General features: G+C 46.3%; 3 protein-coding genes across 4 annotated transcripts; 2 read left to right on the forward strand and 1 right to left on the reverse strand.

Annotated features, from left to right (window-relative positions):
• The first annotated feature begins 17,517 nt into the window (after positions 1–17,517).
• Positions 17,518–108,042, forward strand: dync1li2 (dynein, cytoplasmic 1, light intermediate chain 2). Its single transcript, XM_052028156.1, has 13 exons — positions 17,518–17,881; positions 18,869–18,942; positions 19,287–19,403; positions 42,766–42,996; positions 60,216–60,382; positions 69,171–69,264; positions 71,280–71,415; positions 73,153–73,264; positions 76,979–77,038; positions 81,152–81,193; positions 82,902–83,004; positions 98,376–98,495; positions 105,397–108,042. The coding sequence occupies exons 1-13, from the start codon at positions 17,796–17,798 to the stop codon at positions 105,504–105,506; spliced, it is 1,452 nt and encodes a 483-aa protein (XP_051884116.1). The 5' UTR covers positions 17,518–17,795; the 3' UTR covers positions 105,507–108,042.
• Positions 108,043–120,985: 12,943 nt separating this feature from the next.
• Positions 120,986–206,664, forward strand: cmtm4 (CKLF-like MARVEL transmembrane domain containing 4). Of its 2 annotated transcripts, XR_007957344.1 has the most exons (5): positions 120,986–121,362; positions 172,670–172,846; positions 194,567–194,665; positions 200,252–201,044; positions 204,893–206,664. XR_007957344.1 is itself a non-coding variant. In XM_052028212.1 (4 exons), exons 1-4 carry the CDS (start codon positions 121,180–121,182, stop codon positions 200,426–200,428), a joined length of 636 nt encoding a protein of 211 aa, XP_051884172.1. In that variant the 5' UTR covers positions 120,986–121,179; the 3' UTR covers positions 200,429–206,664. The 2 variants fall into 2 exon arrangements, 1 of the variants encoding a protein (XP_051884172.1); XM_052028212.1 differs by having other exon boundaries at positions 200,252–206,664.
• Positions 206,665–213,100: 6,436 nt separating this feature from the next.
• Positions 213,101–223,698, reverse strand: cmtm3 (CKLF-like MARVEL transmembrane domain containing 3). The gene is made up of 5 exons (XM_052028213.1): positions 223,371–223,698; positions 218,309–218,464; positions 215,925–216,017; positions 215,446–215,569; positions 213,101–213,769 (listed from the first exon to the last, which is right to left on the reverse strand). Exons 1-5 carry the CDS (start codon positions 223,485–223,487, stop codon positions 213,732–213,734), a joined length of 528 nt encoding a protein of 175 aa, XP_051884173.1. The 5' UTR covers positions 223,488–223,698; the 3' UTR covers positions 213,101–213,731.
• Between the last annotated feature and the right edge of the window lie 11,502 nt (positions 223,699–235,200).

Genomic DNA, 235,200 nt, shown 5'->3' on the forward strand with positions numbered 1-235,200 from the left:
GTTCAATCTTTCCCTGTAACTCAACTCCTGAAGACCCGGCAACATTCTAGTAAATCTCCTCTGCATTCTTTCAATCTTACTGATACCCTTCCTATAGTTAGGTGACCAGAACTGCAAACAATCTCCATCCCCCATCAGGAAGGCCTCAGGGCTCTCCGCCTCCTTCCGGAACACAGACCCAACTCAGTTCCCCTCCACCAACACCTTCCTCTGCCTGGCAGATCTTGTGCTCACCCTCAACAACTTTTTTGACTCAGAACAGTACAGCAGGAACAGGCCCTTTGGCTCACAATGTTATGCAGAACTAATTAAACTAGTAATTAAACACCTAACTAAACTAATCCCTTCTCCCCACACAATGTCCACATCCCTCCATTCCCAGCACATTCATGTGCCTGTCTAAGAGCCCCTTAAACACCTCTATGGTATCTGCCTCCACCACCACCCCTGGTAACGCATTCCAATCTGTACGTAAAAGAAAATAACTTGCCCCGCACATCTCCTTTGAACTTTCCCCCTTCACCTTAAATGAGGGGGGAAAGATAAGATAAATCTTATCTTAATTGTCTAACCCTTCTAGGGTTAGACATTTAAAATAAGACAAGATATCTTTATTAGTCACATGTACATCAAAACACACAGTGAAATGCATCTTTGCATAGAGTGTTCTGGGCGACAGCCCGCAAGTGTCGCCACGCTTCCAGCGCCAACATAGCATGCCCACAACTTCCTAACCTGTACGTCTTTGGAATGTGGGAGGAAACCGGAGCACCCGGAGGAAACCCACGCAGACACGGGGAGAACGTACAAACTCCTTACAGACAACGGCCGGAATTGAACCCGGGTCGCTGGCGCTGTAATAGCGTTATGCTAACCACTACACTACCGTGCCTGACCCATTACCGTGTATGACTCTATGACTCAGGGTGTTGTGGGGTTTGGTCACAGTGTACTCAAGAGATATAGAACATTCAAGGAGTCAAAGGAGAGAGAGATAGTGCAGGAAAGTATTACTGAGGTAAACAGTCGGCCGTGAATTCATTGACGGGGCAGGTATGAGGGTCCCCTGTGGAAGTAAAAGATCCTGCTGTGGTAGTTGAGTGAGTGCAAGGTTGCTCTAGCCCCGACCTCTAGCCCACGATGTTCTGACCATGACATTCCACCACCAACGGGTGTGCTGGTCATTAACAAACCGCGGTTCATGGGAACGTCCTCTCTGCAAACTCTGCCAGAGTGATTCTTTTATTCATGTTTTCTCTGCCAGCCATGAGCTCACTTCAGTGGTCTTGGTGGTGCCCAGGTGTCCCTGGAAAGGCGAGTGACGCCTCTCCGAGCAGCGGGCAAGGACTGGGCCTGGCATCTTCTGTACGTCTATAATGTGGTCTTGATCGTCAAGCCATCTGCACAGGTCCACGTGTGCACCGGTGCAGTGAAAATCTTACTTGCAGTAGCATCACAGGCACAGCATCAGGTACACAACATGTGCAAAGTGGTCACGCTGTGGTGGTGATTAGGGTTGTGCAGGTTGGTTCAAGAACCGAATGGTTGAAGGGAAGTCGCTGTTCCTGAACCTGGTGGTGTGGGAACTTCAGGCTTCTGTACCTCCTGCCCGATGGGAGCTGTGAGAAGATGGCACAGCCCGGAAGGTGGGGATCTTTGATGATGGATGTTGCCTTATGATTTAGTTGGAAATGCTGTGTGTACCATCTGCACAACGCACTGCAGTTACTCACCCAGCCTACTCCAACAGCACCTCCCAAATCCTAGACTTCAATCAGCAAGAAGGTTCCCCTCCAAGTCACACACCACCATGAATTGGAAACATATCGCAGTTCCTTCACCGTCACTGGGTCAAAACCCTGGAACTCCCTCCCCGACTGCACTGTGGGAGCACGTGCACCAGAAGGACTGAGGCAGCTCACCACCACCTTCTCAGGACCAACTATTGCAATTGGTTTATTACTGTCACACGAACCGAGGTCCAGTGAAAAACTTGTCCTGCATACTATTCATACAGATCAATTCATCACACAGTGCATCGAGGTAGTACAAGGGAAAACAATAACAGAATACAGCGCTGGCTTTGCCAGGGACACTCAGATCCAGCGATTACATACATCAGAACTGGGCTGAGCTCCTTTGGACAAATGAAGACTTGCATTTATCTAGCACCGTTAAACACATCCTAACGAGCTTCGCAGCCAGTGAATTACATTTGAAGTAAGTTTCCTGCTGTAATGCAGAGAAACACAACGGCTGCCTGCTGCACAGCAAGATTCCACAGCAAGATAAACCTGGGATCATTTGTGATCTTTTAGTGCTAATGGGCAAGGGACAAGTATTGGCACTGGCATTGAAGGTAACCCCCTTGTTCTTCGACAGATCTGCACAGGATCCAGTCCCCTGGTACCCTGGACTACGTCTAAATCTCAAATATTGTCAGTCTCTTAATGTTTATCCCTTAAACTTCATCTAATCATTATCGCATCACTGTTTCTGGGATCGTACTGTGTCCACAATGGCTGCCACATTTCTTACATGGCAGCAGGAACCATGCTCTTTGGAACATGCCGATCCCACAAAAAGAATGGAGCAAGTCCTTTTAAAGCAGGAGTGGAGAGGTTTGTGGGGGAAAGTCTGGAGAGGGCCCATGGTGCAAGATTTAATTCAGGATGGAAATGGTATTAGTGGATTAGGAGATGGTTCAGGCCTGTGCTGCTAAGTGTCAAGATCAAGATTCAAGATATCTTTATTAGTCACATGTACATCGAAACACACAGTGAAATGCATCTTTTGTGTAGAGTGTTCTGGGGGCGGCCCGCAAGTATCGCCAACATAGCATGCCCACAGCTTCCTAACCCGTACGTCTTTGAAATGGAGGAAACCGGAGCACCCGGAACAAACCCAGGCATAGACTTGCAGCATGCAAACAGGACCCTTTGGTCCAAACTGTACCTGCCGACCATGGTGCTACCTGAGCCAGTCCCATTTGCCCGTGTTTCGGCCATATCCCTTTAAACCTTTCCTATCCATGTACCTGTCCAAGTACATTTTAAATGTTGTAATTGTACCCACCTCTACCACTTCCTCTGGCAGCTCGTTCCACACACCCACCACCCTCTGTGTGAAAAACTTGCCCCTCAGGTCCCCTTTAAATCTTTCCCCTCTCACCTTAAACCTATGCCCTCTATTTTACATTCCTCCCTAGTCTGGGAAAAAAACTATGACTACCTACCCTATCATAATTTTACAAAATGGAAAACACGATGATGCTGGAGGAACTCAGCAGGCCAGGCAGTATCCGTGGAGAAAAGCAGGCAGTCAACGTTTGGGGTCAGGACCCTTCTTCAGGATGGAAGGAATGCGTCCTGTCGAAGGGTCCTGACCGGACACGTTGACCACCTGCTTTTCTCCACGGATGCTGCCTGGCCTGCTGAGTTCCTCCAGCGTCATTGTGTTTTTCATCGAGATTCCAGCATCTACAGTCCTTTGCTTCTCCATAATTTTACAAAGCTGAGGGTCACCCCTCAGCCTCCTGAGCTCCATTGAGGACCTCCTCTACCCAGCTGTGGGGTCTAGGAATGTTCCGCTCAGATATGCCTTCAGTATTAAATGTGGAATAAAATAAGTGAAATCTGACAGGATGAGGGACCAGCACGTTAACGTAGCGGTTAGCGTAACACTATTACAGCGCCAGTGACCTGGGTTCAATTCCAGCCGCTGTCTGTAAGGAGTTTGTACGTTCTCCCCGTGTCTGCGTGGGTTTCCTCCGGGTGCTCTGGTTTCCTCCCACATTCCAAAGACGTACGGGTTAGGAAGTTGTGGGCATGCTATGTTGGTGCTGGAAGCGTGGCGACACTTGTGGGCTGCCCCCAGAACCTTCTCAGTAAGGCAAAAAGACCCATTTCACTGGATGTTTCGATGTACATGTGACTAATAAATAAATACCTTATACCTATCAAAGACAAACTTGAGAATGTTTGGTTTCTCCGCCTGTTTCTGTAGTTTACTCATTTTGGTGAATGATCCCAGCCGGACGAGGGAATTGTTGTGGGATCACGGTCCCTCGTGTTATGAAGCATGCTCCGTCTGGTTGGGACGGCTCAGTGGTCAATGCTACGTTGGCTGTACCCTGGGTGCAGAGCCCTCCCTGCCACTGTTACCACACCGACGGGGACCGCTACCCGTTCCACCACTGCTCTCTGCTTGTCCACACCCCGGCTACCTTCAGCCTCCACTGTTGCTTCAGCCTGTGATCTTATCTAAAACCCTGTTCACCATGTCCCAACTTACGCTGGTCCGGTCACCGTCCCACCTCACCCACCCCTACATCAGTCCCCAGTTCAACAAAGCCTTGATTATAAAATCTCACCTGTTTTCGGGTCCCACCACAGCTTCAACCGCTCCCCAACCTTGCCTCTCCCCCTGCCCAGCAACTCTCCAAGATCTCAGCACTGCTGGATCACCTTGACCTTAACCACTCCATCATTGGCATGTCTTCTTCTGCCAGGTCCAAAGTTCTGGAATTCCCCACCTCTCCTCCCCCCAGTGAGATACTTTAAAAACCTACCTGTCTGACCAAGCTTTATGTGAACTGTCCTAATATTTCCTTAACCTGTAATATTAACTCACTTTTCTCTCTCTCCACAGATGCCGACTGACCTGTTGGGTTTTTCCAGCATTCTCTTTTTATCTGCGACGTTTCGTATCTCACAGACCCAGCGCTGCTTTCTTCCCTCTCCTCTGCCCTCCACTTTCACATCGTCCAGACAGATCCGCTGTGACCCCCACCACCTCTCAGCCAGCACCACCCCCACTGGTGTCACCCAGTCTCTCCTGATCTCACCCTATCGCAGATGTTTCCTTTGTCCGCTCCACCTCTCCCCCTTCTCTCCAATTTAAAACAAGGTGTATAAAATGATGAGGGGCATAGATAGGGTGGACAAGCAATATCTTTTTCCCATTATTGAGCGATCCAATACCAGAGGCCATGCATTTAAGGTGAGAGGGGGTAGGTTCAGAACAGATGTGAGGGGTATGTTTTTCACTGAGAGAGTGGTGAATGCCTGGAATGCGTTGCCTGATAGGGTGGTGAAGGCAAATTTAATGGGGGTATTTAAGAGGGGCTTGGATGGGCACATGAATGAGAGGAAAATGGAGGGATCTGGGCCTTCTGTAGGTAGGAGGGATTAGCTATGTCGGCACAACATTGTGGGCCAAAGGGCCTGTTCTGTGCTGTACTGTTCTATGTTCTATGTTCATATTTGACTTGTTTGTAGACAGACACATGAATGTGCAGGGAGTGGAGGGTTAGGGATCATGTGCAGGCAGAAGGGATTGGTTTAATTTGCCACCACGGTCAGCACAGACATCGTGGGCTGAAGGGCCTGTTCCTGTACTGTTCTATGTTCTATTTCTAACTTCCCCCCCTTCTAATGACTCATCAACCTGGAAGATTAACTCTTTTTCTCTCTCCACAGGTGCTGCCTGACCCGCTAAGTATCTCCGGCATTTTCTGTGTTTACTTCTCTTCACGTGGCTCAGTTTAAGCCTGGTTTGGTAATCAGCTCCCCCTGTGAAATGCCTTGTGGTTCCTGTTACATTGGCACCACCTTCACAAGCCCCAATAAAGATGGGCAGCTGATGCTCTCATCTGACAACTGAATGAAGATACATCAAAGGCGCTATATAAAGGCAAGTTGTTGGTGCCTTTGTTGCCTACCTGTAACATGATAAGACCCAACTCAACGAGAATAAGTGCTGGCCCTTGTGGTGAGAGTTCGCTTGGCATGGGCTGAGTGCTGGCAGAGATGCCCTCAGGGCCCATGAGGCAGACAGACAGATGGCTTGTGCAGTTGGCAGGGTCTCTGGGGCAGCAGGCTCCAACAGGAGGGTAGAGGCACAGCTGTCTGAGGATCCCGAGCCTCTTGAGTACCTGAGAGACAATGTGTCACGTTTACCTGGAACCGACCCAACCTCTCCCCAGTGTGTAACCCAAGCCGGGGGAACCGGCAGTGTGAGGGATTCTGTTACAGGGCCCTGGGGCAGCACGAGGCTGCTCAGCAAAGACCCGGGGAAGTGCACCGGCTGCTGTGTGACACTGGCAGTGTAGGGGCACCAGCCCACTGTCGGGCTCCTTCCTGGTCACTCCCGATGAAACCTCAGGCTGATGGACTAACCAGTGGGACGTCAGTCACACGGGGAGCCTCTGGCGTAAAGAGAGAGTGCAGGGCTCGTTCATAGAGAGGTACAGGAAGCAGGACCTTCGGCCCACCGAGTACCCGCTGGCCATCAACCCTAGTCCTGGAGTTATACAGCATGGAAACAGGCCCAACTCATCCATGCCGACCAAGCTACCCTCCTGAGCTAGTCCCATTTGCCCGTGTTTGGCTCGTATCCCTCTAAACTTTTCCTATCCATGTACCTGTCCAAGTGTCTTTTAAATATAATTGTACCCGCCTCTACCACTTCCTCTGGCAGCTCATTTCACACACCCACCACCCTCTGTGTGGAAAACTTGCCCCTCAGGTGCCTTTTAAATCTTTCCCCTCTCACTTTAAACTTATGCCCCCTAGTTTTGGACTCCCCTACCCTGGGGAAAAGACTGTGACAAACCTACAACCCTCATCATCTTATAAACCTCTATCAGGTCCCCCCTCAGCCTCCTTCGCTCCAGGGAAATCAGTCCCAGCCCGTCCAGTCTCTCCCTGTAAGTTCAGCCCTCCAGTCCCGGTAACTCCCCCGTGAACCTTTTCTGCACCTTCTCTAGTTTAAGGACAACCATCGGACATTAACATTATTTATTTTTATTCTCCCCACATTCTCATCAACTCCCCCCAGATTCTACCCCTCACCTAAACACTAGGGGCAATTTACAGCGGCCAATTACCCCTCTGTCCCCGCGTGTCTTTGGGATGTGGGAGGAAACCGGAGCACCTGGGGGAATCCCACAGGGTCACAGGGAGAACGTGCAAACTCCACACAGACAGCGCCGGAGGTCAGGATCGAACCCGGGTCTCTGGAGCTGTGAGGTAGTGGCTCTACCCTGTACAGCCCATCTTCACAATGAAGTGGGGATTCAAAGGGTTAAATCAAGGACCCTGGAAGGATGTGTGAGGTTCAGTGACTGTAGTTTGGGTGAAAACTCAATGGTAAGTGAAGTCCAGGACAGAACCTTAAAGTTTGAGCCAGGCATTTGTGGGTGATTAGGAGGTGAAGCAGCCAACATAATCAAAGACCCCACCCACCCCGGACATTCTCTCTTCTCCCCCCTCCCATCAGGCAGAAGATATAAAAGCCTGAAAGCACGTACCACCAGGCTCAAGGACAGCTTCTATCCCATTGTTATGACTATTGAACGGTTTCTTAGTACGATAAGATGGACTCTTGACCTCACAATCTATCTAGCTATGACCTTGCACCTTATTGTCTGCCTGCACTGCACTTTCTCTGTAGCTGTGACACTTTATTCTGCATTCTGTTATTGTTTCCCTTGTACTACCTCAATGTACTGATGTGATGAAATGATCTGTGTGGATGGCATGAAAACAAAGTTTTTCACTGTACCTCAGTACCTGTGACAATAATAAACCAATTTACCAATTTCCTCACACACAGCGGGGGCAGTCTGGAACTCTCTGCCCTTGGAAACCTTACACCTGAGTATTCAGTATTTGTTAAGGAGCAGCACACACCAGCTGCCCCTCCCTACTCACCGGATCGTGGGTGGTCACACACACAGGAGACTTCTGGAACTCTTTTCCCAGCATAGGCTTAAGAAGAGAAGTGAAAAGTTGCCCCTTGGGTAAGGGGACCTGAGGGGCAACTTCTTGACACAGTGGGTGGTGGGTGTGTGGAACGAGCTGCCAGAGGAAGTGGCAGAGGCAGGTACAATTACAATGCTTAAAAGACATTTGGACAGGTACGAGGATAGGGAAGGTTTAGAGGGAGAGTCAAGAGACTGTGGATGCTGGAACCTGGAGCAACAATCTGCTGGAGGAACTCAGCGGGTCAAGCAGCGTCTGTGGGTCGAATTGTTGCCCTATTAGGCTGAAGTTCTGATGCAGGGTTTTGACCTGAACTGTTGACAATTCCTCTCACCCCAGAGATGCTGCTCGACCTGCTGAGTTCCTCCAGCAGATAGTTTGTTGCTCAAAGTTTAGAGGAATATGGTCCAAAGACAGGCAAATGGGACTAGTTCAGGTCTTGGGCTTTGGTCGGCAAGGTCAGGTTGGGCCGAAGGGCCTGTTTCTGCGCTGTTTAACTAAGCTGCGGAAGCTGGGGCCACAGTGGAAATGAAGGTAACCAGGGATGTGGAGGCAAGGCTGAGGAACTGATCAGCCACAGAGTGTTGGGATGGGAACAGGGACTCAAGGAGGAGCAGCCCTGTGTTCCTGTATCTATGGCTCAGTGAGTGTCACTGTGCAACTAACAACTGGACAAGGTTTGTGCACTTCCCTTTTGATTATTGATGCATTTGACATCAGTGGTTGGGAGATCCCCTGATTGTTCCGAGTCAGGGGAGCCAGGATTAGTCGTATCACACAGCTCAGAAACAGGGCCTTCGGCCCACCACATCCATGCCAACCATCAAATACCCAAATATACTAATTCTTTTTACCAGTGCTTGGTCCTCTATGTGCTTGGCCTTTCAGAATCGGAATCAGAATCAGGTTTATTATCACTGACTTATATGTTGTGAAATGTGTTGTTTTGCAGCAGCAGTACAGTGCAAAGACATCAAATTACTATAAATTACAAATAGTGGAAAAAAAAAGGAACAACAAGGTAGTGTTCATGGGTTCATGGACCGTTCAGAAATCTGATGGTGGAGGGGAAGAAGCTGTTTCTGAATCGTTGAGTGTGGGTCTTCAGGCTCCCATACCCCACCCCAATGGTAGTAACGAGAAGAGGGCATGTCCTGGGTGGTGAGGGTCCTTAGTGATGGATGCCGCCTCCTTGAGGCACCTGCTCTTGAAGATGTCCTCAACGGTGGGGAGGGTTGTGCCCGTGATGGAGCTGGCTGAGTCTATAACCCTCTGCAGCCTCTTGTGATCCTGTGCACTGGATCCCCCGTACCAGGTGGTGATGCAACCGGTCATCTGAATACTTCCTCATGTTGGAGAGTCTCTGCCTCATGCACCCCCTTAGACAGTGTGTTCCAGGGTTGGTCCTCCTACAGATGTTTGTTGGTCTTAGCCCAGATAACAATACACCTCTGTCCCCTTCCTCCTGATTGCTACTGAGTTCTCGCTGGTGGAGTGAGCGTATGGTGGCTACGTCTTCGGATGTCAAGGCTCAACGCTCTGGAATCGCCTCCTAAACCTTGGTCCACTTCTGGTTGTACATGGATCTTGGACAAGGGCCTCCAGTGGTTGGTAGCGACACTACAGGCCGGTTGGGGAATTTGCCAATGCTGCAGTTCTCGAAGACACCATTGGGGTCACTGTGGAGCCATTGATGGAGACAATGGGACTGAGGTCTATTGGTCATTCCCGATGGATTTAGTCACTCACTATCGACATTTATCTCTGGTCAGTAACATTAAACATCCCTTCAACCATTCAGTTCTTGAACCAACTGGCAAAACCCTAATCACTATAGTTTAGCAACGGAGAAGGACGTCCCTTTAGAACAGAGATGAGGAGGAATTTCTTTAGCCAGAGGGCGGTGAATCTGTGGAATTCGTTGCCACAGACGGCTGTGGAGGCCAAGTCACTGGGTGTATTTGAAGTGGAATTGAAAGGTTCTTGATTAGTGAGGGTGTCAAAGGTTACCGTGGAACCATAGAACCATACGGCACAAAACAGGCCCTTCGGCCCACCATGTTGTGCCGTCCATCAAACCACCCTCACACTATCTAACCCTTTCCTCCCGCATATCCCTCTATCTCACATTCCTCCATGTGCCTATCCAACAAACTCTTGAACCTGTCCAATGTATCTGCCTCCACCACCACCCCAGGTAGTGCATTCCATGCAGCAACCACTCTCTGGGTGAAAAGCCTCCCCCTGACATCTCCCCTGAACCTCCCATCCATAAACTTAAAGCCATGCCCTCTTGTCTTGAGCATTGGTGCCCTGGGAAGGAGGAGCTGACTGTCTACTCTATCTATTCCTCTCAATATTTTATATACCTCTATCATGTCTCCTCTCATCCTCCACCTTTCCAGTGAATAAAGCCCTAGCACCTTAAGCCTCTCCTCATATTCCATACGCTCTAATCCAGGCAGCATCCTGGTAAATCTCCTCTGCACCCTCTCCAACGCCTCCACATTCTTCCTATAATGCGGCGACCAGAACTGGACACAGTACTCTAAGTGTGGTCTAACTAGAGTTTTGTAAAGCTGCATCATCACTTCGCGGCTCTTAAACTCAATCCCACGATTTATGAAAGCCAACATCCCATAGGCCTTCTTAACTGCTCTATCCATCTGTGAGGCAACTTTCAGTGAATTGTGAATATGAACCCTCAGATCCCTCTGCTCCTCTACACCGCCAAGTACCTTGCCATTTACCCTGTACTCTGCCCTGGAGTTTGTCCTTCCAAAGTGTACCACCTCACACTTCTCCGGATTGAACTCCATCTGCCACTTGTCAGCCCAGCTCTGCATCCTATCAATATCCCTCTGTAAGCTCCGACAGCCCTCCACACTATCCACAACACCACCAATCTTATTGTCGTCCGCAAACTTACTAATCCAGCCTTCCACCCCCTCGTCTAAGTCATCTATAAATATCACAAAAAGTAGAGGTCCCACAACCGATCCCTGCGGGACACAACTAGTCACTGCCCTCCAATCCGAGGGCACTCCTTCCACCACAACCCTCTGCTTTCTACATGCAAGCCAATTCCTAATCCACACGGCCAAGCTTCCCTGGATCCCTTGGCCTCTGACCTTCTGAAGAAGCCTACCATGAGGAACCTTATCAAACGCCTTACTAAAGTCCATGTAGACCACATCCACCGCACTACCCTCATCAATCTTCCTCGTCACCTCCTCAAAGAACTCTATCAGGCTTGTGAGGCAAGATCTTCCCTTCACAAAGCCATGCTGGCTGTCCCTAATCAGTCCATGATTCTCTAGGTATTCATAGATCCTATCCCTTAGAATCCTTTCTAACAGCTTACCCACCACAGACATGAGACTCATCGGTTTGTAATTCCCTGGACTATCCCTACTACCTTTTTTGAACAAGGGAACAACATTCGCCACCCTCCAATCCTCTGGCACCATCCCCATGGACAACGAGGACTCAAAGATCCTTATCAGCGGTTCAACAATCTCCTCCCTCACCTCTCGAAGCAGCCTGGGGAATATCCCGTCAGGCCCCGGAGATTTATCTGTTTTGATATTATTTAACAACTCCAACACATCCTCTCTCTTGATATCTACAACCTCGAGAACATTACCCTTACCAGCACTCCCTTCTGAAGGCAGGAGAATGGGGTTGAGAGGGAAAAATAAATCAGCCATGATCGAATGGGGGAGCAGACCTAATGGGCCGAATGGCCTAATTCTGCTCTTATGCCTTTTGGTCTTAACATTATGACCACTTTGAACACTTTGCACTAAAATTGACTTTTTTTGTTCTAATTGTGTTCTTTCTGATAAACTTTGCACTAACTCGATGGATCTGCACTGTGTAATGAATTGATCTGTACGCAAGACAAGTTTTTCACTGTACCTTGGTACAAGTGACAATAATAAACCAATACCAATACCAATAAATTGTGTGTAACTTACCTTTAGTTTATGTTTTTCTTGTGAATGCTGTATGATGCTATGTGCCTGTGATGCTGCTGATAAGACTTTCATAAACAATCCTGTGGTGCTGGTTATCCTGGTTGAGTGTCCCAACCATTGGTTAAACCTCAATCAGCATCACTGAAAAAGCATATAACCTGGTTGGATATCACTTTGCTGTTTGTGGGATCATGTTGTGTGATAATCTGCATTTCCTACACTCCAGCAGCAGCTTTAGTTTATTGACTGTGCATGGCTCGGGATTCCACAGGGCTTGAGGAAGATGCTCATGAAATTCAATAAAGTGCATTTATGTAGCACCCTTTGAGATCCAGTCCAGAACACTGCACACAGTACACCCTGATCCCCTGATAACCGCAGTTGCACTCCGCGGTGGCTGACAGTTCTTCCTCTGGAGGTGGCTCTGAGAGAAGGTTTATCTGAGTGATGTTGACCGTCTGTTTACTCTGTGAACGTGGATGTAAGTGTAAAATTGTAATGGTTTAGAATCATGGTAGCGGTTAGTGTAACGCTATTACAGCGTTAGCGACCTGGGTTCAATTCCGGCTGCTGTCTGTAAGGAGTTTGTACGTTCTCCCCATGTCTGCGTGGGTTTCCTCTGGGTGCTCCGGTTTCCTCCCACAATCCAAAGACGTACGGGTTAGAAAGTTGTGGGCATGTTGTGTTGGCACCGGAAGAGTGGTGACACTTGCGGGCTGCCCCCAGAACTGTGTGTTTCGATGTACATGTGACTAATAAAGAAAACTTATTGTCATGGAGTTATACAGCATGGAAGCAGGCCCTTCGGCCCAACTCATCCATGCTGACCAAGATGCCCATCTAACCTAGTCCCATTTGCCCACATTTGGCCCATATCCCTCTAAACCTTTCCCATCCATGTACCTGTCCAAGTGCCTTTTAAATGACTTCCATACAGACGTCAGGTCAGCCTGGGCTGTGTTGGCTCTCCAACTCTCCCTCACCCAGCTTGCTCAGTCTGTGTCTCCCGAGATCTCTCACCTCCTTGTACTGATGCCACCCTTGGAGCCCGTGCACGGGCGCAGTATTAGCCTCAGTACCCTGCTGTTGGCCAATTACAACAGCTCCTCCCACCAAAGACATAAACCCCCTTAACTCACTAGCAGGGGAACCTGGGGCACAGGGCCAATTGCAACCCTTCTTTGGGAACCTCCAACTTTAAGAAAAGAAGTTCCTAGGGTTTATGTCAATGTTAAAATTGTTGGTTCAATTTTGAAGCTCTGCTTATTCCACTAATAAAGTTTGTCTTTATGTTTTACGATCAGGAGTGCCAGCAGTATTGCCAAGGATGCTGCCACCCTGGCCGTTCCTTTTTGTCTCTTCTACCTTCTGGGAGAAGATGCAGGAGCTTGAAAGCCCGGACGTCCAGACTCGAGAATAGCTTCTCCCCCACTGCTGTCAGACTCCTGAACCCGTCACCTCTCTCACACCCCCTTCCTGGTGGTGCTGCCGCGTTCTCCGACTCTTAACTCTACCTCTCTCAGTTATTGTCACTTTAGCATCTCTTTTTGCACTACCTCAGTGGGCACTACTGTACTTGCACCATTCCATTCTCTCTGCCTCATCGCTGTATTTATAGCTGTATTATTACCCTGTATACTCGGTTTACTCTGTGACCTTCACGTGAGCAAGGAATTTCATTGCACCCTGGTGTATATGACAACAAACTAATCTGAATCTAAATCTGAGGTAAGGTTCCTGAATATATGAACAAACATGGAGATACAGGCATCAACTAGTGGTGTCTTGAAATATAAATGCCAAATTCTACCAAGCCTTACTTTGTTAGACACCACACTGGTGTATAAGTTGAACCAGTAAACGTCACCTTCCCTGAAAGTGCTTCCAAAAATACCCAGTGTGTAGACTATCGCAGCAGATTTAACAACACCACACGGTCCCTAGACTCGACCAAAGCACTGAAGCAGTATTTCACTTGAGAACCTTGCTAACATGATCCCTGTTTCAACACCATTGTAGCAAGTCAAAGCTTTGCATCTGATTGTCTTTTAAAAAGTCTTGGTAAAAAATCGGCAAAAGAAGTTGGAAACTGGCAGACAGATCTTAGTGTCCATGGATGTCGTGCCACTAATCCTCACTTGTTAGCACCTATATCTCTGTGTTAGTCGGTACTCCCCATCAGTGCAATCTAATTGTCCAGTCCCACGATCATTTGAATCCCACATCCTAATTAATCATTTGCAATTTTAAGCAATATCGGCACCTCTCCAGGAAGGCTGGATTTAGCCATTTGATCACCAGCACCAGTGCCTTTAACTGCTGAAATCCTCAGCTCTGGAGTTGTCTCCCTCCACCTCTTTCCTCCTTTAACAACCGTGAGGTTATTAGCTCACAGTGGGACTCACTCAATTTCTGATATCTGTCCTGAGTCACCAATGGCCCGGGGGCTATACCTGGTGACTAAGGTGCAGAGCAGAGAGATTGGTGCCTTCAATCTCCAGGCTTGGGTCAGCTGATTCCTAATAGTGGGCAGAACCAAGTAAGCCTCAAGTTCAATTTCAAGTTTATTGGTAAATTGGTAAATAAATTGGTAAGTTGGTTTACTATTGTCACATGTACTGAGCTACATTGAAAAAACTTCATTTTGCATGCCATCCGTACAGATCATTTTTGGTATTGGTATTGGTTTATTATTGTCACTTGTACCGAGGTACAGTGAAAAACTTGTCTTACACACTGATCGTACAGGTCAATTCATTACACAGTGCAGTTACATTGGGTTAGTACAGAGTGCGTTGATGTAGTACAGGTAAAAACAATAACTGTACAGAGTAAAGTGTCACAGCTACAGAGAAAGTGCAGTGCAATAAGGTGCAAGGTCACAACAAGGTAGATCGTGAGGTCAGAGTCCATCTCATTGTATAAGGGAACTGTTCAATAGTCTTATCACAGTGGGGTAGAACCTGTCCTTAAGTCTGGTGGTACGTGTCCTCAGGGTCCTGTATCTTCTACCTGAAGGGAGGGGGGAGAAGAGAGAATGTCCAGTATTACAACAGTGCATTGAGGTAGTACAAGGGAAAACAATAACAGAATGCAGAATAAAGTGTTGCAGTTACAGAGAAAGTGCAGTGCAGGCAGACAATAAGGTGCAAGGTCATAACAAGGTAGATTGTGAGGTCAAGAGTCCATCTTACCATACTAGGGGACTGTTCAATAGTCTTATAACAGCAGGATAGAAGCTGTCCTTGAGCCTGGTGGTACGTGCTTTCAGGCTTTTGTATCTTCTGCCCGATGGGAGGGGGGAGACGAGAGAATGTCCGGGGTGGGTGGGGTCTTTGATCATGTTGGCTGCTTTACCGAGGCAGCGGGAAGTGTAGACAGAGTCCATGGAGGGGAGGCTGGTTCCTGTGATGCGCTGGGCTGTGTCCACAACTCTGCAGTTTCTTGTGGTCTCGGACAGAGCAGTTGCTGTACCAAGCTCTGATGCATCCAGATAGGATGCTTTCTATGGTGCATCGATAAAAGTTGGTGAGTGTCAAAGGGGACATGCCGAATATTTGTTGTCATAAGTATACATACCCAGGGTATAAATGCCACAAAAATTAGCTTTTTGCAGCAGCACAGTACGTTACAAACATGACAAATGTAAGCTAACGTAAACTCAAATTAACATAAATTATACATAACTTAAAGAGAAAATAAATATAACAACACTAGTGCAAGTTGAGAGAGAAAAAGAAACATAGTCCGAGGTAGTCTTGGGGTTTTCAGGTGGGTTCAAGAACCTGATGGCAGTGGGGAAGAAGCTGTTGTTGAACTGTGAAGTGTGGGTCTTCAGGTTCCTGGACCTCCTGCGCCACATACGTGATAGTCCTGGTGAATTTCCCTTATAGAATCATTCAGTGTGGAAACAGGCGCTATGGCCCAGTGAGTCTGCGCTGAGCATCATACACTAATCCCTCACAAATCCCATTTTAATCTCGTCACATCTCCCATTAACTCCTCCCCAGATTATAACATTCACCTACACACTGGGGGCAATTTACAGCACCCAATTAACCTACCAATTTTGGGATGTGGGAGGAAACCGGAGCACCTGGGGGAAGCCAAACGATCACAGGGAGAACGTGCAAACTCCACACAGTCAGCACCCAAGGTCAGGATTGAACCGGGGTGTGTGTTGGTAGGTCAGGGTCTGTATTACATGCTCAGGGTCTACAGCAGCACACAGTCTGCTGAAGGAACTCAGCGGGACAGGCAGCACCTGCGGGGGGAAATGAACAGTTGACATTTCAGGTTGAGACCCGCTCAGGGTCTACTGTGATTGGTCAAGGTCTGCATTGCATGCACAGGGGTTGTGTTTGCTTACTCAGATTCTGTGTTTTTTGATCAGGGTTTGTGTTGATTAACCAGGCTCTCTTTATTACTGGGTGCTAGTCTGCACTTCTTGTTCTGCTCAGTCATGCTTTGCATTGTTTGGTCAGGGTTGGTGTTGCTTGGATGGACTCTGTGTTGAGTGCTCAAAAGGACTGCATTTGATTGAGCATGGTCTGTGTTGATTGACTGGGGTCTGTGTTGCATGGCCTGTGTTGATATGTCCTGTCTGTCTGACGATTGGACAGGACTCTATTAATTGTCCAGGACTCTTGTGTTGATTGGCCAGGACTCTTGTGTTGATTGGCTAGGGCTCTGTGATGATTGGCCAGGGCTCTGCGATGATTGGCCAAGGCTCTGCGATGATTGGCCAGGACTCTTGTGTTGATTGGATCGGGCTCTGTGATGATTGGCCAGGGCTCTGTGATGATTGGCCAAGGCTCTGTGATGATTGGCCAGGGCTCTATTAATTAGATCAGATTAGATATATCTTTATTAGTCACATGTACATTGAAATACACAGTGTAGAGTGTCACCACGCTTCCAGCGCCAACATAGCGTGATCACAACTTCCTAACCCATGTGTCTTTGGAATGTGGGAGGAAACCGGAGCACCCGGAGGAAACGGCAGACACGGGGAGAACGTACAAACTCCTTACAGACAGCGGCGGGAATTGAACCCAGGTTGCTGGCGCTGTAACAGGGTTATGCTAACCGCTATGCTATCCTGCCAATTAGCCAGGACTCTTGTGCTGACTGGACAGGGCTCTGTGATAACGGCTAGGGTCGGCAATAATTGGCCAGGGCTCTACGATGATTGGCCAGGCTCTGGGATGGAGACACCAGGTGCCCGATGCTGGAATCTGGAGCAACACAAAAGGCGCTGGAGGGACTCAGCAGGTAACAACAGGATGTATGGAGGGAAATGAACATTTTGGGTCAAGATCCTTCATCTGGTCCAAACTGACTACATCAGTCCGGATTGGCCAATGTCCGTGCCGATCGGTCGGGACTCTGCGCTGATTGGCCAGTGTCCGTGCCGAGCGGTCGGGACTCTGCGCTGATTGGCCAGTGTCCGTGCCGATCGGTCGGGACTCTGCGCTGATTGGCCAGTGTCCGTGCCGATCGGTCGGGACTCTGCGCTGATTGGCCAGTGTCCGTGACGAGCGGTCGGGACTCTGCGCTGATTGGCCAGTGTCCGTGACGATCGGTCGGGACTCTGCGCTGATTGGCCAGTGACTGGGTGAGGCTTCACCTGCAATGACGTAATTGACATCAAAGCCGCTTTCACACGAGTCCTTCTCCTAAAGGCATCTGTCTACACAGCTGCCAGACGTAATTTATTACGAAAACCTACAGAAAACGTGAGAAATAAAAGATTTTACGGAGAATGTCCTGGGTTTGTGTTGCTGCAGAGACCGTGACGTCATCGGACAGCATGGCAGCATCTGTCCAGAAAACTGCCTGAAGTGGTTTCTAACCTTTCCTAATTGAAATTCTAATGCTAGATAACCACTCACAAATTATTTGTGTTACCCGGCGAACACTCTGACGGCTGATTGAACGATAAAACGCGCTGGAGGGCAGGGCGGGGCGGGGCAGCTCGGAGGGGTCCTGCCGTTGCTGGGGGGTGACGTCATTGATCCGGGTCCTGGGGCCGGGCGCAGTGGCGGAGATGGCGCCCGTGGCGGAGAGGAAGGTTGTGGGCGCCGCGGCCGAGAGTCAGGAGGCGGCGGAGGAGGACGAGGGGCAGAACCTGTGGTAGGTCGGGGAGCGGGCGGGCGGCCGGGTGAGTTGCCGGCCGGTCAGCCGGCCGGCCGGGGGAGGTGGGGAGCCGGGGACTGCGGGCGGGCGGGTCGGGCGACCGGTGCGGGCGGGCCCTCCTTCATTCCCTTCCTCTCGGGCCGCCTCCCCGCTCAGTCGCTGCGCGGGCGGGCGGGCAGGTTTCCTAAAACCCTCTGGTCTTGTTGATCCACCTCCCCCTCTGCCCTTCCACATCTCCTCCTCCCGCTCTGTCCAACCCAAGCACCGTGAGCTCGGGTCCCCCCCCCCCGTCTGAAACAAAACTGTAACACAAGCTGTTATAGTTATAAAATTACAACACAAGCTGCCCAAATAAAATCATCAGCCGCTGTAAATAACTGGGGTGAGGCTGCATCGGTGAAGGGACAGACCTGAAACGTCCACCCTCAGCCATTGCTTGACCTGCTGGACATTTCCAACATTTCCTGCTTGGTATGCCAAAATTCCTGTTGTACTGTTGGACGGGCTGCCTTTGGATGGGATGAATATTACAGTACTGTTGAATGCTGTAAAACTATAGAAGCATAATTTAAATTAACTTCAATTACAGTGTTTATTTTTTATAATGGAACTGTTTAAGGAAAGATTTTGAAATTATATTTTAGTATTGCCTTCTGGGGTAACAGAGATGCTGCTCAAAGCGCTTTAATGTTCACCTATCTTGCAGGAGAGCAGGGGGAGTTCTAGGTCAATGTTTATTCCTTGCCCCACATATTTAAACTAAATTGCTTGGTCATTTCGGGTCATTGTGTGCAAATTAATAATGTAGTGCCTGAGGAGGCCACACAGCCGATCCCACCATTCAGTGTGGTCATGTTGCTCACATCAGCTCTGCACTTCCTACATTAATACAGTGATTGCAGGTCTGAGAAAGTTGTCATCGCCCGTGAAGTGCTTTGATGTGACTGAAAGAAATGATATCAAATCTGAGTGTTTTTCTTTCAGGACCTCAATCCTCAGTGAAGTGTCTACCAGATCTCGGTCGAAACTGCCCACTGGGAAAAATATTCTTGTGTTAGGTAAGCCTGTGACTAACCATGCATGCTTGTCCTAAAATCAGAAAATATTTACATAGAATAATGCAAATCCTATGTGTTAAATCCCAGCATAATTTGGGGAGGCAGCTGGAAGTTGAGGACAAATATTACAGTACTGTTGAATACTATAAAATGATAGAAGCATAATTTCAATTAACTTCAATTATAGTGTTTACTTATTTTTATAATGGAACTGTTTAAGGAAAGATTTTTAAATTATATTTTAGTATTACCTTTTGGGGGATATCATCTGTCTATTTGTTACTTAACATTTATTTAGTTAGTGGCCTTTATTACTAAATTGACTGAATGCTGAATTTCTGTAGGTGAGGATGGATCAGGCAAGACAACACTCATGGCCAAGCTCCAGGGTGCAGAACACAACAAGAAAGGGAGGGGCCTGGAATATTTGTATCTGAATATACACGACGAAGACAGAGATGGTTAGTGAGTCATCTATGAAATAATTTGTGTGTGATGTAGTTCTTTACTTTTTAATCATGTTCTCTACCATATTCTATACTTTCTTTGTAAGGTTTGAATGTTTTAGTTCAGTGAAGGCAGGGAGGATGATTGTGGTATTATAAATTGATATTGCAAGTTGTCTTGTTGACAAGCTGCACTTAAAATGATTACAGCAAATTCTTCGCTCTGGCTTGGTCAATCTATGATGAATTGCTGAGCGAAGCAGACCAGTGGGAATGAGCCCAAGGCCTTACTGAAATATCCCGAGTCATCAGGAGTGACATGTCTGGAAAGGTGCTGTGTTGTACAGTTAGAATGAATTGTATGTAATTCAGCAAGTGTTTACAATAGTAAGGTAAAGAATACTGTGAAACAACAGATTGTCTTTGGGAAGGAAAACAATCGTGAGTTGTGGATTCATGTCCAACTTTATATTGGAGCACAAACTAGACTGGTGTTCCAATGCATTGTTGAGGCAGTGCTGTCTTTGGAGGTGAAGGCCTCATTTGTTTCCTGATGGATGTGAAACATCCCACAGTAACATTGTAAGACGAATGGGCAAATTATTCCTTGTTCCTCAATCTTTCTCTCTGACTTAAACATTATACTAATGACACTGCTGTTTGTGACAGTTTGCTGTGTTCTTTACATGCAATAATACTGTGAGTGCTTGGGCTATCTTGAAGTTGTGGTCAGTGCTATATAGATGTAAGCCTTTTTATTTTTAAGAGTGAACAACTGGCAATCTAGTGCATAATCGGATGAAAACATGAATTTTATTTAATTTGGATGCTTTTCAATTCAAGCATGAGTTGGGAAGGTTTTGATGTTGGCTAATAGGCTGGTTGGAGATGCATCGTAAAGGGGGTAACTGAAGTAAAACATGTTTTAAGTTTTTTTTAAAGGCAGTTGTTTTGAGTCAGCTTTTAGAACCGTAGGAAATATTTCCATGTTGTGATTTATTCTGAAGATTAAATGTTGCCTGGAATGATGAGCTGTAGTTATGTGGAGAAACTGGATAAGTGGGGTTCATTCTCACTGGAACATAGGAAGCTGAGGGGTGGGTTTACAGAGATTCATGAAATTGAAGGGCATAGATGGTCAGAATCTTTTTCCCAGAGCAAGGGGAGTCTAGAACTAGAGGACACAGGCTTGAGGGGAGAAACTTAAAGGAGATCTGAGGGCTACGTTTTTCACAGTGTGTAGTGAATATCTGGAACGAGCTGCCAGAGGAAGTGGTGGAGACAGATACAACATTTAAAAAGCTATTTGGACAGGTACAATGGATAGTTAAGGCATAGAGAGATACAGGCCTAATGCAGACAAATGGGATTAGAATAGATGGGCATCAGTTGGCGTGGGTGAGGTGGGCTGATTGGGCCCATTTCTGTGACTCTGAGTTAAAAATTATTTGCCATTACAAGTAGAATTCTATCAAGTGAATTGTTTCAGGAATAAATGCCTTGTGAACTCTGAGCTGTCTGTTGTTCACTGCTACACAAAACCACGTGGACCAAAAGATCCAAGGTTTTGCATGCATTAGTTGACATCATTGGCTTTGAGTTTCTTGGTGAGGAAATAGTCCCATTAGTTATTGCTGCCTCGTGTTGTAAAGTGCATGAGTTCTACTGGAGAGCAGAATTGTGCTTCTTTGCAATGTCCTGATTCCTGTTTGGGTTATTTGACCAGAGTAACAGACTGCTGTCTGTGGATCTGGATTAATTGAATAATTTTAAGATTCAGGCCTGAGGGAAGAAATGTTCTGTATTTATTGTACTTTATAAAGAAAATTTAAAAACAAGACATTGCTGTGAATATATAAGGCCTTCCACTTTCCACAATGGTTTGATTTGACAACTAATGAGTTGGCTTTGCTGAATTACTTCACCTTAACCTGGTTATTGGAAGATGACACGGTTCTTATGTAGTTTCTCAGCATTTGTTTGCTTCTGAGCTTCTTGTGTTCTTTGCAGCATTTTGTTTCAGTTCACTGGCTGCTCAATTTTAGCAATGGATCCTGAAGTTGACAGATTTGGGGCGTTTTATGTACTGAATGCTGTGACCTGTGTAATATTCACCTGGCTTGTCTATAGAATAGACTAACTACCTTATCTACAGGCTTGTTGGCATAGCAGTGCACAGGGAGGGAGAACTGTTTGAGAGATTCCACCCTTGGGTGGAGATTGCAGTTCTCTGAATGTGATTCAGGTGGCTGCCACAGATACCAAAGGCCTGAGTTCTGCCAACACTTGTCCAGCACTCCATAGATCTGAGCTTCTAACTCCATGGCTTCCCCACTATAGCATCAACTGCTTTTGCCTCATTTCAATGCATGTGCTCAAATACCTATCAACCTTGGTCATGCCCAACTTCAGTTATTCCAGTCCTCTTCTCATGGCCTTTCATTCAGCATACTGCAAACTTCAGCTCATTACAGCACCCTGCTTGCCCAGTCCTTGTTGACCACCTTTGACTTCAGGCCCCTCAACAGCTCCAATTTAAAATTCACACTTCACATGTTTAGATGTCATCTTGGTTCTGCCTCTACCATTCTGTAAGCTGCTGCAGCTTTAAAATTCCCATCTTCCTTCCCCTCCGAGTTGTCCGTTCTACTGGCAAAAGGTTGTGTTCAACCACTTACCCCACTATTGCCGATCCCACTCTCACATATCCTGTAAGGATCATAGAGAGAAACCGCAGGGAAACAGGCCCTTCAGTCCATTGTCTGCACCAGAAACCCATTTACACTAATCCCTACTCTAGGAAATCACTGCAGGAGTTCCTCATGGTAGTGTCTTAGGCCCAATCATCTTCAGCTACTTCATTGATGGTGTTGTTCAGCAAGATCTAGACAACAATCAGGCATGGGGTATTGTGGCAAGTGCGAGGCCATCTTCAACCTGCTCTTGAAGCTCGATGGTATTTCTATCATCAAGACCTCCAACATCATGGAGGTCACTATTGACCAGAACCTCAATTGGACCAGACACACGCATGTTGCTGGTCAGGGCTCGGTACTCGGCAGCAAGTGTTGCACTGCCTTGCATCCCAAATCTTTCTACTGTCTATGAGGCACAAATCAGGAGTGTGATGAATTATTCTCCATTGGCTGGATAAACTTTGAGCTTGACACCAAAGCGGTCCATTTCATTGGCACGCTATTCACCACCCTATATATTCCCTCTATCAATAGTACACAGTGACTGCAGTGTGTACCACCTCCAAAATGCACACTGTAGCCATTTGTCCAGGCTACTTCAAAGCCACCTCCCAATTACCATCAAGGGTGTCAATCAGAGGCAAACACCAGCACTGCAGGTTCTCCAAGTTGCACACCATCCTGAATTGGGAATGTATTGTTGAATCTTCATCTCTGGGTCTAAATCCTGGAGCTTCCTCCCTAGTAGCACTGGACCACCTTCACTTGAAGGACTGCTGCGATTCAAGAAGATGAATCACCCCAACTGTATAAAACATTGATCAGACCTCAGCTGAGTGTTGTGTGCAGTTCTGGACATGACACTACAGTGCTGGAGAAAGTACAGAGGTGATTTGCCAGGATTTTGGCTGGAATGAATGGTTTCAGTTAGGAGGAGAGACTGGAGAATCTGGGTCTGTTTTCCCTTGAGTGGAGGGGACGTGATTGAGGTATATAAAACTGAGGGGTGTAAATAAGATAGACTGCAAGAAACATCCTCATATCAGAAATAGATAAAACTAGAAGACATGGATTTAGGGTAAGGAGGGAGAGATTTAGAGGGAATCTGAAGGCGAGTACATGAAATACACTGCTGGAGAGAGTAGTGGAAGCAGAGTTACTGATGGTCTTTAACAAGTACCTTGATGAACACTTGAATGACCTGGACATTGAAGGCTGTGGGCCAAGTGTTAGAAGATGGAATTAATACAGACGGGTGCCCACTGGTTGGCGTGGACCTGCTGGGCTGAATGTTCTGTTTCCAGGCTATATGATTCTCTGAGTCATAGTCATACAGCACAGAAACAGTCCCTTTGGCCCAACTTGTCCATGCTGACCAAGATGTCTATCTGAGCTGGTCCCATTTGCCTATGTTTGGCCCATATCCCTCTAAACCTTTTCTATCCATGTACCGTCTTTTAAATGTTGCAATAGTACCCACCTCTACAGCTTCCTTTGGCAGCTCATTCCACAAACTCAGCACCCTCTGTGTGAAAAAAGTTGCCCCTCTCGTCTTTTAATTAGTCACTCTCATCTTAAATCTCTGTCCTATAGTTTTAAACTCCCCTAACCTGGGGAAAAAGTGACCATCAACCTTATCTGTGCTCCTCATGATTTTATATACCTCTGTAAGATCATCCCTTGGCTTACTATGCTCTGGGGGGTGGGGACACGTCCCAATCTTTCATAACTCAAGCCTTCCCATCCTGGTAACACCCTTGTGAATCTTTTCTGCACCCTTTATGACTTGTTGGCTCAACACTTGCACAGAAATTGGGGGTGGCAATAAATGCTGGCATTGTTGGGGATGCCCAGATCCCAGACAATTGTAGAAGAAATAGTGTAAACCAAGAAATTTATGCTAAAACATTACATATTTTTAATCATATAAGAGGAAGTTATTAGCCATGAGAGATGTTCCGGTAACTAGAAGTCACAGATTTCATGCAACTTTGGTGGAACACACAATGGTGGAAGTTGAATCATTAGTAATTGTGCTGTGGTAGGGAGCAGGGCAGTGGACTTGATTGGAGATTTGGATGACTAAATAGGCAGTAATTGGAAGAAAAAAGGCCATTGGTTTTATGCACAGTTTTTAAATTGTTTTCAACTGCCTCTAGCCCTGCCCCTCCCCATCTCTTGCAGCTCTATGATCCATTGCTTCTCCAGTTTTGCCCTCTTGCTTTATTTAGATTTTCTCTGCTTTATCTTCAACATGTGGGGAAGAGGGATTAGATTAATCAGGGGTCATTGGTTTAATTAGTTTGGCACAACATTGTGGGCTGAAGGAACTGTGCTGTACTGTACTTACAGCAATTAGCCACTGGAAATCTCTGCCTAAATCTGTTTTGCTACCCCCCCCCCCTCTTTTTTTGTAAAGAGCTCAGTTTAGCGATGTTGAAGGTGAAATCTATGTACAATAGAGGCAGTTATGGTTTGATGATTTGTAGTTCAAATAGTCTGATTTGTGCATTTATTGAATCTTGGCCTTGTTTACAGTTCCCCTGATGTCTATTTGAGGAGGATGAGGTTTTGCGTGAAAAGCAGTATTGTTGTTTCTTGCTTTAGGGACATTTTTCCCTTTTGCATGATATTTGCTTTGACACTTTTTGGATTCTTGGAGCTGGCTCCCTGAGTTAGTGACTATAATCTGCTTTTGGGGGGGAGGGGGGCAGAGGGGGAAACTGGGTTGAAGCATGTGTTGCCCTTAAGCCTTGGCCTTCCAAAGCAAATGGTGTCAGTGTAAGAGTAGTGTACTTGATGCAGTGTTAGCTTCAGATCCTTTCAAATCCTTTAGATGCAAGTTTCCTCCTCACACTGATTATATTATATAATGTGATATGAGTTTGGGTAGACTCATTCTGGGAGAGTTCCCTTGGCCCCCAGTTTCCACCCCACCAGTCTCCATAATCAACTGATCATCCGTTGCAATTTCTGCACCTTTAATGAGATTCCACCACCAGGTGCATCTTCTCCACCATCGCACCCCCCCCCCCCCCTTCAGCATTACATAGGGACAGTTCCAGTTCGCAATTCCTTGTTGCTCATTCATCTCCTTCAACCACCCCTGTTCTCGAGGCATTTTCCTTGCGAATGTGGGAGATGCAATATAGACCATAAGACATAGGAACAGAATTAGGCCATTTGGCTCATTAAGTCTGCTCCACCATTCAATCATGGCTGATTCGTTTTTCCCTCTCAACCCCATTCTCCTGCCTTCTCCCCATAACCTTTGTCACCCTTACTAATCAAGAATTTGTCAACCTCCATTTTAAATATACTCAATGATTTGGCCTCAGCCATCTGTGGCAATGAATTCCACAGATTCGCTGCCTCCTGGCTAAAGAAATTCCTCATCTGTTCTAAAGGGATGTCCTTCTATTGAGTCTGTGCTCTCTGGTCCTAGACTCTCCCACTACTGGAAACATCCTCTCCACGTCCACTCTATCCAGGCCTTGATATTCAGTAGGTTTCAATGAGATTTCACCTGCCCCCCCCCCCCCCCCCCCAAAAAAAATCCTTCTAAACTCCAGTGAGTACTGGCCCAGAGCATCAAATGCTCCTCATACGTTAACTCTTTCATCCCCAGGATCATTCTCATAAACCACCTCTGGACCCTCTCCAACACCAGCACATCCTTTGATATGGGGCCCAAAACTGTTCACAATACAAAATGTGGTCTGATCAATGCCTTATAAAGCATCAGCATTACATCCTTCCTTTTATATTCTTGTCCTCTTGAAATGAATGCTAACGTTGCATTTGCCTTCCTTACTACTGACTCAACCTGCAAGTTAACCTTTAGGGAATCCTGCACTAGGACTCCCAAGTCCCCTTGGACCTCCGATTTATGAATTCGCTCCCTGTTTAGAAAACAGTCTACACCTTTATTCCATGACTGTGCACTTCCCTATGCTGTATTTCATCAGCTGCTTCTTTACCCATTCTCCCAACCTGTCCAAGTCCTTCTGCAGACTCCCTGCTTCCTCAACACTACCTGCCCCTCCACCTATCTTTGAATCATCTGCAAACGTGACCACAAAACCATCAATTCCATCACCCAGATCATTAGCATATAATGTGAAAAGTAGCAGACCCAACACTGACCCAGAAAAGGCCCCCTTCATTCCCACTCTTTACCGTCTGCCAATCCTCTATCCATGCTAGTACCTTTCCTGTAATACCATGGGGTCCTATCTTGTTTAGCAGCCTCATGTGTGGCACCTTGTCAAAGGTCGCCTGAAAACCCAAGTAAACAACATCCTCTGACTCTCCTTTGTCTGTCCTGCCTGTTATTTCCTCAAAGAATTCTAACAGATTTGTGAGGCAATGTCTCCCCTTAAGGAAACCATTCTGACCGGCCTATTTTATGAGCTTCCAAGTACCCTGAAACCTCATCCTTAATAATGGACTCTAACCAATCACTGAAGTCAGGCTAACTGGCCTATAATTTTCTCTTTTGCCTCCTTCCTTAGAGTGGAGTGACATTTGCAATTTTCCAGTCCTCTGGAACCATTCCTGACTTCGGTGATTCTTGAAAGATCTCTACTAATGCATCCACAATCTCTTTAGCTACCTCTTTCAAAACCCTGGGGTGTAGTCCATCTGGTCCAGGTGACTTGCCCACCTTCAGACCTTTCAGCTTCCCAAGCACCTTTCTCCTTAGTAATAGCGATTACACTCACTTCTGCCCCCTGACTCTTGAATTTCTGGCATGTTGCCGGTGTCTTCCACAGTGAAGACTGATTCAGAATTACTTATTCAGTTTGTCTGCCATTTCTTTGTTCCCCATTACTACCTCTCCAATGTCATTTTCCAGCGGTCTGATGTCCACTCTTGCTTCTCTTTTGCTCTCGATATATCTGAAAAAACTTTTGGTATCCTCTTTTATATTATTGGCTAGCTTACCTTCATATTTCATCTTTTCTCCCCTTATTGCTTTCTTTAGTTTGTTTTTAAAAGCTTCCCAATCTTCTAGCTTCTCACTAATTTTTGCAATATTGTATGCCCTCTCTTTTGCTTTTATGCTGTCTTTGACTTCCCTTGTCAGCCACAGTTGCCTCGTCCTCTCTCTAGAATGCTGCTGCTTCTTTGGGATGAACTGATCTTGCATCTTCCGAATTACTCCCAGAAACTCCTGCCATTCCTGCTCTATCGTCATCCCTGCTTGGGTCCCCTTCCAATCAACTTTGGCCAGCTCCTCTCTCATGACTCTGTAGTTACCTTAACTATAATACCAATACATCTTATTTTAGCTTCTCCCTCTCAAACTGCAGGGTGGATTCTATCCTTTTATGATCACTGCCTCCTAAAGGTTTATGTCCTTGTACCCCTTCCCACCATCCAGGGACCCAAACAGTAGCACTTCTGTCAATCTATGCATTGAATCCTGTGTTATCTCCTACGCATATTTGATGAAAGTAAGGGGTGACCTTGAGCTTCCTGTTGTCTATCATTTGAAGTCTTCATCCCACCCCTGCTCTTGCCTAGCTGTCTGGCCTCCTGCACTGTTACAATGAGGCCCAACATAAGCTTGAGGAACTGTACCTCATCTTTTGTCTCTATTGAATTCACCAGCTTCAGAAAATTCGCTTCCTGTATTGGAACTGACTATTCCTGCAGTAGATCATCTACCTGCTCAGGTTTTCTCTCTCCATGAGCATGCCTGACTTGGGCATTTCCTCCTGCTTTGCATTTTGCAGCTTTTACACTCATTTGGTTCTCTCTCTAACTGTCCTTATCTCAGTTTTTTTGTTATGTCTCTTTTGGTGCTCTAATCACCTCTGATTTCTACATTAATAGCTTATCCCCACAGCAGCCCTGGTCACTCTACCAGAGGTATTCCCTTTGCCTTATTTCTCCCATCTCCCCACTCCCAAACTTAAAACTATCTTGTTTTGATGAAGTGTCTTCCACCTGGAATGTTAACTCGTTTCTTTATCCAAGATGTTGTCTGACCTATTGAATGTTTCTAAAATCTTCTGTGTTTTTATATCAGTCTAGATATTGTTTAGCGGGTGTAAATTCATTCCAAGCTTGCTAAATGGCTCCCTGTGTACTGCTTTGGTGCCTGTCATGATTGACAATGACTTGCTGTATTGGTTTTGTGGGTGCTGAGGTGATAGACGAACATTGTGGGAACTCTAGATGGCCCCACAGACCAGGAAAAATGGCATCTGATGGAATGGCAGGTAGTTGTTAAGTGGTGCACTTCCACTGTTTATACTAGGTTTGCATGTGCTCCCGATGCATGTGCTCCCGATGCATGAGCCGGGTTCGCTGCCATCCTGAATGTTGCTGCTCCACATTTGACTTGAGCCGAATCGTTTCCTCTTGTCCATCTTATAATCTCTTCCCATGACAGAGCTTGGGATAGCCTGTCTCGATCAGGAGTCTGTGTCTGGTATGCAAACAATGTTGCCTGTAAAACAGCTGACTGCATGTAATTAGGGTCTTAGTGCAGGAATGTTCATTTGGGAGAGGACATTGACATTGGTTGGTTTATTTTTCAGTGAATATGGAGGATTTTGCAGAAACATCATTGGTATCTTCCCAGTGTTTTGACATGCTTACTGGTAGTCCAATTCCCAGCAGCATATAAGAGGGCAGGGATTGCTGTGGCCTAGGGAGCCAGGAGTTTTGTCTGGTTTAAGGTCTTGATTTTCAAACTGTTGCACCAATGATTGCATTTCAAATGCTGGGTATAAAACACTTGGGCATATTGAGATTGTAAATTGTAAGTTTGCTCTTTAAGTTGAACAATAACCATCTGTTCAGCAATTCAGATGGTTGCATTAGGAAATAAAAATGCTGTATTAAACTCCTTTTGGAATTATTTGGGTCAAGAAGGTGATTTTTTTTTTCTTTGAATTCTTCTCAATGGAAGTTGGCTTTCATTATGCTGTTCAGTTTCTTTGGGGTTACTGTACAGCACAGGCAGTCATTGATAAGATATAAAATCTCTTTATTAGTCATGTACATTGAAACACACAGTGAAATGTATCTTTTTGCGTAGTGTTCTGGGGGCAGCCCGCAAGTGTCGCCACGCTTCCTGTGCCAACATAGCGTGCCCACAACTTCCTAATCTGTACATCTTTGTAATGTGGGAGGAAACCCACGCAGACACGGGAGAACGTACAAACTCCTTGCGGACAGTTGCCGGAATTGAACCTGGGTCGCTGGCGCTGTAATAGCGTTACACTAACCACTATGCTACATTGGTCAAATGTCTCCAGTTTGGTTCCCTCTTCACTTGTCCTAAAGCTGTAAGCTACTTTGTTTCGTGTATTTTTGAAAGTTCTGACTATTCTTTAGGTAGCACTTTATAGATTACAACAACTTGTTACATAAAGAATCTTTTCCTTGTGTTGCTTCAGGTTATTTCACATTTATTTTAAATCCTTGACTGCCGGTTACTGACATTGCAGCCACTGGAAACAACTTATTTGGTAGTAAACATGATTTTGAACAACTTTGTAAATTGCTCCTTACTCTGCTCAAGGGAGAACAATCCCATTTTCTCTGTTCTTTCCATAAAACTGAAGTCCATTATCCCTGGGACCATTCTGTTCAATCTCTTCTGCATCCTCCCTGAAGTCTTGTCATCCTTTCAGGAGTTTGGTATCCAGAAAGGTGTACAATATTGCTGAGTCTTGACTAGTGTTTCAGATGTTTAGCTTAATTTCCTTTTGTTTTATTAATAAAAGTAAAGAGTACAATGAACCTTGGTGTCATATTAACCCCAGCATGAACTTTGGACCATATATCCACAACCTCAACAAAACCATTTACCTTCACCTTGTAATGCTGCCTGATTTGCTGAAACCCTTACTCATGCTTTAGTTATCTTTTGGATTTGACCATTCCAGCACTATTCTGGCTGCCTTCTCACATTCAAGGCTTCATAAACAGGATGAGGAAATACCTGCTGTCTGCCCTAACTCTCACCAAGTCCTCGAACATTGTACTAAATTTGTACTTTTCAGAGTCTCCTTACTGACAACTGGTAAAAGGTATACCTAGCCATATTCAAACTCTCGTAATTACAAAGATAATGTACAAGCATGCACTGCTTTTGGACAGTGTGCTGTCTGTCAAGATGTCAGCTTGTTTGACAGGCTTCCTTTCATTCTGAGACCCACTCTCAGGGTCTTTCCTTACAAGTGTTGGTCCAATGGTGTCTTTGCAGTCCCTGGTTGTGTTGTCCAATGTTTGGTGAGGGTCAACTCCAATTTCCAAAATGCATCCCCCTCATTCCTTCTGTTCTCCAATAAGAAGATACAACATTGATAGTCCAGTCCAAGTCTGACACATCTTTGCCCTGTTGCAGCCAGATTATTGGCTGCCACAGTATCACCTCCATTTCCCACTTCAATTGTATAGCATCCTAGTTATTGGTACTGACCAATCAGGACAGATGAGCATGGAGTTGATGTAATTTCATACAGGGACCTCCTTCTGCAGTGGATCTCATGATCAAGTCTCTTCATTTGCATATTTCATTGTCTTAAGCGAAGGTTCAAATTATCTTTTAGTCCCAATTAATGAGGGCTCTGAGTCCTTGAATCTTAGTAAAACAACCTAACTTCCCAATTCATTATCTCTGCTTAGTGAAGCTGAGAGAATATAATAACAAAGGTATTATCCCTTCTCATGTTGGTTTGGTTCATCCTGTGATCAATCAGTCCTGGAGCTTCATTCAATTAAGTCATTATCAATCTCTTTACTGATGTTTTCTTTACACACACCAGACCATTACCTTCCTTGTATGTCCATTCTTCTGTCCTGGGATGGTTGTTTTTCACCCTCTCCCACAACTTTAACTTTCTTTCTTTACAGATGCTACTTGTACTTGCAAAGTACTTCTAGTATTTTCTGTTTTCAACACTGTAGTCCAGTGCTTGTACTGAAGTTCTGAGCAAGAGAACGAGGGAACAAATGTACTGAAACTGGTAATTGAGGCCTTTTATCAGGTTGCATGAATCAGAAATAGAACAGTACTTTCTGATACTGATACTGATGTAAGTGTTGCAATCCTCTGCCTTATGGAATAGAACAGAAAGTGTTGGAAATTCTTAGTTTTTGAGAACTTGTGGGATGTGGGCAGTTACTGTCCATCCCTCATTGTCCCTCAACTGAGGAAGAAGTTAAAAGTCAACCACATGGGTATGCTTGGAGTCACATCGACCAGACTGGGCGAGCATGAGATTTTTTCCCCTGGTAAAACATTGGTGGATTAGTTGAATTTTCATGGTAATTATGCTTACGGTTGTAAAGACTAGTTCTTCAAATTAGTTTTATTCATTTGCTTGAATTTAGTTTTTCCTTTTGCCATGGGATTTGAACTTGTCTCTGGACCAACGGTAGAGATCTCTGGCTCTTGGTCCCGTGACATAAGCACTATACCATGTTGGCTCGGACAGTGTCTCTGGAGAGAGGAACTCAACATGTTCCTGACCTGTGAGTTTTACACAGATACGATCTCTTTATACTTTGACTGTTTAGATTGGATTCATTCATACTTTGCTTTTTATTTCGTTTTAGTGTTGCTGTCCTTGCTTCCCAACTTGCTGCCCTGAACAAACACATTTAGATCTGCTCGCTCTGCAAGGTTTGCAACTTGGGAGTCTTTGTGAAATAACAACATTCTCTGCCATAATTTTGTGGGTTCAGTTCCTGCTCCAGGGATTTGAATGTAGCTATTCATTGCAGGGCAATACTGAGTGGGTGGTACCCTGATGGAGATGCCATCCGGGTGCTGCCTTTAACAGAGGCCTTGTTTTCTTTCTCAGAATGGATTCCTTGGCATTACTTTGGAGAGAAAAGCCCTGCTCTAGCTTTCTGGCCAAGAATTGACTCTTCACTTGCATCATGATAAAATACATTATGGTGATTTATCACATTGAGTTTTGTAAAATATTGTTCTGTGCAATCTGGCTTGTGAATTTCCTATCTTGCATCAATAGCTATGCTTTACTCTCAGGCTGTGGGGGGGGGGGGGGAGGGGTTTTCAGACTGCTGATGTCATTGAGCCACCATTGGGAAAGCAAGTCTTCCTTGGTCCATTGGGGTATTTAGTGGTGGGCCATGGAAACTTGTATAAAATATTTGTAGTGCAACAAATTAGTGTAACTGTCCATTAAAAAATTGATTCTGTGTTTGAACTCCACGGGAGCTATTTATGCTAATACTTTGTATTAATAATGGTTTGTCAAAGAGGAGGAATAACTGAGATTGTTTAGGTCATCAGTTATCAACGCATTCCTTAATTGCTTTCCTACTTTAGAAATGTGTAGTTATGTCAGCATTTCTTGAATGTGCCTTGCCACTCCTACTTGACCCTGGACTAATGGAAATTCAGTGCTGTGATGGGAACGTTGTGGGTTTCTACGTAAGGATCTGTTGGCTCAACTGAGTGGCTTTCCCCATTTGTTGGGAATCTGGGTGTTCTGTTCATGCAGTAACATTGTTGAAACTTAGCCATAATTGCAGGTTAGTAAAATCCTAAAATACCTTGATGCAATTAAAAGTAATTTGCTGTTAAGTGTGATGCTTTTAACAGCACTAAAGTTAGATTGCTGTAATGTAAGCTGCAGTAATTGTTTATGTAATAGAAAATGGACTTTGGTCTGATTTGAAGCTGTTCATTTTCCCTATTATTTCTTCGGTAATGGTTTTTGGGATTTATTTTAATGAGTGCTTGTATTTTCTATCCTGTTCTCACTTGATATAAAAATCTTCATCCTGTTGCAAGTTTTGAGTCTTCACGCTTTTCATGCCCCATGTAACCTCCACACTGAACAAGGGTGATTTTTATTTTTGCTAAGGTTGCTTTTTACTGGAATGTATAATTGCGTCAACTTTTGCCCATTGCTAGATATTGATTTTCTGTCCTCCCCTCTTTTCCAAAGATTCTCATTTCTTTTTTCCAGATTCATTCAGACATGTTTGCTTTCATACTGCCCTCACTTTGTGTAAAGAGCCTGAGCAGCAAATATTGTCAGACTAATTGACTCTGACATTGCAGTGAATCCTTCCCTCCATGTGTGTTCCTCTTCAGGAAGAAATCAAACAACAAGCAGGAGAAGAAGCACTGACTAATTTCTCTCTATTTTTGGGGCATGGCTGTTGCAGGAGGTGCTGATGTTGTTGCTATCTCCATGTGTCCTGTACTGTCAGCTGACTGATGCTTGCTAGGCCACATTAGGGGAAAGTCGCAAGGCAACCATCTTAGTGAAAATCAACTTGTATGTAGGCTCAAATTGGGTATGACGGTTTCCAAAAACAATGAATTAATTGGATTTTCACAACAAATATACATTTTTTTATTCCTTAATTTTTTTAAGCAGAATATAGATACTCTAACTCACCAGTTGGATTTGTTCTTGGGATCTCATTTTGGTGTTACTCTTTTGGTCAACAGGGAAATATCTCAATCAAGGACCATGTCTGAACCACCATTTCATTTGATCTATAAATAGTATACAACACATTTACTGTCAAACATTCATCTTTGTTTGGAACTCAAGGAAATGCAGCACAGTCGACAGTCATGAGTCTTTTAAAAGCTGTACAAATTAGTCCTGATTCCTAGCATCTCTTCATAACCCTCCAAGTTGGCCCTTTTCAATTTACTGAAGAACTGACCCTGTTGGTTTCCTCCTGGTTCTCCACTCCCCAACCCCCCCCCCACCTCCCCCATATTCCAAAGAGGTATGGGTTGGCAGGTTAATTGGACACTGTGTGGATAGTCAGAGGCTTTTTTCCAGGGCTGAAATGGTGGCCACAAAAGGACACAGGTTTAAGGTGCTGGGGAGTAGGTACAGAGGAGATGTCAGGGGTAAGTTTTTTTACTCAGAGTGGTGAGTGCGTGGAATGGGCTGCCGGCAACGGTGGTGGAGGCGGATACGATAGGGTCTTTTAAGAGACTTTTGGATGGGTACATGGAGCTGAGAAAAATAGAGGACTATGGGTAAGCCTAGTGATTTCTAAGGTAGGAACATGTTCGGTGCAGCTTTGCGGGCCGAAGGGCCTGAATTGTGCTGTAGGGTTTCTATGTAAATCTATAAAAACAAGTTGGGATGATGGTGTCTGACTTCTGAGTACAGATGAAATGCCTGAGGATGTTATGCCTTGTAAAATGTGCCGAATAAATATAAATTGTTCTCATTTGGAATTTTAAATTTCAGGCTTAATTAATTTGTGTGGATACACATCTTTTGAGTGTGTTTCACAGATCTTGTTCATGGGTAGAATAAATATTTACAGGGATGGTTCTGAAGAACCTCATTGGATCTCCTCATTCCAATATACCAAGCTGACTATCTTCCTATTACTCCTTGGAGCTATTTCCCAAGTCTTGTGTTGCATTTATTGTTTCACCTTCAACTTACGTGCTATTTTAAAGGGATTTGGCTGTGCATTGGCTACTGAATTTATTTGGATATGGTGACCCAATAATATGGAGGGTTCCCCACTTGTGCTGTAAGTACAGCAGTTGGGGCATGAGGGGCAGAAAAGACAACTGGATTTGCAGCATCAATGTTCAGCTTTGGTTTAAACTGGTATTTAAGTAGTTTCAGTAACTTTGCTTCCTTTTTCTGGCATGTTCGTACGTGTTACTTCCATTTTACATATAACTGACAGCAAACCAAAGATCCAACTAGAAGAGCCAAGTGAATATTTCAGTTAAGTGTTCATCACCCCACTCCATATCATAAAGGATAAATGTGTTTGTGTTACCACATTAATGTACAGCAAAGGAAAAGCCCTCCATTATTGTACTCTTTACTGCCAGTTTTTTAAATATCTAACAAATGTCAAGTGGTGCTTGAATGACTTTTAATGAGGTAACTAACATGGCCAAGCACAAATAGGCTTGTTTGCAAACAGTGTTACACAAACTGATGTTGATGAAACAGCTGTGGTTTATCCACCAAGGACTTGAGAGCACTCTCTTGGTATCGTCTGGTCTCTGGTAATGGTGTCACATTCTGTTGTTTTAGAAGTGAATTAATATAAGCTTTTTACTTTTGATCTCAACTGTATTCCTTTCAGCTGTTAAGTATTATAACAGCCTCTTGTTTAATTCTGTGGTACAGCATTGTGTGTGTAGCACAGGAGCATGGCAACAAACAGATTTTCTGTTTCTTGATGAAAATCTGTAATGCCCAGGTATGGCCTCATTTACATTTGTGTCCAAGCTAACATAATGAGAACAGATTTCAGTTAGGCAAGAAATGATGTGTATCTGGCAGAACACTTTTTAAACGTAGCAATGAAAGGCTGGTGGCATTCCCTTCATGCTATATAACTGGAGAGAAACAGGAGCAGTGGATCATTGGGTGTGATGATGCGCTGAGCTACTTACTTTGTTTATTTTGGTTGTTTTAAGGTGCTTTGCTCATACAGGGGAACATTAACTTGCTAATTAAATAACAATATGCCTGTTGTTATAGGTTTCAAATCTGAGATTAGTGTTAGGATGTGTTTCATCTTTATGATGTGTAGTAGTGTCATGAACAGTGCTTTAACTTAAATATTCACTTGCCGCCTCTTCTAGCCAAATCTTTAGTCTCTGTCAGGTGTGTTATTTCCATGCCATCATTCAGTGACTACTTGTGACAGTACTGCTTTGGTTCATTGACCCTGTTTGGTCTGGGTGAGTATCAAGCAAGGGGCAGATGCCTTAAAAGTGGGAGAACAGAGAAATTTGGTGCATGCGATCATTTGGTAACTGATGAAGGACTCAAATATTGATGCCCTGTTTTTCTTCTTGTGCAAACTTTCTGTCGATTACTGTTGATCCCGGATGCTGGCTGAGCAGTTTCTTCCCAGTCCAAGGACCTGTGCTTGAAGCCAGTGGTGTGGCAGGAATCCCTTGTCCAAGGACCTTGGTGATTTTGTGGCTGCCTGTGTGATACTACCCGAGGCTGGTGCTATGTGGTTTCTTCCCCACCCCTGTCTGCTGTGGCTGGTTTGTTCAAACCCAGTTCATCCCTATTGATTTGTCTTCACTCTAGGGCAGTGACTTGTGCCTGAGGCATGATTCTGTCAACCACAACAACCTATTCTCAATGCAGACTGTTGTCAGTTAAAGCTGAATGATCACCACTGCATTTCTCTCTATATCTTTCTTGCTGCACTGTTGCATCTCAGCCATAAGCTTCCTGCTGGAATAGAATTAATCTGCTGGGCAAATAAAAGACTTTTTAACCCATGTGGCATCTACTCCAAAACTAAGGTCACTTCATTGACAGTCATCAAGCTGTTGTTTGCAGACAATACTAACTTGTTTGGAATCAAACTCCAAGTTGATATCAACTTGTTCATTGAAGTGTATGAGAGAGTGTCCTTGGACTCAACATCTGCAAAACAAAGGTCCTTTATTAACCTGCTTCACTGCACAGCATTGCACTGGTAATAAAGGATGACAGTGAGGCCCTTCCATGACTTGGGAGCCACCTCCAGTGAAGGCAGAGATCAGTGATGAAATTCATCATCATCAATGCTCCAGTACAGACTTTTTTTGTCTGAGGAAAAAGTGCTTGAAGTTCGTGAGTCTACTAGGCAGCAGTGATCCTTGCCCTCTTGCATGTTTCTGAGGCGTGGATTACAGTAGGCAGTTCAAGCAATGTCTCTAAATTCCTCCATATCCACTGGCAGGATAAGCAGACAGATGTTGCAGTCCTCTCTCAGTGCCAGGCAAAGCTGGCCTGAGGCTTTCATTATACCCAAGTGCCTTCATTGGGTAGGTCAAATCATTTGCAAGCCTAACATGAGATCCCCAAAATGGGCAGGTTACTCAGAGCTTTGACAGGGCAAAGTTATCAGGAGGACAGAGGAAAAGATTCAAGGATGTTCTCAAAACCTCGGTAAGAAAAAATGTAACATTCCCATTATCTTGTGAAAAGCTATAGTTCATGACTAAAACACAAGCAGTATTCAGGATGAGATGAAGCCCTTCGGCATGTAGAACCACAGAGATATTGGTGGAAGAAGTGCACCACCTTGCCTGCTATCCACCCCATGAAGCACTTACCTACTCTACCCGTAACAGTGTCTGCCAGCCACCCCAGAACCCCCAGATCTGGAAGTGAAAGCAAGTTATCCTTAACCCTGAGAGAAGGCTTAAGAAAACAACATATGGAGGCTAGGCCATGATCCATGGGTTTCGCTATCCACAGAAACAAAATCTGGAGAAGACTTTAAGAAATAGGAGCAAAATTAGTCCATTCAGCCCATCGAGTCTGCTCTGCCATTCGATCATGGCTGATTTATTTTTCCCCCTCAACCCCATTCTCCTACCTTCTCCCCATAACCTTTGATGCCCTTACTAATCAAGAACCTATCAACCTCCACTTTAAATACACCCAAAGACTTGGCCTCCATAGCCATCTGTGGCAATGAATTCCATGGATTCACCACCCTCTGGCTAAAGAAATTCCTCCTCATCTCTGTTCTAAAGGGACATCCTTCTATTCTGAGGCTGTGCCCTCTGGTCCTGGACTCTCCCACTACTGGAAATATCCTCTCCATGTCCACTCTATCCAGACCTTCAATATTCAGTAAGTTTCAGTGAGATTCCCCCCTCATCCCTCAACTCCAGCTAGTACAGGCCCAGAGCCAGCAAATGCTCTTCATGTGTTAACCCTTTCTTCTCCAGGATCATTTTCGTAAACCTCCCCTGGACCCTCTCCAGTGTCAGCACATCCTTCCTTGGATATGGGGCCCAAAACTGCTCTCGATACTCCAAATGTGGTCTGACCCCAACACCTTATAAAGCCTCAGCATTATATTCTTGCTTTTATATTCTAGTCCTCTTGAAATAAATAGTAACATTGTATTTGCCTTCCTTACTACCGACTCAACCTGCAAGTTAACCTTTAGGGAATCCTGCACTAGGGCTCCCAAGTCCCTTTGCACCTCCGATTTCTGAATGCACTCTCCATTTAGAAAATAGTCTCCGCCTTTATTCCTTCTGCCAAAGTGCATGACCATACACTTCCCTATGTTGTATTCCATCTGCTGCCAATTTGCCCATTCTCCCAACTTGTCCAAGTCCCTCTGCAGACTCCCTGCTACCTGCCCCTCCACCTATATTTGTATCATCCACAAACATGGCCACAAAGCCATCAAATCTGTCATCCAGATCATTAGTACATAACATGAAAAGTAGCAGACCCAACACAACTGGCAGCCAACCAGAAAAGGCCTCCTTTATTCCCACTCTTTGCCTTCTGCCAGTCAGCCAGTCTTCTGTCCATGCTAGTACCTTTCCTGTAATTCCTATCTTGTTTAGCAGTCTCGTGCAGTACCTTGCCAAAGGCCTTCTGAGGACAGGATAGAATAATAGAGCAAGATGAGTTCCAAAATGCCAGGACTACGCTTACTGTGGTGTCATAATAAATTCAGTTGTGTTGTCACAGTAATTATGCAGGAGGACATTCATAATTTATTTCCATATGACAATCTTAATGCTACTTCATCGTAGCATATAAATTGAAAAATTCCGGGTTTTTTTGTTGTCATTTTGAATTTGTTTCACAATTCAGTCATCTACTAGAATCAGTCTTGCGCTGGTTTAAACCTCCAGTTCTAATCTTTAAATGTAAAGTTGCGGGTTACATTTTTCTGTGGTCGTCTGCACTTTGGCACGATCACCTGACCAGTCTAAAAATCCAAATTTTTTTCCCTCTTAAATTGTGTCTGATGCTAGGGATCATCTTTGGACACTTCTGTGTACGTTATGTAGCATGTCAGGATTTCGTCAGATATTTGGGGAATGTAATTTATTCATTAAAAACTGCACTGCAGTGTCCGTAAAGCTGTTGTTTTTAGGTACAGGCAAACTTTGACTTAGTGTCATCAAGCCTGCAAACTTAGATCACATCAAGTGTTCTAATGCCTGATGCTAGTAGCTGTCAGTGCATTGCACCAAATCTATTTTAATCTTCTGAAGCCTTGATCTTTTTATATTTGGAAACCTTGACCTTGCTGTGTCATAGTTATTGGTTATTCTTGCTGAGTTGCATGTTTGGATCGCAGGTTGTGCTGTTGTCATTGTTTAAAAAGCATCTGCTTCACAAATATTGAGACAAGGCACAAGAACCTGGTCATGGCAGTAGTTTCTGAGAAGAAGGGGACAAGGTGAGAGCTGGGTGGATTCCACCATGGCATGTCCACTATTGGAAGTCAGGTGGATGATCTGCTTAATGTTGAGCCAATCATGATGTATGCTTGAAATTAGTTCTGTCTTGGGGTTTGAGACTAGTTCTTCCTAAGGAGTACTATTTAAAGAGTGACATGTGAGATTAGCACTGCAGGTGAGAACGTCATCTGGAGTGTGTGCAGTCTGACGACTCCTTCACTGCAAAATGATTTTTGGCTCAATGATCTTATACTCCTCAGCTAAATAACCAACTGATGTTTTCTGCCCAAATTCCAGCCACAAGTGAATACTTTGGTGCCTCTGGCATTCTTCACTCCAACTTGTCAACATCTTCCAAAGTATGGAGCAATGCACCAGATTAGGACAGAATCTGCTTTTAATTTTACAACATTAAAGCTTTGCAGATCATTATTTTGCATTACTCTTGCTGATTAATATAGAAAAATTGCTGTTTTATTGCTTAAAATGTGTTGGAATTCATCAGTTTGAGGATCTCTGGAGTGTATTTACCTATTTTCTACAACTCAGCAACTCTTTTCACTAACATTCAGGATTCAATCAGTAAGACTTTGACAACTCCTATGTCCAACCTGTTTCACTGCTTTGCTGTTGCTGCTTCCTCCTTGCCCTTCGGCTACCTTATTTAGAGCTATTAACCACAATTGTGATGAAATTTGAACAATGAATGTTTATTCTCTCTTCAGGAACTTAAGTATAATGTGCATTGCTCTGAAAGCAATGTTGCTTTGCTATTGGATATTCCTGAGAATTATTAGAATGAGGCTTTTTTTCCATCAAAGTATCTCCTCTTCCTAGTATTTTCTTCCTACCATTGTTAGATGCTGTGAAAGTTCCAGAAATTGGATATTAAACTCCTGAGCAGGATGCTTGAGAAAGCTTTGTTATTTCAGTGTTGGGCATGGCACGAGGGAGATTATATTCTCTTCTATTCTGGCTAAATATGCTGTTAATGTGGCATCTTGCTGTGTAATATGTGTATTATGCATTGTTGGGATGTGTAGAATTCACTTGCTGCTTGGTACATCTGAGAATTTACCAAAGGGCGGCACTGGAAATTTGTACCAACTCCCTACTTATCTCTGGTGCAGTGCAAGAATCAACAGGCTGCTGGGGAACTCCAGGACTGGAAAACTTTTGAATACCTGAGCCTGCTGCCAGAGTTCGCGAGACATGAAATTGGTCTGATGTTCTTTATTGTCAGTGAGATTTTCCAGATTTACAAGCTAGCAGGCATAATCATAAATCAAATCCACTAATCGCTGCCTGTCTGCCTAATATCAGTAGAAGTGAAACATTCTTAAATAAACTTAAAACACCTGTACAACCTTAATGTATTAAACATTGCCAGCATAAATTCTGCTTGATACACTTCCTTGGTGCCTTAAGGTTTTTTGTATTAAATATGTTTTTGGGAGGAACCAGACAGTTTTGACTTGGTCTTGCCAATGTTAATTTGGAGAACCTCTTGTCCTTAATTAGGTCATGTAATCAGATGGCAAGGGCAGTGGTAGAAAGATATTGGGAATGAAGAGGACAACTGGATGCCTATCAGTGAAAGTTATTCAGGGTTGGTAGGTGTAGAAAAAGAGGATTTTTTTGGATGATCCCATGTTCTATTCTGAGTTAGTACTGCATGACTCTGAGGAGAAGCATTTGTGTGAGAAAGAAAAACAAAGAATCTCTGAAAGCTTTTGAATCCCCAAAGTACCACACAGCCAATGAAGGACTTTGAGGTGTAATAGTAATTGCAAGGAAGTTTGACAGCTGTTCTGTATTTATCACAAACAATGAGATAAAGTGTAAGTTAGACGTGCTCGGAGTGAGGCCAGTAAGGGCATTCCTTAATCCTCTATCATTAGACATGTTAAGAATGTGCATGTCTACTATGCCCTCCAGAACAGCGAAGTTTTTAAACTCATGGCTGGACCAGGTAATCTGTTATTTGCGTTGATCGAGGAATAATTCCAATTGGAAGAATTTTTACCTGGTAAAATTTTCATGGGATCCTGTGTGTCCAGTTGAAAGGGAGATGCAGCTTCAGTTTAGCCTTTTGCTGAACTCCATTGGCAGTACTTCATTTGAGTGTCAGACTATGCTTTATGTTTGTATCCTGAATGAAATGGTCATTTCTGTGTTGGTTGAAATAGTTTTAATTTGGCACCAACCAATTAGGAGCTGTTTTGGGTTTTATTTTGCATATTTGTTTTTACTTATCTTGGTTTGGCTGGATGGTATCATGTTCCAAGTATTTAAGAACGTGATAAGAGAAAGCATGGCAGCTTCCTCTTATGTTCCTAAATACTTTCAAATATACTTCTCCTTAATCTGGCACTTGTTTGCTTCTGACATTGAATGATAAATCTTGCTAGGTTCTTGATGGTGTCATTAAAATTAGAAAAAAGATATATTCTGGTGGTAGCATAGGAAATCACTGTGTAAACTAACAAACATCAATAATGGAACCAAGAGTTGGTGACTTCTATTTGGTCATATTGTGGATAATTTGTTTCTGCATGCACTGATTCCCTTTAAGATTGAGGAAGATCATTGGAGTAGATATCCAGGAGCTGTTTCCTTCAATGGAACATCGGAATTGAATGCAATGATCTCAGGATCAGCCTTTTGGGATTGAGAGGAGACAAGTGCTGTAAATCTTTAGAATTCTCCACCTTAGCCTGTGGATGCTCAGCTGTTGAGTATATTTAGGCTGTGATTGACAAGTTTAATGGACACCAAGGGAATTGGAGTATGTTGGGACTAGGCAGAAAAATAATCAGTAAAGGTCTTATGAGTAGCTGAACAGGCTCAATGGGCCTTGTGGTTGCCACTCCTAGCTCGTGTTGCGTTCTTTTACCTTTGTTTAATGTATCAAACATGTGGAATGAATGCTTATCAAGGATTTATTACTCACTCCTGGAATTTTGAACTAACTTCCAAGCTCAATATATGAAGACTTATTAACAATCGTCTATGTACTTCCCAACATCTTTCCAGACCAGCCAAGCTGTAATTTTAAGATTATACCTCTCATTCTTGACTCTCCTTGGCAAAGGAAGTAGTTTTTTAATCTACTATGAAAACACAAAGTGCTGGAAATATTCAACAGTTCAGGCAGCATTTATGGAGAAAGAAGTGGCTAATGTTTCAGGTTGATGGCCTTCAGAATCTCAGGGAAATTAACTACTCTGACCTTTCAACTTATTTCAGTCACTTAATTAGGTCAGCTGTTAATCCGCTGCCAAGGGAATATAAATTTAACATTTGCTACCTATTTGTTTGCTGGGAAGTAATTAATAGACACAGAAGAAATGCATAGCCATGGCAAAGTATTGCTGTGCTGTTGCCTATCTATTTCTGCACTAACAAGCAGTTTTATTCACTAGATTAGACTAAAGGATTCCAGGCTGCCTGTTTAATATGAGTGACTAATTCCAGCTCTGTCTCTCCACAGATCACACGCGATGTAATGTGTGGATTCTGGACGGTGAGCTGTACCATAAGGGCCTTCTTAAGTTTGCGGTTTCTGGGGATAACTTGAAGAACACTCTGGCTGTCTTTGTGGCAGACATGGCCAGGCCTTGGACTATCATGGATTCATTGCAGAAATGGGCGAGTGTTTTGCGTGAGCACATTGACAAACTGAAGATTCCACCTGAAGAAATGAGGAAAATGGAACAGAAATGTGAGTATGGGATCAGATTCCTAAATGTAGAAAGGAGTGCTCTGCATAGTTTGTGCTTCATTTTGGAATGTATAGAATGCAGTGGATGGAATGGTGGTGACAGTCTGTTCTTTTTCAAGGTGTCACCACCATTGGTCAGTGGGTACTGGTATTGATTTTACAACAGTTCTACCCATAGTATAATGGATTGTGCATCTGCTGCTTACAGTGATATCCAGCCTGTCATGTCTATCATGTTACTGACTTGGTTACAGTGCTGGATTTGTTAGTTAGGATTTTTGGAACTAGGTTACCTTTGGAATTAAACTATTGGTGGGGGGGGGGATCGAAATACATTTTTTGTGGGGTATAAGTTTCCTTTTTGTATGCTACTCAAAAAGAATGGGTGAATTACAAGTGTGATGTAATCTGACAGCTGGGAACATGTTCACCATATTATCCTGTACATCTGTTATTGAACTGATGCAGAGCATGAGAGGCAATGTGCATCATTGCACATTGAGACAGAATGAGACAGAAACTGTCTCTCTGCCTCTTGCCATCTCTGTCCTAGATGAGTGGGAGATTGACTAAGTATTGTTTTATAAGACAAAGGAAGGTTTAACAGTGGGTACCTTTTTAGATAAGGTTGCATGGTGTAAATGATGTGACTTGTATTTAATAGTCTTAAAAGAGATTCTTTTTATTGTTACATGTTTTCTTTGAGATACTGGATTTTGCTAGTAGAGTTGGAACTTTGTATTTGTCAGGGTGGGATTAGCCTGATGGTATTTGTATTTAATTAGCAATCCAGAGACAGTGTTCTCAGTCACATCCAGGCAAGTTGTAATTTGTAACTTGCTCATAATTTATGGGTTGAGACCCCTGAGAAGAAGAAAACCTTTAGACCATGGTTGGACATGGGGAATGGGGGAGTTTAACTAGAAATGACAAAGCTCATCGTTCTCATTTGTCTTTACTTGCAATTGTGTAGTTGTTGTCTTAGTGATCACACCAGGCACGTTGCTAAGATTATCTTTGCAGATAGAGGGGAAGGGTGTAAGAAGAGGGTAATTGGTGAAGAGCCAAAACTAATGAGGAAGAGTGTTTTTATGCAGTCAGTAGTTAAGGTTTGGAATGCACTGCACAGATAATAGTGGAGGTAAATTCAATGACTCCTTTTAGTAAGGAACTGGATAAGTATCCGAAAGGAAAGAATTGGAAGCTAAGGGGAGAGGGTGGGTGTTTGGGACTAGCTGGATTACTTGTGCATTGAGTTGTATGGATTCGACAGCTTAAATGACCACATTGCCTTTTGATTTTTGTGACTGATTAGCAAATTCTTGTGTACAACTGTCCTTTTGCTAAAGGCTGTGATGCAGGGGTTAGGTGTTCAACCTCGTCATTTATTTTTTTAATTATATGGACCACGTTCATAAAGTGTGAGGTGGTCATTCTCATTTAAGAGAATGAGAATTTCTTGGATAGGTGTCGTTTAATAGGTTTGCAGCCTAACCACAGACATGATTCTATAAGGCAGTTTTCACCACATATGTTAGTTTTGGTACAAATTGCAGGGCATAGTGTGGGTAAACATTACACACATCTGCCACCATTTGGTAACCAAAGGGAATAGGATACTCAATGCTGGAAAAACCCGCCAACTCTGCTTTTCATCCTTCCCTTTTTTTTAACTAATGTCCACAAGTTAAAATTCACGTGCAAATATTGAGATCATATGTTGCATAAGTATTTATTACTCATCCTTTTCGTGTATTCACATCTAACTTCCCAATCATTTGCATGTATTGGACAGCGATGTGGCTATGCACTACCTATACTCTTAAAGACATGGGAAGATCTAGTACTTGACTTTGGCGCTGCTCTGTTTGAGCTATCACCCTAGCAATTTGTTTCATCTTGTCCCATCCTTGCATATGCCATGAAAGAGAAACTGAACAGTGTATTCCTACAGCGATGAAAAGGGTGGTAGAAACTGCTCAATGATTTGGCAGATTTCACTGTCTTTTGACTGTGGTGATATCATAACCATTAACCAGTATTTCATTTGTAATAGGTTTGTGTAACAAGATAAAAGGCACATAGTGACTGCCTCAAAAAGCTGTTTCACGCACAACTGAATTCTTCAGTGATTGTTGTGTGACATTGCTTTGAGATGAATGAATCAGTTCAGTTGTTTCGGATTGAATTTTTGGTTGAGTGTGGACTTGGGGCTAGAATGCTGAGAATACCTTGCACTTGTGAGTACTGAGATGTTAGCGTTCAGTATTTGCATTAAATTGGCTGTGAATTCAAGTCCCACTCCTGACAGGACTGAGGGAGAGTTGCTTTGTTGGAGGCCTTTTGTATTGAAAAATCCCTTGGTATTATTCAAAGATTGGGCATTTCTTCCCCCCACCCCACCCCAGTGCTTTGAACATTATCCTTAAGTGAACAACAGTGAAGTGAATGGTCATTTAGCATTTCTGGTTTGAGCTGTTGTGGTACACAGGTTGTTGTTTCCTACATTACAATAGTCTTTGTAGTTAAAGAACTTCATTAGCTGTGGGAGTATCTCAATACATGATTCATAAATAAAGTATTTTATTTGTATCTATACACCAGGTACTTGAAACCACACCTGCCAATTGAGCAGTTGCCTCTAATGCAGTGGACAGGCCATAGCTGTCACCAGCTGAGACAGACTGAAATTTTAGAAACCTAAAATAGCTAAATCGTTGGAGTGATTGGAGACTGGTTTCCCTGTTTCATTAATTTCTCTGCATCAAAACAATTATAAAAGCATGTTATTTGTAAAACAGTGTTACTGATCTTAGGGCGATGTGACTGTGCAGATCATATCCTGTAGAAATAGGATTTTTAGATATCCTAAAATTCTTGTGAAAGCACAGAATAAAATTGATGTAGGGCATGGAGCCATCAATGGAATAGTCTCATGTCCTTTTGAGCCTGCCTGCTCCACCATTTAGTTTGTTTGCCTCATCTGTTCCATTTACTGACATCTTCTCATTTTATATAGTTAAGTTTAAGAATAAATTGAGTTTTTTTTTCTGTTAACCTCCAACATCCACAATCTTTGTGTTGGGTGGAGTGAAGAGTGAGGATGTAAAAACTTCCAAATTTCTACTCTTGTGGAGAAAGTGCTTCTCAGTTTTGCTCTGACTGAGCTGACTAATCTTTCATCCTCTTGGTCTATACTTCCTTATCAGAGGGAATGTTTTCTCTCTCCCTCATTTGAATTCCTTCATTTAAAATGATCAGAGCACATCCACATCTCCCAAACACGAGCCTTGATCGCCATTGTTCAAGTATAAAGTATATTCCAATATCAACCTTTAAAGACCTGAGTCTAATGTTAAAGTTTTCTTCTGGGGTTTCCCATCAAAGTATTTTCTATTTACTCCTATCGGCTCTAATCATCATGAACATCTCTTCACTCTTGGCCACTCTGTTATGTTGCTTTTCTATGGTATTCATGGGCAGAGTGTTTTGCATTATATATGTGACATTGCAACTGCAGCAGCCAAAACAACAAACTCCCAAGTGAAGCTGTGTGTTGCAGAATTGTCTCACTGGCTTTGATTGAAGCCAAGGTGCTGCTTTCTGGCAGTGAGGAGTGATAGCTGCTTGCTTGAAGCTCCCCTCCAACAGTGGCTCTAGGGAGTGGTGGCAGCAGCATTTTTACAGCAGCTCCTTGTTTACTTCATTTTAATGAGCTCAAGGCAACATGTAGAGGATGTGAGCTTCTGGGCATGACTCAGGGTGTGCTTTGGAGGTCTTAGCAGCCTCCTGAATATGATGTTCGGACAGCTTTCTCTTTAAGTTAGTCCTTCAGTTAAAGCTCCGTTTAATGTAGTATTTTAACATGCTCCCATGTTTCTTGTACACGCTGCAGGTTTCTTATTAGAGTCTGTTTTATTTGCTGCTGTTCTTTTCTTCCCAACTGCCCTACCCACATCTTTTGCCTTGGATTTGTTTCCCTTCTTCATGCTCCCATTTCTTGGATAAAAGGCCAGGCAATTGTCCTCTGAGCTGCTGCTACAGTTTATAAAAACACTCATTTTTTTCAATTTTATTCTCTAAACAAATAAACATGCAGGATTATACTCGGCGGGGTTAACACCTATTCTCCAAAAAGTGTTGTAGGCTTGATATTTAACCATTGAAACCTTTCTAACCAAGTGCATTCAGATGTTTTCCCTAAATCTGAGCATCACTGTATTTGTGATCCATGGGCATTCATTCCTCTGCTGATTTCCCCAAGTGTCCCTTAGTTACTCTTTAATGATTTTGGATGTAATTGACCATCGAGTTGGCTTAAATTGAATGGATCTTCTCTATTTAAGAGGCTGGTTAAAAGTCGGCCTTGTTACTGAGAGTCTGGAGTCACAAATGCAGACAGGTTGTCTTTAAGTGATATTTAAGAACCAGATAGGTTTTTACAACAGGTCACTATTCCTGATACCTTTTCCAGATTTAATAACTGAATAGCAGTGGCTCAACATATAATACCTCAGCTCCAGGGACCCATGTTCAATCCTGACCTCGGATTCACTGTATGGAATCCGCATGTTCCCCCCCCCCCCCCCCCCCTGCTTGTGTGGGGTTTTTGCTGGATGATCAGGTTTCCTCGCACTTCCCAATGACGTGCAAATAGATTAATTAGCTACTGCAAATTACCCCTCTGTTTAGGTAAGTGGCAAAATGAAAGGAAGTTGATGGGCAGAATAAGTTGCAGGGTCCAGGGAACCAGTGGAGTGGGAATTGAACTGATATGATTGCTCTGCTGGGAGCTGGCATAGATTCGATGGACTATGCAGCCTTGTGTATTGTAATATCTAAATAACAATATAAATTTCCCATCTGTCCATCTCCTGTCTCCAGCTCATTTTTGGGCTGTGGAATGATTCAGTAACCTGATCAACGTGGTGCTGATGGTAAATTCCAGCTGCTGTTTCTCCAGAACTTTCCTGGCATGGGGAATTGAATCTGGAAATAGCTGTGATTTGTACCATGACTCCTGTCCCATAGGAACCTTCCACTGGATGGCGCTGGGGTGAGTTGTTCTCATTCACTGTTCTGCTGGAAAGGTTTAAATTTTTTGGCAACAACTGCATAAATTCAGAAAATCTTCAGTAATGTACACAAGACCGTGCAGATTTTCCCAGACGTGTGAAAGATTTTGCATAGTAGCAGGGGTCAGCATGGGTTACCAACTCCCCAGGATAATTGTTTTGTATGGGGTGGTAGGTATGCACATAGACTCGCTCACTAGGAAAGATGAGCTCATGCTTTTAACACACAAAGCTTGTATTGACTGCAGTACACTGGGTGCCAAGGAGATGACATCATATGCAATCTTTGCTACTGAGCATCTAATCCTCTGTGCCGAAGGATTACCATTAAAATGGAAACCAGAACTAGATTTACATTTTTCTTTGTAAAAATGAGACTCATTTAAGTAGTTCAGTATGTTAGTGCTGGTTAGTAGCATAAAGTGACATAATACAGGACTTTCTTCCTCAATATTCTCCTGCTTCCTGAAGCCATTGACTCCTGGTAGGGTTGCTGGTATGGTTACCCTCTGGTTCTCTATACATATGGGCTCTTGTACAATGAGTCTAGATGCATTTAACTCCATGCTTTCCTTTGAATAGTGCCTTGGCCTTTGTGTTCATCCAAACAAATGGACAGTATTTGTCCATTCCTGCATTTCTGGTTTTCTGCATTTCTCTCATTCCCTTTATCCACTGGTCTACTGGTCACCCTTTATTAACTGTTTAGGCTAATCCTTGCAATTTCCTTTTCAAATTACTTCAGTTGTGCATCTTTCCTTTGCTGTTTAAAACCTTCTTGGCGTCGGAGCAGGCAGCTGAGTAAGAGGGAGCAGAGTGCTTTGGGCTTCGGCTTAAAGGGGTGAGGCAGGTGAGTAGCTGGTAGGCAAAGGTAAGTTTTCCCTGTTATCTGTTAGAAATATTTAAGTAGGAAAAAACTAGGTAGGGGGGAAAAATATTAGTCAGCTGGAGGACATGGTGGTGTGCTGCAGTTGCTTGATGTGGGAGCTCATGGACCTTGCTGTAGTCCACGATGGCCACATCTGCAGTAAGTGCTTGAGGCTGGAGGAACTTCGGCTCAAAATTGATGAGCTGGAGTTGCAGCTTCAAACACTGCGGAGCATCAGGAGGGGGAGAGTTATGTAGATACTGTACATCAGGAGATGGTCACCCCCCCCCCCCCCTTAGAGCATCTACTCCTGGAGTCCAGAAAGTAGATAGAAGGGTCACTGTTAGGGGAGAGAAAAGGAAAAAGAAAACGAACAGGTGGATAGTGCAGAGGACCCTGGAGGCTGTTCCCCTCAATAACAGATTTTCTGCTTTGGAAGCTGTTGAGGGGATGATCTGCAGGGGCCTAGCAGCAGAAGCCAGGTCTATGGCACTGGGACCACTCCTGCTGCTCAGAAGGGAGGGGAGGAGAAGAGGAAGGCAGTAGTGATAGGGGACTCGATAGTCAGGGAAACAGATAGGAGGTTCTGTGGCAGTGAGCATGAATCCCGGATGGTATGTTGCCTTCCAGGTGCCAGGGTCTGGGATATCTCTGATCGGGTCCATAAGATGCTTGAGAGGGAGGGAGAACAGCCAGAAGTTATGGTTCATGTTGGTACCAACGACATAGGAAGAGGGATGAGGTCCTGAAAAGTGAGTTTAGGGAGCTAGGCAGAAGGCTGAAGAAGCGGACCTCAAGGGTAGCAATCTTGGGATTGCTGCCAGTGCCATGCGATAGTGAAGGTAGGAATAGGAGGAGATGACAAATGCATGGCTGAGAAGTTGGCGCAGGAGGGAAGTTTTTAGATTTTTGGATCATTGGGATCTCTTCAGGGGAAGGTGGGACCTGTACAGAGAGGACGGGTTACACTGGAACCTGAGGGGGGCCAATATCCTTGCAGCCAGGTTTGCTAGGGTGGTTCAGGAGGGTTTAAGCTAGTTTGTGAGGGGGATGGGAACCAGAGGAGTAGGTCAGAGGAAGAAGATGGGGAAAGGTCAGATCTAACAGGTAGAGAGGCTTTGAGGAAGGAGAAGCAGAGTACAGGCTATAAAAGTAGTAAGGCGGGTGGGCTAAAGTGCATTTACTTAAATGCAAGAAGCATCAGGAATAAGGGAGATGAACTGAGGGCTTGGATAAGTACATGGGACTATGATATTGTGGCTATCACAGAGACATGGCTGACATCAGGGCAGGAATGGATATTGAATATTCTTGGTTTAGTGTTTTAAAAGGGATAGGGAGGGGGGCAGAAGAGGAGGAGGGGTGGCAGTACTGGTCAGGGACAATAAAATGGGATTAATGTAGGATTAGTGTAAATGGAAGGCTGGTGGTCAGCATGGATTTGGTGGGCTGAAGGGCCTGTTTCAGTGCTGTATCTCTCTATAACTCTACAATCAGTCAGGTAAGGAGCAGTCACTGACTGTTACATCAACGGGAGTGGGATAAGCTCTCTTGGTCTTGCTGTCTGAATGATAATCTTGGTCAGTACAGCTGGAAAAATTTTTGTTCTTAGTACTGTGTCCATTTCTGGTCACCTCGTTATAGGAAGGATGTGGAGGTGTTGGAGAGGGTGCAGAGGTGATTTACCAGGATACTGCCTGGTTTAGAGAGTATGGATTATGAGGAGAGACTAAGGGAGCTAGGGCTTTACTCTTTGAGAGAAGGAGGATGAGAGGAGACATGATAGAGGTGTACAAAATATTAAGAGGAATAGATAGAGTGGACAGCCAGTGCCTCTTTCCCAGGGCACCAATGCTCAATACAAGAGGGCATGGCTTTAAGGTAATGGGGGGGGGGGGGGTGGGAGTTCAAAGGAGATGTCAGAGGGAGGTTTTTCACCCAGAGAGTGGTTGGTGCATGGAATGCACTGCTTGGGGTGGTGGTGGAGGCTGATACGTTGGTCAAGTTCAAGAGATTGTTCGATAAGCATATGGCGGAATTTAAGATAGAGGGATATGTGGGAGGACGGGGTTAGATAGTCTTAGGTGTGGTTTGAAGGTCGCCACAACGTGGTGGGCCGAAGGGCCTGTATTGTGCTGTATTGTTCTATGGACTAACTTTTTTCCTTTTTAGTGCCTGTATTATTGTATGTCTATTACATTGTTGAGGTTATTTTTAACTGTTAAAGACACCAACCCAGAGTTTTTTTCCCTGCACTGGGCTCACTAATATCCTGTGTTCCTCTGAGCTTGCCTTCTCTGGACGTGGGAATCCAATCACATTGGCTGAGGTGGCCTTGGAACTGAGCAACATAGCACCAAAAGCAGTGGCAGAGCCTTGAAAAATGTAATTGGGTGACGTGGGCAGAACAGAACGTCATTCCAATGAAATTCTTGGAAACTTTTGATAGACAGTGAAGTCCTGCCCCCAGCTTTGCCATCTGCCAATGTTTTTTCTAATGTTTCTGTATGTCTTTAATAGTCAAGCATTTAAGTAAAGTGATTTAAAAAAAGTTAAAGATTTTATATATATATAGATATATATAGATATATATAGATATATATATAGATATATATAGATATATATAGATATATATAGATATATATATAGATATATATATAGATATATATAGATATATATAGATATATATAGATATAGATAATCTAATGAAAATTTACTCTGGTACTTTTTCATTTCCTTTTAATGTGTTTAATTTAAACATTCTTCCCTTTCCCATGTGGAGTTCAATGGAGCATAGCCAAGAAATCAGTAATGGAGCTTGGCCAATAATTTTAGGGGCTTCCACATTTGTCTTGAATCCTGAAACACGCTGGCGCTCGTGCTGCTGAAAAAAATGCTGGGACTTCTGCGCAAAATCCAGCAGAATCTAGGCCATCAAGTCATTTGCTTTCTCCAGCAGCTGGGATCAGGAATGAGAAACTTTATTGGGATATTTGGTTTCCCACCAATAAGCTCAGCAGTGTGCAACCCCAATTCCTGCTTTGCTTCTCACCATCCTTGTTGAGGCTGGTGCAGTCACCCCAGTGGTTCAATGTGGGGCCTTTTGAATATGGACCATTTACCAATTGAGGCGTTTGTTCTTGCATCACCAGTTTCCATATTAGCCTAGAGTAGGCAACTGAACTAGTATAATAAGTAAAGGATTTCACAGAGCTGCTTTATAAATAGTTTTTATTATAATCCTCCTTGATCCCCATTATACATTCAGCTTTCAAAATGTAGTTATTTGCATTCAGTCATAGAGTAATCGAGTAATGCAGCATGGAAACAGGCCCTTCGGCCCAACTCGTCCATGCCGACTATGGTGCCCACCAAGCTCTGCGCACTTGCATGTGTTAGGCCCATATCCCTGTAAACCTCTCCTATCCATGTACTTATCCAAATGTCTTTTGAATATTGTTATTGTACCTGCCTCAATGATTCCATTCCATATATGCACCACCCTCTGTGAGAGGAAGTTGTCCCTCAGGTCCCTTTTTAAACCTTTCACTTCTCACCTTAAACCTATACTTTCTAGATTTTAGTTCCACTTCCCTGGGGAAAAAACCTATGATTCAGTATCTGAATTCCTCACATATTTTATGGGACTGCCTGATGGGGTCTTTTTGACACTGCTGTATGCTGATATAGGTTCCAATATCTGTACCTGTTCTAGACTAAAACAAGTTATGTTCTATGGTTGTAGTTGATGCTGTGCATCTTTGAACGTTGAGGTCTTAAGGGCACCAAGCCAGTTTCAATGTTACACAATGGAACCATTACATTTAGGGCAAGACGTTTGGAACTGAAATGAGAAATTACTTCACCCGTTGCTGAACCTGTGCAATTCTTTACCACAGATGCCTTTTGTGCCCATAATACCTTAAGGGATATGAGGGGAGAGGACTCTGGTTTTAAAGTAGCAGATCAGCCATGATTGTATTGAATGTTGAAGCATATTTGATGGGCCAAATGGCCTGTTAGTTTTGTGTCATTGCTTAGTTTGTCTATCTGCTGTGTCACAGAGTGCATTTTTCAAACACTGTCCTACTCAAATAATGAACAGATTCCAGTTTTTGATTTTTTTTTGTTTTATAAATTCACTTGTATTGAATAAGCCCAATTGCCAATGCAACTAACAAGCGAAGATTCTGGAGGATGTTCTGTGAAAATCTACAATTTTTCTTATTTCTTTACCACATGCAATATTTCAGGTTCACAGTGATAAAACTGAGACTGATGCCAGGTATTAACTTTGCAAGAACTAATCAGCTTCCACGTAACTGATTTAGCAGATAATGGACACCATAGTGATTTAAGACTCTCATGGAAGTTGTCATTTGTGGGTCGTGGATATTTTGCCGTGGTAGAGCTGAGGAAATGACTTTCCTCATGAGCAACTACCTGGTAAACCTTCACATACTTGTTCTCTGTTTTTCTTTGTTTTCATGTGAACCCAATCTGTGCTAATGTACCAGTCCCAATGAAGGGTCTCGACCCGAAACGTCGACTGTTTATTTCCCTCCATAGATGCTGCCTGACCTGCTGAGTTCCTCCAGCATTTTGTGTGTTGCTCCTGGTGCTAACGTAACAGCTTGAGAATAGCCACATGGTGCAGATCTTAAAAGCTCTCCTTTGAAGTTGTGTTGCCTGGTGGATTTGGTCTGAGGTCCGATAACCATCTCATTTATTTGGGTTATCATCTAACATTGGATGTTTCCATGTGTGTGGTGATTACTAATACACCATCCTTGGTAGTAGATTTGAGCTAATTTTCTTATTCACCTTTGTAGTCAAGTCAGTTGGAGAGAGAGCTTTCCCATGGACTGTGAATAGACTTGAGTTCCAGTCCCCTCCCAATTTCATTCTCTTCCTCCAACCCCCTCCCCCATGTGTGATAATGAAAATTATATGCAAAAACGTACATAGTTGGGCTCTAATTGGTTTTCAGGTCGAGGATAATATGTATTAGTTCCCCATTGGGATCCTTATAAATCTCCTGCACATTCTCTCAATTGCTATCCCATTGTTCCTGTAGCATGATACCAGAAATGTGTATGTATTGTTTTATTTATGGCCTAACTAATCCTTTGACAACTCTAACATGGAAAAACCCATGAAAATACCTTCTATTTGAAGAGAATGTTCAGGAAATGTTTAGGTTGGGTAGAGTGTACCCTTTCTTATCATTGACCCTGATCAGGAAGACTGCTGGTGTCTATTGCAGTCATTCAGCCTGCTGCCCTCATTTAGACCAATGTATTGATAATCACCCTGAAAGGAGGTAGCCACTTATCGATAGTATCTCTGGTTTTTCTTTCTCCAGAAGAGGGGCAAAACTAAGTGGTACTTTGGGAAAAATGGTGAGAAATACTTGCCTTGTGTGTTGACATCTTAGAAAGCTGTTGTGCTATCCAGCTGTTAGTTACATTTTGATTAAATGTGTTGCATTTTCCACTGATGACATAAAGGCTGTACTAGTTTAATCACTGCAGTCCCCACTTGGATAATGTTACAGAAGATGGTTGGAATTACAGTTCAAATGAAGGTGTGAATGTGTGTTATTTCCCTTGTCATATTTCCCTGTAAATCACTGCAAAACAAAACCTAAAGCAAGAGCAGGAAATTACACCAACACTAGGAGCTCATTAGATTTTGGTAGGGAGAGCAGGTGACAATGTTTTAGGCACAGATGGTCAGAAATTTATAGGATGTATCTAAACATTGGATTTCACATGTGATGTGCTAAATGGGTGAAATGTTAAACATCGTCCATCAGGGATCCCAAAGAAAATAGCAGACTTGGTTGTTTACTTTTAAGATGTTTCTTCCCCTTTTTTTTGTTAAAACGTGACTGATACAGTTGTGAATGGTAGCTGCTTTCAGGCATTGTAGTTGTCTGTCATTGCTGCAGGGATCAATGGGAAGTGAGTCATAGCCTAAAAGAAAAGGCATCATCTTGGCAGCTATAGTGGAAGAAAATTGCAGGCAAAGGTGTACAGGCAAAGGATGCTTGGAGTGTGTAAAATTACCCCCACCCCCTGTGCTCTTACTGTCATTGATTCTTTCCTATGCTACTAGTGGCCCTATATCAGAGGTATGGATTTGTTAGTCTCCAGAGATTACAGCATGCTGTGATTATGGGCATTTACCACAATGAGCAGTGATTTAAAGATGATATCTGAAATGCAAGGGTGCACATTATGAAAATGTCTTGAGAAAAGAAACATGAGGGGTGATCTAGTGGCAGTCTTTAAAATTATGAAAGGGTTTTATACAGAGAGAATGTTTCCATTGCAGGGAAAAAAACGTAATTAGAGACTATCTAACAGAGAAATCAGAGGAAAAAATGCTGAGAATTTGGAACTGGCTACCGGGGGTGAAGTTGAAGCAAATAGTATAGATAAAGAAGGGGAGGTTAGAACAGCATATAAGGGAGAAGGGAATAGATTTAGCTAAGGAAAAATGGGATATTGTTCAAGTGCTGCATGACTGCTGGCAGGAACTGAGTGGTGTATTATTCTGTGTTAGTCATTGCATGGGAGGAGGAGGGTGGTGGTGGAGGGGAACTGGTTAGGTCTGTTATCGAAAAAGAAACTGGGAGCCTTAAGGCCTTCCTGATGGGTGATGGAAGTGTACAGAAACTCTATGTTCATGGTGCAAGTGAGGTGATCAGGGCTGGGGAACTAGAAGCTGTTGAAGTGATGGAGAGCATGTGAAGTGTCACAGACGTGTGTAGGAAGGGACTGAACCAAGGGGGACAAAATGGAGTCAAGATCTGAGGACACAAGTTCAATGGGGCTGGAGCAGGCAGAAACAAGGGGTCTACCAGGGCAGTTGGGTTTGTGAATCTTGGGTAGGAGGTAGAAACAGTGCAGGGTAGGGGAACTGGGGTTGGAGGCTGTGGAGGGGATGTCTCCAGAGGCAATGAGGTCAGTGATAGTGTGGGAGACAACGGTCTGATGCTGCTTGGTGGGGTCCAGGTTGAGGGATGAGGTGTCTGAGAGTTGATGTCTGGCCTCAGTCCGCCAGACTACAACAGCACCACCCTTGTCTGCGGGTTTGATGGTGATATTAGGATTGGTGTGGAGGGCAGTGCCAGGGAGTGGAGGGGTGAGGTTGGAACATTTCCTCCATTTATTGTTTTTATTTTGGGTCTTCAGCATTTGCAGTCTTTTATTTTCATTTACTACTAAAATTCTCCAGTCCTGGTGTTGTGCTCATAATTATCTCAACTCAGATCTTCAATGGTAACTCCAGTTTGGTTAAAGGAGTGTTTTAAACAGTTCCAGTGTAACCTCACTGCTCATATTTTATACTTTTATTAGTAAAGGAAATTATCCCATTTCCATTCGCCACTCCCACCCAATCATTAACTGCTCTATCTACCTACCCTTCTCCTTTCAGAGATCTATAGATCTGCACGCCAAAGTCCCTCGATTCTTCCACAACTCAGAGGAAAAAAAACTTGCAGAACTCTCATTGATTGGGTGAGGGATGGTGGTGGAGGGACACGAGTCATTAAACACAGAAACTGGCCCTTCAGCACACTGTCCATGCTCACCTTTTCATCCCTCTGCACAAATTTTATTTGCCCAAATTAGATATCCTTCTATGCCATGCCTATTTAAGTGCCAGACTAAATGTCCCTGAAACATAGTGATTGTATTTGACGCTGCCGCCACCACCACCTCTGGCAGTGAGTTCCAGGTATCAGCCATTGTATATTTTTTTAAAAATCTTGCACCTCATCCCCTTTAAAACCCCTTCTCACCTTAAGCCTATGCCCTCATGTTTTTGATACCCCTACAAAAGGAAAAGGATTCTTGACTATCTATAATTTTATATCTCTGTTGGATCACCTCTCAGCCCCTTTTGCTCCAGGGAAAACGAACCCAACATCCGATCTCTCCCTATAACTTAAGTCCTCTAATCCAGGCAACATCCTGGTGAATCTCCTCTACACTCTCTGCAGCACAACTACATCCTTCCTATAGTGTGGTGGCCAGAGTAAGGGCTTTGGTTTAAAGGGAGAGAATTAAAAGGGATCAGAGGGCAAGTTTTTCCACAGAGAGGGTGGTGGGTATTGGTAGAGGAAGTGGTAAAGGTGGGTACGATTACAATGTTGAATAGACATTTGGACAGGTACATGGGATATGGGCCAAACGCAGACAAATGAGACTAGCTCAGGAAGACACCTTGGTCAGCATGGATGAGTTGGGCCAAAAGGCCTGCTTCTGTACTGTATAACTCTGATTCTTATGATATTTTGTGGTCTCTTTTGCTCTAATTTCTTTCTTTAGGTTGTGTGTGTGAAAGGAGAAAAGTGATTCGGGCACTGTCTGTTACCCTCAAAACTGAAAATCAACAGTTCACTTTTGGTATATATGACTGACTTCCACTATGTTTTCATATTTTTGCGTAATTTTGGTGAAAGCTGTGAACGTTGTAAATTTCTTAAATGGTAGACTTACAACCCAATTATAACATTTACAACCTGAAGTGGCAAGATTATACGAATGTTTTCTCCCCAGAGAACAGCAAGGATGTGATGCAAATTATTGGTTAAAGTGGAAATTTGTGGTTGAGTTGATGCGTTTTTGCAAAGGAACTGAATTAGAATCTGTTAAGAACCTAATAGTGCAGGAGTCGGTCAGCCCCCTGAGTATGCTCTGTCATTCGGTGGTTGTGCTGAGCAGATACTTTGGCTCCACTTTCCTCTGCTTCCAATTTAAAGCTGAGATTGGGTATATTTTGAATTTGCAAGGGAACTGGGGTCAGAGAAAGGAGGGCTTGGGTTGGAATACACAATGCAACTTGAGAAATAGGAGCAGGAGTAGGTCAACTGGCTCTACAAACTTGCCCTGCCATTCAGTATAATCGTAGTTCATCTATACTGGCTTAACCCCTCTTCTTGGTAGTTACTTATAATCTTCAATTCCTTTATCTTTCAAGTATGTATCGATCTTGGCCTTATACATCTAATGATCTGCTCTCCACCGTTCTCCACCTCAGAGAATTCCAGAGCTTCCTTGCCCTCTGAGGGAAGAAATTTCGAAACACTAGCCCCTTATTTCACAACTATGTCCCCTCTCCCATTAGTGGAAACATCTCAACACCTACCCTGTCAAACCCCCTTGGGATCTTCTAAATTTAGAGGAATACAGACCCAAACTGTCGAGCCTCTCTTGATAGGACAACCTGTCATCCCAAGAGTCAGGCTGGCGAATCTCCGGAGAAATAAAGGACTGCAGATGCTGGTGGAGAGCAGATATTGCAGATGGAGGAACTCAGCAGGCCAGGCAGCATCTGTGGAGAAAAGCAGGTGGTCAACGTTTTGGGTTAGGACCCTTGCTCAGGATTGAAGATAGGAAAAGGGGAAGCCCAATATATAGGAGGGAAAAGCAGAGCAGTGATAGGTGGACAAAAGAGGAGAGGTGGGGTGGACACAAGGTGGTGATAGGTAGATGCAGGTCAAAGATGGTGATAAGTGGAGGAGGAGGGGAGAGCAGATCCACTGGGGGATTGGTCAAAGGTAAAGAGAGGCTAGGAAAAGGAAGAAGAGAAGAAGCATGGTGGGGGGGGGGGGGGGGGGTTACTTAGTTGGAGAATTCAATGTTCATGCTGTTGGGCTGCAAGGTTCCAAGATGGAAAATGAGGTGCTGTTCCTCCAGTTTGCGCTTGGAATTCTCCTGGCAGTGGAGGAGGCTGAGGACTGACATATCTGTGACAGTGTGGGAGGGGGAGTTGAAGTGACTGGCAACGGGGAGATGCAGATCGTGGTTACAGACAGAGCACAGGTGTTCTGCGAAACAGTCTTCTAGTCTGCGTTTGGTCTCACCAATATAGAGGAGGCCACACATGTGGCTCTGAATGCAGTAGATATTAAGGGAGGTGCAGGTGAATCTGTCTGTCCTGAAAGGACTGTTTGGGTCCTGTGATGGAGGGGCAGGTGTTGCACTTATGGCGGGGGCAGTGGAAAGTTTCCGGGGTGGTGGAGGGGGCAGGGTGGGGCAGAGTGAACTAGGGAGTTGCAAAGAGAGCGGTCCCTGTGAAAGGCAGAAAGGGGTGGGGAGGAGAAGATGTACTTGGTGGTGGGGTCCCATTGGAAGTAGCAGAGAATGATGTGTTGGATACGTAGGCACACCACCCTGTGCCCACCCCACCTCCCTTCTTTTGTCCACCGATCACTGTTCTGCTTTTCCCTGCTATATATTAGGCTTCCCCTCTTCCTATCTTCAGTCCTTAAAGAATGGTCCTGACCCAAAATGTTGACCGCCTGCTTTTCTCCATGGATGCTGCCTGGCCTGCTGAGTTCCTCCAGCATCAGTGTTTTTCATGGTGAATCTCCTCTGGATTGCTACTATATGTTTTTACTTGAATAAGGAGACCTAAATTGTGTATAATATTCTCGATGTGGCCCCATCAGCACCCTGTGGAACTGTGACAAAACCTCCCCACTTTCTTCACCATCACTAGGTCAGAATCCTGGAACTCCCTCCTGAACAACATCGTGGGTATACCCACACCTCAAGGACTGCCGTGGTTCAAGGCAGCTCACCACCACCTTCTCTAGGGCAATTAGAGATAGGGCAATTAAATGCTAGCTCAGCCTATGAAGCCTGCATCCCTTGAATGAATAAAAAATAGCCCAACTGCTTTGCGATAAATGCCATTTGCTTTCTTAAATACTTGTTGAACCTACCTGCTAACTTTCTGTGATTCATGCACTTGAACCCCTAGATCCCTCTGAATTTCACTCACTCACAGCCTCTCCATTTGAGTAATTTGCCTTTTTGATTCTTTTCTACTGGGATGCAATACCTCACGCTTCCCCATGTTAAACTTTATTTGTCAAGTTTTCACCCACGCACTTTATCTTTATCCCATTGCGGATTCACTGTCCTCATCACAGCATGGCCTTCCATCTGTTTTCGTATCATAGGCAAACTTGGAAACCTTCCATTTTATTCCATCCATCAGGTTGTTAAAGTAGTAAACAATAGAGGGCCAGGAAGTGATCCCTGGAGTACTCCACTGAATATCCTTCCAGCCTGAAGCAAAAACCGTTTATTCCTGCTCTATTTTCTGTGACAGCCAGTTTTCAATCTGTGCTAACAATTCCTGTCGGTGGAAGTTGAATAGAGTGAGGGCCAGCTCATGATTTTCAAGTGTGAACCCTGGCTTGGATGTCATTTCCCTCATGGTTTTATGCTCTTTCTGTTCTCTGCTTCCAGTGGTGAAAGAATTCCAGGAGTATGTAGAGCCTGAGGAAGGATCTCATGGATCCCCACAGAGGAGAGCTCCCGTGCCTGGTCAGGAAGATGAGGAGGTTGTCTTGCCACTGGGTGAGAATGTACTTACGCACAACCTGGGCATCCCGGTACTGGTCGTCTGCACAAAGGTAGGTTTGTTGACACACACACTCCCAGTGTTACAAGAAAACACAACTTTGTCAACGTAGAGTTGTTTAGAGAATGAGATGACAGAATTTGCCTAAAGGTTGTAGTACTTCAGGATTGTTTCAAGGGCAGTGTTTTTTTTTACAATAATAGAAGCATAGAAAATGGGAGCAGGATTAGGCCTGCTACTTTCCTGTCAGTTTGTTAGCTCTTCATATAGCCCTGCTCCGCTGTTGACGTCTGATCATCTTCTTAAGTACCCAGTTCTCCCCCCTTCTCATATCCTTTGATCCCTTTAGCAATAAAAAATATATATCCACTTCTGAACTGGAACTGGTTTATTATTGTCACATGTACCGAGGTACAGTGGAAAAACTTGTCTTGCATACCATTCATACAGAATACAAGGTAGAGGTAGTACAAGATAAAACAGTAGAGACACTGCAGTGACTGTGAAGTGACAAGGTAAAAGAATAACAGAATGGACAATAAAGTGTAACAGCTACAGAGAGAGTGCAGTGCAGACAGACAATAAGGTGCAAGCTCATAACGAGGTAGATTGTGGTCAAGATTCCATCTTATCGTACTAGGGAACCATTCAGTAGTCTTGTCTTCTGCTCGATGGGAGGGGGGAGAAGAGAATGCCCAGGGTGGGAGGGGTGTTTGATTATGCTGGCTGCTTTACCGAGGCAGCGTGTAGACAGTCCATGGAGGGGAGGCTGGTTTCCGTGATGTGCTGAGCTGCGTCCACAACTCTCTGCGGTTTCTTGTGGTCCTGTGCAGAGCAGTTGCAGTACCAAACCAGGATGCTTTCTGGGGTGCATTGATAAAAATTGGTGAGGGTTGACAAGGAAGTGCCGAATTTCTCGAGCCTCCTGAGGAAGTAGAGACGCTGGTGAGCTTTCTTGGCTGTGGCGTCTGTGGTTGGATCAGAACAGGCTTTTGGTGATGTTCACACCTAGGAACTTGAAGTGCTCAACCCTCTTGACCTCAGCATCATTGACGTAGACAGGAGCATGTGCACCCCCCCCCCACCCCTTTCTGAAGTCAATGACCAGTTCATTTTGAGACGATAATGATTTTGTCTCCCCTGCTTCTGTGGTACAGAATTCTACAGGTTTTGGACAAAGAAACTTCTCCTGATCTGTCCTTTTATTTTAAAAAAAAGATATCCTGAGGCTGAGAACCCTAAATCTGGATTCTTGTTAAAATTTAATGGGTTTCCATGAAATCACCCCTCGTTCTTCTCCAGCGAACAAACTAACCCAATCTCTCCTCGTATATCAGTTGCAGAAATTGGTCCAGTAAACTTTGGTTGCACTCCCTCCATGGCAAGAATATCTTCCCCTAGATAATACCACCAATATTGCACACACAACTCCAGATGGAGTGCCATCAAGGCCCCGTACGACTGCAGTAAGACACCTTGCATCTGTACTCAAATCCTTCTGCAACAGAGGCTGATGTGCCATTTTCCCCAGCTGCTTGCTGCATTTGAATGCTTGCTTTTAATGACAAGGGCTTCAGGTCTTGTTGCACATCCCTTTCCCCAACCGATCACCATAAACAGGCACTGGAGCAGGCAGGGAATGGAGGGATGTTGGTTACATGCAGGCAGATGGGATTAGTTTAAATTGTCATCATGGTTGGCGCAGACATTGTGACTGAAGGGCCTGTTCCTGTGCTGGACTGTTCTGTTCTATTCAAGTAATAATCTTTCTTTTTAAAACCAAAGAGGAAAATCTCGCATTTCTCCATGTTAAGCCATCTGCCATATGTTTGCCCACTCACCTCATTTGCCTAAATCTCTGCATCTTCCTCGCTTTGTCCCTGTGCTGCCCTCCCTTCCCACCAGCTTTCTGCAAATTTAGGGATGTTACATTTACATCATTGGTTTAGATAAGGGAACTATGTTAACAGCTGTGTCCCAAGGGAACCCACGAGTCACCCTGGGGGGGAAAAAGACACTTCAATTCCTGCTATTTCCTTTCTACCAACCAATTCTCTATCCATTCCACTGCCCATCCCTCAATCCCATGGGCTTTAATTTTGCATATTAATCTCTTGTGGGACTTCATCAAAAGTCTTAATCTAAATACAGCACGTTCATTGTTTCTCCCTTATCTATTCCATTCATTACATCCTCAAAAAATAAACTCCAGTGAGATAGTGAAGTATGATTTCCCTTTCACAAACCCATACTGACTTTGATCAATCCTGTTAATGCTGTCCAAGTATTTGTTACTGTATCTTTTATTTAGACAACTTTTTCCACACTACCAACATTAGGCTTGCTGGTCTGTAACTTCCTGTTTTTTTTTTTTCCCTTCCTCCTTTTCAAAATTGTAGGGTTACATTTGCCATACTGCAATCTTTAGGAACTGCTCCAGAGTCTAAAAGGTTTGAGGATTGACCACCATTGCTTCCACTATTTGCAGGGCTTTGGGATGTGGATTATCAGGCCCAGGCAATTTGTTGGCCTTTAGCCCCATTTAATTTCCTTGCTGAAGTTTCTCTTTACAAATACTGATTTTTCTTCAGTTTCTGCCCCCTTCTCTCCTCAGCCCCCCCCCCCCCCCCCCCAACTGCCAGACCCAAACATGCTAACATGGGAAGTTAATTATCTTGTGACATTTGAGGAAGACAAAGTTTGCACGTTGCTAATGGTTATCCTAGTGTGTTTGAGTAGACCAGTGACCTGGAGGCTGACTCATTCAGATCAGGAAAGTCCCTGCTTATTCTGTGGTTGGTTCATCTCTACTGTGCTAGAAACAGGCAAAGTGTATGTGGCTACCTTTTTGTGGGGGGAGAGGATGCTGGAAATATGAAAAGAACTAAAAATACTGGAAACAGCACGTCAGGTGGTATCTGTGGAGAGAAGTAGAGTTGATGTTCTGATGTAGCCCTCCAACTAAATGCATTAACTCTGCTTCCCTTTCCATTGATACTGTCTGAGCTGTTGTGTGCTTCGGGCACTTTCCCTTTCTTTAATACAAAAATCATCTGGTCCACAATTCTATGTGAGTGTTTATGCTCCCCCTGAGCTGCCTCCTCATAGCCAACCATAATCATAACCCTCTATTCCCTTCCCCCTCTTATACGTTCCCTTCCAACACAGCATCCGTGGATGGTGTCTGTCTGCACTCCTCATCTGCTGGAGGCCAAAGAGGCTGCAAACATGTCCTGACCCGAAATGTTGACTGCCTGCTTTTCTCCACGAATGTTGCCTGGCCTGCTGAGTTCCTCCAGCATCATCGTGTTTTTCATCTAGATTCCAGCATCTGCAGTCCTTTGTTTCTCTGTTATTTATCTTTATGAACTGGATTGACTCATGCTGGGGTTGGCTTTAATGACAATGGCAGCCAGTCAAGATCTCAAGCAGCCACCCCAAGTGTGAGGCTAGCCACCAAGAGATGACCTGGAAGACTATTAGCAACACCCAAACTTTGCATCTTCACAAAAGGGAACACAAGTAACCTCCCAGTTATGATAGGGCTTTTTGACTTTCAATTTCACCTTTTCTGTATTTTCTGTGTAATAAGCATGAAAGTTTATTTAATATTGAAAGAAATCATGAAAAGCAAGATCTTAAAAAACCATTCCTCACAACATTTTGTTTCACATTGACTCTGATACTTATTTCTTTTTCATTCCTGCTGCACCAAGAATTCCCCAAATAGTGTTACATGCAAATCACCTCAACCTCTTGACAACAAGGGATAGGTGTACCCACCACCTTGTGTTTATTGAGCTGGCCATCTGGCTACATGTGCCTCACTCAGGCCAGTGATGTCATTGTTGGTGTTTAAGTAGCTGGGCTATGACAGTGGAACACTGTTCTGGTCCACCCATGTGAGTGCTGTCCTGAGGGTCCTGAATTTTCATGATTCAGACTTTACATCGAGGGGTGGAAGTTGTCTGTGTGCACCCTCGTTTATTAAGGGTGACTGTTGCACATGAACTACCTTGTGGGCTTGACAGTGAGGTGTTGCACTGTTGCCAGTGACTGGATGGATGTGAGTGCCAAGCAGACATTACCTTGGCCCACTATTGCCTTTTCAGATTGGTTGTAGTCTGAGGTGAGCACACAGACCCAGCAGCCCAATCCATGCAGTACTGCCCTACTGCTGTACCATCGCTTAGTCTCAAAGTGACATCTCCTGGCAAAGATCAGGTACTGCGATGGGTTGCTGCAATACATGGGGAAGCATTGCATTCTGTACCGTGTGGGAGACGATTCAACTCAACTGTGCTGGTGTTTATCCCCTGATCGAGACTGTCCCGGTCCACTGGTTGCCCTGTTCCCAGTTCTTTTCATTTTCAATTTAATGCTTGTTTTTAATATTTGTGTATTTCATGTATGCTGGGTTCTCTTCACTAATGCAAAGTCTGAAATAAAGTGGGGGACTACCTGAAAGGCCTTGCATGTATCACGTCCCCTTCAATCGTCAGAATCTATCTATGCTGGTCTGTCTCTTAATAATTTGGAATACCCCAGCCACTTGAACTGTCTGAGTTATTTTCTATTTGTGCATTCAGGCAATAATTAAGAGACATTTGTTCTGGAGAAGCAAAGCTCGGGATGTTTTATTTTGGTTCAATGGATAGGAATGTTTCCTCCAAGATCAGAGGTTATTGCTCCTGGGGAGGTGGAAGTGAGTTGATTGCTTGAGGGCAGCTACAGTTGCGATGCTGTTGGATGCACCATTTCAGACAACAGTTTTCAGTCAACCATCTCTGTCTGGAAATGCACAGAGGCCAGACTGGGAAGAGGTGATAAATTTCTTTCCCTGTAGGACATTAGAGAGGTTTTTGTGATCAAACAGTTGTTTTATTGTCACCATTACTAATTCCAGATTTATTTGCTTCACTGTATTTAAAATCCCCAGCTGTTGTGATGGGATTTGACCTTGTGTCTCAGGGTCACTTGTCCATTCCCTGGATTACAAGTGTAGTAATGTAACCACTGCGCTGCTATGTTGCATGCTGTCACTATTGTCACACCTCTGCCAACTCAACATCACCAGAAATAACTCGAAGCCTTCAGGAGCTCAATATTTCATCGGGTGAAACCAGCAAGTAAGAAACATGAACAGGAATGGGTCTCAATTGTCTGGGTATTGAGATCAGTTTGCCAGAGATTAATGCTTTTGACCTACTGTTCTTGCATTTCTCTGTTCTTGGATTACCTTGACTGATCAATGCAATGTACAGAGTGATTTTTTTTTTCCCCCATTTGCAGATCAAAATCATTCTGGAAAGCTTGCTTCTCCTTGATTTAAATGAATTGTTCATTATTTTGGGCATCAGATGGGACCAGTGGTATTCCCCTGTGTGTATTTCTCAGTTCCCCTCTTCCTGCCAGTGCTGAGAATGGCTGATGTATCAAACTGGGCTTCAGTATCTAGTGGATCATTGTCATTCCTCCCTCTGCAAGCTACAGTGAAACTCTAATTAATGTCCATTTTCTTTAAGCATCCCAGTTGTTCGACACTAGGTCTCTGGAAAATTTATTTTACTACTGTGTAACATCCTTTAAAAAACAAATACAACAGAAGTATGTTGGGTATTAATTGGAATGATGTCCATTTGTCCAGAAAATCTGCCTGTATGGCATTACTGAAGTCCCAAGCATGCTAGGTTAAGAGTCTTATTGCACTGGTATTGTAAAAGTGGAGCTGGTGTTTTCTGGCAGCCATAACTATACAAAGCAGCAAAAAAAAAAATAAGCTGCTGGAGGAACTCAGTGGGTCAAGCAGCATCTGCGGAGGCAAAGGGATGGTCGATGTTTTGGGTCGAGGCCCTGGATTGGCACCTGAAATGTTGACCACCCCTTTTTCTCCACAGATGCTGCTTGATCCATCAAGTTTTTCCAGCAGCTTAATTTTTGATCCAGATTCCAGCATCTACAGTCTCATTTGTAGCCATAACTATACAGTGGATTGATTAACTTGTTTGTGGAAACCTATTGAGGATGAACTAAAAGGGAGCACAGACGAACCAGTTGATAGTTCACTCTAGCCTCCTCCAATCCTACTTAATACAATCCTACCTCTTTTTCTCTTATCTTTCCAGATTGTTAGGTAATGCTGTCAATAAATGCTGCTTTTCCCTTCTCATGAACTTGCTCATCTACAAGTGTACCTGCATCATTCCCCTTGGACTCGCTGTAACAAGTTCACTGAGAACAAGGAGCGGAAGCTAGAGTAACAGCAGCAGAGTAGGAAATTATTCCTCGCAGTTGTATTGAATGGATTCCAGAGTGATGTGTAGAGAGATGAAATGAACCAGCTAGCAAGTGCTGCCCAGTCTAATCAAGCAGTGGGTCCATAGCCCCACAGGTCACAACTCTTCATCCAAATATGAGGTTTTTGTGTGAAAGTCGATCCACGCTGTAATAAGGCAAACAATAGCAGAACCAAGGAGCATACAAAAAGTTCTTTATTGTTTAACGCTAGCAGGAGTAGGGGTTCACGGAGGAGCAAACAGTCAGTGCTGCTCTTCCCTGCACGTGGCCCGACTCAAGGAATACAGGGTGGTAGCAAACTGGAATACATTGTTCTCCGGTGGGTGTCCACCTACTGCACAGGCATACCCATATTTGGGTATGCTTGACCAGCTCACACTATTGTCAAGCCGAGGCTGTTGTGTGTAGCCAGACAGGTTAACACATCTTTCACAGTTAGTCAAAAACAACCCTGTTTCCTTGTGGCCTTGAAGCTCAGCAACTCCTTACACGAGCAGGTGGCTCAGGCTGTTTACCGGTAGAGAGAGAGAGTAACCCTTTGTTCCCCAGAGCTCCCTTCCCATTGTCTTCTACATTTGCCTCCATCAACCTTTCAACCCAGATGCCTGCCACCTGGGTGAAACTATATCACTTCACCTCCTTTCTAAAACTCCCAGTTACTTTACCTGCTGGTCTTTGATCCTAAGGCTAAGGGCAATAGGGCTTTTGTGTTTGATGCATCGTCCTTTATTTAAAGCACCGGAATGAAATCTTCCCTGAGCCTTTTCTTTTCAAAAGGAAACAACCCCAGCCTGTCTAAAAGCAAAATACTGCAGATGCTGGAAATTTGAACTAAAAACAAAGTGCTGGAGCTATGCAGCAGGTCATTCGGCATCTGTGGAGAGAAGAAAAAGTCAACGTTTAAATCAGTGCTGTTTCATCAAAACTTGAAAAGTGAGAAAATAAGGCTGTTTTGTGTTGTGGAGGAGGGATTTTCTGGTTTTGTCTCAGCCTACCTTTCCTCATAGCTACAATTTTCCAGTCCTGGCAACAGCCTTGTGTATCTTTTCTGCAAACCCTCCGATGTAACTATTCTTGCCACGCCATTTTACTTACTTGCCAAATGGAACTGATTAGTTTGGGCTGAAGCAGTGATTGTGTAAAGAAGCAATGAAATGATCTAAATTTCATGATCCTCCAACTCTGCTTCACATAATCCTCAACTCCACGCCTCCCCACCTCCACCACCACAAAGTGCTTGGAATTTTCAGTGTTGTGTTGGAACCCAAAGTCAAGAACAAATATGTTTTCCCCAGTAGGGATAAAAATTAAAGATCTTCATTGACATCTCTGAGCTTTGGTGCTGTTGCTTGGCTTCATTCTGTAGCACCACTGTAGCTCATGATAGCAGAAGGTCATTGACCAGAAATATTTCTCTCTGCATAGACACTGAGTGCTTCCAGCAATTTTAGTTTTTATTTCAGATTTCCAACATCTGCAGTGCTTTGCCTTAGTACCATAGCTCATGTTGTGTTTGTGTGAAAGGAGTGTCTCAGTCCTTTGCACTGTTTTGTTTTGCAGTACAATCACTTTCATTATTTGGGTGCCTTGTGATATTTGATGCAATGTCTTGGATATTGTAACATGTGAAAACATCTAGAGACTGACGTTAAAAAAAAAATTGGCAATGGTAAAAGTGATTGTGAAATTGTGAGATTGTTTAGAAAGTCCAACTGGTTTACTGACCTTGCACTGAGGGAAACTTGCCATCCCTGCCCAGCTTCCTCTAATAGTTTCGTAGTCCACTCTGTTAAATCAAACCTCTAAATTGTTCAGGAAAACATTATTACTTCCATCTGGTGATGAACAGGGTGGATACTGAATTCTCGCCTCGCCAAATAGATGCAGCTGGTAGAGCTGCTACCTTGCAGCATCAGAGACCTGGGTTCAATCCTGACCTCCAGTGCTGTCGGTGTGGAGTTTGCACGTTCTCCTTGTGTCTGTGTTTCCTCCAGGTGCTCCGGTTTCCTCCCACTTCCTCAATACATGTGGGTTTATTGGACACACCAAGTTGCCCTTAGTGTAGGTGAGTGGTAGAATCTGGGGGGAGTTGATGAAAATGTGGGAAGAATATAAAAAAATTAATGTAAGATGGGTGGTTGATGGTCAGTGCAGACTTTGAACTGAAAGAGCATGTTTCTGTCCTGTATCTCTCAATAGCTCTGACTCTAAATTGTTCATGTGTCCAAGCATGAACAAAGCTAAGAGAACTGTTTTAATGTAAAGCAGGTGGATGGAATAGAAACCATCACTACCTACAATGTCCTGTGTAGAAAATTTTTCATCTGTTGGAGATACTGCTTTGTGTCCGTGCAATCCTGACATGGCAGTCTTATCCAGAAACATGCTCCATGTATACATTAGATACGGGCAGAAAGGTTAATTATAAGAGTTCAAATGTCTCCTACAGCCGTGGTAGATTAGTTGCTACGTTCTGTTACGTGATTGCTATTGTCTTGTGTTGTCCATTCGTTGTGCTCATCTGTCCTGTTTCTCTCCTACAGTGTGATGCTGTCAGTGTACTAGAGAAGGAACACGATTACAGGGATGAGCACTTTGATTTCATTCAGTCACATATTCGTAAATTCTGCTTAGAGTGTATCCTTTGAGTATTAACAAGTGTTGCTGTGATTGATCCACTGTCCTCCCTCCTGTAGGGCCTCATTGCTTAGCAATTTCTCCCACCACTAGTTGTGGATAGAGAGAGGACAGACATCAAGAGGTGCCACCTTTGTGCTCAAATTGGCTGCTGTCTTCATTTGCAAAAATACACACTAATTTCTCGTTACAGTCTCTGATTTCATGTGGATAACAAAATATGTTCTAAGGCTGCAGAGAAGGCCATTTAGGCTACAGTGGCAAAGTGTGGATATAATGGCTTCTATGTCAGTTTAAGCTTGTCAAAATAAAGTCAAAGTCGAGTTTATTGTCAGATGCACAGGTACATGTGTGCATAGGTGCAATGAAAAACTTACCTGCAGCAGCATCACAGGCACATAGCATCATATAAGCAGCATTCACAAGAAAAACATAAATTAAACACCATTTTCCAATTCCAATTTTCACAAGAAAACACAATTAGAACAAAAAAAAACAAAATCCATTTTAGTGTAAAGTGCTTTTGATTTATTGCATCCTTACAGGGAGGAGATTTGACGTGCCTTGAACTATTCTCACCATCCACCACAAGCGGTAGCTAGTGGTGACCACAGAAGCAACAAGCAGCAGACTTGTTCTCACAGCCACCCATGTTCCCGATCCTGGCTCCACTGCAGACTTGTACATGGTCTGGACCCTGGCTTTGGTGGTAGTACTAGTCATATATCAGTGTAAATGTTTAATTTGCCTACTAAAAGACTGGTGGTGATAGAACCTGGGAAGTCACATACATAGAAATAACATGCAAGGATAATATATTTGTGAAGAATAAACGTGGTAGCTAAGGGAAGAAACCACTTGGCCCAGGTTCCTGATCCAGCCCTAGCTACACACTGACTGTTGTGCTAGCAAGTAGTGAAGTATCAAGACATCAGATGCAGTCTGTCTTCTGACAAGCAGGATTCACTAGCCGCCCCAGGAGAGGGCTCTGGAGGAATGCGCAATGTTTATCAGCATTCCCAGCAATACATGGCTGACCTCGCATGTATGTGGATCTGTGGATAGTTGGTAATGAGGACCATGTTGTAATTTTATTATAGGTGAACAGTGCTTATAAATGTAAGGTGGTTAATAGAATCAAAAATAATTTGACTCGGGAGCAGGCCTTACCCAGCCTATTCCCATCTTCCAGCACTTCCCTGCAGATCATCTCTTCAGATGTATATCCAAGAGCTTCTTAAGTGTGATAAGGATTTCTGCCCCTATTGTCCTTGTTCTTCTATCATTTTTCTCTGCATTTCTTTCAAGGGACACAGAAAATGAAATGCAACACTTCTGCAGTTTGTGATATTAGTAAGGCACTGCTTAATTTCTGCGGGAACTTTCCTGGCACCTTCCAGGCAGTGTGACCAGTTGAGTAACTGATCCAATAAGAGTAGGAACGTTTCATTGCCCAGCAGAGTTGGCCTAACCTCAAAGGGGAAATTTGTGCCATAATTTCTTCTCCTGATTGGGGCTTTTCTGATGGGATCAGGCTCTGTGATATCCCCATAGTCAGACAGATCACTTCACATTTGATCTATAACCACTTGCAGGGAGGTATCAGAAGGCAGCTACCAGTGGAGCAAGAGTAAAACCCATGAGAATTTAAAGTGGAAGGGCAGAAAATGCAGCAGATGTTGGTTTGAAAGATGAGTACAGTTTGAGCTGAGTGACAACTGCGTATCTAACTGTAAAACAATGTCATTGGAAGCTAGCTTTGAGCAAGGGAAAGCTATTTTAATTTGAATCCTTAGTTTTCTATTACCTTCAATGAAAGTAAGTCCATCTTTTCTTAAAAGTTTAAGTTGAATGTTTATTGAACTGTTCAATATAATTATCCTGTTAGTAACCAAAGTGAAGTGCAGTTAATACCAAAGGTGAGCAGTTCTGCTTCCTCTTTTTTCTTGTTTCACTGCCACACCCAGATTGAACACTTTTTTCCTGTCAGATGATTTCCTTAACCAGTGTTTCAGATGGTGCTGCCTTGATTTATACATCAATAAAAGAAGAAAAGAACGTTGATCTCTTGTATAAATATCTTGTCCACAAAATGTATGACTTCCAGTTTACTACACCTGCCTTAGTGGTGGAAAAAGATGCAGTTTTTATGTAAGTACCCATCAAAGCTTAATGTATTATTTGTATAAGTCAACGTGCCACGCCGTCTGTATATGCAGCCTGAATCATTTTCCGCGTTGCTGTATTCCTGACTAAACAAAGTCTTATCGATGATCAACCGTTACATAATGCTTCAATTTTGTATCTTCAAGCACTTTTATATAAAAGGAAGGAGAATCCTGGTTTAACCTATCGCTGACCTTATTGTTAGTTTAGTCATTGCATCTTTTACGTGCTGATCTTAGGTGGTGTTGCTCACGGGGCGTGGTGAAGTGTCTCCAAAGTAACAGAATGTAACAATGACTCTGGTTTTATCTGGTGTTTCATTCTTGTGTCTGTAAAATTTGTGCATCCCATGATTTACCATGACCAGTGCTGCAACATCTCATTCATTTTTATAAAGAAGCAGAAATTGCACATTTAAGTGGGAGCAGAAGATATACAAAATGCTTAGCTGCTTTGTCAGCATCTGTAAAGGGAGAGGTTGGATATTAATACTACAGGAGTGTGGCCTTTATATATTGGACTTTAAGATCTGTTGGAAGCTTCTGTTTACCAGTATCAGGCACAATCAGTACTGGTGCTGTGGAGACATCCCAGTCGTTTCACTTTTAAACAGTTTAATTCTATGCCGTACTTTTCCTTTTGGGATCTGGACGTCATTGGCAAAACCAGCATTTACTGCCCATCTGGGAATGCTGACTCCCAAAAGGATCTGGGAGTCACTGGCTCTTGCTCTTGAGTGTGGTGGTGAATGATCCTTCTGATGTATGGTATTCCCATAATAATGTTGGTAGAGAGTTCTAGGATTTAGACCCATGATAGAAGAATGGCAATCTATTCATGTCAGGATGGTGTGACTTGGAGGGGAGCCTGCAGGTGGTGATGTTCCCCTGCATCTGCTGTTCCTGCCATGGTGGTACGGGAGGTGCTATCAGAGCAGGCTGGGCAAGTAACTGCATTAGATTTTGTAAGTCGTGCACAGCACAGCCACTGTGCTGGTGGTGGAGGGAATGACTGTTTAGTTTATGCCACACACAAACCCCCTCCTGTTTGTTTTCATTTGTCTTCAAGTTCAAGTTTATAGTTATAGGCAGACGTAGGGTATAAATGCCATGAAAATTAGCTTTTTGCAGCACAGTATGTTACAAACATGTTAACAAACTTAAATTTAACATTAATTATAGGTAAGATATAGTGACTTTTGTTCAAGTTGAGAGAAAAAGTAATGTTACCTTGGGCTGTATTTCCCCTTTAATGCATTCAAACCACAGGACAGATATGCAAATAAAGGATTAATAATGTAGTAAGGGTTTCTCAGTGTCTCTACCTCAAGGGCACATGAATTTTGTTCTGAATTATCTTCTACAGACAGTTCAGGGTTCCTCTGCATTTTGGTTATTTGGGCTATGATTTTGGTGACTTGCGTGGCCACCATTTGCCTGCCAAGTCTGTGCTGGCTGCTTTATGCAAGAACAAACGAGCCAGTTCTGTTCTGTTGTATCCCATGGCCCCTTCACTTCCATAGATTTTTTGTTTTCAGGTACTTGTCCAGCCACAATTGAATCTCTGACCACTACTACCCCTAGCTTTGCACTCCAGACCATAACCACCCTCTGTCCAGTGAAACCTTCTGTGTGAGGCAATGTGAGCTCCAATGTAGGAGGCTTTCAGTAGATTATAGAATTATTTCCAGTAATGGTTTACTGTTCTGTCTATCATTCCCAGTCCTGCAGGATGGGACAAAGATAAGAAAATTGCTATTTTGTACGAGAACTTTGCGACAGTGAAGCAAGACGATGCCTATGAGGATATCATCGGGAAACCTCTGGTCAAAAAGGTAACACCAATATGAGCTCTGCTTACACCAAACGTGAAGGTTGCTTGGTTAAAGACACTTCCATTTGACCATCAAATCTATTTCTTGTCCATTGGACTGTGGAAATTCTCTGTGCACAGAGAACACCACACCCACTTCTTACTTATGCCCAGACATGGACCAGTGTTCACAGGGTGTGGTCACAGAGATCTCTGGTCCCCCAGCCTGTGGATCATAAAGAATATGTGTGGGGAATTGGGTTTATTACATTAAATAAAATGCTTCATATTTGGTATGATTTATTAGACCACTGGTGAGTTAATCATGACTTTTAAAAGTAATGTGAACAAAACTAGGTACAGGCAGTTTCTGGGTTCCATTCAGTATTAGATCCAAAAGGAGGTGTATTCACTTACCAAGCAAAATAGCACACCCAAGAATCAGGAGTGGTCTAGATTTTAGGAAAGAAGGTCAAAGAAATTGATTAAGAAAGCAAAACTAAAATGAATAAACTTGTAGGTAACATAAAAGTAAACAAAGTGTTTATAAATGTGTAAAAACAAAGATTGGTCAAGTATAGGTCTCTGCAGTAAGAAACAAGAGTTTATAAATGGGAACGGAAATGTCAAAGCAACTGAACAATGGTAATTTCTGCATAAAAAGAGGACCCAAGTAACTTTCCAGCTGTGTTAGGGAACCAAGACTCTAATGAAGATGAGGAATTAAAGGAAATTACTATTATTGAGTAAATAATGCTGGAAAATTAATGGCACTGAGAGCTGATAAATCCCAAAGCCTGATAATTTGTATCCCAGAGACTGAAGGAGCTAGTGGATGCATTGCTTATTGTTTTCTGGAATTCTGTAGTCTCTGAAGATGGAGGGGGGTAGATCTAACAACACTCCTCAAAGAAAAAGGAGAGAGTAAACAAAATCTATAAACCGGTTAGCCCAACATCAATAGTGGGAAATGCTAGTTATTATAGGGGATGAGATATAAGAACACATGGAAAACACATGAAATTAGACAAAATCAATGAGTTTCTTTCCAGAAATTGACACAGAACCTGTGGTCAGGATTGAACCCTGATCAATGGAGATGTTGAAGCAGCAGTATTAATTGCCTAGCCATTCTTTGCATATATACAGTGGCATGCAAAAGTTTGGGCACCCCTGGTCAAAATTTCTGTTACTGTGAATAGCTAAGCGAGTAAAAGATGACCTGATTTCCAAAAGGCATGAAGTTAAAGATAACACAGTTCTTTAATATTTTAAGCAAGATTACTTTTTTATTTCTATCTTTTACAGTTTCAAAATAACAAAGGAAAAGGGCCTGAAGCAAAAGTTTGGGCACCCTGCATGGTCAGTACTTAGTAACACCCCCTTTGGCAAGTATTACAGTATTACAAGTATTACATACCTTTGCTCATTGTGGCCATAAAGTTCTATTTTAACTTCATCAGTCCACAGGACTTATTTCCAGAATGCATTGGGCTTGTTTAGGTGTTCCTCTTCAAACTTCTGAAGCTGAATTTTCTTGTGAGGATGCAGGAAAGTTTGGAGAAAAAAAGGGTTCAGAATTTCATGAAAAGAACACCTCTCCAACTGTTGAGCATGGGAGTGGATCAATCATACTTCGGGCTTGTGTTGCAGCCAGTGGCACGGGGAACATTTCACTGGTAGAGGGAAGAATGAATTCAATTAAATACCAGCAAATTCTGGAAGCAAACATCACACCATCTCTTTAAAAAAAAGCTGAAGATGAAAAGAGGATGGCTTCTACAACAGGATATCGATCCTAAACACCTCAAAATCCACAATGGATTACCTCAAGAGGCACAAGCTGAAGGTTTTGCCATGGCCCTCACAGTCCCCCGACCTAAACATCATCAAAAGTCTGTGGATAGACCTCAAAAGAGCAGTGCATGCAAGATAGCCCAAGAATCTCACAGAACTAGAAGCCTTTTGCGAGGAAGAATGGGCGAAAATCCCCCAAACAAGAATTGAAAGACTCTTAGCTGGCTACAGAAAGCGTTTACAAGCTGTGATACTTGTCAAAGGGGGTGTTACTAAGTACTGACCATGCAGGGTGCCCAAACTTTTGCTTCAGGCCCTTTTCCTTTGTTATTTTGAAACTGCAAAAGATAGAAATAAAAAAGTAATCTTGCTTAAAATATTAAAGAACTGTTATCTTTAACTTTATGCCTTTTGGAAATCAGGTCATCTTTTACTCGCTTAGCTATTCACAGTAACAGAAATTTTGACCAGGGGTGCCCAAACTTTTGCATGCCACTGTATGGCCTTGGGAAAAGGTGAAGTGCAGATTCTTTAGAATGATTCATGGGTAAAAGTGAACTACCGAGCCCCCACACAGCTCCTACTGGTTCTCCTCACCTCTATTCCATGGTCTACTGTCCTCTGCTGTCAGATTCCATCTTCAGCCCTTTCTCACCTATTATCTCCCAGCTTCTTGCATCATTCCCACTCTTCCCCCTCCCCCACCTACCTATCTTTCCCCCTCAAGGTGGCACGGTAGTGTAGCAGCTAGCGTAACGCTATTACAGTGCCAGTGACCCAGGTTCAATTCCGGCCGCTGTCTGTAAGGAGTTTGTTCGTTCTCCCTGTGTCTGCGTGGGTCTCCTCCGGGTGCTCGGGTTTCCTCCCACATTTCAAAGATGTACGGGTTAGGAGTTGAGGGCATGCTATGTTGACGCCGGAAGAGTGGGGACACTTGCGGGCTGCCCCCAGCACATTCTACAGTAACACAAAAAGACGCATTTCACTGTTTTGATGTACATGTGACTAATAAATACCTTATCACCTGGATCCACCTATCACCTGCCAGCTCTTGCTCCTCCACCACCCCCCCCCCCCCCCAACCACCTGTTGATACCAGCTATCTCCCCTCTTTCTTTCCAGTCATGCAGGGTCTCGACCCGAAATGTCGACTGTCCATTTCCCTCCATAGATGCTGCCTGACCTGCTGAGTTCCTCCAGCTTTTTGTGTGTTACAGAGAAGGTTGTGTTGACTGGATTTATCAATAGATCATTAAGGGCAGTTCTAACTGAAGTATTTACAATAAAGAGATGAGGGAAGCTGGTTGGGTGGATGTTAGCATTGGGGGGGGGGGAGGTGGCAGGGGCAATTTTTAGAACAAAAAGGGCATAACTTTGAATTTGGGAGTGGGGACAGGGGCCATCCCTGGGGAAAAAGCTTGCAAACTGGACCTCCCTCCTTCCCCACCCAAAAGCTGTCACAGCTGGAGGAGTTTGTGGAAAATGTTAAAACCATGGTGGTTGGGTAGGAAAACCAAACAAAGGCATCTTGCTGGAACTAAAGATGCAGATCAGCCATAGTCTGACCAAACAGGGTGGAGATCTGGGTCCTTAGCCCTGTGTTTGTTCCCGTGATCCAGTAAGAGTTTGTGTGGACCAGTGGTGCAGCTGGTTGAGCTGGTGACCCGGGTTCAATCCTGACCTTGGGTGCTGTCTGTATGAAGTGTGCATTCTCCCTGTGACAGTGTGGGTTTCCTCCAGCCTCCTACCAAAGATGTGTGGGTTGGTGGGTGAACTTACCAATGTAAATTTCTCCTATTGAGTATGAGAGTGGTAGAATCTGGAATATGGGGAAAGATGGGCTGAAGGGTCAGTTGCTGTGCTGTACAATAGTGACTCTGGTTGACTGGCACTGGGATTGCCACACTGTTCAATGCTCACTCTTAATGTCCTTTCCCAGCCAGTCCATGATAAAGAAGTGGCCTCGGAGGATGAGCAAGTTTTCCTCATGAAGCAGCAGGTAAGCTTGTGTTGCTACAATTGTTTAGATTCTCACTCCTTTCTCAGAAGATCTGATATCTGGGTAACAGTGACGTTCTGGCATGGAATTCGTTGCCAGTGTTGTTTGGGAAAGGTGGAGTTTGTTGCCCTCTGCTGGCGATGATGCATACTCCACCTTCTCGACTACTGCTGACAACAGGTCTATTTCAAACTCAAGGTTGCAAAATATCCAGAGTTGCTTCACAGGAGCATTATCATAAGAGTTTAAATTTATTCTAGATTATTATTGTTATCCCATGTACTACCTCAATGTACTGTTGTAATGAAATGATCTGTATGTATGGCATGCAAAACAAATGGTTGCCACAAGAGGACACCGGTTTAAGGTGCTGGTGAGTAGGTACAGAGGAGATGTCAGGGGTAAGTTTTTTTACTCAGAGAGTGGTGAGTGAGTGGAACGGGCTGCCGGCAACAGCGGTGGAGGTGGATACGATAGGGTCTTTTAAGAGACTTTTGGATAGGTACATGAAGCTTAGAAAAATAGAGGGCTATGGGTAAGCCTAGTAATGTCTAAGGTAGGGACATGTTCGGCACAACTTTGTGGGCCAAAGGGCCTGTATGTGCTGTAGGTTTTCTATGTTTCTAAAGTCCTTTCACTGTACCTTGATACATGTGACAGTAATAACTTGACATTGAGTGCCGTGAGATATTGGGGCGGGTGACTAAAATTTCTTCAGAGTTGGGTTTTAAATATCTTAGAGGAGGGGGGTGGTTAAGAGAGGGAATTCCATAGGTGAGGAAGACCCAGCCATCGGTGGAGCAGCAGAAAACTGAGCACTGGCCACATTTGGAGGTGCAAAGTGATGTGCAGGCCATAAGGGTGGAGGAGATCGCTGAAGTGGGGAGGGACGAGGCCTTGCGGTAATTGAAAGCCATAAAAGTTGCTTCTTGCATGAGTTAATTTGGGTTCAAGTGGAAGATCATCTGTTGGTCTTTTATGGAGCTGGTACTGGCACAATGGGCAGAGTGGCCCTGGAATAGAGTCGGTGTAAATGCAGCTTTAGAGTCGCAACTTTTGGAAAGCCAGCAGACACAGAGGCTCACTCCCACCTCAGGCCTGTTCAGTCAAGGCATGGGAAGCAATCTAACAGGGTGCACTAGCACAGTGGTTGTTACTGAAACAGTATCTGGACACATTGATCCAGGGACATGAGGTCGGATCCCACCAAGGCAGCCAGGGAATTTAAACGCAAGTAATTAAGTCTGAAATGAAAAGCTGGTATGAGTAATGCTGACCATGGAGCTACATGATTGTCATAAAAACTCAGCTGATTCACCCATGTCCTTCAGGGAAGGAATCCTGTTGTCCTTGTGTTCTGGACCATTAGCGATGGTCAATAAATGCAGGCATTGCCGTTGTTCACATTCTGAGAACGAATATTTAAAGGATCAACATTTCGAATAATTTAAACAATTCTTGGTCAGTACGTGGAGATTGTGACCACGTCCTCTCTTCCTGTGACATATTCTCTTTCTTTCCTTTTGATTTATCTAGGCTGCAATCCAGGAGTCACGCAGGAGGAAGAGAGGAAATTATTTTCGCAAATTTTCTTCAGAAAGAGAAATTGGCGACTTTTTATTTAATAAATGACAGATTCATAATTACCTCTACTATAACCAGATTTTTTTTTACATAGAACGGTACAGCACAGTATGGGCCCTTCAGCCCTCAATGTTGTGCAGACCTATAAAAACCTACTTTATGATCAACCTAACCCTTCCCTCCTACACAGCCCATAACCCTCCATTTTACTTACATCCATGTGCCCATCTAATCGTCTCTTAAATGTCCCTATTGTATCAGCCTCTACCACCACCCTCGGCAGTGCGTTCCAGGCACCCACCACTCTTGTTTTTATATATATATATATATATATATATATATATATATATATATATATAAAAAAAAAATCCTACCTTTTACATCTCCTGTAAACATTCTTCCTTTGACCTTAAACTAGTGTCCTCTGGAATTGGCCATTGCTGCCCTGGGGAAAAGGTGCTGACTATCCACTCTATCTATTCCCCTCAGAATCTCCTGCACCTCTATTAAGTCACCTCTCATCCTCCTATGCTCCAAAGAGAAAAGCCCTAGCTCACTCAACCTTCCTTCGTAAGACATTATTTTCTAATCCAGGCAGCATTCTGGTAATCTCCTTTGCACCTTCTCTAAAGCTTCCACATCCTTCCTATAATGTGGTGACCAGAACTGAACACAATACTCCAAGTGTGATCTAACCGGAGTTCAATAGAGCTGCAACATTACCTCATGGCTCTTGAACTCAATTCCCCAACTAATGAAGGCCAGCACACCATATGCCTTCTTAACCACCCTATCAACTTGTGCAGCAGCTTTGAGGGATCTATGGACTTGGACCCCAAGATCCCTCTGTTCCTCCACACTTTTAAGAATCATGCCATTAACCTTGTACTCGGCCTTCAAGTTCGTTCTTCCAAAGTGGATCATTTCACACTTTTCCAGACTGAACTGCATCTGCCACTTCTCTGCCCAACTCTGCATCCTGTCTGTATCCCGTTGTGACCTACAGCAACCTTCTACACTATCCACAACCCCTCCAACCTGCAAGCTTACTAACCCATCCCTCTATTTCCTCATCCAAGTCATTTATAAAAATCACAAAGAGCAGGAGTCCCAGAACAGATCCCTGTAGAACACCACTAGTCACTGACTTCCAGGCAGAATACGCTCTAATCACTTCCACCCTCTGCCTTCTGTAGGCAAGCCAATTCCAAATCCACACAGCCAAGTTTCCATGGATCATGACTTTCTGGATGAGCCTACCATGGGGAATCTTGTCAAACACATTACTAAAGTCCTTGTACACCACAAACACTGCTCTACCTTCATCGATTTTTGTCACCTCAAAACTCAATTAAGGTCATGAGGCACAACCTGCCCCTCACAAAGCCATACTGACTGTCCCTAATAAGACTATGATTCTCCAAATGCTTGTAAATCCTGTTCCTAAGAATCCTCTCCAGTAGCCTGCCTACCACTGACGTAAGACTCACTGGTCTATAATTCCTAGGATTATCCCTATTACCTTCCTTGGACAAGGGAACAATATTTGCCATCCTCCGGCACCACTCCTGTGGCCAGGGAGGACGCAAATATCGTCAGTGCTCCAGCAATCTCTTTCCTCACTTTCCATTGTAACCTGGGGTATATCCTGTCCAGCCCTGAGGACTTAACTATCCTACTGTTTTTCAGAAGCTCTTAACCTCGACATGCTCCAACACATTAGCCTGTTCTACACTGACCTCTCATTTGTCAAAGTCCCTCTCCCTGGTGAACACTGAAGCAAAGTATTCATTTAAGAATCTCCCCTACCTCCTCCACCTCCAGGCACATCTTCCCCCTTTATCCCTGAGCGTCCTTAAGTATGCTTCCTTCTTCCTCTTAACTAAATATTTCACCTCTTGTCAACCATGGTTCGTTTACCCTACCATCCTTTCCCTGCCTCAGTGGGACAAACCTATCCAGAACCCAGTGCAAGTGTTCCCTAAAGAACCTCCACATTTCTGCTGTGCATTTCCCTGAAAGCATCTGTTCCCAATTTACGCTGCCAAGTTCCTGCCTAATACCACAGTGTAGTTAGCCCTCGCCCAGTTAAAAACTTTCCCATATCGTCTGCTATCCTTATCCATGGCTATGCTAAAGGTTGGGGAGGTCAGGTTTAAATTCATGGTCAGGAAGGTTGGGTTTAAATTGCTTTGCCAAAACTCCCCCAGTGGGACTTGAGCTTTACTCATCCAAGCCTCTGGTTTACCAGGCAGATACTCCATTGTTAATGGCTTTGATTTTTTATAATGTTGTCATGTCACCAATGAAATGATTCAGTGAAATCTTTCCCGCCCCTTATTTTGCTACCTGCCTTCCTAAACTGTAAAATGGGATTGCATTCAAAATGTCTGATTTGAGTGCCTGTCTGCTTGTGTATCAGGCTTAACAGGGTGAAGCTGCAGTCAGGTTTCCGGGTTTTCTGCCTTTACTGAGACATTGCTACTCCATCCAGATGTATTCTAACATGGCGCATCTTTTCTCTTGCAGTCTCTCCTCGCCAAACAGCCAGCCGCTCCTTCAAGACCTGCTGTAAGTCTGAACAAAAAGAGCATAAACTGTCAAAAACAATTTTCTTTAAAAGAATTGTGTATTCCTCTGGGATATTGATTTCTATGTAATAGTTGCCTCTGGACTTAATAGACAAAACCAAGAGATGTCTGTGCTGCATTGTAATTTGGGATTTGTGCACTCCCTATATCCCTCCTGGCCCGTAAAACTGGGGCTCTGATGCTTGTGGCGTGGATCTAGCAGTGTGAATGCCAGAAGCAGACTCTTGCACTCCTGTACTTGCTGACACAATATAAGAGCAGGTTCCTTGTTTCTTGAGCTGTAGAGCTTCTGACTATAGTGGTAGCTTATTCAGAACTGACTTGCTACCGTGGTGTAGTTGTTCACACAGTGGGTCAGAGTTAATGCAGGAACGGGAGTTTGGAATGTCATTTGGTTGCTTTCCACTGTGGGAAGGCAAGTTGCCAACGTTCTGCATATCTCCCATGTTTATGCTGCAGATCACCCAGAGACACTCAGCAAGGCTTCACAAGCAAAAAAACAGCAGCTGCTGGCAATCTGAAATAAAAACAGAATGGTGACAATACTCAGTAGGTCGGGCAGCATCTGTAGAGAGAGTTTTGGGCTGATGACCTTTCATCTGAATATTTGAGAGTTGCTAGGGTGGAAAGTGAAGTCAAAGATCCATAAATGTAAACAATATGAAAAGTTTGAACTCATTGCTAAATATATTCAACCCAGCTCTTGGAGAGCAGTGCATAACTATACCCACTCCTCCTGTTATCTTGTATTTTCCCTCACTTCAAATATATCTCCAGGTTTCCATTACAAGCTGCAACAGTCTCTACCTCAACCACTCAGACTAAGCAATCCATGTTTCAACTCTCTGAAAATTCCCACTCTCCAGCTGTTTTGAAAACTTTTAAAATTAAATTACTGATACTGAACATGAAAGTCTCTTGAAATGCTAATAGCTATATAACTGATGTAGAAACAAAGGTTACTGAAAACTCTCAGCAGGTCAAGCAGCAGCTGTGGAGAGAGCAAAGCAATGTTTCCTCTGGATGACCTTTCATCAGAACAGGAAATAGATTTTCTATTCTCCATCAAATAAAACATTCGATTTTAAAATCCCCAGAAATGCTTTAATCTTTTCCTCCCATATTAGTCACTCTCCTAATAGAAGGAAGGTAAATTTGTATTATGTTGCATCCTTCATCACCTTAGGGTGTTCTAAAGCATCTTAAGAGCCAGACAATGACTTCTGTGCCTCTCCCCACAGATGCTGCCTGACCTGCTGAGTGTTTCCTGCACTTTCTGTTTTATTTCAGATTTCCAGCATCTGCAGTTTTTGGTTGTTCATCCTGCTGAAGTGTAAGATTTCTGTTGTGAATTGACAGTCAATGCAACTCTAGTTGGGTGTCCTCCTGTGCTAGTTAAAGGGTGATGTTGGTTACCATCATAAAGAAAGGGACTGGGACTGGATCTTGTACTAAGCTCAGCATCAGATGCCAGATTTGGGAAGTAGTCCCTCATCCTAAGAGGGTGACGTTAGTTATGGTGTATTTAAAATGTACTAGGTGGCTGACCACCACCTTGAGGGCAGTTAGAGATGGACAATAAATGCTGGCCTTGCCAATGACCACCCAGATCCTGAAAAGCGTGGGGGGGGGGGGGGGGGCAGTGGGAAGCAATCATAGATTATCTGTTTTACTGTGATTTCTCTCAGGACACTCCAAGGCAACCAGGTGGCTCCCCCAGGACCCCACGACAACCAGGTGGGACAAATATGGTGACTGCAGTGCCACCTATCACATCGGGAACTCCGAAAGGTGAGTGATGCAGGGACCAGAGGCCTACAGTATTGTTGAGATGCTGTTGTTTCCTTCCTCAATGAGATGTTATGTATTTGTTACAACAATCGCAAAATAAGCATGGACAAAAATATCTGCATTTCTACAATCTATTTCCTGACCATGGGTTATATCCAAATGGCTTTACGGCTGATGAAGTACTTTGTCATTTAAAGCAGTGTGGGGAACCAGCAGCCAGTTTATGCACAGCAATAACCAACAGTAGGCATGGAGTCCTCTGCCAATTTCTTCCACAATTTACCCGCATTATCAAATATAATTTGTACTCTATAATTTAAAAAAAACATTGCTATGGTTCTTTAAAGATACAATATCTTTTACAAGTCACAAAACATGTTATGTGCGAGTGATTTCAATATTCTAGTTGGGGAAAGTTGTACCAACTTGCACTTTCAGTACTAGTTTGCCGTTGCACCATGAGAGCTGCTTGTACCTCCATTCCACTTTTGTGCTATTCTGTTAGTTGACCTCTTCACCCAAAAAGGCTGTTTTTTCTTGCCATGATAATTTCAATTGGTTTCCCTCAGAATCCACGCTCTTTGGGAAGAGTTTGAGATTTTCACTCCCCTTAATGCTGGTTCTGATTTGTGATCTTCTGGTTCTAGTTTATTGAGCTACTTTCTCTGGACATTATTTGAATACAACGATCATCTTGAAATGATATAATGTTCTGTGCCATTTACATGACTTCAGAATTATGTTTTGCCCTTACTGTGAGAGATGCTAATCCAGGGAGAAAAGGGATTTACATTCAATTAGTGTTTCTCATGACTCTAGAGCCAATGAAGTGTTTTTTGAAGTGTTGTCACTGTAATATTGGAAACGCAGCAACCAATTTTGCACAGCAAAATCCACAGTTGGAGTGTGATTGCAGGCAGGCGGTGTATTTTTGTGAGGTTGATGGGATAAATATTGACCAGGGTGTGACCCCCTTTGAGAAGGTGTTGTAGGATCTTTATATCTGCCTGACAGGGCGATGGACTCTGTTTAAACTCGTCTTAAACTCTCTACTTCCAATGATGAAAGCTCCCTTGGCATTGCACAGGGAGTGTCAGCCTAGACTTGTACTTGAATTTCAGGAGTGAGACATTGACTCACAACTTGACAAAAACTCCGTCCACTGAGCCACAGTAACACCTAACCACAGAAGATGTACAGCTGTTAGAGGGCTTGGAGAATGAGATTTTCAGGAATCTAAGTATGAGTACAAATATAATTCCATTGTTTAATATATGGGCATGAGGAGGTGTAGGATTAATAAATTTAAGACGGATGAGAATTATGGCTGCTCGAAATACTGATTTAAAAAGTGTCCTTCAGGCCAGAACAACCACACCACTGCTTACCTGGGCTGGGTGCTGTGTGGTAATTGCTGTGTCTGGAACTTAATTGGATTCCCATTATGCTTGACTATGGGGATGATGATCAATCTTAATGGGAAATGGGAAGGCTGTCTCAAACAATGAAGGTGATACCTGCCTTTGTCTCACCCGATTGCAAAATGATTAGCTGAACCTGTGGTGTTAGGCTACTCTTTGTCCATCTGCAGTAGCCCTTTGTCCGTTTCCTGCTCAACCAAGAACTCCGGCACCTGACTCATTAAAGTGTGTGTGACAATACCTGTATAAATCTCTGTCTACCTCTTTGTACTGGGAGAACTTGGGAAGCGACTCTTAGTGAGTGCTGAAGAGAATTCTCCTAGCGGTGCACTGCTAATAAAGGTATTTGTTCGAATCGACCTCGTGGCACTGTGTTATTTACAGCGGACGGATAGGGAAATTGATTTCGGGATGACAGGCAGGCACGGTAGTGTAGTGGTTAGTGTAACGCTTTACAATGCCAGTGACCCGGGCTCAATTCCGACTGCTGTCTGTAAGGAGTTTGTACGTTCTCCCCGTGTCTGCGTGGGTTTCCTCCGGGTGTTCTGGTTTCCTTCCACATTCCAAAGACGTACAGGTTAGGAGGTTGTGGGCATGCTATGTTGACGCCAGAAGCTTGGCGACACTTGCGGGCTGCCCCCAGAACACTACGCAAAAGATGCATTTCACTGTGTGTTTCGATGTACATGTGACTAATAAAAATATAACCTGTATTGGGTGGAGTCGGCAGAGGGTTGGAACAGGGTTGGAGATGGAAGTGGCCAGACTGATTTCAGATATTCTGCTTGTCAGAATGGATCCTGTTTCTGGGCATGAGTAAGATGAAGCTTAACTAAAAAAAGATTGAACAGAGGATAGAATATTGTACTTTAATATGCCCTCTTGCACTCTGGAAGTTTCCCTAGTTACTAAAATTGCTCCTTTGAAACTTTTTTGGAGTAAATAATAATTGAAATTGATTTTTTGAAAGTTCACCACACCATGCAGTTAGTTGACCTCTGGTTGAACTCAGGATGGAGTCTAAAGGCCTAATGCACTTACAGCTCCATTACTCCAGTGAGCACTTACCTGTATTAAGTAACTTGTGAGTGTGACATTGTGCAGTTCAGTCTATGGATCAAGATTTCACTGAATAATGGTTGGGAAGGTGACATGAGCCTTTGTGTCATGAAATTTCAGCGACCAATTAATCTTGTCTGTGTGAGACACTGAATTCAGCAGTGATTATCTCGAATCCCTTGGAGCTGTTGCAGTTTAAGATCAATAGCTTTTTTTCAACTCTGCAGACGGGTCTGAGCACTAGAGGGCTGTCTTGACAAAGCTACATTGGCTAAGGAAAGCAAACCCCCTCGATCATTTGTCATAATCCCACCGCAGTGTGTCTCTGGTTTTGCTCTTCACTTCCTACTGTAAAAAGGCAGACTAAGGCTGCTTGATGTTCCGTCAAAGAGCAGCACTTCTGTCATAGAAGCGTTCCCTGTGCAGCAGGCTGCATTGTTGACCAGCTTCTGTTCTGAAGTTAGACATGGGAGTCATACAGGAAGAAAATGATCAGTCGGTCAGTCAGCCTTGGTTACTGTTTCAGACCATTAACCCTTCGTCTGAGAAAAAGAACTTAGAAGTCATGTAGTCATATAGTTCAGGAACAGGCCCTTCGGCCCACCATGTCCATGCAGACTATCGAGTGCCCATCTATACCAATCCCATTTAGCAGCATTTGGTCCATAGCCTTGGTGATTCAAGTGCTTGTCCTGATACTTTTAAATGGTTATCTGCCTCGGGTGGTGCACTTCAGATTGCAACCTCCCTCTGGGTGAGGGAAAAATTCCTCTCATCCTTCTAACACTCTTACTCTAAACTGATGCAGTCTGGTTTTGGGAATCTCTCAGTTCTCAATATCCACCCTGTCTGAGCCACTCATAATTTGTATACCTCTGTCAGATTCCCTCCCAGCCCTTCCCCAACTGCTTCAGCTACAAGGAAAAACAGACCCAACCTATCCGTTCCCCCCTCTGGTGGTAATGCATTATGTGAAGCAAGATGCTGCTAATTGAACAAGCTGAAGTGTCAATTTGAGTAATTCTTCAGTATGTGCTGTGAGATAAAAGTTTGCCTTCAAGGTGACCCAGCTCCTTAGTAATAAATCTTGCAAATATCTAAAGGAAGAAACAAGTGTGGGAGAGGTTGGGCAAAGGAATTTGTTTTGGCAAAGACGGGGCTTGGGGCCGGAAGTGACGACCTCCTAAACCTGCAGTTTCTCTGCCTGTGTTACCAGGGTTTCATGGTGAGGTGCAGCATTCAATGTTGACTAAGATTCCAACCCAATGACATCTCTATCACTTCTGGTCTAGTCCATACATGATTTACTCCTTGCTGGGCTCTATATTTTGTTCTTCATTAAATTTAGCTTGTCCAAAACTGTGAAACCGAATCTAAAGTTGCATTAAGCTCCCTCCCATTGCCACCAAATTGCATTGACTCCTAGTCAACCATCAAGTTAAAATTCTCATCTGGTTTTCCAATTCCTTCACAGCCTTGCCCTATTTTTCTAATCTCCAAATCTAAAACCTTTACGATATCTGCATTCCTCCAGCTTTGGTATCTTGTACATCCTGTTTACCTTTTACTTCACTACTCATGGCTGTTTCCAGCTTCCAGGGAATTAAGAATGGGAATGCTCTTTTGGAACCCCACTTGCTCTTCTTGTCTCCTGCATCACACCTTAACAGATCTGCTCTTGGTCAGCTTCTCATCATCTCTTGAAGATATTCCAATGCCAACTTTTCTGTGAGTCAACATGGGTGGTTCATAAACAGATTATCTGTTAATTATCTCATTGTGGTTTCTGAATATCTTGGTACCCGTTGTTTCCTGAATTACAACAGTGGGTTCAGCTCAAAGTACTTAACTGCTATTAATGCACTTTGGGGCAATATGAGGGTATACAGGGTATTGCATAAACCAAGGTTCTGTCTCTTGAGTGCAAACATGCAAATCTTCTGAATGGTTACATTTATTTGGTGTTGTAAGGAATCTTCTGAACACAACTAGTGCAGTTGCACCGCCCACCTTCTGATCTTGTGTGCAAATCAATGATTGCCCTCACCTTGTGAAATGATGCCATGAAGCAAGAGTTGTATATTCAAGCTTTTGGCCTTTACTAATCCCAATTGCTGAGAAGGTTGGGCTCTGGTTCATTAGCTTCTGCATTCCCTGCATTACAACTATAGCTCTTTTTTCCTAAACAAAAAGCTACATTGAATGCAGTTTGCTTTGGGACATGCTGAGGTCATGTATTGCACAATAGAATTCAAGTTATCTCCCGTGCAGTGTTGTTCCCTGTCAAGCAGTCATTCTACCAACTTCGTCCTGTCAGATTGCTATTTCAGGCTGTCTCATCAGTTCAGAAAGGTGGCTTTTATTCCAGGTTTCCAAAATGTCTTTGTGAATCATTCCTTTATTTGGGTATAAAGCTGTGGGGATCGATTTCTAGTGAAGATGAAGCTTTATAATGGGAGCCAGCGAAGCTGTACCTGCCATTTTTTTACAGGGTGAAAAACAATTCTTAGGCCATCAAAGTGGTGATTTACGGTTCATGTTTTGTTTGAAACGTGAAGGTTTTATAGTCTAATCTAGGAATAACGAGTTCCAGTCCCTGCAGCAGCTACACATTTGTTAGAACTGATGTATTAATTCTAATTGAAGATGTACTTTCAGGGTTGGCATAGACCACAGCAGTCCCCTCACAACTAGGTGGCAGCAGGGAAAGCATGGCCAATCTAACTGGACTATGGAACAGATTTAAGCAGAATTCCCCCTTTTCCTACTTACCCACTTCCCGTTAGTGCGCATGGTGTGGGACAGCATAGGTTCAGTGGTGGTCAGGGGAGCTAACTGGCCTTTTGGTGCTTATACATGAAGATGAGGCAAGTGTGTCTGAGAGTCAGTGGAACTGATTTTGATGTCTTTGGAGGGTGGCTTGAGATACATGACATATTTTTGGGGCTCAGGGCAAATTTTTGTCCAGTTCAGTTAAAATCTGTTCTTTTCTGATCCCTCATTGTCCCTCCCTCCCAGTTTCTGTAAACCTGCTCCACAACACTGGGATGTCTGCTCATCCTCTTTCTGGCCTGTGTATCCCACATTCCATTGTGCTGGGTGTTGATGCTTAGATCTTCAGCTAAATACCGTCTTGCTTTGTCACTCAAAACATGTAACCAAATGTTTGGTAACCTGTCCTGTGTTTCTGTGCCTCAGTGTGAGATTAACCTCATTATTGAAGGATCTCGGGACATTTTACCACGTCGTTCATAAATGCCAGGTGCTGGCTCCCCTTTGGTACATCACTCAAGGATAATAATCCATCCTTGGGCATCAGTGGCCTGTAGTTCATGTGGGTTGGGGAGGAAATGGTGCTTGCTGCTTACCATTTTATGCAAAGAATATGAATGATGACCCAAGGCCACTGAGCAGAATTGGAAATAGTTAGATCCAAAGAATAACTTGGAGGCAAGGGAAGAGATTGCTGGCGCTCTGGTTGAGATTTTTAAATCTTCACTGGTCACACTGGGGGACAGTAAGAAGTGGTCCCCCTTTTCAAGAATGCAGCAAGGAAAAGCCTGGTAACGGAAGACAACACGAGTCCAGTGGTAGGGAAGATACTAGGGAAAAATTTGAGGGACAGGATTAATGATCACTTGGGAAGGCAGGGACTAATCAGAGATAGCCAGCATGGCTTTAAATGCAGACTCTGACCAATTTGATTGAATTCTTTGAAGAGGTAACAAAATATATTGATGAGGGCAGGGTAGTAGGTATGATTTACATGACCTTTAGTAATACCTTTGACAAGGCATGGGAGACTGGTTCAAAGGTTAGAGCCCATGGGACCCAGGGCAAGTTGGCAAACTAGGTTGAAAATTATCTTGGCAATAAGAGGGTGATGGTAGATGGTTGTTTTTGTGATTGGATGCCTGTGACTTGTGTCCCACAAGATTCAGTGCTGGGGACCCTTGCTTGTAATGTATGTGAATGGACTTGGATATGGGAGGTAAGATGCAGGATGACAGGAAGATTGGTGGAGTTGTTGATAATGTGGAGGGTAGTCTTGGGCTGCAGGGAGATATCAGTGGGCTGAAAAATGGTCGATGGAGATTAATCCAGACAAATGAGGCTAGGACTTGCACAAGGTTCTTGGGGAGTATTGAGGAACAGGGACCTCTGTGTACGTCCATTGATCCTTTAAGGTGCCAAAGCAGGTAGATGCAGGAATATGGGATACTGGCCTCTGTTAGGGCATTGAAAGCAGAAATGGGAGGTTATGCTCCAACTTCATAAAACATTGGTCGGACCTCATCTGGAGCACTGTGTGCAGTTCTGGTCACCGCACTGTAGGAAGGATGTGACTGCACTGAAGAGGCTGCAGAGAGGGTTGACCAGGGTGTTGCCTGGGATGGAGCAGTTCAGTTATGAGAGACTGGAGAAGCTAGATCTTTTCTCCCTGGGTGGATGAGGTTAAGGAGGCAAATGATTGAGATGTATAAAACTGAGGGGTATAGATAGGGTAGACTGCCAGAAGCTTTCCCCATATCAGAGGTAGGCAAAACAAGAGTACCTAGGTTTAGGGGAAGGGCAAAGGGTTATAGAGGGGTCTGAGGGCTGCCTTCACCCAGAGGGTGATGAGTACCTGAAATGCATTACCTGAGAGAGTGGTTGAAGCTGGGTCACTGACAGCATCTATAAAATGTCTAGATGAGCACTTGAATCACTTAGGCTTAGAGGGCTTTTGGACTGAGTGCTGGGGAGCTGGGTTAATATGAAAGGGGTGCCCACTGGGTTGGCATGGATGAGTTGGGTCAAATGCCCTGTCTCAATCTGTACTTCATTGGTCTTGGGATGGCCTGAAGTGCTTTACTGCCATTGAAGTTGTTTGGTCAAGAGTGGTCACTGCTGTAATTTGTTGCCAAAAATAGCAATGCAATAATGAACAAGTCTATTTTAGTGATGTTGGTTAAGGGAAAATTATTGAGCAAGTTGCAGGCTTTCTGCTCTTTGAAGTCATGCAGTGCCAAGGAATGGGATATTCCAGACATAAAACCAGAAAATGCTAGAAGTGCTCTCAGATCGGGCAGCATCTGTGGAGACAGAGTTACGTTTGTGAAGGCTTTTCATAGCAAAGGCAACAGTAGTCCTGTGCAATGAAATTAGGAGAGCATCAGTGTGCAGAGAAATCAGAGAGGAGTTGCCTTTGCACAGTTCCCTACTTTGGGAAAATAGTTGTTGTCTTCTATTTTCATCCACCCTCCCCCACCCACCTACCTTGCCCCTCTCACCTGGCCTCGTCCAATCACCTGCCTTCCTGTGCTCCTCCCCCTCCCCTGACCACCTTATTCTGGCTTCTACTTTCCCTTTCCGGTCCTGATGAAGGGTCTTGACCCGAAACATCGACTATTTATTTCCCTCCATAGCTGCTACCTGACCTGCTGAGTTCCTCCAGCATTGTGTGTGTGATAGTTAGCCTACACTTTGATTTCACCCTAACCACACCTGAGACAATAAGTATATTAAATATATACTACAAGTATATTATGTCATAAATAGAAAAGGAGAAATTACAGGACTCCCACATAATGGCTTCAGATTCTTGTTATAAAAAAACAATCTTGTCCAATCTGACTGCCACGATTTGAAGCAGAGTTGGATGGTGAACAAGAGGCTAATCAAATTAATTGCTTAAGCATTTAACACCTACCATTGAGCTGGCTGAGAACATACTGGGTGGGGAAAAGGGTGTGGTGCCTTCAGAAGTTCAGTGAAGAATTCTTGCAGTTAACTGGGATTGCAAACCACTCTGCTATTGTTTGAGAGTAACATCCGCCTTTGTGTATCTGATTTATTCAGACTATTAACGTCATTTGAGACAGCATGCAAGGATGGAATGGTTAAGAGGTTGAAAAGACTTCTGTACCCACAGTGAAGATTTTAACATGTTATAGGAAGCCTACCTTAATTATTAACCCTTTGGAACTTTGGGTTTCTTCGAAATGGTTTGCTGAGTACAGATAATTCTGGCATATATACAAGGGGGATTAATATCCTAGCAGAATACAATCTAAGAAATGGAAGCAGGAATAGATCACTCATCTTGCCCTTGCATTCAGTGAGGTTGTCGTTGCTCTGTTATCTCGGTACCACTTTACTGTGCTAACCCCGTATCTTTAATTCCATTCATGTCCAAATCATACAAGAAACATGAAGAAACCATTCAATTCCTCATTTTCGAGATTGGATCTGATCTGAACTCCATTTTACCCTGCTTGGCTCCACCAGAATCGTGCAAAGAAATCTATCAAGTTTAGCTGTTACATTTAAGTTCCCACCGCCCTTCTTGTGGAGATTGGCCTTTCCTCACAAACCTCCCACCTGGAATGTCCTGAGTTCCCTCACTGAGCTTTTCTCCTTGTTATCTGAACTTTTGGCAAACCCCTCCCTTCCCCAAAGAAAGAAATAATTTTTCTGTTACCCCTATAATCTTAATCAGATAGTAAAACATTCTGGTAAACAAGGGAATCCTTGTGCATGAATCTAGTTCTTCTAGCTTGATGCTTTAGGCAACGATTCTGAGGTGAGCATGACCCCAAGGTAAAAGCTGTTACACAAATTCAGGCACTTGGTTTTGCGACCTTCTACTAACCATTTACTTTATTTCATCCCTTAATATCATCTACTGCATTCAGTGCTCCAAGTGTGGCCTCTACATTGGTGAGACCAAACACAGACTAGGTGACTATTTCGCAGAGCACCTGCGCTCCGTCCTAACCGCGACCTGCATCTTCCCACTGCCAGTCATTTCAACTCTCCCCTCCCACACTGTCACTGATATGTCAGTCCTCGGCCTCCTCCCAGGAGAATTCCAAGCATAAACTGGAGAAACAGCACCTCATTTTCCGTCTTGGAACCTTGCAACCTAACGGCATGAACATTGAATTCTCCCACTTTAGGTAATCCTCACAACCCGCCCCCCCCCCCCCCCCCCCCGCCAACCATGCTTTCCTTTCCTAGTCTTTTTTATTTCTTTCTCTCCTTACTTTTGACCCAGCCCCCAGTGGATCTGCTCTCCCCTCCCCCGCACCTGCCTACCACTATCCCTTACCTGCATCTATCACCACCCTGTGCCCATCCCACCTCCCCTCTGTTGTCCACACTATCACTGCTCTGCTTTTCCCTCCTATGTATTGGGCTTCCCCTTTTCCCATCTTCAGTCCTGAAGAAGGGTTTCTGACCCGAAACGTTGACCGCCTGCTTTTCTTCACGGATGCTGCCTGGCCTGCTGAGCTCCTCCAGCATCTTGTTTTTCTAGATTCTAGCATCTGCAGTCCTTTGTTTCTCAGACATTTACTTTATTTTTTGCATCTTTCCAGTAACTTTGAGGGATCCTGTATTTTCACTCCAGTTATTTGGATATTTGCTGACAGTGTACATGTGCAGTGTTTTACTCTCCTGGACTTTGTAGTTGAATTGGGACGTCCTGAATTTTAAGAAATTGCGGGGCAAACATTAAACAGTGGCATGCTCTGTTGGACTGGACTCCCTCAGGTGGCTGTTACCAAAAAAAATCTTGTGCCACTATCTGGGGGAAGAGCAGATGATTTCTCACTGGAGTGTTGAGTCATTGTTATCACTGAACAGATTAATGCTGTCATTAACACCATGGCACTTGTGGGAGCTTGGGTTGTTGCATTTCCTACATTATCATAATGGCTGCCCTTCAGATCGGTGCTCGATTGCTCTATGATGTGCTTAGGATGTCCTTAAAACCATGTCAGAACACGTACTCAGCTCAAGGAATGAGGGAGGGGACAATGCAGGAACAATGAACTACAGTACTGAATGCAGTTGCAGTGGTCCCAGTTTTGGTGAATAAAAGAATCCGCTGCTGTCATTTGTGCTGCTTTTTTTCTTGGATAATGGTTGGGGGAGTAGCTTGTGCTGCAATAATTATTTTGAAGTCTATGCAAACAACTTGCCCTTCAGTGTTGGGGAATATTACTGAGCTTCTCCAGACACAATCTGCGAGTCCTGGGCCCCTGATGTAGTGTAGAAGGTGCTGATAAATATTAATAGTACTGATACAGAACCAGGAAACTACAACTATTGAGAATGACTAAATGGGTTGGAGTCGTTCTCTCTGGGGTGGGGGTGGTAGAGGGGTAACGATGAGGCCTTTAAAATTGGTTAAAGGTAAGGGTGGGGAAGTATTCACAAATGCAAAGGTGATCATAACAAATCAAGTGCTCCCTCGTGCCCTGGTTTGATATTTGGTTGTAACTGCTCTATTGAAGTGACTTGGCACTTTCCTCCTACCTTGGAATTTAGGTGAAAAAAATCTCTTCACACAATGGTGACAATGTAATTGTTATAATGTGGAGTGGTTCTTATAGACGCATTTAAGGGGAAGTTGGAGAAGTAGAGCATGTCTGTGAGGTGTGAAAGAGGTGGGGTAGGAGCCAGTATGTGTAGAACACAAACTTAGCCTGCACCAGCTGATCTGAATGGCCTCTTTCTGTGCTGTAAATTCTGAGCAAAGTGTCTCTGAAGTTGCATTGGCAGATTATCGCGACATTCCATGGTTCGTTTGATTGCATTTCCTTCCACTTACTGGCAGGAGCTAAAATTGAGTCATGTCTATGACGGCTGCTTTGTACATTTGCTTCTGACTTGTTTTTCTGCAGAGCAAGGAAGACTGAGTATTCTCTCTGTTCTGGCAATAATGTTTTTTTATTAATTTAACCATAATAGTTTTCTTTTCAAAAGACAGTCTCTCATTAATTTCTTGCACATTAGTTCACAATTCTTCTAGAAAATCTGTTTTACCTTTGGGAGGGATCATTGTCAGAAAAGATCCCTTGAGCAGCCAAGTCCTGACCACTGCCTGGTCCATGAGATCAAGTTGATGCTTAATGAAGCACTGTCTGTCTGTGTTCTTCCTTGAACATACAACCATTCAGTGTAAAAAAAATATACGAATGTTGAAGCTGCTCTGTCAACATTTGAATGATTTGTCTCTACCTTGTTGGAGGCTCAGTAATCATTAAAAGAACCCCTTCCATTCCACACTTTCCTCGCATTCTTCATTGAAGGCTGTTAAATCACTTTTTCTGACTGACTGCACTGATGGAGAAGAGCAAACTTTTAGGCACAGTTCTGACAAATGGAAAAAATAGGCCAGCATTAGTGGGGAATTCAATTATCTTAATATTAAATTCTGGATTTAGTTTTGGGGAATGAAGCTGGACTGGTGGAAGGGATATCAGTGGGAGAGCACTTCTTTTGGATTCAGCATAGTTATGGAAAAGGACACAGATAAAATAGGAGTAAAAGATCCTAAATTGGGGTAAAGCCAACTTTACCAGAAGGAGAAGTGATTTAGTAAAAGTGGACTGGAAGATGAGTCAGTGTTCAGAGCAAAGGGAGGTGTTCAAGGAGGACATCAAAGGATTCAGGGTAAAGATATTCCCACAAAGAAAAGGTGTAGGGTAGTCCCATTGAGCCTCGCAAAGTCCATAGAGGGTAAGGTTTTTAAAAAAAGTGAAGCTTATGCCAGACGTGGCTTAATACAACAGATTAGAATATAGAAAGTGTAGGAGGGGAATTAGGAAGACAAACATATTTGCAAGTAAAATTGAAGATCCAAAGATGTTTTTATGTACGTAGAGCAGGAGATTAACCAGGGAAAGAATAGGGTCTATTAGGGCACTAAACTGTAACCTAAGTATGGAGATAGAGGATGGGGTGAGATTCTTCATGAATGCTTTGCCTTGACAAAAGAAGGGTGTGATTCTGACGTTGTAGTTAAGGAGGAAATCTGAATTATTGGCTGGGGTAAGCATCGTAGGAAAAGAAATATTAAAGTTTAGCATCCTTAAAAGTGGATAAGTGGCCAGATCTGGATGAAGTGTCTGCCATGCTGTTAAAGAGGCAGGGAAGGAAAGTGCAGAGGCTCTGAGACTTTTCAATCCCTCTAGCTACAGCAGTGGTGAGAAAGTTTCTTCGTCTTGTATAGCCCCTCACGATGGAGGATGTCTGTTTCCCAGTCGTGTTCTTTGAGCTCTGAGGTGACTGTTGAGGCCACTGGGATTATAGACTGTCACCAGTGGGACAGACAGCTGGGTAGCATGAGGAGTGCTCTTTCTGGCACTTCCGGTGGGCTTCTGTAAACTCCTGATGCATGGACCCTGGTGCCGTTCTGGATGCTGCTGCTCTGCCTTGAATGGTCATGGACCAATGATTCAAGGATAGAACATAAAGCTACAGCACAATTCAGGCCCTTCGGCCCACAAAGCTGTGCCGAGCATGTCCCTACCTCAGAAATTACTAGGCTTACCCATAGTCCTCTATTTTTCTCAGCTCCATGTACCTATCCAAAAGCTTCTTAAAAGACCCTATCATATCTGCCTCCACCACTGTTGCCGGCAGCCCATTCCACGCACTCACCACTCTCTGAGTAAAAAAACTTACCCCTGACATCTCCTCTGTACCTACTCCCCTGCACCTTAAACCTGTGTCCTCTTGTGGCCACCATTTCAGCCCTGGGGGAAAGCATCTGACTATCCACCCGATCAATGCCTCTCATCATCTTATACACCTCTATCAGGTCCCCCCTCATCCTCTGTCGCTCCAAGGAGAAAAGGCTGAGTTCCCTCAACCTGCTTTCATAGGCATGCCCTGCAATCCAGGCAGCATCCTTGTAAATCTCCCCTGCACCCTCTCTCTGGCCTCCACATCCTTCCTGTAGTGAGGCAACCAGAACTGAGCACAGTACTCCAAGTGGGGTCTGACCAGGGTCCTATATAGCTGCAACAATACCTCTCAGCTCCTAAATTTGATTCCCCAATTGATGAAGGACAATACACCATATGCCGCCTTAACCACAGTCAACCTGCACAGCCGCTTTGAGCGTCCTATGGACTCGGACCCCAAGATCCCTCTGATCCTCCACACTGCCAAGAGTCCTACCATTAATACTATACTCTGCCATCATATTTGACCTACCAAAATGAACCACTTCACATTTATCTGGGTTGAACTGCATCTGCCACTTCTCAGCCCAACTTTGCATCCTATCTATGTCCCTCTGTAACCTCTGACAGCCCTCCAAACTATCCACAACACCCCCAACCTTCGTGTCATCCGCAAACTTTCTAACCCATCCCTCCACTTCATCCAGGTCGTTTATAAAAATCTCAAAGAGTAAGGGTCCCAGGACAGATCACTGAGGTACACCACTGGTCACCGACCTCCATGCAGAATACGACCCTTCAACAACCACTCTTTGCCTTCTGTGGGCCAGCCAGTTCTGGATCCACATTGCAATGTCCCCTTGGATCCCATGCCTCCTTACTTTCTCAATAAACCTTGCATGGGGTACCTTATCAAATGCCTTGCTGAAATCCATATACACTACATCTACTGCTCTCCCTCACATCCTCAAAAAATTCAATCAGGCTCGTAAGGCAGGACCTGCCCTTGACAAAGCCATGCTGACTATTCCTAATCATATTATACCTCTCCAAATGTTCATAAATCCTCCCTCTCAGGATCTTCATCAGTTTACCAACCACTGAGGTAAGACTCACTGGTCTATAATTTCCTGGGCTATCTCTACTCCCTTTTCTTGAATAAGGGAACAACATCTGCAACCCTCCAATCTTCTGGGATGTGGGATGTTGCATCTTTTCCAGAGGTTTGGGACCATTCTTGGATCTCTTCCTCCCACTGCCCCGTTAACTATTTCTGTGACAGAGCTCAGAACAGCATCCGTTCTGGAGTCTTCTATTGGGCATGGGAATGATGTGGCCTGCCCAACAGTCGACTGAATGTAGTTCGGGCCTCAGTTGTGGGGATGTTGGCCAGGGTGATGCATTGGGGAGGTGCAACAAGATGAGGATACAAGGTGAAAAGGAAGGTGGTGAGAAGTGTGGAGGAACAGGGGGACCTGTGAATTTATGTCCACAGAACCGTGAAGGTAGAAGGACGGGTAGATTTGGTTCAAATGGCACATAGATACTTTCCTTAGCCAAAGCATAGAATGTAACGGCACAGCACTAATTCTGCTATAGCTTGAGTACTGCATATGTTTCTGGTGTCAGCAATCACTCTCCTGTAAAAGGTGCAGAGGAAATTACAGTGCTGTTGCCAAACTGGTAAATTTTAGCTGTGAGGAAAGATTGGAAAAGATGGGTTTGTTTTCTTAAGAGCAGAGGATGTTGAGGGGAGACGATTGAGATGTACAAGGCGTAGTTTGGATAAAGCAAGTAGGATGGACATAATCCTTTAGTAGAGGGTTCATAGTTGAAGCAATTAAGAGAAGGAAAAACAGCATTTACTCAGAAGGTGGTGGGTGTGGAATTCACTGCCTGAAAGAATGTAGAGGGAGAAAGACCCATCATATTTGAAGCATGCTTGCATGTCTTGCCTGAAGAGCTGTGATAGACAGGACTACAGGTTTTGTGCTTGGTGGTGGGATTAGACTCCTAGTTTCTTTTTTTAAAAAAAATATGTTAGTGATTTAATTGCATGAACTTGCTCTGCACAAATTGCCTGCTACACTTCCTATGCTGCAATAATAACACACAACTGGAAATCAGAGTGCCGATCTGCTTGACATTACTGTTTCTACTTCAGGATTCCAACCTTTGCAGTAGTTTGTTTCCCTACATTACATGAGTGACCATATTTCAAAAATACATCAGTGACTGTAAGAGATGATTTGGGACGTCTCAAAGGAACACGAAGCATAAATAGAAATGCATATCCCTTTATCTTTCCCGCTGTCCATCTTCCACAGGAAACACCTTCAATAAACTTGAATTTTCTCTGAAGGTCCACCTTGGTGCATAAAGTCTGGGTTCAGCTGGAAGCATTGAGTTATTCCTTCCTTTTTAATTTCAGGTCCTGCTGCTGCAAATGAAGGAGTGCTGGCCAACTTCTTTAATAGCTTATTGAGTAAAAAGACAGGTTCTCCCGGGAGTCCTGGAGCCGGAGGAGTACAGAACACAGCCAAGAAGTCAGGTAAGGCCTTGACACCTGTTGGATGCATTGGGCTGAAGGTGGTGCCTTCAGCCACAACATTACTGCTGAGATTCCTGTGAAGGCGAGGGGATTTTCTTTGTCTTTTGGAAACAATCCATCAGTATGTCCAAAGCTGTAAATCAAGACTAAGCAGTAAATCAAGGGTAACTAAGGTGACTGAGGCTTACACATCAGGGTCTTGACTGTTAAGACGATTGTTGTCAGAGCAGTCCGCTGCAGTGGCCCCCGGGTCTTGCAACAAGACTATTGTGTAAGAATTGCTGTACTGTGTTGCACGCACAACAATTCCTGCTGGCGTGTATATGCACATAGCGAAAGAACATGGAGGAAATGGTCTTATCCCCCATGGGCAGCCACTCAACATTATAACATCAGAACAAAGGAACAATGACCACTGGCAGGAGCTGAAGATTGATTACCGATCATGGAACTGACATCCAATCAGTCGCTAGCCTGTGAGTGGAAAAAGGAACAGCTTAAAGTTCTACCGTTTAACAGTTCTGTTATCAACTGGAAATTGTAAAGGGGAAAGGAAAGGTAGTGGGATATGGGTTGGCCATGATAAACTGCTCTATTGGAGAGGAGGAGCTGTATTGAATGTGTTAAATAATTGTCCTTCAATCCAGTATCTTGTTCCACAAATTGTGTGTCCTTCCACAGTAACCATATTGCTCATTTACAGACCTAGTGTGTTCCCACATGTCCTGTTTTTCCCCCAATCTGAGCTTTCTGTATTAGTCTGCTAACCACTGAAAAGGTCCTGCTGTTGTATCCTGTATAAAACTACTGTTAGGGTTCTAGTCTTCCCATTAGCTTCTGACCAAGCATCACAGAGCTTAAACTGTAATACTCCTACAGCTTGGGGCAAGGAACTGAATTGAAGCAATTGGGATGTAGTCCAGCTGTAATTGTCCAGAGGGCTTGGGAATATGTTGTTTCAAATTTGCGTTTTTTTGTGTGTTGATGGGGAAAACTGGATAAAATTCAATCATTGGGAGCTGTGTGTTAAGGAGTTCCCAAGGTCCCGGTATGAAACAGGCTGTAACCAGACAATTCCCAATGGAGTTGGTTGGAAATTCCTGAAATTCTTTAGAGTAGAGAGACTAGATCTTAAAGCTGTTTGAAAAATAACAAGGCAGTTCAGTCTGCTGCTAACCACTGGGTGGTCATGAGGCACTGCACTGACATTTTATACTTCTACCTGTCCATAGTTTCCACAGTAGATTTATGGGCAGTGTAAGTGGTGGTTCACTGATTAAATTACTGGACTAGTAAATCCAGTGACCTGGGTTAAGGACCCAGAAATCCCACCATCTCAGCTGGGGAATTTAAATTTAGTTAATGAAATAATCTGGAATTTAAACTAACATGACCATGAAACTAGTTCATTGACACCCTCCAGGGAAGGAAGTCTGTCCTCACTGGGTCTGTCCTACATTTGACTCCAGACCACAACAATTTGCTTGATTCTTAACTGCCCTTGGAATTACCTCAGCAAGCCACTCTGTTACATTAGAACCACTGCATTAAAACAATAAGAACAACCTTGGGATCAGATTCAGACACAATAAAGTTCTCTAGCAGATATCTGGGGCTGGATTCTAAATCAGGAAATTGATCCAATGGAGCGGCGTGTTGGTGGTGCTGCCTCACAGCTGCAGGTCCTCGGTTCAATCCTGATTTCTGCTGCTGTCAGTGTGGTGTTTGCACATTCTCTCCACAACTCTGCGTTTCCTTCAGGTACTCTGGTTTCATCACCAGAGGTGGTCACACTGGAGAGGCTGAGAGTGGCCCTGGGAATCCTCAGCATAGACTGTGGATGCCATGGAGTCTCAATCCATCTCTGGCAAGAGAGCCTCGTGCTGATCACCCTCTCCCGTCGCCCTCAACTTGTCAGTCGATGCTCCTCCATGTTGAACGACACTTGGATGAAAAGCTGAGAGAAGTAAGGGGCCAAATTGTCACCTGGGTGAACAAATTGGAATGCCCATGGACCAGAATGGGTTCATGGCATCACCAGAGACCAGGCTGACCAAGTCCTGAAGGACATACCTGCTCAACTGATTCTCTGGCAGAGGTGAAGCAACACAAGGGATAACCTACTTGACTCTTGCCCTTACCAATCTACCTGCTAAAGATGCATATGTACGTGATTGAACTGGTTGAAATGACCTCACAAGTTTCCCACCACCAGCCACCTCTTTCCCCCAACAACCCCCCCCCCCCCCCCCCCCCCCCAATCCCCCTCTGTTTTCCACTCTGTGACTCCCTGGTCCACTCATCCCTCCCTCCCTCCCTGTCCCACCAATACGTTCCCCTGTAACCTTGGGAGGTGCAATTCTTCTACCTGCACCTCACTCACCACCATCCAGGAATCTCCTCCAACCTGGTCTGTTGCATTCGGAGTTTGTGACCAGGTGGCCTGCGCTTTGACCGCAATGACCAGCTTGAGCTTCCAGTTGCATATCATTTGAACTCCCCTTCCCATTCCCGCACTGATCTGTCTGTCCTCGACCTACTGCACTGCCACAGTGTGGTCAAACACACAGTAGAAGAACGGCACCTCATTCTGCGTGGATAGCCTACAGCCTAATGGTATGAGCATTGAATTGTCCAATTTCAGGTAACCTACTCCTCTGGTCCACCCAGGGTCTCTGTTCACTGTTTTCATCTCCCCCACCCCCCTCCCCCCCAATACCCAGACTCATCACCCTCCCCCACCTGGATCCATTTGCCCATCAGCCACCTACCTCTTTATCTGGGTTTCTTCTCCCTTGGATCACCTCTCCCCTCCCCCACCTGGTTGCATGTGTCCACCATCCCTCCCTCCTGGTTCTATCACCAACTGTCTCACCGCTCCCTCTCACTTCTATACACTGGCCATCTTCCCTCTACACTCTCAGCCCGGATAAACCATCACGTGTAGGAGCAGAATGAGGCCATTTGGCCCATCGAGTCTGCTCTGTCATTCAATCACAGCTGATTTTTAAAAAATTATTTCTCAACCCCATTCTCCTGCCTTCTCTCCATAACCCTTAACCCCCCTAACTAATCAAGAACCTATCAATCTCTGCCTTAAATACACCCAGTGACTTGGCCTGCACAGCCCTCTGTGGCAACGAATTCCACAGATTCACCGCCCTCTGGCGAAGAAGTTCCTCCTCTTAGTTTTAAAGGGGTGTCCCTCTATTTTGAGGCTGCGCCCTCTGGTCCTAGACTCTCCCACCGATGGAAACATCCTCTCCACATCCACTCTATCCAGGCCTTTCCGTATTTGGTAGGTTTCAATGAGATTCCCCCTAATCCTTCTGAACTCCATCGAGTGCAGGCCCAGAGACATCAAACGCTCCTCATACGTTAAGCCTTTTATTCCTGGGATCGATCATGTGAACCTGCTCTGGACCCTCTCCAGGGCCAGCACATCTTTCCTTGGATATGGGGCCTGAAATTGCTCTCAATATTCCAAATGTGGTCTGACCAATGCCTTATAAAGCCTCAGCATTACATTCTGCTGTTATATTCTAGTCCTCTCAAAATGAGTGCTAACATTGCATTTGCCTTCCTTACTACTGACTCAATCTGCAAGTTAACCTTCAGGGAATCTGCACTAGGTCTCCCAAGTCCCCTTGCACCTCTGATTTCTGAATTCCCTCCCCATTTAGAAAATCTATACCTTTATTCTTCCTACCAAAGTGCATAACCCCACACTTCCCTACGCTGTATTCCATCGGCCACTTCTTTGTCCACTCTCCCAACCTGTCAGTCCATCTGCAGACTCCCTGCCTCCGCGACACTACCTGTCTCTCCACCCATCTTGGAATCACCTGCATTCTTGGCCACAGCGCCATCAGTTCTCTGCAACACATCACTCTCCGCAACTTCCGTCACCTCCAACGGGATCCTACCACCAGGCACATGTTCTGCTCGCCCCCTCTCTGCTTTCCGAAGGGGCTGCTCTCTCCACGACTCCCTTGTCCACTTGTCCCTCCCCACTGATAATTCCCCCGGCACTATGCCTGCAACCACACCAAGTGCTACACCTGTCCCTACACCACCTCTCTCCACCATTCAGGGTCACATCAATCCTTCCAGGTGAGGCAGCACTTCACCTGTTAGTCTGAGGGTGTCAGTTATTGCATCCGGCGCTCCCGGTGCGGCCTCCTGAGACCCGATGCAGATTGGGTGACTGCTTTGTTGAGCACCTTCACTCCGTCCGCCACAACATCCAGGACCTCCTGGTGGCCACCCACTTCAATTCCACATCCCACTCCCACACTGACATGTCTGTCCACAGCTTCCTCTACTGCCATGTTGAGGCCAGGCGCAGGTTGGAGGAACAACACCTCGTATTCCACCTTGGGAGTCTCCAACCTGACGGCCTCAACATTGATTTTCTCTAACCAGGTAAACCTCCACCCACCCCCCCAGCACTCCTTTGTCTTCCCTTATTCATGTGGTTCCCTTCCCCCGCCTTGCTGACCTGCCCATCTCCTCTCCTCCCCCATCCTTTATTCCATGGTCCACTGCCCTCTCCTACCAGATTCCTCCTTCAGCCCTTTGCCTCTTCTACCGATCACCTCTCAGCTTATTACATCATCTCCCCCCCCCCCCCCACCTTCTTATTCTGGCTTCTGCCCTCTTCCTTTCCAGTCCTGATGAAGGGTCTCGGCCTGAAATGTCAACTGTTTATTTCCCTCCATGGATGCTGCCTGACCCGCTGAGTTCCTCCAGCGCTCTTTGTGTATTGAATCAGTTCCTTCATCCAGATCATTAATATATAAAGTGAAAGTTGTCCCAACATTGACCCCTGCAGCTCCTCTAGTCACTGGCAGCCATCCTGAAAAGGCCCCCTTTATCCTCACACTCTGCCCCTGCCAATCCTCTGTCCATCTGATGCAGGGTCTCAACCCAAAACGTCAACTGTCCATTTGCCTCGACAGATGCTGCCTGACCCACTTCCTTCAGCAGTTTGATTTTTTTTTGCTAATAACACAAAGGCAGGTGCTGTGTTAAATGGGATAGGCTCAGAACCAATCTGGCAGCTCAGAACTGGTGTGCATGAGGTGCAATGGTTCAGTGGCTGCAGTCTTGTGTTCCATGGCATACCTTGCACTCTACTGTTGCTGTCAAGCCAGGGACCAGCTCTGCATGCAGAGGCCTGTAGGGAGCAACACTGAGCACACCCAGAAATGAGGTGTCAGCCTGGTCATGTTGCAGTGGAAGATTTTGGCACCAAGGCCCCTGATTAAAAAAACTGCAGTTTTATCAGAAGGAGCATCTCTCAACTGGTTGGAATCCAGGCTTGCATGAAGAAAGCTACTTAACTGCATCACTGGAGGAAAAATTAAGGGGAGTCTGCTAACTCTTAGGAGCTTGTTATGGAGTTAGTTGCTGGGAAGTGTGCAAGAGTAGTTTTGGAAAAGAAGAATACTCCCTCTGACTACTCCCTGTGTGATACAGCTGTACAGAGTTGCCAAGCAACCAAGCTGCACTGAGACAGAACCAATGTTGACACCTCAGTTAAGCTCTAACTTTCGCAGTACATTTGGTGTATGCCACAACTTTTAAATCACTTATTTCTACGCCTTGGATTCGTGTATTGTTGTTACATAAGCCTTTTTGCTTGCAGCACTGAGCTGTGAAGCTTCAATCCCATTTTGACTTCACTCCAGTTTCTGAATGTGGATTTCTTCATTATCAACAGTTAACTGCTTCCTAAAATACAGACTCCAAGCTCTGCTCCAAGTAACCAGCACAGGATACCACACAGGCCATTCAGTGGTGACCAAGGGAGCAAATATCTTCATACCCACAACTCCTCCACCTAGAAGGGTAAAGGCAGAAGGGCATGTTGCCACTGCAGGCTCCTCACCAAGTTTCTTTCCATTCTGCCTTAGAAATATTCCATGTTATCCATTATTGAAACCTGGGAGCACCCTCACTACGCAGACTAGGGTTCAAGAGGCTGCTCACTGCCTAGAGGGTAAGTTAGCGATGGGTGGTCATGCTGACTGACTAATGCAGAGAGAGAAAACATCACATTTGCCCCATCCCATCCATTTCCCTTTGGTTTTATCTTCCACCTCTCCAGTCGAAATTTGACATGTCCGTCAGCCACTTGCCCTGCATGTGACTCCCACTGTGTCAGCGGAGGTTTCTTCTGCACTCTGGCTAAATCTCTTGCCTTTAATCTTGGGCTTTGATGCAAACTTATCAACCCAGCTTCCAAGTAGGTGGTGGTTCAGTTAATGTGGCAGCAGTTTTGGTCGGCTTGTGTAGGATAACTGGCCAAGAACTCTCTGCCCTTCGAATAATGTTGTTGCACCTTTAGTAAAGGGACATCCATTGGTTTAGAGTCTTGTAGAAACCCAGTACTCCATTTCCCAGTGGCTGGTCAGGATTCTTAGAACAGCCTGCACTTGCAGTCATAAGTTACTACCAACTATCCAAGCAGATGCTTGCGGAGGGATCAGCCCTTTCCCTGACAGATGCCTCAGTGTGTTTGTGGTCACAGAACACGGTCACCTCCTGGGCTAGCTGGTCTGGTTTAATCACCACCGCTGATGATTTCTGAAAGAGCAGTGCACGCAAATTCCCCAGTAACTTTCAAAAGGGAATGGGAGAACTGTTTGAATAGGAAAGTAATTGGGTGCTGCAGAGAGAGTGGAGAGTTGGACTGGTTTGAAAGCTCTTTCAAACAGCTGGCACTGCAGTCGCCTTCCTGTTGTTCTACTTGATTCAGTTCCAGAAGTAACTGCAGGGTGGGGGGGGGGGGGGGGGGGGCAACATCTGAAAGGAATGTATTTGACAGGATTTGCATTCAGTCATTTGATTTGCAAGGCATTATTTTGCATTAATTCTGCCTCTCTCCCATTTCTAGGGCAAAAGCCGGTTTTAACAGACGTTCAGGCAGAACTGGACAGGATGTCTCGAAAACCAGATTCCGTAGTCACAACAAACAGTTCTTCTCCAACAGAAAATGAAGCCTAAAAGCTGCAGACACACTATGTATAGTATAATATTTAAAAAAAAATAAAAGACCAAATTAGACAATTGTATCAATTGAGAGGACCGGCAGTTGTCTAATGCGGCAGTCTCTATCAGTTTTTGTTTGGGGGGCATGAAGGCATCACTAAATTTCAAAATGACTTGTTGCAGGATAAGTGTGTGCATTCCAGAGATGTAAATAAATCCCTGTGTCTAACAACACTTTAATTAAGAAGTTTTACCAGAAAGATTAAGGGTGAACTACCTCATCCAGAGGACTGGCAGAAGAGGTATAACGGTGGGGAACGAGGTGCTGATGTGATGGAGATGAGCAAGTAGGAGCATTTGGAAATTGGACTGGGTTGCGTAGCAAATTAGTTTTTAGTGGGGAGGCCACGAAGGGATCTTTGAATCAGAGCCTGTGATTAGTAGGAAAGTTGCACTCAATCCTCTTACCTGTTGATTGTTGGAAGCTGTACCAATGCTTTAGCCAGACATTGCTCTCCAGTTAGTTATCTGAAAAATCAGTCATTGGATGGAGGACCAAGCTCATCCAGGAGGTGGACCAGCTGAAGGCGTAAGGTGCTGCATGAAGGGGAGAGGGAATGGACAGGGAGGGGGGAAGGCAGGGTTGAGAGATGGGGAGGAGTAGTGGTCTTAGTTGGTGGGAGCACTGCGGTGTGAAACTGTTTGTCTTTTTAAGGAACTCTTCAAGTGAATCAGGACATAACAGAGGGCAGGCTAATGACTCAAAATCATGAATTTATCAAAGACCGAATTGTGTCTTTTGAATTTAAACACTTTGGGGGAGTTTAGAGGGCCCTTTGAATTATTAGCTGTTGTTGGGGACACAGGGAAGGGGAGGAACCTGCTGGGTACAAGTGCCTGACACACCAAGCAGGTGTAGTATGCGCTCAACTCAAATGCACTATAGCACAAGCGCTTGGTCGCTTCATGACGTTTTATTTTTTTTAAGCTTAATTTAAAAGTTATTTTGTCCAGTAAGGAGCATTTTTCATTTGTTTTTAATTTTCTGTGATAGTTCTGCCTTCCTTTAACCATGGTGAGTTGGGCCATCTTAGAACAAAAGTGGACAAAATGGAATAAAAATGTGTGGTTTTTCACTTCCTCACCCTGCCCCCACTAAAAGATAGATCTCAGAAGCATCATTCCATTGTCTAGCTGCAGTTAATGAAATGGCACATTTCTCTGATTGTAAACACTACTTGATGTAAAATGCCAAGTTCTTGCATTGCATTCTCAAGGGGATTACCACGGAATGGGATTGTGTGGACCTCTGCCTTCTATTGCATAAACCGTACTAACTTGTGCTGAAGTGGGATGTCTGGACAATCTTCATTTTCCTATAACATTGCATATATATTAAAACAGTAATATATTTACCACTAAAAGCTGGGCATAATTAGCTTCTTTGCACTTTCCAATAGCGAGGCTGTTTATATAATTTTAATATTTTTTAGGCTCTTACCTGTAATATCTATGGGAGGTTAACCAGGAGCAGCTGATTCCTCTCACAGTAGATTGTTCCCAGGTTCCTTGCGCCAAGGAAGGAAAAGGCAATGTGTCTGGTTTGTCTGGAGAATTTACCTGGAATTGTATAACCAAGGTTGGCGTGGCTTTGGAGAAACTGCACACTTGGTCCACTGTTTCATTTTTAATTATTTTTTAAATTAAACTGCTGGAACCAAACATGCAAACAAACTTTAAATGGCTTTGAAGTTAACAGAACAAAAGGTTAATCCATATAACTGTTGTATAGCGGGATGCTGAATAATCGTTACACAAACCTTGAATCCCAATTAATGCTTAGTGGACTGTTTTCTGTCTTTGTCTCTTTCTAGATCCCTCCTCCCCTCACTCCTCCTCTGTTCTCAGTGCATGTTTGCCCTCACCCCAATTTTCCTTTTCAGTTTTCCCTGTGATTCACATTTTTGTCTCCATCTGCGCTCTAACTATTTCAGTCTAAGTACTTCGATTTTCTCCCTTTTACTGTATCAGTCCAGCCAGTCTCCTGTTTCTTGGCTGTTTAATTACTTTGTTCTCTTTCTCAATCCCTTTCTTCAGTCTTGTGCTACTCTCTCCTAATTCCTCTCTCCATCCCAGTCATCATCAATTGCAATTTTGACTCAAGTACGTCCAAAGGAATTGGCTTTTAATTATTCAAGTATTCCTATGAGAACTGAAGTGATGTAATTATGCTGCTTAATTTAAACATTGCACTTGAAAGAGATTACAGGAAGGAAGCATATTGGAAATTCAGAAATAAATTTTAAATGAAAAAGTTGAGAGGGGAGGTGTATATGAATTTGTTTCTGTTTACTTCTAGGTTAAAAGAAAAATTTGTATTACATGTCAGACTGAAATTGTAACTGAGGAGAGTTTGGATTTAGTTCATGTTTATGGCTTTAACCTGATGCAGTCATGTGGAATCTTGCTTTTTCTTTAGTGCTGACAAAGACAAAAATGTGTGTCTCCACATACCGGCTTCAATAAACGTGAATCCAGACTCTCTGTGGCACATCCTCGTTTTCTGTTCTTTTAATGAAAGGAGATTAAAGATATCCCTGTGCAGACACTGACCTGGGAACACTGGGTTCATGGTCCAACCTCCAACTGTGACACTGACCCCACTTGCACAGCAGGATTGCCTGCTGAGGTGTTGGCAGGACGGCAGACCCTGTTACTGGAGATTTTTTTCTTTACAATATTTTTATTAAATCCATGAAAAAAATAGAGTACATGCATCAAAAAAGAGTAAAAATACTACTGAATACATTGTGTTAAATCTTACAAGATCACAATACTCTAAATTAATAATCACACAATAGTTAATAAAGGAAAAAAAATTGAAATTTTATTTTAAAAAATCTACCTCCACCACCAAAAACCAAAGCTGTTTGATTGGAAAAAACCCTTAAATGCTGGAGGTTTTTAATGAATACAATGCAGCCATCTCTGCCAATGAGTAGGTGGTGCTGGTCAAGGAGAAAGTGAGAGAAATGTTGGATGGAATAAGCATTGTCTAAAGGGAAGTATTTTGTCACAGTGGATAAATCACCAGGCCCAGATGATAACACCTCAGGTTTTCAAAAGAAGCAAGGGAGGAAAATGAAGAGGCTCCGACTACCATTCTCTGATTCTCCCTGGTTCTAGAGCTGGGAAAGAAAGAAAGCAAATTGGTCTTAAGTTGCAGGAGAGGATGGGGGAAGAAGAATAGAGCAAAGGGAACATCTGTGTTAAGGTGAGGCCAGGGTTGCAGTGGGGATAAGATGTTAATGGAGGCAGATGGAGAATCTGAACAAAGGAGCAGAAAACACATGAAATCTGGGCAGTTAGAGAATGAGAACACAAGAATCTTTAATTTGTTCAGTGTGGACTTAACTGCCAATGTCTGCATTTATTGTCCATCCCCAATTGCCTCTGAATTGAGGCCACACACTTATGGACAAGAGATTTCTGGGCAACAGCTTTCCTTCCCTGAAAGACGTTAGTGAACCAGATGGTCCTTTGCAACAGTCCAGTGGATCTATGAATACCAATTACTAAAAACTACTTCTTTAAAAATTCTTGATTGATTTAATTGCCTAGGTGGGATTCAAAATCATCTCCCTGAATTCGTGGTCCAGATCTCGATCTTGTCCAGTAACTTCACCACTTGACTCTCCATTTGTGCTCCATTATTCCACGATAAGGATGAGACAATAGAGGTTACACTAACACTCTGAGAAAGGAGAGACTCAAGGGGTTGGCCTGGCGGAGGTATTTGACATTGGGGTGGCACAGCTGAGGACCCTCGGTGCCAGAGACCTGGGTTCAATCCTGATCTTTGGCATTATCTGTGTGGAATTTGCACGTTCTCCCTGTGACTCCCACCTCCGAAAGATGTGTAGGTTGGTAGGTTAATTGGCTGCTCCAACTTGCCCCTGGTGTAGGCGAGGAGGAAGTTGGGGATTGGGAAGAATCAGATGGGACGGGTGGTTAATGGCACAGATTCGATGGGCTGAAGGGCCTGTTTCCACTTGCGACACACTGACTCCATGCTTCACAGTGGGCCCAGGGTAAAAGTAAGGACGTTCTGAGCTATGCCAGTAATGGGGAAGCAGCACCGAATGTCTTCAGGCAAGAGAAATGAGGAATCAGAATCCCTATCCAGGTCAAAACCTATTGATTTTGGAGTACGTCAGCCTTCGAGAGCAAACAAGGTGGAAATGTTCAAACGTGAGTGAAGCCAAAGTGACTTCATTGGAAGAAGCAATGCTGGAAGAGCAGGTATAACAACAATTCACATTTGTATAGCGGCTTTGATGTGGTGAAATATCCCATGGTCTGGCGTATGAACACAATCAGAGATGATGAGAATTTTAAGATGCTGCTATCCTGAGCAGGTGTAGGCCACTGAGCATGCAGGTATTTGTTAAACTGAACTTGCTGTGAGTTACAAAACGGGCAGCAGAGTTTTCAATGACCCCTCTGTAGGTGGAAGAACAGCCAGGAGACAGGAACAGCCACAAACACCAGGACGTTATCCGCAAATATTTATGCAAAATTGTGCACACTTTTCAAATGCGTCAGATTTCCAACCTGTCCTATATAAATGTGGAAGGACTGTCCCACAACATAAAACTACTTGAGCCACAATATCTGCATGGCAGACACGGTAGTGTAGTGGTTAGCGTAACGCTCTACAGCACCAGCGACCTGGGTTCAATTCTGACCGCTGTTTGTAAAGAGTTTGTACGTTCTGCCCGTGTCTGCGTGGGTTTCCTGTGGGTGCTCCGGTTTCCTCCCACATTCCAAAAGACGTACGGGTTAGGGAGTTGTGGGCATGCTATGTTGGTGCCGGAAGCGTGGCGACACTTGTGGGCTGCCCCCAGAACACTCAACGCAAAAGATGCATTTCACTGTGTGTTTCGATGTACATGTGACTAATAAAGAAATCTTGTCTTATACTCCAAACAGACCTTCCTAAAGACAAGTTGTCTCTTCAGCTCATGCCCAGGAATTAATTGGCCTCTGAATGCACTCAGCCATTGCTTGCCGAACAAAAGTTATAATTTGAAGCCTCAAAGTAACCCACCCAATCCTTAAGCAAAGTTTTCCTTTGTAATTTTGCATGGGGTGTGGTTTGTGTTTATGAATTTGATTTGCTGTCTCAATGCAGAAATGACGTTTTTGACAAAGTTTCCCTCTCACAGGAAGACTAGTCTTTTTTTTAGAAGAAGGCAGTCATTTGCAAATGACAGAAATTACATAATCAAAGTGCTTTTCTGACCAATGAAGCTATCCAACATTTGAGCAATACTACCAAGTTTTTTTGGATAGAACCCCTCCCCACCTGTTAGGCATTCCTTAAAACCATTCTCTGGTAGGGCATGAAGGATTGTTGATGAACAGAGAGACCTATGAGTCCAAGTTCCCTGAAAGTGGCAACACAGGTAGATAAGGTGGTGAAGAAGGCCCAGACTATCCTTGCTTTTATAGGTCAGGGCATCGAATATAAGAGCCATAGAAGAATAGAACCATAGGACAATACAGCACAATACAGGCCCTTCAGCCCACCATGTTGTGCCGACCTTCAAACCACTCCTAAGACTATCTAACCCCTTCCTCCCACATATCCCTCTATCTTAAATTCCTCCATATGCTTATCTAACAATCTCTTGAAGAGTTGGGATGTTACATAGAAACGTAGAAAAACTACAGCACAATTCAGGCCCTTCAGCTCACAAAGCTGTGCTGAACATGTCCTTAGCCTAGAAATTACTAGGCTTACACATAGTCCTCTATTTTTCTCAGCTCCATGTACCTATCCAACAGTCTCTTAAAAGACCCTATCGTATCCGCCTCCACCACCGTCGCCGGCAGCCCATTCCATGCACTCACCACTCTCTGAGTAAAAAACTTACCCCTGACATCTCTTCTATACCTGTTCCCCAGCACCTTAAACCTGCGTCCTCTTGTGGCCACCATTTCAACCCTGGGGAAAAGCCTCTGACTATCTACCCGATCAATACCTCTCATCATCTTATACACCTCTATCAGGTCCCCCCTCATCCTCCGTCGCTCCAAGGAGAAAAGGACGAGTTTCCTCAACCTGCTTTCATAAGGCATGCTCCGCATTCCAGGCAGCATCCTTGTAACTCTCCTCTGCACCCTCTCTATGGCTTCCACATCTTTCCTGTAGTGAGGCGACCAGAACTGAGCACAATACTCCAAGTGGGGTCTGACCAGGGACCTACATAGCTGCAACAGTACCTCTTGGCTCCTAAATTTGATTCCCCGATTGATGAAGGACAATACACCATATGCCGCCTTAACCACAGTCAACCTGCACAGCCACTTTGAGCGTCCTATGGACTCGGACCCCAAGATCCCTCTGATCCTCCACACTGCCAAGAATCCTACCATTAATACTATATTCGGCCATCACATTTGACCTACCAAAATGAACCACTTCACACTTATCTGGGTTGAACTGCATCTGCCACTCCTCAGCCCAACTCTGCATCCTATCTATGTCCCTCTGTAACCTCTGACAGCCCTCCAAACTATCCACAACACCCCCAACCTTCGTGTCATCCGCAAACTTACTAACCCACCCCTCCACTTCCTCATCCAGGTCGTTTACAAAAATCACAAAGAGCAAGGGTCCCAGGACAGATCCCTGAGGTACACCACTGGTCATTGACCTCCACTCAGAATATGACCCTTCAACAACCACTCTTTGCCTTCTGTGGGCCAGCCAGTTCTGGATCCACACTGCAATGTCCCCTTGGATCCCATGTCTCCTCACCTTCTCCATAAGCCTCGCATGGGGTACCTTATCAAACGCCTTGCTGAAATCCATATACACTATATCTACTCCTCTCCCTTCATCGATGTGCTTAGTCACATCCTCAAAAAATTCAATCAGGCTCGTAAGACAGGACCTGCCCTTGACAAAGCCATGCTGACTATTCCTAATCATGTTATACCTCTCCAAATGTTCATAAGTCCTGCCTCTCAGGATCTTCATCAGTTTACCAACCACTAAGCAAGACTCACCGGTCTATAATTGCCTGGGCTATCCCTACTCCCCTTCTTGAATAAGTGAACAACATCCGCAACCCTCCAATCTTCCGGAACCTCTCCCGTCTCCATCGACGATGCAAAGATCATCGTCAGAGGTTCCGCAATCTCCTCCCACAGCAGCCTGGGGTACATCTCATCCGGTCCCAGCGACTTATCTAACTTGATGCTTTCCAAAAGTTTCAGCACCACCTCTTTTCTAATATCTACATGCTCAAACTTTACAGGCCACTGCAAGTCCCCACTGCAATCCCCCAGATCTTTACCGTGGTGAATACTGACGTATCCCCCCTCATTTCTCATTTCTTTTTTCTTTTTCCCCTTTTCTTTGGAGCAGACTTGATGGGCCGAATGGCCTACTTCTGCTCCCTTGTCTTGTGATCTTGTAAAGTATTCATTAAGTACCTCCGCTATTTCTTCCGGATCCATACACACTTTCCCACTGCTGCACTCGATAGGCCCTATCCTTTCGCATCTCATCCTCTTACTCTTCCCATGTTTGTAGAACGCCTTGGGGTTTTCCTTAATCCTGCCCACCAAGGCCTTCTCATGTCCCCTTCTGGTTCTCCTAATCTCCTTCTTAAGCTCCTTCCTATTAGCCTTATACTCTTCCAGATCTCTAACATTACCTAGCTCTCTGTACCTTTTGTAAGCTTTTCTTTTCCTTTTGACTAGATTTATTATAGCCTTCGTACACCACGGTTCCTGTATCCTATCATGACTCCCCTGTCTCATCGGAACATGTCTATCCCCTGAATATTTGCCACATTTCTTCCGTACTTTTCCCAGAGAACATCTGTTCCCAATTCAATCTTCCAATTTCCTGCCTGAGAGCCTCATAATTCCCTTTACTCCAAGTAACCACCTTTCTAGCCTGTCTGTTCCTATCCCTCTCCAGTGCTAACGTAAAGGAGATAGAATTATGATCACTATCACCAAAATGTTCACCCACAGAGATCTGACACCTGACCAGGTTCATTTCCCAATATCAAATCAAGCACAGCCTCTCCTCTTGTAAGTCTATCTACATACTGTGTCAAGAACCCTTCCTGAACACACCTAACAAACTCCACCCCATCTAAACCCCTCACTGTCTGGAGATGCCAATCGATGTTTGGGAAATTAAAATCCCCCATCACAACAACTCTGTTACTCTCACACCTTTCTAGGATCTGCTTCCCTATCTGCTCCTCAATAACCCTGTCACTATTGGGCTGCCTATAAAAAACACCCAGCACCGTTATCGACCCCTTCCTGTTCCTAACCTCCACCCACAGAGACTCCGTAGACAATCCCTCCACAACGGCCACCTTTTCCGCAGCCGTGACACTATCTCTGATCAACAGTGCCACTCCCCCACCTCTCTTGCCTCCCTCCCTGTCCTTCCTGAAACATCTAAAACCCGGCACTTGAAGCAACCATTCCAGCCCCGGAGCCATCCAAGTCTCCGTAATGGCCACCACATCATAGCTCCAAGTATCGATCCAAGCTCTAAGCTTATCCGCCTTGTTCACAATACTCCTTGCGTTAAAATAGACACATCTCAAGCCTGTCTGAACACGTCCCTTCTCTATCACCTGCCTATGGTACTTACTACTAGCTTTCTCTATTTGAGATCCAAACACCTCTTCCCCAGTCTCTCCAGTACGGATCCCACCCCCCAACAATTCTAGTTTAAACTCTCCCCAGTAGCCTTAGCAAACCTCCCCGCCAGGATATTGGTCCCCCTGGGATTCAAGTGCATCCTGTCCTCTTTGTACAGGTCATACCTGCCCCAAAAGAAGCCCCAATGATCCAGAAATCTGAATCCCTGCTCCTTACTCCAATCCCTCAGCCACGCATTTAACCTCCTCCTCATTCTGTTCCTATACCCACTGTTATGTTGCTACTTTACAAAGCACTAGTTAGACCACACTTGGAGCACTGTGTGAGTTCTGGTCACCACACTACAGGAAGGATGTGGTTGTGCTGGAGAGGGTGCAGAGGAGGTTCACCAGGATGTTGCCTGGATTGGAGGACTTGAGTTATTGGGAGAGATTGGATGGGCTGGGCTTGTTTTCCTTGGAGCAAAGGAGGCTGAGGGGCGCTCTGGTGGAAGTATATAAGATTAGGAGAGGCATAGACAGTGGAGATTAGAGTCTTTTTCCTGTGGTAAGGGTATCTAAAACAAGAGGGCATGGGTTTAAGGTGAGAGGAAGGAGCTTTAAAGAGGATCTGAGGGGAAGGTTTCTTTACACAGAGAGCGGTTGATATCTGGAACGTGCTGCCAGAGGAGGAGGTGGAATCAGAAACACTATGTTTAAGAGGCATTTAGACAGACACTTAAGTGGACAGGGCACAGAAGGATACCGTGCCAGTGCAGTGAAAGGTGAAACATTCAATCAAGCAAAAGAAGGAAGCATACTTAAGGTCTAGGAAGCAAAAGACAGGTAGGGCTCTTGAGAATTATAAGGTAGCCAGGAAGGAGTTTAAGAAGGGATTAGGAGAGCTAGAAGGGGACATGAGAAGGCCTTGGCGAGTAGGATTAAGGAAAACCCCAAGGCATTCTTCATGTATGTGAAGAACAGGAGGATGACTAGGGTGAGGGTAGGACTGAACAGGGATAAAGAGAGAAATGTGCCTGGAGGTAGGGGAGATCCTTAGTGAACACTTTGCTTCAGTGTTCACCAGGGAGAGGGACTTCGACAAATGTGAGGTCAGCATAGAGCAGGCTAATGTACTGGAGCATGTTGAGGTCAAGAAACAGGCAGTGTTGGAGCTTCTAGGTTAGGTAAGTCCCGGGGAGCAGACAGGATATACCCCAGGTTACTACTGGAAGTGAGGGAAGAGATTGCTGGGGCATTGACAATATTTACGTCCTCCCTGGCCACAGGAGTGGTACCAGAGGATTGGAGGATGGCAAATGTTGTTCCCTTGTTCAAGAAAGGTAATAGGGATAATCCTGGGAATTATAGACCAGTGAGTCTTATGTCAGTGGTGGGCAAGCTATTGGAGAGGATTCTTAGGGACAGGATTTATGAGCATTTGGAGAAGCATAGTCTTATTAGGGATAGTCAGCATGGCTTTGTGAGGGGGAGGTCATGCCTCACGAGCCTAATTGAGTTTTTCAAGGAGGTGACGAAACAAATAGATGAAGGTAGAGCGGTGGATGTGGTGTATATGGACTTTAGTAAAGTATTTCATAAGGTTCCCCAAGGTAGGCTCATCCAGAAAGTCATGAGGCATGGGATCCATGGAGACTTGGCTGCATGGATTCAGAATTGATTGCCCACAGAAGACAGAGGGTGGTGGTAGATGGAGCGTATTCCGCCTGGAGGTCCGTGACCAGTGGTGTTCTGCAGGGATCTGTTCTGGGACCCCTGCTCTTTGTGATTTTTATAAATGACGGATGAGGAAGCGGAGGGGTGGGTTAGTAAGTTTGCAGATGACACAAAGGTTGGAGGTGTTGTGGATAGTGTAGAAGGTTGTCATAGGTTACAATGGGATATAGACAGGATGCAGAGTTGGGCAGGGAAGTAGCAGATGGAGTTCAACCAGGAAAAGTATGAAGTGTTACAGTTTGGAAGAATAAACATGAAGGCAGAATACAAGGTTAATGGCAGGATTCTTAGCAGTGTGGAGGAACAGAGGGATCTTGGGGTCCACGTCCATAGATCCCTCAAGGTTGCCGTGCAAGTTGATAGGGTGGTTAAGAAGGCGTACGGTGTGCTGGCCTTTATTAGCGGGGGATTGAGTTCAAGAGCCATGAGATAATGTTGCAGCTCTATAAAACTCTGGTTAGACCACACTTGGAGTACTGTGTTCAGTTCTGGTCGCTTCACTACCAGATTCCGTTCATTTTTATTTGATCTTCCCCAATTAGGGGTCATTTTATTAAGCTAAATGTGCTATATAAGCATGTTGTTGTTAATCTGAAGGCCATCTGCCCTTACAGGTAGTAATGAAAGGTCTGAGACTACTTGAAAAGAGGGGAAATTCTCCCTGGTTGAAAAGGAATCTGCAGATGCTGTAAATCTGAAATAAAATCAGAAAATCAGGTAACACTCAGCAGGTCAGGTGGCATCCGTGAAGAGAGAAACATAGTTGATGTTTCAGATTGAAAACCCTTGGAGTGGTGCAGCCGGTAGAGCCACTGCCTCGCAGCGCCAGAGACCCGGGTTCAATCCCGACCTCAGGTGCTGTCTGTGTGGAGTTTGTGTGTTCTCCCTGTGACCACGTGGGTTTCCTCCTAGTGCTCCAGTTTCCTCTCACACCCCAGAGACACGCGGGTCAGTAGGTTAATTGTACCTCGGATTTACTGGAACAGCATATTATTTGGGTCAGTCAGTATGGCTTTGTGTGGGGGACGGTCGTCTTCCAAAATTGATTGAGTTTATTGAGATGACAAAAGTGGTTGATGAGGGTAGGGCAGCGGGCGTTGTCAGCATGGACTTCAGTAAGGCATTTGTCAAGGTCCCTCATGATCCAGAAGGCACATGGAATCCAAGGTGATTTGGTAGATTGGATCTAAAATTGGCTTGGCCATAGAAGACAGAGGGTAGTGGTGGAGGGATCTGTGACCAATGGTGTTCTGCAGGGATTGATGCTGGGACCTCTGTTGTTTTGTGATACATATGTAAATAATTTGGATGAAAATGTTGGTGGGCTGATTCATAAGTTTTCAGACGACACGACAACTGGTAGAGATGTGGATAGTGAGAAAGATTGTCAAAGGATACAGCAGGATATAGAAATGTGGGCAGAGAAATGTCAGATGGAGTTTAATCCAGACAAGTGTGAGGTGTTGCACTTTGGGAGGCCAAATATAAGGCGGAAGTGTATCGAAACACACAGTGAGATGCATCTTTTGCGTAGGGTGTTCTGGGGGCAGCCCACAAGTGTCGCCACGCTTCTGGCACCAACATAGCACACCCACAACTTCCTAACCCGTATATCTTTGGAATGTGGGAGGAAACCGGAGCACCCGAAGGAAACCCACGCAGACACAGGGAGAACGTGCAAACTCCTTACAGACAGCAGCCAGAATTGAACCCAGGTCTCTGTTGCTGTAATAGCTTTATGCTAACTGCTACACTACTGTGCCTGCCCTGGTATACAGTAAATGGCAGGACTGTTAGAAGCATTGATGTGCAGGGTGATCTTGGGGTGCAAGTCCACCGCTCCCTGAAAGTGGCCACACAAGTGGATTGGGTGGTAAAGAAGGCGTACAGCATACTTTCCTTCAATCATTGGGGCATTGAGTATAAAAGTTGGCAAGTCACGTTGCGGCCGTAGAAAACTATGGTTAGGTCACATTTGAAGTATTGTGTGCAGTTCTGGTCGCCCTGTTACAGGAAGGATGTGGAGGCTTTGGGGAGGGTGCAGAAGAGGTTCACCAGGATGCTGCCTGGATTAGAGAGTACTAGCTGTAAGGAGAGGTTGGACAAACCTGGATTATTTTCCCCAGTATGTCGGTAGCTGAGGCGCGACCTGATAGAAATTTATAAAGTTACGAGAGGCAGAAACGGGGTAGGTAGAGTCTTTCCCAGGGTGGAAATGTCAAGTACTAGAGGGCATAGGTTTAAGGTGAGAGGGGGAAAGTTTAAAGGAGATTTACAAGGCACATTTTTATTTAAACACAGAGACCGGCGGGTGCCTGGAACACACTGCCGGGGGGTTGGTGGTGGAAGCAGACACAATAGCAGCGTTTAAAGGGCATTTAGACAGATATATGAACAGGCAGGGAGTGGAGGGAGATGGACCATGTGCAGGCACAGGCGATTAGCTACATTGGCATCATGGTCGGCACAGACATGGTGGGCTGAAGGGCCTGTTCCTGTGCTGTACCCTCACACATGTATCTTCTACGACACAAGTGGTGCTGGTGCCTGCTTTTGTTTCAGACTTCCAGCACCTTCAGGTTTTTGCTTCTCACATGGGAGAACCTGTTTGAATTGAATTGGTTTATTATTGTCACTTGTACCGAGGTACAGTGAAAAACTTGTTTTGCATACCGTTCGTACAGGTCAATTCATTACACAGTGCATCGAGGTAGTACAAGGGAAAACAATAACAGAATGCAGAATACAGTGTTACAGGAAGTGCAGTGCAGGCAGGCATTAAGGTGCAAGGCCATGACGAGGTAGTGTAGATGGCAGGCACAGTAGTGTAGCGGTTAACGTAACGCTTTACACCGACAGCAGCCCGGGTTCAATTCAGGACACTGCCTGTAAGGAGTTTGTACTTTCTCCCTGTGTCTGTGTGGGTTTCCTCCGGGTGCTCCAGTTTCCTCCCACATTCCAAAGACATACGGGTTAGGAAGTTGTGGGCACGCTATGCTGGCGCTGGAAGTGTGGCGACACTAGAGGGCTGCCCCCAGAACACCCTACACAAAAAAGATGCATTTCACTGTGTGTTTCGATGTACATGTGACTAATAAGATAAATCTTAATCTTAAATATCTTATCTGTTGTGAGGTCAAGAGTCCATCTTATCGTACTAGGGAACCATTCAATAGTCTTATAACAGTGGGATAGAAGCTGTGGTTGTTCCCCTGGAGTCGAGATGGTTAAACATATAGATGGGGTTTGATAACGTGTTTGATGATCAGTTGCCAGAGGACACGGAGCGAAAGAATCATGGAGGAAATGAGAAGAACATTCTTTAAATGCAGCGAGGTGTGGGATAACACACAGTCTGCTGGAGGAACTCAGCAGGTCGAGCAGCATCTGTGGGGGGAAAAGGAACTGTCGACATTTTGGGTTGAGACCCTCCCTCTGGACTCCGAGGGAGAGAGAGAGAGACAGACAGAGAGAGATATCTTTATTAGTCACATGTACATCGAAACACACAGTGAAATGCATCTTTTGCGTAGAGTGTTCTGGGGGCAGCCCGCAAGTGTCGCCACGCTTCCAGCGCCAACATGGCATGCCCACAACTTCCTAACCCGTACGTCTTTGGAATGTGGGAGGAAACTGGAGCACCCGGAGGAAACCCACGCAGACACGGGGAGAACATACAAACTCCTTACAGACAGCGGCCGGAATTGAACCCGGGTCGCTGGCGCTGTAATAGCGTCATGCTAACCGCTGCACTGCTGTGCCTGCCCTGTGAGAGAGAGAGAGAGACAGAGGACAGACAGACAGAGATTAGGAGGAGAAAGAGAGAGAATGGAATGGGCCGAGCGAATGAGAGAGAATAGAGAAAGGGAACAGAGAGAGTGAAAGACTGGGAATAGAAAGAGAGGCTTTTCTGATCCCTGGGAGTGAAGGACTGACTGATCTGTTGGACAGGTCTTCCTGCTCACTATTTCACAGCTCCTACGTTCTGTTGCCTGTAATAAAAACAGGTGATGCTGGAAATACTCACCAGGTCAGGCAGCATCCGTGGGAAGAGAAACAGAGTCAGTGTTTCAGACCAAGACCCTTTGTCAGAGACAGAAGAAGCTTGTTAAGATGGAGGGAAGAGGTTCAGCTTCAGATTAGTTAAATACACCAGGGTCCAATGAAATTCCTTGCTCACCTGAAGCTCAGAGTAAACAGGGTACACGGTAATAATAAATAGAGGGACAAAAGCGTAACAACAGAATGCTGTGAAATGTAGTTGTGCCATCTGAGGAAGTGCAAAAAGAAATGCCAAAGTGACAATATCAACTTTTATTGATGCACCATAGAAAGCATCCTATCTGGATGCATCACGGCTTGGTACAGCAACTGCTCTGCCCGTGACCGCAAGAAACTGCAGAGAGTTGTGGACACAGCCCAGTGCGTCACGGAAACCTGCCTCTCCTCCGTGGATTCTGTCTACACTTCCCGCTGCCTCGGTAAAGCAGCCAACATAATCAAAGACCCCTCCCACCCCAGACATTCTCTCTTCTCCTCCCTCCCATCGGGCAGAAGATACAAAAGCCTGAAAGCACATACTGCCAGGCTCAAGGACAGCTTCTATCTCACTGTTATAAGACTATTGAATGGTTCCCTAGTACGATAAGATGGACTCTTGACCTCCCTCCAGACTCCTCCCTCCTCCCACCTAATCCAGGGAGGGGGGTAGGGAGGGTGAATGGGGAGGGAGGGTGGGTGGAGATTGGGGGTGGGGGAATGGGGAGGGAGGCTGGGGAGGGAGTGTGGAGGGTGGGGGTTGGGAAGAAGGGGAGTGGAGGTGTGGGGAGGGAGTGTGGAGGGTGGGGGTTGGGAAGAAGGGGAGTGGAGGTGTGGGGAGGGAGTGTGGAGGGTGGAGAAGGTGGGGGTGGGGAGTGGGGAGGGGGAGTGGGAGTGGGGAGGGAGTGGGGAGGGAGGGAGGGAGGAGGGAGTGGGGAGGGGGGAGGGAGGGAGGGATCGAGGCGGAGGGAGGGTTCTGAGGCGGAGGGCGGGGTTTAGAGGAGGAGGAGGAGGAGGAGGGAGTGGTCTGGAGGGTGAGGGCGGAGGGAGGGAGGTGTCGGGGAGGCGGCCACAGGGAGAGGGAGCCCGAGTCCCGGACATGTTGCTCCGGCTCCGCACCGAGTGTCCCGGCCGCTGCCTCCGCTCCCTCCCCGCCGCCCAGTCGCCGCCTCCGTCCCGTTCGCCCGCCCGGAGCCGCCGCCCGTGACCGGGGGTCCCGGAGCCGCACGATGAGGAATTCCCGGGAAGCGGACGGGTTCGAGGGGGAGGCGTCCAGCGCGTCCATGATGAGCGGGGCGAGCAGCCCGTACCAGCCGACCACCGAGCCGGTGCTGCCGGCCCGCCGGCTCCACCTCAGCTGTGACCCCGGCTACCTGCGCTCCACCCTCGGGCTGCTCAAGGTGCTGCAAGTGGTGAGTGCGGGCGGGGGGACGCAAACCCCGAGACAGGCGGACACACACACACACCCCGAGACAGGCAGAGACACACACACACCCCGAGACAGGCGGACACACACACACACCCCGAGACAGGCGGACACACACACACACCCCGAGACAGGCGGACACACACACACACCCCGAGACAGGCAGACACACACACACACCCCGAGACAGGCAGACACCTGGAGCACAGACAGATACAATGACAGACACCCCGAGACACACAAACACACGCACACAGATACAGGCAAACGCCTAGAGAGAGGCACACACACACACACACACACACACACACGCGTACAGGCAGACAGCATATCTAGAGACAGACATAGACACACGCAAATACACCCACACATTTAAAGACAAATACATCCAAAGATTCATATAAACACGCACAAATATACACAGATACGCAAATAGTTGCGCACACACACACACACACAGCAGATACCCACAGACGTGTACATACAATGCTTACATCCCAACACATTCCCTTTCACACCCCCTCACACACTCACCCCACATACTACATGCACAAAACCACACACCTCCCTCAGACACACTCCCTTCGACACCAACCTGTCACACACTGCCCTGCTCCCCCCAACAACTCTCCCCTTCCCCACCACAGCCCCACCTTCCCTACGCATCTACGCGCACCACCCCACACACCCCCGATACCCCCCACACACACACACTACCTGCCCACACCACTCGCCCCGCACAAACACACACCAGTCAACCCCCTCATACACTCACACCCCCATGCACACACAACCTGCCCCCACACAGGGTCACATGCACTCGTATCCAGGCCCTCCCTGGTGTACAAACACCCGACATGTTACAGTCTGTACGTACGGTCGGGTGTTTGGGGGACTGGCGGGATGGACTTACCGGTTGCTGTGGGCAGCTTCTGCCATGTGGGAACTCTGTTCGGGGCTGCAGTTCTGACTTGTGAACTGTCTGGTTTACGAACGGTTCACGGGAGCACAACCCTGCCGTGACCTGGGGAGGACCTGTGTACACAACCGTGCACACACACAAACCCAATCACTCATCCCCACACACACACACACACACACACACACTAAGACACAGTCACACACATGTTTATACACACTGCGTGTAACAATGGTACTGAAGAAAGGTGAGAGAGAGAGAGATAATGGGGAACTGTGGACCATTTGGTCTAACGTCAGTTGTTGGCAAGATGCCAGGATCTATTATTGAAGATGTGTTAACAGTGCACTCTGAAAATCACAATATGATTATACAGTCAATGTGGTTTTAGAAGACAAATTATGTTTGGGGAAATCTAATAGAATTTCTTGAGGATGTAACTACCAGGGTGGTAATACTGCCTTTCAACAGGCAGTTAGATTGTTACACAAGGTTACACAAAACAAGGGCTCCTGGGGCTCACAGGGGTGGAGTAATGCACAGGTAAAAGTTCAGCTAAATGACAGGAAATTGTGTCGGAGTGAAGTGTTTGTTCACAGGTTACTAACAGGACCTCTGCTGTTGGTAACTTACAACTTATAAAATGACCTGAATATGTCCAAGTCTGTTGATATACTTATGTACGGAATGATCTGTCTGGATGGCACGTAAATAAAAGCTTTTCATTGTATCTCGGTACAATGGGCAATGATATTCCAATGGTAGATCTGAGGGTGAGCTTTGAGGTAGATAAGTTGAGTTTGCAAAGAGAATTTGATGGGTTACACAAACCATAGCTGCACCACACAGGCAAATGTGTCCTTCCCTCTACTCCAGGTGTGGCTTCACCAACCTTCAGTGCAGTTGAGTAGGTGTTCCTTCTCTTGTATTCCATGCTTCGACCATTTGGTTCTTGAACCAACCTGCACAACCCTAATAACTACCTCAATATAGCAACACTGTGACCCCTTTGCACTACAGTGGACTTTTTGTTCTAATTGTGTTCTTTCTTGTACAGTTTTGTATAATTTATGCTTTTCTTGTGAATGTTGTGTCTCTAATGCTATGTGCCTGTGATGCTGCTGCAAAGAAGTTTCTCGTTGCACCTGTGCACACGTGGACTTGTGCATGTGACAATAAACTCGACTTTGACTTTGTGGCAAGTGTAGCTTGCTTGGGAGGAACAGGTGACTTTGAATCTCTGGTTTGTAAATCTCTTCATCGCTAGTGTTTCCTCACCTCGCTAACAGACAATCACTGTGGTTGGTCACAGTTTTTCATTGAATTGTGCTCAAGTTGTGCTTACGTGTACGTGCATGTGACAATAAACTTGACTTTCATTTTGCAATAAAGGGTGGGGATAAAACTTGCTTGCTGATAGGTTTGACTGCTGCAGAGTGGACGATAGTGCATGAAATGTGTGACGGTGCACCTTTGGATAAAATGGCAAGGGAGAATATATTTTTCAATGTCGAGAAATGAAATAGTGTTGGTGTTGAGGGGAACCTGGGTGTCCTGGTACATGGATCACTGGATGTTAATGGATAATCACAGCAAACAATTAGGAAGGCAAATAGTATGTTGGCCTAATGTACGAGAGCAAGATTTGAGTGTAAGAATAAAGACGTTGTGCCCCAGTTGTGTAGCGCCCTGGTGAGGGCACACCTGGACTATTGTGTACAGGTCCTGGGGACAGAGCGATGCAGCAAGAGTTCACCAGGTGGTCTGGGATGAAGGCTTTGCCCTTTGAAGAGAGTTTAAATGTGCTGGGACGTACTCCCTAGAGTTTAGAATAGAGGAAAAACACTATGATGCTGGAGGAACTCAGCAGGATGCTTTTCTCCACGGATGCTGCCTGGCCTGCTGAGTTCCTCCAGCATCATTGTGTTTTTCATCTAGATTCCAGCATCTGCAGTCCTTTGTTTCTTCAGTGATTCTTTAGGAATAGAGGGATGTGGTGATGTGGGAAGGGCGTGTATGGAACGGCAGTGCTGTGGTGGGGTGGAGCAGGAGGGCTGAACAGTCTTTTTGTGTCCTGTAATTCCTTGTAGGATCTTCGTGTTGAGGGGGTTAGCGTGTCTGTGTCGGCATGTCTGTGTGTCAGTCTGCATGCATGTGTCTGTGTCGCATTGTCTCTGTGTGTCTGCATGTGTGTCGTCTCTATCTGCATGTCATGTGTGTCTGCATGCATGTCATGAGTGTCTCTTTATCTGCATGCGTGTGTCTGCGTGCATGTCTGCCCACATCTGTGAGCGTGTGTGCCTGTATCTGTGCATGCCTATATATATGTCTGTGTGTGTGAACGTCTGAGTCTGTATGTGTGTGTTTGTGTCTGTGTATCTCTCTCGCTCTCGCTCTTGAACTGGAAGATGGTTCTAATCTAAGTTTGTCCAAAAGTGCGGAGCCGGGGGGGGTGGTGGAGGAAGGAACAAATCCCAGTTAGAGGATGCAAGGCAGGAGAGGGGGTGAGATCAGGGGTGATGGTGCGGAGGGAACGGGGCAAGAAAGGCCTGGTGTAGAGAAGGTAGAAATGGTTACACCTTAACTGTTGCCTGTCATCCAACACTGAACACTGTGGTGTGACTGTAAACCTTCTCCTGTAGCCAAACAGCCGACTGTGGTTGGCTGAATTCTTGGTGATTACATCACATGACCTTCCAGCCAGTTTAATTGCTTTTTTTTGCCCTTATTCCAATAATTTTTATACCCGATGACAGAAGTGTTCAAAGTAAATCAGAGAAGAATACACAGTTCATAGGACATAGAACAGTAGAGCACAGAACAGGCCCTTCGGCCCACAATGTTGTGCCGACATAGCTAATCCCTCCTACCTACAGAATGCCCAGATCCCTCCATTTTCCTCTCATTCATGTGCCCATCCAAGACCCTCTTAAAAGCCCCCAATGAGTTTGCCTCCACCACCCTATCAGGCAACGCATTCCAGGCACCCACTGCTCTCTCAGTAAAAAACATACCCCTCACGTCTGTTCTGAACCTACCCCCTCTCACCTTAAATGCATGCCCTCTGGTATTGGATCTCTCAATAATGGGAAAAAGATATTGCTTGTCCACCCTATCTATGTCCCTCATAATTTTATACACTTCCAACAGATCACCCCTCAGCCTCCGTCGCTCCAGAGAAAAGAGCCCAAGTTTGTCCAGCCTCTCCTGATAGCACATGCCCTCTAATTCAGGCAGCATCCTGGTGAACCTCCTCTGCACCCTCTCTAAAGCCTCGATATCCTTCCTATAGTGAGGTGACCAGGATTGCACGCAGTATTTTAATTCATGTTTTTAACAAGCAGATGATTTCTCTCGGTTGCTGCCCTCAGTGGTGTCTGGGGAGTTGGTGGTCTGAAAATCTTGGAGTCATAAACTGGGTGTCAGCAGTCTGAGTGTGAGTCTCGCTGCTCGCTGCTCCTCTGATGCTCAGCTCCCTGCGGTCACTCTCGTCAGTGCTGGAAAATTCAACGGCAGAGGTGGCGAGCTTGTGTTGACACACGATGTCTGGCGCCTTCAACTCCATTGTCACTTTCCATATTTCCTTCTGATGTAGAGGGAGGCCATTCATTCCCATCGAGTGTATGCCAGCTCACAGAGCAATCCTGTTCCCCACGAATTTTCCCCGTAACCCATTCTCCCCACATTCTACCAGGTATTTGCCCACAGCTTGGGACAACTTACAGCGGCCAATTAACCCACCAACCTACACATCTTTAGGACATGGGAGGAAACTGGAGCACCTAGGGGAAACCCACGCAGTCTCAGGGACAACGTGCAAACTCCACACACACAGCGCCCGAAGTCAGGATCGAACCCAGGTCTCCGGAGCTGTGAGGCGGCAGCTCTACCTGCTACACCACTGTGCTGGCCGCTTAACCTCCTCGGACTTCTCTTGCACTGGGTGACTTGTTGGGTTCATAAGAGTCGACTACTTTTGTGGGTCTGGAGTCACATATAATCCCAGCCCAGGTAAGGAAGGCAGGTTTCTCCCCTGTGGAGTATTAGTGAACTGGATGGGTTTTCGTAACAAAGTGACCACATTTTTTGAACATTTCTTAATTCTAGGTTATTTACTGAATTAGTTGTTGTGGTGGGATTTGAGGCTCTCTAGATTGGTAGTCCAGACCTCTGGGTTACTGCTGTACCCCTCCCCTCCCCTCCCCTCCCCTCATAGAACAGTACAGCTCAGGAACAGGCCCTTCGGCCCACAATGTTGTGCCAAACTAATTAAATTAGTAATCAAATGCCCAACTAAACTAATCCCTTCTGCCTAAATATCCACATCCCTCCATTCTCTGCACATCCATGTGCCTATCTAAGAGCCTCTGGAACGACCCGATCGTATCTGCCTCCACCACCACTCCTGGCAGCACATTCCAGGCACCCACTACTCTCTGTATGTAAAAAAAACTTGCCCCACACATCTCCTTTGAACTTGCCTCCTCTCACCTTAAATGCATGCCCTCTGGTGTTAGAGATTTTGACTCTGGGGAAAAAGATGCTGGCTGTCTACCCTATCTATGCCTCTCATAATCTTATAAACCTCTATCAGGTCTCCCCTCAGCCTCCACCGCTCCAGAGAAAACAACCCAAGTTTGTCCAACCTCTCCGCATAGCACGTGCCCTCTAATCCAGGCAGCATCCTGGTGAACCTCTTCTGTGCCCTCTCCAAAGCCTCCACATCCTTCCTATAATGGGGCGACTAGAACTGAATGCAATACTCCAGATGCAGCCTAGCTAAAGTTTTATAGAGCTGCAGCTAACTTCCTGACTCTTGAACTCAATGCCTCAACTAATGAAGGCAAGCATGCCATATGCCTTCTTTACCGCCCTATCAACCTGTATAGCCTCCTTAAGGGTGCTTTGAATTTGGACCCAAGATCCCTCTGCTCGTCAACACTGTTAAGGGTCCTGCCATTAACAGTGTACTGTCTCTTTACATTTGATCTCCCAAGGTGCAACACTTCACATTCGGCCGGGTTGAACTCCATCTGCCATTTCTCTGCCCATATCTGCAACTGATCTCTATCCTGTTGTAACATTTGCCTGTCTTCTGCACTATCCACAACACCACCGATCTTCATATCATCTGCAAACTTACTTACCTGCAAGTCATTTATAGACATCACACACAGCAGAGGTCCCAGTACGGATCCCTGAGGGACACCACTAGTCACAGACCTCCAGCCAGAATAAGTCCTATTGACCACTACCCTCTGTCTTCTACAGACAAGCCAGTTCTGAATCCAAACAGCCAATTCACAGTGGATCCCAGGCACCTTAATTTTCTGGGTGAGCCTCCCCTGAGGGACCTTGTCAAACGCCTTACTAAAATCCATGTAGACAGCATCCACAGCTCTACCTTCATCAATCAACCTTGTCAAAAAAACTCAATCAAGTTAGTATCGACTTGCCCTGCACAAAGCCATGCTGACTGACCCTAACCGGGCTATGGTTTTCCAAATGCTCATAAATCCTATCCCTAAGAATCCTCTCCAGTAACTTCCCTACCACTGAAATGAGACTCACCAGTCTGTAGTTACCAGGATTATCCCTGCTTCTCTTCTTCAATAATATGACAACATTAGCTACTCACCAGTCCTCCAGGACCTTCCCCTCCCCTCAATCTGCTCCTCCCCTTCCCTCCTCTCATTCTGCCTTTCCCTCCCCTCACTCACCGCCTCCCCTTACCCTCCCCTCACCTCGCTCTGCCCCCTCCCCTCCCCTCCCCTGTTCTCTGAACCGTAAAACTTGATTTGCCTCCAGCTTTCCACATGAGAACTGGAGCAGGAGAGCCCACTCGGCCCCTCAAAACTGTCCCACCATTCAATAACATCACAGCCAATCCGATCTTGGCCTCACTCTCTCCCTGTACCTGTGACCCCCTTGTAGTTCAATTCTCTGTCAGTCTTCAATGTATTGTGCCTCTGCCCTCTACAGCTGTCTCAGGTGGAGAATTCCAAATCTCCTCAACCTTTGAGAGAAGATGTTGCTCCCATCTCTCTTGACAATAGGTGATCGTTGAAACTGAAACTCTAGCACCCAGCTAACTCTGTAGGTCAGTAACCCAGAGACTTGCACAAACAATCCATAGAGCAGAATTTACACCCCACCACAGCTGGGGTGGAATTTAACTCCAGTTAATAATCTGGAATTGGGGAGAGAATCATCCAGACTTAGTAACTTGTCGTGAAAACCCATCTGGTTCTCTGAAGTCCTCCGGACTAAGTCCTGGAGCTTGCTCCCAACAGCACTGTGGGAGCACCTTCACCAGTGGTTCCAAGAGATGGCTTCACCCCATCTTGCTGTCATACAGCACAGAAACAGGCCCTTCGGCCCAACTCATCCATGCTGACCAAGTTGCCTACCCGAGCTAGTCCCATTTGCCTGTGTTTGTCCCATATTCCCCAAAACCTTTCCTATCCATGCACTCGTCCAAATGCCTTTTAAATGTTGTAAATGTACCCGCTTCTACCACTTGGTCTGGCAGCTCGTTCCATATACCCAACACCCTCTGCGTGAAAAAGTTCCCCCTCAGGTCCCTTTTAAATCTTTCCCCTCTCACCCTAAACTTAGTTTTAGACTCCCCTACCCTGGGGTAAAGACTGTTACCCTCCACCTTATCTATGCCCCTCAGGATTTTGTACATCTCTATGTCACCCCTCACCTCCTGTCCTCCATGGAAAACAGCCCCAATCTATCCAGCCTCTCCTTACAGTCCCAGTAACATCCCCGTGAATCTTTTCTGAACCCCTTCCATCTTCCACATTTGGGGTATTGTGAGCAGTGTTTGGTCCCATTTCTAAGGATGGGCTGACGCTGGAGACGGTCTGGAAGAGGTTTACAAGAATGATCCCAGGGATGAAAGGTTAATGTATGAGGAGTGTTTGATGGCTCTGGGCCTGTACTCGCTGGAGTTTAGAAGGAAGAGGGGGGAATCTCATTGAAACCTACCAAACATTGAAAGGCCTGGATAGAGTAGATGTGGAGAGGATGTTTCCAGTAGTGGGAGAGTCTAGGACCAGAGGGCACAGCCTCAGAATAGAAGGACGTGCCTTTAGAACAGAGATGAGGAGGAATTTCTTTAGCCAGAGAGTGGTAAATCCATGGAATTAATTGCCACAGAGGGCTGTGGAGGCCAAGTCGTTGGGTATATTTAAAGCGAAGGTTGATAGGTTCTTGATTAGTGACACTTTACTCTGTACTGTTATTGTTTTTACCTGTACTACATCAATGCACTTTGTACTGACTCAATGTAACTGCACTGTGTAATGAACTGACCTGTACGATCGGTTTGTAAGACAAGCTTTTCACTGTACCTCAGTACAAGTGACGATGATATACCAATACCAAGTAAGGGCGCCAAAGGTTATGGGGAGAAGGCAGGAGAATGGGGTTGAGGGGGAAAAACAAATCAGCCATGATCGAATGGTGGAGCAGGCTCGATGGGCTGAATGGCCTAATTCTACTCCTATGCCTTATGTTCTTATCAGGCAGGAGGTACAGAAGCCTGAAGTCCCACACCACCAGGTTCAGGAATAGCTACTTCCCTTCAACCATCAGGTTCCTGAACCGACCTGCACAACCCGAACCCTACCTCAGCAACGGAACACTACAGACCACCTCTTGCCTCTGATTGTGTCTTTGTTTCTTTGCACTGTCTTGTTTTTGCAGTCTTTTTTTTTCTGTCTTCACTGTCTTATATAATTTATTTTTGTGTTTTGCCTGTACCTACGTGCCTGTGATGTTGCTGTAAGCAAGTTTTTCATTGTACCTGTACCTCACCGTACTTGTGTACACAACAATAAACTCAACTTGAGTTGACCTTGCCCGTCTCCCATGGCTCCACGCATAGATGACCTTGTAGATCTTTAATGGCCCCTATTCTCTCCCTAGTCACTCTTTTGCCCTTAATATACTTGTAGAACCACTTTGGATTTTCCTTGACCTCATCTGCCAAAGCTATCTCCTGTCCCCTTTTTTGAAGTATACTCCTAAACTCCCTGTACTCTTCGAGGGATTCACTTTGTTGAACTGTAACTCTGTGCACACACTCCCTGACCTGCTGAGCACCACTGGTGCATGCTGACGGGTCCTGCCTTCTGCATGTGCCTCTGGTAACTGAGACTGAACCAGCTCATCTGGTCCCACCAGTTTAACAAGATCACAGCCAGTACTGGAAGGAAATCCAGGTGGGTGGGGAAAGTTGTGTCACCCCCATTTTCCATCTGAGAGAATTCATCACTGTAAACAAAAAAAAGGAATCAGCACTTCATTGGTATTGGTATATTATTGTCACTTGTACTGAGGTACAGTGAAAAACTTGTCTTACAAACTGATCTTACAGGTCAATTCATTACACAGTGTAGTTAGTACAGAGTGCATTGAGGTAGTACAGGTAAAAACAGTAACAGTACAGAGTAAAGTATCACAGCTACAGAGAAAGTGCAGTGCAATAAGGTGCAAGGTCACAACAAGGTGGATCGTGAGGTCAGAGTCCATCTCATCATATAAGGGAACCATTCAATAGTTTTATCACAGTGGGGTAGAAGCTGTCCTTAAGTCTGGTGGTACGTGCCCTCAGGCTCCTATATCTTCTACCCGATGGAAGAGTAGAGAACAGAGAATGTCCCAGGTGGGTGGGGTCTTTGATTATGCTGGCTGCTTCACCAAGACAATGAGAGGTAAAGACAGAGTCCAAGGAGGGGAGGCTGGTGTCCGTGATGCGCTGGGCTGTGTCCACAACTCTCTGCAGCTTCTTGCGGTCTTGGGCAGAACAGTTGCTGTACCAAGCCGTGTTACATCCAGATAGGATGCTTTCTATGGTGCATCTGTAAAAGTTGGTGAGAGTCAAAGGGGACAAACCAAATTTCTTTAGCCTCCTGAGGAAGTAGAGGTGCTGGTGAGCTTTCTTGGCCATGACATCCACATGGTTTGTCCAGGACAGGTTGTTGGTGATGTTCACTCCCAGGAACTTGAAGCATTGAAGAAGTGACAGTTTGCTCCACAACACGGAGAACCAGAGACGGCAGACACTGGAATCTGGAGCAACAAACTGCTGGAGGACCTCGGCGGGTCGAGCAGCATCTGTGGAGGGAAATGGACAGATGACACTTTGGGTCGAGACCCTTCATCTGGACTGGGTGAAGGGTCTCGACTCAAAACATCGACTGTCCATTTCCCTCCACAGATGCTGCCTGACCCGCTGAGGTCCTCCAGCAGTTCTTTTTTTTGCATTTGAACAGTAATCGAAAAGCAAAAACTGCACTGCATTTTCTCCGTAAGCGTCTTTTATTGCTTTTCCCTTTGTACTGCCTCAGTGTAGTTATGTTTGGAATGATTTATATGGGTGACATGCAAAACAAAGTTTATCACTGTACCTTGGTACATGTGACAACAATAAACCAATTTACCAGTTAGATGTTGCAACTCTGAAATAAAACCAAAAATGTGGGAATACTCAGCAGGTCAGGCAGCATCTGTGGAGTGAGAAGCAAAGTTAATGTTTTGGCCTTTTAATTCTTCACCCCCTGCCCCCCCCCCTTGATAATGAAAGGATTTACCAGAGTACTGGAAGTGCGACTGGGTGCAGGGGCCAGCATGGGATGTAGTGCTGTGTCCTTGGGGGCTGAAGTCAGAACACTTGTTGGAAGTTTGGAATTCTCTTCCCATGAAGTCAGCAGTCAACTGAAAATTTCAAAAGTGAAGCTTTAGTGAGAGGGCTGAGACATTTGCTGGAATAACCAGCCTCCCCTCTCACAGCTTCTGTCCCGTGTGAGACTCTTGAACAGAGCTCTTCTACGATAAAGATGAACTCTTGATCTATCTACCTCATCGTGACCCTTGCACTTTATTTGTGTACCAGCACAGCACTGCCTCTGTAACCTTAACACTATATTCTGCATTTGTTTATTTTTCCTTTTTGACATGGTAGTGTAGCAGTTAGTGTAACGCTATTACAGTGCCAGCGACCCGGGTTCAATTCTGGCCACTGTCTGGAAGGAGTTTGTATGTTCTCCCCGTGTCTGCGTGGGTTTACATAGAACAGTACAGCACAATACAGGCCCTTTGGCCCACAATGTTGCGCCGACCTTTAAACCTTGCATAAGACTATCTAACCCCTTCCTCCCACATATCCCTCTATTTTAAATTCCTCCATATGCTTATCTAGTAATCCCTTGAATTTGACCAATGTACCTGCCTCCACCACTACCCCAGGCAGCGCATTCCATGCCCCAACCGCTCTCTGGGTAAAAAACCTTCCTCTGATATCTCCCTTGAACTTCCCACCCATTACCTAAAAGCCATGCCCTCTTGTATTGAGCATTGGTGCCCTGGGAAAGAGGCGCTGGCTGTCCACTCTATCTATTCCTCCTAATATTTTGTATACCTCTATCATGTCTCCTCTCATCCTCCTCCTCTCCAAAGAGTAAAGCCCTAGCTCCCTTAGTCTCTCCTCATAATTCATACTCTCTAAACCAGGCAGCCAGGTTTCCTCCGGGTGCTCCGGTTTCCTCCCACATTCCAAAGATAAGGTTTCTTTATCAGTCACATGTATACTGAAACACACAGTGAAATGCATCTTTTGCGTAGAGTGTTCTGGGGGCAGCCCGCAAGTGTCGCCACACTTCCGGTGCCAACATAGCATGCCCACAACTTCCTAACCCGTACGTCTTTGGAATGTGGGAGGAAACTGGAGCACCCGGAGGAAACCCACGCAGACACAGGGAGAACGTACAAACTCCTTACAGACAGTGCCTGGAATTGAACCTGGGTCGCTGGCGCTGTAATAGCGTTACGCCAGCTGCTACACTGCTGTGCCGTGAGGGGTATAGAGAGGGGGTAGACTGCAGGAAACTATTCCCCATATCAGAGGTAGATAAAACTAGAGGACAAAGATTTGGGGGAAGGGGGAAGGGATGTAGAGAGCAGTGAGAACCTGGAGAACACTGCCACACGGAGTGGTGGAAGCAGAGTCACTGACAGCATTTAGACCAGAAGACAAAGGAGCAGAAGTCGGCCATTCGGCCCATCGAGTCTGCTCCGTCATTCTATCATGAGCTGATCCATTCTCCCATTTAGCCCCACTGCCCCGCCTTCTCACCATAACCTTTGATGCCCTGGCTACTCAGATACCTATCAATCTCTGCCTTAAATACACCCAATGACTTTGCCTCCACAGCCGCCTGTGGCAACAAGTTCCACAGATTCACCACTCTCTGGCTAAAGAAATTTCTCCACATCTCTGTTCTGAATGGGTGCCCTTCAATCCTGAAGTCGTGCCCTCTTGTACTAGACTCCCCTACCATGGGAAATAACTTTGCCACATTTACTCCTTTTAACATTCGAAATGTTTCTGAGGTCCCCCCTCATTCTTCTGAACTCCAAGGAGTACAGCCCAAGAACCATCAAACGTTCCTCATTTGTTAACCCTCTCATTCCTGGAATCATTCTAGTGAATCTTCTCTGAACCCTCTCCAACGTCAGCACATCCTTTCTTAAATAAGGAGCCCAGAACTGCACACAGTACTTCAAGTGAGGTCTTACCAATGCCTTATAGAGCTTCAATATTTAAGAAGTGTCTTGATGAGCACTTGAATCTCCTTGGCGGTGAAGGGTACGGGCCACGTGCTGGGAGTTGGGTGAATACAAATGGGTGTCCACTGGTGGATGTGGTGGACCATGCTCTCCATTACAGGAGAGGGGTGATGGCACAGGTGGAATGTTTGAAAGTGCTGTAGTGGAAGGATTCCATCTCGAGGAGGCTAATGGCAACTTATCCTTACTTTCAAATGGTAATTTTAACGAAACAAAAAGACGGAACGAGAGTTAATCTTTTTCACAGGGTAAAATGTCAAGCACTAAGGACATTTATTTAAGGGCAAGAGGGGGGAAGTTTAATGGAAGTGTACATGGCAAGTTTTTTTTTGCAGAGTGGTGGGTGCCTGGAATGCACTGCCAGAAGTGGTCGTGGAAGCAGACACGATAGTGGTGTCTAAGAGGCTGTTAGATGGACACATGGATATGCAGGGACCGGAGCGATATGGATCATGTGCAGGCAGAAGGGATTTAATTTAATTCGGCATCGTGTTCAGTGTTGTGGGCCTTAAGGGCCTGTTCCTATGCTGCACTGTTCTGTGCTGTTTCCTGCTGCAGACTTTGATGGCTTGTTACTGAATTCCTCTCAATGACTGACGCCTGCTTTCCCCACATGTGTTCTCCCAGTCCTTTTCTCTGGGTGTCTGTGGAGGTGGGACCCGATCATTCGGTCCTTTCTTCCAGGAACAAAGTGCAGAATTACTCCATTCTTATGGCAGTTGTAAATCAGTCCGGATTGTGCAGAAGTATATTCTCCACCCTGCTAAGGAATACTCAGCACTTAAATTCGGCGTTCCTGCTTTAATGGTAATTTTTTCAGGTCATTCTTGGCAATTCAGAGGGAGAATTAAGTGATTTTTTTTAATTTACACTCTGATTGGGGAGGTTCTGCCTGGAAGAGCAGTGGGACCAGACTCAACAGGAACTGATAATATACACATGCAGGGCTCCGGGGTAAAAGCAGGGGTGGGGTGGGGGGGAAGGGGAGTGGTTTATCAATGAGTCAGGAGCCATTGATGGCTGCTTTCTGTGCTGTGACAGTTCTGTGTTTCACTGTGGAGTTTCTCCTCGCACTGGGCTCCTGTTCATTTCGTGACATCGGTTTGTTGGAGGCTGTTGTTCCCATAGTGACGGGAGCTGTCCCGGGTGGTAACTGAGCTATTCCAGATGGGTTGTCCTGGTGAAATGCCGTAGTTCAGATTATCACAATGCAATTAGCTGCACCAGCGCCCTGGCCTTAGTGCTGTGTTCCACGGCAATTAGTTCACGTACACTCTCGAATGTGATGGGGTACACGAGAGGCTTAAAGACCGTGGTATGTATGTGAGTGTACACACTGTCTATTAAATGCAGCACATGCACAATCAGGATCTTAAAGAAGATGGGTTTACAGAGAGACACAGGAGACTGCAGATGCTGGAATCTGGAGCAACAACCAATCTGCTGGAGGAACTCAGCGGGTCAGTCAACATCTGTGAAGGGAAATGTAAATGGACAGTCGACGTTACCCTTCAACTGGACTGAAAAATAGCAGGGTATAGCCAGTATAGAGGTGGAGCAAGAGCTGGCAGGTGATAGGTGGATCCAGGTGATAGGCAGATGAAGGAGGGGAGGGTGGGGACGGCGACAGAGGCCGGGAGGTGACGGGTGGAGGTGACGGAGGGCTGCGGATGGTGGGATCTGATAGGAGAGGAAGGTGGAGCATGGAATCGGGAGGGTGGGGAGGGCAGACGGGAACTGGGGGAGGGGACCCAGTGGGAGGAGTGTGTGAGTGATGGGCAGATGGGGTGGGGGGAGGGGAAAGAGACCGTGATGGGGGGATGGGGTGGGTGCAGGAGGAACTGGGGAGAAAAGGGACGGGGGTGCAGTGATCAAAGTTGGAGAATTCTGTGGCGACTCTGTGGTTAGGAAGGCATATGGTGTATTGTCCTTCATCAATCATGGAATTGAATTTAGGAGCTGAGAGGTAATGTTGCAGCTATATAGGTCCCTGGTCAGACCCCACTTGGAGTACTGTGCTCTGTTCTGGTCACCTCACTACAGGAAGGATGTGGAAGCCACAGAAAGGGTGCAGAGGAGATTTACAAGGATGCTGCCTGGAATGCAGAGCATGCCTTATGAAAGCAGGTTGAGGGAACGCGGCCTTTTCTCCTTGGAACAACGGAGGATGAGGGGGGACCTGATAGAGGTGTATAAGATGATGAGAGGCATTGATCGTGTGGGTAGTCAGAGGCTTTTCCCCAGGGCTGAAATGGTGGCGATGAGAGGACATAGGTTTAAGGTGCTGGGGAGTAGGTACAGAGGAGATGTCAGGGGTAAGTTTTTTACTCAGAGAGTGGTGAGTGCGGGGAATGGGCTGCCGGCAACGGTGGTGGAGGCGGATACAATAGGGTCGTTTAAAAGACTTTTGGATAGGTACATGGAGCTGAGAAAAATAGAGGGCTATGGGTAAGCCTAGTAATTTCTAGGGTAAGGACATGTTCAGCACAGCTTTGTGGGCTGAAGGGCCTGAATTGTGCTGTAGGTTTTCTATGTTTCTAATTCAACGTTCACACCATCGGGTTGTAGAGTGCCCAGGGGGAATATGAGGTGTTGTTCCGCTATAGTCCCCAAGTCCAGATGTGTCCCTATGTGGGAGTAGCTTGAATTTGCTTTGGAGTGTAGTGGTTATTGTGCAGGGAAAGGCTTGGTCAATGTTACCATCAGCAAGATCCCACAAACAACTCTGGATTAGAGCGAATATGTTGTGACCCTGATCAGGTGACTTGGACAGACTGCTGTTGGTCACTCTGGGCTCTGCAGTATCAAAAACAAGAAGGCATGGTTGGTATGGACGTGGTGGGCTGAAGGGCCTGTTTCTGTGACAGTGACTCTTACGGCTATTGGTCACTCTGGTCTATCTCAGCTGCTATTGGTCACTCTCATCACTCTGGGCTGCTACTGGTCACTCTGGGCTTCTGTTGGGTCACTGGTCTTTCTGGGCAGCTATTGGTCAATCTGGTCACTGGGATGTTCTTGTTCACTCTGGGCTGCTGTTGGTCGTTGGTCACTCTGGGCTGCTGTTAGTCACTCTGGTTATTGGTCACTCTGGTCATTCTGGACTGCTGTTGGTCACTCTGGTGTCCTCGTTCTGTGGCCCTTCTCTCTGGCCTGGAGTGCAGACTCTCTCTCTCTGGGTACAGTAACTTGTCAGACTAGCTTCTTCCTGAACTGTGTTACTATGGAAACCTGCAGCGGATAAGGAAACAGAGCGGCATCTGTCTGGCGAGCTGAAAGTGCATCAAGCCATTTCATTTTTTTGTTCTGCTGTAATCTGAGCAACTTTATTCAGCCCAGGAGTGAGTCCCAGGCAGTCTGCAGTGCTGGCTTGAGGGAGCCATCACACTTCCATCTCTGTGTTCAGGGGCACAGAGGTTCTTTGCTTAATGTGCGGAGATGATCCTTTGAATGACATGTGTCACGCTCTCCAAACATAGCCTGGTCTGTTCTGTGTGTACGCAGCTCACAGCATCCTGTTTGGTAGCCCCACCACTGTGTTGCGCTGAGAATATCTATCCCTCTATTCTCCAACTGCCTGCTGTGCCAGGAGACCTTTCTGTCCGTGACCGACTGCTCTCCAGCGAGGAGACCCCTCTCACCCACACTGGTGGGTGTACAGTGGGCTGCAGCTGAAATTGGAGAGCAGCAGTGGCTGGGGGGTGTCCCCACTGTCTAGCTTTTCCCCACTGCCAAGGGGGCGGGGGGGGGGAAAATCTCCCTCTGAATCAGTGCCACAGAATTCAGCCACAGATTACCTGGCTGCTGGCGTGGAGCTGTTTGTGGGATCTTGCTGTGCACAGATGAGCTGCTGGTTTCTGTTATAACAACTGCACGTCACAGAATCCTTCATTGCCTGCAGTACCACAACACAGTAAAGGAGGCCATTCAGCCAATTCCACAGATATTTTTTCTCCCTCGTCATTGTCTTGTATTATTTATGTATAATTTGTACTTGGTTGGTGAGACCGCACTTGGAGCATTGTGCTCCGTTTTGGTCGTCCTGTTAAAGGAAAGACATCATTAAACTGGAAAGAGTGCGGAGAAGATTTACGAGGATGCTGCCAGAACTCAAGGGCCTGAGTTATAGGGAGAGGTTGGGCAGGCTAAGAATTTATTCCTTGGAGTGTCTGAGACTGAGGGGTGACCTTATAGAGGTGTATAAAGTCATGAGGGATATAGATAGGGTGAATGCACACAGTCTTTTTCCCAGGGAAAGTGAATCAAGAGCTAATGGGTGTAGGTTTAAGGTGTGAGGGGAGAGATTTAAAAGGGACCTGAGGGGCGGCAACTTAACACGGGGTGGTGTGTACATGGAAAGCTGCCAGAGGAAGTGGCTGAGGTGGGTACAGTAGCAATTTTTAAAAGACATTTGGACAGGTTCATGGATAGACTAGCTGTGACACTTTGTACTGTTATTGTTTTTTTTACCTGTACTAACTACATCAATGCACTCTCTACTAACTTGATGTAACTGCACTGTGTAATGAATTGACCTGTAAGATCGGTTTGTAAGACAAGTTTTTTCACTGTACCTTGGTACAAGTGACAATAATAAACCAATACAAATAAAGAAATTCTGCAAATGCTGGAATCTGGAGCAATACACAAAAAGTGCTGGAGGAACTCAGCAGGTCAGGCAGCATCTACGGAAGGAAATAAACAGTCGACGTTTCGGGCTGAGACCCTTCGTCAGGACTGGAAAGGAAGAGGGCAGAAGCCAGAATAAGAAGGTGGCGGGAGGGGGAGGAGCACACACAGGCAGGGCAGAGGTGAGTCCAGGTGAGAGGGGGAAGGTAGGTGGGTAGGGGAGTGGGGGGAAGATGTAATAAGCTGAGAGGTGATCGGTAGAAGAGGCAAAGGGCTGAAGGAGGAATCTGGTAGGAGAGAGCAGTGGACCATGGAATAAAGGATGGGGGAGGAGAGGAGATGGGCAGATCAGCAAGGCGGGGGAAGGGAGTCAGGGGAAGGGTTTAGAGGGATATGGGCTAAATGTGGGCAAATGGGACTAGCTTGGTAGGGTTGGCCGAAGGGCCTGTTTCCATGATGTATTACTCTATGTTCTGTGTGCTGTCTGTACCTACGTGCCTGTGATGCTGCTGCAAGCAATTACAGTATTTCATTGTACCTGGACCTCACTTTACTTGTGCACATGACAATAAAGTCAGCTTGATTTGATTTCTCACCTTATTTCTCCGTAACCCATTCTGTCTCTGGAACAATCATCAGCTCTCCCTTGATGCCTTTGCACGTCAGGTGCAATTTACAGCAGCCATTGAACCTACCAGCTCATCTTTGGGATGTTGGAGGAAACTGGAGCACCCGGGGGGGAAACCCACACAGTCACGGAAAACATGCAGATTCCACACAGACAGCGCCAGAGGTCAGGATCAAACCTGGTCCCTGGAGCTGTGAGGCAGCGGCACTACCTGCTGCACCACCACACTTCCTGTAGTTGAAGGCACCACAGAAATGCAAGTTTTGCTTGCAACCTCTTCAATGAGGTTCTGACGCGTGTACATAGAACACTACAGCACAGTACAGGCCCTTCGGCCCACAATGTTGTGCCGACATTTTATCCTGCTCTAAGATCTATCTAACCCTTCCCTCCCACATAGCCCCCTATTTTTCTATCATTCATGTGTCCACCTAAGAGTCTCTTAAATGTCCCTAATGTATCTGCCCCCACAACCTCTGCCGGAAGTGCGTTCCATGCACCCACCACTCTCTGTGTAAAAAAAAACTTACCCCTGACATCCCCCTTATACCTTGCTCCAATCACCTTAAAATTATGTTCCCTCGTGTTAGCCATTGTCGCCCTGGGGAAAAGTCTCTGACTGTCTACTCGATCTATGCCTCTTATCTTGTACACCTCTGTCAAGTCCCCTCTCATCCTCCTCTTCTGCAAAGAGAAAAGCCCTAGCTCGCTCAACCTCTCCTCATAAGACATGCTCTCCAATCCAGGCAGCATCCTGGTAAATCTCCTCTGCACCCTCTCTAAAGCTTCCACATCCTTTCTATAATGAGGCGACCAGAACTGAACAACGTTACCTGTTGCATTATGCACAGGCCAGAGTAGCATAGGCTCAGTTAAGTGAGGGATTTACATATATTATTTATAGATTTTTTTTTCAGGATCTGGACATGACCAGCAAGGTCAGAGTTATTTCCCAAGTCTGTTTCTTGAGAAGGTGGGGGTGAGCTGCTGCCGCCTTGAACTGCTGCACTCCTGGTGAAGTTGCTCCCCCGGTGCTGTTGGGGAGAGGGAGTTCCAGGATTTAGACCCAGCGATGGTGAAGGATTGTTGTGTGAATTGGAGGGGAGCCTGCAGGCAGTGGTGATCCCCTGCTGCCCTCTTCCTTGCTCGTGGCAGAGGTGGCGGGTTTGGGAGGTGCTGTGGGAGTAGCCTGGGTGAGTAACTGCAGTGCATTGTGTAGACGGTGCACACTGCAGCCACTGTGTGCCGGTGGTGGAGGGAGTGAAGGTTTAGGGTGGTGACTGGTGTCGAGCTTCTTGACAATCATTAACTCATGAACGTGGAGGGATATTGATCATGTGCAGGCATTTGGCATCGTGTCCAGCACAGCCATTGTGAGCTGAAGGTCCTGTTCCTGTGCTGTACTGTTCTGTGTTCTATGACTCGGTCCTGATGCAACGTTGGCCATCCCTCTGCCTCCACAGATGCTGCCTGTCCTACTTGAGGTCCTCCAGCAGTTTGTTTCTGGCTACAGTTTTGAACTTTTCTCTTTTGACCACCCCTTTCTTGTCCTCCACTGCTCCCCCGAATACATCCCTCTCGCAGCAACACCAGACCTGCTCATTCCCCTGTATCTCCGGGTGACCTTCCCCTCACTGCTGGCATGGGTCAGATGGGCCGAGTGGCCTGTTTCTACACTCTACATTTTGTGTGCAGGGAATCTAGCCAAGCATTAGACAATTTCTTCATTTTTTTTTCAGTGCCCCTCATGCTTCAACAGAACTAAATTTACTCCAGAAACGCTGCTGTTTTTTGCCTGGAATGCTCTTTGATTAAACTCTCTGTAATGCCGAACTGGTGGTTTATTTTCTTTGCCCTGTGGAATGTTCCTCGCTGGGCTTAAATGCTAACTGGCTGTTGTTTAATCACATCTTGTGGAACTGCAGAGCTAATCAATCTCCTCTTCTCACTAAACCATTCCAGGCCAGGCTGCAGAAAGACAGATCTCTTTTCTTAAGGCTGAGCATGCTTGGTCCAGGTGATCTCTCAATCAGTGCTGGGAACCTAGGTGGGGGAAACCAGGATTGAGTCAGCTTTCCCTGGCATCTGACAATGTGGCAGCTAGTTATGGGGTTGTAGAACCTCCTCTTGCTGAATTCAATTTGTTCAGGAACATATTTTCTCTGTGTAGTTAAAGGTGTGATGTTGGAGCAATATTCAGGAGATGTACTTCATCTGAACCATTTGTCCTTTGACTGAGTTGTCAGAACAGGAAAAGGCCCTTCAGCCCACAATGTCTGCGCCAAACACTATCCCAAATTAAACAAAATCCCTTCTGTCTGCATGTGATCCATATTCCTCTATTCCCCGCATATTCATGTGCCTATCTAACAGCCTCTTTTGTATCTGCTTCCACCACCATCCCTGGCAGCCTGTTCCAGGCACCCACCACTCTGTATGCAAAACAAAAAACAAACCTGCCCCACACATCTCCTTGAGACACAATAAATTCTGCAGATGCTGGAATCTGGAGCAAGACACAAAAAGTGCTGGAGGAGCTCAGCAGGTCAGGCAGCATCCATGGAGGGAAATAACCAGTCGACGTTTGGGGCCGAGACCCTTCCTCAGGACTGGAAAGGAAGGGGCAGAAGCCAGAATAAGAAGGTGGGGGGAGGAGTACACACAGGCAGGGGACAGGTGAGATCAGGTGATAGGCGAGTTATTTCCCTCCATGGATGCTGCCTGACCTGCTGAGTTCCTCCAGCAGTTTTTGTGTATTGTCACACATCTCCGTTAAACTTTCCCCCCCCTCACCTTAAGTGCATGCTCTCTAGTATTTGATATTTCTACCCTGGGAAAAAGATTCTGACTGTCTACCCTATCTATTCCTTCCATAACTTTATAAACTTCTATCAAGGAGATGTGCGAGGCAGAGAGTGGTGGGTGGCTGGAATATGCTGCCAGAGGTGGTGGTGGGGGTAGATATGACAGAGGTATTTAAGAGGCTCTTAGACACACAAATGTGCAGGGAATGGAGGGATGTGGACTATGTGCAGGCAGGATCAGTTTAATTAGACGTCATTAGCTTAATTAGTTTGGTGCAATGTTGTGGGCCAAAGGGCCTGTTCCTGTGCAGTACTATGCAGACACTGTGCACCAGTGGTGAGTGGGATGAGATTGGTATTGGGTTATTATTGTCACTTGTACTGAGGTACAGTGGAAAAACTTGTCTTGCATACCGATTGTACAGGTCTATTCATTACACATTGCAGTTACATTGGGTTAGTACAGAGTGCATTGAGGTAGTACAGGTAAAAACAATAACAGTACAGAGTAAAGTGTCACAGCTACAGAGAAAGTGCAGTGCAATAAGGTGCAAGGTCACAACAAGGTAGATCGTGAGGTCAGAGTCCATCTCATCGTATGAAGGAACCATTCAATAGTCTTATCACAGTGGGGTAGAAGCTGAAGATCTCTGTGTCTTTTTGAAATGGGCCTTTTGATTTTTTGAAATTGTTTGGTGACTGATCCTGTGATGGGACTTGGCCTGTTTTAATGTGTTGAAGAAAGAAACAAATTGGCAGCTCTACAGACGATTTCAACCTCAGTGCATTCACCACTGCCTTACAGCAATTAGGCATTCTAGAAATCATCTTACTGGTGTAACGTGGCAGCCAATTTCTGCATGACAAGCTCCCATAGACACCAGTGTGAATCTCGTCAGATAAACCTTTCATTGTGTTGTCCAGGATTCTCAGGGTAATGACGCAAGCTTCTTTGAAATTGTGGCAAGGAATCTGAGAGAGCAGATGGATATATTTTAACAAATTATTGTATAAACATCGTTCATATTTTCCGATGCAGTCTTGATCCAGGGTCTTGGCCTGAAATGTCAGCAGTTTCTTTGCCCCCACAGATGCTGCTCGACTTGCTGAGTTCCTCCAGCAGATTGTGTGTTGTTCCTTGTCCCTTGTTTCTTTATCTCCATTGCATTTGTTCCAATGATGAGTCCTTCTGCTCTGGAAACTTTGAAATGTCCTCCTCTCCCTGAAACATGCTTCCCCTCTGCTGTACTTTCTCCAACTTCCAGTAACCCTCCATTCTTCCCCCCCCCCCCACATTTCCCTTCACCTTTGTTTTCCCCTCATTCCTGAGGTCCCCTCACCCCCCTCTCTTTCCGCTCCCCCACCCTCATGACCTGCCCATCTATTCCCCACCTCCTTCCCTTTATTCCATGGTCCACTGCCTTCTCCCACCGGGTTCCTCCTCCTCCATCCCTTTGCCTCATCTACCAATCACCTCTCAGCTTCTTGCATTTCAGCCCCCCCCCCACCTACCTTCCCCCCTCTCACCCGGACTCACCTCTCCCCTGCCTGCGTGTGCTCCTCCCCCTCCCCCCACCTTCTTATTCCGGCTTCTGCCCTCTTCCTTTCCAGTCCTGACGAAGGGTCTCGGCCCGAAACGTCGACTGTTCTGAGGCAGGGTCCCTGACCCAAAACATTGACTGGTTTCTCTTTCCACAGATGCTGCCTGACTGGCTGAGTTCTTCCAGCATTTCTGTTTCAGATTCCAGCATCTGAAGTCTTACTTAGAGTCATAGAGCTACACAGTACAGAGAACAGGCCTTTTGGCCCAACTCTTCCGTGCCGACCAAGTTGCTATTTCTGTGTGCTTCCATGTGGCCCATATCCCTCTACACTGATCCTGCCCATGTACCTGTCCAAATGTCTTTTAAATGTCCTAATTGTGCCCACCTCCACCACTTTCTTTGGCCACTCATTCCATATACAGACCACCCTTGGTGTGAAAAAGTTGCCCCTCAGGTCCCTTTTATATCTTTCCCCTCTCACTTTAAACCTTTATGAATTTTCATCAATGCATCATAGAAAGCATCCTGTCCGGATGCATCGCGGCTTGGGACGGCAACTGCTCTGCAAGAAATTGCAGGGAGTTGTGGACACAGCTCAGCACATCACGGAAACCAGCCTCCCCTCCATGGACTCTGTCTACACTTCCCTCTGACTTGGGAAAGCAGCTGACATAATCAAGGACCTCTCCCACCCCGGTCATTCTCCCTTCTCCCCCCTCCCATTTCTAATTGCCCATGCTGCCCTTGTGAACCTCTGCAATAATGACACTTAAGAGACATTTGGATAAGTAGATGGATAGGAAAAGCTTAGAGGGATATGGGTCAAACACAGGCAAATGGGACTAGCTTAGGTGAACATCTTGGTTGGCGTGGACAAGTTGGGCTGAAGAGCCTTATTCCGTTCTGTATTTCTCTATGACTGTCTGCAGACCTTCTGGTGAAGGTGCTCCCACAGTGGTGTTTAGAGGAAGTTCCAGGATATAGATCTAGTAACAATGAAGGAACAGCAATATGTATATCCAAATCTGAACGAGTAACTGCAGTGAGGTTTGTAGATGGTGCACACTGCAGGAGAGTGTTCAATCACACTCCTGACTTGTCATATATATTTCCCCATCTTATTACACAGGAGGCCATTCAGCCCATGATGCTGGCTCTCCATCACTCCCGTTCCCCTATTAATTTCCTAACCTATTCTCTCCTGAGTGTTCCTGATTCTGCCACCAATCCACTCTGGAGACAATATCTAGTTAACCTTGTGCTTTGTAGATGGTGGGATGTTGGGAGGTGAGTCACCACTCACTGCAGGATGCCCAGCGTCTGACCTGTCCTGGTAACCACAGTGTTTATTTAATTTTTCCTGTTACTTTTTGGTCATTGGTGGCTTCCAAGGTTCATTTCCCAAACCAGGAATTTAGTTTGTGATTTTATTTTAAAACTAAAACCAATTCTTTTCAAAAGCAGGTTTGGGACTTAAAGTCAGAGTTGTACAACACAGAAACAGGCCCTTCGGCCCAACTCATCCATGCTGACCAAGATGCCCATCCAATCTAGTCCATTTGGCTCATATCCCTCTTAAACCTTTCCTATCCATGTACCTGTCCAAGTGTCCTTTAAATGTCATTGTACCTGCCTTGACCACTTCCTCTGACAGCTCGTTTCACATACGTCGCACCTTCTGTGTGGAAAAAATTGCTCCTTAGGTTCCTACCAGATCTCTCCCCTCTCACCTTAAACCTGTGCCCTCTAGTTCTTGATTTGCCAACCCTGGGAAAAAAGACTGTGTGCATTCACCCTATCTATGCCCCTCATTTTGTACACCTCTATAAGATCACCTCTCAGTCTCCTGCACTGCAATGAATAAAGTCCTAGCTTGCCCAACCTCTCTCCCTGTAACCCAGTCCTGGCAACATCCTTGTAAATCTCCTCTGCACTCTTTCCAGCTTAATGGCATCTATCCTATGGCAGGGTGACCAAAACTGAACACAGTTTATTGGTATTGGTTTATTATTGTCACTTGTACCGAGGTACAGTGAAAAACTTGTCTTGCATACCGATTGTACAGGTCAATTCATTACACAGTGCAGTTACATTGAGTCAGTACAGAGTGCATTGAGGTAGTACAGGTAAAAACAATAACAGTACAGAGTAAAGTGTCACAGCTACAGAGAAAATGCAGTGCAGTAAGGTGTCTGGAGGTCAGAAGATCGCCAGCCCTGTAAGAAGATTTAAAAGAACATTATTAGTAATAGTTAGTGACATAGAGTTTAATTTTAAAAGTGTAGAATGATTATAGTAAGGGTAATGAGTACATCTGTAGAGAGCAGCTTGCAACGTGTCATCACGCTCCGGTGCCATCTTGCCCTGCATATTGTTGTGTTGAAGGTGGGATCTGTAACAGCTGAAGCCACTTTTTTCTCTGGAGAGGTTTTATAGTGGTATAAAGAAAGGACATTTTCCGAGCCTGGGGACGGAGGGTCAATGACCAAGTCACTGTGTTGGACTTAAGGTGATTGGCAGAAGAATCGATGGGGAGGTGAGAATTTTATTGGGCAGTGACCTGGAATGTGCTGCTGGAAACGGGTTCAGGCATAATTCCCTAAATGGAATCTGATAAACACTCAGAAGAGTAAAAGCATCTTCTCCATCACCCCATTACCCACGATCCCCTCCCAACTGGGTGCCCTATCCCCCTCCCCCTCCCTCGCTTGGTGGGTACTATAGTCAGCATGGGGGAGTTGGGCCGAAGGGCCTGTTTCTTTGCTGTATTACTCTACGACTCCATTACTTTATGACTCACCCTTCCTTCCCCCTCTTGACTCCATCGCTTGGCAGACTTTGCCTCACTCCTTCCCCACACCACTGGCTATCTCCCCTCTCTCTTTCAGTCCAGATGAAGGGTCTCGACCCGAAACATCAACTGTCCATTTCCCCCCACGGATGCTGCCTGACCCGCTGAGTTCCTCCAGCAGCTCGCTTCTTTTGCTAAAAACAGAGGTGTGAGTAATGGGATAGGAGATTGCTTTTGCGTTGAACTGGCACAGCCAAGATGGGCTGAATGGCTGTACTGTTTGACTCTGTTCTGTAAGAGACCCACTGCCTGACCTTGCAAGGACTGTCACAGGTTGAGCGGAGGTGGTTTGCAAACAGGAGGCGGCCATGCCGCGTTTCCCACAGTTTCTCCAATGTTGTCAGCACCTTGGCAGGTGACCTTGAGCTGCAAGTCTCCAAGTCTGTGCCTGAGTTTCCATCTGTTTGTTTTGTGATTAATGTTCAACTGGGAGCCGCCGGTTGGTTGCCCAGATACACAGGCAACAGGAGGTCGAGTCTCTGCTCCGCGCACAACAAAGGTTTGGCTTACAAGCTCTCAGCAAACTGGCCAGAAAGTAGGCAGGAATGACATTGTGCCCTGGGGTTGAATGCATAGTAAGGTGTTCCAGATAAACGAGGGCTCAGTATTCTCAGTACAGGGGTTACAATTGCATTTATTCCAAGGGGAGTACGTTGCTCAGCCTGTGTTACCTGGTGACTTGGTAGCTGTAGACAAGATGAGCTTTGACTTTTACTCCCAGCAAGTAGTAGGGCCTTGTGGTGCAGTGGTTAAATTACCTGCCTGGTAATCCAAAGGTCTGGATTTACGATCCAAAGATTGAGTTCAAATCTCACCAAGGCAACTGTGGAAGTCAAATTCAGTTAATAACCAGTCTCAGTAAATGGTGACCTCAAAAACCTGATTGTTAGAAATTAAGCTGGAGAGGATGCAGTGTTACTGGGACTGGAGGGCTTGAGTTTTAAGGAGAGCCTGGTTGGGCTGGGACTGTTTTCCCTGGAGCAAAAGAGGCTGAGGGGTGACCTTGTAGAGGTTTATAAAATCATGAGAGGCACAGATATGGTCTTTTTCCCAGGATAGGGGAGTCTAAAACTAGAAGGCATAGGTTTAAGGTGAGAGGGAAAGATTTAAGATCTTTATTAGTCACATGTACATTGATACACACAGTGAAATGCATCTTTTGCGTAGAGTGTTCTGGGGGCAGCCCGCAAGTGTCGCTACTCTTCCGGTGCCAACATAGCATGTCCACAACTTCCTAACCTGTACGTCTTTGGAATGTGGGAGGAAACCGGAGCACCCGGAGGAAACCCACGCAGACACGGAGAGGACATACCAACTCCTTACAGACAGTGGCCGGAATTGAACCCAGGTCGCTGGCACTGTAATAGTGTTATGCTAACTGCTAAAGTTTTTCACACAGAGGGTAGTAAGTATATGGAACAAGCTGCCAGAGGAAGTGGCTGAGGCAGGTACATTACAATGTTTAAAAGACATTGGACAGATACATGGATAGGAAAGGTTTAGAGGGATAATGGCCAAATGCAGGCAAATGGGACGAGCCAGGTAGACAACTTGGTCGGCATGGACGAGTTGGGCCGAAGGGCCTGTTTCCATGCTGTATAACCAGGACTGTATGACTCTGCAAACCCGTCTGATTCACGAATGCCCCTCAGGCTTGTCAAGCCACTCAGTTATCACCACCTTTTCAAGGGGCAATTAAGGATGCACAATAAATGCTGGCCTTTCCAACGATACCCACATCCTGAAGAATATAAGAAAAATTCTGGGATTGGAAATCCAGAGGTGTGGCTCAGTAACTCTGCACCGATCGTCAAAAGCCCATTTACACTAATCCAAGATTGGTCTCTTTTTTTTAATTCTCCCCACATTCCCAGCAACTCCCTCAGATTCTACCACTCACCCACACACTGGGGGCATTTACGGCAGCCAGTTAACCCACCAACCCACGCGCTTTTGGGATGTGAGAGGAAACCCTCTACCTCTCACCTCCCAGCCTCTGTCCCTAGTGCCACCCTTCCCTCCCTGACCTAGGACTAGCTCAAGTAGACAACTTGGTCAGCATGGACAAGTTGGGCTGAAGGGCCTGTATCTGAGCTTTATAACGCTATGACTCTAAACCAGAACATAGAACAGTAGAGCACAGAACAGGTCCTTCGGCCCACAATGTTGAGCCGATGTAGCTAATCCCTCTATCTCATTCCTTCCATTTTCCTCTTATTCATGTGCCCATCTAAGCCCCTCTTAAATGCCCCCATTGAATTTGCCTCCACCACCCTATCAGGCAACGCATTCCAGGCATCCACCACTCTCTCAGTTAAAAAAAAATACCCCTCACGTCTGTTCTGAACCTACCCCCTCTCACCTTAAATGCATGCCCTCTGTTATTGGATTGCTCAATAATGGGAAAAAGATATTGCATGTCCACCCTGTCTATGCCCCTCACAATTTTATACACTTCCAACAGATCACCCCTCAGCCTCCACCGCTCCAGAGAAAAGAGCCCAAGTTTGTCCAGCCTCTCCTGATAGCACATGCCCTCTAATCCAGGCAGCATCCTAGTAAACCTCCTCTGCACCCTCTCTAAAGCCTCAACATCCTTCCTACAGTGAGGTGACCGGAATTGAACACAATACTCTAAATGTGGCCTAAACATAGTTCTATAGAGATGTATCATAACTTCTTGACTCCTATACTCAGTACCCCGATTAATAAATGCAAGCATTCCATAAGCCGCCTTAACCACCCTGTGTAGCCATTTTCAATGAGTCATGGACTTGCACCCCAAGGTCTGTCTGCTCTTCAACACTGTTAAGGGTCTTGCCCTTAAGAGTGTACTGCCTCTTGACATTAGTCCCACCAAGGAGCAACACCTCACATTTATCCGGGTTAAGCTTCATCTGCCATTTCTCTGCCCACATCTGCAGCTGATCTACATCACCCAGAGGAAACTTGCATGGTCACAGGGAGAGCGTGCAAACTCCACACAGACAACACCGGAGGAGGTCTGGGTCTCTTGAGCTGTGAGGTGGTGGCTCCACAGGTTGTGCCACTGTGCTGCCCTGGAGCCTCCCAACCAAAACTAGCCTGTGCTGTCATTCAGCCCATTGAACTCTGCAACTTTGGTGCTGTCGTTCCCTATCCCCACTCTTCCCATGGGCTTCTCATCTCCCTCGGGTGTCTGCAGATGCAAGGAGGATACCCCGAGCTGAAGTGTGAATCCCTGAAGAGAATTTAAAGGTACACCTAATGGGACAAAGTATGTATGCTCTTCCTACACCATATTAGTTCCTCTTGCCATTGAAGTCAATGTTGACCACAGAGGTTCAGGCACGTGGTGTGAATCTGGAGTCACATGTAGACCTTGTACTTTGTATTATCTGATGTTTTGAAGTACCTTCTTCTGTAAATTAGTCTTTTGAAGTTGGTAAATTGGTTTATTATTGTCACATAAGATATTTTTATTAGTCACATGTACATCGAAACACAGTGAAATGCATCTTTGTGTAGAGTGTTCTGGGGGCAGCCTACATCCTGAGGCACAGTGATAAACTTTGTTTTGCTTGCCATTCATACGGATCATTTCATGACAACGGTGCATTGAGGTAGTACAAGGGGAAACAATAACAGAATGCAGAATGATGTGTTAGTTACAGAGAAAGTGCAGTGCAGGCAGACAATAAGGTGCAGGGTCATAATGAGGTAGATTGTGAGGTCAAGAGTCCATCTTATCATACAAGAGGTTGGTTCTTGCAACAGCAGTTAGAAGCTGTCCTTGAGCCTGGTGGTACGTGCTTTCAGGCTTTTGTATCTTCTGCCCGATGGGAGGGGGAGAAGAGAGAATGTCTGGGGTGGGTGGGGTCTTTGATTATGTTGGCTGCTTTACTGAGGCAGTGAGAAGTGTAGACAGAGTCCATGGAGGGGAGGCTGGTGTCTGTGATGCGCTGGGCTGTGTCCACAACTCTCTGCAGTTTCTTGCAGTCACGGGCAGAGCAATTGCCGTACCAAGCTCTGATACACCTGAATAGGATGCTTTCTACAGTGCATCGATATAAATTAGTGAGGATCAACAGGGCAGTGCATCACCACCCCTGGCAGTACATTCCAGGCACCCTCCACTCTTTGTTTAAAAAAAACAAACACCTACCTCTGACATCTCCTCTGAACTTTCCACCTTAAAGGGGTGACCAGTATTGGCTATTGCTATCTTGGGGAAATGGAATTCTTCCTATAATGTGACCAGAACTGAACACAATATTCCAAGTGTGGTCTAACCAGAGTCTTATAGAGCTGTAACATTACCTCTCGGCTCTTGAACTCAATACCCCGACTAATGAAGGCCAACACACCATACACCACCTTAACCACCCTATCCAATTGTGCGGCAACTTTGAGGGATCTATGGACTTGGACCCCAAGGTCTCTCTGTTCCTCCACACTGGTAAGAATCCTGCCATTAGCCATGTACTCTGCCTTCAAGTTCGTTCTTCCAAAGTGTATCACTTCACACTTCTCCGGACTGAACTCCATCTGCTACTTTTCTGCCCAACTCTGCATCCTGTATGTATCCCGTTGTAACCTCCAACAACCCTCTACGCTATCCACAACATCTCCACTCTGCAAACTTACTAACCCATCCCTCTACTTCCTCATCCAAGTCATTTATAAAAATCACAAAGAGCAGGGGTCCCAGAACAGATCCCTATGGAACACCACTAGTCACTGACCTCCAGGTTGAATACTCCCCTTCTACAACCACCTTCTGCCTTCTGTGGGCAAGCCAATCTAGAATCCACACAGCTAATTTTCCATGGATCCCATACCTCATGACTTTCTGAATGAGCCTAGCATGGGGAATTTTGTCAAACGCCTTGCTAAAATCCATATATGCCACATCCACCGCACTACCTTCATCAATTTGTCTTGTGGCTTCCTCAAAAAACTCAGGCTCGTGAGACACGACTTGCCCTTCACAAAGCCATGTTGATTGTCCCTAATGAGACTCTGCTTCTCCAAATGCTCATAAATCCTGTCCCTAAGAATCCTCTCCAACAGTTTGCCCACCACTGATGTAAGACTCACTGGTCTATAATTCCCGGGATTATCCCTATTAACTTTCTTGAACAATGTTTGCTATCCTCCAATCCTCCGGTATCATTCCTGTGGCCAGGGAGGACACAAAGATCATTGTTAATGCTCCAGCAATCTCTTCCCTTGCTTCCCATAGTAACCTGGGCTATAGAAAGGGAGTAGGGATAACCCTGGGAATTATAGATCAGTGAGTCTTTCTTCAGTGATGGGCAAATTATTGGAAAAGATTCTTAGGGACAGGATTTGAGCATTTGGAGAAGCATAGTCTGATCAGGGACAGTCAGCACGGCTTTGCCTCACGAGCCTGACTGAATTCTTTGAGGATGTGACAAAACACATTGATGAGGATAGAGCAGTGGATGTGGTGTTGATGGACTTTAGTAAGGCATTTGATAAGGTTCCCCATGATAGCTTCATTCAAAAGGTCGGGAGGCTAGGGATCCAGGGAAACTTAGCTGTGTGGATTCAGAATTGGCTTGCCCATGGAAGGCAGAGGGTGTTTGTAGATGGAGCATATTCTGCCTGGAGGTTGGTGACCAGTGGTGTTCAGCAGGGATCTGTTCTTAGACCCCTGCTGTTTGTGATTTTCATAAACGACTTGGATGAGGATGTGGCAGGGGGGGTTAGTAAGTTTGCAGATGACATGAGGTTGGTGGTGTTGTGGATAGTGTAGAAGGTTGCTTTAGATTACAACAGGATATTGATAGAATGCAGAGCTGGGCTGAGAAGTGGCAGATGGAGTTCAAGAAAAATGTGAAGTGATTTGCTTTGGTCAAATTTGAAGGCAGAATACAAGGTTAATGGCAGGATTCTTAATGGCAGGTGACCTGATAGAGGTGTACAAGATGATAAGAGGCATAGATCGAGTGGACAGTCAGAGACTTTTTCCCAGGGCGACAATGGCTAACACGAAGGGACATCATTTTAAGGTGATTGGAGGAAGGTATAAGGGGGATGTCAGGGGTAAGTTTTTTTTTTACACAGAGAGAGTGGTGGGTGCGTGGAACGCACTGTCAGGGGTGCTGGTAGAGGCAGATACATTAGGGACATTTAAGAGACTCTTAGACACATGGAGGGGTATTTGTGAGGGAGGAGTTATATTGATCTTAGAGTAGGTTAAAAGGTCAGCACAACATTGTGGGCCAAAGGGCCCGTACTGTGCGGTAATGTTCTACGTTCTACATCTGAACCCCTGCACCAACTCTTCAGCCACTCATTAGTCTGCCGTATCTTCCTATTCCTTCCCTCCCTGGCGTGTGGCACAGGCAGCAATCCAGCGATTACTACCCTTGAGGTCCTGCTTTTTAGCTTCCTTCCTAACTCCCAATACTTGCTCTTCAGGACCTCGTCCCTTGTTATCCATGTCGTTGGTGCTAATGTGCACCATGACTGCTGGCTCCTCGCCCTCCCCGTTAAGAATGCTGTACACTCGATCTGAGACATCCCTGACCCTGGCACCTGGGAGGCCAACGTACCATCCGGGAGTCTTGTTGTTGTCCACAGAATCTCCTGTCTGTCCCCCTAACCAATGAATCCCCTTTCACCATCGCACTCCTCTTCTTCCCTCCAACCCCCCACCTTTCCCTTCTGAGCCACAGAGCCAGACACCGCGCCAGAGACCCGGCTGCTGTGACTCTCCACCAGTGACTCATCCCCGCGCCCCTGACAGCATCCAAAATGATATACTTGTCATTCAAGGGAAACGGTCACCAGGGTATCCTGTACCACCTGCCTATCCCTCTTCCCTCCCCTACCGGTCACCCAGCTACCTACATCCCAGACCCTAGATGTAACTGCCTCCTGGTAACTCCGATCATCCCTCAGCTTCCCGAATGATCCGGAGTTCATCCAGCTGCAGCTCTAGCTCCCTAACGTGGTCCGTAAGGAGCTGCAGCTGGACGCGCTTCCTGCAGGTGAAGTCCTCAGGGACACTGGAGGTCTCCCTGACTTCCCACATCCTACAGGAGGAGCAGACCTCTGCCCTGACTGCCATTCCCACTGTTCTGTACATGGAAAATTACAAATAACAAGAAAGAGAACCTACCAGAAGCTGCCTCACCTACTCCACCTCTTCACGTCAAAGCCTCACTCCCCACTCTAACGCTGTCCACTCACACAATGGCCATTCTGCTTGACCCTAACTTTTTATTGGTAGCTGCTGCCTAATTATCCAATTAACTAATTAACAGGCCTATCAATTCACCACAGCAACAAGAACAACAACAAGGGGCCACCTTTTTAAACTGCTTCTACTCTCACTTTGGTTCTCATGGTACTTACCATGGCAACGAGACTTCCCGCTCCTGTACTTGTGCTACTCACCACATCTATAGAAATTCTTTGGTGATGTACCGAATATCCTCAAATTCCTAACGAAGTAGAGCCGCTGGCGTGCCTTCTTCGTGATTGCATCAATGGGTTAGGCCCAGGATAGATCCTCTGAGATGTTGACGCCCAGGAACTTGAAGCTGCTCACCCTTTCCACCGCTGACCCCTCAATGAGGACTGGTGTGTGTTCTCCCGACTTCCTCTTCCTGAAGTCCACAGTCAATTCCTTGGTCTTGCTGATGTTGAGTGTGCGGTTGTTGTTGCGACACCACTCAACCAGCCGATCTATCTCACTCCTGTACGCCTCCTTGTCGCCATCTGAGATTCTGCCAACAACAGTGGTGTCATCGGCAAATTTACACTCTATTAAACTCCAGTGGATACATGCCCAGTCTGTCCAACCTTTCTTCATAAGGGAACCCATCCATTCCAGAGCAACCTACAAGATGCTGGAGGAACTCAGTGGGTCAGGCAGCGTCTGTGGAGGGAAACGGACAGTTGACAGGTTGAGACCCTTTATCTGCACATCATGATGAGACCATGTCTGGAGTTCTGTGTACAGTTTGGGATTCTTATTGAAGGATGAATGTAAATGCATTGAAACAATAAAAGTTTCAGGGACCGATATCTGGAATGGGTGGAGACAGAGATGGCAGATGCTGGAATCTGGAGCAACCCACAAGATGCTGGAGGAACTCGCCTGTCCATTTCCCTCCACAGATGACTGACCCACTGAGTTCCTCTAGATATCGGTCCCCTAAACGTTCTCTGTTTTCTTTCCAATGCATTTATATCCTTCCTTTAATGAGAATCCCAAACTGTACACAGATCTCCAGATATGACCTCATGAATGCCATTTATAATTGGAAATATTACCTCCCTACTATTGCATTCAGTTCCCTTGAGGCAAAACAATAACATTCTGTTAGCTTTCCTAATTACTTGCAGTACCTGTGCACCAGTCTTTTGTGAATCACGCACTTGAACACCCAGCTCCTCTTGCATCTGCCGTTACCTAGTATACTGTCTGCCTATCTTTGACCACTCACTTAATCAATCCATATCCCTTTGCAGAATTTTTGCATCATCCTCATTACTTGCTTTCTGACCTGTCTTTGTATCGTTGGCACATTTGTCTACAGTACACTCAGTTCCTTAATTTAGGTCATTAATATGTAAGCAGTTGAGGGCTCAGCACTGATCCCTGTGGTTATAGCTTGCCAACCTGAAAATGATCCATTCACTCCAACTCGTATTTCCTTACAGCAGAGAAGCAGGTCATTTAGACATCATAGAACGTCAAACATGGAACAGTACAGCACAGGAGCAGCCTCTTCGTCCCAACATGTCTGTGCCGACCATGATGCCAAATTAAACTCATCCCATCTGCCTGCACATGGTCCATATCTTTCCCTTCCCTGCCTGTTCATGTGCCCGTCTAAATGCCTCTTAAACATTGCTATTGGATCTGCTTCCACCACCTCCCCTGGCCGTGTGTTCCAGGCACCCACCACTCTGTGTAAAAAAAAACTTGCCTCGTAAATCTTCTTCACATTTCCCCCCCCCACCCCCCCACCTTAATGCTATGTCCTCTTGTATTTGACATCAAATCTATGCCAGTTCTCAGTGCAATCCTTTCCATTCCATTCCCCTACTATTCCCCTATAACCTATTCTCTGCTTTCTGCTCCCAATGCCTCCCTAGTGCTCTTATTTAGTGCAAGAACGTTTGATGTGGCATCTTATTGAATGCTTTCTGGTCATCCGAAAGTACCAGCTCTGCTGGTTGCCTCTGATCCTCCCTGTTGTATACTCAAAAAAAAAACTCGAATTAACTTGTCAAACATGATTCCCCTTTCTTAAAAATCCACGATTTTATTCTGATTTTCCATATGTCCCACTCTCTCTTCCTTATTAATGGATTCCAGCATTTTCCAATGACAAGGTTAGTGGCAGGGCTCTTAGCAGTGTGGAGGAACAGAGGGATCTTGGGGTCCATGTTCATAGATCCCTCAGTTGCTGCGCAGGTTGATAGGGTTGTTAAGAAGGTGTATGGAGTGTTGGCCTTCATGAGTTGGGGTATTGAGTTCAAGAGCCGCGAGGTGATGTTGCAGCTCTATAGAACTCTGGTTAGACCACACTTGGAGTATTGTGTTCAGTTCTGGTGGCCTCATTATAGGAAGGATGTGGAAGCTTTAGAGAGGGTGCAGAGGAGATTTACCAGGATGCTGCCTGGACTGGAGAGCATGTCTTATGAGGATAGGTTGAGTGAGCTAGGGCTTTTCTCTTTGGAGAGAAGGAGGATGAGAGGTGACTTGATAGAGGTGTACAAGATGATAAGAGGCATAGATCGAGTGGACAGTCAGAGACTTTTTCCCAGGGCGACAATGGCTAACACAAGGGGACATAATTTTAAGGTGATTGGAGGAAGGTATAAGGGGGATGTCAGGGGTAAGTTTTTTTACACAGAGAGTGGTGGGTGCATGGAACGCACTGCCGACAGAGGTTGTGGGGGCAGATACATTAGGGACATTTAAGAGACTCTTAGACACATGAATGATAGAAAAATAGGGGGCTGTGTGGGAAGGAAGGGTTAGATAGATCTTAGAGCAGGATAAAATGTTGGCACAACATTGTGGGCCGAAGGGTCTGTACTGTGCTGTAATGTTCTATGACACACGTGACTATGTGGATAGGAAAGGTTTAGAGGGATATGGGCCAAATGCAAGCAAATGGACTGACTCAGGTAAGCAGCCTCATCGGCATGGACTAGATGGGCCGAAGGGCCTGTTTTCTGTGCTGTATAACTATGACTCTCCGCCAACTGGCCTGGAGTTTCCTGCTTTTTTTCCTCCCTCCTTCCTTGAACTTCTCCAGTTAGCTGGGACCTTACTAGGACCTGGGGAATTTTGGAAGACGACAATCACCAGTCTCAGGGTGGAGGCCATCCCGTCCAGCGGATGTTGCGCTTTAGCCTTGTTAGTTTGTCTGGTATCTTTTCTCTTGTGATAGGGATGGGTTTAAACCCCCCTCTTTGGTCCCCAGACCATCTACTACTTTCGGAATGCTTGTACAGATTGATACTCTCTAGTCCAGCACCCTTGGGACCTGACTGGTGCCAGACCACAGAAAGTGCCCCTCCGATCATCTTCCCTGAGCAAGAGAACTGTCCTTTTTAAGTATCGACCCTCCTCTGGTCCTGTAAGGGTTCCAAAAACTGTAACCCAAAGTTTCTGTAAGTTAGAAAGTAGTGCAAGTTAGTAAGTTCTGTAAGTCAGCTGAGAGTGCAAAAGTTGTACTGGTAGGTTAATTAGCTACAGATTAGTACAGATTGTAGTTAATTTTAGATCTTAGTTAGATCTCAGTTAGAATTAGTTAATTAGTACAGGTCAGTACTACAGACCCAAAACACATCAGACCACGGGAGATGCCTGACCACAAAATGTCGGACTAGAGAGTTTCAACCAGTCGTGCCTTCTGCTGTGAGGATGAACACAAAATACTTAAAAAGATCTATTTAAAGATTCTAGTATTTCCTGTAAGTAATTCCCCAGCTTCATGCACTGAGACTAAAATTTATCTTGGCTACTCAGTTCCTTTTTTAAAAATATTTGTAGCAGCTCTCACTGTCTGTTTTTATATTTTTTTACTAACTTTCCCTTGTAATCTATTTTTTGTATATCCATGTTAGGCTGATTTCTGAACTGGCTTGGTCTGCCCCACTATACATATTACATGCCTTTACTTAGAAGTTAGTACCATCCTTAACTTCCATGGTTTTCTTTGAACAGCTCAACCTTCTCATGGTCTTTATTTCTCAGTGGAATGTATATAAGTAGATATGGAATATCTTGAAATCTCGCTCAATGACCAGCTGATGTTTTAACTTATTTTCCCAGTCCAATTTATCATCTCTGCCTTCTTGCTGTTGTAATGGCCTTACCTTAAATTTAAGAAAGCCAAGGTTTCCCACTCTCAAACTGATTATGAAACCCATTGTGTTATGATCACTATTCTTCAGAGGATCCTCTACTATGAGATCATTAACTAATCCTGTCTCAGTGCATGTGACCAGATTTACAATAACTCCTTCCCTGGTTGGTTCCATAGTTTATCCCTCTGCCTCCACGGACACTGCTCGACCTGCTAAGTTCCTCCAGCAGTTTGTTTTTACCTCTTACCTACTCTGGTTGGAAGTTCTGAGATAGTGTTCCCAACAGGATGTTGCTTACCATATAGGGGTCTCAGATACTCTCCCCTCTGAGAGTTTGGGTTCCTCACACCCTGACACAGGCAGGTGGATGGGGCGAGCAGGTTACCTGCATTAAAGGGACGCAGACTGGGCTGGACCAGGAGTCAGGGGATAGGGGTAGTACGGAGATAACCTCCTGATGTTCCAGCATGAGACACAGGAGGAAGGGTTTGTTGACTGGCCCATGTACCAATAATAGGCTGAAGTCTGTGGGTTGTCACTGAAAGCAGGTGAAGTTTGTGGTGTGCAGCAGGTCAGTTTATTGGGGTACAGGAAGGAGATAGAGAGCTTAGTGACATGGTGTCATGACAACAACCTTTCCCTCAATGTCAGCAAAACAAAAGAGCTGGTCATTGACTTCAGGAAAGGGGGCGGTGTATAAGCACCTGTCTCCATCAATGGTGCTGAGGTTGAGAGCTTCAAGTTTCTGGGAGTGAACATCACCAACAGCTGTCCTGGTCAAATCACGTAGATGCCATGGCCAAGAAAGCTCACCAGTGCCTCTACTTCCTGAGGAGGCTAAAGAACTTCAGTACGTCCCCTTTGACTCTCGCCAACTTTATTCGATGCACCAGAGAAAGCATCCTATCTGGATGTATCACAGCTTGGTACGGCAACTGCTCTGCCCAGGGCCGCAAGAAACTGCAGAGAGTTGTGGACACAGCCCAGTGTGTCACGGAAACCAGCCTCCCCTCCTTGCCTTTACCTCTCACTGCCTTGGCGAAGCAGCCAGCATAATCATAGACCCACCCACCTGGGTCAATCTCTCTTCTCCCCTCTCCTATCAGGTAGAAGATATAGGAGCCTGCGGGCAGATATCACCAGGCTTAAGGACAGCTTCTATCCCACTGTGATAAGACTATTGAACTTATATGATGAGATGGACTCTGACCTCACGATCTACCTTGTGACCTTGCACCTTATTGTCTACCTGCACTGCATTTTCTCTGCAGCTGTGACACTTTACTCTGTACTGTTATTGTTTTTACCTGTACTACCTCAATGCAGTCTGTACTAACTTAATGTAACTGCACTGTGTAATGAATTGACCTGTACGATCGGTATGCAAGACAAGTTTTTCACTGTACCTCGGTACAAGTGACAGTAATAAACCAATACCAATACACTGCACTTTCTCTGTAAATGGAATACTGTACTCTGCATTCTGTTTTCTTCCTCTGTACTACCTCGATGTTCTTATGTGTGGAATGATCTGTCTGGATGGCACGCAAACAAAAGCTTCTCACTGTTTCTCAGTACACGTGCCAATAATGAACAAATCATTGTTCTAAGAATTTATGCTCTATGAGTGAGCCTTAGAGGCAAATTTATGCAGTTTGATTTGTTTAATCTGACTGAAGATTGGAGTTGCCCACTGTTACTTTACTTTCCTCATGGGCCACTATGAAAAGAAGCATAGAAAATGTATGATACAGATGGGGATCTCTGGGGCCATCCTATCTGTGGCGATCAATAAGCCTCCTAACATAACCCACCTCCCAGCACTGGGTCCATAACCCTGCAGCTCACGGCTCCTTAGGTTCAAGTTGTGATAATTTCTGCCTCCATCACAGTCAGTGAGTTCCAGACCCTCACCACCATCTGACTCAATACAAATTTCCTCATATCCCCTCTAATACTTCAACCAATTACTTTAAATCCATGCCCTCTAGTTTTTGACCCTTCTGCCGAGGGAAGTTGGTCTTTCCAGACTTCTCATTTTATGCATCTCACTATAGTCTCCCCTCCAAAGAAAACAACTCCAGCCTATCCAACCTTCCCTCATAGCTACAATTTCCCAGTTCTGGCAACATCCTCATAAATCTCCTCTGCAGTCCCATCTTTGATAACGTGTGCTTTGACTAGTGTTACATACAGTGCTAGCAGAATCTCCCAGCTCTTGTGTTCTGTGCAACAGTCTGCTGGAGGAACTCAGTGGGTCGAGCAGCGTCTGTGTGGGGGGGTGGAGGAATTGGTAAATTGGTGTGTTATTGTCACATGTATTGAAGTACATGGAAAAACTTTGTTTTGCATGCCATCCATACAGATCATTTCATCACATCAGTACATCGAGGTAGTACAAAGGGAAAACAATAACAGAATGCAGAATAAAGTGTTACAGTTACAGAGAAAGTGCAGTGCAGGCAGACAATAAGGCACAAGGTCACAACGAGGTAGATTGTGAGATCAAGAATCCATCTTATCGTATGAGAGAACTGTTCAATAGTCTTGTCACAGTGGGATAGAAGCTGTCCTTGAGCCTGGTGGTACATACTTTCAAGCTTTTATATCTTCTGCCCGATGGAAGAGCAGAGAAGAGAGAATGTCCGGGGTGGGAGGCGTCTTTACCGAGGCAGTGAGAAGTGTAGACAGGGTCTGTGGAGGGGAGGCTGGTTTTCGTTGTAGAGAGAATTGTCGATGTTTCAGGTTGAAACGCTGCATCAAGGTCCAAGTTGCTTCAGATTTGAACATCTGCAGTCTCTTGTGTCTCCTTATAGTTTGTGTCTTGATTAGTAAAGGAAAGTATACCATTTGTTTTTTTAACCACCTTATTGACCTGTGCTGCTACCCTTAAGGACCTATAGACTTACCCACCAAGGTCCCTCTGTCCTTCCGCACCCCTCAATATCCTTGTTTATTGTACATTCCAAACAATTCTCCAGTTCCCCATTGCATTACCATTATTTCTTGGTTCCCTCAGTATATTGGGTGGTTGAGGTCAATGGATTGATCACACCAGTGGCTTCATTCCCTTTTTGTAGCAACAAGCCTTCAGAGAGACAGACAGAGTGCCTGTGGGAGCTTGTGGTGTGTACATTGGTTGCTGTGTTTTCCCCAGTTATAAGAGCTTTGTAGTGCTTTGGGACTTGCAATGTTTAAAAGATATTTGGACAGGTACATGGATAGGAAACAATATTAGGGATATGGGACTATCTCAGGTTGGCATGGATGAGTTGGGCCGAAGGGCCTGTTTCCGTGCTGTATAACTCTATGGATCTGTGACACTCAGGAAAGATGGTGTAAAGAAACTGTCCTTCAGTCATCAGTTTCGTCACCCTGCCAAAGGATGTTGAACTGAGACGGGAGCGATGAGCTGACTGTAGATCCATGTGAGGAGGAGTGAATGGTGAATGGGTGCTCATGAAGATGATATCCCCTTCTCAGGCACGAGACCACAGTGATGTTTCCACCTGATACTGGGCACTGGTTCTTGTTTCGGCCTGTTTCACGGAAATCCATAGTGGAGAAAGTGGCTATTCAAACACCCAGCTCTCTGTTTTAACCTGACTTCCACGCCCTGTGTCCATGCTTCGAAGGTTACAGCACATTGACTGCCCAGACAGAGGCCACGTTGTGGGGACCCAGTACTTGGCAGTTAATGGGCATCAGGTTCCTAACCATGACCAAACTACCAATTAACTTAAATCCACCTCACCAATTAGATTCCAATTTTAACCTCGTGGTGTCATCTGAGGGGAATAGTCTCTCCTGGGAGCCAGAAGATTCGTGCTCCACAGTACATGGGGAGAGACTTTACATCAGACCTCCTGCTTGAGGTGCATTCAATCTGAGTCTGCGTGCCCCAGCAACATTCATTCATAGTCAAAGTCAAGTTTATTGTCACGTGCACAAGTCCATGTGTGCACAGGTGCAATGAAAAACTTACTTGCAGCAGCATCACAGGCACATAGCATCAGATGCACAACATTCAAAAGAAAAGCATAAATTTTACAAATATTACACAAGAAAGAACGCAATTAGGATGACAAGAAACAAAGTCCATTGTAGTGCAAAGTGGTCATAGTGTTGCTATACTGAGGTGGTGATTAGGGTTGTGCAGGTTGGTTCAAGCACCAAATGGTTGAAGGGAAGTAACTGTTCTTGAACCTGGTGGTGTGGGACTTCAGGCTTCTGTATCTTCTGCCCGATGGTAGTTGCAAGAAGATGGCATGGCCCGGATGGTGGGGATCTTTGTATGTGGATACAAGAGGTTCAACATCCTTCCTTTTATAGCGGATTGGATTGATAATTGGCTCAGTGGTAGGAAGCAGAGGGTGATGGTCGAGGGTTGTTTCTCAGACTGGAGGCCTGTGTCTACTGGTGTGTTACAGGGGTCGGTGCTGGGACCTTCATTGTTTGTAATTTATATAAAAGATTTGGATGTGAATTACAAGGCACAGTTAGTAAATTTGATAATAAAATAGGTGGTGTTGTAGACAGTGTAGAAGGTTATGAAAAATTACAGGGGGACCTTGATCAGCTGGGTCTGTGGGCTGAGGATTGGCAAATGGCTTTTAATCCAGATAAATATGAGGTATTGCATTTTGGGAGATCAAACCAGGGTAGGACTTGCACAGTGAATGGTGGGGCCCTGGGGAGTGTTCTGGAACAACGGGATGTAGGAATGCAAGTGCGTAGTTCACTGAAAGCAGTGTCACAGACAGGGTGGTGAAGGAGGTGTTTGGCACGCTGGCCCTCAGTCAGGGCACTGAGTATAGGAGTTGGGAAGTTACTGTATGTTGCAGTTGCATAACACATTGGTGAGGCCGCACTTGGAGTATTGTGTACAGTTCTGGTCGCCCTGTTATAGGAAAGATGTTATTAAACTAGAAAGAGCGCAGAAAAGATTTCCCAGGATGTTGCCTGGACTTGGGGGCCTGAGTTACAAGGAGAGGTTGACTAGGACTTTATTCCCTGGAACATAGGAGATTGAGGGGTGACCTGATAGAGGTGTATAAGTTCATGAGGGGCATAGACAGAGTGAAAGCACAGTTTTTTTTTCCCAGGGAGGAGGTGCCAAAAACCAAAGGGCATAGGTTTAAGATTAGAGGCGAGAGATTTAAAAGGGACATCGGGGCAGCTTCTTCACGCAAAGGGTGGTGCGTATTTGGAATGAGCTGCCAGAAATGGTGGTTGAGGCGGGCCCATTAGCAATGTTTAAAAGCCATCTAGATAAGTCCATGGATAGGAGAGGTTTAGAGGGCTCTGGGCCAAACACAGGCAGATGGGACCAGCTCGCTGGGCAACACAGTCGGCATGGGTGAGTTGGGCTGAAGGGCCTGTTTCCGTGCTGTATGACTACATCTATGGTGCAAGTGGCATTGCAAGGGTTAATAAACTGGCTGAGGTGTGGTGTCTCACCTGGGACATAGGATGGGGTGTTATGCAATCCATTGGATGTTGATTGGCCAACCCTGACCAAAGGCTCTAGGTCTCAGTGCTCTGATCAAATTGAAAGGGATCCACCCACAGTGAAATGGGGACTTCAATTTTTGATTTGCGTACTTTCAACTGACTTCAAGTTCTTGAAAGGCCTGGGGTGGATTTGCATTACCTGACGTGGGTCTGGTGTCATAGTCACAGGATCAGAGCAGGAGGGTGGTGAATCTCTGGAACTCTCTGCCCCAAAGGGTGGGGGAGGCCGGATCATTAGATATATGTAAAGTGGAGATGGATGAATATTGGAAAGATCGAGGAACTGAGAGTTGTGGGGAACTGGCGCAGAAGAGGAGTTGAGGCCAGTGTAGATCAGCCATGATCGTACTGAATTGTGGGGTAGGTTTGAGGGGCCAAGCGGCCTTCTGCTGGTGGAACTCAGCGAGTCAAGCAGCATCTGTGAGGGGGAGGGGAGGGAATTGTCGATGTTTTGGGTCAAAACCCTGCCTCAGGACTGAGAAGGGAGATGGCCGGTATGAAGAGTAGAGGGGGAGAGGTGAGACAGGAGCCTGAGGTGATTGGTGGATTGAGGAAGTGGGAAAGATGATGGGCAGGTAGGGGAAGGGAGGGGTGGAGTTGGGAGACGGTGGCAGGTGAATGAGAGAGGGAGACACAAGAAACTGCAGATGCTGGAAATCTGGAGCAACACACAAAATACTGGAGGAACTCAGCGGGTCAGGCAGCATCTGTGGAGGGAAATGGACAGTTGGTGTTTTGAGTCAAGACTGGTGGTGGACTGGTGAAGGGTCTTGACCCAAAACATCGACTGTCCATTTCCCTCCATAGATGCTGCCTGACCCGCTGAGTATCTCCAGCATTTCGTGTGTTGCTGAATGAGAGCTGGAGCCAGACAAAGCCTCTAGTTTCTTGTGTTCTTGTGTTCCCAGAGGACACTAGAGAACCAGGTAGGTTTCAGAACATAGAACACTACAGACCCTTTGGCCCACGATGTTGTGCCGACATTTTATCCTGCTCTAAGATCTATCTACCCTTCCCTCCCACATAGCCCTCCATTTCTCTATCATTCATGTGAATATCTAAGAATCTCTTAAATGTCCCTAATGTATCTGCCCCCACAACCTCTGCCGATAGTGCGTTCCACACACCCACCATTCTCTGTGTAAAAAAAAAACTTACCCTTGACATCCCCCTTATACCTTCCTCCACTCACCGTAAAAATGATGCCCCCTCGTGTTAGCCATTTTCGCCCTGGGAAAAAGTCTTTGACTGTCCACTCGATCTATCATTTTGTACACCTCGATCAAGTCACCTCTCATCCTCCTCCTCTCCAAAGAGAAAAGCTCTAGCTCACTCAACCTATCCTCATAAGATATGCTCTCCAATCCAGGCAGCATCCTGGTAAATCTCCTCTGCGTCCTCTCTGAAGCTTCCATATCCTTCCTATAATGAGGTGACCAGAACTGAACACAATATTTCAAGTGTGGTCTGACCAGAGTTCTATGGAGCTGCAACATTACATTGTGGCTCTCGAACTCAGTACCCTGACTAATGAAGGCCAACACTCCATACGCCTTCTTAACAATGCTATTGACCTGCGCGGCAACCTTGAGGGATCTATGGATGTGGACCCCAAGATCCCTCTGTTCTTCCACACTGCTAAGAGTCCTGCCATTAACCTTGTATTCTGCCTTCAAATTCGATCTCCTGAAGTGTATCACTTCACACTAATCCGGGTTGAACTCCAGCAGTAGTGTGGTTAACAGACTGGATAGGCAGCCAGAGCTCCCAACCACTGATCTCAGCATTTTTGAATTTGAATTTTATCACAGCAGCTGGGGACTTTAAATTCAAGTAACTGAATAAATCTTCTTGTCATAAAAACTATTCTGGTTCAGGTGAGGAAATCTGCTGTCCTCACCTGGACTGGGTCTACCTGTAACTCCTGACCCACCAATGTATTGGCTCTGATCTGCCTCTCAGTTCAAGGGCAGTTAAGGACAGACAGTACGCGCTGACGTCAGTGACACCTGCATCCCATAAAAGAACAAAAAATAATCCAACGGCTTCACGGGTTTTTACATAGCTGTATTCAAATTCTCATAGAGCCGAGGGTGGATTTGCATTACTTGATGTGCGTTAGATGAATTGTGACTGCTAGGAGTACTTTAATATTGGGAAAATGATATTCACTTTTCTTTAAGTTAGGGACATGGGAACAGGAGAAGGTCAGAGTCAAAGTCAAGTTTATTGTCATATGCACAAGTACACGTATGCACAGGTACATGTATGCACAGGTGCAGTGAAAAACTTGAGAAACAAAGGACTGCAGATGCTGGAATCCAGATGAAAAACATGATGATGCTGGAGGAACTCAGCAGGCTGGGCAGCATCCGTGGAGAAAAGCAGGCAGTCAATGTTTTGGGTCAGGACCCTTCTTCAGGACTGAAGATAGGAAAAGGGGAAGCCTGATATACAGGAGGGAAAAGCAGAGCAGTGACAGGTCGACAAAAGAGGGGAGACGGGGTGGGCACAAGGTGGTGATAGGTAGATGCAGGTAAGAGATAGTGATGGGCAGGTGTGGGGGAGGAGGGGAGAGCAGATCCACCGGGGGATGGGTCAAAGAGACAAAGAAATGAAAAACTTACTTGCAGCAGCGTCACAGGCACACGGCATCAGGTACACAACGTTCACAAGAAAAACATCAATAAACATAAATGCAATTTTTACAAGAAAGAACACAATTAGAACAAAACAAAGTCCATTGTAGAGCAAAGTGTCATGGTGTTGCTATGGTGAGGTAGTGATTGAGGCTACACAGCTCTGAGCCTGTTACCGAAGCATTGACATCTTGGCTCATTTGGAGCAGAATTTTTCAAGCAAGTGGCTTTCAATTATACCTTAACTCTGGTTAACAAAAATCTATCAATCCCAGATTTAAAATTTAACCTGGCTGCAATAATGAATTCCAAGTTCCCACTGTCATCAACTTATTGAGTATTTCCTAACTTCAGCATTGAAACTCTGACTCTATTTGCAGACTTTGCTCCCTGGTCTGGGACTCTCTGACCAGTGGAAAATTTCTCTCCATCCACCTCTCTACTCCCTTTGGTGTCTTGGAAATGGATCAGGTCAGCGCTTTCCTGGAACTTGAGGGAATGCAGACTTTGGTGTCCCTTGAGTAAATCCACAACTGATCTCCAGCCAAGCGTCAAAGGCACAGAGCCCAAGGAACCCTCGCAGCTGGGAGTGTTGGGGATAGGTGAGGGAGGAGCAGAAAAGTAGAGTACGTGGCAACCTCTCCACTTGTTTCCTTCCCTCGAGTACGGTCTGCAAACTGCCTTCTGCCTGATTTCCTGCTACAAGTTGTTTGCAGCAGAGGCAGGCCATTCGGCCCACATTATTCATGATGGTGTGTTGTTTATGCTCTTCACGAGCCTCCTCCTGCTGTTCTCCATCTCACTCATTGGCAAGTTCTTCAATTCCTCATGTTTATCCAGCTTCCCTATAAATGTGTCTGTGCTCGTCATCTCAACTGCTACCTGAGTGCCATAACCTCTCTAATGTCTCGGTAAAGAACTTTATCCTGAATTCCCTGTAGAGATTTATTGGAATGTTAACCCCCTACAGGTTCCCCCTCAAATCACACACCATCCTGGCTTGGAAGTATATCAGTGATCCTTTGTCATTGCTGGAACTCCCTCCCCAACAACACCGTGGGAGCACCTTCACCAAAAGGACGACAGTGGTTCAAAAGGCAGCTCATCCCCACCTTCACAGGGGCAGTTAGGGATGAGCGATAAATGCTGGCAAGTGAATGGTGGGGGAGCTCACGGAGGGTATGGCCATACATATTGGCTCAATCCAGGAGTCTAACCAGGTCATCTGAACGTGGAGATGAAACAAGGGATCTAGGTTGACACAGTAGTGCAGTACTGAGGGAGTGCTGCACTGTCTGATGGGCTGTGCTCAGGAAGCATCACATCATTGGAGGGGTGTTGCTGAAGGAGTGCTGCACTGTGGGAGGGGTGGTACTGAGGGGGTGTCACTGTAGGAGGGGCGATACTGAGGGAGGGTTACACTGAGGGAGTGTCACACTGTGGGAGGGGTCGTACTGAGGGAGTGTCACTGGGAGGGGCAGTACTGAGGGAGTGCTGCACTGTGGGAGGAGTGGTACTGAGGGAGTGTCACTGGGAGGGGCAGTACTGAGGGAGCGTCACACTGTGGGATGGCTGGTACTGAGGCGGTGTCACTGTGGGAGGGGTGGTACTGAGGGAGGGTCACACTGTGGGGGGGCAGTACTGAGGGAGGGTCACACTGTGGGGGGGCAGTACTGAGGGAGGGTCACTGTGGGAAGGGCAGTATCATTTGCCATATTTTCAGCCTGAAATATGAAGCTCTGAAATTCTGTTTCCAAACTTCTCCATCTCTCTCCCTCCTGTAAGATGCTCCCTTATTGACTGCGTTTTTGGACACCTTACCAAGTGCACTGATATCTGCAAACCCTTCACTGCAGTAATGCTGCTCTATATGGAAGCTATTGCTGCATTGTGGTTTTAACGTGATATTAAAGTGAGTGACCCCATCTGCCCTTTGCTCGGGGTCAGGCCAGTGTGATGAGGATTTGGAGGACAGAGGGAGGTCATTGTTGTTCTCTCAGCCATGTCTACAGATCGCTAACCCAGCAACTCAACCACTTGGACACATGAAAATGTTTTAAAAGAAAATGGCTGGTTGATGACTGGCATGGACTTGGTGGGCTGAAGGGCCTTTTTCTGTGCTGTTTCTCTCTGACGAAGGGCAGATGAGCTGGCCAGTTGCCCCAGTGTGGTAGCCCACTGTGTATACCATCTCTGCTCCTGCTTCCCGTTGCAGTGACCTGTTTGTGTGGGACATTGTGCATTGTGAAAACTGGTTTTCGTGGGGCCAAGTCCCAGCTTGTCAACAATCCCTAGACGTGAGTTCAAATACGACCATGCGCCATAATCAGTCCTGCGTTAAAATGTAGTCTCAGTCATGGTGACCACGAAACAACTGGAATGTTGGAGTCATCAACATTCCATACAGGAACAGGCCCTTCAGCCCAACACATCCATGCTGACCTTTTTGCCTATCTACACTGATCCCATTTACCTGCATTAGGACCGTATCCCTCTATACCCTGCCTATTTAAGTGTTGTCTAAATGCCTCTTACATGTAGTGATTGTATCTGATTCCTCCACCACCTCTGGCAGCATGTTCCAGATATCACCCACTCTCTGTTTACAAACTTACCCCTCAGATCCCACTTAAAACTCCATCCTCTCACCTTAAACCCATGCCCTCTTGTTTTTCATACCCCTATCATGGGCAAGAGATTCTGACTGTCTACCCTGTCTATGCTTCTCATAATCTTGCGCACCTCTATCAGCTCACCCTTTCGGCCTCCTTCGCTCCAGGGAACACAAGCCCAGCCTCTCCGATCTCTCCCTATAACTAAAGTCCTCCAGTCCAGGCAATATCTTGGTGAATCTCCTCTGCACTCTCTCCAGCACAACCACATATCACCCACTCTCTGTGTAAAAACTTTCCCCTCAGATCCCTCCTAAAACTCCTTCCTCTCACCTTAAACCTGTGCCCTCTTGTTAAAATCCATCTTGTTCACTCACATGCATTAGGGAAGGAAATCTTCCCTTGCCCAGTATGGCATACATGTGACTCCTGACCCAAGTAAGGGGTTTATTATTGTCACTTGTACCGAGGTACAGTGAAAAACTTGTCTTACAAACCGATGGTACAGGTCAATTCATTACACAGTGCAGTTACATTGAGTCAGTACAGAGTGTATTGATGTAGTACAGGTAAAAACAATAACAGTACAGAGTAAAGTGTCACAGCTACAGAGAAAGTGCAGTGCAATAAGGTGCAAGGTCACAACAAGGTAGATCGTGAGGTCAGAGTCCATCTCATTGTGTAAAGGAACCATTCAATAGTCTTATCACAGTGGGGTAGAAGCTGTCCTTAAGTCTGGTGGTACGTGCCCTCAGGCTCCTGTATCTTCTACCCGATGGAAGAGGAGAGAAGAGAGAATGTCCCGGGTGGGTGGGGTGTTTGATTATGTTGGCTGCTTCAAGTTCAAGGAGGGGAGGCTGGTGTCTGTGATGCACTGGGCTGTGTCCACAACTCTCTGTAGTTTCTTGTGGTTCTGGGCAAAGCAGTTGCCGTACCAAGCCGTGATACATCCAGATAAGATGCTTTCTATGGTGCATCGATAAAAACTGGTGAGAGTCAAAGGGGACAAACCGAATTTCTTTAGCCTCCTGAGGAAGTAGAGGCGCTGGTGAGCTTTCTTGGCCATGGCTTCTACATGCCCACAGTACTGTGGTTAATTCCTATGTGTCCTGGAGTGGCTCAGTTGGTCACTTGGTTACAACAGACAGTGCTGGACAATAAATGCCAGCCTCACCATTGATGCCCATGTGGGGTGAATGTGCCACAGACTCCGTGGTTTAATCCTTCTGGCTCTGATATCAGTTGGACAGAACTAGGTTAATGAAGAACTGTTAAGTGTGTCTGGTCCTGCGGTGTTTTGGGGGGGGGTGGAGAGAAGGGAAGTCTTATCAGAACAGGAGGAAATTTGGGGTTTAACAGGTGAGCACCAGGTGTGTACAGGGCAGGTGGGAGTGTTGGGGATGATCAGAGGGCTCGGACATGGTGGAAGGAGTAGGGATTAAGTGGCAAAGGGAGGTGATGGTGCAAGGTGAAACAGGGTGTGGAGCAAGAGGGATGCAGGGGGGGAATGAGAAGACAGAATTATCATTGGGAATTGAACTTTGTGTTAAGTTTGGGAGGGTGGAGTGTCTCGAAGAACTGTCGTAATGTTCTGAATTGGAGTTCCTCCAGCAGTTTGTTTTTTGCTCCAGATTCCAGCATCTGCGGTCTCTGGTGTCTCTGCGTTGAGTTTCATTGGGGCTGTGTGTGAGACCGAGGGCGGCGATGGAAAATGGTTACTTACAGCCTAGGTCCCGGGCCTAACAGAGTTCTCAGTCTGTGCTCTCCAGAGGCCACTGCCGGCTCCCTGTCTGGCAGCTGGCGTCTGTGGGACAGACACAGGTTGAGTTTCCAGCGGTCTGATTGACCACAGGCCACTTTGCACTATGCACTGGGACTTCATTCAGTTAGCACCTTCTTGTTGTGTTCCTCTGAAGTGTTCCAACAGGCACTTGAACAGTCAATGAAGTGAGTACTGCCAGTACTAGGTATTGGTATTGGTTTATTATTGTCACTTGTACTGAGGTACAGTGAAAAACTTATCTTGCATACTGATCATACAGGTCAATTTGTTACAGATGTGCAGTTACATTGGGTTGGTACATTGATGTAGTACAGGTAAAAACAATAACAGTACAGAGTAAAGTGTCACAGCTACAGAGAAAGTGCAGTGCAGGTTGACAATAAGGTGCAAGGTCACAAGGTAGATCGTGAGGTCAGAGTCCATCTCATTGTATAAGGGAACCGTTCAATAGTCTTATCACAGTGGGATAGAAGCTGTCCTTCAGCCTGGTGGTACGTGCCCTCAGGCTCCTCAGTATTCATCATCTTGTTGGTTTAAGAAGTCAGGTTCACCAAGGGCAGGGCTTAGCCTAGTATGTACGTGACTCCCGCCCAGTACCACCCCAACACTAATGGTTTTCTGTGTTCTGGAGCTAACCCACATGTTCCTGGTGTGTGGGGAAACTCTGCATTTTTAAAGTTGGATCTCTTGGGACCACATTTCTTGTGACATGTTGCCAGGTCTCAAGGGGCCTGAGTTATAGGGAGAGGTTGGACAAGCTAGGGCTTTATTCCTTGGAGCGTAGGAGACTGAGGGGTGATCTTTTAGAGGTGTATAAAATCATGAGAGGCATAGATAGGGTGAATGCACACAGTCTGTTTCCAAGGAAAGGGAATCAAAAGCTTAGAGGGCATAGGTTTAAGGTGAGAGGTGAAAGATTTAAAAGGGACCTGAGGGACAACTTCTTCATACAAAGGGTGATGCGTATGTGGGACGAGCTGCCAGAGGAAGTGGTAGGGGTGGGTACAATTACAACATTTAAAACACAGTTGGACAGGTTCATGGATAGGAAGGGTTTAGAAGGATATGGGCTAAATGCAGGCAAATGGGACTGGCCTCGATGGGCATCTTGGTCGGCATGGACCAGTTGGGCTGAAGGGCCTGTTACCGTGCTGTATGACTCTGAGTCTAAATCCCAGCTGGCTGGCAGCCCACAAGTCAGATCGTTCCCTGACACCTCAGCAACTTAAACGGCAGTTAGTTAAATTAGTCAAGATATAAATGTGGTCCCAGTAATGGTGACCATGAACATACCAGCCTGTCGTAAAACCCATCTGGTTCATTTGTGTATAGGGCAGAAAACCTTCTTACCTAGTTCTGCCCCGTACGGGAGAATGTTGAGGTGTTTGAGGGATTGGAGACGTGTGCAGAGTGTTTCTGATCCCCAAACCCCCCCCCTCCACTGGGAGGCTCCTGCCCCCTTGACAGCCATCGATCCAGTCACAGAGAGCGATCGCTGTGCAAACCCAGGACTCTGCTCTGACACTGGGTTGGTCGATGAATCATGGTCACATGTACATTTAGAACATAGAGCAGTACAGCACAATACAGGCCCTTCGGCCCACAATGTTGTGCCGACCTTTCAACCTCGCCTAAGACTATCTAACCCCTTCCTCCCACATATCCCTCTACTTTAAATTCCTCCATTTGCTTATCTAGTAATCTCGAATTTGCCCAATGTACCTGCCTCCACCACCACCCCAGGCAGCACATTCTACGCCCCAACCACTCTCTGGGTAAAGAACCTCCCTCTGATATCTCCCTTGAACTTCCCACCCATTACTTTAAAGCCATGCACTCTTATATTGAGCATTGGTGCCCTGGGATTTCCTACCTATCGAGTTGCAGTGGGAGATAGCTGCTCAGGAATGTGGTGAACTACAGCCCAGGAGCGCGCAACGCAGCAATGCATGGGCCCCTGGAGCGCGCGACCCAGCGATGTGCGGGCCCAGAGTGGGTAGCCCTTGTGGCCCATGAATAGCTGGGTACTTGACATGGACATGCATGGATATGGTGGGCTGAAGGGCCTATCTCTGTGCTGCATGAGGTTCTTATTGAAGGGCAGGACAAGCTGAAGGACGTGCGGCTTGGTGGGTTAACTGGCTACTGTGTAGGTGAGTCAGAATCTGGAGGGGGTTGATGAGAATGCAGGAGAATAAAAAATGGGATTAAATGTAGGATTGGTGTAACCGGGTGGTCGGTGTAGACTTGGTGGGCAGGGGGTCTTGTTTCCATGCCGTGCCTGTCTGTGACTCTATCCTGCTCCTGGTTCTATCTGTAATGATCTGACGGCCGTGACAGGAAGCAGTGGTGGTGTGATCTTAAAGAGCATGTCTTCCTTTCAGCTTCTGGCCCTGATAGCCTTCATCTGCATTGAGACGGTGAAGGAGTGCCTACCATGTGGGGGTCTCTACCTCTTCGAGTTCGTCAGCTGCACCGCGTTCGTGGTCACCGGAGTCCTGCTGCTGATGTTCAGCCTGAACCTTCACACCAAGGTGCCGCAGATCAACTGGAACCTGACGGTGAGTTGACCTGACATCACAACACTTTGGGCTGGGTTGTGCTGGGGTGTGGTGGTTTACCTAATCAGTGGTGTGTTCAGTCTGTGCTTCTGCCCACACAGAGTTCTCACAGTCTTCATCACTCTGGTCCTCAAGGGTAACAGCTTATAGAACTGAGCAATCTTCCAGAGGAGAAAGAAAGCTCCCTCTGTCCCATCACACACTCCCAGGGTCAGACACAGAGTGAAGCTCCCTCTACACCGTCCCATCACACACTCCCAGGGTCAGACACTGGGTGAAGCTCCCTCTACACTGTCCCATCACACACTCCCGGGGTCAGACACAGAGTGAAGCTCCCTCTACAACATGCCATCACACACTCCCGGGGCAGAGACGGCATGGATCAGACACAAAGTAAAGCTCCCTCTCCTCTGCCCCGTCGCACACTCCCCACATGTATGTTAATGAAATTTCTTTGCCATATTGAGTGCAGCAGGTGAGGGAATTCTGTGCACCCTAAAATCTCCCCACACAGCTCATTCTGCCGGTGCTTGGCTCTGCAAGTGGAATATCGGGTTAACCTCATTCCCCCTCCCTCCTCCTGGCTCTTTCCCTGTAGAAATATTTCCTTCACCGTGTTCACTTCCAACATGTATCGGATTCTGTTTTGAAAGCTGCTCTTGTAATTCGTTCTGAAGCAAATTCAATTGTAACTATCAAAGGCATTTGGTTAAATAGTCGGGGAAGGAATGTAGGACAGGGACACATAACAGTGGAGACTGAAGCTGTCGCAGTGGCAAAGCTGGTAGACCCGCTGCCTCACGGGCTCCAGAGATCCAGGTTCGATCCCAACCTCGGGTGCTGTCTGTGTGGAGTTTGCACGTTCTCCCTGTAACTTTGTACTTTTTTGTTCTAAATTGTGTTCTTTCTTGTTTAAAAAAAAGAATTGTGTATAATCTGTGCTTAATTTATGTTTTTTCTTGTAAATGCTGCTTATCTGATGCTATGTGCCTGTGATGCTGCTGCAAGTAGGTTTTTCGTTGCACCCGTGCACACATGGACTTGTGCATGCGACGATATACTCGACTTTGACTGCGTGGGTTTTCCCCGGGTGCTTTGGTTTCTGCCCACATCCCAAAGGGGTAAATTGGCCGCTGTAATTTGCCCCTAATATGTGGGTGAGTGGTATGGGAATGTGTGGAGAATTAGTGGAGGAATAGGATTGCTGTATGTGATGGTAAGAGCTCGATGGGCTGAATGGTCCCCTCCTATATAAATATAGATTAGCCCCATCAAAGACACTTTGGGTCAGACAGCTTCATTCAGTGACCAATTACATTTGTAATAAAATGACCAAATAAACTATTCCCTTCTGCCTCCACAATGTCCATATCCTACCATTTCCCTCACATCCATGTGCCTATCTGAGAGCCTCTTGAACACCCCTATTGTATCTGCCTCCACCACCACCCCTGGCAGCACACTCCAGGCTCCCACCGCTCTCTGTGTAAAAAAAAACTTGCCCCACACACCTCCTTTGAACTGTCCCCCTCTCACCTTAAATACATGCTGGAGACACAAGAAATTCTGCAGATGCTGGAATCTGGAGCAAGGCACCAAAAGTGCTGGAGGAACTCAGCAGGTCAGGCAGCATCTATGGAGGGAAATAAACAGTCGACGTTTCGGGCCGAGACCCTTCATCAGGACTGGAAAGGAAGAGGGCAGAAGCCGGAATAAGAAGGTGGGGGGAGGTGGATGTAGGTTGAAGGAACAACACCTCATATTCCGCTTTGGGAGTCTCCGACCTGATGGCTTCAACATTGATTTCTCTAACTTCTGGTAACCCCTCCCCTTCTTTTTCTCCCCCCCCCCCCCCACTCCTTTGTCTTCCCTTATTCCTGTGGCTCCCTTCCCCCACCCTGATGACCTGCCCATCTCCTCTCCTCCCCTCCCCCATCCTTTATTCCATGGTCCACTGCCCTTTCCTACCGGGTTCCTCCTCCTTCAGCCTTTTGCATCTTCTACCAATCACCTCTCAGCTTCTTACATCCCCCCTCCCCCACCCACCTACCTTCCCCCCCTCACCTGGACTCACCTCTCCCCTGCCCGCTTGTGCTCCTCCCTCTCCCCCCACCTTCTTATTCTGGCTTCTGCCCTCTTCCTTTCCAGTCCTGATGAAGGGTCTCGGCCCGAAACGTCGACTGTTTATTTCCCTCCACGGATGCTGCCTGACCTGCTGAGTTCCTTCAGCACTTTTTGTGCTAAATGCACACCCTCTGGTCTTAGACATTTCAACCTTGGGGAAAAGATACTGGCTGTCTACTCTATCCATGCCTCTCATAATTTTATAAACCTCTATCCTTGCCCTCCTCTGACAGGCTAGAGTAGGGCGTGTTCAGTCACTGACCTTGGCTGTGGCCATGAGAACTTGGGCAGGGAGTACCCATAGACGGGCGATACGTACCTGGTGTACATTCCCACGCAACATCATGGCTGTTGCAGCGTGTCTGATGTTGTAGTGTGAGGGGCATACAGGCTCCAAACTCAAGGGTCATCCACTAAATTCCACCCAGCCCAAGCAATGACTGACCATGATCCAGCGGCATGTGATCTGCCCATTTCCCCGGGCAACAGAGCTGCTCAGATTGTGGTCAAATAAACTGGATAAGGATAACATCTGAAGGAAAACATGAGATTAGGTCACAAGCCAGATGTAAAGCATTGAGGCCGAGAGCACGTGATAACAAAGAAAGCAGCCTCTGTGCAACTCAAGGTCGGGGAGGTTCCAGCTTCGAGGTTCAGCAACTCTCTATGAAGAATTAACCCTCAGTTGGGTAACTGGTGCTGGGCTGTCTGCAGAAAGGAAGGAGACATTCAATGTTGGCAGCTGACACTGAATTGTGCTTAACACTGAGGAAGATAAAGTAGACGGATGTGTAATGGGTGGCAGGCAATTCAGGATGGTACGCGAGAGAGAATGGGTTACAGGGAAATGTGGGGGAATGGGATTGATGGGAATGAGAAAGTGGTAGAGGTGGGTACAGCTACAAGATTTAAAAGACATTTTGACAGGAATTGGTTTATTATTGTCACATGTACCGAGATACGGTGAAAAACTTTTGTTTGCCTGCCATCCAGACAGATCATTCCGTACACAAGCGCTTTGAGGTAGTAAAAAGGAAAACAGAATATCGTGTTACGGAGAAAGTGCAGTGCAGGTAGACAAATAGAGTGCAAGGGCCACAACAAGGTAGTGTGGGAGATCAAGAGTTCATCTTTTAGTGTAGGAGAGGTCCCTTATAACTCTTGGTATTATAACAGCGGGATAGAAGCTGTCCTTGAGCCTGGTGGTACGTGTTCTCAAGCTTTTGTAACTTCTTTCCGATGGGGGGGGGGGGGGGGGGGTGGGAAGCAGAGAGAATGACCGGGGTGGGAGGGGTCCTTGATTATGTTGGCTGCTTTTCTGAGGCAGCGGGAAGTGCAGACAGATGGGGTGAAAATCGAGCGGGCTGCTTTGTTCAGGACAGTGTTGAGTTTCATGTGTATTGTTGGAGATGCTCTTATCCAGGGCAGTGGAGAGTGTTCCATCACACTCCTAGTTGTGGTTTGTGGATGGTGAAGGGCCTTGGGGGTGTCAAGGAGTCACATTGTGAGATACTCAGTTGTAGTCTTCGTGAAAACATGGAATGGAAGTACTTGAAAGGTCAGGCAGCATCTGTGGAGAGAGAAACAAAGTTAACATTTCATTGAAGCTGCAGTTATGTGGCTGGTCTAGAGCTTCTAGTCAATGGTGGCTCCCAGGATGTTGATGGTGGGGCACTCGGTGTTGGAAATGCTATTGAACAGCAAGGGTAGGTGGTTAGAATCGCCACCAGTACTGGCCAATTGTTGGTGTGTGTACCGATCCACTCTTGGTGATGGACAATGAAGTCCCCTCCCTAGATTGCATCTGTGCCCTTGCTACTATCTGCACTTCTTCCAAGTGTTGTTCAACAGGGAGGAGCACTGAGGTACAGCAGGTAGGAATCGGGAGCAGGTTTCCTTGCCCATGTTTGACCTGATGTTGTAGACTCATAGAGTCATATGTACCTGTCCATTGTCTATGTACCCGTCCTAGCTTTACCTGCGTTTGACCTGTATCCCCCAAACCTTTCCTATCCTTGTACCTGTCCAAGTGTCTTATAAATGTATTGGTATTGGTTTATTATTGTCACTTGTACTGAGGTACAGTGAAAAGCTTGTCTTACAAACTGATCGTACAGGTCAATTCATTACACAGTACAGTTACATTGAGTTAGTACAAAGTGCATTGATGTAGTACAGGTAAAAACAGTAACAGTACAAAGTAAAGCGTCACAGCTACAGAGAAAGTGCAGTGCAATAAGGTGCAAGGTCACAACGAGGTAGATCGTGAGGTCAGAGTCCATCTCATTGTATAAGGGAACCGTTCAATAGTCTTATCACAGTGGGGTAGAAGCTGTCCTTAAGTCTGGTGGTACCTGCCCTCAGGCTCCTGTATCTCCTACCTGATGGAAGAAGAGAGAAGAGAGAATGTCCCAGGTGGGTGGGGTCTTTGATTATGCTGGCTGCTACACCAAGACAACGAGAGTCCAAGGAGGGGAGGCTGGTGTCTGTGATGCGCTGGGCTGTGTCCACAACTCTCTGCAGTTTCTTGCGGTCCTGGGCAGAGCAGTTGCCGTACCAAGCTGTGATACATCTAGATAGAATGCTTTCTATGGTGCATCGGCAAAAGTTGGTGAGAGTCAAAGGGGACAAACCAAATTTCTTTAGCCTCTTGAGGAAGTAGAGGTGCTGGTGAGCTTTCTTGGCCATGGCATCTACGTGATTTGACCAGGACGTTGGTGATGTTCACACCCAGGAACTTGAAGCTCTCAACCCTCTTGGCCTCAGCACCATTGATGTAGACAGGTGCACGTACACCGCCCCTTTTCCTGAAGTCAATGACCAGCTCTTTTGTTTTGTTGACATTGAGGGAAAGGTTATTGTCATGAAACCATTCCACTAAGCTCTCTATCTCCTTCCTTGTTGTAATGTTGTAATTGTACCCGCCTTTACCACTTCCTCTGGCAGCTCGTTCCACACACCCACCACCCTCTGTGGAAAAAGTTGCCCCTCAGGTCCCCTTTAAATCTTTGCCCTCTCACCTTAAACCTGTGCCCCCTGGTTTTAGACTCCCCTACCCTGGTAAAAAGGCTGTGACCAACCACCTTATTTATGCCCCTCGTGATTTAATAAACCTCTTTAAGGTCGCCCCTCAGCCTCCTACGCTCCAGTGGAAAAAGCCCCAGCCTATCCAGCCTTTCCTTGTAAGCCCTGCAGTCCCAGTAACAGAGGTGATGTTCTTGGAACACTGAAGACTACGAGAGCATCTGATCGCCTATTTAAACTTGTGAAGGGTATGGACAGAGTTGATGGAGAGAAACCATTCCATTGGTGGAGGGGTCAAGGCAAGAAACAGAGAGCGATGGTGGCTGGCAAAACAGCAAGGGTGACATGAGGAAAAATTCTTTTTGGCACAGCAAGAGTTCGTCATCTGGGATGCACTCCCAGGAGCAGTAGGGAGGCAGATTCAGTTGTAGTGTTAAAAGTGAGCTGGATAAGGATATGAAAAAAAAACAGAGTTTACAGGGCCAAGGGAGAGGGCAGGATAGCTGGATTACTCTGGTTTAGAAGTAGTATGGACCAAATGGGCAGAACAGCCTCCTTCCGTGCTGCCACCATTCTGTGGGCCGGTGACTTGACGGCATCGATGTTGAGGACTCCCAGCACTACCTCCTCCCGCACTGATGAGTCCAACCTGCTGGTGGGACAGGACGTAGGCAGGGTTTGTGACGGAGGGGTCTGGCACGTTGTCCGTGAGGTGTGGTTCCGTGAGTGCGATGGTGTCAGCCTGTTGTTTGACTCACCTGTGGGCTGACTCTCCCTACCTTGACACCGATCCCCAGGGGTTTGGGAATAACTTTACCATGTCTGAACTCCATGCCTCGCTCGATGCTGGTAGTCTGTCTGGCTGTGTAGTTTTCCTGCTTTAAACACAAAATTTGGTTTAACAGTGAGGTTTCTGGGCCATTTCAGAGGGAGTTAAGACTCATCCATATTAGTGATGCTGCAGTTGTACATAGGCCGGACCAGTAAACACGGCGGGCTTCCTTCCCTGAGTGCTGGTGCCAGCAGGTTTTCATGACAATCTGATAATTTTGTAATCATCGATAATGATTCTCATTTTTTTAAATCCCAAATAATGAACTGAATTTAGATTCCACAGATGTTATGGTGGGATTTGATCTTGCATCTAAAGCTTCTAGGTTTAATTGTATGTAACTTAACCATTCCGTTAGGATTGTTTCTGGCATCTCTTGCTTTCATTAATCGAGGTATTGAGTACAGGAGTCAAGAAGTTATGATGGATCTCTATAGAACTCTGGTTAGGCCACATTTAGAGTATTGTGTGCAATTCTAGTCACCTCACTGAAGGATGTCGAGGCTTTAGAGAGGGTGCAGAGGAGGTTTACTAGGATGCTGCCTGGATTAGAGGGCATGTGCTATCAGGAGAGGCTGGACAAACTTGGGCTCTTTTCTCCGGAGCGACGGAGGCTGAGGGGTGATCTGTTGGAAGTGTATAAAATTACGAGGGTCATAGGGTGGACAAGCAATGTCTTTTTCCCATTATTGAGCGATCCAATACCAGAGGACATGCATTTAAGGTGAGAAGGGATAGGTTCAGAACAGACGTGAGGGGTACGTTTTTTTACTGGGAGAGTGGTGGATGCCTAGAATGTGTTGCCTGATAGGGTGGTGGAGGCAAATTCATTGGGGGCTTTTAAGGGGGGCTTTTAAGAGGGGCTTGGATGGGCACATGAATGAGAGGAAAATGGAGGGATATGAGCATTCTGTAGGTAGAAGGGATTAGCTATGTCGGCACAACATTGTGGGCCGAAGGGCCTGTTCTGTGCTGTACTGTTCCATGTTCTATAATTCAAGTCCATACTTGTGATTGTGTGCACATGTGTGAGAGTGTGTGTGTGTGAAAGTATGTGAGTGTGCGTGCACAGGTGAGTGTGTGTGCATGTGTATGTTTGTTTAAGTAGGCTGATTTTCCTGAGTAGCATAACCAAAAGTAAAGATTAAAGGTATCTTTATTAGTTACATGTACATCGAAACACACAGTGAAATGCATCTTTTGCGTAGAGTGTTCTGGGGGCAGCCCGCAAGTGTCGCCACGCTTCTGGCGCCAACATAGCATGCCCACAACTTCCTAACCTGTACGTCTTTGGAATGTGGGAGGAAACCAGAGCACCCAGAGGAGATCCACGCAGACACGGGAAGAACGTACAAACTCCTTACAGACAGTGGCTGGAATTGAACCCGGGTCGCTGGTGCTGTAAAGCGTTACGCTAACCGCTACACTACCGTGTAGGAATAAGAGCAGGAGTAAACCATTCAGTCCCTCCTCACTTCTCAGCTATTCAATAAGAACTTCTGCCCAGCACCACTTTCCTGCAATAACTTCATATCTGTTCATTCCCTTAATATGTAAAAACCTCTCCATCTCTGTCTTGAATATTCTTGGCAACTGAGTCTCCACACTGCTCTCGCGTAGAGAATTCCAAAGACTCATCTCCCTCTGGGTGAGGAAATTTCTCCTCATCCTGACAGCTGACCCTGTGTTCTGAGACAGTGACCCCCTGGTTCGAGACTCCCCAGCCAGGGAAGTATACACGCTGCATCCACCCTGTCAAAGCCCATAAGAATTTTGTTTGTTTCAATGAGATCACCTCTCATTCTTTCAAGCTCTAGAGAGTATAAACCCAGCGCCACTGGTGCTATTTTAAGGTTGACATTAGTTTGGGTTGACATCATCAGGATTCATTGTAAATTCATTCAGTTCACTTTCCATTATCATTAATGGACTTATTCTATTCCATCCTGTCATTTTTAAAATATTTAACAAAATTATATTGTTAATATGGGTTTAAATGTTAACTGTAGTGCTAACCTCATTAATTGCTTGCGTGGAATAGATGTCCGATGGAGATGTCTTTTTGATACAATCGTGGGAAGGTTAAACAATCAACAGGAACAATATATTTCTATGACATACTTGAGGTACTAAAATAGCAAAAAGCACTTTGCAGATATGTTATCAACCAAAATTAATATTAAGCCAAATAAGGAGAAACTAGGACAAAAACTTGGGCAACAATGGAGGTTTCAAGAATCACCTTAAGGAAGGGGAAAGGGTGAAAGAGAGATTTAGGGGGAGCAGTTGAAGGCATGGCAGTCAATGGAGGAATGAAGATGGGGCTATATGGAGGGGTGCAGAGCTTTCGGCACACAGCTGGAGGAGGTTGGAACCACAGAAGAGGTGAGACTGCGGAGGGCGAGAGAGAGGAATGTCGAGGATGTAGGAGAGATCTTAGAAATTAGGAGGACATAAAGGGGGCCATGAAATATCCTTGGCAGGTAAGATTAAGGAGATTCCCAACACATCCTAAAAGTATATTAGAAGCAAGAAGGGAGTTAGGGATAGAGAGGGCCCCCTTAGGGACCAAAGGAGTAATCTATGTGTGGAGCCAGGGGATGTGGACGACGTCTTAAATGAACATTTCTTAATCTGTATTCAGCAAGGAGAAGGACGTGGAAGTTAGTGAGTTCAGGGAGGGGTATGTTGACAGTCAGCAGCAGGTCAGCATTAAGAAGGAGGAGGTGTTCGATGCCCTAGGATGCATACGGGTTGATAAATCCCTAGGGGGGATGAGATCTGTCCCAGGTTGCTGTGGGAAGCAAGGAAGAAGATAGCTGGAGTCCTGATGGAGATTATTTCATCTTTGTTAGGCACAGGAAACTGGAGGATAGCCACCGTACTTGTGCATATGACAATAAACTCGACTTGATTTTTATTTAAGAAATGCAGCTGGGATAAGCCATAGCTCCAGGCTGGTGAGCCTCACATCAGTGGTAGGGAAATTATGGGAGAAAATTCTAAAGGACAGGATTTACGTGCGTTTGGAAAGGCAGGGGATAGTCGGCAGGGCTTTGTGTGGAGGAAATCCTGCCTCACTGATGTGATTGAGTTTTTTGAGGAGGTAACTAAGAAGGCTGATGAAGGCAGGGCAGTAAACATTGTCTATATGGACATCAGTAAGGCGTTTGACAAGATCCCACGTGGTAGGCTGGTCCAGAAGGTTAAAGCACATGGAATGCAAGTGAGCTGGCTAATTGGATCCAAAGTTGGCTTGGTGATAGGAGGCAGAGGGTGATGGTGAGAGGATACTTTGCCGATTAGACGTCTGTGACCAATGGTGCAATGCAAGGATTGGTGCTGGGACCTTTGTTATATATTAATGACTTACCAATGAACATAGTAGATATGATTAGTAAGTTTGCGGATGACACGAATATTGGTGGTGTGTATAGTGAGGAAAGTTGTCTAACTATACAGCAGAACATAGATAAATTGGGCAGAGTGTTGGCAGATGGAATTTAATCCCAACAAGTGTGAGATGATGCATTTTGGGAAGTCAGATAAGGGTAGGACATGTACAGTAAATGGTAGGGCACTAAGGAATGTTGAAGAACAAAGAGACCCTGGGGTACAAGTCCAAAGTTCCCTGAAAGTGGCAACACAGGTGGATAGGGTGGCGAAGAAGGTGTATGGCATACCTGCCTTCATAGGTGGGGACATAGAATTGGGACATAATGTTGCAAATTTACAAACCGCTGGTTAGACCACAGTTGGAGTTCTGTGTGCAGTTCTGGTGGCTACATCATAGGAAGATGTGGTTGTGCTGGAGAGGGTGCAGAGGTGGTTCACCAGGATGTTGCCTGGATTGGAGGACTTTAGTTATGGGGAGAGATTGGAGAGTCTGGGCTTGTTCTCCCTGGAGCGAAGGAGGCTTAGGGGGTGACCTGAAAATTATAAGAGGCATAGATAGGGTGGATAGTCAGAATCTTTTCCCCATGGTAGGGGTGTCAATAACAAGAGGGCATGGGTTTAAGGTGAGGGGAAGGAGTTTTAAAGGGGATCTGAGGGGTAAGTGTTTTACACAGAGAGAGGGTGATGTCTGGAACGTGCTGCTGGAGGAGATGGTGGAATCAGATACAATCTATAGATTTAAGAGACATTTAGACAAACACTTAATTAGGCAGGGTATGGAGGGATACGGTCCTAATGCAGGTAAATGGGATTGGTGTAGATGGGCAAAAAGGTCAGCATGGATGTGTTGGGCCGAAGGGCCTTTTTCTGTGCTGTATGACTGTATGACTCTATGACTCAAAGGTTGAGGAATTGCCAAACTGGGCAGTATAGAACATAGAACAATTACAGCACAATTCAGGCCTTTTGGCCCACATGTCCCTACCCTAGAAATTACTAGGCTTACCCATAGCCCTCTATTTTTCTCAGCTCCATGTACCTATCCAACAGTCTCTTGAAAGACCCTATCGTATCCGCCTCCACCACCGTTGCCGGCAGCCCATTCCACACACTCACCACTCTCTGAGTAAAAAACTTACCCCTGACATCTCCTCTATATCTACTCCCCAGCACCAGCCAAGTAAATGGGTTACCAGGATGTGGAATAATTAAATCAATAGGTACGTAACCAAAACACATACAGTAACTGAAATAGACAGCAGGATCCTCTATGTCTGCAGTGCCCCTGTTCATAAACATTGCACATCCGGTCATTAGACTGGATAAATAAAACCATCAGCCTCTTGCTTCTTGCCACACTTCATCCACTTCGATATTGTCTGACAGTGTGGCAGGCACTCCCTACTGCAATGGAAAGTCAGCTGATATTTTGTAATGCCTCCAGTGTGCTCTTAAACCCAAAACCTTGGGGCTTGGAGGTGAACCTGTTGTCCATTGAGCTCTGGCTAACCCACTGATGCTGTGAATAATCTTGCGATCTTCTCCAGACAACATAAGACCACACCCTGATCATAGTTTGGGCTGGATACCATGGTGTATAGAAGACTAGGAGGCATGGAATCTTGTGCTCTGAAGGAGGATCTTCCCCACTGCCAATCCGTCCCCTCCCTGTTCTCTCCCCTGAGCCCTGCACATTCCTCCTCTGGAAACTGTTCCAATTTACTTTTGGAAGTTATTCCTGAAACTATTGTCAATCCAATTAGAGCAGCGTAGAATCTTACATAACTTTTAACTTGTCTTTCCTTCTCTACTCGGAGAATAATATGTTTTTTTTGTTATTCTGCTAATAATTCTTGTAGAACAGAGGGACCTAGGGGTACAGGTACATAGTTCCATGAAAGGGTTGTGAAGAAGGCTTTTGGCCTTCTTCGGTCAGGGCATCAAGTACAGGAGCTGGGACATCATGTTACAACCATACAAGACGTTGTTGAGACCACACGGAGTATTGTGTGCAGTTCTGGTCGCCCAGCTATAGGAAGGATGCCTATAAGCTGGAAATGGTGCAGGAAAGATTCACAAGCTCGTTACTGGTACTGGAGGGCTTGAGTTTTTAGGAGAGACTGGACAGGCTGGGACTTTTCCCTGGAGCAAAGGAGTCTGAGGGGTGACTATATAAAGGTTTATAAAATCATGAGGGGCATAGATAAGGTGGATGGTCACAGTTTTTTCCCCAGGGTAGGAGTACGGTGGGACTGTTGAGGAACAGTGGATTTCGAAGGGATTTATCACGGTGCTCAACAAAAGTATATTCCAGTTAAAAGCAAGGACAGTAAGGGTGGGGAGAGCCAGCCTTGGATAACTAAGGAAATAATAGAAGGCATCAGGCTAAAAGCTCATGCATACAAAGTCGCCAAGAGTAGTGGGAAACTGGAAGATTGGGAAAACTTTAAAAAGCAACAAAGAACCACAAAGCAAGCAATAAGGAAAGGAAAGTTAGATTACGAAAGTAAACTAGCACAAAATATAAAAACAGATAGTAAAAGATTTTATAATTATATAAAGCAGAAAAGAATGACTAAAGTGAGTGTAGGTCCCTTGGAAGATGAGAGGGGGGAATTAATATTGGGTAATGTGGAAATGACCAAGGCCTTGAATGACTATTTTGTGTCGGTCTTCACGGTGGAGGACATGTCTAACATGCCAAATAGAAATGTTATGGATGCGAGGACCTCGATACAATCGCTGTCACTGAAGAGGTAGTGATGAGCAAACTAGTGGGTCTAAAGGTAGATAAGTCCCCTGGTCCTGATGGGATGCATCCCAGGGTACTGAAAGAAATGGCGGAAGTTATAGTAGAGGCATTTGTGATTACTTATCAAAATTCTCTGGATTTTGGGCAGGTCCAGGCCGATTGGAAGACAGCGAATGTCACGCAACTGTTTAAAAAAGGATGCAGGCAAAAGACACGTAACTGTAGGCCAGTTAGCTTAACATCTGTAGTGGGGAAAATGCTTGAAGCTATCATTCAGGAAGAAATAGCGAGACATCTGGATAGAAGTGGTTCCATCAGGCAGACACAGCATGGATTCAGGAAGGGCAGGTCCTGTTTGACAAACATACTGGAGCTCTTTGAGGACATAATGAGCACAGTGGATAGAGGGGAACAGGTTGGTGTTGTATACTTGGATTTCCAGAAGGTGTTGGATAAGGTGCTGCATAAAAGACTTATCCATAAGATAAGGATCCATTGAGTTGGGGGTAATGTATTAGCATGGACAGAGGATTGGTTAACCAATAGAAGGCAGAGAGTTGGGATAAATGTGTGTTTCTCTGGTTGGTAATCAGTGGTGAGCGGGGTGCCGCAGGGGTTGGTGCTGGGCCCACAACTGTTCACGATATACATTAACAGTTTGGAAGAGGGGACGGAGTGTAGAGTATCTACGTTTGCTGATGACACCAAATTGAGTGGAAGAGCAAATTGTGCAGAGGATGCGGAGAGTCTGCAGAGAGATATAGATAGGTTAAATGAGTGGGCAAGGGTCTGGCAGATGGAGTACAATGCTGGTAAATGTGAGGTCATCCACTTTGGAAGGAAAAATAGAAGATCAGATTATTACTTAAATGGTGACAGATTGCAGCGTGCTGTTGTGCAGAGGGACTTGGGAGTGCTTGTGCTCGAATCGCAAAAGGTTGGTTTGCAGGTGCAACAGGTTATCAAGAAGGCAAATGGAACGTTGGCCTTCACTGCTGGAGGGATTGAATTTAAGAGCAGGGAGGTTATGCTGCAACTGTACAGAATACTGGTGAGGCCGCACCTGGAGTACTGTGTGCAGTTCTGGTCTCCTTACTTGAGGAAAGATATACTGGCTTTGAAGGCGGTGCAGAGGAGGTTCACCAGGTTGATTCTGGAGGAGGGGGTTAGCCTGTGAGTCGCTTGGGACTATACTCAGTGGAATTCAGAAGAATGAGAGGGGATCTTATAGAAACATATAAAATTATGAAAGGGATGGATAAGATAGAGGCAGGAAGGTTGTTTCCACTGGTAGGTGAGACTAGAACTAGGGAACATAGCCTTAAGATTTGGGAGAATAGATTTAGGATGGAGATGAAGAGAAACTGCTTTTCCCAGGGAGCAGTGAATCTTTGGAATTCTCTGCCCAGGGAAGCAGTAGAGGCGACCTCATTAAATATATTTAAGACACGGTTGGACAGATTATTGCATAGTAGGGGAATTAAGGGTTATGGGGAAAAGGCAGGTCGGTGGATCTGAGTCCACGGCCAGATCAGCCATGATCTTATTGAATGGCGGAGCAGGCTCGACGGGCCAGATGGCCGACTCCTGCTCCTATTTCTGATGTTCTTATGAGAGTCTGAAATGAGAGGGCACAGGTTTAAGGTGAGAGGGGAAAGATTTAAAGGGGACCTGAGAGGTAAGTTTTCCACAGGGAGGGTGGTAGGAGTATGGAACGAGCTGCCAGAGGAAACTGTGGAGACGGGTACAGTTACAATGTTTAAAAGACATTTGGACAGGTACAGGGATAGGAAAGGTTTAGGGGGATACGGGCCAAATGCTGGAAAATAGGACTAGCTCAGGTAGGCACCTTGGTCAGCGTGGACGAGTTGGGCTGAAAGGCCTGTTTCTGTGCTGTATAACTCTGAGTTAATTCTGTAACTGGACAGCATTGTACTTGAACTATGTTGGTTATGCCTAATGGAGTTTCATAAGATTACTTCATGTTATTTCCTGTACAGATGGTGAAGGTATGAGCAACAACTCTGCAAATGTTTTTAACTCCAAGCAAGGAACTTAGGCATTTATTATTCATTCCTAATTGCCCCTGAGAAGGTGAGGGGTGAGCTACCTCCTTGAACCACTGCAGTCCTTCTGGTGACGGTGCTCCCAGCGTGTGGTTGGGGAGGGGGCTCCAGTGATGACGAAGGAACGGTGAATATTTCCAAGTCAGGATGTGTGGTTAGTTGGAGAGGGATCTGCAGGTGGTGATGGTGTTCCCCTGTGCCCGCTGGTAGTAGAATTTGCGGGTTTGGGAGGTGCTGTTGGAGTGCATTTGGTACCTCTGGATGCTGGTGGTGGAGGGGATGTCAGTTGTGAGCTGCCTCAACCTGAGTGGTGTCAGGCTTCCTGTGTCTTTTTGGAGTTGGACCTGGAACGCTCTGATGTAGCGATGAGGATGCAAAGCAGCAAACCGCAGCTTGCAGAGCGACAGCCCAGAGATCCCGTTGGTCCTGGTGATCAGTGTCTCTGCTGCTCTGACAGAATTCTCCATTGTAGAGGACCGTAGTGTTAAAGGCGCCACGTTGATGCAGAATTATTTGGGTTATGGCAGCCTAGTGGTTAAGTTACTGGAGCAGCAGCAAGAAGTCTGGACCCTTGATCTAGAGATGGGAGTTCAAAGCAAAAACCAGGATGCTGAGGGAGCTCGGCGGGTCGGGCAGCATCTGTGGAGGGAAATGGACAGTCGGCGTTTCGGGTCGGGACCCTTCATCTGGACTGAAGGATGGGGGGAGATAGTCGGTATAAAGAGGTGGAGGGAAAGTGTGGGGCAAAAATAGGGGGTTACGTGGGAGGGAAGGGTTAGATAGATCTTAGAACAGGACGAAATGTCGGCACAACATTGTGGGCCGAAGGGCCTGTACTGTGCTGTAGTGTTCTATGACACTTTGCAAGCAAACCTAAATGAAAAGAGCTGGCAGGTGACAGGTGGATCCAGGTGAGGAGGGGAGGGTGAGAACAGTGACAGAGGCCAGGAGGTGATAGGTGGAGGTGACAGAGGGCTGCAGATGGTGGGTTCTGATAGGAGGGGAAGTTGGAGCATGGAATCAGGGGAGGGAGGTGTGGGAGGGTGGATGGGAATGGTGGGGGGTGGTGAGGGGACCCGGTGGGAGGGGTGTGTGGGTGACGGGCAGATGGACTGGGTGGGGGGAGGGGAAAGAAGCAGGGTGATGGGGGTGGGGGGGGGGGGTGCAGGAGGAGAGAGAAAAGGGACAGAGAGTGGGCAGGTTACCAGAAGTTGGAGAATTCAATGTTCATGCTTGTAGAGTGCCCAGGGGGAGTTTTATACTGCCTACCTCCCCTCTGAGTTTTCGGTCCACATGAAGGGTCTCGACCCGAAATGTTGACTGTCCATTCCACCCACCTCCCACAGATGCTGCCTGACCCGCTGAGTTCCTCCAGCATCCTGTGTGTTGCTCCAGGTTCCAGCGTCTGCCGTCTCTTGTGTCTCACCTCGAGTTCAAACCCCACCGCAGCAGCTGGGGTGTTTGAAAAAAAAATCTACCCTCAGTTACAATGAGCACAAAACTGCTGCTTTGCTGTAAAACCCCATATGTTTTGTTAACGTCCTACAGAGGAGGTACACCATTCACACACCTATATGTGACTCCAGACCCAGCAACGTGGTCAATTCTTAACTGCCTCCTTAGTCTGGGGCAATTAGGAATGGACAATAAACGCTGGCTTTGCCAGTGACTCCCACATCCTCTGAATGAAAGAAAATGTATCAGCCAGGGCTTGGTTTTGTAGTTAACATGAGCTATGGTGGTGTGGGTATCAAACACCTGCAGGGGTTGTGGTGGGGACGGACAAGGAAAGTAAATTTGGGAGGCAGTTAAGTGGCTTTAGGGGGTGGGTGGGACAGAGCTAGAGGTGAGGCAGGAGCTCTTTCCTCCTGATCTGGACCCAGTTTAAGAACTTGCTCCTCAGCACACGCATTAGGACTGAACCACAAAAATGTCAGCAATTCCAGTTGGAAAGTTTAATATCCATGTGGTTTGAGTTTTATAAGGAAGCAGATTCCAGATGTGCGGTGCCTGCTCAGACTGAGCGCACACTGTCTGCCGGCCAAACGTCTCAGACGGCACTGTATCAGACCCCCTCCTCCGTACTCTGAATGCTGATACCCTTCCGACCAAGCTCCTGGAATGCCATCGTCATGATCAGATGATCCCAGGGTCCTGGCACTGAACCCACCGAACTGGGATCGAGGTTGTGGAAGGTCCCTTTGGATTTATTCTTCATGAGACACTACCTCAGTACTACACATGTGTGTCATCCCAGTGTTTGTCTGGGCTTCTGTCTCAGAGTGTGACCACTCAGCCACAAGGCACTGGCGTCCTTGAGAACTAGATACATAGGCCCGTTGGCCCACTGAGTCTGTGCTGACCACCAACTGCCCTTTTTTTTGTTCTAGATCATAGAACAACACAGGAACAGTCCCTCCAGCCCATAATGTCAACGTACATAGAAGATTACAGCATGGTACAGGCCCTTTGGCCCACGATGTTGTGCCGACATTTTATCCTGCTCTAAGATCTATCTAACCCTTCCCTCCCACATAGCCCTCCATTTCTCTATCATTCATGTGTCTACCTAAGTCTCTTAAATGTCCCTAATGAATCTGCCCCCACAACCGCTGCCGGCAGTGCATTCCACGCACCCACCAGTCTCTGCGTAAAAAAACTTACTCCTGACTTCCGCCTTATACCTTCCTCCAATCACCTTAAAATTATGCCCCCTCGTGTTAGCCATTTTTGCCCTGGGAAAAAGTCTCTGACTGTCCACTTGATCTATGCCTCTTATCATCTTCTACACGATAGAGTCACCTTTCACCCTCCTTCTCTCCAAAGAGAAAAGCCCTAAACGTAAACTAATCTCACTTGCCTACGCGTGATCCATCTCCCTCCATTCCCTGCCTGTTCATGTGTCTGTCTAAATGTCTCTTAAATGTCGCTATCATATCTGCTTCCACCACTTCCCCTGGCAGTGTGTTCCAGGCACCCACCACTTACTGTGTAAAAAAAAATCTTGCCCCTCACATCTCCTTTAAAACTTTGCACTCTCACCTTATACCTGTGCACTCTAGTATTTGACATTTCTACACTGGGGAAAAAAAGACCCTGACTGTCTACCCCATCTGTGCCTCTCATAATTTTATGAACTTCTTTGAGGTCGCCCCTCAGCCTCCGACACTCCAGAAAAAACAATCTAAGTTTGTCCAACTCTCCTTACAGCTAGTACTCTCTAATCCAGGCAGTATCCTGGTGAACCTCTTCTGCACCCTCTCCAAAGCCTCCACATCCTTCCTGTAATGGGGCAACCAGAACTGCACACAATACTCCAAGTGTGGCCTGACCTAAGTTTTATCCAGCTGCTACATGATTTCCTGACCTGACGGATGAAGGCAAGTATATGCCACATGCCTTCTTTTCCAACCTATCTACTTGTATTGCCACCAGGGAGCTATGGACTTGGACCATGAGATCCCTCTGTACTAATCCTACCTTAACCCATTTTATTCTCCCCACATTTCTATCAACTCCCCTCTCCCCAGATTATAGCTTTCTCCTACACACAAAGGTCAATTTACAGCGGCCAATTAACTTCGACTTCGGATATGGGAGGAAACCGGAGCCCCTGGGGGAAAACCCACGGGGTCTCAGGGAGAATGTGCAAACTCCACACAGACAGCGCCGGAGGTCAGGATCGAACCCAGGTCTCGAGCTGTGAGGCAGCGGCTGTACTTGCTATGCCACTGTGCTGCCCTTGGTTGTTGCCCTTGCTAAATGTTAATGAATGCAAAGGTAGAGTGGGAGGGTGGGATCTGACCTCATCCAGGACTCACCCACCCACACTGCCTCCCAGCAGTGCCTCGATCTGTAAATCCGCACGCTTGCTTGCAAACCGCTGCACGGTTGCCCTTCCTACCACTGCAACCCTTTCACCCCTGGACCCGGCCTTCTAGGCACCCCAACATACTTCAGTCCAGAAGCAAAATGCTGCAGATGCTGGAAAATCTGAAATAAAACAGAAAATACAGGGAACACTCAGCAGGTCAGGCAGCATCTGTGGAGGTGGACACAGAGTGCCTTCCGTTGTCCAGGACCTTTGTCTTTCTGCCTCTGTGCTCTGAGATGCTCTTTAATTTGCTTGTCCCACAAGCCATGTGCTTGGCGTGTTTTAATGCTTTTGGTGCTCTGAAACGGGAGGTTTGGCTGAGGTGGAGTATTTGTGGATCATTTCCCAATGTCCTTGTACTGTCTACGGATGAGCCATAGAGTGTATCCTGACAGGTTGCCTCTCGGCCTGGTACGGCAACTGGTCTGCTCAGGACCGACGGAACCAGCAGAGAGCGGTAAACACTGCCCAGTCCGTCAGAGGCTCCTCACTTCCTTCCATCCAGTGTGTCTCCACATTGCGTTGCATCAGGATGGTATTGTCAGGGATGCTGCCCTCCTGGCCGTTCCCTTTTCTCTCTTCTACCTTCTGGGAGAAGATACAGGAGCTTGAAAGCCCGGACTCAAGAGCAGCTTCTTCCCCACTGCTGTCAGACTCCTGAATCAATCACCTCTCTCACATCCCCTTCCTGGTGGTGCTGCTGTGTTCTCAAACCCTTAATTCTACCTCTTCTGTTCTTGTCAAACCATAGAACCATAGAACAATACGGCACAATACAGGCCCTTTGGCCCATCATGTTGTGCCGCCCTTCAAACCACTCCTATGACTATCTAACCTCTTCCTCCCACATATCCCTCTAACTTAAATTCCTCCATATGCTTATCTAACAATCTCTTGAACTTGTCCAATGTATCAGCCTCCACCACCACGCCAGGCAGCGCATTCCATGCACCAACCACTCTCTGCGTGAAAAACCTCCCTCTGACATCACCCTTGAACTTCCCACCCAATACCTTAAAGGCATGTCCTCTTGTTTTGAGCACTGGTGCCCTAGGAAAGAGGTGCTGGCTGTCCACACTATCTATTCCTCTCAATATCTTGTATACCTCTATCATGTCTCCCCTCATCCTCCTTCTCTCCAATGAGTAAAGCCCTAGCTCCTTTAATCTCTCCTCATAATCCATACTCTCTAATCCAGGCAGCATCCTGGTAAATCTCCTCTGCACCCTTTCCAACGCCTCCACATCCTTCCTATAATGAGGCGACCGGAATTGGACACAGTACTCTAAGTGTGGTCTTACCAGAGTTTTGTAAAGCTGCATCATTACTTCGCGGCCCTTAAACTCCATCCCCCGATTTATGAAAGCTAACGTGCCTTAAGCTTTCTTAACTACCCTATCCACCTATGAGGCAACTTTCAGTGATCTGTGGATATGAACCCCCAGATCCCTCTGCTCCTCTACACTGTCTAGAATCCTGCCATTTACCTTGTACTCCGCCTTGGAGTTTGTCCTTTCAAAGTGTACCACCTCATACTTCTCCGGATTGAACTCCATCTGCCACTTGTCAGCCCAGCTCTGCATCCTATCAATATCCCTCTGTAAGCTTCAACAGCCCTCCACACTATCCACAACACCACCGATCTTTGTGTCATCTGCAAACTTGCTAACCCACCCTTCCACACCCTCATCGAAGTCGTTAATAAATATCACAAAAAGCAGAGGTCCCAGAACCGATCCCTGCGGGACACCACTGGTCACAGCCCTCCAATCCGAATGCACTCCCTCCACCACAACCCTCTGCTTTCTACAGGCTAGCCAATTTTGAATCCATACGGCCAAGCTTCCCCAGATCCCTTGGCCTCTGACCTTCTGAAGAAGCCTACCATGCGGAACCTTGTCAAACGCCTTACTAAAATCCATGTAGACCACATCCACTGCACTACCCTCATCAATCTTCCTGGCCACCTCCTCAAAGAACCCTATCAGGCTAGTGAGGCAAGATCTTCCCTTCACAAAACCATGCTGGCTGTCCCTAATCAGTCCATATTTCTCCAAGTGCTTATAGATCCTATCTCTTAGAATTCTTTCCAACAGCTTACCCACCACAGACGTAAGGCTCACTGGTCTGTAATTCCCTGGACTATCCCTACTACCTTTTTTGAATAAGGGGACAACATTCGCCACCCTCCAATCCTCCGGTACCATCCCTGTTGACAACGAGGACTCAAAGATCCTAACCAGCGGTTCAGCAATCTCCTCCCTTGCCTCACGAAGCAGCCTGGGGAATATTCCGTCAGGCCCCGGGGACTTATCTGTCCTAATATTTTCTAACAACTCCATCACATCCTCTCTCTTAATATCTACGTACTCCAGAACATTACCCTCACCTACACTGTTCTCAGCATCATCAAGACCCCTCTCCTTGGTGAATACTAAAAGAAGTTTTCATTGAGAACCTCACCCACTTCCACAGCTTCCAGGCACATCCTCCCACCTTCGTCTTTAATCGGACCCACCTTTACCCTAGCCATCCTTCTGCTCTTCATGTACGAGAAAAAAGCCTTGGGATTCTCCTTAACCCTGCTTGCCAAAGCCTTTTCATGTCCCCTTGTCGCTCTCATCAGCCCTTTCTTAAGCTCCTTCCTTGCTACTCTATATTCCTCACGAGCCCTGTCCAATCCTTGCTGCTTACACCTTATGTATGCTGGCATCTTCTTCCTAACTAGTCGTTCCACCTCTCCCGTCACCCACGGTTCCTTCACCCTACCATTCCTTCTCTGCCTCACCGGGACAAATTTATCCCTAACATCCTGCAAAAGATCCCTGCACATCGACCACATCTCCACAGTACATTTCCCTTCAAAAATGTCATCCCAATTTACACTCTCAAGTTCTCGCCTTATAGCCTCATAATTCACCTTTCCCCAATTAAATATCTTCCCGTCCTCTTTGCTCCTCTCCCTGTCCACGACAATTCTAAAGGTTATGGAGCAGTGGTCACTTCTCCCCCCAAATGTCACTTTAACATTTCTTTTTGCACGACCTCAGTTTGCACGGCCATCTGTGCACCATTCTGCTGTTTTGTGTTCATCACTGTATTTATTGTTGTATTTATTATTACCGTGTAAACTCTATAGTCTGTGAGCTTCACGCAAACAAGGACTTTCATTGCACCCTGGTGTATATCAGAATCAGGTTTATTATCGCTGACTGATATGACGTGAAATTTGTTGTTTTGCGGCAGCAGTACAGTGCAAAGACACAAAACCTATAAATTACAAAAATAAATAAATAGTGCAAAAAGAAAGGAATAATGAGGTAGTGTTCGTGGACTGTTCAGAAATCTGATGGCGGAGGGGAAGAAGCTGTTCCTGAATCGTTGAGTGTGGGTCCCGATGGTAGGAATGAGAAGAGGACATGTCCCGGGTGGTGAGGGTCCTCAGTGATAGTGCTGCCTTCTTGAGGCACCGCCTCTTGAAGATGTCCGTGATGGTGGGGAGGGTTGTGCCCGTGATGGAGCTGGCTGAGTCTACAACCCTCTGCGGCCTCTTGCGATCCCGCACGTTGGAGCCTCCGTACCAGGCGGTGATGCAACCAGTCAGAATGTGACAATAAACTATCTGAATCTGCTCTGTGTGCTTCACCCTCAGGATTTGATCAACACCATTATCAGTGCACTGCTCTTCTTCATTGCTTCCATTGTCCTGGCAGCCATGAACCACAAGAGGAAAGGAGAGATCGCAGCTGTGGTGAGTTAGTTACACAGGGTGATCACATCCCTACTGAAACCCAGGGAGCACGCCTGTGTCCCAGGGGTGTGTTCCCTGACCTGTGACCTTCGGGAACTGTTCCCCGACCTGTGACTCTAGCGGTTTGATCCCTGACCTGTGACCCCAGCGGTGTGTTCCCTGACCTGTGACCCCAGGTGAGTGTTCCCTGACCTTTGGACCCCAATTTCCTTGTGAATGCTTCCACTGCCCCCAGACCGTGATCCCGATCACAACTCGCTGTGCAGAAACCTTCTCCACCTCCCACTGTGGCCCCTTCACCAGTCATCCCCTGCCCCCTCTTGTCCCCCGGAAACCCCTCCCTTAAACCTCCCCTCATCCACCTCCGCTTTACAAGTCCCACAGTCCCGGCGTTTGTTCTGCCTTGGCTGGTTCAGTCCCTGGGCTGTGCTGTGAAGGGAAGGAGCCATTGGAGGTCGGTGCTGACACTGCCCCGGTGGGAGCTCCATCACCAGCAGAAGAGAGCTCGGAATATACTCTGTCCGAGGTGCCGAACCTCAAGATCTTGAGCTGCTCCCTCGGAGGCGGGTTAAAGCTCCCTCAGACGGACTAAAGCTCCCTCAGACGTGGGTTAAAGCTCCCTCAGAGATGAGTTAAAGCTCCCTCAATAGACGGGTTAAAGCTCCCTCAATAGATGGGTTAAAGCTCCCTCAGACGGGATAAAGTCCCCTCGATAGACGGGATAAAGCTCCCTCAGAGATGGGTTAAAGCTCCCTGAAGGAGAACAGGAGCTCCCTCCAGTGGCCTGCCCTATATTGACTCCTCAACCAATATCATACAGCACTGGAATGGGCCCTTTGGCCCACTGAATCCGTGCTGACCATCCAGCACCCATCCACACAGGCCATCCCTGGGTTACGAACGCCTGACCTATGGACACCCCTTGCTACGGACACCCCTTCCTATGGACAAGCTCCCATAACATCATTAAATTCAAAAGTCAGAGGTAGATACTGATGTTTGTTCCAATGAACAGCAGGACTAGTTTCCCCTGTCTCTCCACTTTTAGTAATTGTATTTTTCTTATCCATCTTATGTTTTTGATGCCATTCATTCCAATACTGTGGAGGCATGGTTGCCATATTGATTGATTTTTGCGTGTTTTCCAGCTTGTGGACAAAATCAACTTATGGATGTCTGTATAGACCATAAGGCATAGGAGTAGAATTAGGCCATTCGACCCATCGAGCCTGCTCCACCATTCGATCACGGCTGATTTATTTTTCCCTCTCAACCCCATTCTCCTGCCTTCTCCCCGTAACCTTTGACACCCTTACTAATCAAGAACCCAGCAATCTCCACCTTAAATATACCCAATGACTTGGCCTCAGCTGTCTGGCAATGAATTCCACAGATTCACCACCCTCTGGCTAAATAAATTCCTCCATGTCTCAGTTCTAAAGGGACGTCCTTCTATTCTGAGGCTGTGCCCTCTGGTCCTAGACTCTCCCACTACTGGAAACATCCTCTCCATGTCCACTCTATCCAGGCCTTTCAATATTCAGTAGGTTTTTAATGAGATCCCCCCCTCATCCTTCTAAACTCCAGTGAGTACAGGCCCAGAGCCATCAAACGCTCCTCATAGATCAACCCTTTCAACCCCAGGATCATTTTCTTAAACCTCCTCTACTAGTCACCGGCAGCCCCCTTTATTCCCACTCTCTGCCTCCTGCCACTCAGCCAATCTTCTATCCACGCTAGTACCTTTCCTGTAACACCATGGGCTCCTATCTTGTTTAGCAGTCTCATGTGCGGCACCTTGTCAAAGGCCGCCTGAAAGTCCAAGTAAACTGCATCCACTGACTCTCCTTTGTCTATCCTGCCTGTTACTTCCTCAAACAATTCCAACAGATTTGTCAGGCAAGATCTCCCCTGAAGGAAACCATGCTGACTTTGGCCTATTTTATCATGTGCTTCCAAGTACCCCGAGACCTCATCCTTAATAATGGATTCTAACATTTTACCAACCACTGAAGTCAGGCTAACTGGCCTATAACTTCCTCTCTATTTCCTCCCTCCCTTCTTAAAGAGTGGAGTAATGTTTGCAATTTTCCAGTCCTCTGGAACCATTCCTGACTTCAGTGATTCTTGAAAGATCACCACTAATGCCTCCACAATCTCTTCACCTTCTTTCAGAACCCTGGGGTGTAGTCCATCCGGTCCAGGTGACTTATCCACCTTCAGACCTTTCAGTGTTCCAAGCACCTTCTCCTTAGTAAAAGCGACTAGACTCACTTCTGCCCCCTGACTCTCTTGAATTTCTGGCATGTTGCTGGTGTCTTCCACAGTGAAGACTGATTCAGAATTACTTATTCAGTTCATCTGCCATTTCTTTGTTCCCCATTACTACCTCTCCAATGTCATTTCCCAGCGGTCTGATGTCCATTCTTGCCTCTCTTTTACTCAGTGGCATGCAAAAGTTTGGGCACCTCTGGTCAAAATTTTTGTTACTGTGAATAGCTAAGCGAGTAAAAGATGACCTGATTTCCAAAAGGCATAAAGTTAAAGATGACACATTTTTTTAATATTTTAAGCAAGATTACTTTTTTATTTCCATCTTTTACAGTTTCAAAATAACAAAAAATGAAAAGGACCCAAAGCAAAAGTTTGGGCACCCTGCATGGTCAGTACTTAGTAACACCCCCTTTGGCAAGTATCACAGCTTGTAAATGCTTTCTGTTGCCAACCAAGAGTATTTCAGTTCTTCCTTGCAAAAGGCTTCTAGTTCTGTGAGATTCTGTGCACCCTGTTTTTCTCCAAACTTTCCTGCGTCCTCACCACAGAATTCAGCGTCAGAAGTTTGCAAAGGAACATCTAAACAAGCCTGATGCATTTTGGAAACAAGTCCTGTGGACTGATGAAGTTAAAATAGAACTTTTTGGCTGCAGTGAGCAAAGGTATGTTTGGAGAGAAAAGGGTGCAGAATTTCATGAAAAGAACACCTCTCCAACTGTTAAGCACGGGGGTGGATCGATCATGCTTTGGGCTTGTGTTGCAGCCAGTGGCACGGGAAACATTTCACTGGTAGAAGGAAGAATGAATTCAATTAAATACCAGCAAATTCTGGAAGCAAACCACACCATCTGTAAAAAAAAGTTGAAGATGAAAAGAGGATGGCTTCTACAACAGGATAACAATCCTAAACACACCTCAAAATCCACAATGGACCACCTCAAGAGGCACAAGCTGAAGGTTTTGCCATGGCCCTCACAGTCCCCCGACCTAAACATCAGCGAAAATCTGTGCATAGCCCTCAAAAGAGCAGTGCATGCAAGACGGCCCAAGAATCTCACAGAACTAGAAGCCTTTTGCAAGGAAGAATGGGCGAAAATCCCCCAAACAAGAATCGAAAGACTTTTAGCTGGCTGCAGAAAGCATTTACAAGCTGTGATACTTGCCAAAGGGGGTGTTACTTAAGTACTGATCATGCAGGGTGCCCAAACTTTTGCTTTGGGTCCTTTTCTGTTATTTTGAAACTGTAAAAGATAGAAATAAAAAAGTAATCTTGCTTAAAATATTAACGAAATGTGTCATCTTTAACTTTATGCCTTTTGGAAATCAGGTCATCTTTTACTCGCTTAGCTATTCATGGTAACTGAAATTTTGACCAGGGGTGCCCAAACTTTTGCATGCCACTGTATATCTGAAAAAACTTTTGGTATCCTCTTTTATATTATTGGCTAGCTTACCTTCATATTTCATCCTTTCTCCCCTTATTGCTTTTTTAGTTTGTTCTTAAAAGCTTCCTAATCCTCCAGCTTCCCACTAATTTTTGCAATATTGTAGGGCCTCCCTTTTGCTTTTATGCTGCCTTTGACTTCCCTTGTCAGCCACGGTTGCCTCATCCTCCCTTTAGAATGCTGCTGCTTCTTTGGGATGAACTTTGGGATCTTCCAATCCTGACCTCTGGTGCTCTTTGTGTGGAGTTTCCACACTTTCCCTGTGACCGTGTGGGTTTCCCCCGGGTGCTCCAGTTCCATCCCACATCCCAAACATGTGTGGGTTGGTAGGTTAATTGGCTGCTGTAAATTGTCCCCTAGTATGTGGGTGGGTTGGTAGAATCTGGGGGGAGTTGGGGGAATGTGGGGAGAATAAAATGGGATTGGTAGAAATGGGTGAAAATCAAAAAAAAAGAATTGCAGATGCTGGAAATCTAAAATAAGAACAGAAAATGCAGGAAACACTCAGTGGGTCAGGCAGCGTCTGTGGGAAGAGAACCAGGGTTAACGTTCCAGGTGAGAATGAAGGCATCTTCCCACGGATGCTGCCTGACCTGCTGTGTGTTTCCAGCGTTTTCTGCTTGTATTTTGGTGTAAATGGGGGGTGGATGGTTGGCGCGGACTTTATGGGCAGAAGGGCCTGTTTCTGTGCTGTATCTCTCTAAGACTCTGTAAGGTGAAGAGATCATTATCACACTGCTAGTGGTGGGAACTTGTTGAGTGTAAATCGGCAGTGTCATTCCCTACACAGTGAGAGTGCCCTTCAATAAATAAGATAAGATTTCTTTATTAGTCACATGAACATCAAAACACACAGTGAAATGTGTCTCTTGTGTAGAGTGCTCTGGGGGCAGCCCACAAGTGTAGCCACGCTTCCAGCGCTAATATAGCATGCCCACAACTTCCTAACCTGTACGTCCTTGGAATGTGGGAGGAAACCGGAGCACCCGGAGGAAACCCACGCAGACACGGGGAGAATGTACAAGCTCCTTACAGACAGCGGCGGGAATTGAGCCCGGGTCACTGGCGCTGGGTTAGGGTTAGCGATGTGCCACAGTTGTGAGAGTAAGGGCCCTGACACGTTAGCTCTGACCTGCTGAGTGTTTCCAGCATTTTCACAGTCAAGGTCGAGTTTATTGCCATCTGCACAAGTCCATGTGTGCACAGGTGCAATGAAAAACTTACTTGCAGCAGCATCACAGGCACACAGCATCAGATAAGCAGCATTTCTCAAGAAAAGGAGTAGATAGACAGCCAGCACCTCTTTCTCAGGGCACCAAAAAACAATACAAGAGGGCATAGCTTTAAAGTAATGGGTGGGAAGTTCAAGGGAGATATCAGAGGAAGGTTTTTTACCCAGAGAGTGGTTGGGGCATGGAATGTGCTGCCTGGGGTGGTGGTGGAGGCAGGTACATTGGCCAAATTCAAGAGATTGCTAGTTAAGCATGTGGAGGAATTTAAAATAGAGGGATATGTGGGAGGAAGGGGTTAGATAGTCTTAGGTGAGGTTTAAAGGTCGGCACGACATTGTGGGCTGAAGGGCCTGTATTGTGCTGTACTGTTCTATGAAAAGCACAAACATAAGTTATCACAATTTTTACAAGAAAACACAATTGGGACAAAAAAGCCAGTCCATTTTAGTGCAAAGTGATCAGAGTGGGTGTGGTGTTGCTAAACTGTAGTGATTAGGGTTGTGCCGGTTGGTTCAAGAGTTTTGTACTTGCAGCATCTGCAGTGATTTTGGTTTCCACTTCCTTGTGAAGTGCGCACTGAGTCCTCTCCACCCTGGCGCTGCCCGTCACCTCTCTCCTCCTGTCCCCTCACGCAGGTGTTCGGCTTCCTGGCCACGGGGGCCTACGTGGTCAACTCGTACCTGGCGGTCAAGATCTGGCGACTGGCTGACCGGAGGCAGGCCACGGGGCAGGGCAGCGAGTACACACGGGCTCGCTCCGAGTCTCGGGGTGAGGTGGAGAGCCGGCCTGAGATACAGCGGCTGGAAGAGTGAAGGAGGTCCACACCTCCCCCCACCACCCCCACCTCCTCCCCACCTCCCCCTCCCCCCGCCCCCTCTGCTTGGCACAGAGCAAGCAAGGGAGTGACTGGGCTGACTGCTGAACCTACAGCTGAAGGAGCGAATGTCCTCCGTTTGATGAACCTCCAACCTTACCCTGTGCCTGAAGGACTGCAGCGGTTCGAGAAGGCAGCTCACCACCACCACTTCGAGATGGGTAACTGAATGCTGGCTCGGCCTGTGGAGCCCACGTCCCCTGAAAGAATGAAAAATCCCTGCGGTTCGGAGTCGTCCTGGAGCTTGCAGGAGGTTTGAGTGTGGATCAGAAGAACCATCTCCCAGTTCCCGGCTCCGGTCTGCTCCATCCCAACTGCCTGGGATGTTGCCCCCATCAGCTGCTGGCAGTGAGAACCAATCGACGTGACTTATTTATTGGCGAAGGATGCGTGCTTTGCAATCAATACTTGAAGGGGAGTGAGGGGATGGGTGTTGAGTGTAGCGTCTGCAGCCTCCTCTTCCCCAGCCTGCTGCCTAACAACCTGCTTTACCCAAAGGGTTCATGGCGCAGCAGGGGGGCGTTTGGGTGGTGTGTTGCCCGGAGGGGCTGCAGGTGAGTTGACTGCGAGGATTTGCACTGGTTTATGGTTCAAACGCTGGCATCGACTGCAGACACACTTGCTTCTGGAGACAATGCACTCACCCATCACCTGGCTCGTTCTCTTCATCAATGTTGCCTTTTCTTAACAATGAGAAAGTCCAAAGATTGATCATAATCTTCTGTCTCCCTCTCTCTCTCTCTCTCTCTCTCTCTCTCTCTCTCTCTCTCTCTCTCTCTCTCTCTCTGTGTGCGTCTCTCTCTGTCTTCTCTCTCTCTATGTGTGTGTGTGTGTCTCTCTTTCTCTGTGTGTGTCTCTCTCTCTCTCTCTCTCTGTCTCTCTTTCTCTCTGTCTCTGTGTGTCTCTCTCACTGTCTGTTTCTCTCTATCTCTCTCTATGTCTGTCTCTCTCCCTCTCTCAGTCTCTCTCTCTCTGTCTCTGTGTGTGTCTCTCTCACTGTCTCTGTTTCTCTTTATCTGTCTCTCTCTCTCTCTCTCTCTTCCTGTGTCTCACCAAGGCTTGTGTAATTTTGCTATTTCTTGAAAGTGGTGTGTGAGTTTGTGAATGGCCACCCAAGCCTGGTGTCCAGTGAACCTGCCCTTCTGCTGAGGTTGGTTTGAGGTGGGGCCTTGCATACACTATTGGTCCTGATATTTGTTTCCGTTTTACTGGTTGTTAGAACATTTAGGTTGTTACCACCTGGCTATTTATTGCTAGGCAAGGTTACTGAATCAGAATTTTTAACATACCTGTCCTCTAATATACAAAGACAGTGACTTGCATTTTTTGAAGCACTGTTCACAATTACAACAGGGTCCAAAGTGTTTGGCAGCCACTGAGCCCTGGTGACCGGTAACATAGGCAATGCAGCTGCAGATGATACACAGCAAGCTCCCATGGGCCACAAAACATCAACGATCTGATAATTTGTATTTATTTTGGAAACGCCAATTGAGGGATTAATGTTGTCTCGGGTGAAGGGATCCCTGTTTCAAAGGCTTGAGCACAAAACCAGGCTGTGATTGCTGTTCAATGCCAAGGGAGTGCTGCAGTGTCAGATGTGCTCCCCTTCAGTGTCTTGTCCAGGGTGGAACTAAAAGATCCTTTGGCTCTCGATTGAAGAAGAGCCGGAAAATTATTCCTGATGATGGACAATTGGGAGTGTCAGGAATTGCTGGGAAAATTCAGCAGGTCAGGCAGCATCTGTGGAGAGAGAAACAGAGCTAATGTTTCAGGTCAGAACTTTTTGTTGAAAGGTCATTCACCTGCAACTTTAACTCTGTTCAGAATAGTGAATCTCTGGAGTTCTCTGCCCCCGAGGGTGGGGAAGGCTGGGAATACATTTGAGGAGGAGATAGATAAATATTAGAAAGATTGAGGAGTTGAGGGTTATGGGGAACTGGTACAGAAGAGGAGCTGTAGGAAGCAGAGGGAAGTGGTTGAAGGTTGTTTCTTGGAACGGAGGCCGGTGACTAGTCATGTGCCGCGCTGCGGCGGTTGGTGTTGAGACCCTTGTTATTCTTTATTTATCTTTATTTCTTTATTTGTCATTGTACTGTTGCAACAACAACACGAGATTACGATGGCATTCCCTTGCCTAATAAAAACCAAAACAGTAAATTGATAAGAGCAATTATAACTATAAAATAAAACAAACATACTTACACAAATATAAAGTATAAAAGAAATATAAAAAGGCAGTGTGCAAATGAACCATGATAATAATAACGATAATCAGCAGCATATCAATACTAATATATTAAATAACACCGTGATGAGTCCAGCCGGTAAAGGCGGGATGACATGGTATGCGTGTGTATGTATGTATAGGAGGTGTCAGTCCATGTTCAACAATTTAACAGCTTTGGGGGAAAAAGGCTGTGTTTCAGTCTTGTAGTGTGTGCATGTATTGTCCTGTATCGCCTACCAGAGGAGAGTAGTTTAAAAAGGTAGTGAGCAGAGTGAGCTGGTTCTCGAATGATGTTTAAAGCCCTGCTCTGACATCGAGCCTGATAGATGTCCTCCATCACTGGTAACTTGAGTCCCAATGATGTTTTGGTCCATCTTGATGACCCTCTGCAGAGCCTTCTGCTCCTTCCTAGTGCAGATGGCATACCAAGCAGTAATGCTGTATGTCAGGATGCTCTCCACTGCACACCGGTAGAAGTTCACCAGAATGTTCTGCAACAGTCTGGCTCTCCTCAATTTCCTCAAAAAATAGAGGCATTGCTGTGCCTTCCTAATGACAGCTGAGGTGTGTATTGCCCAGGAAAAGTCCTCAGTGATGTATGCCCCCAGGAATTTAAAACTGGAGACTCTCTCCACAGCCTCGCCACCAATGAACACTGGACCAAGACCTATCTTCCTTGACTTCCTGAAATCCACCACAATCTCTTTAGTCTTTTGGGTGTTGAGAATGAGATTGTTGGCAGAACACCAGGCTGTCAGGTTTTGTACCTCATCCCTGTCTGCCAATTCATTATTGTTCATGATCAGGCCAATGACTGTCGTGTCGTCTGCAAACTTTATGATGGTGTTTGTTTCATGGACGGATGAACAGTCATGAGTAAAAAGGGCGTACAGCAAGGGACTCAGCACACACCCCTGGGGAACACCAGTATTCAGGGTGAGGGTGGAAGGTATGTGCCCTCCTAACCTGACAGTTTGTGGACGATTGGTCAGAAAGTCTATCATCCAGTTACAGATTGTTGTATTCAGGCCCAGGCTGTGGAGTTTGGACACTAGTCTGCTGGGAATAACTGTGTTAAAGGCTGAACTGAAGTCCAAAAAGAGCATCCTCGTTATTTATATAAATGATTTGGATGGGAATGCACAAGGCTTGATCAGTAAATTTGTGGATGATACAAAATTAGGAGGTGGTGTTGATAGTGAAGAAGTTTATTGTAGATTACAGGGGGATCTCAATCAGTTAGGGAAGTGGGCCGAGGAGTGGCAAATCGATTTCAGTACAGGTAAGTGTGTGTTGATGCATTTTGGAAAGTCAAACCAACGTAGGACTTTTACTATGAATGGTAGGGCACCAGGGCGTGTAATGGAACAGAGGGACCTAGGAGTACAAGTGGATAGTTCAGTGACAGCGTCATCACAGGTAGACAGGGTGGTGGGAAAGGTGTTTGGCACGCTGGCCTTCACCACTCGGCACTGAGTACAGGAGTTGGGACATTATGTTGCAGTCGTATTGGTGAGGCCGCACTTGGAGCACTGTGTACAGTTTGGTTGGCCTGTTATAGGAAAGACGTGGTTAAACTGGAAAGAGTGCAGAGAAGATTCACGAGGATGTTGCCAGGACTCGAGGGCCTGAGTTATAGGGAGAGGTTGTCCAGGCTGGGTCTTTATTCCTTGGAACATAGGAGAATGAGGGGCAACCTTGTAGAAGTGTCTAAAATTACGAGAGGCATAGACAAGGTGGACGGTAACAGTCTTTCCCCCAGGATAGGGGAGTCCAAATCTAGGGGGCAGAGGTTTAGGGTGAGAGGGGAAAGATTTAAAAGGGACCTGAGGGGCAACTTTTTCACGCAGAGGGTGGTGAGTATATGGAACGAGCTGCCGGAGGAAGTGGGTGAGGCAGGTACAACTGTGTCATTTAAGAAGAACTTGGAGGGGTACATGGAGGGGCGGGGCTTGGAGGGATATGGGCCAAACACAGGAAATTGGGACTAGCTGGATGGGCACCATGGTTGTCATGGACTGGTTGGGCCGAAGGGCCTGTATCCGTGCTGTATTACTCTACGACTCCTTGAGGCCAGCATAGATCAGCCATGATTATATTGAACGATAGGGCAGGTTTGAGGGGCCGAATGGCCTATTCCTGCCTCTATTTTCTTGTGTTCTTTCCCCACAGATGCTGCCTGACCTGCTGAGTTTTTCAGCGTTTTCTGTTTTGATTTCTGGTACGCTGGGCAGTACTTGTTCCTAACCCATCCTGCAAAACTGATGTGACGTTATTGTTTACGGGAGTCTGCTACGGATAAGTCGCCCGCTGCATTTCCTGTTTTACACTCCAGAAGTTCTCCGATGGCTGTGAAGCACCTTGGTGTGCCCTGAGGCAGTGCTATGGAAATGCAGACCTCTGTACATATGGCTGCTGATTCTTACAGGAATAATGGCCACCCAGATGTTACTACCTGGCATTCTATCACTAGACAAAGTTACTGAATCAGAGTTCATGTAGAGTTTATTCAGCAACTTCCTGCAGACTTTGAGAGAGCCAAGAGGTAGGAAACGCAAGGAGACACAAGAGACTGCAGATGCTGGAATCGGGAGCAACACACAAGTACTGGAGGGAAATGCAAAGAGTCTAAATGTTCAGGGTTGGATGCCCACTTGTTTGAGGTGAAGAGGCACTTACATGTGTGACCGGTCAGTAAAATTTGAGCACATACTGAATCTGTGGGGTGCCCAAAATTTAGTGGCTTTATAATAAAAAAAACTTCTTTTAAAAAGCCTTTCCATCTTCCTACCTCTCCCGATAGCGAGGGAGTGAGGGAGTGGGGAGAAGATGGAGGGAACGTCACAGCATCGTTTCCTTCCCACCACCAGATGTCAGCGACGAGCTGTCACCCTTGTCTGGAGTGACCCGAACAAATATCACCTCATCTAATCACCATCTCTCCCGTTGGAAACTTTCCTTAGTGTTGCCTGTAAACCAAATAGTTCTTTGTTTAAGGAAGAACCAAGCTGTTTTAATTTTGTACATTATCTCTGAATAGTGTAAACTGCTTGAAATGCCACCTAAAGTGCCTATTGCAGGTTGTTAGAAGCAACTGTTGGCCTTGGACATTACAGTCTCACTTTTCCATAAGTTAGACTTCATTAATTGTGAAAAATCCTTTGAGTTTCTGGGCAGGGTACAAGGTGGGGCTCAAACTGAGGCACAGTACCAAATATGGGCCTTGTACTGTGGTGGGGAATCAAAGGACAGGGAACTACAGAATGTACAATTTTGGTGAATCAGATCTGCCTCCAGTGGAGTTTCAGGAACATGCCCGTAAGGAGCATTGTAGATGGAGTGAATCAATGACTCTGCACTCATACCCCCAGTGTGAGGACAGAGATTCATTCCAATGCAGTGCCTTCCACAGTTGAATTGCTCAGTGCCCCTTAATTGTCAGTTTGTCTAATGTTAGGGGCGGCTGGACGAGATATAAAAGAGGCTGTGGGCTGTCATCACTTCCCACTGCCTCTTGCGTTCTTGATTAGTTAATTTTACAAAAAAAACCAAATGATCCATTTTCCCTGGAAGTACTTTTTCCGGACTCCCTATCCATGATGCTGTTGCAATCAGTAGACCAAGAACAACATGGTGTCCCCCTGACCCTTGGTGTGGAATAGGTAGTGAATAAGGGCAGGATGTAGGAGACTCCAAATGTTATAGCACACCGACAATGTCAGTCCTTAAAATTTGAGTTTGATTGGAGGTGAGATTTTCTTTGTTCTTTGTTGTGGTTTTTGTAACTTACTGTGTCCTCTTTTTCTCCTCATCCTTTAGAGAAACTCTCTCCACCATCAGAGCTGTATTTTTGTAGATGTTTAGATTTTACCAGGATTCATGGAACCACTTGTACAGATTCTCTGTGTGGTGACATTATCAAATAAAATGGATTTTAACTGTCACGATTGTTGGGAAGTGTTGGGAATATGTTCGATTGGGTAAGGCTTCACAATCGACTACATACCTTCCCATCTGCGAGAAGACAACGGCACTCATTGGTTGACCTGCTAAGTTAGTCCCATTTGCCTGCGTTTGGCCCATATCCCTCTAAACCTTTCACAGAGTCATAGAGCACTACAGCACAGAAACAGGCCCTTCAGTCCATCTTGTCCATGCCGACCTGATCTTCTGCCTAGTCCCATCTACCTGCACCCGGACCATATCCCTCCAAACCCCTCCCATCCATGTACCTATCCAAACCTCTCTTAAATGTTACAATTGAAAATTTCCTATCCACATACGTGTCCAAATGTCTCTTAAACCCTCTGGCAGCTCGTTCCACACACCCACCAAAAAAAATGTGGAAAAGGTTGCCCCTCAGGTCGCCTTTAAATTAAATAACTTGATCAGAAGTGAGGACTGTGGGATTACCATTTAAGAACCGGTCTGCCTCACCGATGTCCTTCAGGGAAGGACGTGTGTCGTCCCTACCCAGAACAAATTACTTTTTCTCTTCTTTTTTTCAGGTTTATTATCGGTCTTATATGATGTGAAATGTGTTGTTTTGCAGCAGCAGTACAGTGCAAGACATAAAATTACTATTAATTACAAAATAAGTAAACTGATGATCATCCTGTGACTGAATAAATAAAAAACCACCCTAAACATTTTCACCCTCTAACACCGGTGCATCATAACTGCTGTGCATAACATATGAAAATTCCACTGCAGTTACTCGTCTAGGCTACTGTCAAACCCACGACCTATCCCTGGGAAGGACAAGGACGATGAGTGGTATTGGTATTGGTTTATTATTGTCACTTGTACCGAGGTACAGTGAAAAACTTGTCTTGCATACTGATCGTAGAGGTCAATTCATTACACAGTGCAGTTACATTGGGTTAGTACAGAGTGCATTGATGTAGTACAGGTAAAAACAATAACAGTACAGAGTAAAGTGTCACAGCTACAGAGAAAGTGCAGTGCAATAAGGTGCAAGGTCACAACAAGGTAGATCGTGAGGCTGTAGTCCATCTCATTGTATAAGGGAACCGTTCAATAGTCTTATCACAGTGGGGTAGAAGCTGCCCTTAAGTCTGGTGGTTGTGCCATCAGGCTCCTGTATCTTCTACCTGATGGGAGAGGAGAGAAGAGAGAATGTCCCGGGTGGGTGGGATCTTTGATAATGCTGGGGAAAACTACTGCCTACAGGCTCCCCTTCGATTCCCACATCACCCTGACTTGGAAATATATCGCCGTTTCCTTCCCTGTCGCTGGTCTAAGTTCTCAAACTCCCCAGCAGCAGCGTGGGAGCACCGTCACCCAAAGGACTGTGGCAGTTCAGGCAGTCCGCTCACTCCCACCTTCTCAAAGGATGGGTGATGAATGCTGGCCTAAGGTGTCGCCCTGAGAAAGGAAACAGATCGCCCTAAAGTCTGAATCAGATTTATTATCAAAGACCCACATGACGTGAAATTTGTTGTTTTGTCTACAGTGTAGAGGCATAAAATTACTATAAATTACAAAAATAAATAGTGCAAAACAAGGAATAATGAGGTAGTGTTCATGGGTTCATGGACCGTTCAGAAATCTGATGGCGGAGGGGAAGAAGCTGTTCCTGAATCATTGAGTGTGGGTCTTCAGGCTCCTGTACCTCCTCCCCGGTGGTAGTAATGAGGAGAGGGCGTGTCCCGGGTGGTGAGGGTCCTTAGTGATGGATGCTGCCTTCTTGAGGCACCACCTCTTGAAGATGTCCTCGATGGTGGGGAGGGTTGTGCCCGTGATGGAGCTGGCTGAGTCTACAACCCTCTGCAGCCTCTTTCAACCCTGCGCATTGGAGCCTCCATACCAGGCTGTGATGCAACCAGTCAGCGTGCTCTCCACCGTACATATATAGAAATTTATACTTTCTTCATTGCCCCTTTGACTCCCCGTCAGTTGACTTCTACAACTTGCCAACAACTTAACCCTACCCACCAACATAGAATTTCTCCCAATTCCCAATGCACACCGTGATATTTTGCTGCAGGAACATCGACTGCCTCCAGATGGTAGTGCTGGGCAGATGCACCCTGCTCAGCAGCGCTGCCACCAGGCTCACTGAGGTACTGCAGGCACACACCATTCCACAGTGACCCACTCTTTCATGGTCCCCTTGCCTCTGAACCTATTACTCTTATTGAGCTCCTTGGGCAGTGTCCATCTGTAGCCCAGCCAATATTTGTCACTCAGTCACCACCACTAATAACAGATTAATTTTTTATCTCACTACTGTTGGTGGGATCTTTCTGTGCACAAAATGGCTGCTGCATTTCCCATCTTACAACAGTGGCTGTGTGTTAACTGGCTGTAACACGGTTTGGGGAACATCAGAGACACAAACATGGGTATTTCTGCCTGATAATCCAATGCAGTGCTAAGGGAGCATTGCACTGTGGGGGGGGGGGCGGTACTGAGGGAGGGTCACACTGTGGGGGGGGCGGTACTGAGGGAGGGTCGCACTCTGGGAGGGGCAGTACTGAGGGAGGGTCACATGGTGGGAGGGGTGGTACTGAGGGGCCATCACACTGGGAGGGGCAGTGAGGAAGGAGTGTCCCACTGTGGGAGGGGCAGTACTAAGGGAGGGTCACACTGGGACGGTCACACTGTGGGAGGGGTAGTACTGAGGGAGGGTCACATGGTGGGAGGGGTGGTACTGAGGGGCCATCACACTGGGAGGGGCAGTGAGGAAGGAGTGTCCCACTGCGGGAAGGGCAGTGCTGAGGGAGTGTCCCACTGTGGGAGGGGCAGTACAAAGGGAGGGTCACACTGGGAGGGGCAGTACTGAGGGAGGGTCACACTGTGGGAGGGGTGGTATGAGGGAACAACATGTTGTAGGGTAACTGTGGATAACTGCTGTATTAATTAATATTGCATAATTTGATTTAAAATAGAAGGAACTGGTTTAGTTCCCAGTTTGCACTTCCCTGTGCCTCTGCAGTTATTTTAGTACTGAGGCAGAACTATTCAATGCCCATAAACCCCTGTCTATACATTTAAAACCACTTCCTCACTGAATCAGTGCCCAACACCATTCTGAATAACAGGGATGTGTGGCAGCTCCCACTTGCTGAGCTGCTCGGAGCTCAGAATCTGCATAGCTCAGCAGGGAAGTGGGATTTAAACACACAGTCCTGGCGAGTAAGGCAAACACTGCCTCACCTTCCGGGGCAGGGTGCACAGCCCAATGACAGCGCCTGGGGTGGGGGGAGTGCTGAGGGAGCGCCCCACTGTGGGAGGGGCAGCACTGAGGGAGGGTCACACTGTGGGAGGAGTGGCACTGAGGGAGGGTCCCACTGTGGGAGGGGCAGCACTGAGGGAGGGTCACACTGTGGGAGGAGTGGCACTGAGGGAGGGTCCCGCTGTGGGAGGGGCAGCACTGAGGGAGGGTCCCACTGTCAGAAGGGGAGTGAGAGCGCCACACTGTTGGAAGGACAATAATGAGGAAGTTCTCATGCGGTGTAAGCAGTGCTGGCAATTATTTGCCACTCGATCTGTCCTTGCGCTGAATATTTTTGCTGAGCCATTTCATAAGTTGATCTCCCCATGAAGCTGTCGGATTATCTTTTGCTCCTTCACAGGATGTAGTTGTCACTGACAACATCGGCACTTATTGTTCGCCCTTGAACTGAGGAGACGTATGAGTCAACACATTGGTGGGTCTGAAGACACACAGTGCTAACAGGGTAAGGAAGACAAACTGCTTCCCCTGAAGATCAGCTGAAAGCAGATGGACTTTAAACAACCCACGGGTGTCGTACAGTCCTCGAGTTACACAGCAGAAAACAGGCCCTCCAGCCTAACTCATCCACAGCAACCAAACTGCCAGTCCCATTTGCCTGCATTTGGCCCGTATCCCTCTAAACCTTTCCCCATCCATGTAGCTGTCTAAGTGTCTTCTAAACATTGTAATTCTACCTGCCTCTACCACCTCTTCTGGCAGCTCGTTCCACACACCCACCACCCTCTGTGGTAAAACTTGCCCCTCAGGTCCCCTTTAAATCTTTCCCCTCGCACCTTAAACCTGTACCCTCTAGTTTTAGACTCCCCTACCCTGGGTAAAAGACTGCGACCATCCACCTTATCTGTGCCCCTCGTCATTTTAAAAACCTCTATAAGGTCACCCCTCAGCCTCCTCTGCTCCAGGGAGAACAGTCCCAGCCTGGCCAGTCTCTCCTTATTCTCAAGCCCTCCAGTCCCAGCAACATCCTCATGAATCTTTCCTGTTTCCTCCGCAGTTTTACTGGCACCTGTGGTCCAGTTTCGGATTTATCGATGGAATAAATGTTGTGAACCGACTGTTGGTCCAGGGCACTGAATCCCCACCCCAGGAACAGACCCAGTGACCCTCTATACGCAGGGAATTAGATGGGGTGGGGAGTGAGCCCCTCCCCTACCTGGCACTGGACTCATCCTCCACCCTACCTCCCAGGCTAATCCCAGGAGTCACTCACGTGTCCGCACACAGGTCCTGGTTTCCAGTGCTGTTGTCGGCCAGGGTTGGCGGTGCCATCTTCTGCCCTTCCCTCACTGGCTGAGACGGCCCCCTGCTCCCAGCGGTGTGGTGGGATCCACCTGTCCTCGCCAACGTTCCCCCCCCCCCGCGCCCAGTCTGTGCAGGTTTAACCTGGTCCCTCTGCCAGTACCTGGCCAAACCAATGGAAATCTCCGGCTCCCAGGAAACGGGGAGTTGTGTTTCTATTATTTGGTTAAGTTTATTTTAAAAGAATTTGATTTTCATCCTGTGAGTGTGGATTTTAAATGTAAAGACATATTGAAAATTATTTTGTCACTGGAGTGTCAAAGATTCACAATCAATGCCCCGCCCACCATGACAGAGGCGGAATCTGGAGGGATGGTCCCACCAGCTGTCAGAGCCGTTGTGTAGAGCAGCCGACTGCGGCCCCCTATGCTGGGAGCTGGACCCCCTGTGGGTGATGGGGTGGAACAGGCTGGGACACATCAGGGGTGTAGATAAGGTGGATGGTCTTTTCCCCACGGTAGGGGAGTCTAAAACCAGAGGGCAGAGTGTAGCGGTTAGTGTAACGCTATTCCAGCACCAGTGACCTGGGTTCAAATCCGGCCGCTGTCTGTAAGGAGTTTGTACGTTCTCCCCGTGTCTGCGTGGGTTTCCTCCGGGTGCTCCGGTTTCCTCCCACATTCCAAAGACGTACGGGTTAGGAAGTTGTGGGCATGCTATGTTGGCGCTGGAAGCATGGCGACACTTGCGGGCTGCCCCCAGAACACTCTACGCAAAAGATGCATTTCACTGTGTGTTTCAATGTACATGTGACTAATAAAGAAATCTTACTTTTAAGGTGAGAGGGGAAAGATTTAAAGGGGACTAGAGGGGCAACTCTTTAACCCAGAGGGTGGTGAGTGTGTGGAATGAGCTGCCAAAGGGGTAGAGGCAGGTACAATTACTATGTTTAAAAGACATTCAGACAGGTCCATGGATGGGAAAGGTTTAGAGGGATATGGGTCAAACACAGGCAAATGAGACTGGCTCAGGAAGGCCCCTGGGTCGGCATGGATGAGTTGGGCCGAAGGGCCTGTTTCCGTGCAGTATCACTCTGACAGCAGGTTAGCCTGTGATCAAGGGGCAAGGGAAAATTTCTCCCCAGTTATCAATTCAGGACAAATCCTGTGCTTGGGCTGACAGTGTGTCAGTAAGGCAGTGTTGCAGTTACCAGCCTCCCCTCCTTGGACTCTGTTTTTACCTCTCGCTGCCTTGGTGAAGCAGCCAACATAATCAAAGATCCCACCCACCCAGGACATTCTCTCTTCTCTCCTCTTCCATCGGGTAGAAGATCAAGGAGCCTGAGGGCACGTACCACCAGGCTCAAGGACAGCTTCTACCCCACTGTGATAAGACTATTGAACAGTTCCCTTATACAATGAGATGGACTCTGACCTCACGATCTACCTTGTTGTGACCTTGCACCTTATTGCACTGCACTCTCTCTGTAGCTGTGACACTTTACTCTGTACTGTTATTGTTTTTACCTGTACTACCTCAATGCACTCTGTACTAACCCAATGTAACTGCACTGTGTAATGAATTGACCTGTACGATCGGTGTGTAAGACAAGTTTTTCACTGTACCTCGGCACAAGTGACAATAATAAACCAACACCAATACCATTTATTCCTTCAGCTCCAGTCTCCTTCCCCCGGAGACTACAGGCCCCCGGATCCAGAATCACTCCTCCCACCTTGGCTTTGCCCCTAACGGTCCTCTGGATGGCCACCATTTGACCCAGGGATTAGTTACTTTTCTAATGTCTCCCGTCGCCCTGACCAATTCCTGCCCGACAATTGCTCTGTGTTTTTTATGACATTAAGACACACTCTTGTTGATTCACAGTTAACATTTTGTTTTATTGTACACTTTGTCTGTGGATTCATTGATCCAGAGAGTTAGATCAGCAGAGAGTTACAGGGACCCAGTACCAGAGTGGAACAGGACAAGACTTTAATTCTGAGTGCTTCATCTGAACTCAAAGGGATGATCTGGTTTCTGTTGGTGGAGACAATTGCAAAACAAGATTGGAAGTGGAGAAAAAGTTAGAACGAGGAGACACAGGAGCCGGCAGATGCTGGAATCTGAAGCAACACACAATCTGCTGGAGGAACTCAGCGGGTCGAGCAGCATCTGTGGGGGGAAAGGAATTGTCGACGTTTCAGGCCGAGACTCTGCATCAGGAGTTAGAACAACTTGGGGTGCTGGGATTATTAAGCAGAGTGAGTCGGGTAGGAAGATCCCATGGGAATGACACACAGCTCCAGGGATCACATGGCTAAATCTCTGACCCGTTATCAGGGCAGGGATCTTTCTCATTCTCCACCATTCACCATCCAAAGACACGTGGATGGGGCTGCGGAGGGTTCGTACACAAGCGTGGTATGTTGTAAACATTACACAGGTCTGGCGCAGGTGAGCAATGAGCAGGGGAAGATGAGGTAAGATCCTTGCCTGCGGCATGGCAGTTCAATCACTGTCAGAGTCTGACGGTACAACATCTTCTCCTACAGAAAGGAGAGAAAAACACACACCATGTAAATGATTTATTGTACAGGACGTCGCCTTGCCTCGGGGGGGGGAAGTGATCACTCTGATTCATGAGGGAAACGCACTCCAGGTGAACTCTCTTGTCGCGGTACTGAGGGGGTGTCACTGTGGGAGGGGCAGTACTGAGGGAGGGTCACACTGGGAGGGGAGGTACTGAGGGAGTGTCACACTGTGGCAGGGGCAGTACTGATCCTCCGCCGGGGACGCTGCCTCCGGGAGGGGGCGCGTCTCCCGGCGGCGGGCGTCGGCCGAGCCGCCCCGTGGGAACTGCCCGGGTTCTACCGGGATCTGATGCGGGTGTAGGGCGCGGTGTCGCGCGGCGAGCGCGTGGCCGCTCCCCCTCTGGTCGCGCGGGAGCCGGGGGGGGTCCCAGCCGTGCCGGCGCCGGCCCTGCCGGAGGCGGTGCAGCACAACCTGAGCCGCCTGGCGGACACGCCGACGGTGCCGTTCCGCGAGGCGCCGAGGCGGTTCTTGTACAGGCTGCTCCTGCACACCTTTCACTTCCTCGCCCTGGTCTGCCGGCCGGACACGCCGTGGCGGTCCATCTTGCCGGCGGGCGGTGAGGGCGGTCCCCAGTGGGGGGGTCTCTACGCAGGAGTCCTCCCGCTGTACATCGGGGACCTGGGGTGGAGGGTGTTGCACCGGGCCGTGCCGTGCAACCGATTCTTGAGCCGGTTCACCGACACCCTGGCCACCTGTCACTTCTGCGGCCGGGAGGAGACGGTGTACCACGCGTACGCGGAGTGCGAGAGGTTGCAGCCCCTCTTCGAGTATCTGCGGGGGCTGCTGCTGAAGTTCTGGTTGCACTTCAGCCCGGCGCTGTTGGTCTACGGGCACCCAGTGCGGCGTGGGGAGGGGCGCGCGGTGGATCTCCTGGTGGGTCTCCTGCTGGGCCTGGCCAAGCTGGCCATCCACGGGACGCGTCGGTGGGCGGCCGAGGGTCCCGGCAGGTCGGCCTGCCTGCCCGTCTTCCGCGCTTACGTGTGCGCGCGGGAGTCGTTGGAAAGGGAGCACGCGGTCTCCTCGGGCGCCCTGGCCAAGTTCCGCGCTCGCTGGGCCCCTCAGGGGATCGCGTGTGTGGTGGACGAGACGGATGCGATTCTGGTGTGAAGTGTCGTGCGTTTTGCGGTTGCGGGCGTAGTGTTGCGCGGGTATTGGTTTCAGCCAGGTTGTTTCTTTCTGTATTTGATGTAGCGTGTTTGCTGTTGGTTGTTTTGTAGTGTTTTTGTTTTAAACGAATAAATGTTTTGTAAAAAAGGGGAGGTACTGAGGGGGTGTCGCACTGTGGGGGGGCAGTACTGTGGGAAGGGCGGTACTGAGGGACTCCACACAGACAGCGCCGGAGGTCAGGATTGAACCTGGGTCTATGGAGCTGTAAGGCAGTGGCACTACCTGCTGCTCCACTGTGCTACCCTTGCTACATCACTATTCCCATGCAGTCAACTCTCTGCATTTACACACATCCTCTTGTGAGGTCCTTGACCTCTGCCTGTTTCTACAATGGTGAACCGGGGGTTATTAAATGTGCAATTGCATCTGAGCATGTTTTGCTGTGTTACAGGCGATATACGAAAGCAGGTCGTTGCAGAGCTGTGATCACGCGGGACTGGGGGCAGAGTGTCCCCACACTTACCTGTGGATTTCTTGATGGTGGCAGTGTGGGTGGGAAGGTCCTGGGGGTTGATGAAGAGTATCAGTTGGTTGAAGATGCCGTAGAAGTCAAAGGCGAAGACAACCGTCGCAATGAAACCAAAGATCTGTGAGAGGGAGAGAGACGGAGTAGAGTGGGTGTGAGGAAAGGGGGGAGGGAGGGGAGATGGAGGGAGGAGGTGGGGAGGGGAGGTAGTAGGTAGGGGAGTGGGGAGGAGGGGAGATGAGGAAAGGGGGGGAGGAGGGAGGTAGGGAAGAGAGGAGAAGGAGGGAGTTGGGTGTAGGAGAGGGAATGGAGGGAGGAGGCAGGAGGGGAGGGGGAGGTGAGGGAAGGAGACATGGACGATGGAGATGAGGGGAAGGAGAGGAGGGGAGAGGGCAGGACAGACACCAGAGTTACTGACAGCTGGCACAGTGGATGGAAACGACGGACACGTTTTACCACAGTGTAACATCACTCACCCCAGCCGCTTTTGATGCTGAGTTGCTTTTTGTAACGGCGTAAATGGAGATCGCAAAGAAAATGACTGCGGCGGTGATACATCGGATGAAATCCTGCGGGGGTTTTCGATCAAAATAAATTGTATTAAAAGCAATTGCAGATCCACAACATAATTAGTCAAACTGGTCAGGTTCCGGCAGAGGACCAATGCACTGACTCTGGTCTCTGCATCAGGGGCAGGGGGTTTCAGGGAGACTGCGGGGCTGTTCTAACTGGTGCAACTTGCCTCTCTATCAGTCTCGGAGCGCTTTAATAGGTTTAGACTGCAGTTACTGGCGTATTGTAGGGAACACAGCTACCAATGGGGCAGGTCGTGCCTCACGAGCCTGACTGAATTTTTTGAAGATGGGACAAAGCACATTGATGAAGGTAGAGCAGTGGATGTGTTATACATGGATTTCTGTAAGGCATTTGATAAAGTTCCTCATGGAAGGCTCATTCAGAAAGTCAGGAGGCATGGGATCCAGGGAAACTTGCCTGTGTGGATTCAGAATTGGCTCACCCATAGAAGACAGAGGGTGGTGGTAGATGGAGTGTATTCTGCCTGGAGGTCGGTGACCAGTGGTGTTCCGCAGGGATCTGTTCTGGGACCCCTGCTCTTTGTGATTTTTATAAATGACTTGGATGAGGATGTGGACGGGTGGGTTAGTAAGTTTGCTGATGATACAAAGGTTGCTTGGTGCTCCCACACTGCTACTGAGGAGGGAGTCCTGGGAATGGTGATGTGTTTCCAAATCAGGATGGTGTGGGGCTTAGAGGTTCCCATGCCCCTGCTGCCCTCGTCCTTCTTGGTAGTGGAGGTTGTGGGTTTGGGAGGAGCTGTCAAAGTAGATTGGATGAATAACTGCAGTGCATTTTGGTGCACACTGCAGGCACTGTGCACCAGCAAGGGATGGAGAGAGTGTTTAGGGTGCTGGATGGTGCGCCAGTCACGTGGGCTGCTTTGTGCTGGACGACAGCGAGCTTCTTGACAATTGTCGGAGCTGGCCGCGCTTGCTTGGATGAGTGCAGGCCCAACACTCCTGACAAGTGCATTGTAGATGGTGGGAAGATACTTCACCCAGCTTCCGACCTGCTTTGTAGCTACAGTGTTAATGTGGCTGAGATTTTGGTCTGCAGTGACCCCAAGATATTGACGGTGGGAGATCTCGGCAATGGTCGGGTCAAGGAAAGCTGGTAAGACTCTCGTTTGTTGGAGATGATCGTAGCCTGGCATTTTCACAACACATATTACTTGCCACTTACCAGGTCATATAGAACAGAGAACAGTACAGCACAGGCCCTTCGGCCCACCATGTCTGTGCTGACCATGATGCCAAATTAAACTAAACCTATCTGCCTGCACATGGTCCATCTCCCTCCACTCCCTGCCTGTTCCTGTGTCTGTCTAAAAGCCTCTTAAACACCACTATGGCGTCTGCTTTCACCACTTCACCTGGCAGCACATTCCAGGCACCCACCACTATGTAAAAAAAGCTTACCCCATACATCTCCTTTAAACGTTCCCTCTCTCACCTTAAAAATGATGGAGTGTTGTGTAGGTTGTACTGTAGGCAGACAAGGGTTGCTGCATTTACTGAGGAGTTATGAATAAATTTGGACATTGTGCAAGCATCATGCACCAATTATCGATGCACCACAGAAAGCATCCTATCCAGATGCATCACGGCTTGGGACGGCAACTGCTCTGCCCAGGACCACAAGAAACTGCAGAGAGTTGTGGACACAGCCCAGCGTGTCACGGACACCAGCCTCCCCTCCATGGACTCTGTCTACACTTCCCGCAGCCTTTGCTTCTCAAAGACCCCACCCACCCCGGATATTCTCTCTTCTCCCCCCCCCCACTGGGCAGAAGATACAAAAGCCTGAAAGCACGTACCACCGGGCTCAAGGACAGCTTCTATCCCGCTGTTATAAGACTATTGAATGGTTCCCTAGTATGATAAAATGAACTCTTGACCTCACAATCTACCTGGTTATGGCCTTGCACCTTATTGTCTGCCTGCACTGCACTTTCTCTGTAACTGTAACACTTTATTCTGCATTCTGTTGTTGTTTTCCCTTGTACTACCTCAATGCACTGATGTGATGAAATGATCTGTATGGATGGCATGCAAAACAAAGTTATTTCACTGTACCTCGGTACATGTGACAATAATAAACCAATTTATCATCAGAGAGCATCCTGACCTTCTGGTGGCCTCTTCCTGTGCCTTTCCTTTGGCTAAGAGTCTGGGGTGGGCTCCTAAAGCTCTGAGGTGGTACTACCCCCAAGCCAAGCCAGTGTGATTTGCCCCCCAAGCTTCCAATGCCCGACACTGCCTGAGAGAGAGGAGATACTTACGATCAGTGGGCAGTGGAAGCCCCTGAACCGCTCGACGAACTTTGTCACGTACACGTAGTAGGCGCAAATGGCCAGCAGGAACTCGATCAGCGGCGCGGTGATGAGGTAGACAATGGATGATGCCAGGTAGCAAATGAAGATGATGAAGGACAGTACCTGGAGCGAGACGAGCAGCACCGACATTGCGAGGTCACAGCGCAGCCTCCTCACCGATCCCCAGGCCACACCCACCTTAGACACAGCTGTCAATCAAATTCCCCCAATCCCCCACCCTTTCAAACCCCAAGCAGGGCCTCACCACATTGAACGGTCACAGGAGGCCATTCAGCCCAAAGTGCCCATGCTGGTTCTTTGAGGGAGCAATCCAGTCAGTCTCAGACTCCTACCCCTCCTTCTCCAACTCACTTCTGAAGTTCTTGCTCAGTCTGCGGTTCACCACTCCCCCATCACAACCCTCACCCCCACCCTTGTCCTATTCATCTGATCTTTTGTCACCAGTTACCGTTTCTCCTTGTTTGATTTTATGACTATGAACGTCTCTATCTCTCAGGAGAACAACCCCAGCATCTCCGGTCTCTCTACGTCAAAGTCAAGTGGAGTTTATTGTCACAAGTGCAATGATAAACTATTTGCAGCAGCATCACAGGCACATAGCATCAGCTAAGCAGCATTCACAAGAAAAACATAAATTATACACAATTTTTACAAGAAAGAACACAATTAGAACAAAAAAAACCAAAATTCATTGTAGTGCAAAGTGGTCATAGTGTTGCTATACTGAGGTAGTGATCAGGGTTGTGCCGGTTGGTTCAAGAACCAAATGGTTGAAGGGAAGTCGCTGTTCCTGAACCTGGTGGTGTGGGACTTCAGGCTTCTGTACCTCCTGCCCGATGGGAGCTGTGAGAAGATGGCACAGCCCGGATGGTGGGGATCTTTGATGACAGATGCTGCCTTCTTGAGAACAGTAACTAGAACTGCCTGACCCTGGGATTATTTCAGGAAACCTGCTCTACAGCCCTTCCTAAAGTGCAGTGTGTGGAACTGGATGCAATGTTCACTGCAGTCTAGGCACCAATTTTACGAAGGTTTATAGTTGCTCATTTGTGCATGGAATGCACTGCCTGGGGTGGTGGTGGAGGCTGATACGTTGGTCAAGTTCAAGAGATTGTTAGATAAGCATATGGAGGAATTTAAGACAAAGGGATATGTGGGAAGAAGGGGTTAGATAGTCTTAGGAGTGGTTTGAAGGTCAGCACAACATGGTGGGCCGAAGGGCCTGTATTGTGCTGTGTTGTCCTATGGTTCTATGTTATTCATCCATTACCACTGCAAGCTCAGCATTTATTACCCTTTGCTATTTGCCCCTTGACCCGCTGCAGTCCTTCTGGTGAAGGTGCTCCTGTGGCGCTGTTGGGGAGGGAGTTTTGGGACTTAGATCCAGCAATGGCGATAAATTTCCAAGTCAGGATGGTAAGTGAGTTGGTACTCCCACGCACCTGCTACCCTTGTCATAGAGTCATACAGCATGGAAACAGGCCCTTCAGCCCAACTGACCAAGATTCCCATCTAAGCTAGTCCCATTTGCCCACGTTTGGTCCATATTCCTCTAAACCTTTCCCATCCATGTACCTGTCCAAGTACCTATTAAGTGTTGTTAATGTACCTGCCTCAGCCGTTTCCTCTGGCAGCTCATTCCATGGCACGGTAGTGTAGTGGTTAGCGTAACGCTATTACAGCGCCAGCGACCCAGGTTCAATTCCAGCTGCTGTCTGTAAGGAGTTTGTACGTTCTCCCTGTGTGGGTTTCCTCCGGGTGCTCTGGTTTCCTCCCACATTCCAAAGATGTACGGGTTAGGAAGTTGTGGGCATGCTATGTTGGCGCCGGAAGCGTGGTGACACTTGCGGGCTGCCCCCAGAACACTCTACGCAAAAGATGCATTTCACTGTGTGTTTCGATGTACATGTGACTATTAAAGATATCCTATCCTATATACCCTCTGGGTGAAAAAGTTGCCCCTCAGGTTCTTACCTTAAACCTGTGCCCTCCAGTTCTTGATTCCCCAACCCTGGGAAACAGACTGTGCACATTCTCCCGATCTATGCCCCTCATGATGTTATACACCTCCATAAGTCACTGCCTCACAGCGCAGTGACCCAGGTTCAATCATGTCCTCGGATGCCGCCTGCGTAGAGTTTGCACGTTCCCATTGTGGGTTTCCTCCAAGTGATCTGGTTTCCTCCCACATTCCAAAGATCCGTGGGTTGGTGGGTTAATTGGCCACTGTAAATTGCCCCTAGGGTGTGGGAGAGTCATAGAATCTGGGAAGGATTTAATGGGAATGTGGGTCCTCCTTGGTGAAGAGATCATTGGTTTGGAATGTGTAACTGTGGCACACTTTGTAGATGGTGCCCACTGATTGCTGGTGATGAAGGAGGGGGTGAATGCTGAGATGATTAGTACAGCTCCATTTGTTTTGTTCACATGCTCTGCACATATAAGGATCTCCGCATTGTGTAAACGTGGAATGATTTACAAAGTCAAGAATGCCCTCATCAACGTGCGCTATCACCAGTCATTCACCCCAGGTCATTGCCACACCAGCAACAGGTGTCTGACAGACGTGGCTGAGATGGCTGGGACTATCTGTGTTGACACATCACAGTCAGGTGAAATTATTCCGAAGACCAGCTGGGCCACTATATCATTGTTCACCAGGACACAGGCCGTGCAGTCAGTCCTGAGTGTTGTCAGAGCATGACATACGTATCTGTAGGCTCTCTGGTCAACCTCAGAGATGGGCTGGGCTGAAGGGCCTGTTTCCGTGCTCCATGTCTCCAAGCCTGTCATTAAGTTGGAGAAGGTGCAAAAGCAGATTTATGAGGATGTTGCCGGGACTTGAGGGCCTGAGTTTTCAGGAGAGGTTGGGCAGGCTGGGACTTTATTCCTTGGAGCATAGGGGACTGAGAAGCGACCTTATAGAGGTGAATAAGATCATGAGGGGCATAGATAGGGTGAATGGTCATGGCCTTTTTCCCAGGATTGGGAAATCTAAAAGTAGAGGGCATAGGTTTGAGGTGAGAGGGGAAAGATTTAAAAGGGATCTGAGGGGCAACTTCTTCACACCAGGGGTGGGGAATAAATGGAACGAGCTGCCAGAGGAAGTGGTAGAGGTGGGTACAATATCAACATTTTAAAGGCACTTGGGCAGGTACATGGATTGAAAAGGTTTAGAGGGATATGCGCAAAATGCAGGCAAATGGGACGAGCTTAGTGTCGACACGACGGAAGATGCTGGAATCTGGAGCAACACACAATCTGCTGGAGGAACAGGGTTTCGACCCGAAACGTCGACAATTCCTTTCCTCCCACAGATGCTGCTCGACCCCTTGAGTTCCTCCAGCAAATTGTTTGGGACGAGCTTAGATGGGCATCTTGGTCAGCATGGACGAGTTGGGCTGAAGGGCCTGTTTCTGTGCTGTAACACTCTATGACTCTAAGGAAGAGATGATGTGTATTTGATGCAACAACAACATTACATTTATATAGTGCCTTAAACACTGTTTTACAGTGGCACCATCAAACAAAACTAACATCCAGTGAAAGATCATTAGCCTGAAACTGCTTCTCTCTCCACGGATGCTGCCTGACCCATTGAGTGTTTCTCGCATTCCCTGTTTTTATTTCAGATTTCCAGCATCTGTGGTATTTTGCAGGGAGTCATAAAAGGGCAGGTGACCGAAAACCTGATCAAAAAGGTCTGTATTATAAATGTGAGAGAGGCCACAAGGTTTCAGGTGGAGATTCTGGACCTTGAGGTTCAGGCACTGAGGACAAAGGTGCCAGTGGTGGAGTGAATAAGTCTTGGGGTTAGTCAAGGGTCCAGACCCAGAGGAACTCAGCGATCTTGCAGGTTGTAAAACAAAACATGGGTAAGAGTTTTAAAAACAGGACTAGTTACAGGAAAGACATCGTTAAGCTGGAAACAGCACAAAGAAGATTGGTGAGAATTTTGCCAGGACTTGAGGGTCTGAGTTATAGGGAGAGGTTGGACAGGCTGGGACTTTACTCCTTGGAGTGTAGGAGACTGAGGGGTGACCTTGTGAAATCATGAGGAACACAGATAGGTTGAATGCACTCAGTCCTTCCCCCAGGGTTGGGGGATCATTAACTAGAGGGCACAGGTTTAAGGGGAGAGATTTGAAAGGGGATCTGAGGGGCAACTTCTTCACCCAGAGGGTGGTCAATACATGGTACTAGCTGCCAGAGGAAGTGGTTGAGGTGGGTACAATACCAACATTTAATAGACATTCGGGCAGCTACATGGATGGGAAAGGTTTAGGAGCATATGGGCCAAACACAGGCAAATGGGAGTAGGTTAAATGTAGGTAAATGGGAGTAGGGCAGGCACGGTAGTGTAGTGGTTAGCGTAACGCTATGACAGCGCCAGAGACCCAGGTTCAATTCCGGCCGCTGTCTGTAAGGAGTTTGCACGTTCTCCCCGTGTCTGCGTGGGTTTCCTCCGGGTGCTCCGGTTTCCTCCCACATTCCAAAGACGTACAGGTTAGGAAGTTGTGGGCGTGCTATGTTGGCGCCGGAAGCGTGGCGACACTTGCGGGCTGCCCCCAGAACACTGTACGCAAAAGATGCATTTCACTGTGTGTTTCGATGTACGTGTGACTAATAAAGATATCTTATAATAGGGCATCTTGGTTAGCATGGACGAGTTGGGCCGAAGGGCCTGTTTCCGTGCTCTATGACTGCAGAAGTAGTGGTCAGTGAACATAAGGGGAAATGGGATAAGGGGTTCCCAGAACCTGACATCCCATCGTGAGACGAGCAGCAGATCTCTCTGCCAATTCCCCAAGTGCTACCAACACAAAGTTGGTATCTTCTGGCCAAAGTAAACAGGAACTCTCCCGATAAACACTAGCTGTTTCTTTTGACACGGTAAGTGAAGGTTTCATCGGCAGCAATACAGAAGCAGTAACTACAATGAGAATTACACGGGGCCGGCTGCAAAAAGGGACAAGAATTTTTTTTGTTAGCGATTACAGACACTCACCACCTCCGCGGCCAACAGCAGCCCCTTCCGAGAGGTCAGGAAACTCTTGTCCGCGATCAAAGCACCCAGTCCCGGGCGGGACGGGGACGGAGGCTCCGGAGAATCGCGGTCACCCATCGCGGCAATGCTTGTGGGTAGATCGGGGAAGGGGAGGGAGGGAGAGGGGGCGAGAGGGAGCAAAGGAAATTTAAGCGCAGGAAATTGGGGAAATTGAAGCACTTTTTAAAAATATACAGGGGGTTGCAGCGGGAAACGGAAATAGAGTGCGGAGATTTGGGATGGTCCAATCTAAGGATTTGAGACAATGGGACGATTGGAGCAGAGCAAAAAAAAATCAGCAAACAGGAAATTAAAAAAAGCAAACGGACTGGGTGCAATCAGCAACACCATCGACTTGTCAGAATTCAACCAGACTCCATCTGCGTAGGAGCTCTGCACAGTCCCTTGGAAGGGGTTACTCAGACTTAGCAATTTAGTTTTACGTTGCAGATGATTGCAAAAAGTTATTAACACCTTTGCAAACTTTATAACTTGCTTTGCATTCGGATCTTTGCTGGCAATCGTGAAATTTAAAAAGCGTTGCAAACTTGATTTACAATTTTTTGCAAATAATTTTATAAAACTAAAATAAATTCAAACTTGAAAAAATATCAGCTTAAACAGTTCCCAAAAGTCATCGAAACAGCTTGTCAATAACGTTGCTAAATATCTTTGCAAAGTTCATATCTAAAATTAAAGTTCATAGAAACTGATGCAAAATGATACCTTTGGGGCAAAAGGTGTTTCTGTTTTTTTTCCCAGGAGGCTGATGCTCCTCTGAAGGAGATTCCTGGTTACACGAAGAATTTAACTCCTCTGCTCAGCTGGCTCGGTTTTGGGGAGGGCATACAGTTTGGGTCTCAGCTCTCAAATACCTGTGGCCAACATCTGCAGATGCAGCGTTGATGGACTGCACGTTACACTTGCTAACAGTTGCATTTCCTGTGACATTCTGCATGATTTTTCTTCTAATTTTTTTGAGCAGAGGAGAGATGATTTTGAAAGGTCAACAGTCATACAGCCTGGTAACTGGCCACCTGGGCCACGAAGTCTGTTCTGACCATCAAGTGCCCATTTACGATAAGATAAGATATTTATTAGTCACAGGTACATTGAAACACACAGTGAAATACATCCTTTTGTGTAGAGTGTTCTGGGGGCAGCCCGCAAGTGTCGCCACACTTCCAGCGCCACCATAGCATGCCCACAACTTCCTAACCCGTACGCCTTTGGAACGTGGGAGGAAACCGGAGCACCCGGAGGAAACCCACGCAGACACGGGGAGAATGTACAAACTCCTTACAGACAGCGGCCGGAATTGAACCCCAGTCGCTGGCGCTGTAATAGCGTTACACTAACTGCTACACTACCGTGCCTGCCCTAATCCTACCCTAACCCATTTTATTCTCCAAACCCCTCCCCCCCCCAGATTCTACCACTCACCCACACACTGGGGGGCAATTTACAGCAGCCAACTAACCCACCAACCCGCACGTCTTTGGGATGTGGGAGGAGACCGGAGCACCCGGGGGAAACCCACCCGGTCACAGGGAGAACGTGCAAACTCCACACACACAGACAGTGCTGGAGGTCGGGATTGAACCCGGGTCTCTGGAGCCGTGAGGCAGCGGATCTACCAGATGTGCCGCTGTGCTGCCCAGTGGGTTCAGAACCATGAAAGGTCTGGACAAAGTCAAACTCTGTTAATTGAGATGGATGTGTCAAAAAGGCAACTGGAAAATACTTTCCCCACGGTAGACGTTGGGAAACCATGCTCCAGATGTGGAAACAGCTGCTGTAAGGGTGGTGGAAGCAGATATAACCATTATTTTATAAAGAGGAATTGGATAAATTCTTGATGGAGAAAAGAAATGCTGAGCATTTGGAAAGGAGCCAGGGGACGGGCTGAATGGCTTCCTGTCTCTGCTTCTAGTTTACCGAGGCTTGCAAACCAACTGAGTTATTTGCCACAATCCAGTGCAGAATATTGTAGATGCTGCTAATAGTCGGAACTCAACGGCGACTCACCAGAATTCTCATTGGTTCCCATTGCGTTGAGCAAGTATAGCAAGCGTTTCAGCAGTCAGAAACAACCTGCATTTAAAACGTGTCCACGTCTTCCAGTTTTACAATACGTGAGAGTATTGGGTTACTGCCCCATCCACAGCTAAATGCCTTTGGGTCCACTCTATGTCAGTCTGCATCGTGCCCCTGGAGTGGGGCTTTTATAGCCACAGTTGTTTGGATTCAGAGGTGAGGAGAAGAAATGTTAGGTAGAGGAGAAATTGGACTGTGTGAGGGCAGTGAGTGATGCTCCAAACAATTCCCACTTAGATTCCAACCTGTAATTCACTCTGGGGAACTATAGGAATCTTGATTAGATTCTAGACAGTATTGGTATTGGTAATCACATGTACTGAGACACAGTGAAAAGGCTTTGTTTGTGTGCCATCCAGACAGATCATAGAACAGTACAGTACAGAACAGGCCCTTCGGCCCACAACATTCTGCTGACATACCTAATCCCTCCTACCTACAGAAGGCCCATGTCCCTCCATTTTCCTGTCATTCAAGTGCCCATCCAAGCCCCTCTTAAAAGCCCCCAATGAATTTGCCTCCAGCACCCTATCAGGCAACGCATTCCAGGCATTCACCACTCTCTCAGTAAAAAACATACCCCTCACATCTGTTCTGAACCTACCCCCTCTCACCTTAAATGCACGCCCTCTGGTATTGGATCGCTCAATAATGGGAAAAAGATATTGCTTGTCCACCCTATCTATGCCCCTCATAATTTTATACACTTCCAACAGATCACCCCTCAGCCTCCGTCGCTCCAGAGAAAAGAGCCCAAGTTTGTCCAGCCTCTCCTGATAGCACATGCCCTCTAATCCAGGCAGCATCCTGGTAAACCTCCTCTGCACCCTCTCTAAAGCCTCGACATCCTTCCTATAGTGAGGTGACCAGAATTGCACACGATCATGCGTTGCACGCAATTGCATGCAAAGAATTGCACACATTCCATACGTAAGTACATTGAGGTAGCAAAAAGAAAACAGAATGTGGAATATAGTGTTACAGTTACAGAGAAAGTGCAGTGCAGGCTGACAATAAGGTGCAAGGGCCACAATGAGGTAGATTGGGAGATTCATCTTTAACGTATGAGAGGCCCATTCAAGACCGTAACTCATTCTCAGTTATCTTTTATACTATTTGGAAAAAAACCTGAATCCCTTGATTACATTCCAGCCTATAACTCACTTCCAAATATCTATTACTCCATGTATAAACCTCCAAACCCCTCAGACACAAGAGATTCTGCAGATGTTGGAATCTGGAGCAACCCACACAAAATGCTGGAGGAACTCAGCAGGTCAGGCAGCATCCGAGGAGGGAAATAAACAGTCGACGTTTCGGGCCGAGACCCTTCGTCAGGACTGGAAAGGAAGAGGGCAGAAGTCGGAATAAGAAGGTGGGGGGAGGGGGAGGAGCGCACGCAGGCAGGGGATGGGTGAGTTCAGGTGGGGGGGTGGATGGTAGGTGGGTGGGGGAGGGGCAGAAGATGTAATAAGCTGAGAGGTGATGGGTCGAAGAGGCAAAGTGCTGAAGAAGAAGGAATCAGGTAGGAGAGGGCAGTGGACCGTGGAATAAAGGGAAGGAGGTGGGGAATAGATGGACAGGTCATGAGGGTGGGGGAGGGGAAAGAGAAGGGGTGAAGACAAAGGGGGGAGGGGGAAGGGGGGGTACCGGAAGTTAGAGGAATCGATGTTGAGTCTATCAGGTCGGAGACTCCCGAGGCAGAATATGAGGTGTTGTTCCTCCAACCTGCACCTGGCCTCAACGTGGCAGTAGAGGAGGCCGTGGACAGACATGTCAGTGTGGCAGTGGGATGTGGAATTGAAGTGGGTGGTCACTGGGAGATCCTGGCTTTTGAGGCAGACGGAGCGAAGGTGCTCAATGAAGTGGTCACCCAATCTGCGTCGGGTCTCACCGATGTAGAGGAGGCTGCACCGGGAGCACTGGATGCAATAAATGACTCCCTCGGACTCACAGGTGAAGCGCTGCCTCACCTGGAAGGACTGTCTAGGGCCCTGAATGGTGGTGAGGGAGGAGGTGTAGGGACAGGTGTAGCACTTGGTGCGGTTGCAGGGATAAGTGCCGGGAGGGTCATCTGCAGGGAGGGACAAGGGAGTTGACAAGGGAGTCACAGAGAGAGCAGTCCCTGCGGAAAGCGGGGTGGGGGGGGGAGGGGAAGATGTGCCTGGTGGTAGGATCCCGTCGAAGGTGGCAGAAGTTGCGGAGAATGACGTGTTGGATGTGGAGGCTCGTGGGGTGGTAGGTGAGGACAAGGGGAACCCTGTCCTTATTATGTTGGGGGGGGAGGGGCTGAGGGCAGATGAGCAGGAAATGGAGGAGATGTGGGTGAGGGCAGCATTGATGGTGATGGAAGGAAAACCCTGGTTACTGAAGAAAGAGGCCGTCTCGGATGCCCTGGAGTAGAAAGTCTCATCACGGGAACAGATGCGGTGGAGGCAGAGGAACTGGGTGACAGGTTGGGAAGAGGTGTAGTCAAGGTAACTGGGAGTCGGTGGGTTTGTAGATGATGTCTGTGGTTAATCTGTCTCCGGAGATGGAGACAGAGAGATGCAGAAAGGGGAGAGAGGTGTCGGAGACGGACCGAGTGAATCTGAGGGCAGGGTGGAAGTTGGAGGCAAAGTGGATGGAATTGCTGAGCTGAGCACGGGTGCAGGAAGCAGCACCAATGCAGTCGTCAAAGTAACGGAGAAAGAGTTGGGGGCATTACCAGTGTAGGCTTGGAACATGGACTGTTCCATGTGGCCGACAAAGAGGCCGGCATAGCTGGGCTGTGAGTGCCTGTGGCTACACCTTTAGTTTGGAGAAAGTGGGAGGAGCCGAACGAGACGTTCTTGAGGGTGAGAACCAGTTCAGCCAGACAGGGGAGGGTGGGGGTGGAGGGGAACTGGTTGGGTCTGTTATTGAGAAAGAAGTGGAGAGCCTTAAGGACTTCCAGATGGGGGGTGGAAGGTGTATAGAAACTCGACATCTGTAGTGAAAATGAGGCAGTCAGGGCCGGGGAACTGAAAGTTGTTGAAGTGACGGGGGGCATGGGAAGTGTCACGGACGTGCGTAGGAAGGGACTGAACTAAGGCGGACAAAATGGGGTCAAGATCTGAGGATACAAGTTCAGTGGGGCTGGAGCAGGCAGAAACAATGGGTCTACCAGGGCAGTTGGGTTTGTGAATCTTGGGTAGGAGGTAGAAACAGGCAGTGCAGGGTAGGGGAACTGGGGTTGGAGGCTGTAGAGGGGATGTCTCCAGAGGCAATGAGGTCAGTGATACTGCAGGAGGCAGTAAGAGGAGGTGTCCGAGAGGTGAAGAGATCCAGAGCGCGCAGAAGGCCAGGACGAGATGTCCAAGAGGAGGAAGGGGGTTTAAGGCGGGAGAAGGGGTCATCTGTAGGAAGTGGGGAATCTTTGCTGAAGAAGTAGGCCCGGAGGCGGAGGCGGCGGAAGAAGAGCTAAGCGTCATGGCGGGCACGGAACTCGTTGAGGTGCGGGGGCAGGGGGACAAAGGTCAGGCCCCTGCCGAGGACAGAACATTCCGGCTCAGAGAGGGGAAGGTCGGAGGGGATAGTGAAGACGTGGCAGGGGTTGGAGCTGGGGTCAGAGGAGGGGGGAGAGTTAGAGGGGTCAGGGAAAGTGGGGTGGGAGGAAGATGGGGGCTCAGAGGAGTGAAGTAGGGGTGTCCCAACCTGTCCATCAGTTTCCAACCTGTAGCTCACTCCTGCTGATCTATTGTTCTATATACATAAACTCCGAACCCCTTGATCGGATTCCAGCTTGTAGCTCACTCCCAGTATCACTCATCCTATATATAAATCCCCTGAATGCTCTAGGTAGTTTAGACTCATAGAGTTATACAAAAGGGAAAAAGGCCCTTCAGCCCAACTCGTCCATGCTGACCAAGATGATTCTCCGAAGTAGTGCCATTTGCCTGCATTTGGACCATATCCCTCTAAACCTTTCCTCTCCATCTACCTGTCCAAATGCCTTTTAAACATTGTAATTGTACCCGCCTCTACAGCTTCCTCTGGCAGCTCGCTCCGCACACCCACCACCCTCTGTGTGGAAAAGTTGCCCCTCAGGTCCCTTTTAAATTTTTCCCCTCTCACCCTAAATCTATAGTTTTAGACTCCGCTACCCTGGAAAAAAACTGTGACCATCCACCTCACCTACGTCCCTCATGATTTTATAAACCTCTGTAAGATCACCCCTCAGCCTCCTACACTCAAGGGAAAAAAGTCCCAGTCTATCCAATCTCTCCTTATAACCCAAGCCCTCCAGTTCTGGTAACATCCTTGTGCATCTTTTCTGTCCCCTTTCCAGTTTAATGACATCCTTCCTACAGCTGGGCAGCCAGAACTTTGCACAATATTCCAAGTGTGGTCTCACCAACGACCATCTCGAGCAGCTGTCCTCTGAGTTCAACCTGAATGGTTTACCATGTGGAAAACCAATTAAAATTTACAGAACAGTACAACTCAATTTAAAAAAGTTTAGTAAATTTGGATCAAATATCATGAATGACTCATATATAAATGCAAAGACTATGAAATGACATGAGACAGGAAGCTACATAGAAAAGGGAAGACATAAGATAAAATGCTACATACTGCTTCCTCCAGAAGAACCTCTTTATTGTGCGCTTTATACAGATTTAACCCTTCACTGCAACTGCTGGCATTTATTGGTTTTTCACAGTGGATCTTTTTCCCAGGACGACAATGGCTAACATGAGGGGGCATAATTTTAAGGTGATTGGAGGAAGGTATAAGGGGGATGTCAGGGGTAAGTTTTTTACACAGAGAGTGGTGGGTGCGTGGAACGCACTGCCGGCAGAGGTTGAGGGGGCAGATACATTAGGGACACTTAAGAGACTTTTAGATAGCCACTTGAATGATAGAGAAATGGAGGGAAGGGTTAGATAGATCTTAGAGAAGGATAAAATGTCGGCACAACATTGTGGGCCGAAGGGCCTGTACTGTGCTGTAATATTCTATGTTCTATCTCGGAGTGAAGGCTTTGGTGAATGAAAGCTAAGTAATTTCTGACTGGATTAGAGATGCTTTAGTGCATAAAGGGGGCAGATAAACCACACTGTGGTTTTTCACAGAGAACCTTGGAGTGTGGTGATCTTTGGTGAGTGAGGGGCTTTGGTGAGCAGGGTCGGTGGGATCATCTCAACACTGTCCCTTGGTTGCACGGTGTGACGTTGGTGCCACGCAGCTGGTGAGTAATTTTTCCTTTTATTTTGTAATACAAATGAAGTGTGGGAACAGAGATTGGATTACATTTTAAGGGGTCTTTAAAAAGTCTGACAGTGAGCTCAGTTGTGTGCACCGTATGACTTGCAGCCTGTGGGAATTCTGAGACCTTCCTTCCAATCTGGATGACCACATCCGAGGAGATGCCTCGAGTTTGGTCTCCCTGAGTGCCCACTTTTGGAACTTGAGCGCCGCCTGGAGGCACCATGACGTACCTGCGAGGCTGAAACTTAGATGCGTCACGACTTTTTAAAGGTGGCTACCCTGCAAGTTAAGGAAAGGCAGCCAGAGAGACAATGGGTGACCACCAGGCAGAGGAAGGGAGGCAGGCAGGTGGTCAGGGAACCTCGGGAGTTCTTAAAATCCATACATCAATGCCATGGAAATAGATTCCAGCCTGTAACTCACTCCCTGGTCTTTGTCATTTTACATTTAACCTCCTCAAACCCCGGAATTAGATTACAGCCTTTAACTCACTCACGGATATCTCTTTTAAACATAAACTCCCCAAACCCTGCAATTAGACTGTGACCTGCAATTCATTTCCAGGTATCTGCATTCTAGATATAGGCATGGTAGTGTAGCAGTTAGCGTAACGCTATTACAGCGCCAGCGGCCCAGGTTCAATTCTGGCCGCTGTCTGTAAGGAGTTTGTACGTTCTCCCCATGTCTGCGTGGGTTTCCTCCTGATGCTCCGGTTTCCTCCCACATTCCAAAGACGTACAGGTTAGGAAGTTGCGGGCACGCTATGTTGGCGCCGGAAGCGTGGCGACACTTGTGGGCTGTCCCCAGAACACTCTACGCAAAGATTCATTTCACTGTGTGTTTCGATGTACATGTGACCAATAGAGATATCTTATAAGGATTAAATTTCTGCCTATAACTCACTAGTTGATTTGTTATTCCATATATAAACCTCACAAAGTATTAGATTTCAGCCTGCAACTCCTGAGTATTTATTATTCTAAATTAGTAAGAAAATTGATGAAGGCAGAGCGGTGGACATGGTTTACATGGACTTTAGTAAGGCTTTTGACAATGTGTCACCTGATAAGCTGGTGCAGGAAGTTAAGACAAATTGGGTTCAAAATTGGCTGTATGAGAGGAGGCAGAATAGAACTTAGAATATAGAACACTACAGCACAGTGCAGGCCATTCGGCCCACAATGTTGTGCCGATGTTTTATCCTGCTGTAACGTCTATCTAACCCTTCCCTCCCACATAGCCCCCCATTTCTCTATCATTCATGTGTCTATCTAAGAGTCTCTTAAATATCCCTGATGTATCTGTCCCCACAACCTCTGCTGGCAGTGCGTTCCACACACCCACCACTCTCTGTGTAAAAAACTTACCTCTGAATGGAGGGGTGCTTTGCTCACTGGAGATCTGTGAGCAGTGGTGTACCGCAGGGATCGGTGCTGGGACCTTTGTTGTTGGGTGGGAATGTAGGCTGTCTGATTCGTCCGTTTGCTGACAGCACAAAGAGTTGTCAAAGGATACAGTCGGACATGGATCAGCTGGAATGTTGAGTGAAGCAGTGGCAGATGGAATTTAATCCAGACAAGCGTGAAGTGATGCACTTTGGGAGGTCAAATCCTGGTCAGACATACAGAGTAAATGGCAGCAACCTTGGGAGCATTGATGTAGAGAGAGACTGTGGGACACAAGTCCATAGCTCCCTGAAAGCGGTGACACAGGTGGATAGGGTGGTGAGGAAGGCATTTGGTTTGCTTGCCTTCATGGGCTGAGGCACTGAGTACCAGAGTTGGGACGTCATGTTGCAGTTGTACAAAAGGTTGGTTAGACCGCACTCAGAGTTTTGTGTACAGTTCTGGTCACTGCACTACAGGGAGGATGTGGTAGCCGTAGAGAGAGTGCAGAAGGGATTCACCAGGATGCTGCCCGGAACGGAGGGCTGTGGTTATACAGAGAGGTTGGACAGGCTGGGTTTGTTCTCACTTGAATGTGGGAGGCTGAGGGGTGTCCTTTCAGAGGGTTAGAAAATTATGAGGGGCATAGATGGTCTTTTTCCCAGGGCAGGGGAGTGCAGACGAGAGGGCACAGGTTTAAGGTGAGAGGGGAGAGATTTAAAGGAGATTTGAGGGGTAAGTTTTTCCCACAGAGGCTGGTGGGTGTCTGGAACCAGAGGAAGTGGTGGAGGCAGGTACAATGACAGTGCTTAAGAGACACATGGAGAGGAGAGGAGAGGAGTAGAGGGATACAGGCCTTATGCAGGCTAATGGGATTAGTGTAGAGGAGCATCGCAGTTGGCATGGACAAGATGGGCTGAAGGGCCTGTTTCTGTATTGTATGCTTCTATAATTCTACAATAAACTCCCTGATCCCCTTGAATAGATTCCAGGCCATAACTCACTTCCATGAGTCTGTCATTCTACAAATAAATTCCCAGACAAACCCCTAAATGAGATTCCATCCATAAATCACTCCCGGCTATCTATATTTCTAACTAATCCCCCTGAACTCCTGGATTAGATTCTGGTCTGTAACTCATTCCTGGGTATCTGTTATTCTTAATATAACCCCCCAAATGGTTTAGTTATTGTAACAATTCTATGGTGGAATAGCTGAAGGCAGCACGGTAGCATAGCAGTTAGCCTAACATTTTACAGCGCCAGCAACCCGGGTTCAATTCCCGCCGCTGTCTGTAAGAGTTTGCACGTTCTCGCAGTGTCTGCGTGGGTTTCCTCCGGGTGCTCCGGTTTCCTCCCACATTCCAAAGACGTACGGGTTAGGAAGTTGTGGTCATGCTATGTTGGCGCTGGAACTGTGGCGACATTTGCGGGCTGCCCCCGGAACATTCTACGCAAAAGATGCATTTCACTGTGTGTTTTGATGTACATGTGACTAATAAAGATGTCTTGTCTTGTCTTGAACTGGACTCTGTCCAGGTCGATACCAGTTGGGTGCAGAACGCGGAGAAAGGAGGGAATGTACTGATAGGAAACCATGTATATGTGAGAGAGCAATGTGGGATTCAATGACTTGAGGGAAGGGGAAGTGACAGGGAAAGATTGTGGGACCAACATTGACTGAATCAGTTGGATTGCTGGCATTCAACTGCAAGATTACTGCTCGGACCTCATTGTCGATATCATGCAGAGAGAGATAAGATGTGAACATCAGGAAACTTCAACATCTTCATGCACTGACCAAAGTGTGGACAGAATCAGGTTTATTATCACTGACATATGATGTGAAATTTGTTGTTTTGCGGCAGCAGGACAGTGCAAGACATAAAATTACTGTGTCACAAAAATAAATAAAGAGTGCAAAAGAGGAATAACAAGGTAGTGTTCACGGGTTCATGGACTATTCAGAAATTTGATGGTGGAGGGGAAGAAGCTGTGCCTGAATCATTGAGTGTGGGTCTTCAGGCTCCTGTACCTCCTCCCCGATGGTAGTAACGAGAAGAGGGCATGTCCCGGATGGTGAGGGTCCTTAGTGTTGGATGCCGCCTTCTTGAGGCACCGCCTCTTGAAGATGTCCTCGATGGTGGGGAGGACTGTGCTCGTGATGGAGCTGGCTGAGTCGACAACCCTCTGCAGCCTCTTTTGATCCTGCGCATTGGAGCTTCTGTACCAGGCGGTGATGCAACCAGTCAGAATGCTCTCAACCATACACATGGAGAAATTCGCAAGGATCTTTGGTGATGTACCAAATCTCCTTAAGCTCCTAATGCACATCACTCTCCCCACTAGTACTTCCCGTGAAGTCACTTCCTGTACCGAGGACGCTCCATGCTGACACACAGCACGGGTTCTTTGAGGAAGGGCACTGTCTTCCAGTGAAGGTCAGTGCCGGGCACAGAGGAACCCTTCCTCCATCCAGTACAGACCACGGCCCAGAGGAGGGAGATTCAAGTTCCCCTCCAGGGTCATGAGCATAACTCCAGGCTGGCCCCTCCTGTGGAGTAGAGAGGGATTGTCCCTCAGACCCTCTCAGCTAACGGTTACACCACCCTAATGCCCAGAACTTATCTCCCAGCCAACGTCACTGAATGGTTATCTCACCATCTTCACATTTCTGCTTGTGGAGACGTAAGAACGTACAAAACAGGAACAGGCCAATCAACTCCTCCACTATCAGTCAGATTATGGCTGATCCAAACTTAGCCTCAACGCCACTTTCCCACACTCTCCCTGCACTCCTTGTCTGATATCCCTGCCTCGAACATGTTCAGTGACTCAACCTCCACAGCTCTTGAGGGTAGAGACGTCCAAAGATGTAGGAACTTCTGGGAGAAGAAATTCCTCCTCATCTCTGTTCTAAAGGGACGTCCTTTTATTCTGAGGCTGTGCCCTCTGGTCCTAGACTCCCCCACTACTGGAAACATCCTCTCCACATCCACTCTATCCAGTCCTTACAATCGCCTTACAAATTTACACTGATGTACAGAGGGATCCTGGGGTCCAAGTCCATAGCTCAC

Source organism: Pristis pectinata, chromosome 13, assembly GCF_009764475.1.
Source record: "Pristis pectinata isolate sPriPec2 chromosome 13, sPriPec2.1.pri, whole genome shotgun sequence".
Taxonomy (NCBI): Eukaryota; Metazoa; Chordata; class Chondrichthyes; order Rhinopristiformes; family Pristidae; genus Pristis; species Pristis pectinata.

Bases quoted from the DNA above. Each gene is read 5' to 3' on its own strand.
- cmtm3 (XM_052028213.1), bottom strand. From the start codon at position 223,487: ATGGGTGACCGCGATTCTCCGGAGCCTCCGTCCCCGTCCCGCCCGGGA. The intron at 216,018-218,308 runs GTAAGTATCTCC...AAACCCCCGCAG, and splicing joins GCTTCCACTGCCCACTGATC to GATTTCATCCGATGTATCAC. The intron at 215,570-215,924 runs GTGAGTGATGTT...TCCCTCTCACAG, and splicing joins CAGCATCAAAAGCGGCTGGG to ATCTTTGGTTTCATTGCGAC.
- dync1li2 (XM_052028156.1), top strand. From the start codon at position 17,796: ATGGCGCCCGTGGCGGAGAGGAAGGTTGTGGGCGCCGCGGCCGAGAGT. The intron at 81,194-82,901 runs GTAAGTCTGAAC...GATTTCTCTCAG, and splicing joins CCGCTCCTTCAAGACCTGCT to GACACTCCAAGGCAACCAGG. The intron at 83,005-98,375 runs GTGAGTGATGCA...TTTTAATTTCAG, and splicing joins CACATCGGGAACTCCGAAAG to GTCCTGCTGCTGCAAATGAA.
- cmtm4 (XM_052028212.1), top strand. From the start codon at position 121,180: ATGAGGAATTCCCGGGAAGCGGACGGGTTCGAGGGGGAGGCGTCCAGC. The intron at 121,363-172,669 runs GTGAGTGCGGGC...TCTTCCTTTCAG, and splicing joins TGCTCAAGGTGCTGCAAGTG to CTTCTGGCCCTGATAGCCTT. The intron at 172,847-194,566 runs GTGAGTTGACCT...CTTCACCCTCAG, and splicing joins AGATCAACTGGAACCTGACG to GATTTGATCAACACCATTAT.